This window comes from Pseudophryne corroboree, chromosome 9 (genome assembly GCF_028390025.1).
Source record: "Pseudophryne corroboree isolate aPseCor3 chromosome 9, aPseCor3.hap2, whole genome shotgun sequence".
In the NCBI taxonomy this organism is placed as follows: Eukaryota; Metazoa; Chordata; class Amphibia; order Anura; family Myobatrachidae; genus Pseudophryne; species Pseudophryne corroboree.
Genome location: NC_086452.1, coordinates 425,971,192 through 426,259,549, shown reverse-complemented (window position 1 = coordinate 426,259,549; position 288,358 = coordinate 425,971,192). Strand labels below are relative to the sequence as shown.

The 288,358-nt window shown below is 49.4% G+C and overlaps 6 protein-coding genes across 24 annotated transcripts in view; 4 read left to right on the top strand and 2 right to left on the bottom strand.

Annotated features, from left to right (window-relative positions):
• The window catches only part of ARPC4 (actin related protein 2/3 complex subunit 4), a 122,199-nt gene extending 120,483 nt beyond the window's left edge, over positions 1–1,716 (top strand). For all 4 annotated transcript variants that reach the window (XM_063940981.1, XM_063940980.1, XM_063940979.1 and 1 more), the window contains exon 6: positions 812–1,716. In XM_063940981.1, coding sequence (XP_063797051.1) covers positions 812–817 — 6 coding nt within the window. In that variant the 3' untranslated portion in view covers positions 818–1,716. The remainder of the gene's footprint in view (positions 1–811) is intronic.
• A 23,219-nt stretch (positions 1,717–24,935) lies between these two features.
• Positions 24,936–94,036, top strand: TTLL3 (tubulin tyrosine ligase like 3). Of its 5 annotated transcripts, none has more exons than XM_063940973.1 (15): positions 24,937–25,839; positions 35,046–35,115; positions 36,802–36,909; positions 52,594–52,682; positions 65,727–65,904; positions 69,937–70,001; positions 73,286–73,414; positions 74,145–74,259; positions 77,172–77,282; positions 81,474–81,663; positions 82,842–82,990; positions 83,507–83,750; positions 87,328–87,763; positions 87,889–88,483; positions 93,749–94,036. In XM_063940973.1, exons 1-15 carry the CDS (start codon positions 25,834–25,836, stop codon positions 93,967–93,969), a joined length of 2,706 nt encoding a protein of 901 aa, XP_063797043.1. In that variant the 5' UTR covers positions 24,937–25,833; the 3' UTR covers positions 93,970–94,036. The 5 variants fall into 5 exon arrangements, with proteins under 5 accessions (XP_063797045.1, XP_063797044.1, XP_063797043.1 ...); XM_063940971.1 differs by having other exon boundaries at positions 35,043–35,115; XM_063940972.1 differs by having other exon boundaries at positions 24,938–25,839; positions 35,043–35,115; positions 69,940–70,001.
• Positions 94,037–96,178: 2,142 nt separating this feature from the next.
• Positions 96,179–115,895, bottom strand: RPUSD3 (RNA pseudouridine synthase D3). Its single transcript, XM_063940978.1, has 9 exons — positions 115,650–115,895; positions 109,235–109,407; positions 107,819–107,863; positions 107,069–107,165; positions 106,856–106,963; positions 98,681–98,765; positions 98,404–98,530; positions 97,230–97,369; positions 96,179–96,480 (listed from the first exon to the last, which is right to left on the bottom strand). The coding sequence occupies exons 1-9, from the start codon at positions 115,760–115,762 to the stop codon at positions 96,286–96,288; spliced, it is 1,083 nt and encodes a 360-aa protein (XP_063797048.1). The 5' UTR covers positions 115,763–115,895; the 3' UTR covers positions 96,179–96,285.
• A 38,372-nt stretch (positions 115,896–154,267) lies between these two features.
• Positions 154,268–247,097, bottom strand: CIDEC (cell death inducing DFFA like effector c). Of its 8 annotated transcripts, XM_063940960.1 has the most exons (8): positions 209,209–209,270; positions 176,524–176,945; positions 169,722–169,930; positions 169,571–169,624; positions 167,306–167,447; positions 156,900–157,049; positions 156,456–156,643; positions 154,268–155,325 (listed from the first exon to the last, which is right to left on the bottom strand). In XM_063940960.1, the coding sequence occupies exons 3-8, from the start codon at positions 169,733–169,735 to the stop codon at positions 155,148–155,150; spliced, it is 726 nt and encodes a 241-aa protein (XP_063797030.1). In that variant the 5' UTR covers positions 169,736–169,930; positions 176,524–176,945; positions 209,209–209,270; the 3' UTR covers positions 154,268–155,147. The 8 variants fall into 8 exon arrangements, with proteins under 8 accessions (XP_063797030.1, XP_063797031.1, XP_063797029.1 ...); XM_063940961.1 differs by lacking the exons at positions 176,524–176,945; positions 209,209–209,270 and adding an exon at positions 209,830–209,848; XM_063940959.1 differs by lacking the exon at positions 176,524–176,945 and having other exon boundaries at positions 209,209–209,297.
• JAGN1 (jagunal homolog 1) lies at positions 209,822–231,443 on the top strand. Of its 4 annotated transcripts, none has more exons than XM_063940967.1 (3): positions 209,822–209,968; positions 225,969–226,072; positions 230,660–231,443. In XM_063940967.1, the coding sequence occupies exons 2-3, from the start codon at positions 225,984–225,986 to the stop codon at positions 231,120–231,122; spliced, it is 552 nt and encodes a 183-aa protein (XP_063797037.1). In that variant the 5' UTR covers positions 209,822–209,968; positions 225,969–225,983; the 3' UTR covers positions 231,123–231,443. The 4 variants fall into 4 exon arrangements, with proteins under 4 accessions (XP_063797037.1, XP_063797039.1, XP_063797038.1 ...); XM_063940969.1 differs by having other exon boundaries at positions 209,822–209,978; XM_063940968.1 differs by having other exon boundaries at positions 209,822–210,014.
• A 760-nt stretch (positions 247,098–247,857) lies between the features above and the next one.
• Positions 247,858–288,049, top strand: LOC134958395 (uncharacterized). Of its 2 annotated transcripts, XM_063940966.1 has the most exons (3): positions 247,858–247,997; positions 250,634–250,756; positions 287,454–288,049. In XM_063940966.1, the coding sequence occupies exons 2-3, from the start codon at positions 250,742–250,744 to the stop codon at positions 287,790–287,792; spliced, it is 354 nt and encodes a 117-aa protein (XP_063797036.1). In that variant the 5' UTR covers positions 247,858–247,997; positions 250,634–250,741; the 3' UTR covers positions 287,793–288,049. The 2 variants fall into 2 exon arrangements, with proteins under 2 accessions (XP_063797036.1, XP_063797035.1); XM_063940965.1 differs by lacking the exon at positions 247,858–247,997 and having other exon boundaries at positions 250,296–250,756.
• The last annotated feature ends 309 nt before the right edge of the window (positions 288,050–288,358 follow it).

The following is a 288,358-nucleotide window of genomic DNA, read 5'->3' as shown; positions in this document are numbered from 1 at the left end:
TTTAACTTTTTTTTTTTCTTAATGCTTATTCATTTAGGGTAGATGTGCTGCCCAAAAATCGTGCAATGTTTGCCGATTACAGGACCCTAAACATCGTAAGTTTTCCTGAACACCTGGGGTGTGCGAGGAATAAAACGTGTGTTGTCATTGGCCACAATACGTTGCTCTGTAATGGTATATGGCAGACGGGCCACTAATTGGCTTGCCCCATACACTTGATCAGCTAAGCGATGCAGCCTGGGGAGTGGGGTTTATTAACAAGTGGAAACAATTATTTGATTAGCTGGAGAATCCCCTTTAAATTTCAGGGATGCATCGCAACAGGGCAGAATATTATGAGGAATACTTACATCACGCAAATGACCACTCTTCCGCAGGTCATAGTATGATAAGAACAAGTCTATAAAGCCAACTGCTGATCCAAAAATCTAAAGATTTCATGTTTCCCTAGTTCTAAGGAATTAAAGAGATCCACACACACACTGTGTGTACACACATTCTATCCTGGGGGTGGGGCAGTCCTGGAGCTAATACAGAACAGCAGGGAGAGCGTGGCTGTCTCTCTGGCAGTAGAACATTAGCGATGGACAGATAATATAGCACTAAACTAGCAATATTAGGGACCACAAGGGTTGTTACCCACTGTACGAACTTGGAGTCCATGTCATGTACTATTGCCTTACAGCCTTGTCCATCCAGTATCCGCTCACAGGGATAGTTAATAATGTGGATATGTATGTAGATATCGCTGTATCATCATCATCATCGCATAACATTCTAACCTGTGCTCTTCTTAAAATCTCTTTTGCAGTTTTAAAGAACATGAATGGACGGCGGATGTGACTCCCTTATTTTGCCCTGTGATCTCTGCATCGCTGCCCAATGGGGCGGGGAATAAAAGGGCCGAGGGAGGGGGCTTGCATTTAGGTGCAGAGTAAGGAAACGGTGAATGTCTGTCAGGTAGACCTCAGGGGGAAATGTACATGGCATTTACCTTCATTCCAAATCCCCCACAGGATGGGACAGAATATTTTTATTGTTATTTTGAGAGAAAATTTATGTGCTTGTCTTGAACCCTGTAATCCCTTTTTTTTTTTGGAATTGTTTTATATTTACTTTCCTTTCTGCAGTCTCTACAAAGAAGGTCATAAAAGTGATTTTTCAGTATGCCCGCAACTGGAACGTTCAGTGGCATTGAACGGGCTTCTCTGAGTGCATTACTGACTTTGTCTGTTCCCCTGTAAATGGTTTTGTTATTGGAAAACAAGGTTGGCCAAGGATTGGGTGCACAATACACAGCCTGGTGCATGTGTTATAAGCTACAGGCCATCTTCCTGCATAATGACCGGTCTGTTAGCGAAGAAGTTAGGGAACACACAAATGATAACGAAAGACTGCCATCCTATCCGGAGGTACTGTAACTAAGGCTTTTATTTCCAGTAGTGATCTAGCGTGTGGCCTCACAGCTGTACAAAAGGGACGACGGCGTGGGTCTGACACACCAGGAATCCACGCCTACATTTGCACGCCATACGGACTTCTGCCAAATCATTCAGTTTGTCTCTGGAAGTGTAACAGTGCGTTTCCAGAGTACACTTCTCCCCCGCACCACAATGAGAATTGGGGATCTGTAAAATTGTCTATCTCCTGTATTTTCTGCTTTTTTCGCACTTAATGTAGATTTTTCTTATTCAAAAATAAAGCCTTTGTCCTGTCTCTGCTGTTTGCTGCCCCCTCACTAATAATGGCCTATGTTAGCATGCTTCTTTTGTGTTCTCAGAATGTTACAAGCTTAAGACAGCAGCTACTGTATATCGGACTGGCTGGAAATTATTTTCACTTTTTATTATGTGGGTATTTATACGGTCAAAGGTGACGCAGCATTACCATTTGAGAATGCTCCATCAAGGGAATATTTAAGCAACAATCTGTTTAATCATGCACTTGATCGGTTTATTTTGCTGTTTTCTCCTTTTCAAAATCTCTCTGGAGGAGGGAGGATCTCACAGTGAAAATGGAGCTCAGGAAAAAGATAATTTGCACCTCGGACCACTACATAATGAGGCTGGGGTTGCCATGGTTGTTACATGCCACTGTGTAATTATAAATCATTAATAGCAGCCTGTAGAAACTAATGAAGGAAAATGCTGTTGCTTCTAGCCTGTCAAGGGGAAAAAAAACAACTGCTTTAAAATAAAATAATGCCATCACAGAAGCAATTGGGACAATAATAGAGGTTGCATCTGTCAACTGTTCCTGTTGCTCAATAAAGTACATTTCTGTGCAATACACAGATACCCCTCTCAGAGACAGAGATGTGGACCTGGGAATTTGCCGCGGCAAGACTGCTCAACCTGGTTCCTTTCTCTGTGTGAGAAAGAGGCCATCCGGGTCAGAAATGCCGGGCCTTCAACCATGGTTGTGACCTTGGACTCAGGTTGACCCTTTCACACAGAGAAAGGACCTGATTTAAGCCGGCTTGTCCCGGCAAATTCTCAGATCCAAATGCTTATCCCTGCATTTCCATCTCCTGTGTGAAAGGGGGGGTACTGATCTGGGACTGGGATTCATTCCGTGTTCCACAAGCTGGTTAGAAGCCCCGGCTTCTGTCTGAGAGCGGAATTAATATTCCGTTTAGGCACATGTTACAATGAGAACAGATTGAATTAGGTGGTAAGTAGAAACAAAGAAACCAATTAATGCTTCACAAGTATTACTGATCTAACATATCGGAGACCTTTCTCAGTACTTGCAGATTGTAGGGAACGTCATTCATTTGATTCCTACATGCCTTCAATCTGATTTGGGGCATTTGGTTTGACTACATGTGATCTCGTTGACAGACTTGTTGATTATTTAGCAGTAAATTATTGATGTGGTTGTGTGGCCATTTTAAGAAATGGCAGAAATCTGTTGCGTTTCTTAGTGTTTAATATCTCCACACAGTAACTTGTCAGCTGAGCTAATACTTATGAGATACAAGCCAATAAATTCCGTAAGTGAAGCGTCACTGAGTGATGGGAGCCATAGTGTGGGCTAAACCATATATTTGAGATATTAGACTGTTATTCCCTTAGGAAAACGTGGTAGGAACATCCTGTGGGCTAAACCAACATCCTGAGCCGTGTTCTCTACAAAATGTTTTGCCAGGATGTGTGAAGCTGGTAGGTGAGAGAGTGCTGAGATTGTTTATTGAATTAAGAAAGACTGCTTCTGGATGTAGGTCGAAGCGGGTGTGCGCTGTGGGGATGGGACGTGGGTCGAAGCGGGTGTGCGCTGTGGGGATGGGACGTAGATCGAAGGGGGTGAGCGCTGTGGGGATGGGACGTAGATCGAAGGGGGTGAGCGCTGTGGGGATGGGACGTAGATCGAAGGGGGAGTGCGCTGTCTGGATGGGACGTAGATAGAAGGGGGTGAGCTCTGTGGGGATGGGACGTAGATAGAAGGGGGTGAGCGCTGTCGGGATGGGACGTAGATAGAAGGGGGTGAGCGCTGTGGGGATGGGACGTAGATTGAAGGGGGTGAGCTCTGTTGGGATCTTAGATGATAAGCGCTTTAGGATGGGTAGTCTGGACAACTAAATGGGCAATTTGTTTGTAAAGTGCTTGAAGGTTTGACAGCAGAAGAGAATAATAGACCTGGGTGCCAGGGAATTCCAAATAAGGTTTCATAGCATATTGCTACAGTAAAATAGCAATTTGTGTGGTAGATTGCATGGCATTTGCCAAGGTGAGTTGGCGGTGCAGTTCCATAAACTGCTTCCCCATAGTCTATAACTGTTTAGCAAACCTATTCCCAATGCAAGTAATAGACATCACATCATTCATCCTTCCTGGATTTGCAGCGTTTTGGTCAAGTAATGATCGGAGTGTTACTGGGCTCCGGCTAGTTTTGTTTGTCTAATGCCCTTTTATCTTACAAGTGTCTATAGTCAATGAGGACATGAATAGTTTATATCTCTTCTAGGAAACTTAAGTAATTCAGTAGGATTCAATGAGATCTGAATGTAGAGTTCTGCACACAGGGACTAATTCAGGCCTGAACTGCGAATGCCAGACAGCTGCCGGCTGTCTATAGCTAGCGATCGCCTCTGCCTGGGACAGCGGCATTAAGTCACTGTTTAAGGGGCACAGTCCAGCCAACGCAGGCGTGGCCGCTGCGTGATGTCACACGCAGCCGCTGCAACCAGCGATGAGTAGCTCCCGGCCAGCATGCAGGAGCTGCGCTGGCTGGGAGCTACTCCTGAAGTACAAAAGCATTGCTGCTGTGCGATGCTTTTGTACTTGTGCGACGGGGCAGGGACTGACATGCGGGGTGGGCTAGCCCTGTGCTGGGCGTCCCCCCGCGTGCCAGTGTGACGGATCGTAGCTGTGCTAAATTTAGCACAGCTATGATCAACTCTGAATCACCCCCACAGTTGGAGCATGCCGGCAAATTGGAAAAGGCGGCTTTGCTTTCACTTTGGATTAAAAGAGCCAACAAATCTCATTGGGTTGTAATATGGAAAATAAGATTTCTCTGACGTCCTAGTGGATGCTGGGGACTCCGTCAGGACCATGGGGATTAGCGGCTCCGCAGGAGACAGGGCACAAAAATAAAGCTTTAGGATCAGGTGGTGTGCACTGGCTCCTCCCCCTATGACCCTCCTCCAAGCCTCAGTTGGGTTTTTGTGCCCGTCCGAGCAGGGTGCAATCTAGGTGGCTCTCCTAAAGAGCTGCTTAGAAAAAGTTTTTAGGTTTTTTATTTTACAGTGAGTCCTGCTGGCAACAGGCTCACTGCAACGAGGGACTTAGGGGAGAAGAAGTGAACTCACCTGCGTGCAGGATGGATTGGCTTCTTAGGCTACTGGACACCATTAGCTCCAGAGGGATCGAACACAGGCCCAGCCATGGAGTCCGGTCCCGGAGCCGCGCCGCCGACCCCCTTGCAGATGCCGAAAAGTGAAGAGGTCCAGAAACCGGCGGCAGAAGACTTTTCAGTCTTCATGAGGTAGCGCACAGCACTGCAGCTGTGCGCCATTGTTGTCACACACTTCACACCAGCGGTCACGGAGGGTGCAGGGCGCTGCAGGGGGCGCCCTGGGCAGCAATGAGAATACCTTGTTCTGGCTAAAAAATACATCACATATAGCCCCTGGGGCTATATGGATGTATTTAACCCCTGCCAGGTCTCAGAAAAACGGGAGAAGAAGCCTGCCGAAAAGGGGGCGGGGCCTATTCTCCTCAGCACACAGCGCCATTTTCCCTCACAGAAATGCTGGTGGGAAGGCTCCCAGGCTCTCCCCTGCACTGCACTACAGAAACAGGGTTAAAACAGAGAGGGGGGGCACTTATTTGGCGATATGATTATATATATTCAGATGCTATAAGGGAAAAAACACTTATATAAAGGTTGTCCCTGTATAATTATAGCGTTTTGGTGTGTGCTGGCAAACTCTCCCTCTGTCTCTCCAAAGGGCTAGTGGGGTCCTGTCCTCTATCAGAGCATTCCCTGTGTGTGTGCTGTGTGTCGGTACGTGTGTGTCGACATGTATGAGGACGATGTTGGTGAGGAGGCGGAGCAATTGCCTGTAATGGTGATGTCACTCTCTAGGGAGTCGACACCGGAATGGATGGCTTATTTAAGGAATTACGTGATAATGTCAACACGCTGCAAGGTCGGTTGACGACATGAGACGGCCGGCAAACCAATTAGTACCTGTCCAGGCGTCTCAAACACCGTCAGGGGCGTTAAAACGTCCTTTTACCTCAGTCGGTCGACACAGACACGGACACTGACTCCAGTGTCGACGGTGAAGAAACAAACGTATTTTCCTTTAGGGCCACACGTTACTTGTTAAGGGCAAAGAAGGAGGTGTTACATATTTCTGATACTACAAGTACCACAAAAAAGAATATTATGTGGAGTGTGAAAAAACTACCTGTAGTTTTTCCTGAATCAGATAAATTAAATGAAGTGTGTGATGATGCGTGGGTTTCCCCCGATAGAAAATTATTGGCGGTATACCCTTTCCCGCCAGAAGTTAGGGCGCGTTGGGAAACACCCCTTAGGGTGGATAAGGCGCTCACACGCTTATCAAAACAAGTGGCGGTACCGTCTCCAGATAGGGCCGCCCTCAAGGAGCCAGCTGATAGGAGGCTGGAAAATATCCTAAAAAGTATATACACACATACTGGTGTTATACTGCGACCAGCGATCGCCTCAGCCTGGATGTGCAGCGCTGGGGTGGCTTGGTCGGATTCCCTGACTGAAAATATTGATACCCTTGACAGGGACAGTATTTTATTGACTATAGAGCATTTAAAGGATGCATTTCTATATATGCGAGATGCACGGAGGGATATTTGCACTCTGGCATCAAGAGTAAGTGCGATGTCCATATCTGCCAGAAGTTGTTTATGGACACGACAGTGGTCAGGTGATGCAGATTCCAAACGGCACATGGAAGTATTGCCGTATAAAGGAGAAAAAGACAACGTCTTTTCAGCCTCAGTCCTTTCGTCCCCATAAGGGCAAGCGGGCAAAAGGCCAGTCATATCTGCCATGGGATAGAGGAAAGGGAAGAAGACTGCAGCAGGCAGCCCATTCCCAGGAACAGAAGCCCTCCACCGCTTCTGCCAAGTCCTCAGCATGACGCTGGGGCCGTACAAGCGGACTCAGGTGCGGTGGGGGGGTCGTCTCAAGAGTTTCAGCACGCAGTGGGCTCACTCGCAAGTGGACCCCTGGATCCTACAAGTAGTATCCCAGGGGTACAGATTGGAAATTCGAGACGTCTCCCCCTCGCAGGTTCCTGAAGTCTGCTTTACCAACGTCTCCCTCCGACAGGGAGGCAGTAGTGGAAACAATTCACAAGCTGTATTCCCAGCAGGTGATAATCAAAGTACCCCTCCTACAACAAGGAAAGGGGTATTATTCCACACTATATTGTGGTACTGAAGCCAGACGGCTCGGTGAGACCTATTCTAAATCTGAAATTTTTGAACACTTACATACAAAGGTTCAAATCAAGATGGAGTCACTCAGAGCAGTGATAGCGAACCAGGAAGAAGGGGACTATATGGTGTCCCGGGACATCAGGGATGCTTACCTCCATGTCCCAATTTGCCCTTCTCACCAAGGGTACCTCAGGTTCGTGGTACAGAACTGTCACTATCAGTTTCAGACGCTGCCGGTTGGATTGTCCATGGCACCCCGGGTCCTTACCAAGGTAATGGCCGAAATGATGATTCTTCTTCAAAGAAAATGGACGATCTCCTGATAAGGGCAAGGTCCAGAGAACAGTTGGAGGTCGGAGTAGCACTATCTCAAGTAGTTCTACGACAGCACGGGTGGATTCTAAATATTCCAAAACCGCAGCTGTTTCCGACGACACGTCTGCTGTTCCTAGGGATGATTCTGGACACAGTCCAGAAAAAGGTGTTTCTCCCGGAGAAGAAAGCCAGGGAGTTATCCGAGCTAGTCAGGAACCTCCTAAAACCAGGAAAAGTGTCAGTGCATCATTGCACAAGGGTCCTGGGAAAAATGGTGGCTTCTTACGAAGCGATTCCATTCGGCAGATTTCACGCAAGAACTTTTCAGTGGGATCTGCTGGAAAAATGGTCCGGATCGCATCTTCAGATGCATCAGCGGATAACCCTGTCTCCAAGGACAAGGGTGTTTCTTCTGCGGTGGCTGCAGAGTGCTCATCTACTAAAGGGCCGCAGATTCGGCATTCAGGACTGGGTCCTGGTGACCACGGATGCCAGCCTGAGAGGCTGGGGAGCAGTCACACAAAGAAAAAATTTCCAGGGAGTGTGATCAAGTCTGGAGACTTCTCTCCACATAAATATACTGGAGCTAAGGGCAATTTACAATGTTCTAAGCTTAGCAAGACCTCTGCTTCAAGGTCAGCCGGTATTGATCCAGTGGGACAACATCACGGCAGTCGGCCACGTAAACAGACAGGGCGGCACAAGAAGCAGGAGGGCAATGGCAGAAACTGCAAGGATTCTTCGCTGGGCGAAAAATCATGTGATAGCACTGTCAGCAGTGTTCATTCCGGGAGTGGACAACTGGGAAGCAGACTTCCTCAGCAGGCACGACCTCCACCCGGGAGAGTGGGGACTTCATCGGGAAGTATTCCACATGATTGTGAACCGTTGGGAAAGACCAAAGGTGGACATGATGGCGTCCCGCCTGAACAAAAAACTGGACAGGTATTGCGCCAGGTCAAGAGACCCTCAAGCAATAGCTGTGGACGTTCTGGTAACACCGTGGGTGTACCAGTCGGTGTATGTGTTCCCTCCTCTGCTTCTCATACCCAAGGTACTGAGAATTATAAGACGTAGAGGAGTAAGAACTATACTCGTGGCTCCGGATTGGCCAAGAAGGACGTGGCACCCGGAACTTCAAGAAATGCTCACAGAGGACTCATGGCCTCTGCCGCTAAGAAGGGACTTGCTTCAGCAAGTACCAGGTCTGTTCCAAGACTTACCGCGGCTGCGTTTGACGGCATGGCGGTGGAACGCCAGATCCTAAGGAAAAAAGGCATTCCGGAAGAGGTCATTCCTACCCTGGTCAAAGCCAGGAAGGAGGTGACCGCACAACATTATCACCACATGTGGCGAAAATATGTTGCGTGGTGTGAGGCCAGGAAGGCCCCACGAAGAAATTTCAACTCGGTCGATTCCTGCATTTCCTGCAAACAGGAGTGTCTATGGGCCTCAAATTGGGGTCCATTAAGGTTCAAATTTCGGCCCTGTCGATTTTCTTCCAGAAAGAATTGGCTTCAGTTCCTTAAGTCCAGAAGTTTGTCAAGGGAGTATTGCATATACAACCCCCTTTTTGTGCCTCCAGTGGCACTGTGGGATCTCAACGTAGTTTCTGGGATTCCTCAAATCACATTTTAAACCGCTCAAATCTGTGGATTTGAAATATCTCACATGAAAAGTGACCATGCTGTTGGCCCTGGCCTCGGCCAGGCGAGTGTCAGAATTGGCGGCTTTGTCTCACAAAAGCCATAGCTGATTGTCCATTCGGACAGGGCAGAGCTGCGGACTCGTCCCCAGTTTCTTCCTAAGGTGGTGTCAGCGTTTCACCTGAACCAGCTTATTGTGGTACCTGCGGCTACTAGGGACTTGGAGGACTCCAAGTTGCTAGATGTTGTCAGGGCCCTGAAAATATAGGTTTCCAGGACGGCTGGAGTCAGGAAAACTGACTTGCTGTTATCCTGTATGCACCCAACAAACTGGGTGCTCTTGCTTCTAAGCAGACGATTGCTCGTTGGATTTGTAGCACATTTCAACTTGCACATTCTGTGGCAGGCCTGCCACAGCCTAAATCTGTCAAGGCCCATTCCACAAGGAAGGTGGGCTCATCCTGGGCGGCTGCCCGAGGGGTCTCGGCATTACAACTCTGCCGAGCAGCTACGTGGTTGGGGGAGAACACGTTTGTAAAATTCTACAAATTTGATACCCTGGCTAAAGAGGACCTGGAGTTCTCTCATTCGGTGCTGCAGAGTCATCCGCACTCTCCCGCCCGTTTGGGAGCTTTGGTATAATCCCCATGGTCCTGACGGAGTCCCCAGCATCCACTAGGACGTCAGAGAAAATAAGATTTTACTTACCGATAAATCTATTTCTCGTAGTCCGTAGTGGATGCTGGGCGCCCATCCCAAGTGCGGATTGTCTGCAATACTTGTACATAGTTATTGTTACAAAAAAATCGGGTTGTTATTGTTGTGAGCCGTCTGTTCAGAGGCTCCTACGTTTGTCATACTGTTAACTGGGTTCAGATCACAAGTTGTACGGTGTGATTGGTGTGGCTGGTATGAGTCTTACCCGGGATTCAAAATCCTTCCTTATTGTGTACGCTCGTCCGGGCACAGTATCCTAACTGAGGCTTGGAGGAGGGTCATAGGGGGAGGAGCCAGTGCACACCACCTGATCCTAAAACTTTATTTTTGTGCCCTGTCTCCTGCGGAGCCGCTAATCCCCATGGTCCTGACGGAGTCCCCAGCATCCACTACGGACTACGAGAAATAGATTTATCGGTAAGTAAAATCTTATTTTTACTCACCGCTAAATCTATTTCTCGTAGTCCGTAGTGGATGCTGGGAACTCCGTAAGGACCATGGGGAATAGCGGCTCCGCAGGAGACTAGGCACAACTAAAGAAAGCTTTAGGTCACCTGGTGTGCACTGGCTCCTCCCACTATGACCTTCCTCCAAGCCTCAGTTAGGATACTGTGCCCGGAAGAGCTGACACAATAAGGAAGGATTTTGAATCCCGGGTAAGACTCATACCAGCCACACCAATCACACCGTATAACTCGTGATACTATACCCAGTTAACAGTATGAAAAACACTGAGCCTCTCAACAGATGGCTCAACAATAACCCTTTTGTTAACAATAACTATGTACAAGTATTGCAGACAATCCGCACTTGGGATGGGCGCCCAGCATCCACTACGGACTACGAGAAATAGATTTACCGGTCAGTAAAATCTTATTTTCTCTGACGTCCTAGTGGATGCTGGGTACTCCGTATGGACCATGGGGATTATACCAAAGCTCCCAAACGGGCGGGAGAGTGCGGATGACTCTGCAGCACCGAATGAGAGAACTCAAGGTCCTCCTCAGCCAGGGTATCAAATTTGTAGAATTTTGCAAACGTGTTTGCCCCTGACCAAGTAGCAGCTCGGCAAAGTTGTAAAGCCGAGACCCCTCGGGCAACCGCCCAAGATGAGCCCACCTTCCTTGTGGAATGGGCTTTTACTGATGTAGGATGCGGCAGTCCAGCCGCAGAATGCGCCAGCTGAATTGTGCTACAAATCCAGCGAGCAATAGTCTGCTTAGAAGCAGGAGCACCCATCTTGTTGGGTGTATACAGGATAAACAGCAAGTCAGTTTTCCTGACTCCAGCCGTCCTGGAAACGTAAATTTTCAGGGCCCTGACTACGTCCAGAAACTTGGAATCCTCCAAGTCCCTAGTAGCCGCAGGCACCACAATAGGTTGGTTCAAGTGAAAAGCTGATACCACCTTAGGGAGAAACTGGGGACGAGTCCTCAATTCTGCCCTATCCATATGGAAAATCAGATAAGGGCTTTTATAGGACAAAGCCGCCAATTCTGATACACGCCTGGCCGAAGCCAAGGCCAATAACATGACCACTTTCCACGTGAGATATTTTAGATCCACGGTTTTTAGTGGCTCAAACCAATGTGATTTTAGGAAACTCAACACCACGTTGAGATCCCAAGGTGCCACTGGGGGCACAAAAGGGGGCTGAATATGTAGCACACCCTTTACAAATGTCTGAACTTCAGGTAGTGAAGCTAGTTCTTTTTTTTGGAAGAAAATCGACAGAGCCGAGATCTGTACCTTAATGGAGCCTAATTTCAGGCCCATAGTCGCTCCTGCCTGTAGGAAGTGCAGAAATCGACCCAGTTGAAATTCCTCTGTTGGGGCCTTTCTGGCCTCACACCTAGCAACATATTTCCGCAATATGCGGTGATAACGTTTTGCAGTTACATCTTTCCTGGCTTTAATCAGCGTAGGAATGACTTCCTCCGGAATGCCCTTTTCCTTTAGGATCCGGCGTTCAACCGCCATGCCGTCAAACGCAGCCGCGGTAAGTCTTGGAACAGACAGGGCCCCTGCTGCAGCAGGTCCTGTCTGAGCGGCAGAGGCCATGGGTCCTCTGAGATCATCTCTTGAAGTTCCGGGTACCACGCTCGTCTTGGCCAATCCGGAACCACGAGTATTGTTCTTACTCCTCGTTTTCTTATTATTCTCAGTACCTTTGGTATGAGAGGCAGAGGAGGGAACACATAAACCGACTGGTACACCCACGGTGTCACTAGAGCGTCCACAGCTATCGCCTGAGGGTCCCTTGACCTGGCGCAATATCTCTCTAGTTTTTTGTTTAGGCGGGACGCCATCATGTCCACCTGTGGCCGTTCCCAATGATTTACAATCAGTGTGAAGACTTCTGGATGAAGTCCCCACTCTCCCGGGTGGAGGTTGTGCCTGCTGAGAAAGTCTGCTTCCCAGTTGTCCACTCCCGGAATGAACACTGCTGACAGTGCTAGAACGTGATTTTCCGCCCATCGGAGAATCCTTGTGGCTTCTGCCATCGCCATCCTGCTTCTTGTGCCGCCCTGTCGGTTTACATGGGCGACTGCCGTGATGTTGTCTGACTGGATCAGTACCGGCTGGTGAAGAAGCAGGGGTTTTGCCTGACTTAGGGCATTGTAAATGGCCCTTAGTTCCAGAATATTTATATGTAGGGAAGTCTCCTGACTCGTCCATAGTCCTTGGAAGTTTCTTCCCTGTGTGACTGCCCCCCAGCCTCGAAGGCTGGCATCCGTGGTCACCAGGACCCAGTCCTGTATGCCGAATCTGCGGCCCTCTAGAAGATGAGCACTCTGCAGCCACCACAGCAGAGACACCCTGACGATGCATCTGAAGATGCGATCCGGACCATTGGTCCAACAGGTCCCACTGAAAGATTCTGGCATGGAACCTGCCGAATGGAATTGCTTCGTAAGAAGCCACCATCTTTCCCAGGACTCGCGTGCAGTGATGCACCGACACCTGTTTTGGTTTCAGGAGGTCTCTGACTAGAGATGACAACTCCTCGGCTTTCTCCTCCGGGAGAAACACTTTTTTTCTGGACTGTGTCCAGAATCATACCCAGGAACAGTAGACGTGTCGTCGGAACCAGCTGTGACTTTGGAATATTCAGAATCCAACCGTGCTGGTGTAGCACCTCCTGAGAGAGTGCTACACCTACCAACAACTGCTCCTTGGACCTCGCCTTTATTAGGAGATCGTCCAAGTAAGGGATAATTAAAACCCCCTTTTTTCGAAGGAGTATCATGATTTCCGCCATTACCTTGGTAAACACCCTCGGTGCCGTGGACAGTCCAAACGGCAGCGTCTGGAATTGGTAATGGCAATCCTGTACCACAAATCTGAGGTACTCCTGGTGAGGATGGTAAATGGGGACATGCAGGTAAGCATCCTTGATGTCCAGCGATACCATATAATACCCCTCGTCCAGGCTTGCAATAACCGCCCTGAGCGATTCCATCTTGAACTTGAATTTTTTTATGTATGTGTTCAAGGATTTCAAATTTAAAATGGGTCTCACCGAACCGTCCGGTTTCGGTACCACAAACAGTGTGGAATAGTAACCCTGTCCTTGTTGAAGTAGGGGCACCTTGATTATCACCTGCTGGTTATACAGCTTGTGAACTGCCGCTATCACAGCCTCCCTGTCTGAGGGAGTAATCGGCAAGGCAGATTTTAGGAACCGGTGGGGTGGAGACGCCTCGAATTCCAGTTTGTACCCCTGAGATACTATTTGAAGGATCCAGGGATCCACCTGTGAGCGAGCCCACTGATCGCTGAAATTTTTGAGGCGGCCCCCCACCGTACCTGGCTCCGCCTGTGGAGCCCCACCGTCATGCGGCGGACTTTGAAGAAGCGGGGGAGGACTTTTGCTCCTGGGAACCTGCTGTTTGTTGCAGCCTTTTTCCCCTACCTCTGCCTCTGGACAGAAAGGACCCGCCTGTTTTTCTGGGTCCGAAAGGACTGCACCTGATAAAACGGCGCCTTCTTATATGTTCTATGGTTAGCAGAATAGTGTCCCTGTCTAGGGTGTCAATATTTTCTGACAGGGAATCTGACCACGCAGCGGCAGCACTGCACATCCATGCTGACGCAATAGCTGGTCTAAGTATAATGCCTGAGTGTGTATATACAGACTTCAGGATCGCCTCCTGCTTTCTATCTGCAGGCTCCTTGAGGGCAGCCGTATCCGGAGACGGTAGTGCCACCTTTTTAGACAAACGTGTGAGCGCTTTATCCACTCTAGGAGGTGTTTCCCAACGTGCCCTATCCTCTGGCGGGAAAGGGAACGCCATTAGTAACTTTTTAGAGATTACCAATCTTTTATCGGGGAAAGCCCACGCTTCTTCACACACTTCATTTAATTCTTCCGATGGGGGAAAAACTACGGGTAGTTTTTTCTCCCCAAACACAATACCCTTTTTAGTGGTACCTGGGTTTATATCAGAAATGTGTAACACCTCTTTTATTGCCTCAATCATGCAACGAATGGCCTTAGTGGGCATTAGATTAGACTCATCGTTGTCGACACTGGGATCAGTGTCGACATCTGCGTCTGCCATCTGAGGTAGGGAGTATTTTAGAGCCCCTGATGGCCTTTGAGACGCCTGGGCAGGCACGAGCTGAGAAGCCGGCTGTCCCGCATTTGGCATGTCGTCAAATTTTTTGTGTAAGGAGTCGACACTTGCACGTAATTCCTTCCATAAAACCATCCACTCAGGTGTCTGCCCCGCAGTGGGTGACATCCCTTCTATAGGCATCTGCTCCGCCTCCACATAATTTTCCTCATCAAACATGTCGACACAGCCGTACTGATACACCGCACACACACAGGGAATGCTCTAAGAGAGGACAGGACCCCACAAAAGCCCTTTGGGGAGACAGAGTGAGAGTATGCCAGCACACACCAGAGCGCTATATAATGCAGGGACTAACTGAATTATGTCCCCTATAGCTGCTGTTATATATACTGCGCCCAAATTTAGTGCCCCCCCCCTCTCTTTTTTTACCCTTTTCTGTAGTGCAGACTGCAGGGGAGAGCCAGGGAGCTTCCTTCCAGCGGAGCTGTGAGGGAGAAATGGCGCCAGTGTGCTGAGGGAGATAGCTCCGCCCCTTTTTTGTGGACTTTTCTCCCGGTTTTTTATGGATTCTGGCAGGGGTATTTATCACATATATAGCCTCTGGGGCTATATATTGTGATATTTTTGCCAGCCAAGGTGTATTTATTTGCTGCTCAGGGCGCCCCCCTCCCAGCGCCCTGCACCCATCAGTGACCGCAGTGTGAAGTGTGTATGAGGAGCAATGGCGCACAGCTGCAGTGCTGTGCGCTACCTTGGTGAAGACTGATGTCTTCTGCCGCCGATTTTCCGGACCTCTTCTTGCTTCTGGCTCTGTAAGGGGGACGGCGGCGCGGCTCCGGGACCGAACACCAAGGCCAGTTCCATGCGGTCGATCCCTCTGGAGCTAATGGTGTCCAGTAGCCTAAGAAGCCCTAGCTAGCTGCAAGCAGGTAGGTTCGCTTCTTCTCCCCTTAGTCCCTCGGTGCAGTGAGCCTGTTGCCAGCAGGTCTCACTGTAAAATAAAAAACCTAACGTATACTTTCTTTCTAGAAGCTCAGTAGAGCCCCTAGTGTGCATCCAGCTCAGCCGGGCACAAAAATCTAACTGAGGCTTGGAGGAGGGTCATAGTGGGAGGAGCCAGTGCACACCAGGTGACCTAAAGCTTTCTTTAGTTGTGCCCAGTCTCCTGCGGAGCCGCTATTCCCCATGGTCCTTACGGAGTTCCCAGCATCCACTAGGACGTTAGAGAAAGTAGTGTATTATAAATAATTTGTATAATGGTCTTGGGGTCACTGAAATTACTTTTATTTTTTCGGGTATTCACAAACAAATGGTGCTAAGATGATCCCCCGCATGGGACTGGTAATATTGAAAGAGGAAGGATGGGGCGAAAAGCCATAGATTCTGATATTTATCCCTTTCTCTGACGTCCTAGTGGATGCTGGGAACTCCGTAAGGACCATGGGGAATAGCGCCTCCGCAGGAGACTGGGCACAAAAGTAAAGCTTTAGGACTACCTGGTGTGCACTGGCTCCTCCCCCTATGACCCTCCTCCAAGCCTCAGTTAGATTTTTGTGCCCGGCCGAGAAGGGTGCATTCTAGGAGGCTCTCCTGAGTTTCTTAGTAAAAGTTTAGTTTTAGGTTTTTTATTTTCAGTGAGACCTGCTGGCAACAGGCTCACTGCATCGAGGGACTAAGGGGAGAAGAAGCGAACCTGCCTGCTTGCAGCCAGCTTGGGCTTCTTGGCTACTGGACACCATTAGCTCCAGAGGGACCGAACACAGGCCCAGCCTCGGAGTCCGGTCCCAGAGCCGCGCCGCCGGCCCCCATACAGAGCCAGAAGCAAGAAGAGGTCCGGAAAATCGGCGGCAGAAGACATCAGTCTTCACCAAGGTAGCGCACAGCACTGCAGCTGTGCGCCATTGCTCCTCATACACACTTCACACTCCGGTCACTGAGGGTGCAGGGCGCTGGGGGGGGGGCGCCCTGAGAAGCAATAAAAACACCTTGGCTGGCTAAAATTACATCACATATAGCTCCAGGGCTATATGGATGTATATTAACCCCTGCCAGATTACAGATAAAAGCGGGAGAAAAGTCAGCCGAGAAGGGGGCGGAGCCTATCTCCTCAGCACACTGGCGCCATTTTCCCTCACAGCCCCGCTGGAAGGACGTCTCCCTGACTCTCCCCTGCAGTCCTGCACTACAGAAAAGGGTTAAAAAGAGAGGGGGGGCACTAATTAGGCGCAGTATAAATAAAACAGCAGCTATAAGGGGAAAAACACTTCTATAAGGTTATCCCTGTATATACATATATATATATAGCGCTCTGGTGTGTGCTGGCATACTCTCCCTCTGTCTCCCCAAAGGGCTAGTGGGGTCCTGTCCTCTATCAGAGCATTCCCTGTGTGTGTGTGCTGTGTGTCGGTACGATTGTGTCGACATGTATGAGGAGGAAAATGGTGTGGAGGCGGAGCAATTGCCTGTAATGGAGATGTCACCCCCTAGGGAGTCGACACCTGAGTGGCTGAGCTTATGGAAGGAATTACGTGACAGTGTCCGCTCTTTACAAAAGACAGTAGATGACATGAGACAGCCGGCTACTCAGCTCGTGCCTGTCCAGGCGTCTCCAAAGCCATCAGGGGCTCTAAAACGCCCGTTACCTCAGATGGCAGATACAGACGCCGACACGGATACTGACTCCAGTGTCGACGATGAAGAGACGAATGTGACTTCCTGTAGGGCCACACGTTACAGGATTGATGCTATGAAAAATGTTTTACATATTTCTGATAATACAAGTACCACTAAAAAGGGTATTATGTTGGTGAGAAAAAACTGCCTGTAGTTTTTCCTGCATCTGAGGAATTAAATGAAGTGTGTGATGAAGCGTGGGTTTCCCCCGATTAAAAAACTGATAATTCCTAAAAAGTTATTAGCATCATACCCCTTCCCACCAGAGGTTAGGGCACGTTGGGAAACACCCCATAAGGTGGATAAAGCGCTCACACGTTTGTCTAAACAGGTGGCACTACCGTCTCCTGATACGGCTGCCCTTAAGGAACCTGCTGACAGAAAGCAGGAGAATATCCTAAAATGTATATACACTCACACGGGTGTTATACTGCGACCAACAATCGCCTCAGCCTGGATGTGCAGTGCTGGGGTGGCTTGGTCGGATTCCCTGACTGACAATATTGATACCCTAGATAGGGACAGTATATTACTGACTATAGAGCATTTGAAGATGCATTTCTATATATGCGTGATGCACAGAGGGATATTTGCCGACTGGCATCAAGAGTAAGTGCGCTGTTTATTTCTGCCAGAAGAGGGTTATGGACGAGGCAGTGGTCAGGTGATGCTGATTCCAAAAGGCATATGGAAGTATTGCCTTATAAAGGGGAGGAGTTATTTGGAGTAGGTCTATCAGACCTGGTGGCCACGGCAACTGCTGGGAAATCCACATTTTTACCCCAGGTAGCCTCTCAACATAAGAAGACGCCGTATTATCAGGCGCAGTCCTTTCGGCCCCATAAGGGCAAGCGGGCAAAAGGCTCCTCATTTCTGCCCCGTGGCAGAGGGAGAGGAAAAAAGGCTGCAGCAAATCAGCCAGTTCCCAGGAACAGAAGCCCTCTCCCGTTTCTGCCAAGTCCTCAGCATGACGCTGGGGCTTTACAAGCGGACTCAGGCACTCCCCTTCGCCGTTTCCTAAAGTCTGCTTTAATGACGTCTCCCTCCGACAGGGAGGCGGTATTGGAAGCCATTCACAAGCTGTATTCCCAGCAGGTGATAATCAAGGTACCCCTCCTGCAACAGGGAAAGGGGTATTATTCCACGCTGTTTGTGGTACCGAAGCCGGACGGCTCGGTGAGACCTATTTTAAATCTGAAATCCTTGAACACTTACATACACAGGTTCAAATTCAAGATGGAGTCACTCAGAGCGGTGATTGCGAACTTGGAAGAAGGGGATTATATGGTGTCTTTGGACATCAAGGATGCTTACCTCCATGTCCCATTTTACCCTTCTCACCAAGGGTACCTCAGGTTTTTGGTACAGAACTGTCACTATCAGTTCAGACGCTGCCGTTTGGTTTGTCCACGGCACCCCGAGTCCTTACCAAGGTAATGGCCGAAATGATGATACTCCTTCGAAGGAAGGGAGTTTTAGTTATCCCGTACTTGGACGATCTCCTGATAAGGGCAAGATCCAGGGAACAATTGGTAGTCGGGGTAGCACTATCTCAAGTAGTGTTGCGGCAGCACGGTTGGATTCTCAATATTCCAAAATCGCAGCTGATCCCGACGACACGTCTTCTATTCCTAGGGATGATCCTGGACACAGTCCAGAAAAAGGTGTTTCTCCCGGAGGAGAAAGCCAGGGAGTTATCCGAACTAGTCAGAAACCTCCTAAAGCCAGGCCAAGTGTCAGTGCATCAATGCACAAGGGTCCTGGGAAAAATGGTGGCTTCCTACGAAGCAATCCCATTCGGCAGATTCCACGCAAGAACTTTCCAGTGGGACCTGCTGGACAAATGGTCCGGATCGCATCTTCAGATGCATCAGCGGATAACCCTGTCACCAAAGACAAGGGTGTCTCTCCTGTGGTGGTTGCAGAGTGCTCATCTTCTAGAGGGCCGCAGATTCGGCATTCAGGACTGGGTCCTGGTGACCACGGATGCCAGCCTGCGAGGCTGGGGAGCAGTCACACAGGGAAGAAGTTTCCAGGGCTTGTGGTCAAGCCTGGAGACATTACTTCACATAAATATCCTGGAGCTGAGGGCCATTTACAATGCCCTAAGCCAAGCAAGACCTCTGCTTCAAGGTCAGCCGGTGCTGATCCAGTCGGACAACATCACGACAGTCGCCCACGTGAACAGACAGGGCGGCACAAGAAGCAGGAGGGCAATGGCAGAAGCTGCAAGGATTCTTCGCTGGGTGGAAAATCATGTGATAGCACTGTCAGCAGTGTTCATTCCGGGAGTGGACAACTGGGAAGCAGACTTCCTCAGCAGGCACGACCTCCACCCGGGAGAGTGGAGACTTCACCCAGAAGTCTTCCACATGATTGTAAACTGTTGGAAAGAACCAAAGGTGGACATGATGGCGTCCCGCCTCAACAAAAAAAATTGGACAGGTATTGCGCCAGGTCAAGGGACCCTCAGGCAATAGCTGTGGACGCTCTGGTAACACCATGGGTGTACCAGTCAGTGTATGTGTTCCCTCCTCTGCCTCTCATACCCAAGGTACTGAGAATTATAAGACGGAGAGGAGTAAGAACTATACTCGTGGCTCCGGATTGGCCAAGAAGGACTTGGTACCCGGAACTTCAAGAGATGCTCACAGAGGACCCGTGGCCTCTACCTCTAAGAAGGGACCTGCTCCAGCAAGGACCCTGTCTGTTCCAAGACTTACCGCGCCTGCGTTTGACGGCATGGCGGTTGAACGCCGGATCCTGAAGGAAAAAGGCATTCAGGAAGAAGTCATTCCTACCCTGATCAAAGCCAGGAAGGATGTGACCGCAAAGCATTATCACCGCATTTGGCGGAAATATGTTGCGTGGTGCGAGGCCAGGAAGGCCCCAACGGAGGAATTTCAACTGGGTCGATTCCTGCATTTCCTGCAAACAGGAGTGTCTATTGGCCTAAAATTAGAATCCATTAAGGTTCAGATTTCGGCCCTGTCGATTTTCTTCCAGAAAGAACTGGCTTCAGTTCCTGAAGTTCAGACGTTTGTCAAGGGGGTGCTGCATATACAGCCTTCTTTTGTGCCTCCAGTGGCACCTTGGGATCTCAATGTAGTTTTGGGGTTCCTAAAATCACATTGGTTTGAACCACTTAAATCTGTGGATTTGAAATATCTCACGTGGAAAGTGGTCATGTGTTGGCCCTGGCTTCGGCCAGGCGCGTGTCAGAATTGGCGGCTTTATCCTGTAAAAGCCCTTATCTGATTTTCCATTCGGACAGGGCGGAATTGAGGACTCGTCCTCAGTTTCTCCCTAAGGTGGTGTCAGCGTTTCACCTGAGCCAGCCTATTGTGGTGCCTGCGGCTGCTAGGGACTTGGAGGACTCCAAGTTGCTGGACGTAGTCAAGGCCCTGAAAATATATGTTTCCAGGACGGCTGGAGTCAGAAAATCTGACTCGCTGTTTATCCTGTATGCACCCAACAAGATGGGTGCTCCTGCTTCTAAGCAGACTATTGCTCGTTGGATTTGTAGTACAATTCAGCTTGCACATTCTGTGGCAGGCCTGCCACAGCCAAAATCTGTAAAAGCCCATTCCACAAGGAAGGTGGGCTCATCTTGGGCGGCTGCCCGAGGGGTCTCGGCTTTACAACTTTGCCGAGCAGCTACTTGGTCAGGGGCAAACACGTTTGCTAAATTCTACAAATTTGATACCCTGGCTGAGGAGGACCTGGAGTTCTCTCATTCGGTGCTGCAGAGTCATCCGCACTCTCCCGCCCGTTTGGGAGCTTTGGTATAATCCCCATGGTCCTTACGGAGTTCCCAGCATCCACTAGGATGTCAGAGAAAATAAGAATTTACTTACCGATAATTCTATTTCTCGTAGTCCGTAGTGGATGCTGGGCGCCCATCCCAAGTGCGGATTGTCTGCAATACTTGTACATAGTTATTGTTAACTAAATCGGGTTATTGTTGTTGTGAGCCATCTTTCCAGAGGCTCCTCTGTTATCATGCTGTTAACTGGGTTCAGATCACAGGTTGTACGGTGTGATTGGTGTGGCTGGTATGAGTCTTACCCGGGATTCAAAATCCTTCCTTATTGTGTACGCTCGTCCGGGCACAGTATCCTAACTGAGGCTTGGAGGAGGGTCATAGGGGGAGGAGCCAGTGCACACCAGGTAGTCCTAAAGCTTTACTTTTGTGCCCAGTCTCCTGCGGAGCCGCTATTCCCCATGGTCCTTACGGAGTTCCCAGCATCCACTACGGACTACGAAAATAGAATTATCGGTAAGTAAATTCTTATTTTTATCACAATCAGTCCCAATTTTGCAGGGTTCCCTGTTACAATATGTTCCAGTGCACCTGCTTCTGGGTTCCACTTAGCAATGTGCCACTTTCCTCCAATTAATATAAAAAAAATCAATTAAGAACAGTAGAGTCATTATAAAATGTAAGTGAATGAGTTAATTTCCTCTTCTGTTATATATATACGAGTGTGTAGATGACTATGTGGAGTCTCCAGGAAGTGGTTGGAATGGATTACCATTTGCTACACTTGGATTGTGTGCAATTTCCTCTTGTGAATCACAAAAATAGAGATGTTTCTTACAGCTATTTTCTCCTGTTTATTCATCCTTTAAAAGCGTATTTATTTATGCTGAGCGAACAAGAGGTGATAATGACGTGCGTTTGACAAATGTCTTTTTCATTCTGTGTTTTGACTTCTTCATCATGGCTACTACCTTCCTTAAACTTGAGGTATGCTAACTGGTTTATAGCTTGCCTGCTAACTGACATGGCTTTTAAAGGTGAGACAGTCCTCAAGCATAACTGCTGCAAAACTGCTAGTAAAACGGCAAACCATCCTCCATTGGTGCTTGGCACTTCTGTGCAGCCGCATGTGGTACGATAGGAACGAGTAGAGAGAGCAGAAGGCAGAGACCTGTAATGTCAACCAGTCGCTGTAGAAATTCTGGTGGGTGCATGCACAGGACTTGTTCTGCTGCCCTTGGGGGGGGTGGCAACTGGACCATTCTACCAAAATGGGGGCTAGCCGGCAGAGGGGTTTTCCTTGCTTGTCTAGTTAGCTGTGGCTTATACTGACTTGCTGAGGGCAGCAACAGTTGCGAACAATGGTTGCGATGGTGATCTGATGCACGCAGCATGTGGATCGCAGATGCTGTCAGGAGGCGTCTATTTCCTACAGATGCCTCGTACAGCATTAGAAGATCTGTATGGAGGCAGCTGTGCAATACCAATCAGTAGAATACTTACTTTCCAGGTGTTGGGATTCTGTGTATCGGGATACCGCTGTCAGTGTTCCCCCTGTCGCATGCAGCCCTATCCTCACTAGCACATCGCTCCTCTCCTGATATACTCTGTGCTGCTGGGGAACCCTGTATAATGCTGTCTTTGACAATACTGAGGTACAGACATTATTAAAAACAGCAAAATTGGATGTTACAATTTAAAACGTTGTTATTTCAGAAAGGATGTACACAAGTGCAAAACGATTTGTTCATTTTAGTAACTTGCTCTGTTTCTCATGGGTAATACAGCTTACTATATTAGTGTGGTAACGTACGATTAGTGCCACTTCTAGAGCGGGCGGTCAGAGTTACAGTAAGACGCTGCTGCGTCATGACATCACGCTGCGCAGTGTATAGAGGACGTGCATGAGTGACAGGACGTTGCTGATGCATATTCAGGGCTTGGGAGGCACATCACCCAATACAGGTGCACGGTCAGATGATAGTAAAGGTTCTGACAGAGTGCTGGAGTCTCTTTTCATCTTTTTGAAAATATCACCTGAAAGATGGCATCACCAGCATATTTACATAGGGAGGGACCTGCAGAGTTCTCTTTTGGAACCATGGGCACCGCACACCCTGCACCCATTATAGACACGCCACACAGGGCCGGTTCTACACCTTGTGGCGCCCAGTGTGAAAGTTTCCACTGGCGCCCCCGCGGCAAAACAGTTAGTGCGCGCCTGAGGTGCACGGAAAAAATAGAGGCATGGCTTCATAGGGAAGGGGCATTGCCACAGTTATGCCCCCAGTTGATTTGCCCCAAGTAGTTGTGCCCCCAGTAGATTTGCCCTAGTAGTTGTGCCCCCTGTTGCTGTGCCCCCAGTAGATTTGCCCCAGTAGTTGTGTCCCCTGTCGCTGTGCCCCCAGTAGTTGTGCCCCCTGTCGCTGTGCCCCTTAGTAGCCGCTTACAAACGCACACAAAAATAAAAAAAACAATACTTACCACTGCCCTGCTGCTGCTGCTCCGTTTGGCCTCCTGCGGCTCCTCTCTCTGGGAGAGACGCCATGACGTCTCTTCCATAGCAGCGCCGCACAGACACTAGAAGTCAATAATGACCTCTAGTGTCTGTCACTGGAGTCGGATGCAGCGGACGCCCATACAGCCCACGGCGTCTGCTGCAGCCGGGGAGCGGGTAGGCGGCGGTGCCTACGGGGTGACTGTGGCTGCGCCTCCAGGCCGCAGCGCCCCCGGGCGCAGGCACTGCTTGCCCGCAACAAGAACCGCTCCTGACGCCACAGGCTTGGGAGGGGGTGTCAGTATTCCTTCTTAGGCACCTGGCATTAGGGGAGATGTATGAAACCTTCTAAAGAGAAAAGTGGAGAGGTTGCCCATAGCAACTAATCAGCTGACGACAATTTGGTTGTAGGATGTTGTGAATATTTTGCTAAATTGGAACAATTATACTGAGAAATATTTGCTTTGAAAACATTTAATATTTAGTTGGAATTCTTGTTTGCTGAGTAATATGGTCCTCTCACAGATTTTCTAGGCTACGGAGCTGCTAATGTCAGCAAGTGAAGCTGCCGCCCAGGAATGAACAAGAGACGCTCACCGGCGCCATCGCCAACTCATTCGCAATTGCGTACACATTCGCTGCCTGTACGCAACAACAAGGAACATCGGGTCTAAGGTTTGGCCTATGATTACACAGACTGGTCACAGCAATAGCGACGCAGGCGCCATGTTTTTGTACGTACCAGCCCGAAGCCGATGGCAGACATACGCCCCGAAACAGGCCATGACATGCCTGTGTTTTAACAACTCCCCAACTTCTCCATGAAATCCTCATTGCGTGCGGGATCTCAGCAGCACCTTGTGATAGCAGCATGTGCGCAGCCTGCTGGTAATCGCTCTGTTGTGTGAACATCGGCCATTGCCTACAAACATGAATTAAGGGGGTGACTCAGACCTAATCGCTGAGCTGCTAACTTTGCTGCCCTGCGTTCAGATAGTCGCTGCCTCCAGGGGGAGTGTAAATTCGCCGTGCAAGTGTGCGCTCCTATGTGTACGCCGAGCTGCAAAAATCCACCATGTGCAGTCTCTGCCCAGCCCAGGACTTACTCCTACAGTGCGATCAGAACAGGGGCCGGAGCCGACGTCACACACCCTCCCTGAAAACGTTTGTGCACGCCTGCGTCTTCCCTGACACTCCCAGTAATCGGTCAGTTACCACCCACAAACGCCCACTTCCTGTCAATCACCTTGCAAACGCCCGTGCGATCGGAATTTTCGCACCATCCTGTCGCTGACCGGCGATGCCCGTTGTTGTCCGACGCGCGTGTGCATTGCGGTGCATACATATGCGTAGTTATGACCTGATCGCCCGATGTGCGAAAACGCACAGCAGAGCGGAGTCACCCCCTAAGCCCATTGCTCAACAATTATTGTGTGCAGTAAGAAAGCATAGGAAGATGTTCAACTTTTTCATGATAATCTGACCTCTTGGTGGCAGCATGTTGCTCAGTACTTGTCTGTTAGGGAAGTAGTGATCATCCGTTCATATTGTTAAACGTAATACTACATACTGTACAAACATAACTTAATACTGAAGATCTACCTAAAATCCAATTCTGCTTGCCTGTAGGGCATACTTTGCATTTAATGGGCCTGATTCTGAGTGATTTGCGCATGCGCACTGGAGGTAACCCCCGGGAACAAGGTGCGGGCGCCATGTTCCCGGAGACCTGCACATGCGCAGTAGACTGGTATTTTGCCAGTCTACTGTTGCCGGAGAGGAGGGGGCCCGCCTCTCTTAAAACGCCCCTGGCCGACAGGATTTGTATTGAGACGCCCATAACTGGCATCTCGGTACCACCGCTTGTGTACAAAGATGCAACCATCGGACACACATCGGGCAAACACCAACCATCTGAGTAGCCCCAGGCCGTGTAGCATGGCTACAGGAAGTAAGACACCGCAGACATTACTGCATATGGGATCGCAGTGGCAAGCGGAAACACGCCCCCAAAACAGTCGCGACTCACCAGCATTTTTACCTCCACTTCCCGTTACCTCCCCCAAACAGTCCCTGACTGCCAATCACTTTGCAAATAAATCCTCCCTGCGACCGCGGCCTCAAGCCCATTGCAGCACATGCGCACAACGGCGTAAAAACAGGTGCACATCTCTGAATCCGGCCCCACTGAGTGTCCTGGAAGTCTGTTAGTCCATTCGCTGAGTTCTGGATAAATGCCATTATACAGTATATATGTTTTTCATTCCTGGCCAATATGACCAGCCTGTCAATCAAGCACCAGCTAAGTGTGCAATCACCCTGATAGTGGAAGTGATACAAGTATTATCTGTCCCTGATAGCTGCAATAAATGTCAGGTGGCTTCAGTAATCCGCAGCCACAGCAAAGATTATAATTAGTGTTCAGGTTGTTGTAAGGAACAAGCTGTCAGATTACTGGGCTGGCTGGGAGGCCACCACTTACAGCAGCAGGAATATGATTGTGTTTCCCTGGAGACGGTCGCCCGGGTGACTACAAACAGAAAGGAGAATGAGTATTATGGACATGGAGACCAGGAAGAGGGTCAGTCACCTGTACCTCACATCACCTGTCACCGGCTGGGACGCAGGCTCTGCAAACAGGGAGTCCTGTAGCCAGAGCTCCTGCTAAATCTACCATGAGACTGGCCTGCCGACACTGGCAATAATGCTGGTAAGCTGTCTTTGCCCTTTATCACACACACACACACACACACACACACACACACACACACACACACACACACACACACACACACACTATAAAGCAATACTGACTTTTATTATTGTACCTGACATATAAAATCTTTCATTACTGCAAATAGTATCACTGCGTAAAGTAGATAAATAAACTGGATAGTGTTGAGATTATCCAGACAGTCTGAGATCAGCCAGACCCACTGGATGTATTATTATAAGTAATTGTTATCCTTGTAGATGATAAGATGCATCCTAATCAGCGTTTATTTAGTCATTTTGCAGCATATCTAAAAGGCCAATTTCCAATTAACTGTACTGTGGATAATGCTGACATTTTCCAGTTTCTGGATTTTTGTTGTTGTTGTTGGGAACATCATTAATATTGTATGGTGTATTTTAGCATTGTGATCAGCTCCGACGTGGGACATATTGTACAGCTTTCCGGAACTGTCTTTTATACATCTTATGCAGGGTCGGCTCCAGGCACGTTCCAATAGAGCGGCCGAACAGGGCGCCGTACTTTATGGGTGCCACTAGCTCTGGCCGACATATTGGAGCCTGGAGCCATCCTTACAGCAGCAGCACTGCAGTGTCCGTCCCCTAGCAGAGACGTGCACGGCACAGCCCGCCCCCTGTGTAAACCCTGGTAACCGGCACCGGCTCGTGAGCCCATCAGAGCTCGCGGTCCGGCAGCTGAGGCTCCTGATTGACTGCCAGACCGCGAGCTTTGATTGGCTTGCAGACTGGCGCCTAGTTGGAGCTATACACCCATACTTGCCAACACTCCCGGAATGGCCGGGAGGCTCCCAAAAATCGGGTGACCCTCCCAGCCCCCCGGAAGAGCAGGCAAGTCTCCCGATTTGCGGGGTCCCCCCTGCCCGTCTGCCCACTTAGTGTGTAAAGTGGGCGGTCCGGGCAGTTGATGACGCGATTCTTGCTGAATCGCGTCATCATAGCCACGTCCCCTGCAGTGTAATGCCGGTGATCGGCATTACAGAGCAGGGGCGTGGCTTAAAGGAAGCGTCACCGTGACCCCACCCTTGCTCCGCCCCCACCCCACCTTTGCTCCACCCCCGACCCACCTCCGGTCCACCCCCTCCTCTACGTCACATCCTCCCCTGCCCGCCCTCTGAGCCGACCTGGCTGCTCTCTCCCGCAGAGAGCAGCCAGAATGTCGGTAAGCATGTATAGCACCCACCACGGCCGCCGGAGACTAAGGGCTAGGAGAGGCGCACGCTGCGCTCTCCTTCCCGCCCTCAGCTAAAGAGCAGCAGCAGCCTCAGCAACAGACGCGCGGTGAGCAGCAGGGGGGCAGGTGGGGGGGGGGGGGGTGATATCTGGCACTGTAACGATATGTGTATCTGGCACTGGGGACATATCTGGCACTATGGGGACATGTGTATCTGGCACTGGCACTGGGAGCATATCTGGCACTGTGGGGACATGTGTATCTGGCATTGGGGTCATATCTGGCACTGTGGGGACATGTGTATCTGGCATTGGGGCATATCTGGCACTGTGGGGACGTGTATCTGGCATTGGGGGCATATCTGGCACTGTAACGATATGTGTATCTGGCATTGGGGGCATATCTAGCACTAGGGGACATGTGTATCTGGCATTAGGGGTATATCTGGCACTGTGTGGGGCATGTATGTATCTGGCACTGTGGGGACGTGCATCTGGCACTGCTGCGGGGCATATCATGTGTATCTGGCACTGCTGCGGGGCATATCATGTGTATCTGGCATTGCTGCAGGGCATATCGTGTATCTGGCATTGCTGCGGGGCATATCGTGTATCTGGTACTACTGCGGGGGATATCATGTATATCTGGCACTGCTGCGGGGCATATCCTGTGTATCTGGCACTGCTGCGGGGCATATCCTGTGTATCTGGCACTATACTGGAGACATTATGTGTAAGGAACACTACTGTGGCTGCTATGTGTAATGCTACTAATTGTGAGTGTAGAAGGGGTGTGAAAAGATATTTATTTATAGTTTGATAATATGAAGTTGTGAGGCCACGCCCGCTTTTCCAGGAGGGCGCGCTCATTGGGAAGGGAGGGGACGCTTCGAAATTTTTCTCGCTCACGGTGCTAGAAGGCCTGGAGCCGGCCCTGGTCTTATGTTAATACTGTGCCCAGTAATTGAGACATTGATGTCTATGGCACATTTGGACTATGTATTATGTACCGTATATGACATGAAATATATACCAAAAAAATAAATCAATTCAAAATTAAGGATTCTGGCAAACGCTCATCTCTCTATGGATGCATAAAATTCCAAAAATATGCAAACGGCATGGTGATCCCCTGGACGCAGGCGGTAATACTGGTTAACAACCGCACTACGACAAATGTGTGTGAGGCGGACGTGCGTTACAAGATGCATTTTTACACGTAAATCAAATCCCAGTGGGTATAAGGCTTTATTCCCCTGTACAAGCAACCATATGTTTTGGATAATTATTATTTGTCATGCATCTAAAGGTTGGTACACACTTAGAGGTAAAGTGAGCAACGTCGCTCATTTTAACCTTTCCTGAGCGACGTCATTTACTTTATCGCTAAGTGTGTATGTCGCCGCTGCTGAGCGATGCGCGCCCCCGGTGTCAGCCGTGACTGCAGCTCAATTTGGACTCATCATCCAAAACAGCATGCTCCGTCCGGCTGCGTCACAGCGTCACTGTGCAATATCATTAGTGATATCGCAGTGTGTATGCCCGCCGTCTGGCGGCCCAGCACTGGGTGGGGAAAACACTAGGTGATGACGCACATCGAGCACATCGCCTAGTGTGTACCCACCTATATATATAGCACGCTGTTCAAACATTGATTATGAAAAATGACTGACACAATTTATATTTACTGCATTATAATATACTAGGTGCTTCATCGCGCCCTACGGGCGCTCTTCACACCGTCGCAAGGGGCTACACCCCCTTAACCCTTGCATGCCTTTCTGGGGTTCAATATTTGTATTATATGGAGTATTACCTGCATTCCTTTGTTAGTGGTTAAATATTGCACAATGAAAGTGCGTGCGATGGTGAAGGAGGCGCAGCCCCTTGCGACGGCGTGAACAGCACCTGCAGGGCATGATGTACTAAATGTAGCGGGTGCGGGGGGGGACTGCGGATGGGGGAGGGTGTCTGTAGATGCTGCGGGTGGAGGAGGGGGGGGGCGGAAGCGGGGGGGGGGGGGGATGGGGAAGGGTCGGGAGGTGCTGCGGATGGGGGAGGGGCAGAGGAGTGGGGGCTGCAGATGGGGGAGGGGTCCGGAGGCACTGCAGGTGGGGGAGGGGTGCCACGGGTGTGAGAGGGGCAGGTGCGGGGATGTTGCGGATGAGTGAAGTGTTCCGGAGGTGCTGTGGGATGGGAAGGGGCGGGGGTGTCGGGGGTGGGGAAGGGGGTCCGGAGGCACCATGGGTGGGGGAGGAGCAGGTACAGGTGGTGCGGCGGATGGGGAAGGGGGTCTCGAGGCGCTGCAGGTGGTGGAGGGGCAGGTGTGGGGGTGTCGTGGGTGGGGGAGGGGTGGGTGAGGGGGGGGACCATGGATTGAGGAGGGTGTCTGCAGATGCTGCGGGTGGAGGGGGGCAGGTGTGGGGGGAGACATATATGGGGGGTGGATGGTGGAGGGGGCCTGGAGGTGCTGTGGGTGGTGGAGGGGCGGGGGAGTGGAAGCCGCAGGTGGTGTAGGGGGTCTGGAGGCACAGCGTGTGGGGGAGGGGAAGGTACGGAGGTGTGGTGTATTGGGGAGGGGTCTGGAGGCGCTGCGGGTACTGTACCTGCCAAAAAGGTAGTTGGAGGGTATGCAGTAACAGGGCCAGGACAGGGGTGACAGGGTCAGGACAGGGGTGACAGGGTCAGAACAGGGGTGACAGGGTCAGAACAGGGGTGACGGGGCCAGGACAGAAATGATAGGGACAGGATAGGGGTGACATGGCCAGGGTAGGGGCGGCATGACCAGGACAGGGGTGACAGGGCCAGAGTAGGGGCGGCAGGACCAGGACAGGGGTGACAGGGACAGGATAGGGGTGACATGGCCAGGGTAGGGGCGGCAGGACCAGGACAGGGGTGACAGGGCCAGCATAAGGGTGAAAGGGCCAGGATATGGGTGATAGGGCAAGGCCAGGGGTGACAGGGACATGACAGAACACAGGGCACGGGAGAGATTGGTATTAGGGACAGAACAGTGGTGACAGACAAATGTGTATTACTGGAGTCACTGCTGCTGGCTGCTGCTGTTCCACTCCAACCTGTTGGAATCTGCCGCTGGTGGAGACTTGGCATGGCTGACTCTCTCAGGCTGGAGTCCTGCTTCCTCTACCCGTCAGCATCCCTCCCCCCCTCCTCAGTCACACAACGCGGACCTCGCGCAGCTGCCGGGCACTGTGGTAAGGGGAGACTGGGAGTGACTGGTTAGCCCCCAGGAGATGCTGCGGCTGGAGGGAGGAGGGGGTCATAGCATGCACGCGGCATGGACCTCGCGCCTGCCAGGCACTGTGGTAAGGGGAGACTGGGAGTGACTGGTTAGCTCCCAGGAGATGCTGCGGCTGGAGGGAGGAGGGTCGTCGGAGCATGCACGCGGCGCGGACCTCGCGGCTGCCGGGCACTGTGGAAAAGGGAGACTGGGAGTGACTGGTTAGCTCCCAGGAGACACTGCGGCTGGAGGGAGGAGGGGGTCGGAGCCTGCAAACAGCACGGACTTCTGCAGCGCTATCCGCCGGCTAAAGTGTGTGAAGGAGCTGGGCGCACCTCACTGTGGGCGGCAGCGCTGCAGCTAGCGGTGGGGTTGCCGGGACTGCAGATAACAGAGGCAGTACGGAACCTGTACAGCGGCAGGTGCCTCACTAAACTGCAGCTAAGAAGTGTGGAGTGTGCCAGAAAGTGACGCTCCTCCGCACCAGAGAGCCCCTGCTGAGTTTTCTGATGTGGGGGGTCAAGCACTCAGTGAGCCAGTGCCCGTCAGTCTGTACAGCTTACCCCCTCACACACCCCCATACCTCCCCACTGTCCCGATTTTCGCGGGACAGTCCCATTTTTTGGAGTCTGTCCCGCTGTCCCACCCGTGGGCCGCAGTGTCCCCCGGTGGGTGGGGGGGGCAGTTGGGAAGCTCCTGAACTCGCTGTTCTGCTTAGCAGAGCAGCGGTGAACAGATGCGCACCGCGTCTATTTAGTGGAGACAGGAGGAGAGGGGGCATCAGGGGGTACGGATTAAGGGGGGGTTCCGGCAGCAGAGCTGGATTAAGGGGGGGAGGCAGGGGGTACGTACCGTGGGCCCCACAGTTTTAGGGGCCTCCCCGGCTGGAGTAGCTCTGTCCCAGCTCAGAAGCTCCCCGTCCTGCCAGCAACAGCATTGTGCTACAGTCAGCGCACGCTGCTGAGTATTGGCAGGTCTGTGGTGTTGCAGGGAGGCAGCAGTCTCCCTGCTTTCTTCTGCCAGTGCGGGTGTGTAGGGGGGAGCGACCACCCCCTCTGGATTTACCCCTAGCTGAGAGGCCAAAATCCCATAAAAAAATATATATATATATGGAATTTGCATAAGGGGGCGTGGCCACGTGGGCGCGATTAGACCACGCCCTCAAACCCACAGCAGGCACAGCAATGAGATAGGGCCCCCCTGTTTCAAGTGCCCTGGGCCCCCCGGACTCATAATCCGCCCCTGGGGGCATGCCAGCAGCTCACAAAGCGCTGGGCATGCCCCCTCACTGACGAAAACGGGGACCCTCCCGTGAAGCCACGCCCCTTTTCGTTGGCCACGCCCCCTTTCGCCGCCTGTGTGTCCCTCCTTCTGCCTGAAGAAAGCTGGGAGGTGTGCACCCCTGCCTGTGCCATGCCCATACCATCTGCTTCTGCTCCTAGTCTCCTATAGATTTGCCCAGATCTGTGACTCATTTGACTAACTCCGCCCAGTGTTGTGACTCCGCCCAGCGTTAGCAAATGAGTCACAAAGTCACAGATCTGGGCTATTATATAGGAGATAGATGAATTTTGCAGCTTGTATGCATTTAAATACATATATCTCTAATTTGCAGTATATAGAGTTGCTGTGTCCTCGTTATGCAGATCAGTTCCCTATATCTGTAGCCCTGCAAAGAACACGAATGAGAAATCTGTCACTGACAGACAACCATAGCTGCGGTCGCCATGGTTACTTGGAATGTTCTGTTATGTACAGAACTGGGAACAATGGTGCTTGGCTGACATGTGAGCTGTCATACATGAGTTAAACTTTAGAGCAGAGGTTCCCAAACTGTGTGCCGTGGCTCTCTGGGGTGCCTCGGGACACTTGCAGGGGTGCCCTGGGTTGGTGGTCCAGGACCAATTCAAATTATTCATGGTCAATATAATAGGAAAAACCAGTGCTGGTGGCTGCCAGTCATAAAATATGTGGCCAAACAGAAGCAAATCTTGTCCCTCACCTCACAACTGACCCTAAGGATGACATATAAACGCGATCTACTTATTGAGAAATTTAGAAAGAAATATTACATTAAGAAATTTTTGGCCTAGGGGTGCCGTGAAAAAAATTCTGATATTCTAGGGCGCCGTGATTCAAAAAAGTTTGGAAACCACTGCTTTAGAGTGTTCTTGCCCCCTACACACACAGTGCCATTTTGTAAGGGGAACCAGTATGCATTCGTGCTATAATAGATCATGGGTCTTCAACCTGCAGCCCTCCAGCTGCTGTGGGACTACACATCCCAGCATGCCTTGCCTCAGTTTTAGCATGCCTTAATTGCAAAATTGTGGCAGGACATGCTGGGATGTGTACTTCCACAGCAGCTGGAGGGCCACAGGTTGAAGACCCATGTAATAGATCCTTTGCGCCTGATGTTGTGATGAGGGTACAAAATGGCCGCCTAAATTCTACACAGATGAAGGTACAGTTGTTGTCATATTTCCAGCTACAATGCCTGATTCTGAGTCGCATGGTACTTTGTAGGTGTCCACATCTAGCGGTTTTTCTCATACTGCGCATAAGTTGCAGGCTGCATACCCGTCTTTGATGCTAAGATGGGTATGCAGCCTGCAATATGCAGGACAATAAGTAATAATAACCTGTGAGAGGCAGGCTGTTCGAGAATTTCTGCCACCTCACTCTCCGTTCTGCCACCCCAGAGATCCGTTCTGCAGATGTGCATAATATAATATATATAAAAAAATACTTTCAAACTAAATTTAATTCTAAAATAAAAAACAAAAACGTTATGAACGGTTTTGAAGGGAAAAATCATCAGTTAAGTGGTTAAAGCGGCAATCATTTACAAGGCAAAACCAGGTTGGTTTTGCCTTGTAAACGAATGCCGCTTTAAAAATAAATGCAGACTCTCAGACATTCCTGAACAGCCTGCACATCACAGGCTCTTACATATTGCCCATAGAGTGACAATGTCTCCCAGATTGGGGAAGATTTATCATCCCTTCTAAACAGGGCAAGTGGAGATGTTGCCCGTGGCAACCAATCAGATTGTACCTATCACGTTATAGAATGTACTAGATAAATGATAGCTAGAAACGGATTGGTTATTATGGCAATACACAACTCCACTTGAAAGTTTGATAAAACTCTCACAATATCTGTTACTATTCCAGGAATGCAAATACAATACTTATTATTAAGCAGTAGAGGTGTTGACCTACTGTATATAGGCGTCTGTATCAAGCTTGCTGACTTTCCAGCTTTCCCATGCGAGAGGGGGCAGCCGAGTCAGCATTACAGGAGGCGTGGCCTTGTGGCGGATGGGTGGTTTTGGGGTGTGGACATGCAATTACGTCATCGTGGCCCCGCCCCCACTATTCAACGCCCTGATTACCGGCATTGAATAGCGGGGGCGGATCTATAATGTGAGATTCATTGCGAATCGCATCATGGGCCTCCCTGGACCGCCCACTGTGAAGAACAGCTGCTGGGGAGGGGGGGGGGGGTTTGGGGGACCTGCGGGGGTGTGAGGCTGGATCTGGTAGACTTGACTTCCTTTCTGGGGTGCTGGGTGCTGTGAAACCATACTTGCCAACTTTTTGGCTTCTCTCTCCAGGAGAGAGCAGCCAGGTCGGCTCAGCAGGGGGAAGGGCTGCGATATGCCGCGCAGAGGCGGAACGGGGGCGTGGCGGAGGTGGGGCGTGGCGTGGCTGCGGGATTACGTCATGTAAGCCACGCCCCCACTGTGTAATGCCGCTATTACTGCCATTATACAGCAGGGGGGTGGCTATGATGACGTGATTCAACGAGAATCGTGTCATCGCCTGCCCGGACCGCCCACTTTACTTGCTAAGTGGGCGGCCAGGCAGGGGGGGACCCCTGAAATTGGGAGACTTGCCTGCTCTTCCGGGGAGCCGGGAGGGTCACCCGATTTTCGGGAGCCTCCCGGCCATTCCGGAAGAGTAGGCAAGTATATGGGAAACAGCAGTGCAGACCTTGAGCTTCGGTGATGTTGTGTTCTGGTATTATACAAACTGTATATGCGGCACATTGTTTCCCATTGCATAGGTTAATGTGAAAATAAATGTGATGTGTAATATTCACAGACTTTAAGATGGGCGGCTTGTGGGGTTTCATTATTCCATATATAAACTCCCAACTTCCCCCCACCGCTGGACACTGCGTCACGTGGGTGGGACAGCGGGACAGTCCCAGAAAAACAGGACTGTCCTGCAAAAATCAGGACAGTTGGAAGGTAAGTAACGGTAATCATATTGAGTATTTTTTGGAGGGTCTGCATTCTGATTGAGCCATGTGACACAAGCGAGCACATACAGACACAGTTATAGGGCCTGATTCATGTTGTAAGTAAAGCAAAAAAGCGAGTAACTTTGTGTCTGGAACAAACCATGTTGCCATGCAAGGGGAGCAAATACATTTATATTGTTTCTGTGCAGGGTAAATATTGGCTGCTTTTGCATGTAACCCTCAAACGCTAGACAGATTAGATTTCAGTTTAAACACATCCCACCCATATCTAACTCTCTCTACACATAATACATCTCCCCAACTGCAGTGCACTGCTGCATGGTTTAGTCCAGTTGCTTGCTTTTTTGCTTTACTTACAAACATGAATCAGGCCCATTGATCGTTCAAATTAAATAAGGGGCTCTTGCATTTCTAAAGTGTTTAATTGCAAAAAGACTGTATATGATTGCAAGCTAACACATAGTTTATGTAACCAGCAGCCTGATCCACAGAGCTCAGCTGTAACACAGGAGCTGGAGGAAGGATATAATGGAAGCACAGAAGTATCAGGTATGGAAACTAATAGCTCTCTGATAGTTCTGGATACAGCAGACACTTCCCACTCCCCATTGCATACAGATAGTGCAAAGGACTGCAGAATTTGCAATCTTTTCAGTCGCATGTTGGGGGCTTCCCATCGCAGGGCAAGGCCGCCACTCAGCATGCTACGTACACGCAGCCGCCTCAATCACGCCCACACCACGCCCCACGTTCGGGTGCTGCCGCTGCCCCCACAGTCAGGACCGGTTCTAGCCCTTGTGGCGCCCCGGGCAGGAAATGGCTTCATACAGGGGCGTGGTCAGTCACGCACCCTGTAGAGTTGTGCCCCCAGTTGCTCCCCCATTTGTACCCCCCAGTAGCGCCTCCATTTGTGCCCCCAGTGGCGCTGCTTAAAAAAAAAAAAAATTAATACTTACAATCCCCGCTCCTGAGTCCCGACCGCTGCAGACCTCCGCCGGCGCCGCTCCTCTCCTCGGATCTATGGGAGAGACGTCATGACGTCTCTCCCATAGCACAGCATAGACACTAGAGGTCAATCATGACCCCTAGCATCTGTGCCAGTCCCACAGTGCTGTGCGGTGCGCAATGACGTCATCACGCACCACACAGCAAAGGTCCTTTCCACGAAGGGAAACTAGACGGATAGCGTCTAGTTCCCTTCACAGCGGGGGACCAGCGGGGGACACAGCGGCAGCGGGGGGCACAGTAGCGGATCTTGCCATGGTGCGGCGCCCTCCGGATGGTGGCGCCCCGGGCAAAAGTCCTGCTTGCCCGTGGCAAGATCCCGCTACTGCCCACAATGCTCTGTCTTGGAAACGGAGCGTTGCCACCCACCTCCCGCCCTGCAAACGCCTCTGCCTGTCAATCAGGCAGAGACGTTAGCAATTACTGTGCATGCAAGCAAATGCGCAGGACATGTCCTGCACATGCGCCAGCCGGCGAACGCAAAAATTCCGGTTGGATCGCGATTTGTGATCAAATTTGAATTAGGCCTGCAAAGACCGCACATTGGCCCTCATTCCGAGTTGTTCGCTCGCTAGCTGCTTTTAGCAGCAGTGCAAACACTAAGCCGCCGCCCTCTGGGAGTGTATCTTAGCTTAGCAGAAGTGCGAACGAAAGGATCGCACCACGGCTACAAAAAACGATTGTGCAGTTTCAGAGTAGCTCGAGACTTACTCCTATCTTGTGATCACTTCAGTCTGTTTAGTTCCTGTTTTGACGTCACAAACACGCCCTGCGTTCGTCCAGTCACTCCTGCATTTTTATCTGGCACGCCTGTGTTTTTACACCCCCCCCCCAGAAAACGGTCAGTTACCTCCCAGAAGCGCCCCATTCCTGTCAATCACTCACCGATCAGCAGTGCGACTGAAAAGCGTCGCTAGAGCTTGTGTGAAACTGCATTGGCTTTTGTGAAAGTACGTCGCGCGTGCACAGTGCGCACCATACGCAGAAGTGGCGCTTTTTTGCCTGATCGCTGCGCTGCGAACAACGGCAGCTAGCGATCAACTCGGAATGAGGGCCATTATCTACATAATCCATCACTTGCTCCGCCGATTGGGCCTGTGATGAATGTTATACAGTGTTTCATTATCTGCCCTCTGATTTGCCATAACTCCCTTTCATTTGCGTTCAGTGAGATTTTTACCTCTCCCACTCATTACATTGCACAGATAGTGATTTCATGTCTTGTTACAGGAATCTCCAGGAAGCCTCCGAGTGAATGTGAGAAACAGCAGGAAAAGCCAACGAATGGGAACCTCAAAAAGAAACCTAAGTCTGGTGTTGAGAAGCGGAAACATGATGGTATGCAGTCATTATATCCCACCCAGGGGCGTATCTTCCTATTGGCCAGGATGGCACTTGCCAGGGGCGCAGGCCAAGAGGGGGGCGCCGCCCGACAGTGCCACCGGCGCCAAAGGGTAGAATGACATAGTAGTTCTCACTGAGTACATCCCTTAGCAGTGCTCATCCACTGCCGGACTCTCCGAAGCGTATTGCACTCTGACACTCTCTGTGACTACAGTCACAATGATAGTGAATATAGCCGGGGAGCGGGGCACTCCAGGTATGGGGAGGGGCGAGGCACTTCCTCTTCCTCATCCGCTCCCCTTCTCATTGGTCCCATGTGGTCTGTCACCAAACAGCAGCCACTACAATCAGCACCAGTCAGCAGTGCAGCATGAGCATACCTGTACATTTTCTGTGGTACCGTAGCTCAGGGCCGGATTAACAATGGGGCGGATGGAGCTGCAGCTCCGGATGGAGCTGCAGCTCCAGGCCCACTCTCCAAAATAGGCCCACTGCATCTGCCCATAAATGTCCATGCTGCTGTAGACAGGAAAACAAATTTCCTACTACTGCAGCCTACAGCGCCTGACCCGTCCCCTCCAGCATCACACCCTTCTTGTGCAGATTCGGGGGGGGCATCAAGGCACGAATAGTGCACTATTGTAAATTCCGGGAAGTAGCCCCGCCCCCTGTACTCAAGCCACGCCTCTCAGTGATGAGTGTTTAGGCTCCGCCTCCAAGTGATGTCATCTGTCAGTCCCCGAGAGGGCATGGGGAAGCAGACTATGTCAAGGGGGCGTGGCCTAGCGACAATACTATCCGCGGCTGCAGCCCATGATGAACCTCAGGTACCCGGCGTCCAAGGATGGGGTGGCGGCTATTTTTTGTAGCTGGGACCGCGGGATGGGGGAAGGGAGGTAGTAGGTCACCCTGGATCTGGAAGTGTGTGGGGGAGGGGGGGGGCGTGGCATTGCCATGATAGCATTTTCAGAATAAGGGAGAAAAGCTCTGTATGTCCAGGGCTCCCCTACAAATTGCCCATATGTACAGTATATACAAGAGGGGTGTCCCCCCCCACCCACCACATCACACTGCAAAGAAGCCCCTGTTTATATACAAGAGGGGTAGTTGTGGCTCAGTCTCACAGCAAAAAGTCCCTGCGGGGTGCGGGTGCAGGGTTAGGGGTAGTGTGTCCGGGTGCAGGGTTAGGGGTAGTGTGTGCGAGGAGCGGGTGCAGGGTTAGGGGTAGTGTGTGCGGGTGCAGGGTTAGGGGTAGTGTGTGCGAGGAGCGGGTGCAGGGTTAGGGGTATTGTGTGCGGGGAGCGGGTGCAGGGTTAGGGGTAGTGTGTCCGGGTGCAGGGTTAGGGGTAGTGTGTGCGAGGAGCGGGTGCAGGGTTAGGGGTAGTGTGTGCGGGTGCAGGGTTAGGGGTAGTGTGTGCGAGGAGCGGGTGCAGGGTTAGGGGTAGTGTGTGCGAGGAGCGGGTGCAGGGTTAGGGGTAGTGTGTGCGAGGAGCGTGTGCAGGGTTAGGGGTAGTGTGTGCGAGTAGCGGGTGCAGGGTTAGGGGTAGTGTGTGCGAGGAGCGGGTGCAGGGTTAGGGGTAGTGTGTGCGAGGAGCGTGTGCAGGGTTAGGGGTAGTGTGTGCGAGTAGCGGGTGCAGGGTTAGGGGTAGTGTGTACGAGGAGCGGGTGCAGGGTTAGGGGTAGTGTGTGCGAGGAGCGTGTGCAGGGTTAGGGGTAGTGTGTGCGAGTAGCGGGTGCAGGGTTAGGGGTAGTGTGTACGAGGAGCGGGTGCAGGGTTAGGGGTAGTGTGTGCGAGGAGCGGGTGAGGGTTAGGGGTAGTGTGTACGAGTAGCGGGTGCAGGGTTAGGGGTAGTGTGTGCGAGGAGCGGGTGCAGGGTTAGGGGTAGTGTGTGCGAGGAGCGGGTGCAGGGTTAGGGGTAGTGTGTGCGAGGAGCGGGTGCAGGGTTAGGGGTAGTGTGTGCGAGGAGCGTGTGCAGGGTTAGGGGTAGTGTGTGCGAGGAGCGTGTGCAGGGTTAGGGGTAGTGTGTGCGAGGAGCGGGTGCAGGGTTAGGGGTAGTGTGTGCGAGGAGCGGGTGCAGGGTTAGGGGTAGTGTGTGCGAGGAGCGGGTGCAGGGTTAGGGGTAGTGTGTGCGAGGAGCGGGTGCAGGGTTAGGGGTAGTGTGTGCGAGGAGCGTGTGCAGGGTTAGGGGTAGTGTGTGCGAGGAGCGTGTGCAGGGTTAGGGGTAGTGTGTGCGAGTAGCGGGTGCAGGGTTAGGGGTAGTGTGTGCGAGTAGCGGGTGCAGGGTTAGGGGTAGTGTGTACGAGGAGCGGGTGCAGGGTTAGGGGTAGTGTGTGCGAGGAGCGGGTGCAGGGTTAGGGGTAGTGTGTACGAGGAGCGGGTGCAGGGTTAGGGGTAGTGTGTGCGAGGAGCGGGTGCAGGGTTAGGGGTAGTGTGTGCGAGGAGCGGGTGCAGGGTTAGGGGTAGTGTGTACGAGGAGCGGGTGCAGGGTTAGGGGTAGTGTGTACGAGGAGCGGGTGAGGGTTAGGGGTAGTGTGTACGAGGAGCGGGTGCAGGGTTAGGGGTAGTGTGTGCGGGGAGCGGGTGCAGGGTTAGGGGTAGTGTGTCCGGGTGCAGGGTTAGGGGTAGTGTGTGCGAGGAGCGGGTGCAGGGTTAGGGGTAGTGTGTGCGGGTGCAGGGTTAGGGGTAGTGTGTACGAGGAGCGGGTGCAGGGTTAGGGGTAGTGTGTGCGAGGAGCGTGTGCAGGGTTAGGGGTAGTGTGTGCGAGTAGCGGGTGCAGGGTTAGGGGTAGTGTGTGCGAGGAGCGTGTGCAGGGTTAGGGGTAGTGTGTGCGAGGAGCGGGTGCAGGGTTAGGGGTAGTGTGTACGAGGAGCGGGTGCAGGGTTAGGGGTAGTGTGTACGAGGAGCGGGTGCAGGGTTAGGGGTAGTGTGTGCGAGGAGCGTGTGCAGGGTTAGGGGTAGTGTGTGCGAGTAGCGGGTGCAGGGTTAGGGGTAGTGTGTACGAGGAGCGGGTGCAGGGTTAGGGGTAGTGTGTGCGAGGAGCGGGTGCAGGGTTAGGGGTAGTGTGTACGAGGAGCGGGTGCAGGGTTAGGGGTAGTGTGTACGAGGAGCGGGTGCAGGGTTAGGGGTAGTGTGTGCGAGGAGCGGGTGCAGGGTTAGGGGTAGTGTGTACGAGGAGCGGGTGCAGGGTTAGGGGTAGTGTGTACGAGGAGCGGGTGAGGGTTAGGGGTAGTGTGTACGAGGAGCGGGTGCAGGGTTAGGGGTAGTGTGTGCGGGGAGCGGGTGCAGGGTTAGGGGTAGTGTGTCCGGGTGCAGGGTTAGGGGTAGTGTGTGCGAGGAGCGGGTGCAGGGTTAGGGGTAGTGTGTGCGGGTGCAGGGTTAGGGGTAGTGTGTGCGAGGAGCGGGTGCAGGGTTAGGGGTAGTGTGTGCGAGGAGCGTGTGCAGGGTTAGGGGTAGTGTGTGCGAGTAGCGGGTGCAGGGTTAGGGGTAGTGTGTGCGAGGAGCGTGTGCAGGGTTAGGGGTAGTGTGTGCGAGTAGCGGGTGCAGGGTTAGGGGTAGTGTGTACGAGGAGCGGGTGCAGGGTTAGGGGTAGTGTGTGCGAGGAGCGTGTGCAGGGTTAGGGGTAGTGTGTGCGAGTAGCGGGTGCAGGGTTAGGGGTAGTGTGTACGAGGAGCGGGTGCAGGGTTAGGGGTAGTGTGTGCGAGGAGCGGGTGCAGGGTTAGGGGTAGTGTGTACGAGGAGCGGGTGAGGGTTAGGGGTAGTGTGTACGAGGAGCGGGTGCAGGGTTAGGGGTAGTGTGTGCGAGGAGCGGGTGCAGGGTTAGGGGTAGTGTGTGCGAGGAGCGGGTGCAGGGTTAGGGGTAGTGTGTGCGAGGAGCGGGTGCAGGGTTAGGGGTAGTGTGTGCGAGGAGCGGGTGAGGGTTAGGGGTAGTGTGTACGAGGAGCGGGTGCAGGGTTAGGGGTAGTGTGTGCGAGGAGCGGGTGCAGGGTTAGGGGTAGTGTGTGCGAGGAGCGGGTGCAGGGTTAGGGGTAGTGTGTGCGAGGAGCGGGTGCAGGGTTAGGGGTAGTGTGTGCGAGGAGCGGGTGCAGGGTTAGGGGTAGTGTGTGCGAGGAGCGTGTGCAGGGTTAGGGGTAGTGTGTGCGAGGAGCGTGTGCAGGGTTAGGGGTAGTGTGTGCGAGTAGCGGGTGCAGGGTTAGGGGTAGTGTGTACGAGGAGCGGGTGCAGGGTTAGGGGTAGTGTGTGCGAGGAGCGGGTGCAGGGTTAGGGGTAGTGTGTACGAGGAGCGGGTGCAGGGTTAGGGGTAGTGTGTACGAGGAGCGGGTGCAGGGTTAGGGGTAGTGTGTGCGAGGAGCGGGTGCAGGGTTAGGGGTAGTGTATGCGAGGAGCGGACACAGGGTTAGGGGTATTGTGTGCGGGGTGCAGGGTTAGGGGTAGTGTGTGCGAGGTGCGGGTGCAGGGTTAGGGGGTAGTGTGTGCGAAGAGCGGGTGCAGGGTTAGGGGTAGTGTGTGCGAGGAGCGGGTGCAGGGTTAGGGGTAGTGTGTGCGAGGAGCGGGTGCAGGGTTAGGGGTAGTGTGTGCGAGGAGCGGGTGCAGGGTTAGGGGTATTGTGTGCGGGTGCAGGGTTAGGGGTAGTGTGTGCGGGGTGTGGGTGCAGGTTTAGGGGTAGTGTGTGCGGGGAGAGGGTGCAGGGTTAGGGGTAGTGTGTGCAGGGAGCGGGTGCAGGATTAGGGGTAGTATAGCGTGTGGAGGAAGCGGGTGCAGGGTTAGCGATAGTATAGTGTGTGCGGGGAGCGGGTGCAGAGGTAGTATAGTGTGTGCGGGAAGCCGGTGCAGGGCAAGTGTAGTGTATGCGGGGAGCACGTGCAGGGTTAGGGGTAGTGTAGTGTGTGCGAGGAGCGGGTGCAGGGTTAGGGGTAGTGTGTTCGGGGAGTAGGTGCAGGGTTAGCGGCAGTATAGTGTGTCCAGGGACCGGGTGCAGGGGTAGTATAGTGTGTGCGGGGAGCGGGTGCTGGGGTAGTATAGTGTGTGCGGGGTTAGCGGTAGTGTATTGTGTGCGGGGTGCAGGGGAAGTGTAGTGTGTGCGGAGAGCGGGTGCAGAGAAAGTGTAGTGTGTGCGGGGAGTAGGTGCAGGGTTAGCGGTAGTGTAGTGTGTGTGGGGATTGGGTGCAGGGATAGTGTAGTGTGTGTGGGGAGTGGGTGCAGGGTTAGCGGTAGTGTAGTGTGTGTGGGGAGTGGGTGCAGGGGTAGTGTAGTGGGGGTCGGGTGTAGGGTTAGTGGAAGGGTAGTGTGTGCGGGGAGCGGATGCAGGGGAAGTGTAGTGTGTGCGGGGAGTAGGTGCAGGGGTAGTGTAGTGTGTGTGGGGAGTAGGTGCAGGGGTAGTGTAGTGTGTGTGGGGAGCGGGTGTAGGGTTAGCGGTAGTATATTTTTTACATGGTTGTGGCATGTTAATAAAACCTGAAAATGCATATTAGGAAAACCATAGCAGTAGATGCTCATTGAGTTTAGTAATAGGATAGCATTATATAAATGTATTTTTAAAATGTTCTGGGGCAAAAATTCCCATGTGGCTTGGACTGCCACCACTTACAGGTCTACGGATGGTGTAATGGTTAGCTTTACTGCCTTACAGCACTAAGGTCATGGGTTTGATTCCCACCACGGCCCTAACTGTGTGGAGTTTGTATATTCTCCCCATACTTGCATGGGTTTCCTACTGCCACAATCCAAATATATACTGGTAGGTTAATTGGCTCGTAACACAAAAATAAACCATAGTTAGGTAGGTGGGTAGCTATGCCCTCCATGGTGCTAGCCAGACCTCACTGCACAGACCACACCCCCATATCAGTAGTCACACCCCCACCATGCTGGTCACACCCTCTGCAGCGGCACACAGTAGGCCCTTCATAAATTACAGCTCCAGGCCCATGAGGACCTTAATCTGGCACTGCTGTAGCTGCACTGGATGGTCTATCCTGGCAGTCTGGATCACAGGTTACAAAGAGCTCTGTATGGAGAGGTATCTAGACCAGTGACTGCCTGTCCAGCTGTGTTGAGACTACAAGTCCCAGCACACCTTGTCAATTGGATTTGCTGGGACATGTAGTGCAATCACACCTAGAGAGGGGTTTTTAACTGTATATATGTGTGCATATATCCCCTCGGTGTCCCTGCCCGCACCCTCCTTGTAATTCCCCCTTAGTGTCACTGCCCGCACGATCCCTGTTACTGCCGTCTCAGTGACCCTGCTCATACACTCCTGTAATTCCCTCTCAGTGTCCCTGCCTGCACCCTTCCCATAATTCCCCCTCAGTATCCCTGCCCACACCCTCCCTGTAATTCCCTCTCAGTGTCCCTACCCACACCCTAACCGTAATTCCCTCTCAGTGTCACTGCCCGCACGATCCCTGTAACTGCCCTCTCAGTGACCCTGCTCATACACTCCTGTAATTCCCTCTCAGTGTCCCTGCCCACACCCTTCCCATAATTCCCCCTCAGTATCCCTGCCCGCACCCTCCCCGTAATTCCCTCTCAGTGTCCCTGCCCGCACCCTTCTCATAATTCCCCCTCAGTATCCCTGCACGCACCCTCCCCGTAATTTCCTCTCAGTGTCCCTACCAGGATCCTAACCGGAATTCCCCCTCAGTGTCCCTGCCTGCACACTCCTCGTAATTCCCCCTCAGTCTCCCTGCCTGCACCCTCCTCGTAATTCCATCTCAGTGTCCCTGCCCGCAAGTTCCTCGTAATTCCTCCTCAGTGTCCCTGCTGGCACCCTCCCCGTAATTCCATCTCAGTGTCCCTGCCCGCACCCTCCTCATAATTCCTCCTCAGCAGGTCCGTAACTAGGTGTGTGCCAGTGGTGCATGGCACACAGCGCACATGCACCGTGGGCGCAGTACCGCTGGTAACAACCATAGTTCCGCAATGCAATGTGAGCCTGCGGTAGTTAAAGTGCAGCCGCGGGCAGTAAAGCTCTGCCCCCACCCTTGGAAACATGATCTTACAGTACAGAGAAACCACTCCCCCCCCCCCCCCTCCACCAGAGGTTATAATGAGCCGCGGCAATACTGCCCGATCCCCTCCGCCGCCACCACCACCGTAGGTTAAAGTGAGCTGCGGGTTGCTGTAGTGCCCGATCCTCCCCTCACTGCACACCCGCTCCTGCCAGAGTTACAATGCAGTCCATACAACGGCATGTCCTCCCACTCCTGCCTGGTGGTTACAGTGATGATCTTCTGCACTCCTGTAGACCTGTACTCCCAGGGGACATGCCGTCTGAAAATCTCTAGATCTACAACCACACACAGCGGCAGTGAGCGGCCAGCGAGCTCCTGGACTGCACCTAAGCAGCCCCTTTGCCCCAGCCTGTGCTTGTCAGTGAGCGGCCTGGTCTCCGGGCAACGGATTGACAGTGTCCCATGAGATCAGGATCATGCAGCAGCCACACAACAACAACAACTGGGTGAGCAGAACAGCAGCAAGTGGTAGGGACTTTTCATGCCAGCCCTTAGAGAGGAGAGAAGTACCTGGGTCCTGATGCTGTGGAACCACAAGTCCCATCATGCCCTGACATACATTACATGATAGAGCATTCTTGTACTTATGGTTCCACCATAGCTGTAGAGCAGACATTGCCTACCTCCGAGTTCTCATGATTTTTGTACAGGGCCGTAGCTAGGTGTGTGCTCGGCCCACAGTACATAGGCACTGAGGACAGAGAACCACATCTAATGTGTAAAAGGGAGCTCTGTCTGCCGTAACGTGTAAAAGGGAGCTCTGCCGTGCCGTAATGTGTAAAAGGGAGCTCTGCCTGCCGTAATGTGTAATATGGGCTCTACCTGTGTCCCTGCCCGCATCCTCCTCGTAATTCTTCCTCAGTGTCGCTTCCCGCACTCTTCTTATAATTGCCCCTCAGTGTCAATGACCTCAGCCTCCCTGTAGCCCCTCCCTCTCATTTTCCCTACCCAAACCCACCCTGTAATTCCCCCTTAGTGTCCCTGACATCTGTCTTCCTGTGACTCCCTGCTCAGTGTACCTGCCCACACCCTCCTGTAATTCCACCTCAGTGCCCCTGCCTGTACCCTCCCCGTAATTTCCCCTCAGTGTTCCTGCCTGCACACTCCTGTAATTCCCCCTCAGTGTCCCTGCCCACACCCTCCCTGTAATTGCACCTCAGTGTCCCTGACCTCAGCCTCCCTGTAAGCCCCCCACCTCATTGTCCCTACCCCCACCCTCCCTGTAATTCTCCCTCAGTGTCCCTGCCCACACCCTCCCTGTAATTGCACCTCAGTGTCCCTGGCCTCAGCCTCCCTGTAAGCCCTCCACCTCATTGTCCCTACCCCCACCCTCCCTGTAATTCTCCCTCAGTGTCCCTGACCTGAGCCTATCTGTAACTACCCCCCTCTGTGTCCCTGGGTGGGGGAGGTGGGGGGAGCCAGTTCCTTACTTTGCCAGGGGCTCTCAGACCCCTAGATACACCCCTGATCCCACCCACACCTGGATGCCACACAGACCCATGTGGCTGGCACTGCCCCCTACAGGCCAAAGACATCACCAAATAATTTACACATTACCTGTAATGTTTCTAATAGACGCCCAGGGCCGGTGCTAGGGTGTTCGGCGCCCTCCTGCAAACTATAAATTTGCGCCCTCCCATACTTTATAAAGGGACAGCGCACGTAACGCCCACTGTAGCAGTGACGCTTACACACGTAACGCCCCCTGTAGTAGAGACACTTACACACGTAACGCCCCCTGTACAAGTGACGCATACACGCATAAGGCCCCCTGCAGCAGTGACGCTTACACACGTTACGCCCCCCTGTACCAGTGACGCTTACACACGTAACGCCCGCCGTACCTATGACGTAACGCCCCTGTAGCAGTGACACTTACACATGTAACGCCCCCTGTACCAGTGACACTTACACATGTAATGCCCCCTGTACCAGTGACACTTACACATGTAACGCCGCCTGTACCAGTGACACTTACACATGTAACGCCGCCTGTACCAGTGACACTTACACATGTAACGCCCCCTGTACCAGTGACACTTACACATGTAACGCCGCCTGTACCAGTGACACTTACACACGCAACGCCCCCTGTACCAGTGACACTTACACATGTAACGCCGCCTGTACCAGTGACACTTACACATGTAACGCCGCCTGTACCAGTGACACTTACACATGTAACGCCCCCTGTACCAGTGACACTTACACATGTAACGCCGCCTGTACCAGTGACACACACGTAACGCCCTCTGTACCAGTGACACTTACACATGTAACGCCCCCTGTACCAGTGACACTTACACATGTAACGCCCCCTGTACCAGTGACACTTACACATGTAACGCCCCCTGTACCAGTGACACTTACACATGTAACGCCCCCTGTACCAGTGACACTTACACATGTAACGCCGCCTGTACCAGTGACACTTACACACGCAACGCCCCCTGTACCAGTGACACTTACACACGTAACGCCCCCTGTACCAGTGACACTTACACATGTAACGCCCCCTGTACCAGTGACACTTACACATGTAACGCCGCCTGTACCAGTGACACACACGTAACGCCCTCTGTACCAGTGACACTTACACATGTAACGCCCCCTGTACCAGTGACACTTACACATGTAACGCCCCCTGTACCAGTGACACTTACACATGTAACGCCCCCTGTACCAGTGACACTTACACATGTAACGCCCCCTGTACCAGTGACACTTACACATGTAACGCCCCCTGTACCAGTGACACTTACACATGTAACGCCGCCTGTACCAGTGACACACACGTAACGCCCTCTGTACCAGTGACACTTACACATGTAACGCCCCCTGTACCAGTGACACTTACACATGTAACGCCCCCTGTACCAGTGACACTTACACATGTAACGCCCCCTGTACCAGTGACACTTACACATGTAACGCCCCCTGTACCAGTGACACTTACACATGTAACGCCGCCTGTACCAGTGACACACATGTAACGCCCCCTGTACCAGTGACACTTACACATGTAACGCCCCCTGTACCAGTGACACTTACACATGTAACGCCCCCTGTACCAGTGACACTTACACATGTAACGCCCCCTGTACCAGTGACACTTACACATGTAACGCCGCCTGTACCAGTGACACACACGTAACGCCCTCTGTACCAGTGACACTTACACATGTAACGCCCCCTGTACCAGTGACACTTACACATGTAACGCCGCCTGCACCAGTGACACACACGTAACGCCCTCTGTACCAGTGACACTTACACACGTAACACTACCTTGTACAAAATACAAAATGGGTGCGGAAAGCAGAGTTGGGCATTGCAGAGGCAGGCGGGTTAGAAGGACGGGTTTTAGGGTGGATACACATTAGATGATGTGTAACCAACCCGACATCGTGAGCGTTGCGGACCCGGCATCGGAAACTGCATAAACACTTGCCGATGCCGGTGGCAATGGAGTGACAGGGGTAACTAACGCAGCATGGCTCTCGTTAGCAATGTCTTCTATTGCCCTCACTATAGCACCGACCAGAAAACATTGTTAACGGCTGTGGGAGCATGCAGATAGTGAGAACACATTTGATGATTTTGTACGATTTGTCATTCTGAATCGTTCAAAATATAATATGTGTACCCAGCCTTAATGAAGGCTTGGAGACTGGGTGAAAGTTTATTGAGCAATACAGTATGTTACAAATACATTACCACATCACCAAAAAGGCATAGCTTCATCAAAAAGTGGATGCTTCTGGACCAATCAAGTTGGAGATTGGATGTATCAGAGTTTTGTAAATATTAGGAGGTATGTCCACATGCCTCCTAGACAACATTACATGCCCCACAGTCTTCCCCACAAGCCCAGACCTCTCCTACAATCAGCCCCTGGGTATGCACTATATATCTAGTAACTTACATTAAAATGGCGCTCCTGCTTCTGTCCCCATGCAGAGGTAAAGTCACTCCAGGACTCTGACTTGACCTGCAGAGAGGGCCCAGCTCCAGGATTGCTGACCTCTGCTGCAAACGCGCTCTCTGCACAGGCTGAGGCTGTACACTTCGGCGGGGAGAAGAAGGCACTATCGGCCGCAGTTGTAAGCTCTGGCTGCAGGGAGGGTTCTCCCTGTACATGCAGCGGCTTTAAACTTAGCAGGGGAAGGAGGACACTATCGGCCGTGATTGTAAGCTCCGGCGGGGGGAGGGGCTAATGCTTGTGGCAGCCAGCCTGGCATGAGGCAGGGGTAGGGGTGACGGCCAGCCCCTGATGAGATGAAGGGACCAGCCAACCGGAGACTGCCATGGCGTTAGGGCAGGCCAATCCGCCGCAGGGCGCAGAAGCAGCAGCAGCACTTCAGCTCAGGGAAGGGATGCAGGGAGAGCGCCTATCCAGCCTGGCGCCTCCCTGCACTGCATCCCTTTGTTGAGCGGTTTGCGCCGGCTCTGTAGACGCCCTTCTCTTTTAAGGGGAGATGTATCAAGCTTTGGAGAGAAATGAAGTGGAGAAGTTGCCCAAAGCATTGACTTAGCATCTAATTGTCATTTCAAACACTGCACTAGATAAGTGACTGTTAGGAGCTGATTGTATGATTTGCATAATATCTCCAAAATGTACCCCTAAGTCTCACTATTAGGGCTGACACATCGTACATATATAAAGTACACACGGTACTTATGGCATTGAATGCATGCTACATACATGACTGCCATGAGAAATTATAGGCCCTTGTTCTTGGGGGATAAGGTAACCTCCCCAAGTAGGAAAAATTGGGCCCATTGGCATATCTATAATAGGTGCAGGGTGTGTGGTGCATATGGGCTCCTGGGTTCAGGGGGGCCCACACAGCACACCACGCACCCATATAATTATACTTTCCCTTCTGGAGTCCTACTGTGGCTGCAGGCGTAGCTAACAGAGTCACTGGGAAAATGGGACGGCGGCCATTTTCCTGGTGATTTGCACATGCAGATGATATTTTCCAGAAGCCCTGCACACGTGCATACCTCACAACTTTTGCTTAAAGGGGGTCGATCCCAAAAAGGGGGCGTGACCTCTACCAAGAGGGGCATGGCATCACCTGAGTGGGCGTGACCTCACCAAATGGACTCGTTTTCCAGCCTTTTGGGGGCGTGCCCCCTGCTCCCCTCCCAGCACTGATTAGATGGGTGTGGATCATAGGGTCGACTGTCACTAGGTCGACACCTGAAATAGGTAGACATGGAAAACGGTCGATATGAGTTTTTTTATGTCTTTCTTGTGTCGTTTTCTTCGTAAAGTGACTTGGAAACCCAATTGGTGCACCGTGTCTCCTCGCTTCGCTCGACATTCTTCGGGAAAGGGTCACCGTTCCCAATTGTAGTCCACGTGGATCGTAAAGTATGAAAAAGTTAAAAATAAATAAAAGAAATTGTGAAAAACTCATGTCGACCTTTTTCCATGCCGACTTACTGACCATGTTGATGTATAGACCATGTTGACATAATGCATGTCGACCAATAGTGGTCGACCGAATGAGTGTTGACCTAAGTACTGTCGACCTAAAGACCAGATACCGATTAGACGCCGTGTGTGTGTGCTCAGCATCTATTCAGACATCACTTGCTGCTTTGCAGAGCAGCGGCAGATCAATGGCTCCCCCAACTGCCCCCCCCCCTTCCCCTGCCCGTGGGACACTGCTGCCTGTGGGAGGAACAGCGGGACAGTGTCCGAACAGCTGCCAGAGTACTGCTGCTGGAGAGGAAGGGGCCCACACACAGCTGAACACGGGCCCCCTCCTGTCTTAAACCGCCCCTGATTGGGCCTTCTCTCTAGGTGCTGTGTGGCGCTCACGGAGTTATGACTACGCCCTCTTGGGGGCGTGTCTATGCCTCTTTGACAGGCCCAGGCTCCTTCCCTCTCTTCAGTATTTATTACGGCATCTACAATTCACAATATATACTGTACTTTGCAATAAATGTCATCCAGAGTATCTGGAATCAGAGAATTAACAATGAGCCAAAAAAGATCAATATCGCTGAAAACAATCAGGGCTGCACAGTCGTATTCATATGTCATTCTGACTCCTTTATAGCAAGTTCCCATTTTACTGACACATTCATTTCTCACAGATGAAACAATTCCACTGTCTGTATCATCACCCCGGTCTATGTGATGGCTGATGACACATCTGCTATAGTGACTGTATTATTTATACTATTCAATAACTACTGTATAGCATTTATTTTCTTGCTCCGCAATAATTGCAGGCGATGATTCAGGGCTGCAGGCACGTTTATTTTGCAGACGGATCTTTCTTGCACCGCGCATGCTCCGCAACTGAGGATACGCAACTTACAGCAATGACAGATGATGCATGTTGCAGACTCATGCGCTTTTTGCAGCTGAGTGGGTACTCCGGGGCAGCAGCTGGGCGTTCAAGTGTTTTCAGTGCATATCAGGGTGGGGGGAGGAGATGGCAATGTAGGCAGAACTGTGGACTATTCATCTTTGAACGTATGCAGAGATCCGTCTGATTTCAGGTGGATCTCCTGCACCATGTGTAGGATTGGTGGACATGTGCGCTCATAGTGATGACAGCTACTTACACAACCAGGTGCAGAGCCGTACCTAGGGGTATGCTAATAGTGCCGCACACAGAGCGCAGGGCTCTGTGTCGGCACCGTCGTTACCCGCTGCAGCCAGTATCGCTGCGTCAGCACTGGCTAGAGCGTCCTTTAAATTCACCAGGTAGGCATCCTGCAATCTTTGCAGCTCCCTATTCTTCCCCCAGATCGTTCTCAGGATACCCCAGGCAGTGCTACACTTACCGGTACTGGTGGCCCTTGGTGTGACGCATTGATGTCATCGGTAAGAGGGAGTGGACATAGATGTGGCTGGCGCAGGGCGCAGCTCTGTTACAGCACTAACCAGATGGATAAAGGCAGTGCAGGCGTGTGGATGCAGCCAACTCTGAATACAGGCGGAGGTCCGCATTAGTTCTGAGCATGCAATACTGACCACCAGAGGGGCGTAACTAGGGTTTTCGGATCCCAGGGCAAGATGAAGAGTGGCGCCCCCCCCCCCCCCCCCCCAAAAAAAAAACACACAAAAAGTAGTCGGCGTGCGCCGCGCGCTAGAAGGGGTGTGGCCACTGAAAATGGGGCGTGCCAACATGACTATCACCTACCCCCTGTGTCGCCTCTCAGACACTGTCACCTACCCCTTGTGTCGTCTCTCAGCACACCTTCATTCAATTTTTGCACAGTACGCATGCAGAGTCCCCTTTTTGCACAGTGCCAGATACACAATTGCCCCACAGTGCCAGATACACAGTGCCTCACAGTGCCAGATACACAATTGCCCCACAGTGCCAGATACACAGTGCCCCACAGTGTCAGATACATATTGCCCCACAGTGTCAGATACATATTTCCCCACAGTGCCAGATACATATTGCCCCACAGTGCCACATACATATTGCCCCACAGTGCCAGATACAATGCCCCACAGTGCCAGATACAATGCCCCACAGTGCCAGATACATGCCCCACAGTGCCAGTTACAATGCCCCACAGTGCCAGATACATGCCCCACAGTGCCAGTTACAATGCCCCACAGTGCCAGATACATGCTCCACAGTGCCAGTTACAATGCCCCACAGTGCCAGTTACAAGCCCCACAGTGCCAGTTACAATGCCCCACAGTGCCAGTTACAATGCCCCACAGTGCCAGATACATGCCCCACAGTGCCAGTTACATGCCACACAGTGCCAGTTACAATGCCCCACAGTGCCAGATACATGCCCCACAGTGCCAGTTACAATGCCCCACAGTGCCAGATACATGCCCCACAGTGCCAGACACATGCCCTACAGTGCCAGTTACATGCCCCACAGTGCCAGTTACAATGCCCCACAGTGCCAGTTACAATGCCCCACAGTGCCAGATACATGCTCCACAGTGCCAGTTACAATGCCCCACAGTGCCAGATACATGCCCCACAGTGCCAGACACATGCCCTACAGTGCCAGTTACATGCCCCACAGTGCCAGTTACAATGCCCCACAGTGCCAGATACATGCCCCCCCCCACAGTGCAAGTTACAATGCCCCACAGTGCCAGATACATGACTCCCCCGCTTACTTCAGTCGGGTTTCAGGAACGTCAGACACCGCTGCGCCTGCGCCTGCTATGTGAGGGGCGGAGAGCGCAGCGCCTCTCCTGCCCCTCAAAGCTCCAGGTCTCCGGCGGCTATCTTAAATGTGGCGCCGGTTCGTTAGCCAATCAGAGCTCGCGGACCAGCAGCCGGTCCGCAAGCTCTGATTGGCTAACGCTGCCGGAGACCGGACACAGGGACAGACACGCAGCGCCGCTGGCAGCAACAGTGATAACATTGAGGGGCAGGAGAGACGCAGCGCTTTCCTCCCCTCACATTGCAGCATGACGGGGGCGGGTGGGCATGATGCCCTGGCCGCTGGCGGCGCCCCCCTCTGCTGGGCCTGCCAAGGCGCCCAGGGCACGTGCCTCACTCGCCCTGCCTTAGTTACGCCTCTGCTGACCACTTGCGTGCTTGCTCTGAATCACGCCTGCAATGCCCGTGACTGTGTGTCTGTTACATGATAATGGGCACAGGGGTGGCTGCAATCATTAACAGTGTAATCTATCCTGTATGTACACAGTGCTGACTGCTGAAGGGCGGGTGCGGAAGACAGCCACCAACCCAGATCGCCTGAAACTTGCCAAGCTCCAAGTGGAAAAAGCAGTTAAGGTCAGAACAACTGGTTCATTACCTGCACAATTGTATTGTTACTTCTGTGAAGAATGAGTGATCTCAAGGTTCTGATTTGGGATAGGCCATAAACTGGCTGATGCCTGTGGCATTACTGAGTATGCAGGGCTTGTGCAAGGTTTCTAGGGGCCATAGACATAGCGCAACCCTTCCGCTCCTGCTCCGCCAATACCCTCATACCAGCCCCCATACACACACACACACACACACACACACACACACACACACACACACACACACACACGCGCGCACACACACACACACACACACACACACACACACACACACACTTTACATTTTAAATATTATTACATTTTAACAAGAATACAGGTCAGCAGGGCAGCGGAGCAATGCTCAGTTTCCCGGTGATGCTGGCTGGGAGCAGTAACCAGCAACTTACTGCATTGCCGGCATCCGTGGACTCATTGGCGCGTGTGAGACCCGGTCTTGGGCTTCCAGGTGCAGATGCAATGAAAATAATAAATAAATAATACGTGTCATTTTGCAGTCTAAACGATTGCTGCTTTAAAAACACGGGCAGACTCGCACAAAGTGCCGCCCCTCCCCATAAGTGAGAGAGACACACCTGCTGAGGAACTGGCCCAGGTTACTTCATCCCAGAAATCAGAAACATGTGGGCAGGACCAGGGTGGGACTGGCCCACAGGGTTACACTTACAGGCAGTGCCAGATTAAGGTCCACATGGGCCTGGAGCTGAAATGGATGAAGGGCCTATAGTTTGCTTTGGCAGTAGGTGTGACAAGCGCTGCGGTGAGGGTGGTATAAATATGGGGTGTGGCTTTTGTCATCGGTGTGGCTATCTCCATGGAGGTCATAGCTAGTACCTACCTTCAACCATCTAATAGAGGAGCAGACCCATACACACATACATACAGTGGTCATCGAAGTGGGAATTTTGAAGTGGGGGTATGGCAAATGAAACAGGATTACTGGGTGGACATGGCCACTGAAAAGGAGTGTGTCCTTCAAAGTACATGCATTAATGTGCCCCCTCCCCCCTAGTCTGTATAGCTACCCATTAGTGTGCCCCCTCCCTCCTAGTCTGTATGTGTTTGGTGTGCCCCCCTCACCTCCTAGTCTGTATATGCGTCAGTGTGCCCCCCTCCCCTCCTAGTCTGTATGCATATTAGTGTGCCCCCCCCCCCCCCCCTCCCCAGTCTGTATGTGCTGTAGTCAGGGCTGGTTCTAGAACTTGTAGCACCCATGGTGAATGTATCTTTTGGCTGACCCCCTCTCCCCATTGAAAACAGGGACACTGCGCACCAAGAGCGCATGTAAAAATATAGGGGGGTGGCTTTACAGGAAGTGGCATGGCCACATAATAGTACCAATTCACATTACACCGCACAGTAGTGTCCATCAGTCACATTACACCACACAGTAGTACCCCATATACATGCCAGGAAGAGCCCTTAATATATATATATATTGCACCAGGTATAGCCTCTTATACACATTACGCCAGGCAGAGCCCCTTATACACATTGCACCATGCAGAGCCCCTTATACACATTGAGCCAGGCAGAGCCCCTTATACACATTGCACCAGGCAGAACCCTGTATACACATTGCGCCAGGTAGCCACTTCTACACATTGCGCCAGGTAGCCTCTTACACACATTGCCCCAGTTAGTCCTTTATACACATTGCGCCAGGTAGCCCCTTATACACACTGCGGCAGGTATCCCCTTATACACACTGCACCAGGTTGCCCCTTATACACACTGCACCAGGTAGCCCCTTATACACATTGCGCCAGGTATCCCCTTATACACACTGCACCAGGTAGCCCCTTATACCCATTGCACCAGGTAGCCCCTTATACACATTGCACCAGGTGGGCCATTATACACATTGCGACAGGTAGGCCATTATACACGTTGCGCCAGGTAGCCCCTTATACATGTTGCACCAGGTAGCCCCTGGAATGCAGGATAGTACTGCTAGAAGAGGTTCGATGTGACAAATATGGACCAGGGTTATACATTAATACATTAATAACTGATATCTATACACAGAGCACAGATTATTATTACCATTACATGCATAGTGCCAGCGCTGTACACTGGACTTCATTTGTGGATGCATGGTACAGGAGCAGACATACCTGATTCCAAAAGCACATAAAGGGACGGACACAACAGTGACAGAACTAGTGAGTGGTGGGCCCAAGTGCACACCCACCCCACATAAAAAAAAAAATATATATTATCTCCTATATATTAGCCCAAGTCTGTGACTCTGTGCCTGCCCGTAACGCTGGGTGGAGTCACAGATGGGCTAAGCTACTGTATGCAGATCAGTTACGTCACACCATGCACCTTCTCGGCGCACATCTCCCCAGTCTTCCATCGCCCCGCGCTGAAAACGTGAGGGCGGGAGGCGACTCTCTGTCAAGCCGAGCGCCTGTCACTCCCGCTCCCCGCCTGAGCCCCGACGCCTCTCCCCTGCCGTCTCTGCCCCAGCGAGGAGGGAACCAGCCCTCGGTCCGGTCCTCCAGGTACAGCGGGTCCCCGGCTGCCTGGGGGGGGGGGGGGAAGGAGGGGGAGGAGATGTGCCTGGTGCCCTGAGATGTGCCTGCCGAGGGGGAAGGTGTGCCTGGCGCGGGGACATGTGCCTCGCGGGGGGGGGGGGATGGGCGGCATAGCGGCTCACGCGGCAGCGGGGACAGTGCACACTGGTGTGCTCCCCGGCTGCCGAGGGATATGTGCCTGACCTGGGGTGGTGGGCATGTCCCTGCTGGGGGAAGCGATGTGCCTGGCTGGGGGGGGACATGTGCCTGGCCTGGGGGGGTGGTCATGGCCCTGCTGGGGGAAGGGGGACATGTGCCTGGCTGGGAGGGGGACATGTGCCTGGCTGGGGGGGGGACGTCATGTGCCTGGCGGGGGGGGGACGTCATGTGCCTGGCGGGGGGGGGACATGTGAGGCAGAGCGCCTCACGCAGGAGCAGGGACACCCCACTCTGGTGTGCTCCCCGGGTGCCCGCAACACAGTTACCCTGACACTGCACCCGGGTGGGCTGCGGCCCTGCTGCTGCTGATGGACAAGCACCCCCAGCAGCTCCTGACCCCATACCCCACCTGCGGCACCCCCGCACCCGCCCATCCTCCACCTGCAGCTCCTTCCATCATCCGCTGCACCACCACCCCTCCCCCACATGCCGCGCCTCCAGACCCCCTACACCACCCACGGCCCCCACTCCCCTGCCCCTCCCTCAACCACAGACCCTCCCAATCACAGCCCCCATACTCCCCCCCCCCCCCCCCCCCCCCTCCACCCACAGCCTGTACAGACAACCTCCCCCATCCACCGTCAACCCCCGCAGCCGCCCATCCCCCACCCGCAGCGCCTCCTCACCCCATACCGCACCTGCAGCACCCCCGCACCCGCCCATCCATCACCGCAGTGCCTTCGGACCCTTCCACCATCCGCCGCACCTGCCACTCCACCACACGCCACTCCCCCACACGCGGCGCCTCCAGACCCTCTATACCACCCACGCCCCCCACTCTGCTGCCACTCCCTCATCCACAGAACCTCCCAACCGCACACCCCCATCCGCACCACCTCCTGACCTCCTACCCCACCCGCGGCCCCACTGCACCCACCCCTCAACCACCCGCAGCGCCTCCAGACCCCCTCCTCCATCTGCCGCACCCCCGCACCTGCCCCTCCACCCACACGCGTCGCTTATGGACCCCCTACCCTACCCACAGCGCACTCGCCCCGCACCACCTCCCAACATCCTGCCCCACTGCACCCGCCCCTCCACCACCCGCAACGCCTCAAAACCCCCTCCCCCATGTGCCGCACCTTCCCATCCACCACACACGGCGCACTCTCCCCTTCCCCACCTGCAGCGCCTCCGGAACCCCCTCCTCCATCTGCCAGATCCCCGTACCTGCCCCTCCCCTACCCGCTGCACCTACCCATCCGCCACCTGTAGTGTCTTTGGACCCTTCCACCATCCGCCGCACCACCAGTCCTCCCTTACATGCGGCCCCTCCAGACCCCCTACACCAGCCACGGCCCCACTCCCCTGCCCCTCCATCAACCACAGACCCTCCCAACCACAGCCCCCCCATCCACCCCCCCTCCACCCACAGCCTCTACAGATACACTCCCCCATCCGCCGTCAACCCCCGCAACCTCCCCTCCCTCACCCACAGCACATCCTGACCCCCTACCCCACTCGCTGCCCCACTGCACCCGCCCCTCAACCACCCGCACCGCCTCCGGACCCCCTCCCCCATCTGCCGCACCCCCACACCTGCCCCTCCCCCACGCAATCTTTTCTGAATCCCCTACCCCACCCGCAGCGCACTCGCCCCTACCCCACCCGCACGGCCCCAGTGCACCCGCTCCTCCACTACCCGCTGCTCCTCCCGACCCCATCTGCCGCACCCCCCCACCTGCCCCTCCCCACGCGCATCGCTTCCGGACCCCCTACCCCACCTGCGGCACACTCGCCCCTTCCACACCTGCAGCGCCTCCGGAACCCCCTCACCCACCCCCCAGATCCCTGTACCTGCCCCTCCCCTACCCACCAAACCCCCCGCCCTCCCCCACCCATACCGCCTCCGGATCCCACTTCCCCGCACATCCCCACCCGCAGCGCCTCACGACCCCATCCGCGTTCCCCCCCCACCCGCTGCATTCTGTACAGTGTGCCCTGCAGGCGCTGTTCACATCGTCGCAAGGGGCTACGCCCCCTTCACCATCCAACGCCCTTTCATTGTGCAATATTTAACCACTCACAAAACTAGGAATGCAGGTAATACTTCATATAATACATATATTAAATGGCGTAAAGGGGTTAAGGGGGCGTAGCCCCTTACGACGGTGTGAAGAGCGCCCGTAGGGCGCGATGAAGCACCTAGTATATATATATTTTCTATATAATTTGCAGCAACCTTCACTGCTGTTACATTAAGGTGTGCATGAAGCACCAACATTTTTTAGGACATACTTCTCTGGCTGCCTCCAGTCACCCACAAAAATACTTCTACTCACCAATTCTCTCACTAAGGGCGGGATGTACTACAGCTGAAAATGCGGCCAAAACTTAGAATATCATGTTTTCGGAGTTTTGCCTGCATTTCTCTTTGCAATTCCCTCTGAGAGGGATCAAATCGTATCCTTCCAAGCACCCCTGACGGCCGCAGCTTCACACTCTGTATGCGCAAAGGACACCAGGGCTGCCCACCTCAGCCATCCCCCGCCGTGCAAGCACCAGCACTCTCATACGCGGCTATATCATGCAGTCCCGGGAAGGAGGCGCTGCTAGGTAAATTGTCAGCCGGGAGTGAGCCAGGCGAGTGGGCAGCGGGAGGTGGCTGGTGGGGATGGGGGGGGGGGGGGGGGGGGGGCTGGACAACGTGATGTGCGGTGCGGGAGGCAGCCAGGGGGAAGGTTGTCAGTGGTGCCAGCCAGCATGCGGTGTGTGGTGCCGGTGGCGGCGGGGGTGGGTGGGGGGGGGGGGGGTGTTGCTGGTCAGCACGGTGTGTGGTGCGGGAGGCGGGGGTGCCAGCCAGCGCGGTGTGTGGGCTAGGGGGGAGGAGCTGAGAGTAGAGGAGAGAGCAGCTCCTCCTCCACACTGGCTAGGTAGTTCAATAATCTGTTGGGAGGAGACGCTGAAGAGGAGAGCGACTCCCCCTTCTCCTCCTGCCGGGATTTACAGAGGTGGGGCCGAGACACTGTCTAGCGATAGCATACAATGAGTGACTAATTGTAATGCCGGCGACTATGGCCCTCTTGTCTGTGGCAGGCTGTGGGCCTATTTTTAGTGGGGGGCTTGGAGCTGCAGCTCCATCCGTCCCCTTTGCTAATCCGGCCCTGCTTACAGGGGAAACCATCAGTGGGCCTCACTGTCTGAAGCCCCACCCCATCCTCTAGGGATCAGGTTCCATTATACATATGTTTTGCTGCACAGGACTGTGGTGTATTCTCTACAGTGCATTGCTGTTATTAATGTGGTACATTACCATGCCTGCACTAGTAGTATTTATCCAGGGGCCTAGACAGGCACTCTCTAATGGATAGCCAAGCATCTGTGGTGGCTGGCCACACCCCCTCTGATGGATGACCACACCTCTAAGCCAGTGGCGTAAGTTCATCACCGTTGCCCGTAGGCAAGCTAGAGTTTGGTGCCCCCACCCCTCGATAAAAAAGGGAAAATTATACATAATTTGGGGCTAGGATAGAGGTGGCAGGACCAGGAGGGGCAGTGCCAGGACAGGTGTGACAGGACCAGGGGGGGCAGTGACAGGATAGAGGTGACAGGACCAGGAGGGGGTGCCAGGACAGGGGTGACAGGACCAGGAGGGGCAGTGCCAGGATAGAGGTGACAGGACCAGGAGGGGCAGTGCCAGGACAGGGATGACAGGACCAGGAGGGGCAGTGCCAGGACAGGGGTGAAAGGACCAGGAGGGGCAGTGCCAGGACAGGGGTGACAGGACCAGGAGGGGCAGTGCCAGGACAGGGGTGACAGGGCCAGTACTGAGATGACAGGGACAGTACAGTGGGGAAGAATAGAAATGACAGGGACAAGATAGAGGGGACAGGACCAGGACATAGGTGACAGGGCCAAGATAGAGGGGATAGGACGGGCGATGGGGACAGTACAGAACAGAGGGGATAAGAGAGAGGGGTGATAGGAACTGGACAATGGTGACAGGGACAGAACCAGGACAGAGGGGACAGGAACAGAAAGAAAAGGAGAGAAAGGGATGACAAGACCAGGACAGAGGTGACAGGGACAGGACAGGGGTGACATGGACAGAATAGAAAAGACAGGAAAGAGGGATGAAAGGGCCAGGACAGAGGTGATAGGCCACCGAACAGAGGGGACAGGGACAGAACAGAAGGGACAGGAGAGAGGTGAGGCAGGGCCACCACTGAAGGGACATGGACAAGACAGAGGTGACAGGGCAGGACATGGGTGACCGGACAGGGGTGACAGGGTCAGAGCAGAAGGGACAGAAGAAAGGGGTGACAGGGACAGGAGAGACAGGACAGGGCTGACAGGGACAGGAGAGAGGGGACAGGAACAGGACAGTGGTGAAAAGGACAGGTGTGAAAGGCACGAAACAGATGTAACAGGGACAGGACAGAGGTGACAGGGACAGAACATATGTGTCAGGGACAGGACAGATGTGACATGGACAGGTGAGAGGGAAGACACAAGATAAAGTTGACAGGGACAGACCCAGGACCAGGGTGACAGGGACAGGAGAGAGGGGAGACATGGCCAGCACAGAGGTGACAGGGGCAGGACAGGTGACAGGGGCAGGACAGGTGACAGGGCCAGCACAGAGGTGACAGGGGCAGGACAGGTGACAGGGCCAGCACAGAGGTGACAGGGGCAGGACAGGTGACAGGGCCAGCACAGAGGTGATAGGGGCAGGACAGGTGACAGGGCCAGCACAGAGGTGACAGGGGCAGGACAGGTGACATGGCCAGGATTCAGCTCTGAATTCAGCACTGGTGGCAGGAGCTAGTTGGCAGCCACACTCAGCCAGAAAAGATCTGTAGTCACGGGTAAGAGCCACTATCATGCGCGTGTCGAAGGCGCGTGCGCAAAAATGGGGGCGTGGCCTAGTTGTAACAAAGCCACGCCACATTTTTGTGCGCACACCTTTCGGTATGACGTTTGTAGGAGTATGACCTTGTGTCATAACCCCGTTTTTAGTCATGTTGTACAGTGTCACATACATATAATGCCCCAGTACAGTGCCACATATAAATACGCCATAAAATGGGTGCCTCCACAGTGCCAGATACATATATGCCCCCACAATGCCAGATACATATATGCCCCCACAGTGCCAGATACATATATGCCCCCAGTGCCAGATACATATATGCCCCACAGTACCAGATACATATATGCCCCTAGTGCCAGATACATATATGCCCCCAGTGCCAGATACATATATGCCCCCACAATGCCAGATACATATATGCCCCACAGTACCAGATACATATATGCCCCTAGTGCCAGATACATATATGCCCCCAGAGCCAGATACATATATGCCCCCACAGTGCCAGATACATATATGCCCCACAGTACCAGATACATATATGCCCCCAGTGCCAGATACATATATGCCCCCAGTGCCAGATACATATATGCCCCCAGTGCCAGATACATATATGCCCCCACAGTGCCAGATACATATATGCCCCTAGTGCCAGATACATATATGCCTCCAGAGCCAGATACATATATGCCCCCACAGTGCCAGATACATATATGCCCCACAGTACCAGATACATATATGCCCCTAGTGCCAGATACATATATGCCCCCAGAGCCAGATACATATATGCCCCCACAGTGCCAGATACATATATGCCCCACAGTACCAGATACATATATGCCCCCAGTGCCAGATACATATATGCCCCCAGTGCCAGATACATATATGCCCCCACAGTGCCAGATACATATATGCCCCCAGTGCCAGATACATATATGCCCCCAGTGCCAGATACATATATGCCCCCAGTGCCAGATACATATATGCCCCCAGTGCCAGATACAGATGTCCCCACAGTGCCAGATAGATATATGCCCCCAGTGCCAGCTACACATGTCCCCACAGTGCCAGATACATATCTGACCTCAGTGCCAGATACATATATTCACCAAGTGCCAGATACACATGTCCCCACAGTGCCAGATATGCCCCCAGTGCCAGATACACATGTCCCCACAGTGCCAGATACATATATGCCCTCAGTGCCAGATACATATATTCGGGATGCGGTCAAGATGCCGCCGGCTGGAATCCCGGCGGTCGAAATACCGACGCCGGAATCCCGACCGCCACAATCCTGACATATTCTCCCTCCGTGTGTGTCCACGACACCCATAGAAAGAGAATATAATAGCGTGGCGAGCGAAGCGAGCCCGCAAGGGTTTGCGTTCCGCTCGCCACCCCTGTCGGGATTGTGTGGTCGGGATTCCGGCGTCGGTATTTCGACCGCCGGGATTCCGGCCGGCGGCATTTAGTACTGATCCCATATATTCACCTAGTGCCAGATACACATGTCCCCACAGTGCCAGATATGCCCCCAGTGCCAGATACACATGTCCCACAGTGCCAAATACACATGTTACCACAGTGCCAGATACATATATGTCCATATATGTCCCCACAGTGCCAGATACATATATGTCCCCACAGTGCCAGATACATATATGCCCCCAGTGCCAGATACATATATGCCCCCAGTGCCAGATACACATGTCCCCACAGTGCCAGATATGCCCCCAGTGCCAGATATGCCCCCAGTGCCAGATATGCATTTCCCCATAGTGCCAGATACGCCCCCAGTGCCAGATACACATGTCCCCCCCAGTGCCAGATATGCCCCCAGTGCCAGATATGCATGTCCCCCCAGTGCAAGATATGCCCCCAGTGCCAGATATGCATGTCCCCCCAGTGCAAGATATGCCCCCAGTGCCAGATATGCATGTCCCCCCAGTGCAAGATATGCCCCCAGTGCCAGATATGCCCCCAGTGGCAGATATGCATGTCTCCCCAGTGCAAGATATGCCCCCAATGCCAGATATGCCCCCAGTGGCAGATATGCATTTCCCCACAGTGCCAGATATGCCCCCAGTGCCAGATATGCATGTCTCCCCAGTGCAAGATATGCCCCCAATGCCAGATATGCCCCCAGTGGCAGATATGCATTTCCCCACAGTGCCAGATATGCCCCCAGTGCCAGATATGCATGTCCCCCCAGTGCAAGATATGCCCCCAGTGCCAGATATGCATGTCTCCCCAGTGCAAGATATGCCCCCAGTGCCAGATATGCATGTCCCCCCAGTGCCAGATAAGCACGTCCCCACAATGCCCCCCCTCCCCCCCCCCCGTGTTGTTCACAGCGCTTCTGCTCTGCTGCAGTGCTGTTTGTGAGGGGAGGAGAGCGCAGTGTGCACCTCTCCTGCCCCTCAGTCTCCTGTGGCGTTGTCTCCAATTAGGCGCCGGTCCGTGAGCCAATCAGAGCTCGCGGATCGGCAGCTAAGACTCCTGATTGGCTCACGGGCCGGAGCCGGGCACTGCAGTCGGGCAGCGCGAGGCAAGAGTCGAGCTCACGAGCCGCATGCGAGAAAAGAAAGATCCGCACGATGCTCGAGAGCCGCGGGATTGCCACCGCTGATCTATACTGTATGTAACCCCTCCATGCAGTGACAGTCCCACTCACCAGTGGCTATGCTGCATGCACTTTAGTCTGCAGCTGAGCCTGCTCTCACAGCCAGAGGAGTAGGGTCCAGCTGATGCCTGCACGTGGAGTCGGGGACTCGGAAGGCCGGGTTGTGCAGTGTCATATCTAGCCTCTGGGGGGCCGTCTCTGTGACTCCTCCCCCCTCCTTATTCCTGCCCAGGAAGCAGGAGTCACATACAACAATGGGGGTAATTCAAAGTTGATCGCAGCAGGATTTTTGTTAGCAATTGGGCAAAACCATGTGCACTGCAGGGGAGGCAGATATAACATGTGCAGAGAGAGTTAGATTTGGGTGGGGTGTGTTCAATCTGCAATCTAAATTGCAGTGTAAAAATAAATCAGCCAGTATTTACCCTGCACAGAAATAAAATAACCCACCCAAATCTAACTCTTTCTGCACATGTTATATCTGCCTCCCCTGCAGTGCACATGGTTTTGCCCAATTGCTATCAAAAATCCTGCTGCGATCAACTTGGAATTACCCCCAATGATAGAATACTGGATCTGTCTCTAATGATTATTGTATGTGATTCCAGCTTACAGTACTAGCTGGGCAGGTATGTGTGTGGTAATGGTGATGGGAGTAGGCTGCCGGCTGCCAGCACTGACTGTAGGCTGTACACACTGCCAGCCTCTGCTGATGCTGCTCTCCATCCGGCAGGGGCTCGGAACTGCCGAGGGACAATGGAGGAAGTGACCCCTTTGGGGCTGGATCCCGGCAGCAGCAGACTCCGTTGTCTCCGGCAGTTCCGCCCCAGCTCTAAGCACGGGCCCCTACCACTGCATCCCCCTGGTGGGCCCTTCATACCCCCAGTCCAACACTGGGCAAGACTCGAAGAGATGGCAAAATGTATCCTTCACTGCTGAGCATTTGGGACATATAGAGGAATCTCTCTCTCCAAATCAAAATACTCAAGTTGGAATGAGATATGTGTGATGTAATATGACTAATTGTATCTGCTGGAAATGTACAGACACCTCCCAACTGTCCCGATTTCAGCGGGACAGTCCCGCTATTTGGACACTGTCCAGCTGCCCCTCCCGTGGGTCGCAGTGTCCTGGGGACGGGGGCAGTTGGGGGAGGCTTTGATCACCCGCTGCTCTGCTCTGTGCACGGCATCTATTTAATGCTGGGAGGGGAGCAGGGGGCTGCCCAGCGGCTTGGGGAGCGCTGGGCACCCCCCCAAAATGCAGAACACAGGTCAGTGACACTCGACCACACCCCTCCTGCACTAAGTCACACCCCTTTTTGGGGCGCACACGGCGAGGCCGCGCAGGAGTCCCTCTTCCTCCCTCATCAAAGTTGGGATGTATGCCTCTCAGGGACCACCTAGCATCAAATCCCAATTGATGTCCCTTAAACAGTCCAAATCTGCCTCCCACCGATCCTGGAGCATAGTCAGTGGGTCAGAGTGGAGGGAAATGCTTTATATTTTTATTTTATTTATTTATTACCAGTTATTTATATAGCGCACACATATTCCGCAGCACTTTACAGAGGATATTTGGCCATTCACATCAGCCGCTGCCTCCGTAGAGCTTACAATCTATATTCCCTACCACATGTACACGCACACACATTCACGCTAGGATTAATTTATGTTGGGAGACAATGAATCTACCGGTATATTTTTGGATTGTGGGAGGAAACCGGAGCACCCAGAGCAAATCCTTGCAAGCACGGGGAGAATATACAAACTCCACACAGTTAGGGCCATGGTGGGAATTGATCCCAAGACCTCAGTGCTGTGAGGCAGTAATGCTAACCGTTACACCATCCATGTATAAATGCTTACTTTTATCATTATTTTTGGTAATCCAAATGATTTGTCTGCAGTCTACTTGCAAGTTCATTAATTTCCAGTTCCTTTCAAAGACATTGTTCTTTTTAGTGTTAGAAGGCTTCAGCTATGCCCCCAAGGTCCTGGGGCCCTAGGCAGCTGCCTAATGGTAACTCCGGCCCTGTGTCTATGGGAAAGGGGGTGGTGGCATTGCAGCCATATTGTGCACTATGGGGGTCATTCCGACCCGATCGCTCGCTGCAGTTTCGCGCAGCGATCGGGTCGGAACTGCGCATGTGCCGGCACCGCAGTGTGCTGGTGCCGCAGTGCACTGGCGCATGCCTTCCGTCATTACCTAGTGATCGCCTCTGAGGCAGAGGCGGTCGCTAGGCGGGAGGGGGTTGGATGGCGGCATTAAGATGCCGTTTAGGGGATGCGGTCCGGCCAACGCAGGCGTGGACGGACCGTTGGGGGGGCAGGCCGCAGCAGCTGCATGATGCCACACGCAGCTGCTGCGGGCCGGGGAGTGACGAGTAGCTGCCGGCCAGCATGCTAAAGCTGCGCTGGTCGGGAGCTACTCTTGAAGTGTAAAGGCATCGCCGCTGTGCAATGCCTTTGTACTTCTGCCAGGGGGGGGGCGGCACTGAGATGCGGGGCGGACTAGCCTTGTGCTGGGCGTCCCCCCGCATGTCAGTGTGAATGATCGTAGCTGTGCTAAATGTAGATCAACTCGGAATGACCCCCCTATAAGACAGCCCTCCCTATGTTCCTATATGGTGATTAACAAAAATCCATAAGGCAAACATTATCTGGCATATTTTGGATAAGATGGCTTTATCAGCCATGTTAGTTGTGGGAAAACCACTGTAACATGTAACAGCACACAGTCTGAAGTTATGTTTTCTGTTTTGCATATAGAAACACATCCGCGAAGTCCTGCATTAACGCTCTCTCTCTCTCAATTTTTTTTTTTTAAAAGCAAAAAAAAATATTCAGTATCCATGGCCCCTACCCGGTGATACGCGACAGCCTGCGCAGCCGAGGATGGGTGGAGAAGAAGTTTCCCAAGGTGGCAAAAGCTGCCCGGAAAAAGGAAAGAATTGCAGATGAAGAAACCGGGGAAGATGACGGCGATGGAAGTGGAAATGATGATGACGGTAAATAGAACGGGACAGTAACAGGGACGTATTTATAATCGCACAGGGTATTCGGTGCACAGGGATCCCCATTACATTTACTTACCTGGCACCCACCAGCAAAATGATTCCAGTGAGTCCTTAGGAAATATGGTGCTAGAGATTGCTTGAAATATGGCATGATGCCAGTCTTCTGCGCGTGTGACGATAACACTTTTTTAAGAGGAAGGGGACCATGCAATTACTGTATGCGTGCTATGATAAAACGCCATGAGACGGTCAGGGAAGTTGCTGAAGATGAGAGGGTTTGTGGGAATCTGCTCCTGGGTCTGATCACTGTATGGCTGTCTGTATAAATGAGTTAATTTCAAGTAAAGGGGTCCTCCGCCCTCAGGGAAATGTAGCTGCCTTATCAGATTATTACAATCGCATACAGCAGTTGTCGCTACATTGCGGATCTGTTGTATTGTCATCTGAAGTAGTTAATTGAATGGTTTAATTAAAGTAGCAATCCCACACAGGTTAATTTTTTATCTATAAATGGCGAGTTCAGTGCCTTTTAAGCATTTTTCTTAGCTGTGCATGCATTCAGCATCCATTCAGTACAGCGAGGAGGCCGGGGGCAGCCCACCAGCTATCAGAGTGCTGGGCCTGCCCCAACATGAAAATAAATGGGGGCTTGGCACATGACCACACCCCTAAAATGTCAAACCAGGGTTCATGGCCCAGTGGGACACAAGGCCATGCCCCCTTATTGCATGCACATTTGATGCATAAAGCCCTGACTACATTTTCAGAAAGTGGGGAATTATGCATTATCTCCTTTTTAAAATCTTTCTGGAGGTTGTGGCTGCCAACAACACAGACACAGGTTCCCAGCTCTCAGTATGTTATGTGAAGGCTGAAGGCAGTGGAGAAGCAGCATCAGGATTTTGTGGTATTTAGAGCAGCAAACCCTCCCTGACAACTACATCATGTGACTGTGGTTGCTATGGTAGTCCGTGTGTACACTCTGATTTTGATTTAGCTCTAAGAATATTTGTGGCACTTAGTTATGCTTCTGATGTAAAAAATTTTGCACAGCAGATGCACAACTGCTGCAGAGTTCCAATATAAAGGGCTCCATTTAAGAATGAGTCTTAACTCCTTTAACACTCACTAAAGGGGTTATAACATCTGGTATGTATTTACCAAACAGCTGTAAGGTTAGCTTACCACTGTTTGTTACTGTAACGCTTTCACCATCTATGGTTGGCATTAGTGTTACGCCCTCCATTGCCAGCAATTGTGGCATAGCAAAGACTCTCCAGCTTCACCGAGTTCCTGTGGGGTGGAAGCACTATGTGCTAAGCAGACAGCCATCGCTTATGTGCATTAGCCAGCAACCCTTCGCTGGCAGATGGTGGACGGTACAGTGTTAGCCAGTGATATAAAGTCAGCCAGTCATACAATGTCAGCCGGTGATACTGTTAGCCAGTGATAGTGTCAGCTTGTGATACAATGTCAGTCACTTATACAATGTCAGCTGGTGGTACAGGGTTAACCAGTGATATAAAGTCAGCCAGTGATCCAATGTCAGCCGGTGGTACTGTTTTAGCCAGTGATAGTATCAGCTGGTGATACAATGTCAGTCACCTATACAATGTCAGCCGGTGGTACTGTTTTAGCCAGTGATAGTATCAGCTGGTGATACAATGTCAGTCACCTATACAATGGCAGCCGGTGGTACAGTGTAGATGGTGGTAGGGTATCAGCTAGTGTTACAATGTGATATAATGTTAGCTGGAGATTGACAGTCTGCGGGGTGGGAAGGAGGTGGCGATGGCCTCAGTTTCACAAAACTGAGTTTTGTCGCCCCCCGTTTTGTGAGAGTACCGAGGCCAGTAGCTCCATCTTCCGACAGAGATTTCCTGGTCTCCTGAGCTGTGACGGCCGTTCTGTGTGACCACATGGGTCACTCAGCCGGCCGATGCTGACGCAGATGATCCAATGCTGCATCTTGTGATGCAGCAGAGAATCACACCTGCATATAGGATGTGTCTACTTATACCAGACGTCTTCTGCTGCATTACCTTATCTGTGCATCCCTGCTGCTTCCAAATAAGCAGCAACCATGCTCACTCCAACCACATATGAATCAGGCCCTGTGTTAGCTGTACATACAGTGCTAATGGTTGATAGTGTCAGCTGATGGTACAGTGTCAGCTTGTGATAGAGTATTAGGTGGTGATATTGGGCCTAATTCAGTAAGGATAGCAAATTCTGCCAATTAGCAGAATTGCTATCCTTTTCTTAGCATGCTGGGGTCCGCCCATCGCTGGGCAAGGCCACCCAGCATGCTGACCACCGCCTCCCCCAGTTCAACATGCAGAAATTGCAATCATATCACAATTACTGCTTCTTAGCAGAATCAGAGGACGGCTACACCCGCAGGAGTCCCACTGCCACGTTCTAGATCGCGGCGGCTGCGTGTAACATCACGCAGCCGTCTTGATCACACCCTCAACGCGCCCCTGTTCGGCCACCTCCGCCCCCCGTTTGCGCCGCAGTGCCCCCGCAACGCTCCGTGTCCTCCCTGGAAACAGAGCATTGCCTGCCCCCCCCCCCCCCCCCCGACCTGCAACCCCATTTTTTTGCAGCCCCCCTGCAGAAAGTGCGGGTGCATGCGCAGGATGTGTGCTGCGCATGCGCCCATGGGCCAATCGTAAAAATTCCAGGTGGATTGCGATTTGCGATCCAACCTGAATTGGGCCTATGGTCAGCTGATGATACAATGTTAGTTGGTGATACAGTCAGCTGATGATACAATGTTAGTTGGTGATACAGTCAGCTGATGATACAATGTTAGTTGGTGATACAGTCAGCTGATGATACAATGTTAGTTGGTGATATAATCAGCTGATGATACAATGTTAGTTGGTGATATAGTCAGCTGATGATACAATGTTAGTTGGTGATACAGTCAGGTGATGATACAATGTTAGTTGGTGATATAATCAGCTGATGATACAATGTTAGTTGGTGATATAGTCAGCTGGTTATACAGTGTTAGTTAGTGATATGGTGGTCATTCCGAGTTGTTAGCTCGTTGCTGATTTTCGCTATGCTGCGATTTGTTGCTAATTGCGCATGCGCAAGGCACGCATGGCGCATGCGCTTAGTTATTTAACTAAAAACTTAGCAGTTTTGCTGTGGATTCTGCGGCGCTTTTCAGTCGCACTGCTGATCGGTGAATGATTGACAGGAAAGGGGCCTTTCTGGGTGGTAACTGAGCGTTTTCCGGTAGTGTGCTAAAAAACGCAGGCATGTCAGGGAAAAACGCGAGAGTGTCTGGAGAAACGGAGGAGTGGCTGGCCGAACGCAGGGCGTGTTTGTGACGTCAAACCAGGAACTAAACGGACTGAGCTGATCGCAATCTGTGAGTAGGTCTGGAGCTACTCAGAAACAGCAAAGAATTATTTAGTAGCAGTTCTGCTAATCTTTCGTTCGCTATTCTGCTAAGCTAAGATACACTCCCAGAGGGCGGCGGCCTAGCGTGTGCAATGCTGCTAAAAGCAGCTAGCGAGCGAACAACTCGGCATGACCACCATAGTCAGCTGATGATACAATGTTAGTTGGTGGTATAGTCAGCGGGAGATACAATGTTAGTTGGTGATATAGTCAGCTGGTGATACAGTATTAGTTGGTGATGCAGTCAGCTTGAGATACAGTGTTAGTTGGTTATATAGTCAGCTGGTGATACAATGTTAGTTGGCAATACAGTCGGCTGGTGATACAATGTTAGTTGCCAATATAGTCAGCGGGAGATACAATGTTAGTCAGTGATATAATCAGTGGGAGATACAGTGTTAGTTGGTGATACAGTCAGCTGATGATACAATGTTAGTTGGTGATACAATCAGCTGGAGATACAATCAGCTGGTGATACAATGTTAGTTGGTGATACAGTCAGCTGGTGATACTATGTTAGTTGGTGTTACATTAGTCGGTGATACAGTTAATTTTTATAAAATCTTGCTGTAATGATCATGGCTCAAGTACTTTATTTGTTAGCAGATGAAGATGGAGAGGAAGAGGAGGAGAAAGACGATGATCCAGATGACACATATAACCTTATGGTAAATGTGAAACCTTCAGTCAGTGTGTATAACAGACAGATAATTCATCTTTTCTAGTGTATTTTTTTTTTTTTTAGATATATCTTCCATGTGCCTAATATTATAATGTTATAGAAGAACAAGATATCTCGGATTCATATGGACGCTTAAGAAAAAACAAAATTACAACAGCCAAATTATAATGAACAAAGGTAATGTACTCCCCTGGTTCAAAATGATTCTTCGATGTTCCACATGTCACTTAAATCGATGTATGCCATAATAAAAAAAAAACACAGAGAAGACAAGATCCTTGTGTAATATTGTATGGGTAAATGCACACTGCAATTATTATTTTCATGCAGACAGACCACTGATGGTAATTGAATAATATATTGGGGTGTTCCCCTATATCAAACCACTCACAATGGTTTAATGTGTGATCCGCTTATATCAGAGAAGATACCTTCACCAGAAATAAATAATTTCAGCAGATGCCCCCTTACATAGATAACTCACAAATGTTATACTTGTGTGCAGGCATATAGGAATCTTTATCTTATGTTCACACAGTGAATAGATGATTCAGGGGATGCCCCCTTAAGCAAAACACTCACAAATAGAACCTTGTATGATTTGCAGGGTAGGTGGGTCTTGGTATCCGTTCACATGGTCGACCATGTTATGGTTGACAGTCATTAGGTCGACCACTATTGGTCGACATTGATATGGTCGACATGGACACATGGTCGACACATGAAAATGGTCGACACATGAAAAGGTCGACATGAGTTTTTTTACCTTTTTTTCTTTTGGGGAACTTTTCCATACTCTACGATCCACGTGGACTATGATTGGAACGGTAATCTGTGACGAGCGAAGCGAAGGCACCATGCCCGAAGCATGGCGAGCGAAGCGAGCCATGCGAGGGGACGCGGTGCACTAATTGGGGTTCCCAGTCACTACGCAAAAAACGACACCAAAAAAAGTTTAAAAACTCATGTCGACCTTTTCATGTGTCGACCTTTCATGTGTCTAACATTTTCATGTGTCGTCCATGTCGACCATGTCAATGTCGACCAATAGTGGTCGACCTAATGACTGTCGACCATAACATGGTCGACCATTCATACCGGAACCGTGGGTCTTTCAGCCTCCTGAACACCTTTCTTCATATTGTCTTTATAGCTTAGTTCCTCCAAGTGCATAAAGCAAATGATGGAAGCTGGTTTTTATACTCACACACCATGACAAAGATCCCTAGAGGATTGAAACGCGTAGGTGGGGGAGTCTGTACCACAGAGGGGACGCTATCCGGCTAGGAGAGGACTTTGGGAGCGTTCCAACAGGGCCCCGTTTTCACCTTTACCATCATCATTCCTTTGTGATTTCCAACCCGGTATGCTTCCCTATCTTTGTGATCTCCAACCCGGGTATGCTTCCCTATCTTTGCTTTTGGGAAAGCTTTTATGGATGTCTGTGTAAATAAAAAAAATGTTTGTGAATATAAAAACCTGCTTCCATCATTTGCTTTATGTTCTTGGAGGAACTAAGCTATAAAGAGAATATGAGAACGGTGTTCAGGAGGCTTAAAAACCTACCTACCCTGCAAATCATACAAGGTTCTATTTGTGAGTGTTTTGCTTAAGGGGGCATCCCCTGAATCATCTATTCACTGTGTGAACCTGGGGCGGAACTACCATTGGTGCAGCAGGTGCATTGCACCGGGGCCCCTGAGGACTAAGGGGCCCACTGCTGCCCAAACCAGCAATGAGTTATCCTCTGGCTCCTCCACAGACCATTTTGAGCACCTATCAATGCTGGTGATCACAGCCACATACTGCCTCTAATTAACTGACAGCTGTACATTTTTCTATTCACTTCTGTGAATTAAAGGCAGCTCACAATCAATGTAACTGGCATTGCCAAACTGAGGACCCCTGTCACAGACAGAGCAGAGGCTGCTGTGTTCCTGCCCCCACCAATTTACATGGCTCCTAATCTCCGCACCACACAGGACATTGTGCTTGTACCCGTCACCCACCGCCTCTGCCTGCCACCCTCCCCCTGTCACCCACTGCCTCCCCCTGTCACCATTTGCCTCTCCATGTCACCCAGTGTCGTGTGGCATATTGTGAACTTGGATTGGGATGGAGGAGGGGGGCCCAAATTCAATTTTTGCACCTGGGCCCACCACTCACAAGTTCTGCCACTGGTGTGAACATAAGATAAAGATTCCTATATGCCTGCACACAAGTATAACATTTGTGAGCTATCTATGTAAGGGGGCATCCCCTATAATTATTTCTTTCTGGTGACGGTATCTTCTCTGATATGAGGTGGTGATAAGCGGACCACACATTAAACCATTGTGAGTGGTTTGATATAGGGGAACACCCCAATATATTATTCAATTACCATCAGTGAAACCGTTGTAAAGCGCAACGGAATTTGCTGCACTATATAAGAAACTGTTAATAAATAAATAATAAATAATCAGTGGTCTGCCTGCATGAAAATTGTCATTGTAGTGTGCATTTACCCATACAATATTACACGAGGATCTTGTCTTCTCTGTGTTTTCTTTTTTATGGCATACATCGATTTAAGTGACATGTGGAACATCGAAGAATCATTTTGATCCAGGGGAGTACATTACCTTTGCTCATTATTATTTGGCTGTTGTAATTTTGTTTTTTCTTAAACGTCCATATTACATTGAGAAGCGCCTGTGATTTTGTGTAATAATTATTATTATTCCTTGTTCTACTTATAAGTGTTGGTGACACTTTATACCACATTCTATTCGGGCTGCTGTATTGGCTCATGAATTGTGATCATTATTCTTTGTAGAATTGTCTGCATCCCACTCTGCCATGTCCTATATTCTACTCCTCCCCAATAGCAGCATAGTATATATAGAGGGGTCTGTTGTACAACCCTGCCATAGTCATCAGGTCATCCCCGGCAACACAAAAAACACATCAGAATGTTTTTGTTTTTTGTTCGTTTAAACGAACATATGTAATTGTGCACTGTAATGATTTTTTCCCATGTATATTGTTATGTATACATAGGGGTAACTTTACTAAGATGGGAGTTCTATTTAAGATGGGATGTTGCTCATAGCAACCAATCAGATTCTGCTTCTCATTTATCTAGCACCTTCTAGAAGATAATACCTGGAATCTGATCGATTGCTATGGGCAACATCCCATCTTAAATAAAATGCCCATATTAGGAAATTTACCCCTATATGTGACCATTGTATATTATACTTGTTTCACTTTATTTCACTTATTTAGTCACGGCTGGTACGCAATGAAATACCCTATTTCATCTGGACGACCAGGCGAGATGCGGTGGACTGTAATTTGCTAAAAAAGGATCAGATAATGAACCACTATGCCAAAGCTGGGTCCTTCACCACCAAGGTGGGTCCTTCACCACTAAGTTGGGTCCTTCACCACCAAGGTGGGCCCTTCATAGGGTCATCACCAAGGGGGGCTCTTCACCACCAAGGTGGGTCTTTAATCACCAAGGTGGGCCCTTCACCACCAAAGTGGGTCCTGATTCCTGGCCAGTAGATCATGGTGCCTGCTGTTGTGACTTTGGGGCGCTACTGCAGTCTTATGGTCTGAAGTGGATTTGTCACACGTCCGTTTCGCCATCAGATCTTGTGATTTTTAGCACTGTGCATGTTCCTGAGCTGAGCGCACATATCTAACTAGTGGACACAACTCAGTTGCATTTCCACTGTTGATTTAAAGTGCGGAACTCTGTGTCAACGGGGGTTGCTTACATGTACGCTAAGTAATAAAAGGGAGCTCTGAGGGCATGTAGACACAGTTGCGGGCTATGCTGAGTTGTGCATACGTAGAAAATCTGTCCAATTTCAGGCGTATCCTTGCACCAGGTACATGGCTGTGTATGAGCGCACTGATAATGACAAATGGCTATTTGCATAGATGTGCATAACTCGGCATACAGGAAAATACCCTTATTTGGTTCAGTGCACGCAATGCAGATGCAATAGCTGCTGACTTGTGTGGAACATATCGGCCATTCGTATCAGGATTGCAAAAGTTTGGTCTGCGCATGTGTGGGGTGGGTAATGCTGCACATCATTCCACTCATAATATGAATCTGCCACCTTTCCCATAGGTTGGTCTGTGCATCAATTTAAGGAACCTGCATTGGTTTGATGAAGCTGACCCCGACTCCTTCTTCCCCCGTTGCTACCGGCTGGGAGCCGAAGACGAGAAGAGAGCGTTCATTGGTATGCCCACCAAGAGATTTATGCTTTATGTTATTATTAAACCACTATAATAAGTATGCTCACTTTTATGTTTTAGATAGATTTTAAAATGATATAAAAGTATCTATCAGTAAATCTGTATAAAATGTTGAGCAGAAAAAGAGTTTAAGTTTACATTTGCATATGTCTGCTATTGTGGCTTTAGAACAGGGCTGGCCAAACCAGTCCTCGAGATCTACCAACAGTTCACATTTTCCAAACCACCTAACTAGTGCACAGGTGTAGTCAGAGGCGGATTGGCCATAGGGCCCACAGGTAAGATTCCCGGTGGGCCGACGCCCCCATGGGGCCTGTTTTGTTTGAGGACATGGGGTCCTTTTTATAGACATAATGAATAAGATGCAAAATAATTTGCATATATGAAAATGACTTTGCCACTTAGCCTGTGATTGCAGATGATCTAGTGTATTCTCTGTCTGCCTGCTTGGCTGACATATAAGAGTGAGTGAATAGTGATTGGGATACGGTTGGTGTAATAAGCAAGAAAATATATCTTTCTAAAGAATTATATAGTTTCCTAAATTCTGAAGATGTATCATATAATGTGCTCATAATATTTAATTTTATTTCTTTTTAACGTCCCCCTTGATGCTAGACATGCCCACTAGCTGGAAAGTATTGGGGGGATGGTGCTGCTGCCATGGCCCATGGCTAGACCTTACACCTCTGGTGCTGCCCATGTGGGGCCACTAGTATAAATTTTTCCAGGGCCGCTTTTTGTTCCCAATCCGCCCATGGGTGTAGTCATTACTAAATAAGATGTACTGCATTCATTCCTAGCTGACAATTCTACAGATCTTCAGGAGGCCTAGAAAACATGAACTGTTGGTAGATCTCGAGGAACGGTTTGGCTAGCCCTGCCTTAGAAGTTAGAACTCATATATGCACAGCTTCCCGTCAGGTCCTTTTACTTTTACTGCAAATATAAGGAGCGACAGATAGGTGGCGCTGTGTCTTCATTCTGCTGTTTATAGATTTATAGAACATGTTAGCCATCTCTTCATAGCAATCATAAATGAATATCACATACCGGAGGGGTGATTCTGAGCCGGACAAAAGAGGCTGTATTTACGGGTAGTATCAGAAGGGTGTGGTTCATAGGGTCGACAGTGTCCAGGTCGACCACTATTGGTTGACAGTACCTAGGTCGACAGGTAGGGCTGTATCTAGCTCCCGGCAAGGGGGCGTGACCTCGTTAAAATGGGCGTGGCCTCGTCTGAAAAGACTACATTGCACCCCAATTTTTGACCCTGCACCAACAGATCACGGCCACCATACGAAAAAAAAATTCTACCATATTAAGCCCCACACAGTAATGCCCCCTGCACCATATTATGCCACACACCACAATGCCCTTGATACATTAAATCCCCACGTTACGGCAGGCAGTGTCCCCATTTTCCACATTACGGCAGGCAAGAGTCCCCATTTTCCACATTACGGCAGGCGAGAGTCCCCATTTTCCACATTACGGCAGGCAAGTGTCCCCATTTTCCACATTACGGCAGGCAAGTGTCCCCATTTTCCACATTACGGCAGGCACATGTCCCCATTTTCCACATTACGGCAGGCACGTGTCCCCATTTTACACAATACGACAGGCAAGTGTCCCCATTTTACACATTAAGGCAGGCAAGTGTCCCCATTTTCCACATTACGGCAGGCAAGTGTCCCCATTTTCCACATTACGGCAGGCACATGTCCCCATTTTACACATTACGGCAGGCAAGTGTCCCCATTTTCCACATTACGGCAGGCACATGTCCCCATTTTACACATTACGGCAGGCACGTGTCCCCATTTTACACAATACGACAGGCAAGTGTCCCCATTTTACACATTAAGGCAGGCAAGAGTCCCCATTTTACACATTACGGCAGGCACATGTCCCCATTTTACACATTACGGCAGGCACGTGTCCCCATTTTACACAATACGACAGGCAAGTGTCCCCATTTTACACATTAAGGCAGGCAAGAGTCCCCATTTTACACATTATGGCAGGCAAGTGTCCCCATTTTACACATAATGTCAGTCAGAGTCCCCACCCATTGAGAGAGATTGAGAGAGACAGAGTGTTACTATACTTACAGAGACAATTCCCACTCTTCGACTCCTCTCCAGTCGCTCCTCGCGCCGGCCTCCTCTCCCTCTTTGTAACTTGGCTCCCCCTCCTCCTCAGTACTCTGCTCGGGGGGGGGGGGGGGAGGCCGGAGTTTTGCGGAATGACGCGGTTGCGTCGTGACGTCATGATGCAACCGCTAGGTCGACAGGGTCAAAAGGTCGACATGAGTTTTTAATGTTTTTTTTGGTGTCATTTTCTCCGTACAGTGACTGGGAACCCCAATTAGTGCACCGTGTTCCCTCGCATGTCTCGCTTCGCTCGCCATGCTTCGGGCAAGGTTACTATTCACAATCGTAGTCCTCGTGGATCGTTAAGTATGGAAAAGAAAAAAATACATATATTTTTTTTAAACTCATGTCGACCTTTTGACTTATCGACCTAGAACATGTTGACCTTGAAACCCTGTCGACCTAGTTACTGTCAACCAATAGTGGTCAACCTAAACATTGTCGACCTAGAGACCGGATCCCGTATCGGAAACCTGATTTACCACATTATGCTAATGCCAGTTTCCGTACAGCTAATATGAGAATCTGCGGCATCAGGCGGGAAGTCACCCCGCCCGGAAACACAGATCAGAGATAAAACTTTCTTTGGATGTAGATACGCAGAAATGTGTAAATTGACATCTGCGCGTGTACAGTGTCCTGACACTCACCATTAACACCTGTGCAAATCGAACTGTCTGACTCAGAATAAGCCCCACAATGGGTAGAGCTTTTGCTGAAGAAGTTGTTGTTTGTTTTAGAGGATTTCTGGCTGACGGCTGCTCGGAGCATTCTGAAAAAAGTGTCAGGAAGAAAAAGTAGCAGCAGCGCTGTGGGTGATGAAACCAAAGGTGGTCACACCCATGAACAGGGTAAGTACTGACATCATTCCCCACAGGAGTATTTAGCCAAGGGCACAGGTTTACTGACATGCGACAGGTAGCAGTGGTGTATGCCGTGCGCTAAATATGTCAGTAAGGAAAACACAGCGGGCATCAGAGAGTACACCCAAGCCAGCCTGTGCCTAACGGAGTGGGTTGCCACGTCTTTATACATGGAGTACACCGGGACAGCCACCAGAGCGCATCCTGAACAGTAAATACCGGGGGCTGCTCTATGCAAGCTTTCGGGCACCCCAGGCCTAGTTGTACATTCCAATAAATCTCTCACAAACTTAAACATGACCTATTAACACACAACTATTATTTATTTGCTGAATTTAAGACATTAAAAGTATATTCCCATGATTGTGGCAGGAGTAACGGCGGGGGAACCCTGCCAGCCAGCAGATAGGAACAGGCAGAACTTACAGCTTATGCTAGCCATACATCAGACCAACTTTTCTCCAGCTCTCCAAACTTCCAACCGTCCAACTTGTCTGTCCAACTAAAACAGTCTCCACACATCTAACCAACTTTTCATTAGTGCTCCACACATCTAACCAACTTTTCATCAGACCAGCCAACCTACCAACTTCTCTCCAACTTGTGATGTCACCGAAGTAGGCGGACAGTGTCTCTGTGAACATTGGTATGCTGCATACCCCAATGTTCCATCCCCTGTACACATACCCCTATGCACCTGCCTTATCACCTGTACACAGGGCACAGGGTGTTGTAGCATGGCTTGCGGGTGCTGTAGATTTGGGGTGCCAGGATGTAGGAGCATTGGAGTGGGGGCTTACTGCCCCCATATTAAGTGTGTTAGGGGCAATAGCTGACCACCTAACCTCTGTCTCTTTCCCACATACCACGTCTCTCGTTCTCCCACAACCCCCACTTCTCTCACTCTGCCACACTCCCACTTCTCTCATTCTCCCACATCTCGCTCTCCATCATGTCTCTTGTTCCCTCTCACACAGGGGCAAACACAGGATTTTCAGGGAGGGGATTCCAGATGTGATATATATATATATATATATATATATATATATATATATATCCCAGGGAGACATGAAGAGGCAGAGAGAAAGAGGGAGAGACATGAAGGGGGTGGTGGGCATGGAAAGGGAGAGAGAGGTGGGGGCATGAGGACCGGGAGAGAGAGAGGGGGAGGGCATTGGGAGATGGGGGGCATGGAGAGAGAGAGAGGCATGGGTGAGAGACAGGGTGGCGTGGGGAGAGAGGAGAGGAGCGTGGGGTGGCATCGGGGAGAGAGAAAGAGGGCGCAGAAAGGAGGGCATGGGAGGGAGGCAGTGAGAGAGCAAAATAGAGAAGCAGTTAGCAGCAGCACAATACTTCAGGAGAGGTGTCTGGCAGAGCAGTTACCTGGGGGTCAGGAGGAGGCCCCGTTGTCCCTCCAGCCAGGCACCCCGGCATGTACAGTGGCTCTGGCGGGCTCACCTCACCGCAGCCGACAAGACTTTGGTGGCTGGGGGCAATGGCAGAGGCATGAGAGGAGTGGACAGGCAGAGACGCTGGAGGCGGTCAAGGGAAGGGGATGGGAGAAGATGCGACAGCGGCGGCTGATGCAGGACGGCGTGTGAGCGAGAGAGGATCCTGCTAGCCTGTTTTGTACAGCTGGGTGTCGTAAAAAGGAGGCTGGATTTAAACGCTACTCCTACTGAAACAAAAAAAAATCTTTCAGCTGCCCTGAAATCGGAAATATTAACGCAGGGGATTATTGTGTTTAAATGTTACATTTACATTTATTGTACCAGACACAGAGATATCGGCCACGGATATACAGATACATCTTACACAGCCTCATTTTATATATATATATATATATATCCAGAGCTACATATATATACAGTATATATATATATATATATATATGTAGCTCTGGATATATCAACAGCCTCATATATAGATATGTCACCCACAGCTGTATATAGAGATATATCAGCCATAGCCTCATATATGGATATATATCTGCCACAGCCTCATACATAGATATATATCAGCCACAGCCTTGTATAGATATATATCTATATATGAGGTTGTGGCTGATATATTCTATATATGAGGCTGTGGCTGATATAAATCAGCCACAGCCTCATATATAGAATATATCAGCTACAGCCTCGTATACATATATACAGTATCAGACACAGCCTCATACATAGATATATATCAGCACCAGCCGGCAGCTGCAAAAGGGGGTTGCCACGATAGCGGGTGGGGGGGAAGGGGGTGCCACAATCGCAGGTGGCGGGGTGCGGGGATGCCGTGATAGCGGTGATTGAGGGGGTAGTATGCGGAATCGCCGGCGGGGATGTACGGGGTGCCGCGATCCTTCAGTCCGGCAGCAGCTTTGAGAGGGGTGCCGGCTATCAGACCCCCACCCACCCATCTGACCAGCTACCCGCCTCACATTACCTCCGCTGCCAGGCTGACAGGGGCTGCCGGGCAGGAGTGAAGTACTGCCGCCGCTGCCCCTGCACTTCCTCCCGCTCTGCTGCGTCCACTACTGGGGGCGCCCGTGTGACAGGGGCAGCCCGGCAACAATGATGAACTGCCGCGGCTGCCCCTGAACCTCCTCCCGGCTCCCACACCACTTCCGCTGCTGCCAGGGTGACAGGGGCAGCTGTTACAGACTGCCACAGCTGCCCCTGCACTTCCTCCCGCTCTGCCGCGTCCGCTTCTGGAGGTGCCCGTGTGACAGGAGCAGCCCGGCAACAGTGATGAACTGCCGCAGCTGCCCCTGAACCTCCTCCCGGCTCCTGCTCCACAGTGCTGCCCAGCAGACAGTGATGGTTACAGAAGTAGGTGGACACTGCCGGCCAGTGTCCGCCTACTTATCGTTCAGTTAGGGGGAATGTTCCCCCTACACCTGAACGATTAGTTGGGAAAATCAAACAAGTTTGATTTTCCCAACTAGTTGGACAGACTGTTTCTGGCCGTTTTTCAGTGTGTGGGAGCAAACGGCTGATAATCGTTTCCTCCCACACACTGCCAGATTATCTTTCCAACCAGCCAACTAGTTGGTTGGTTGGAAAGATATCGTGCTGATGTATGGCCAGCATTAGAAACATACTTATAGCCAGGCAGGTCTTTGCGGCTTTACTGTAGAACACACTCTTGCTCTTCCTTTTAGAACTCTCCTAGCTCAGATTTGTGTCTTCTTGCATGCCCCCTATTATCTCTATCTCAGATCTCCCCATAGATCTTCTGTAATATTAAACATAAGACCTTAGTGTCTGGAAGAACGTCATGGTTGACTTTGAGGAATGCTTTGGATCAGTGTGTTAGTGAAATGTCCAACTCCACTAACTATAGCGCATTAACTTCTAGTGTTTGGTGATATCTCGTCAAATCTATATTTCCTTCTATTCAGACATTACTTCCGGTGCCAGTTGCTGCCACGCAGAGCCCTTGCTAGTCCTGGGCAAGTGGTGCCATCTCTACTCCTGTTGGCACCTGTATATGGCTTGCAGGGTGCCCAAACTCTCGCATGTGCCTCACTCTATGATATATATTTTGAAATCAGTTGAACATAAATAGCAATTGTGCAATCAGGGGCGATTTTACAGAGGAGAGGGGTCGGCATGCAGTATCCGGGAGCCCCTCCCGCTCTCACCGGCACATTCCCAAGTACCGCACATGCGCAGATCTCTGGGAACATGGCACATGCGTGAGTTTCTCTGTGATTTCTGCAGCACCGATGGAGAAGTAGGTATTAGGGTATGTGGTGTGTGTGGTGACCCTGGACCCAGGATCCCATGTGCACCACACACCCACTGTAGGTACGCCCATTTGTGCATTAAAATGTGCATAAATTTGCTGTAAGTTTGTACACTGCAGATGTCATTTGATCATCTTTTCACTTACAGATTCACAGAAATGTTTCCCCAAACTATTGCACGCAACTTAATATCGTTAATACCTGCTTGCCTTAAGAAAGTACCCAGAAGGATCCCATTCACTTCTGTATGTTTTAGTTTCTGAATGTTGCCCCCATCATGCGGCAGCTTTTGAAATAGGCAATCAACACTTTGTTCATCTGTTGGGTTCAGCTATGTGCCACAGTGTGGTCTAATAGATTCCATGCTGTAGGGCCCGGGGGTCCTCTAAGGTCACGTCAGGAAAAATTGTCCAGATGGTTTACTTCTTGTTTTCTAGTTAATAAAAGAGCAACCAAAAAGCGTGGAGGCCGGGTGCCAGCTCAGGTTATCACAACAGCCATTCAGGCCTGCGAGTCTTACCTCAACAGCCTGGACCACAACGACATTGACACCGAAACCACCTCGGCTTCCATCATGACAGATGCATCATGGGAAGAATTTCTGCGCTACTACTACCAGGTCATCCAGTAAGTGACCACATAAGAAATCGCTTAGTTTCTTCCATTTCTAATTCCTATGTTTCTGGACTCTAGTAAGTAATCCAAATTCACGTCTACTAAAGAAGGTGTTTAGGGTCAGAAAAAAATAAAACCACATACTGTATATAGGATATAAAGCAGGTTTCACCTTTGTATAAATCACGCCCAGAAAGAGCTGGCCACCCTCCTGCATCCTGCCCACTCGCCCAGTGAAGATGACAGTACTCACAGCGAAACGCATCAGGTGACCTCACATGACACTTGGGGTAAGTGTGTGCTTTCTATGGAGTCCCCAGACATGCTATCTATTATACAAATTAATTTAATACTTTATTTGCATTTCACCAGCCTTCAGAAGTCCCATGTTGAATGTAGGAAATTGTTATAATAATTAGGGTGCTTATATTGAATCCGCTGTCATAGGTTGGTTCCTATATAGATAACTGGTGGATGATGCATTACCAATGACATAGTTTTATAGCGAGGGTGGAGCAGAGGGTAAGGATGAGAGATGAACGCTCTTTGGGGGTCATTCTGAGTTGATTGCTCGTAGCTGCTTTTTGTAGCCCGTGCGATCAACTATACTCCGCCTACGGGGATGGGTTTTTTCCCATAGCAAGGCTGCGTTCACTTGTGCCTGCTATGGGAAAAAAATTTGTGCAGTTTCTAAGTAGGTCTAGACATACTTACCAGCTGCGACGTTTTCAGCCTGTTCGGTCCTGGCTCTGACGTCAAACACCCGCCCTGGACACGCCTGCGTTTCTTCAAACACACCTGCGTTTTTCTTACCACTCCCAGAAAGCGGGTCCAAACTCTGTGTTGCCGCCCAGGAACTCCCACCGCCTGTCTATCTTCAAGCGATCGCCGCTGCGATCGCTTTCTTCGTTCCCTTCGTCGTTGTCCGGCGACGTCCGTGCGCATTACGTCCCCCGCACATGCGCAGTAGTGACCCGGTCGCAGCTGTGCGAGCTAAAGCACGCTGCGATCGGGTTGGAATGATCCCCTTTATGTTGTAGTTTAATCTGCACCCTTTAAATGGATGTTGCAAATATTTTTGCCATATTTGTCTTAACCCTTTGTGTTTGTATTACACCTACTGTATATACACTAGCACTGAATACTTAAAGCAGAAAACAAATCCTCTCCACCCCTTTGTGTTGTTGCAGCGAAGGAGCCGTCATAGAGCAGTCATTCTCCTACATGGATCAGTGCAGTCATTTATTGCGGCAGCTGGCGAAAGTGCAGCCGCAGCTGGACATGGAAGGAGACCGGAACATATGGATTGTTAAACCCGGAGCTAAATCCCGCGGAAGAGGTGAGAACAGACATGACCTGTGCAATTTCCCTTCCATCTGCTTGTGTGTGACGTAACTCCACGGTGCCAAGGTGCAGTATTATAATACCAGTATTATTTCCCCAGTCTATGGGGGGGAAAATCTGCTCGCTTCTCACCCCAGCCAAAGTTCTATATTACAGTGAAGTTGGGGCATAGAATTCATGTTAACAGTAAACGCACTGCGCTAAAGAACATAAACATGTCACGCGTCAGCGTTAGGTTGTGACACCGTAACCCTAGAAGTGAGCCCATGGCATGATGTAAGTGATGTGAATTTTACCCCTGGCTCTTGTGTCACCTTTGTTTGGGAGCAATCAGTGCATAAGCCCGTATGCAGGCACATACGCCTCTTTGTGTTCACCCGCCCCCTATCCGTAGGCGTGGTATACTACTAGTTACCTACAATCACTTAGTTCAGTCCGGGCCAATTAATTTAGTAAATTATAAGATGAGGGAAGGCTAATGTGTAGGATAAATGCTACTGTATCTTCACAGGTATCATCTGCATGGATCGCCTGGCAGAGATTCTAAAGCTGGTAGACTGTGACCCCATGATCGTCAAGGATGGCAAATGGGTGGTACAGAAATACATTGAGCTGCCGCTCCTTATCTTTGGCACAAAGTTCGACCTGCGCCAGTGGTTCCTGGTGACTGACTGGAACCCGCTCACCATCTGGTTTTATCGGGAGTCTTATATCCGCTTTTCTACACAGCCATTCTCTCTGGAGAACCTAGACACGTAGGTTAGCTTGAAGTACTAATCCCTACCTTAATACACATTAAAAGAGAACACAATAGGGTAAAACTTAACACGCAGACAAACAGTGGCAGTTGCTCAATCATTCCTGGAGATAATTATATATCAGGTGCTAGAAAGGGGGAGGGGTCACAAACAAACAGCATACAGAGAGCTTTACAAGGAAAGGATTTAGGAAAATTAGTTCCTGACAAGCTGAATAACAGCACACAGTGGCGGCAGCGGCTGCGAATACTGATCCTGGGAACCCCAAAAGACCAGAGATAAATGCAATTTATGCAAACAGAGAATTATATCATAGTGTATGTCAATAGTTAGACCACATCTTATATTCAGGACATAGTTTTGGGCACCTCACTGTAGTAAAATAGGAAAACTAAAGAGGGTTCAGTGTATACGACCTTGTTACTCAAGGTAATGGAGGCCCACTTGTGACATCAGGGGTGTATTAAGAAAGGAGGGTGCAGTCTCTGTCCGGGCCCTTTCCTCTCTAACAGGTAGCAGCAGTGGCATTGGGCGGTGCGCAGGTGGCCATTTTCCTGATGATTTACCCTACTGCGCATGCACAAAACTCTGGGACAATGGTCGCCGTGCCATTTTCCTGGAGACCTGCACACCACCTAGTGCTCAGAGTCACTATCAATGCTGCGGGACTCCAGAGAAGTAAGTACTGAAAAAATGGGTGCACACACTGCACTCATTATACTGTACATACGCCACTGGTAATAGATTGCAAGTTGTGGTCAGCAGCGAGATTTGCACAATGTACAGATGTGTCCTCACGTACTGAGTGTCTGTACACCATACGGCGCAAGACGCCCGAGTGTGACTGAGGTGCTCTGAAAGGAGCAGCATACCGGATTTTTCTTTACATTTTGAGTTTTAGTCGCACCGCAAAAAGCCGCTCACAGCACCCCAGAGACGCCAGGCTGCGACTGTAACCGCACAGGAATTGGTTTTACACATGTAGTTACAGATAAAGCACAGCGGAGTTCAGCATGAGGTAAAGACGCAGCCGCTCGCATCAGAGCCCTTCTTACACAGATTTAGACTCATTCGCACACAGATGTACAAATGTTGCACACCACATTGATCAGAGTAAGCTAGCAATACAGTGCTATCGCTTCTATGTGTGTTAATATACACATTTTGGGGTACATTTACTAAGATGGGAGTTCTATTTAAAATGGGATGTTGCCCATAGCAACATGTTGCTCCCCCCACTCTCGTCGCCACTGGAGAGGGGCTATTTAGTGCGACTGAAGCAACAGTAACAAAGGACACATCTGTAGCCTCCGGATTTTAAGTGACAACAGGCACTTAAAATTGCTCAAAGGCAACACCAGGTTGGATTAAATCTAGCAGGATATTACATTTGGGCCAGCAAGTGTAAATTACAATGAGAGGTTCAAGAAGCCGGGTTTGTTTACTTTTGGGGATTTTTTTTATTTTATAGGTATCTAGCAAATGTGTCTACATTTTGTTTTGGGTCATATACAAGAATTGTGTAATATAATGTTGACTCACAGCACCTTATAAAGGATAAGCGGTCCCACGCTCGGTATACCCCATCTGAGTCACCCCTGTCTGTCTGCCCCTTCCCTTTAGAATGTAAGCTCTCACGAGCAGGGCCCTCTTCCCTCATGTGCTTATCCTTTTCTTACTTTAATAATCCCCAACTGCCCAAATTATGCAGTTTTTTGGCCACCTTGATACTTATCCCAGTGTCGTCTACTGATGTAGTTATGCTTAGTTACCCTGTACTTGTCCTATATTGTCTTCAACTGTGAGTCGCTGTTTTCCTGTTTTGATTATGTGCATATGTACTCTGTAATTGGGCGCTGCGGAACCCTTGTGGCGCCATATAAATAAAGGATAATAATAATAAATTAGAAAACAGGAGCACAGGAAGGGGTCCTGGTTACGCTGCAGTGTATCTTACCACACTAACAAAATGTAGAATGGGCTGGATGCTGTTCTTACAAGTAATGGATGATCAAGATTATGCTGGGTACACACTATGGGGGTAATTCCAAGTTGATCGCAGCAGGAATTTGGTTAGCAGTTGGGCAAAACCATGTGCACTGCAGGGAAGGCAGATATAACATGTGCAGAGAGAGTTAGATTTGGGTGGGGTGTGTTCAATCTCCAATCTAAATTGCAGTGTAAAAATAAAGCAGCCAGTATTTACCCTGCACAGAAACAAAATAACCCACCCAAATCTAACTCTCTCTGCACATGTTATATCTGCCTCCCCTGTAGTGAACATGGTTTTGCCCAACTGCTAAAAAATTTCCTGCTGCGATCAACTTGGAATTACCCCCTATGTGATATCTTATTCAATCAGTCAAACAACATATCGCATAGTGCATGGACGGGTGTATACAGAAGATAGGTCTGTGAAAGACTTCTTTCACAGACATATTGCGTCGGGTCCTGCAGCACAGCAAATGCGGATATATCGGTATATCTGTACGGTTGACCCAACAACCACCCTATATGCCTGTCCAGGAACTTGCGACCATCACATCACTATCGGTTCATGAGACCAGACATGTCGAGCACCATATTGGTAAGTGTGTATGCACAATATTGTTGGATCAGTCGGCACATTGGGCCGGATGCCGGCCGACCGATCCTACACTCAGGTGTGTTCCCAGCATTAGAGCTTGTGAAAGGGTTGAATTCAAAAGACCTATATCTTTCTTTCAACCTATGTTCAAGGGTTGCGCTGAACAGCATGGTCTCAGTGGAGCTCCTCAAGATTGAGTTCCTGTTAGATTACGTTTCCAGATTTCCCAGTTTGGAGGGAAAACAGGACACACATGACAGCGGACAATAATAGAGTGGAAGGTAGACAAAGTGTAAATTTGGCATAAAACAGGAACTGAGCAATGTAGGGCGCAGGGAAATTGTCTATGCTCGTGAGATTGAGATAAAATGATCAGACAGGAAAAGCAATGAATCAGGCACCACCTAATGACCCATCAAGTGGTCATTTGTATCAATCATTAATATCAGAAACTGGATTCTATCAGGATCTAGATAGTGGTCCAGACACGGCCAAGTCTGTAGCCAATTGTATGGCCATTTCTTAGCCAGTTGAACTTGAATGTGGGCATTATGGCAAATAGCTACGGTGTCATGCTGGGATTTAGTACAACCACAAAGACAATAATAAAGAAAATAATTGACTATATGCTAAACTTATTCTTATAGGGCCTTCTGCAGACCTGCCAGGATAAAAATCCACCAAGTATAATGCAAAGGCATTATCATGAGCCAGAAAACAAATGTGACATTAGTAGGAGGAGACCATATATATTGGTGGGATGTTGGAAGGGTTTAAGCCAGGCATGTCCAAACTGCGGCCCTCCAGCTGTTGTGAAACTACATATCCCAGCATGCCCTGACACAGTTTTGCTGTCAGAGAATGCTAAAGCTGTGTCAGGGCATGCTGGGATGTGTAGTTTCTCAACAGCTGGAGGGACGCAGTTTGGCCATGCCTGGTTTAAGCTATATTACAAGCATATAACATTGTCGAATATTGCCCCTTCAGCTCTATCCACTTATGCAACAACTCCATCCAAAAGAATTTTGAGAACTCCAGGAGTCGCCACCCACAAGTGCCTGCTGACAACATGTGGTCTAGCAATCAATTCCAGGAACACCTCCAGAGGTTGGGAGAAAAAAAGGCCTGGTTGGAGATCATTGTGCCGGGGATGAAGGCGGCAATCATACACGCCATGCAAAGTACCCAGGATATAGTCGAGTTTCGGAAAAATAGCTTTGAGTTGTACGGAGCAGACTTCATGTTTGGGGAGAACCTTCAGCCCTGGCTAATTGAGATCAATTCCAGCCCCACAATGGCGGCATCAACAGCCGTAACCACCAGGCTCTGTGCTGGGGTTCAAGAGGACACCTTGCGTGTGGTTTTAAATCGGAAGCAGGATCGCAATTGTGATGTCGGCGCCTTCGAACTAATCTACAAACAGGTAAGGGTGGCACTCCAAAAAGTTTTCAACAACTACTGTTGGGAGATAACTAGGTGAGAAAGTGATGTTGAATAATGATGACGGTAGACTTTTATTTCATACATCAACTTGTGTTTTTATCGTAGGCTGCGGTGGACATCCCTCAGTATGTGGGGATTAATTTGTTGGTGGAAGGATCCACAGTGAAAAAGCCTCGTACTCAGAATAGACAACCCAATGGACTTATCAATGTTGGACTCACCCAACTGATCAACCAAAGGTCTCACTCCATGGTGCAGGACAAGATGTCAACTGGCAAGACTTTCGTTGGCAATCATAATACCGCCAAACACCCAACCATCCCATATTCAACAAAAAATGCATCCGGGCCTGCAAAAAACCCACATGCCCTGAAAAGGGCAAAGACTACAGCACTTGGCAAAGAAAACAAAGCAACGATAGACGTTAAGTGTGGACCTGAGAATGTGGAGTTTATGAGGCTTTCTAGCAAGTCGGGGGCCAAACACGTGGATGCAAAATTATTGCTACATAGAGCAAGCATGTCAAAGGCAGAAGTCATTCAACTTCATCCACATTTTCTTGCTGTTCCTAAATTGTGTCTTTCGGAGAAACCTCTTCTAGTAAAACACCTAGCTGGCCAAAGGGATGGTATGCTCCTGGACCTGAAGTTCTCCAGCCTCAACACTCCAGAATTGCAACTTTTTAAAAATATATCAAGAGGTAAGGAGATCTGTATTCTCATGGTGAAACGCATATACAACAGCCTCTATAAGTGGTGACGACAGATTTTACGGGGCTCTATGTATAAAGGATGAAAAAACCTTTTGCTAGCAATTCAGCTTGAGAAAGTAAGATTTTTTTTTGTCACCATTTGTTGTAAAGTGCTAAAAAAACAACAGATTTCTCTGTTATTTCGTTTCGCCTGACAAATCCCTGCAGTCCCCATAGGTTGCACAAATATTGGAAAGCTGCTCAATCAGATGTAATATCAGTCAGGTGCTAAAAGGGAGGGGTAATTCTGTGTTTTTTTTAGTCCCCATAGGTTGCAATGGGGTTTGTGCAGGTCCAGTATTTATAAAAATAAGAGAAGCCTTCATTCTCTCATATTTAGTTCAAAACGTAATGCCATCTCTGTATGGCGTTTATGTCTGCTAGCATTGAAAAAAAGCAGGTGAACAGTTCTCTTCCGGCTTTCTCACTCCATTGGCTATTTGAACGAATTTAGGGTAGTTTAGATTTGCTGAATTCAAAAATGGAAATTGTCAAATTTTTTTTCAATTGGCTATAGGGGGTCATTCTGAGTTGCTCAATCGCTGCCGATTTTCGCAGCGCAGTGTTCAGGTAAAAAAATGGCAAAACTGAGCTTGCGTATGCACTGCAATGCGCACGCGCGTTGTACGGGTACAAACAGCATCATTGCTGTGCAATGCTTCTAGCGACGAATCCATCCGCACAGTCGATCGCAAGGAGATTGCCGGGAAGAAGGTGGGTGTCAGCTGACCATTTTCTGGGAATGGTAGGGAAAACGCAGGCGTTTGCAGGGCGGGTATCTGACGTCAATTCTGGGACTTCCGACGCTAGAATCACCGCACAGAATAAGTAACTACAGGGCTGGTCTTGTTTTGCACAAAATGTTTTTGTACCGCTCGGCTGCACATGCGATCGCACACTTGCAAAGTGAAAATACACTCCCCCGTGGGCGGAGACAATGCGTTTGCACGGCTGCTAAAAGTAACTAGCGAGCGATCAACTCGGAATGAGGGCCATAGTTCTTGAGATAATGGATACCCTCAATTAATAGACAACTTAGCCATAACTCTAGAGTTCTAGAAGTGAGACATACAGATATTCTTGTGCACTCCGCAATCATTGCAGAATATTCCCTTTCTATAAGTGGTCGGCCACTGTCAGTTGAGTGGTTTGCGTTGTCTATTGTGTTTTCTTGTTTCTCATCCGTGTAGCTCAAAAATTAGAGCCAATCTACCAAAACAATGTCATCTTCGAAGTCAACTGAGTTGGAACAAGCTTGAATGGACTAAACTGGCCACACCGATACAGATTTTATCAGCCAGTCTATTCGTTGTTGAACAAGCTAGCTGCCCTTTACTCGAGCAGGGCTGGTGCTAGGGTGTTCGGCGCCCCCTTGCAAACTATACATTTGCGCCCTCCCATACTTTACAAAGGTATGCCCCAAATGGGTGTGGTCTCACAAAGAAGGGGTGTAGCCACACAATAGTGCTCTTATCCCACACAGTAGCACAATCTTATTTACATTACACCACACGTACTAGTGCTGCTTATACACATAATGCCCCCAATAGTATCGCTGCTTATGTATAATGCCCTCAGTAGTAGCGCGCTTATGTATAATGCCTGCAGAAGTTCCACTTATACACATAATAGCTAAATACACACACATACACACACATATACACTCACAGCCTTTTCATCCACTTCTTACTTGATACACCACACATTGCTTACGGTACACTGCATATCATTTACACTACACATCGCATATTATTAGTATCATACAAGTCACACTGCATATCACTATGGTTACACATTGCACCACTAGAGCAGCCATTCACAGTGCATAGACCATTACATTTATTATACTACTAATGTCATTATTACACTGATCTAGATGGACACGTTTGTGATGGCATAACCGACTTACAGATTGGTTCATGTAATTGGAATGAAATACAACAGGGGAAAAACTAAGGATACACTGATATAGGGAAAATCGGGACATGCAAGGCTGCCACATTATAGGGACAATCAGCAGCTCTCAGTTATCTATTTTCAGCGTGTATAGTAGTGAATATGGATTGGAGCCGCTGCATAGCAGACCGTGGAGGAAACACACACACTGTTACCTCAACTACAGTACCTCCTATGCCAATAAGTAATGTGCTGGAGATTTGGGAACTTTCTCAGTCTTCCTTACCTATTACAGTAGTCTGGCTGGCAGGATCTGCAGCAGCCTGGACCTCTTTAGCTCTGCCCTCTTCGTCCCATTTAGCCCCGCCCCTTTGTCACGTTTAGCTCCGCCCCTTTTCTCCCTGGACAGGCACTGAAGATGATGATGTCGGGGGTAAGTGGAGCTTCAAGCTGCCGGCACTGCTGCCTGTCAAACTGTGACAGGCACAGCAGCTAGCAGCAGTGGGGACAGGGCGGCGCAGCAGCGGGGATGCAGAGCAGGTAGAGCGTCTCTTCTGTCTGGCGCCTACCTGCACTGTATCCCTTTGCTGAGCGGGTAGCGCCGTGCCTGCTCTTGAGCCAAAATTATTCTGTCAGGACGACAGGTCTGTGTGTTATTGAATAAAGGAGAGTACCAATCAGCCACATGGACAGAGGGCTCTGGTTGGTGTAATGTCAATGTGCCCACACACAGTGCCGTAACTAGACATTTTAGCGCTGTGTGCAAGAAACAGCATCGGCGCCCCCCGCTTAACGTAAACCGGCAGCAGTGCGCGCCACAGGCGTGCACAAAAATATATAGGGGCGTGGCTTCACTGGAAAGGGGTGTGGCCACAAAATAATACCAATTCATATAATGGTGCACAGTAGTTTCCATTATTCAAATTACGCTGCACAGTAGCGCCACTACACCAGGTAGAGCCCCTTTTATGGCGGACAGATTCACCTTTTTACACATTACGGCAGACAGCGTCCCCTTTTTACACATTACGGCAGACAGCGTCACATTTTTACACATTACGGCAGACCGCATCCCCTTTTTACACATTACAGCAGACAGCATCCCTTTTTTACACATTACGGCAGACAGCGTCCCCTTTTTACACATTACGGCAGACAGCGTCACCTTTTTACACATTACGGCAGACAGCATCCCCTTTTTACACATTACGGCAGACAGCATCCCCTTTTTACACATTACAGCAGACAGCGTCCCCCTTTTTACACATTACAGCAGACAGCATCCCCTTTTTACACATTACATCAGACAGCATCCCCTTTTTACACATTACATCAGACAGCGTCCCCTCTTTACACATTATGGCAGACAGCGTCCCCAAAAACAGACATAGGTGAAGTGAGGAATGACCCATATAATCAATTACAAAATCTTACAAATAATTATTTTATTTTAATTACAGCAACAAATCATAACAGGTCACCACTCAAATTACAACCCAAAATTATATATACACAGTAGTTGATAGAGCAATTATCAATAAAACATATTAAGGTGTTCTCTGCACGGATTCAGATAACCAGTGACGTTGGGATAAACATTTATGTAACAATGTATTAAAAACAATAGTACATAGATAAATTATAACATATATTATAGAGAAATACATGGTGCAAGTGATATTGAAATGTCCATAATATGGATCACTATAGGCAGAATATTCTTTCCTGAAACAATTGTTCCAAATGCTGATATAGATGTCAGTATCAAGACAAAAATTGCCTGAGGAAGTGGCCCTAGTTTGGTGAAACGCGTCACAGCCGTTGAAGTTACTTTTTTTTTTTTTAATCCTTTATTTTATGCTGTATTTTTTGTACTTATATTTTGTGTTTTTACATTGATACAGCTAAATTGCTATTTAGAGATACTTTGTGGTTGCTCCTGAAATGTATGGAAAATGTTTTCCTGAATTTTTTACGTGTGGTTTGTATTGGGAAATGAACCGAGATTATGGACCTTGCTGTAAAGCTTTGAATTTCTAGAATTAATCTCTCTGAATAGAAAGATCTGAAACTACTAGACCCTGATACTTGTGTAGGGGATTCTTTCAGCGCCACCCACTTTCCACAGGCCGAACTATATAAGGGGGGGCATTTCCTTCCTATGCCACTGCTGGAGGACCACACCAAGTAATTCATGTGCTCACAAAAAGGAGGCTTTAGACCTTGGCTAGAACATACATCTGCCAGGCTGATAAAAATCAAAAGCCCACCTTTTGTCAGCCATGGCTAGCACCAAAGCACACATGCCATGTATACCAACTTCGGTATCCGTTCACATGGTCGACCATGTTATGGTCGACAGTCATTAGGTCGACCACTATTGGTCAACATTGACATGGTCGACACATGAAAATGGTCGACACAGGAAAAGGTCGACATGAGTTTAACTTTTTTTTCTTTTGGGGAATTTTTCCATACTTTACGATCCACGTGGACTACGATTGGAACGGTAATCTGTGCCGAGCGAAGCGAAGGCACCATGCCCGAAGCATGGCGAGCGAAGCGAGCCATGCGAGGGGACGCAGTGCACTAATTGGGGTTCCCAGTCACTTTACGCAAAAAACGACACCCAAAAAAAAAAGTTTTAAAAACTCATGTCGACCTTTCATGTGTCGACTATTTTGATGTCGACCATGTCAATGTCGACCAATAGTGGTCAACCTAATGACTGTCGACCATAACATGGTCGACCATTCATACCGGAACCACCAACTTCAACATATGCTTTCCTGGGTGAACATGGTACAAGTGTGTCAGCCACCCAACCAGGTAGTAGCCTCTGCAGCTTAAAGATTCATTGGTTGCTAGTGACATCAAAGGCTTTGAAGTTGGTAGAATCGATACATTTTAACTAATGTTTACTTAACAGAAATGGGTTTAAAGTGGGTACACACTAGACGCTGCCGTCCCTGATCCCGTGGATTGGAGCGAAATATCGGGTACATTGTCTAGTGTGTACTCAGGTGGGTCGCTAGCGACATACCCCGTTGGCCGTGCAGCAGGGCCGATGGGAGATGTCGCTAGCGATGACATGAGCATGTCACGTTAGGAGCTGATTGGCCAGTACTTTATCGCCCTCCAAGGCTTAGTACATCTCTATAATGTTTTATCGTTCTATAGAAAAGTCAATTAAATTCCTTATTGTTGCAGGACAGTGATGGATAAAATGTGTCACCCTGGACAATCAGTGTTATGAATGTCTCTTTACTAAAAATGGATGAATGATACATTGCTTCTAAACTGTTCTTTACTCACCAGGGCTGGACTCCCTCCGGATGCCCGGCTTGTCCTGCAAGGGACCACCCACTCTGACCAGCCAACAAGCTACATACCACTGTTCCAAAGGTCCCCCTAAACCAATACGATTGCAGTTATCCAAGGGCGCAAGCGCCATCAAGTTCCATAATGACACTGGACCCCTCTCTGCCAGGGGAACCGCCCTTCTCACCACTCATGCGGTCAGCGACACAGCGCAGTGACTGTATTCTTATATCCGCCATTGTACACTGCAAAATAAAGGATGGTGCTCCCTACTGTTTACAGCAAGTGCTCAGATTGTGTCTACCTACTGATGGTGTTTATTTTATAACGCACAGACAGTAAGATTATTGTATTTATTCTATGATAACTAAGGAGGAAATGTACCAAATCTACTAAAGAGTGAAGAAGTGGAAAACAGGAGAAGTTTGTACAAAGTAACCAATCAACTTCTAGCTTGCATTTATCAAGTACATGCTATAAAATTGTAAGTAGAATCTGATTGGCTGCTATAAGCAACTTCCTGACTCTTTAAAACACCGTGCAGGTGTGTCCTCATACCATTGCTCAAGTCCCGGCACATTGCCCCTCTCTGTGCACCAGGTCCCGGCCTCTCAGCTGCGCCGATCAGCTTTTCTCGCTCCCAATGTTCCGTCGTGTTTCATCTGTGACTTTGCACGTGTTTTAAACCAATTCCTGTGCGGTTAGTCGCAGCCCAGCGTCGCTAGTATCCTGTGAGTGGTGTTTCGCTGCATCTGAGATGCAAATAAGATATAAGACTCAATATGTAAAGAAAAAGATACACCTCTCAGTGCATCTCAAGCACACCGGGTATTTCTCGCCATATGGCGTACAGGCGCTAGGTGTATGGGGGCACATCTGTACTCAGGGTCCCATCCACAGATAAAGTGTAAGGCCGGGTACACATTAGAACGATAGCTTGAAGATTTGTTATGTTGGAACGACAAATTGTGAAGATCGTCTAACGTGTATGCAGAATTGCGCGCTCCCACTGACAACACGTACGAGATAATTTGAATGACCGTGCTGCACAGGCAATCCAACAATATTGTGTGTGCGGTTGTGCATATTAATGAGGGGCTTATCGAAAGATCATCCCGCATCTCCGTGCTGTAGAGGGGGTGTGTGGCTTGATGGACCAATAAGAGACCACTATTATGTAATTACTGCTTCTTATTGGTCTCCCTGCTCACACCTCCTCCCATGAGGATAGTAGTGAGAGGGAACGAACACTGGCCCTCATTCCGAGTTGTTCGCTCGCTAGCTGCTTTTAGCAGCATTACACACGCTAAGCCGCCGCCCTCTGGGAGTGTATCTTAGCTTAGCAGAATAGCGAACGAAAGATTCGCAATATTGCGAATAGACCTTTCTTTGCAGTTTCTGAGTAGCTCTGGACTTACTCAGCCATTGCGATCAGTTCAGTCAGTTTCGTTCCTGGTTTGACGTCACAAACACACCCAGCGTTCGCCCAAACACTCCCCCGTTTCTCCAGCCACTCCCGCGTTTCTCCAGCCACTCCCGCGTTTTTCCCAGAAACGGTAGCGTTTTTTTCCACACACCCGTAAAACGGCCAGTTTCCGCCCAGAAACACCCACTTCCTGTCAATCACATTATGATCACCAGAACAAAGAAAAAACCTCGTAATGCCGTGAGTAAAATACCTAACTGCATAGCAAATTTACTTGGCACTGCGGACATTGCGCATGCGCAGTAAGCAGAAAATCGCAATATAGCGAAAATCGGCAACGAGCGAACAACTCGAAATGTCCACTACTGTTCCAGCACACAGATCCTGGAGTGTGCAGTGCTGGACTGTTGGATCATGGTAATGTGGCAAATACTCATTTGTACCCCTTCATAATATTACTTTTGTTACTCAGTTGTACTTCTGTACTAGGAAAACTGCAGTATGATTCTGCCTTTCATTGGGACCGTGTGTGTCCTTCGTGCTGCTAAAACGATACTGTATTTGGCACATAAAGAGGGTACAGACTATTAGTTGATTACATACAGGTGGACTGAAGCGCACCAAGTGTGTCTTTAAAAATATACATCCTAAATATCAAAATCTGAAATGACTGCACCAGTAGGAACCATTACAGTAAGATCGGGCCAACCCAAATTATCAGTAGGAAAATCACTCAGGTTACATTAGTAGCTATACTTTTTATGGAGAAGTCAATCTGGGTAAGATGTGCACCAACCACATGGCCCAGATTTATCCATGGAGAGTGATAAATTGCACGGTGATAAGAATTTATCACTCTCCAAGGCTTGATAAATCTGGGTCAGAGAAACAATTCCACATTTTCTTCACCCCTAAAATGAATGGATAATGGATATTACATGCTACTTGAAAACATAACCAGTAGGGGGCTCCGGCGAGAGATTTAGACCATTTTCAACTACTACTGAACAAATGTCTTTAATATAAAAAAAAATAAAGAAATTATATATAAGCGACAAGGCAGCATTATGCGAGGTGGAAGAAGTGACCAGCACTTAATAAGCATTTGCTACTTTTCCATCTTGAGGCCCAACAACTCCATAGTCTTCTGGAAGAAAGGAGGTGGTGGAGCTGTGAGTTGTGCTGGGTACTGCCCTCTGCGGTCGCTTGGCATCAGGAGCTGGTGCAGATGAAGGTGCAGAGGCATACGATGCACCTGATGCAATGGAAAATGCATCCTACGAAGAATACTCTCGTCTACCAGCTGGGGGCAGCAAAGGTTTAAAAGAAAAGGAGAAAGTATTTATCATCAAACCAGAAAGCTGTATACAGTAAGAGCCAGCCTTAGTCTAGACCCCAACCAGTATTTATGGCAATGCAGCCTATTAGTTACTGAGAACAGTCTTCTAATGAATCAATAGTTTGTGTTCTCTTACTTTTTCAGTCCCAATGCCTAACGTCCACTGCAATAATAATAAACCCTTAGAATATTATAATTACAATTCCAAATATAAATTATTTTCATGCAAAGCAACAGCAGAACTGCCACCAGCACAAGCAGCTTCTGAAGTGTTCCTCAGCGAAATAACATAACAGTAGCATAGCTGTCAATGGGGAATATTCAATTAGTTCCGAGGTTTTCAACAGTGGTAAAATGGGCATTAATTCAACCGTTTGGTATTCAATAGCGGACATTTTCGTCGGCATGGGCGAAAACGGACCAAAAAAACTGTCAAACGCCAGCATAGTCTGCAAAACACGTGGATCAGCTGCGAATTCGACAACTTGATAAATCAGAACAGGCTTTGAATAGGTCGAATGTGAATGCGACCTACAAACGGGCGTAAAATGCCGCATTAATTGAATACTCCCCTATGAATACATAACACTCCTATAGGAGCTGGGCCTCTGCTTGAATTCCGATATATTTAGCTCTTCTGATTTGGCATATTCCGTCGGATATCAGTGGACAAAGGGAGCGTAAAAGTCAGCATTCAGGGGGTCACCATTTACCTGTGTTTTGGGAAGAGCATTTTCAACAGGGACGCAGATATTCTGTCCTAAAACCTTGGCCACCCGTGCACTGTAAGTGTGGTCACCCAGTACAGGGCAAAACTTCAGGGTGCAGTGAACTAAAAGTTGATCTTGAAAGGCTACAAACAACATAACAATAAAAGCAATAATGAAAACCAGAACATAAGAAAGCAAACAAATATACAGCAAAACACACGGGACTGAAAGTAGAAAAAAAAAAAAAAAAAAAAACAGAATGTTTTGTTTGGTGAAACAAGGGTATAATAATTGCATTTAAGTTGTTTAAAAACATTAAAAAAATAAAAAGATTGGAATAGAGCAATACTGTCATTTTATACAATCATATACAGTGCTGTGGAGTCGGACTAGTAGACCTTTTTGGGTGGAGTCAGAAGAAATGTAGTGACTCCAGCTACTAAATAAAAATTGAGAAAAAAAGAGGGAGATGGAAAATATCCATGATTGCATTAATTCACGTACAAGTCTATGACTAAACATGCCCCACTTCCCAGGAGCCCCTCTAGATCAGTCTCAAGCATCTCTGAACACGTGAGCCTGATCACTATTTTGCCGAAAAGAAATGCTAAAAGGCAGGATAGGAATCCAATAAAGTGTTGTAGGACAAGACATAAAAATTCCCCCAAAAAACAAAGACCAACACAGCAGTGTTTGTCCTCTGTTCTAAAAACAATAAAGTTTTGTCCGAAACAAGAAAGAAAGAAAAACTGCAATTTATCATTGCTAATTATTATACCGTAAAATACATTTGCCATTGATGAAGTAGTGAGACAGTAGCAAAAGATGTCCGAGTTCAAGGTTTAGGGTATCGACTCCTACCCCTTGGTTATGTTCTATTGTTCAAGCAAAATAATTCTCAAAAGGAACTCAAAATGCAATATTATTATCTTATCACTTGTGTCTAATACACAGAGCGCATCTGCTAAATGCTGTAATAGACTATCCCCCTACACACGTAGAAAGTTGTGTGCATTTGCCTTTTTGACTTTCCATGAACCCAGTCCCATCTCCAATGGCTGCTAAAAAACCCTCCTGCCACTCCCATCTCTCGGCAGAATAAAGACATTTCTGTACCATTAATGGAAAACAAAAATCGGGCACTTGGTCAAAAGAAACATTAAAATCAGGCACATACTAGTCATGGGCTGTAGCTGCAGAAGGGAACACTCGTCGACAGAGTTTAGAACCTTATAGCAGGTTTCGGTTCTCTTCACCTCTCTCCTCTCCAGACTTCCTTTGGTTGGATGCATCACGGGCACAGCCTATGTACACGACAGGAAATCAAGCACAAAACAAAAGAACTAGCCTTGTTGGTCATAGTAGAGTATTCTAGGATAACTCACAGCAAGCGGATCATAGCTGTACTCCAGTGACAGACAAACTAGACAGACGTTCCTAAAATCTACTCTTACCAGATCTAGGTCTCCGATTTGTTCCACTTTCAGCACCACTTTGACATCCCCTTCTGCTGGGCTGGGGACGCCCAGAGTTATGGCACTAGAGAGACCACAAATTTCCATGTCTGATATTCATGTAATAATATGGACTGTTTTATGGGTTATACCAGAGGTTCCCAAAATGTGTGCCGTGGCTCCCTGGAGTGCCTTGGGACACTTGCAGGGGTGCCCTGGGTTGGTGGTGCAGGACCAATTCAAATTATTCATGGTCAATATAATAGGCAAAACCAGTGCTGGTGGATGCCAGTCATAAAATATGTGGCCAAACAGAAGCAAATCTTGTCCCTCACCACACAACTGACCCTAAGGATGACATATAACCGCGATCTACTTAATGTGATATTTCTTTCTAAATTTCTCAATAAGAAATTTTTGGCCTAGGGGTGCCGTGAAATAAAATTCTGATATTCTAGGGCGCCGGTGATTAAAAAAAGTTTGGGAACCACTAGGTTATACAATGAGCGGAATCTCCTGCTGGCATCACTCAGTATAATCTCACAATTCTCTATAAAACTTTAGTGACGCTTTAGTCATCTTAAAACAAATAAAAAAATAATTGTGTTTAGCTAAGCTCTTCTATGATTAGATTCAATTAAACGCATGGACAATTTAAGATTCGCTTTTACTGGTCAAGACTAAAATTAGAGATCTGTCTCAGAGTGGTTGTAGGCTACAGAGCCAGATTCTAAATTAGACGCATCTGTGGTTGCTTTTCTGTACGCAGCATACTTACTACCTTATGGTAATGTGGAAATCTGCCCATGTATGCCAACTGTCCCTGCCTCCGTCTGCAGCCACCATTAGCATCGGGACTTACAACCACCCACTTCTGGATGCAAAAGAGCCGCCTGAAACAAGCGCCCCAAGTCCAGCCATACGCACACTATAAATGAGCAGCACATGCATCGCAACACTCCAATTACAGTCCCATGAGACAGATCAGTTCAATGCATCTGCATGGTCGCCATCCAGTTGCCGATTCCACGTAAACTGACTGATCAATTTATCCACGATTGCATTATCCGCCTGTTCTGGCAATTTCCTTCTATGGACCATGTGCAGTTTGTAGATATCCGTAAGATTGTTCCCCAATTTTAAAGCCCAATGAAATATGCTGCCATTATATAAGTAACTATTAATAAATAAATAGGTCTGTATTTCCACTTGCGTCCGACTTGGGCCTATAGTATCACTTATAATCAATGCTTCTACTGGGGACCGGCCAGATGTCCGCAGTGTTGCTCCGACATTTGAAAATGCACGTTTCACCATAGTATAATTTATAATCAATATTTCTACTGGGGACTGTCCAAACTTCCACAGTGGTGCTCTCAAAATGCACGTTTCACCATAAATGTATAGAGCACATGGAAGTCTTCATAGAGATAACACACAAAACGCGCTGCAACTAAGGCTAGCATTCAATGCACTAAATTGTGCAGGTTTTTTGTCTGTGCTTTGCATATAACCGTAAGTGCGTCACAGTAGTATAAAATAAGATTTTACTCACCGGTAAATCTATTTCTCGTAGTCCGTAGTGGATGCTGGGAACTCCGTAAGGACCATGGGGAATAGCGGCTCCGCAGGAGACTGGGCACAAAAGTAAAGCTTTAGGACTACCTGGTGTGCACTGGCTCCTCCCCCTATGACCCTCCTCCAAGCCTCAGTTAGGATACTGTGCCCGGACGAGCGTACACAATAAGGAAGGATTTATGAATCCCGGGTAAGACTCATACCAGCCACACCAATCACACCGTACAACTTGTGATCTGAACCCAGTTAACAGCATGATAACAGAGGAGCCTCTGAAAAGATGGCTCACAACAACAATAACCCGATTTAGTTAACAAAAACTATGTACAAGTATTGCAGATAATCCGCACTTGGGATGGGCGCCCAGCATCCACTACGGACTACGAGAAATAGATTTACCGGTGAGTAAAATCTTATTTTCTCTGACGTCCTAATGGATGCTGGGGACTCCGTAAGGACCATGGGGATTATACCAAAGCTCCCAAACGGGCGGGAGAGTGCGGATGACTCTGCAGCACCGAATGAGAGAACTCCAGGTCCTCCTCAGCCAGGGTATCAAATTTGTAGAATTTTGCAAATGTATTTGCTCCTGACCAAGTAGCTGCTCGGCAAAGTTGTAAAGCCGAGACCCCTCGGGCAGCAGCCCAAGATGAGCCCACCTTCCTTGTGGAGTGGGCATTTACAGATTTTTGGCTGTGGCAGGCCTGCCATAGAATGTGCAAGCTGAATTGTACTACAAATCCAACGAGCAATAGTCTGCTTAGAAGCAGGAGCACCCAGCTTGTTGGGTGCATACAGGATAAACAGTGAGTCAGATTTTCTGACTCCAGCCGTCCTGGAAACATATTTTTCAGGGCCCTGACAACGTCTAGCAACTTGGAGTCCTCCAAGTCCCTAGTAGCCGCAGGCACCACCATAGGTTGGTTCAGGTGAGACGCTGAAACCACCTTAGGGAGAAACTGAGGACGAGTCCTCAATTCCGCCCTGACCGAATGGAAAATCAGATAAGGGCTTTTACAGGATAAAGCCGCCAATTCTGACACGCGCCTGGCCGAGGCCAGGGCCAATAGCATGACCACTTTCCATGTGAGATATTTCAAATCCATGGATTTAAGTGGTTCAAACCAATGTGACTTTAGGAACCCCAAAACTACATTGAGATCCCAAGGTGCCATTGGAGGCACAAAAGGAGGCTGTATATGCAGTACCCCTTTTACAAACGTCTGAACTTCAGGGACTGAAGCTAGTTTTTTTTTTTTTTTTTTTGGAAGAAAATTGACAGGGCCGAATTTTGAACCTTAATGGACCCAATTTCAGGCCCATAAACACTCCTGTTTTCAGGAAATGTAGGAATCGACCCAGTTGAAATTCCTCCGTCGGGGCCTTACTGGCCTCGCACCACGCAACATATTTTCGCCAAATGTGGTGATAATGTTTTGCGGTTACATCCTTCCTGGCTTTGATCAGGGTAGGGATGACTTCATCCGGAATGCCTTTTTCCTTCAGGATCCGGCGTTCAACCGCCATGCCGTCAAACGCAGCCGCGGTAAGTCTTGGAACAGACAGGGTCCTTGCTGGAGCAGGTCCCTTCTTAGAGGTAGAGGCCACGGATCCTCCGTGAGCATCTCTTGAAGTTCCGGGTACCAAGTCCTTCTTGGCCAATCCGGAGCCACGAGTATAGTTCTTACTCCTCTCCGTCTTATAATTCTCCGTACCTTGGGTATGAGAGGCAGAGGAGGGAACACATACACTGACTGGTACACCCACGGCGTTACCAGAGCGTCCACAGCTATTGCCCGAGGGTCCCTTGACCTGGCGCAATACCTGTCCAGTTTTTTGTTGAGGCGGGACGCCATCATGTCCACCTTTGGTTTTTCCCAACGGTTTACAATCATGCGGAAAACTTCCCGATGAAGTTCCCACTCTCCCGGGTGGAGGTCGTGCCTGCTGAGGAAGTCTGCTTCCCAGTCGTCCACTCCCGGAATGAACACTGCTGACAGTGCTATCACATGATTTTCCGCCTAGCGAAAAATCCTTGCAGTTTTGCCATTGCCCTCCTGCTTCTTGTGCCGCCCTTTCTGTTTACGTGGGCGACTGCCGTGATGTTATCCCACTGGATCAATACCGGCTGACCTTGAAGCAGAGGTCTTGCTAAGCTTAGAGCATTATAAATTTGCTCTTAGCTCCAGTATATTTATGTGGAGAGAATTCTCCTGACTTGATCACACTCCTTGTGTGACTGCTCCCCAGCCTCTCAGGCTGGCCTCCGTGGTCACGAGCATCCAATCCTGAATGCCGAATCTGCGGCCCTCTAGAAGATGAGCACTCTGTAATCACCACAGGAGAGACACCCTTGTCCTTGGATATAGGGTTATCCGCTGATGCATCTGAAGATGCGATCCGGACCATTTGTCCAGCAGATCCCACTGAAGAGTTCTTGCGTGAAATCTGCCGAATGGAAGTGCTTCGTAATAAGCCACCATTTTTACCAGGACTCTTGTGCAATGATGCACTGACACTTTTCCTGGTTTTAGGAGGATCCCGATTAGCTCGGATAACTCCCTGGCTTTCTCCTCTGGGAGAAACACCTTTTCCTGGACTGTGTCCAGAATCATCCCTAGGACCAGCAGACGTGTCGTCGGAACAACTGCGGTTTTGGAATATTTAGAATCCACCCGTGCTGTCGTAGAACTACTTGAGATAGTGCTACTCCGACCTCCAACTGTTCTCTGGACCTTGTTCTTATCAGGAGGTCGTCCATTTTCTTTGAAGACGAATCCTCCTTTCGGTCATTACCTTGGTAAGGACCCGGGGTGCCTTGGACAATCCAACGGCATCGTCTTGAAACTGATAGTGACAGTTCTGTACCACGAACCTGAGGTACCCTTGGTGAGAAAAAGCAAATTTTGGGACATGGAGGTAAGCATCCCTGATGTCCCGGGACACCATATAGTCCCTTTGTTCTTTGCTATCACTGCTCTGAGTGACTCCATCTGGATTTGAACCCTTGTAAGTGTTCAAATTTTTCAGATTTAGAATAGGTCTCACCTAGCCTTCAGTACCACCATATAGTGTGGAGTAATACCCCTTTCCTTGTTGTCGGAGGGGTAATTTTATTATCACCTGCTGGGAATACAGCTCCTTCATTGCCCTTAACGTGTGGCCCTAAAAGAAAATACGTTTGTTTCTTCACCGTCGACACTGAAATCAGTGTCCGTGTCTGGGTCTGTGTCGACCGACTGAGGTAAATGGGCATTTTACAGCCCCTGACAGTGTTTGAGACGCCTGGACAGATACTAATTTGTTCGCCGGCCCTCTCATGTCGTCAACCGGCTTGCAGCGTGTTGACATTGTCACGTAATTTCCATAAATAAGCCATCCATTCCGGTGTCGACTCCCTAGAGAGTGACATCACCATTACAGGCAATTTTGCTCCGCCTCCTCACCAATATTTTCCTCATACATGTCGACACACACGTACCGACATACAGCACACACATAGGGAATGCTCTGATAGAGGACAGGACCCACTAGCCCTTTGGGGAGACAGAGGGAGAGTTTGCCAGCACACACCAAAACGCTATAATTATCCAGGGACAACCTTTATATAAGTGTTCCTCCCTTATAGCATTTTAATATATATACATATCGCCAAATCAGTGCCCCCCCTCTCTGTTTTAACCCTGTTTCTGTAGTGCAGTGCAGGGGAGAGCATGGGAGCCTTCCCACCAGCCTTTCTGTGAGGGAAAATGGCGCTGTGTGCTGAGGAGAATAGGCCCCGCCCCCTTTTCGGCGGGCTTCTTCTCCGGAGTTTTAGATATCTGGCAGGGGTTAAATACATCCATATAGCCTCAAGGGCTATATGTGATGTATTTTTCGCCATACAGGTATTATACATTGCTGCCCAGGGCGCCCCCCTCCAGCGCCCTGCACCCTCCGTGACCGCTGTGTGAAGTGTGCTGACAACAATGGCGCACAGCTGCAGTGCTGTGCGCTACCTGATGAAGACTGAGAGTCTTCTGCCGCCTGGTTCCGGACCTCTTCATCTTCAGCGTCTGCAAGGGGGGTCGGCGGCGCGGCTCCGGGACGAACCCCAGGGCGAGCCCTGTGTTCCGACTCCCTCTGGAGCTATGTCCAGTAGCCTAAGAATCCAATCCATCCTGCACGCAGGTGAGTTGAAAATCTCTCCCCTAAGTCCCTCGATGCAGTGAGCCTGTTGCCAGCAGGACTCACTGAAAATAAAGAACCTAAAAACTTTTTCTAAGTAACTCTTTAAGAGAGCCACCTAGATTGCACCCTTCTCGGCCGGGCACAAAAACCTAACTAAGGCTTGGAGGAGGGTCATAGGGGGAGGAGCCAGTACACACCATGTGATCCTAAAAGCTTGCTTTTGTGCCCTGTCTCCTGCGGAGCCGCTATTCCCCATGGTCCTGACGGAGTCCCCAGCATCCACTAGGACGTTAGAGAAAAGGCAATACTTCCATATGCCGTTTGGAATCCGCATAACCTGACCACTGTCGCGTCCATAACCCTCTTCTGGCAGAAATGGACAGCGCACTTACTCTTGATGCCAGTCGGCAAATATCCCGCTGTGCATCACGCATATATAGAAATGCATCTTTTAAATGCTCTATAGTCAGTAATATACTGTCCCTATCTAGGGTATCAATATTTTCAGTCAGGGAATCCGACCACGCCAACCCAGCACTGCACATCCAGGCTGAGGCAATTGCTGGTCGCAGTATAACACCAGTATGTGTGTAAATACATTTGAGGATACCCTCCTGCTTTCTATCAGCAGGATCCTTAAGGGCGGCCATCTCAGGAGAGGGTAGAGCCACCTGTTTTGACAAGCGTGTGAGCGCTTTATCCACCCTAGGGGGTGTTTCCCAACGCACCCTAACCTGTGGCGGGAAAGGATATAATGCCAATAATTTTTTAGAAATTATCAGTTTTTTTATCGGGGGAAACCCACGCTTCATCACACACTTCATTTAATTCCTCAGATTCAGGAAAAACTACAGGTAGTTTTTTCTCACCGAACATAATACCCTTTTTAGTGGTACTTGTATTATCAGAAATGTGTAAAACATTTTTCATTGCCTCAATCATGTAACGTGTGGCCCTACTGGAAGTCACGTTTGTCTCTTCACCGTCGACACTGGAGTCAGTATCCGTGTCGACGTCTGTATCTGCCATCCGAGGTAACGGGCGCTTTAGAGCCCCTGACGGCCTATGAGACGTCTGGACAGGCACAAGCTGAGTAGCCGGCTGTCTCATGTCATCAACTGTCTTTTGTAAAGAGCTGACACTGTCACGTAATTCTTCCAACAGTTCATCCACTCAGGTGTCGACCCCCCAGGGGGAGACATCACTATTACAGGCAATTGCTCCGCCTCCACATCATTTTCCTCCTCATACATGTCGACACAAACGTACCGACACACAGCACACACACAGGGAATGCTCTGATAGAGGACAGGACCCCACTAGCCCTTTGGGGAGACAGAGGGAGAGTTTGCCAGCACACACCAGAGCGCTATATATATACAGGGATAACCTTATATAAGTGTTTTTCCCCTTATAGCTGCTGTATTGTTAATACTGCGCCTAATTAGTGCCCCCCTCTCTTTTTTAACCCTTTCTGTAGTGTAGTGACTGCAGGGGAGAGCCAGGGAGCTGAGGAGATAGGCTCCGCCCCCTTTTCGCTGACTTTTCTCCTGCTTTTTTATGAATTCTGGCAGGGGTTAAAATTCATCCATATAGCCCTGGGGGCTATATGTGATGTATTTTCGCCAGCCAAGGTGTTTTTATTGCTGCTCAGGGCGCCCCCCCCTAGCGCCCTGCACCCTCAGTGACCGAAGTGTGAAGTGTGCTGAGGAGCAATGGCGCACAGCTGCAGTGCTGTGCGCTACCTTGGTGAAGACAGGATGTCTTCTGCCGCCGCTTTTCCGGACCTCTTCTTGCTTCTGGCTCTGTAAGGGGGCCGGCGGCGCGGCTCTGGGACCGGACTCCATGGCTAGGCCTGTGTTCGATCCCTCTGGAGCTAATGGTGTCCAGTAGCCTAAGAAGCCCAATCCACTCTGCATGCAGGTGAGTTCGCTTCTTCTCCCCTTAGTCCCTCGATGCAGTGAGCCTGTTGCCAGCAGGTCTCACTGAAAATAAAAAACCTAAAACTAAACTTTTCACTAAGCAGCTCAGGAGAGCCACCTAGTGTGCACTCTTCTCGTTCGGGCACAAAAATCTAACTGAGGCTTGGAGGAGGGTCATAGGGGGAGGAGCCAGTGCACACCAGGTAGTCCTTAAGCTTTACTTTTGTGCCCAGTCTCCTGCGGAGCCGCTATTCCCCATGGTCCTTACGGAGTTCCCAGCATCCACTAGGACGTCAGAGAAATAAAAAATATATTAGCTATTACAAGCACCATTCACGACACAACGGCATTGCAAACAAAGTAAAAAGATTTTTTTTTCCATGTTTCTTTTGTTTAAAGTTTCTTCTTATTGCGTGCATCCTACACCACCCATATTTGGCATTCACGTTCTCTTACTTTTAGGTAACCCATGACACGGAGCTAGGGTACAGAGCCTCACACTCACCAAAACGTTGTAAATGGTTTCCTCGATTTCCGACACTGAGTGTAATAATCCTCTAATCTCTTAGTAGTCACGTGGCAGCTGGAGAGCAAAACCAGTCCAGAGCTCTGCCTGTAGGAAACACAAATGATGAGAACCACAAGATATGCATCCTAGGGCCTTCAGAAACCTATAAGACTCCTATGGCTGGACAGTATTATAGAATCACATACATACTTTGGTGCCGCTTTTACCACCTGCAGTTCTGACTCAATTTGCAGTAACTGCTGCAGCTCTGGGAGTAGGGACATCACAGAGGTCTCCGAAGAACTTTCTGCAGACAAAGGCGACAATACCAGTACAGCGATCAGCCATCATCCCGACAGACTCATACTACTGGCATAAAGACATTGCAGTCCTGCTTCATGTCTATATACAGTACATTGGTAGGAGGGGTGTAGTATGGTATGCCGGCGCCGGGAGCCCGTCTGCCGGCATACCGACAGCGTGGCGAGCGCAAATGAGCCCCTTGCAGGCTTGCTGCGCTCGCCACGCTGCACGCTATTTATTCTCCCTCCAGGGGGGTCGTGGAGCCCCACGAGGGAGAATATCTGTCGGTATGCCGGGTGTCGGGATTCTGGCGCCGGGATTCCGACATTCGGCAACCTGAAGACCACCCGGTAGAAGGTACCCATATGTTAGACAGATGGTTCTCTTTTCATGGTGTCCATATCCCATGTCACCAGCATAGGTAGTATGGGCAATGTATGTGTGGCAAGATGTTGTCATTCAGGTGGGAAGGGGCTAAGTCATTCTTTGTATTACTAATGTCTGAAGAGTTAGGGACTAAACATTCCCACCAGCTGTTGCCGCGCGGAACCTGAATCTAACAAAGGCTTTCGTCAACGGTGTCTTTTAAATGCATTTTACACCCACCCCTGTGTCCATAGTAGGTATTAAGGGAATAATATCCAGATAGGCACATACCTGTAATACGTAATCCTTGTGGTTTGTTGATGGCCACAAGTGGACCTGGGAATAGAAGAAAACTGTAGTCAGTAAATGCTATACGAGAAATGTATCAAACCTTAGCGAGATAAAGTAGAAAAGTTGCACATAGTATCCAATAAGCTTACAGCTACCCTTTATCTAGCACAGGCAATAGAATGAGAGTAAACCTAGGTACACACTATACAATTATCTGTCAAATAATCTGCCAGATTAAGCGGGTTAGAATGAAAATGTGGTAATAGATGAGAGCAAATGACAATTGACTATTTGCTCCCTAACACTGCAAAATGGACAAAAACAGTAGTTCATGCAAGTTGGTTAAATTTGTGTTTAACCAATCTGTATGAACTACAGGTTTTGTTAGTTTTCCAGTGTTTGGGAGCAAATGGTCGATTGTCATTTCCTCTCATCCATTACCAGGTTTTCTAGATCTGGCAGATTATCTGCCAGATAATTGTATAGTGTGTACCTGACTTTAGGAGCAGACTAGTAGCTATGGGTAACTTCTCCACTATAAGGTTTGATACATCTCCTCATATATTTAAAACTTAAAGTGATTTATCCTTTAACTAACAGAGCTGAAAACCTCCCAATTTATTTTAATAAAAAGCTGCTGTGAGTCTGTGACCCTACTTATAATAGGTTATCAGCTTTATTTCCTGCACGTCTCTGTGCAACCAGATCTGACGTGCATGGCGGGAGACCAGCCTGCAACCAATCAGATTGTCAATATGTTCACAATGGTACAGAGAGTCATTAACAGAAAATGCCCTGATCTTGTGGAGGTAGCAAGTTGTCCACTTGTGTGGTTTTGTTGGTGAGGACAGGGCTGCATGTGACAGGGGCAGTCGCATGATGTGAGGAGGGGAATGGAGGCAGCGGGAAGACACAGGCTGAGGGTTATATAGTGGAAGGAGCAGGGTCCCCCAGCAGCACAGAGTATATAAGGAGATGTGTACCATGTCAGTGAGGACAGGGGCAATGACATGATGTGAGGAGAGGAATGGAGGCAGCGGGAAGACACAGGCAGTGGGTTATATAGTGGAAGAAGCAAGATAGCCGGCAGCACAGAGTATATGAGGAGATGAGTGATGTGTCAGTGAGGACAGGGCTGCATGTGACAGGGGCACTGGCGGCAGCAGGAAGACACAGGTAGAGGGTTATATAGTGGGAGGAGGAGGGTCCCCAGCAGCACAGAGTATATCAGGGAACAAGTGATGCATCAGGGAGGACAGGGTTGTATGTGACAGAGGTACTCATGTGAGACGGGAGATTGAGACAGCAGGTAGACACATCCTGAGAGTTAGATAATAGAAAATACATGGTCCCCAGCAGTACAGAGCATCCATTTACTGTAATTTCCCTGCTTACGTTATGCCAGCACCGGCGTACCTTCTCTGAAGACAACATTCTGTGCTAAGAGTTGGCAGAGAGTTTCCTTGGTCAGTTTATCGACAGGCACAACTCCTGGGGTCCTCAGGATACCTGTATTATGTTCTTCCACTTTAATGGGAGACTTGTGCCCTCTCTCTCTTCGGTTCCGTGTGCCTAAATGCTCGTGATACCTGCAACATAAGAAATAACAGAGCTCCAGTATATATTATGTATATTAATATATCATTCTAAATATTTCCAGTAATCTAAGATCCAATTTATAAATATATTCCAACCATTCACCTAATTTACTACTTAACCATCATCTTCTACTGTGTCCATCTAGCACAAATGCATAAGAGCAGGAGAGAAAGCCCTGCCCTCCTTGTCAGCTCACTGGTTGCCTGATACCTGGTTACAGCATCACAGACAGAAAGGGTTGGGTACCAAAATCTGGCAGTCACAGTCCCCCCAGTGCCTAACCCTAACACCAGTTCTTACCGCTGGGATTCTGACCATTGTGATCCCGACAGAAGAAGGGTGAGAGAGGAAGTGAGAAGTGGGGTGAGGGGAGGCCTGCCAACACCGGGCACAATAGATAGAATACAAATACTAGGCAGAGCTCAGTGTAACAGAATAATGATGTTTCATATAAATTGTTTTAGAAAACCTAATAAAAAATAGGATTTTAAATACCTACCGGTAAATCCTTTTCTCGTAGTCCATAAGGGATATTGGGGACAGATTAGTACGATGGGGTATAGACAAGTCCAAAGGTGGCAGTGCTCTTTAAATTTCTTCCACTGGGTGTGCTGGCTCCTCCCCTCTATGCCACCACCTACAGGTCAGTTATAGGTAAAACAGTGCCCGAAGGAGAATGACATACTTGAGAGAAGGAACATAAACAAACGGTGTGGTGAGATTTACACACCAAGATATAACTTAGCCAGCAATGCCTGGCAACATCAACAGCAACCACTGAACAGGAAACACAGAACAGAGAACTTGCAGTAAGTCACCGCACAGAGGCGGGCGCCCAATATCCCTTGGGCTACGAGAAAAGGATTTACTGGTAGGTATTTAAAATCCTATTTTCTCTAGCATCCATAAGGGATATTGGAGACAGATTAGTACGATGGGGATGTCCCAAAGCTTCCAGAACGGGCAGGAACATGCAGAGACATCTGAAGCACCGCCTGCCCAAACTGCGTATCCTCCTTGGCCAGGATAACAAACTTGTAGAACTTCACAAAGGTATTCTTCCTCGACCAGGTAGCAGTTCAGCATAGTTGTAGGGCCAAGACTCCACGGGCAGCCGCCCAGGAAGAGCCCACCGAGCTGGGAGAGTGGGCCTTCAGAGACTGTGGAACAGGTAAGGCTGCCGACGCATAGGCATGTTGGATAGTAATCCTAATCCAATGAGCAATGGACTGCTTTGAAGAAGAGCAACCCTTTTTCTGTGCCTCATACAGCACGAACAAGGAATCCGTCTTTCTGATCCGAGCCGTCCTCTTGACATAGACATTCAAGGCTTGCACTGCATCCAATGCCTCCGGAGGAGCAGAAGTGTCAGAACTGGAAGGAATCACAATAGGTTGATTCAAGTGAAACGCGGCGACCACCTTCGGCAGGAACTGCTGTCTAGTCCTGAGCTCCGCTCTGTTCTCGTAAAAGCACGAGTACGGACTTTTGCATGACAAGGCCCCCGATTCAGAGACACACCTAGCTGAAGCCAGGGCCAGTAACATCACCGTTTTCCCATGTGAGGAATTTATCTTCTACCGTTGTCAGAGGTTCAAACCAGGAGGACTGTAGAAAGCGTAACACTACATCCAGATTCCAAGGTGCCGTAGGCGGCCCGAATGGAGGTTGTATGTGAAGCACCCCTTGCAAGAAGGTCTGAACTTCTGCAAAAGAGCCAACTGCTGGAAGAAGATGGAAAGAGCTGAAATCTAGACCTTAATGGATCCCAGACGTAAGCCTTTATCCTCTCTAGCCTGCAGGAAACTTCCCAAGTGGAAATCCGCAGAGGGATATGTGCGTTCCTTGCACCAGGAGACATATCGCCGCCAGATATGATGATAGTGTTTTGACGTCACAGGTTTTCTGGCTTGCACCATAGTGGCAATGACCTTTTTGGAAAGCCCTTTGTGAGCTAGGATGTTCCGCTCAACTTCCATGCCGTCAAACGAAGCCGCCATTAGTCCAGGTAGACAAACTGTCCTTGTTGAAGAAGATCCCTTCTTAGTGGTAGAGGCCAAGGATCCTCTATGGACATGTCCAGAAGAGCCGCATACCACGCTCTTCAGGGCCAATCCAGGGCAATCAAGATTGCTCCCACTCTTTGATGCTTGATCCGCTTGAGCACCCTTGGGATCAACAGAATCGGAGGAAACAGGTAGACAAGCTGGTAAGGCCAAGGCGATGTCAGCTCATCCTCTGCGTTCATCTGAGGGTCCCTGGTTCGTGAGCAATAGCAGTGAAGCTTCTTGTTGAGGCAAGAGGCCATCAAGTCGATCTGTGGGTATCCCCACCTGTCGATGATCTGTTGAAACACCTAAGAGTGCAGTCCCCACTCCCCCGGGTGGAAGCCCGCTTCCCAGTTGTCCACTCCTGGAATGAAGATCGCGGACAGTGCTCTTGCATTTCTTTCTGCCCAGGGGAGTATTCTTGACACTTCTCGCATGCAGGCCCTGCTTTTTGTCCCTCCTTGTCAATTGATGTACGCCGCGGCTGTGGCGTTGTCCAAATGAACCTGGATCGCCCGATCCCGGAATAGAGGGGAGGCCTGACTCAGAGCATTGTAAATGGCCCGAAGTTCCAGGATGTTGATCGGAAGGAGGGCCTCTTGGGCAGACCACCTGCCCTGGAACTGCACCCACTGGATGACAGCTCCCCATCCTCTCAAACTCGCATCTGTCGTGAGGAGGATCCAATCCTGAATCCCAAAGCGTCGACCTTCCAGCAGGTTGGAAGACTGTAGCCACAACAGGAGTGAAATCCTGGCCTGGGGTGACAGCCGAATCATCTGCTGCATCTGAAGATGGGAACCGGACCACTTGTTCAGGATGTCCAACTGGAACTGTCTGGCATGAAACCTTCCGAACTAAATCGCCTCGTACGAGGCCATCAACTTTCCCAACAATTTTATGCAAAGATGAATGGAGACTCGAGCAGGTCAGAGCACCATGCGAACCATTTATTGAAGAGTTCTCACTTTTTCCTCTGAGAGGAACACTTTCTGTGCTTCAGTATCCAGTAGCATCCCCAGAAACAGGAGCCGCTGAGACGGTTCCAGATAGGACTTCTGCAGGTTGAGGATCCACCCGTGGTGAGAGATAGAAGTTGGATAGTGCGATCTATATGGAGCAATAGAAGCTCCCTGGAATTTGCTTTTATCAGGAGATCGTCCAGGTATGGAATTACGTTGACCCCCTCACCTTGAGCTGAAACATAATTTCCGCCATCACCTTCGTGAACACCCTCAGCTGTAGACAGACCGAAGGGCAACGCCTGAAACTGGTAGTGATAGTTAAAGTAGAGCGAACCGCAGACAGGCCTGATGAGGAGGCCAAACTGGGATATGGAGGTAAGCGTCCTTGATATCCAGGGACACTAGGAATTCCTGTTGTTCCAGGCCTGCGATCACCGCTCTCAAAGATTCTATCTTGAATTTGAAAACCTTCAGGTAAGGATTCAAGGACTTCAGATTCAGAATAGGTCTCACAGACCCGTCTGGTTTTGGTACTATGAACAGACTGGAGTAGTAACCTTGTCCTCGTTGTTGCAGGGGTACTGGAACAATGACCTGGGACTGGACCAACCTGTTGATGGCCAGTAGCAGAGTACCTCATATATTTTCCAAAACTGGTAAGCTTGATTTGAAAAATCACTGGGGATTAGCACCATCGAACTCCAGCTTGTAACCCTGACAGATAAGGTCCCTTACCCAAGCATCTTGGCAGAAACCGTCCCAGATGTGGCTGTAGTGACGTAACCGAGCTCCCACCACGAGATCCCCTCGGGGTGGGTGGGCACCGTCATGCTGAAGTTTTTGCGGAAGCAAGAACTGGTGTTCTGATCCTGAGATCCGGCAACAGCTGGTCTCTTAGGCTTACCTCTGGTGCCTCTAGCTGCGTTGGAGGCCCCCCTGGCCCTAGATCGAAATCTAGAGGACCGAAAGGACTGAGTAGACAGTCCCGGGTAGGTACATCTAGCAGGCGGAGCTCCTGAAGGGAGAAACTTGGATTTCCCAGCAGTAGCTTTGGAGATCCATGCGTCCAATTCACCTCCAAAGAGCCATTCACCTGTAAAGGGAAGAGATTCCACATTACGTTTGGGGTCAGCAATCCACTGACGCAACCATATGGCTCTGTACGCAGACACAGCTATAGCAGAGGTCCTAGCATTAATATTGCCAATCTCTTTAAGGGAGTCACAGATGACTCTTGCCGTGTCCTGAATGTGTTTTAGAAAAGTTACAGTAGTAACTAAGATCATATCACCCGAAAGACCTTCCTTAATTTGAGAAGCCCAGGAATGAATTGCATGTGTCATCCAGCAACCAGCAATGACCGGTCTTTGAGCTACACCTGCTGAGTTCTTTACCGTAAAGGAGCCCAGAGCAGGATGTACCGCCTTTTTAGAAAGGCGAGAGACTGAGACATCCACTGCTGGAGATTCCTCCCAGAATTTTCTGCCTTCAGGGGCAAAGGGGAATGTATGCAGAAACTGTTTGGACACCTGATATTTTTTATCTGGATTTTTCCAGGCTATTTTAAATAAGTCATCCAATTCCTTGGAGTCAGGAAATGTGACTGTCAGTTTGTCTTGTGGGAGTAAAAATGACTGCTGAGTAGTAGCATCCTACAGAGGGAGCTTTAACACATCCCTAATAGCCAATATGAGGGGTTCAATACCCTGGGTAGTGGTGGAATCCCCATTTATGGGGTCCACATCATCCTGTATATCATCATCAGTATCTGACAGGAGTGCAGGTAGAGCACGTTTTTGTGCACCTGTAGTAGACATGGGGGATGTTTGGCAGTTAGACTTGCCACTGCTTGTTGCAGTTCCTGAGTTTTATTTGCATTTGCAGTGAACTGAGATGACATATCAGACACCATAGTTTTGATAGCCCCCAACAGGAGGGCTCTGGACTCTCCCCCACATTGTTATCAGCATTCTGAGATGACTGACTACACTGCTCACGTGATATTGAGCCAGATGAACTAGGGGAGAATCTATTATGACAAACACTGCATAACTTCTGTTTTAACATATTGAATAAGAAAAACAGGTACAATACACATACAACACAGCCTGAAATACAATACACGCCTGTCCTATTGCATGTGAGAGGAGACACAGGAGAAAGGACACCAGCGCACCCAACGCTGAACAGCCCCAGTGAGGCTGTCAGCGTTTTATATATGTAAACAACAGTGAGACTGTATTATGAAAAATCCCTCAGAGGGATGTTACTTGTGCACACTATAGCGGCTCTCCCCCTCTATACTCGGTATCAGTGATCCGGGGACTGTTAAGGAGGAGATATTGAGGCTGCTGCTATGCAGAGGAAGGTGCCAAAATGCCGCTGAGCCCGCTCTCATGTAGCTCCACCCACCGCCATGGTGCCAGAGCTACTGTTTTATAATTATACTGGCCATGTCTCCCTATGTTTGTAGCCTCACAAATGATTGGTACAATGTATTTTAGCCAGTCTCGCGCAGGGGCTACAGCGGGTCCCCCCTAGGAGGGACCCGTGCTTCAGCCGCACAGTGAACCGGAGTACTCCCCACCGATGATCACCTTCAGGCAGAGTTAGGGGTGAGTGGCTTGCTGCGGCAGCCAAGGCACCATACCCCGCTGAACAAACAGCCCCTCAGGACGGTGGTCCTGCAACGGGGAAGCGGCTCTGCACCCCCCTAACTCCCACAGTGCAGGTTGCTGTTGCCCAAACAGCATACCGAAAGAAATAAAACTTTAAAAGATATTGAAGAAAAACTGGAGCTGCAGAGTGCGCTTCCTCTCCTGAGGGCACTTTCTTCTAAACTGACCTGTAGGAGGCGGCATAGAGGGGATGAGCAAGCACACCCAGTTGAAGAAATTTAAAGGGCACTGGCTCCTTTGGACCCATCTATACCCCATCGTACTAATCTTTCCCCAATATCCCTTGTGAATGCTAGAGAAAAAAAAAAAAAAAGACACGTTTTACCATATATATGTGCAGTCAGCATTGTATGCGGTTAGTAATATGTGTACAGTGATGTCAGCATCTCATGTATTTAAATATAAACTTATCACCAAAAACAATTTCTATACCATTTACTGAAGAATTTAACGTTGTATTCAAATATAGGCTAGTACACACAAACAACACAACACTATAATGTCCTGTACGCTATAAGTGACATGCTGCAGATGTATTTACCAGGGCAGTGACAGACTGCTCTTTATAGAGATGCCCCTGAAGCAAGGATGGTGTGACACAGGGAGAGACAGCCACAGCCTTCTGAGCACCAGCTGCCTGCACAGGAGATCCATCCGTGCAGTCTCCTCTGGGACTGTCTCACATCAGCCCCTTGTACCCATGACACCTGAGCTGCAGACCTCTGGTCATGCTCGCTGTATGGGAGCTGACATCTTGTTGCTTCTACAGCGCATGCGCGGAGAGCACAGGACGGAGACAGCGTGAGGCCCAGATCTCCCACTGCTGGCAGTAATAGGAACTGCAAGGGAAAGGAAAGCTAAAACAGGAGGTTTCAGGAACGCTGCTCTCCCCGCCCCCAAACGACCACAGCCTATAATTCAGGCTACAACTTAGGGGCCACTGGGTAAATTCATGTGCTATCACTGGTAGGGTTCACTACGGGTGGCCGGCGGTCGGGCTCCCGGCGACCAGCATCCCGGCGCCGGGAGCCCGACCGCCGGCTTACCGACAGCTTGGCGAGCGCAAATGAGCCCCTTGCGGGCTCGCTGCGCTCGCCACGCTACGGGCACGGTGGCGCGCTACGCGCGCCACACTATTTTATTCTCCCTCTATGGGGGTCGTGGACCCCCACGAGGGAAAATAAGTGTCGGTAAGCCGGCGGTCGGGCTCCCGGCGCCGGTATACTGAGCGCCGGGAGCCCGACCGCCGGCAAACAGAAGACCACCCCACTGGGGTTCACTACGGGTGGCCGGCGGTCGGGCTCCCGGCGACCAGCATCCCGGCGCCGGGAGCCCGACTGCCGGCTTACCGACAGCTTGGCGAGCGCAAATGAGCCCCTTGCGGGCTCGCTGCGCTCGCCACGCTACGGGCACGGTGGCGCGCTACGCGCGCCACACTATTTTATTCTCCCTCTATGGGGGTCGTGGACCCCCACGAGGGAAAATAAGCGCCGGGAGCCCGACCGCCGGCAAACAGAAGACCACCCCACTGGTAAGCACAGGGATCAGCAGTGCTAGATGGTGGCGACTGGGTTGGGGGTTTTGGTCATTCAAATAGACGCAGCTTTCCCATTCGGGGTGTTCCATGCTAATGACATTTAACCAAATTTGTGGGACAGGATAATCAAATACGTTTTAAGGGCAGAGAATGTGTCTCGCCTGTTGCTCAGATGTCCAGTAGGGTGGCAAAATGACTTTTAATTTTAAGTCATTAAAAGATGGTGGAGATTACTTGAGAAGATGTGTAATATATGTAATATGTGTCAGCCACACTTTGCTCCCTCCAGAGAGATTATGAAAAGGAGATAATGCGTACTACTTACCTACTTTGCTGCCCCCTCCTCTGGAAGAGTGTAGCCTTGTCGGTGTGAGGCGGGCGGCGGCGCGGCGATCAGGCCGGGGTATGGAGGAACGAGGATCCGAGAGGATCCAAGTTCCTCCAATCAGCGCCTCCGGATTTGAAATGGGCGCCGGACGCGAGCCAATCGCTGCTCGTGGCTTGGCGCCCAATGAGGAGTCGTCGCGGCGGGCCAATCGTTGCTCGTCACGGCGGTCAAATAGGAGTCCGCCGCGTCATGGCTCCGCCTCCTCCCAGCGGCTTATATCAGGCGCTGGGCGGCGGCGGGAGTTAGTTGCGTGCCGGAGCAGAGAAGAGCTCCAGAAGACGCCTAGAGAAGCACAGCGGCGGCAGAAGAAGCGGCGGCGGAGAAGACCGGCCACGGGACGGAGGAAGAAGATAGAAGACGGGACGGAGCAGGACGAAGAGGCGGAGCCGGCGGCCCAGCAGCAGAGTATCGGCGGAGAGTGCTGCAGAGAGAGGGAAGCAAAAGAGCTGACGAAGCTCCCCTCTGCAGCCTCTCCCAACGATCCTGGTAAGCGGCCTTGGGCCTGTACCACCCTCCTATAGGCCGCATCCTCCCTAGACCACCAGGTGTTCGGGCATTAGGCCCGTGGGCAAAGTCAGGCCCTTCCGGCCTGTGGGCATACAGTCGGGCCCTCCCGGCCCGTGGGCACAAGTGGGTCAGGCTCCCTGGGTCCAAGGCCACGCGCAGTCGGGGTTCCCCCCGGCCCGTGGCCCAAGCACCCAGACCTGACCACACATCAAATAGGGGGTTCGGGCATTAGGCCACAAGCCACCCTCTCCCAGCGCAGTAGGCGGGCACTAGGCCCGGGGGCACATCAGGCAATAGGCCTGCGAGACATTAGAGGGCATTAGGCCCTAGAGTATTTTGGCCAGTTAGGGAATATAAGGTGACCCTGGGCACCAGGCCCAGGTCACCCCACGAGGGACGAGTTAGGCGGGCATTAGGCCCGTGGTTACAGTCGGGCCTCAGGTCCGTGCGCAAATAGGGGGCGTTAGGCCCAGTGAATAATTCCCCTGGGGTGAATAAAGGTGGCACCGGGCGCAAGGCCCAGGCCACGCTGAGGTGGTAGGTAGACAGGTCCGTTTGACCTGAGCCTATAAGAAGGAAGTGCACAGGAGGTGGGCAGGCTTGTGTGGCGCCCACCCCCTGTCCAGCGTAGGGATTTAAAGGGACAGCACCGTTTTATGTTGTACTCCGATGTGTGTGTTGTTACCGTGCAGGGCATAATGTTGTTATAGAGTTTGTGCATAGTTGTGTTGCACCACTTACACTTGAGCCAGTTTGAGGGCTTTGTTATGCATTTAGTGTAGCGGACGCACACTAGATTAGAGTTAGGCCCTGCACGGCTGTTTCTCTCTTTGCCTCCTTACAGGGACCTGTAAGCGGAGAAGATCGGAGTACAAGACGGTGAGTAACATCGGTCTGTGTGTCCCTTCTGTGTGTCCCTATCTGTCTCCCTTCCTTCAGGGCGAACGGTGAGCCTTGCACGCCGGTGCAAGGCAGAATTTCCACCTGGTGCGAGAGTGCCAATAGGTGAAATTCGGGCTCTGAGACGGACGCCTGGGATGACCCTCACCTAGCCCGAAAGCACTATTTTCCTTGGCTCCGGAGGGCGTTTCGGTCCACGGTTAGGAGGACGACACTCAGCAATCTCTTTCCTCCTAGGTTATCGTGTCCGGGTCCGGCGAAAGATTCTTCAGGTCCGTTGAAGGTTCCGGTACCTGAAGGTGAGAGAGAGCGGCGCCTGGTGAGTACCAAAACTACACCTGTATGGCAGCAGGCACCACCACACGCACCGCTGCCTCTCTTACATTTGGCGTAGTCGGCAGGATGTCGAACGCGGAGAACGACGCTAACGACGCTCCTCCGGGAACGGAGAGGAAATTCAATTTTGGACCGGCCTTGACACATACCCCTCGGTATGATGGGCAGAATATGCCGTTGGCAGACTGGAAGAAGAGACTGGATGGAATCATCCAGCTATATGGGGTGCCCTCTGAAATGCAGTTGCATTTGGCCTTGAATACGCTGGATGGGGAAGCCTGGCGGTCGGTGATCCTTGTTCCAGAAGAGGAGCGGAAGACGTTGGAAGAGGTACTCACGATCCTCGAGGGTGCCTATGGTAACACTGCTTCTGCTGGAACCTTGCGTCAGCAATTGTTCAACCGATTCCAGAGAGAGGACGAGTCCATACCCCAATTTGCCAATGCACTGCAGGACATGCTGCGCGAAATCACGCGGCGTGACCCAGAAGGTCTGGGGTCCCTGGTTAACCCCAGCATGATGCGGAGGGACCAGTTTGCGCTGGGCCTACGGAGTATCCCCATCCGACAGATTCTGTTGGATAAGATTGCCATCGATAAGAACATGACCTTCCGTCAGGTCCAAGTGGAGGCGGTCGCTAGAGATCGAAATGCCAATTTCGGATCTTACGCCATGGCCCCACAATGGTTGGCACCGGTGTCTGCGGTGGCCAGCCGAGAACCCAGCCCCATGGAAGCCTGTGTCCAAGACCTTAAAGCAGCATTCGCCAAAGTCACTCTGGAAATGAAAGCAGAGATCTCCCAGTTGCAAGACGAGGTTCATAGGCAGAGAGGTCCGGGTGGGTCCGAAGATCGGGCGCCGCACCGGCTGCCCAGGGAATCACGGGCCAATGTAGGGGGCGCTCGTCCCAGGGAAGGTAGGGGTCCCCGTTGCTACCGCTGCAATAGATTTGGACACATTGCCCGGGAATGTAGTGAGCCTAGGCAAGACCCTTCGTTAAACTAGAGTCCCTCGCGGTAGCGGGACAACCCGCGGGGGGGATGGGCGGAGGAGGAACCACTATAGTGGATTCTGCCGATATAGTGGGTGAGTATCCCGTTGTGGTTGGGTGTCTCGGGGGAAAGGAGCAGAAATGCCTGTTGGATACTGGCTCACAGGTCACCACCATGTCTGAGGCTTGTTTCCTGGAACATTATTCTCATTTGAAGGATTCCGTGTTGGAAAGCTGGGTTACTCTTACGGCTGCCAACAACCTTCCTATTCCGGTTGTCGGAGTGGTGTGGATGGAGATCTCGATCTGTGGACAGGCGTTGGGGAAGAAAGGAATACTGGTCGTGGGAAGCTTGGGTTTGAGTCATGGGCCCGTGATTGTGGGCATGAACGTCCTCCAAGATCTCAATGAGCTTTTGTTCCAGGAAAGGGGTCCGCAGTACTGGAAGGAAATGGGTGTTCAACGGCCGGTGCAACAAGCATTTCAGCAGGTGGGGAGAATATGTGAAGCTGGGCATCGGCAAGAATCCCTGGGAGCAATTCGGACCGGTCATCGGCAACAGATAGAGTTACCTCCCCGCCAGGAGAAAGTCCTTCCCCTCGAGGTGCGGACTCAACAACGCCTGGAGGGGTTAGAAGTGATGGTGGAACCCAATGGGTACCTCGGAATGGACTCGGGAATCATCCTGGCCCGAACCCTGGCGGTAGTAAGGGACGGCAAGGTGTTGGTTCGGCTGTGTAATCTTCTGGACGAGACTAGAAAAATTCCGGCGGGAGCGACAATTGCCAACGTAACGGCTGTCGCCCGGGACGGAGTTTCAGGGGGGCGACAGGTCTCGCTGCATACGGACGAACAAGGATCCTGGTCCATGGCGGTGAGCCTGGATAAGGAGGAGGAACCCAGTACGGATTGGTGCGGCCGGGTTATCAGAGAACAGATGGACGTCTGTCTGGACGAATGTAAGCTCCAGTATGGTACAGAAGTTGGAGCGTATGCTGTGGGAGCGACGGAAGGCGTTCTCCCGGCATGAAGAGGATTTCGGATATACCGAAGATTTGAAACATGAGATACGTACTGGAGAGAGCCCTCCAATCCGTGAGAGATACCGTCCCATCCCACCTAAACTCTACCAGGAGGTCAAGAAGATGTTGCGGCAGATGTTGGATAACCAGGTCATTCGCGAGAGCAAAAGTCCATGGGCTGCGCCCATCGTGTTGGTGCGGAAGAAGGATGGTTCCATTCGATTCTGCGTGGATTATCGGCGGTTAAATAGCAGTACCGTGAAAGATGCTTACCCGTTGCCTAGAATAGAGGAGTCTTTGGCGGCCCTGGGCAATGCTCGGTATTTCTCCACACTGGACTTGGCCAGTGGGTACTGGCAAGTGGCGGTTAACCCACCGGATCAAGAGAAAACCGCCTTCACAACTCCTATGGGATTGTTTGAGTTCCTGCGCATGCCTTTTGGGCTCACCAATGCCCCGGCTACATTCCAACGGATGATGGAGAGATGTTTGGGAGACTTGAATTTCGAAGCTCTGCTGATATACCTGGACGATATCATCGTGTTTGCCCCCACTCTAGAGGAACATTTGACGCGCCTGGATGTGGTGTTGCAGCGCCTGGAGAAGTATGGACTCAAGCTCAAGCCCCGCAAGTGTCATCTTCTAAAATCGAGCTTGGAATACCTGGGGCATGTGGTGTCCAGAGAAGGAGTCTGCCCGACGCCTGGCAAGATTTCAGCAGTCCAGGACTGGGAGACGCCCACCACTACCACTGAACTGCGCGCGTTTCTGGGGTTGGTTGGATACTATCGGCGGTTTATCAAGGACTTTGCGAAAATCGCGGAACCATTGCATGCCCTGCTTCGAGGGGTGCCCACTACAAAAAAATCGCAGGTAGTGGCCTGGGGTGAGGCACAGGAGAAGGCGTTTCGGCGACTGAAGGAAATGCTCACGGAGGCTCCGGTTCTGGGATATGCTGATTTTGAGAAACCATTTCTGTTCTACACTGATGGCAGCCTACAGGGATTGGGGGCAGTTCTCTCCCAAGTACAAGATGGCCAAGAACGAGTGATCGCCTATGGTAGTTGAAGTTTGAGGGAAACCGAGCGGAACCCGGACAACTACAGTTCCTTTAAGTTGGAACTGTTGGCTGTAGTCTGGGCCGTGACTGAGAAGTTCGCCGAGTACCTGACCGCTACCCATGTGGAAATATACACGGATAACAATCCCCTGGCCTATCTGGAAACTGCAAAACTGGGCGCCCTGGAGCAGCGTTGGGTAGCCCGGTTGGCAAAATTCAGATATAAAATACACTACCGGCCAGGGAAGAGTAACGGGAACGCGGATGCGCTGTCGCGATACCCTATGCCCCTGCCCCCGACCTCGAGGTACCTCGAGGACGAGGACACTGAGGTCCCGGACTTGACCAGGATTAAATGCCCAGTTACCCTGGAAGGGTCACAAGTGTTTGAATGCGCTGCTCTACTCCGGAGCACTGAACAAGAGTGGGCTTCATTACAGCAGAGTGACCCGGGACTGAGCGTCATTCGGCGATGGAAACAGAAGGAACATTGGCCTAGCCAGTGGGAGAGGAGTCGGCTGAACCCCTACTGTCGAAAGGTCCTGCGGAGTTGGGACCGATTACTCGTCCGCGGCGGAACACTGCGTCGACAGGTGTACCTCCACCACGAACTCAGGATGGTGGAACAGATTGTGGTGCCGGAAGCAGCCCTCCAGGCTCTGGTGACGGAAGCGCACGATGGCGGAGCCCATTTGGGGGCAGCCAAGACCTTTCAGTGGATGCAGCGCCAGTTTTTTGCCCCTCAGTTATGGACATTGGTGGAGAAAGTGTGCAGGGAATGTCGGAGATGCGGGGTGGTCAAACCGAACGAACAGCATGCGCCGGTACATACCGTTCAGACGAGTCGTCCCCTGGAGTTGTTGATGATCGATTACGTTCTGATTGGGGAGTCTGTTAGTGGCCATCAATATGCCCTGGTCATGACGGATCACTTCACCAAGTTCACGGTCGTGGTCCCCACCAGGGATCAGACGGCGGAGTCCGCTACCAAAGCCATTGTCGAGCATTTTGTCCGGCAGTTTGGGTGCCCCGAGAGGATTCATTCAGACCAAGGGGCTTGTTTCCAGGGGAGGCTGATGGAACAGCTTTGTCGACTTTATGGGATGCAGAAGTCCCGTACTACTCCGTATCATCCTCAGGGAAATGGCGCCTGCGAACGTTTCAATCGGACTTTGCTCCAGATGCTGCGGATCCTGGAGGACACCAAGAGACGGAGGTGGCCCGAGCATGTGGCCCAGCTGGTGTGGGCCTATAACAACCGGGTTCACAGCACCACTGGGTACTCCCCCTTCTTTTTGATGTTTGGCCGTCCAGGGCGAGAAGCGCAGGACTTGCACTTGGCCGAGCTTCGGGAGGAAGGGGGATCGTTGCCAACAGACTGGGTCGCGGAACATCAGCAGCGGTTAAAAGTGGCTCACGAAGTGACTCGGAAGAGGATAGCTGACCACACTCATGTCTCCCATAGAACTCGAGGAGCAGAGCCGTTTGACGTGGGACAGCGGGTGTTGGTCCGCATGACGCGGCCGGGCGGTAAACTAGCGGAGAAGTGGGAGGTGCGTCCTTATATTGTCCGAAGGCGCCTCACCGAGGAGGGTCCGGTTTACCAGGTGGAAGCAACAGATGGGTCTGGTCGGTTGAGAACCCTTCATCGGGATATGCTGCGTCCTTGTTGGTTCCCAGAAGACGTGGAGGATGAAGGTGCCCCCGGTCTGAATACGGCTCCATCGCCTGGGGACGACACCGTGTTGGCATCTGCGCCCAGGGTGGCTGGCCTGGACGAAGATTGGTGGATCCCAGTGGTTCCATCTCGCGACAATAGGCTCCTGGATGCTGGGGCCCCCAGGCCGGTGGTGTCTCCTTTGCCTCGGCGATCTCAGCGTTCCAACCGCGGTGTGCCTGGTCCTCGGTATGCCGACCCGGATTATGTCTGGTCTCAGTCTTCCTTTGTCGGGACTACAAAGGACAAACGGGGGGGAAATGTGAGGCGGGCGGCGGCGCGGCGATCAGGCCGGGGTATGGAGGAACGAGGATCCGAGAGGATCCAAGTTCCTCCAATCAGCGCCTCCGGATTTGAAATGGGCGCCGGACGCGAGACAATCGCTGCTCGCGGCTTGGCGCCCAATGAGGAGTCGTCGCGGCGGGCCAATCGTTGCTCGTCGCGGCGGACCAATAGGAGTCCGCCGCGTCATGGCTCCGCCTCCTCCCAGCGGCTTATATCAGGCGCTGGGCGGCGGCGGGAGTTAGTTGCGTGCCGGAGCCGGAGCAGAGAAGAGCTCCAGAAGACGCCTAGAGAAGCACAGCGGCAGCAGAAGAAGCGGCGGCGGAGAAGACCGGCCACGGGACGGAGGAAGAAGATAGAAGACGGGACGGAGCAGGACAAAGAGGCGGAGCCGGCGGCCCAGCAGCAGAGTATCGGCGGAGAGTGCTGCAGAGAGAGGGAAGCAAAAGAGCTGACGAAGCTCCCCTCTGCAGCCTCTCCCAACGATCCTGGTAAGCGGCCTTGGGCCTGTACCACCCTCCTATAGGCCGCATCCTCCCTAGACCACCAGGTGTTCGGGCATTAGGCCCGTGGGCAAAGTCAGGCCCTTCCGGCCTGTGGGCATACAGTCGGGCCCTCCCGGCCCGTGGGCACAAGTGGGTCAGGCTCCCTGGGTCCAAGGCCACGCGCAGTCGGGGTTCCCCCCGGCCCGTGGCCCAAGCACCCAGACCTGACCACACATCAAATAGGGGGTTCGGGCATTAGGCCACAAGCCACCCTCTCCCAGCGCAGTAGGCGGGCACTAGGCCCGGGGGCACATCAGGCAATAGGCCTGCGAGACATTAGAGGGCATTAGGCCCTAGAGTATTTTGGCCAGTTAGGGAATATAAGGTGACCCTGGGCACCAGGCCCAGGTCACCCCACGAGGGACGAGTTGGGCGGGCAATAGGTCCGTGGTTACAGTCGGGCCTCAGGTCCGTGCGCAAATAGGGGGCGTTAGGCCCAGTGAATAATTCCCCCGGGGTGAATAAAGGTGGCACCGGGCGCAAGGCCCAGGCCACGCTGAGGTGGTAGGTAGACAGGTCCGTTTGACCTGAGCCTATAAGAAGGAAGTGCACAGGAGGTGGGTAGGCTTGTGTGGCGCCCACCCCCTGTCCAGCGTAGGGATTTAAAGGGACAGCACCGTTTTATGTTGTACTCCGATGTGTGTGTTGTTACCGTGCAGGGCATAATGTTGTTATAGAGTTTGTGCATAGTTGTGTTGCACCACTTACACTTGAGCCAGTTTGAGGGCTTTGTTATGCATTTAGTGTAGCGGACGCACACTAGATTAGAGTTAGGCCCTGCACGGCTGTTTCTCTCTTTGCCTCCTTACAGGGACCTGTAAGCGGAGAAGATCGGAGTACAAGACGTAGGACGGTGAGTAACATCGGTCTGTGTGTCCCTTCTGTGTGTCCCTATCTGTCTCCCTTCCTTCAGGGCGAACGGTGAGCCTTGCACGCCGGTGCAAGGCAGAATTTCCACCTGGTGCGAGAGTGCCAATAGGTGAAATTCGGGCTCTGAGACGGACGCCTGGGATGACCCCCACCTAGCCCGAAAGCACTATTTTCCTTGGCTCCGGAGGGCGTTTCGGTCCACGGTTAGGAGGACGACACTCAGCAATCTCTTTCCTCCTAGGTTATCGTGTCCGGGTCCGGCGAAAGATTCTTCAGGTCCGTTGAAGGTTCCGGTACCTGAAGGTGAGAGAGAGCGGCGCCTGGTGAGTACCAAAACTACACCTGTATGGCAGCAGGCACCACCACACGCACCGCTGCCTCTCTTACATTTGGCGTAGTCGGCAGGATGTCGAACGCGGAGAACGACGCTAACGACGCTCCTCCGGGAACGGAGAGGAAATTCAATTTTGGACCGGCCTTGACACATACCCCTCGGTATGATGGGCAGAATATGCCGTTGGCAGACTGGAAGAAGAGACTGGATGGAATCATCCAGCTATATGGGGTGCCCTCTGAAATGCAGTTGCATTTGGCCTTGAATACGCTGGATGGGGAAGCCTGGCGGTCGGTGATCCTTGTTCCAGAAGAGGAGCGGAAGACGTTGGAAGAGGTACTCACGATCCTCGAGGGTGCCTATGGTAACACTGCTTCTGCTGGAACCTTGCGTCAGCAATTGTTCAACCGATTCCAGAGAGAGGACGAGTCCATACCCCAATTTGCCAATGCACTGCAGGACATGCTGCGCGAAATCACGCGGCGTGACCCAGAAGGTCTGGGGTCCCTGGTTAACCCCAGCATGATGCGGAGGGACCAGTTTGCGCTGGGCCTACGGAGTATCCCCATCCGACAGATTCTGTTGGATAAGATTGCCATCGATAAGAACATGACCTTCCGTCAGGTCCAAGTGGAGGCGGTCGCTAGAGATCGAAATGCCAATTTCGGATCTTACGCCATGGCCCCACAATGGTTGGCACCGGTGTCTGCGGTGGCCAGCCGAGAACCCAGCCCCATGGAAGCCTGTGTCCAAGACCTTAAAGCAGCATTCGCCAAAGTCACTCTGGAAATGAAAGCAGAGATCTCCCAGTTGCAAGACGAGGTTCATAGGCAGAGAGGTCCGGGTGGGTCCGAAGATCGGGCGCCGCACCGGCTGCCCAGGGAATCACGGGCCAATGTAGGGGGCGCTCGTCCCAGGGAAGGTAGGGGTCCCCGTTGCTACCGCTGCAATAGATTTGGACACATTGCCCGGGAATGTAGTGAGCCTAGGCAAGACCCTTCGTTAAACTAGAGTCCCTCGCGGTAGCGGGACAACCCGCGGGGGGGATGGGCGGAGGAGGAACCACTATAGTGGATTCTGCCGATATAGTGGGTGAGTGTCCCGTTGTGGTTGGGTGTCTCGGGGGAAAGGAGCAGAAATGCCTGTTGGATACTGGCTCACAGGTCACCACCATGTCTGAGGCTTGTTTCCTGGAACATTATTCTCATTTGAAGGATTCCGTGTTGGAAAGCTGGGTTACTCTTACGGCTGCCAACAACCTTCCTATTCCGGTTGTCGGAGTGGTGTGGATGGAGATCTCGATCTGTGGACAGGCGTTGGGGAAGAAAGGAATACTGGTCGTGGGAAGCTTGGGTTTGAGTCATGGGCCCGTGATTGTGGGCATGAACGTCCTCCAAGATCTCAATGAGCTTTTGTTCCAGGAAAGGGGTCCGCAGTACTGGAAGGAAATGGGTGTTCAACGGCCGGTGCAACAAGCATTTCAGCAGGTGGGGAGAAAATGTGAAGCTGGGCATCGGCAAGAATCCCTGGGAGCAATTCGGACCGGTCATCGGCAACAGATAGAGTTACCTCCCCGCCAGGAGAAAGTCCTTCCCCTCGAGGTGCGGACTCAACAACGCCTGGAGGGGTTAGAAGTGATGGTGGAACCCAATGGGTACCTCGGAATGGACTCGGGAATCATCCTGGCCCGAACCCTGGCGGTAGTAAGGGACGGCAAGGTATTGGTTCGGCTGTGTAATCTTCTGGACGAGACTAGAAAAATTCCGGCGGGAGCGACAATTGCCAACGTAACGGCTGTCGCCCGGGACGGAGTTTCAGGGGGGCGACAGGTCTCGCTGCATACGGACGAACAAGGATCCTGGTCCATGGCGGTGAGCCTGGATAAGGAGGAGGAACCCAGTACGGATTGGTGCGGCCGGGTTATCAGAGAACAGATGGACGTCTGTCTGGACGAATGTAAGCTCCAGTATGGTACAGAAGTTGGAGCGTATGCTGTGGGAGCGACGGAAGGCGTTCTCCCGGCATGAAGAGGATTTCGGATATACCGAAGATTTGAAACATGAGATACGTACTGGAGAGAGCCCTCCAATCCGTGAGAGATACCGTCCCATCCCACCTAAACTCTACCAGGAGGTCAAGAAGATGTTGCGGCAGATGTTGGATAACCAGGTCATTCGCGAGAGCAAAAGTCCATGGGCTGCGCCCATCGTGTTGGTGCGGAAGAAGGATGGTTCCATTCGATTCTGCGTGGATTATCGGCGGTTAAATAGCAGTACCGTGAAAGATGCTTACCCGTTGCCTAGAATAGAGGAGTCTTTGGCGGCCCTGGGCAATGCTCAGTATTTCTCCACACTGGACTTGGCCAGTGGGTACTGGCAAGTGGCGGTTAACCCACCGGATCAAGAGAAAACCGCCTTCACAACTCCTATGGGATTGTTTGAGTTCCTGCGCATGCCTTTTGGGCTCACCAATGCCCCGGCTACATTCCAACGGATGATGGAGAGATGTTTGGGAGACTTGAATTTCGAAGCTCTGCTGATATACCTGGACGATATCATCGTGTTTGCCCCCACTCTAGAGGAACATTTGACGCGCCTGGATGTGGTGTTGCAGCGCCTGGAGAAGTATGGACTCAAGCTCAAGCCCCGCAAGTGTCATCTTCTAAAATCGAGCTTGGAATACCTGGGGCATGTGGTGTCCAGAGAAGGAGTCTGCCCGACGCCTGGCAAGATTTCAGCAGTCCAGGACTGGGAGACGCCCACCACTACCACTGAACTGCGCGCGTTTCTGGGGTTGGTTGGATACTATCGGCGGTTTATCAAGGACTTTGCGAAAATCGCGGAACCATTGCATGCCCTGCTTCGAGGGGTGCCCACTACAAAAAAATCGCAGGTAGTGGCCTGGGGTGAGGCACAGGAGAAGGCGTTTCGGCGACTGAAGGAAATGCTCACGGAGGCTCCGGTTCTGGGATATGCTGATTTTGAGAAACCATTTCTGTTCTACACTGATGGCAGCCTACAGGGATTGGGGGCAGTTCTCTCCCAAGTACAAGATGGCCAAGAACGAGTGATCGCCTATGGTAGTTGAAGTTTGAGGGAAACCGAGCGGAACCCGGACAACTACAGTTCCTTTAAGTTGGAACTGTTGGCTGTAGTCTGGGCCGTGACTGAGAAGTTCGCCGAGTACCTGACCGCTACCCATGTGGAAATATACACGGATAACAATCCCCTGGCCTATCTGGAAACTGCAAAACTGGGCGCCCTGGAGCAGCGTTGGGTAGCCCGGTTGGCAAAATTCAGATATAAAATACACTACCGGCCAGGGAAGAGTAACGGGAACGCGGATGCGCTGTCGCGATACCCTATGCCCCTGCCCCCGACCTCGAGGTACCTCGAGGACGAGGACACTGAGGTCCCGGACTTGACCAGGATTAAATGCCCAGTTACCCTGGAAGGGTCACAAGTGTTTGAATGCGCTGCTCTACTCCGGAGCACTGAACAAGAGTGGGCTTCATTACAGCAGAGTGACCCGGGACTGAGCGTCATTCGGCGATGGAAACAGAAGGAACATTGGCCTAGCCAGTGGGAGAGGAGTCGGCTGAACCCCTACTGTCGAAAGGTCCTGCGGAGTTGGGACCGATTACTCGTCCGCGGCGGAACACTGCGTCGACAGGTGTACCTCCACCACGAACTCAGGATGGTGGAACAGATTGTGGTGCCGGAAGCAGCCCTCCAGGCTCTGGTGACGGAAGCGCACGATGGCGGAGCCCATTTGGGGGCAGCCAAGACCTTTCAGTGGATGCAGCGCCAGTTTTTTGCCCCTCAGTTATGGACATTGGTGGAGAAAGTGTGCAGGGAATGTCGGAGATGCGGGGTGGTCAAACCGAACGAACAGCATGCGCCGGTACATACCGTTCAGACGAGTCGTCCCCTGGAGTTGTTGATGATCGATTACGTTCTGATTGGGGAGTCTGTTAGTGGCCATCAATATGCCCTGGTCATGACGGATCACTTCACCAAGTTCACGGTCGTGGTCCCCACCAGGGATCAGACGGCGGAGTCCGCTACCAAAGCCATTGTCGAGCATTTTGTCCGGCAGTTTGGGTGCCCCGAGAGGATTCATTCAGACCAAGGGGCTTGTTTCCAGGGGAGGCTGATGGAACAGCTTTGTCGACTTTATGGGATGCAGAAGTCCCGTACTACTCCGTATCATCCTCAGGGAAATGGCGCCTGCGAACGTTTCAATCGGACTTTGCTCCAGATGCTGCGGATCCTGGAGGACACCAAGAGACGGAGGTGGCCCGAGCATGTGGCCCAGCTGGTGTGGGCCTATAACAACCGGGTTCACAGCACCACTGGGTACTCCCCCTTCTTTTTGATGTTTGGCCGTCCAGGGCGAGAAGCGCAGGACTTGCACTTGGCCGAGCTTCGGGAGGAAGGGGGATCGTTGCCAACAGACTGGGTCGCGGAACATCAGCAGCGGTTAAAAGTGGCTCACGAAGTGACTCGGAAGAGGATAGCTGACCACACTCATGTCTCCCATAGAACTCGAGGAGCAGAGCCGTTTGACGTGGGACAGCGGGTGTTGGTCCGCATGACGCGGCCGGGCGGTAAACTAGCGGAGAAGTGGGAGGTGCGTCCTTATATTGTCCGAAGGCGCCTCACCGAGGAGGGTCCGGTTTACCAGGTGGAAGCAACAGATGGGTCTGGTCGGTTGAGAACCCTTCATCGGGATATGCTGCGTCCTTGTTGGTTCCCAGAAGACGTGGAGGATGAAGGTGCCCCCGGTCTGAATACGGCTCCATCGCCTGGGGACGACACCGTGTTGGCATCTGCGCCCAGGGTGGCTGGCCTGGACGAAGATTGGTGGATCCCAGTGGTTCCATCTCGCGACAATAGGCTCCTGGATGCTGGGGCCCCCAGGCCGGTGGTGTCTCCTTTGCCTCGGCGATCTCAGCGTTCCAACCGCGGTGTGCCTGGTCCTCGGTATGCCGACCCGGATTATGTCTGGTCTCAGTCTTCCTTTGTCGGGACTACAAAGGACAAACGGGGGGGAAATGTGAGGCGGGCGGCGGCGCGGCGATCAGGCCGGGGTATGGAGGAACGAGGATCCGAGAGGATCCAAGTTCCTCCAATCAGCGCCTCCGGATTTGAAATGGGCGCCGGACGCGAGACAATCGCTGCTCGCGGCTTGGCGCCCAATGAGGAGTCGTCGCGGCGGGCCAATCGTTGCTCGTCGCGGCGGACCAATAGGAGTCCGCCGCGTCATGGCTCCGCCTCCTCCCAGCGGCTTATATCAGGCGCTGGGCGGCGGCGGGAGTTAGTTGCGTGCCGGAGCCGGAGCAGAGAAGAGCTCCAGAAGACGCCTAGAGAAGCACAGCGGCAGCAGAAGAAGCGGCGGCGGAGAAGACCGGCCACGGGACGGAGGAAGAAGATAGAAGACGGGACGGAGCAGGACAAAGAGGCGGAGCCGGCGGCCCAGCAGCAGAGTATCGGCGGAGAGTGCTGCAGAGAGAGGGAAGCAAAAGAGCTGACGAAGCTCCCCTCTGCAGCCTCTCCCAACGATCCTGGTAAGCGGCCTTGGGCCTGTACCACCCTCCTATAGGCCGCATCCTCCCTAGACCACCAGGTGTTCGGGCATTAGGCCCGTGGGCAAAGTCAGGCCCTTCCGGCCTGTGGGCATACAGGGCCCGTGGGCACAAGTGGGTCAGGCTCCCTGGGTCCAAGGCCACGCGCAGTCGGGGTTCCCCCCGGCCCGTGGCCCAAGCACCCAGACCTGACCACACATCAAATAGGGGGTTCGGGCATTAGGCCACAAGCCACCCTCTCCCAGCGCAGTAGGCGGGCACTAGGCCCGGGGGCACATCAGGCAATAGGCCTGCGAGACATTAGAGGGCATTAGGCCCTAGAGTATTTTGGCCAGTTAGGGAATATAAGGTGACCCTGGGCACCAGGCCCAGGTCACCCCACGAGGGACGAGTTGGGCGGGCAATAGGTCCGTGGTTACAGTCGGGCCTCAGGTCCGTGCGCAAATAGGGGGCGTTAGGCCCAGTGAATAATTCCCCCGGGGTGAATAAAGGTGGCACCGGGCGCAAGGCCCAGGCCACGCTGAGGTGGTAGGTAGACAGGTCCGTTTGACCTGAGCCTATAAGAAGGAAGTGCACAGGAGGTGGGTAGGCTTGTGTGGCGCCCACCCCCTGTCCAGCGTAGGGATTTAAAGGGACAGCACCGTTTTATGTTGTACTCCGATGTGTGTGTTGTTACCGTGCAGGGCATAATGTTGTTATAGAGTTTGTGCATAGTTGTGTTGCACCACTTACACTTGAGCCAGTTTGAGGGCTTTGTTATGCATTTAGTGTAGCGGACGCACACTAGATTAGAGTTAGGCCCTGCACGGCTGTTTCTCTCTTTGCCTCCTTACAGGGACCTGTAAGCGGAGAAGATCGGAGTACAAGACGTAGGACGGTGAGTAACATCGGTCTGTGTGTCCCTTCTGTGTGTCCCTATCTGTCTCCCTTCCTTCAGGGCGAACGGTGAGCCTTGCACGCCGGTGCAAGGCAGAATTTCCACCTGGTGCGAGAGTGCCAATAGGTGAAATTCGGGCTCTGAGACGGACGCCTGGGATGACCCCCACCTAGCCCGAAAGCACTATTTTCCTTGGCTCCGGAGGGCGTTTCGGTCCACGGTTAGGAGGACGACACTCAGCAATCTCTTTCCTCCTAGGTTATCGTGTCCGGGTCCGGCGAAAGATTCTTCAGGTCCGTTGAAGGTTCCGGTACCTGAAGGTGAGAGAGAGCGGCGCCTGGTGAGTACCAAAACTACACCTGTATGGCAGCAGGCACCACCACACGCACCGCTGCCTCTCTTACATTTGGCGTAGTCGGCAGGATGTCGAACGCGGAGAACGACGCTAACGACGCTCCTCCGGGAACGGAGAGGAAATTCAATTTTGGACCGGCCTTGACACATACCCCTCGGTATGATGGGCAGAATATGCCGTTGGCAGACTGGAAGAAGAGACTGGATGGAATCATCCAGCTATATGGGGTGCCCTCTGAAATGCAGTTGCATTTGGCCTTGAATACGCTGGATGGGGAAGCCTGGCGGTCGGTGATCCTTGTTCCAGAAGAGGAGCGGAAGACGTTGGAAGAGGTACTCACGATCCTCGAGGGTGCCTATGGTAACACTGCTTCTGCTGGAACCTTGCGTCAGCAATTGTTCAACCGATTCCAGAGAGAGGACGAGTCCATACCCCAATTTGCCAATGCACTGCAGGACATGCTGCGCGAAATCACGCGGCGTGACCCAGAAGGTCTGGGGTCCCTGGTTAACCCCAGCATGATGCGGAGGGACCAGTTTGCGCTGGGCCTACGGAGTATCCCCATCCGACAGATTCTGTTGGATAAGATTGCCATCGATAAGAACATGACCTTCCGTCAGGTCCAAGTGGAGGCGGTCGCTAGAGATCGAAATGCCAATTTCGGATCTTACGCCATGGCCCCACAATGGTTGGCACCGGTGTCTGCGGTGGCCAGCCGAGAACCCAGCCCCATGGAAGCCTGTGTCCAAGACCTTAAAGCAGCATTCGCCAAAGTCACTCTGGAAATGAAAGCAGAGATCTCCCAGTTGCAAGACGAGGTTCATAGGCAGAGAGGTCCGGGTGGGTCCGAAGATCGGGCGCCGCACCGGCTGCCCAGGGAATCACGGGCCAATGTAGGGGGCGCTCGTCCCAGGGAAGGTAGGGGTCCCCGTTGCTACCGCTGCAATAGATTTGGACACATTGCCCGGGAATGTAGTGAGCCTAGGCAAGACCCTTCGTTAAACTAGAGTCCCTCGCGGTAGCGGGACAACCCGCGGGGGGGATGGGCGGAGGAGGAACCACTATAGTGGATTCTGCCGATATAGTGGGTGAGTGTCCCGTTGTGGTTGGGTGTCTCGGGGGAAAGGAGCAGAAATGCCTGTTGGATACTGGCTCACAGGTCACCACCATGTCTGAGGCTTGTTTCCTGGAACATTATTCTCATTTGAAGGATTCCGTGTTGGAAAGCTGGGTTACTCTTACGGCTGCCAACAACCTTCCTATTCCGGTTGTCGGAGTGGTGTGGATGGAGATCTCGATCTGTGGACAGGCGTTGGGGAAGAAAGGAATACTGGTCGTGGGAAGCTTGGGTTTGAGTCATGGGCCCGTGATTGTGGGCATGAACGTCCTCCAAGATCTCAATGAGCTTTTGTTCCAGGAAAGGGGTCCGCAGTACTGGAAGGAAATGGGTGTTCAACGGCCGGTGCAACAAGCATTTCAGCAGGTGGGGAGAAAATGTGAAGCTGGGCATCGGCAAGAATCCCTGGGAGCAATTCGGACCGGTCATCGGCAACAGATAGAGTTACCTCCCCGCCAGGAGAAAGTCCTTCCCCTCGAGGTGCGGACTCAACAACGCCTGGAGGGGTTAGAAGTGATGGTGGAACCCAATGGGTACCTCGGAATGGACTCGGGAATCATCCTGGCCCGAACCCTGGCGGTAGTAAGGGACGGCAAGGTATTGGTTCGGCTGTGTAATCTTCTGGACGAGACTAGAAAAATTCCGGCGGGAGCGACAATTGCCAACGTAACGGCTGTCGCCCGGGACGGAGTTTCAGGGGGGCGACAGGTCTCGCTGCATACGGACGAACAAGGATCCTGGTCCATGGCGGTGAGCCTGGATAAGGAGGAGGAACCCAGTACGGATTGGTGCGGCCGGGTTATCAGAGAACAGATGGACGTCTGTCTGGACGAATGTAAGCTCCAGTATGGTACAGAAGTTGGAGCGTATGCTGTGGGAGCGACGGAAGGCGTTCTCCCGGCATGAAGAGGATTTCGGATATACCGAAGATTTGAAACATGAGATACGTACTGGAGAGAGCCCTCCAATCCGTGAGAGATACCGTCCCATCCCACCTAAACTCTACCAGGAGGTCAAGAAGATGTTGCGGCAGATGTTGGATAACCAGGTCATTCGCGAGAGCAAAAGTCCATGGGCTGCGCCCATCGTGTTGGTGCGGAAGAAGGATGGTTCCATTCGATTCTGCGTGGATTATCGGCGGTTAAATAGCAGTACCGTGAAAGATGCTTACCCGTTGCCTAGAATAGAGGAGTCTTTGGCGGCCCTGGGCAATGCTCGGTATTTCTCCACACTGGACTTGGCCAGTGGGTACTGGCAAGTGGCGGTTAACCCACCGGATCAAGAGAAAACCGCCTTCACAACTCCTATGGGATTGTTTGAGTTCCTGCGCATGCCTTTTGGGCTCACCAATGCCCCGGCTACATTCCAACGGATGATGGAGAGATGTTTGGGAGACTTGAATTTCGAAGCTCTGCTGATATACCTGGACGATATCATCGTGTTTGCCCCCACTCTAGAGGAACATTTGACGCGCCTGGATGTGGTGTTGCAGCGCCTGGAGAAGTATGGACTCAAGCTCAAGCCCCGCAAGTGTCATCTTCTAAAATCGAGCTTGGAATACCTGGGGCATGTGGTGTCCAGAGAAGGAGTCTGCCCGACGCCTGGCAAGATTTCAGCAGTCCAGGACTGGGAGACGCCCACCACTACCACTGAACTGCGCGCGTTTCTGGGGTTGGTTGGATACTATCGGCGGTTTATCAAGGACTTTGCGAAAATCGCGGAACCATTGCATGCCCTGCTTCGAGGGGTGCCCACTACAAAAAAATCGCAGGTAGTGGCCTGGGGTGAGGCACAGGAGAAGGCGTTTCGGCGACTGAAGGAAATGCTCACGGAGGCTCCGGTTCTGGGATATGCTGATTTTGAGAAACCATTTCTGTTCTACACTGATGGCAGCCTACAGGGATTGGGGGCAGTTCTCTCCCAAGTACAAGATGGCCAAGAACGAGTGATCGCCTATGGTAGTTGAAGTTTGAGGGAAACCGAGCGGAACCCGGACAACTACAGTTCCTTTAAGTTGGAACTGTTGGCTGTAGTCTGGGCCGTGACTGAGAAGTTCGCCGAGTACCTGACCGCTACCCATGTGGAAATATACACGGATAACAATCCCCTGGCCTATCTGGAAACTGCAAAACTGGGCGCCCTGGAGCAGCGTTGGGTAGCCCGGTTGGCAAAATTCAGATATAAAATACACTACCGGCCAGGGAAGAGTAACGGGAACGCGGATGCGCTGTCGCGATACCCTATGCCCCTGCCCCCGACCTCGAGGTACCTCGAGGACGAGGACACTGAGGTCCCGGACTTGACCAGGATTAAATGCCCAGTTACCCTGGAAGGGTCACAAGTGTTTGAATGCGCTGCTCTACTCCGGAGCACTGAACAAGAGTGGGCTTCATTACAGCAGAGTGACCCGGGACTGAGCGTCATTCGGCGATGGAAACAGAAGGAACATTGGCCTAGCCAGTGGGAGAGGAGTCGGCTGAACCCCTACTGTCGAAAGGTCCTGCGGAGTTGGGACCGATTACTCGTCCGCGGTGGAACACTGCGTCGACAGGTGTACCTCCACCACGAACTCAGGATGGTGGAACAGATTGTGGTGCCGGAAGCAGCCCTCCAGGCTCTGGTGACGGAAGCGCACGATGGCGGAGCCCATTTGGGGGCAGCCAAGACCTTTCAGTGGATGCAGCGCCAGTTTTTTGCCCCTCAGTTATGGACATTGGTGGAGAAAGTGTGCAGGGAATGTCGGAGATGCGGGGTGGTCAAACCGAACGAACAGCATGCGCCGGTACATACCGTTCAGACGAGTCGTCCCCTGGAGTTGTTGATGATCGATTACGTTCTGATTGGGGAGTCTGTTAGTGGCCATCAATATGCCCTGGTCATGACGGATCACTTCACCAAGTTCACGGTCGTGGTCCCCACCAGGGATCAGACGGCGGAGTCCGCTACCAAAGCCATTGTCGAGCATTTTGTCCGGCAGTTTGGGTGCCCCGAGAGGATTCATTCAGACCAAGGGGCTTGTTTCCAGGGGAGGCTGATGGAACAGCTTTGTCGACTTTATGGGATGCAGAAGTCCCGTACTACTCCGTATCATCCTCAGGGAAATGGCGCCTGCGAACGTTTCAATCGGACTTTGCTCCAGATGCTGCGGATCCTGGAGGACACCAAGAGACGGAGGTGGCCCGAGCATGTGGCCCAGCTGGTGTGGGCCTATAACAACCGGGTTCACAGCACCACTGGGTACTCCCCCTTCTTTTTGATGTTTGGCCGTCCAGGGCGAGAAGCGCAGGACTTGCACTTGGCCGAGCTTCGGGAGGAAGGGGGATCGTTGCCAACAGACTGGGTCGCGGAACATCAGCAGCGGTTAAAAGTGGCTCACGAAGTGACTCGGAAGAGGATAGCTGACCACACTCATGTCTCCCATAGAACTCGAGGAGCAGAGCCGTTTGACGTGGGACAGCGGGTGTTGGTCCGCATGACGCGGCCGGGCGGTAAACTAGCGGAGAAGTGGGAGGTGCGTCCTTATATTGTCCGAAGGCGCCTCACCGAGGAGGGTCCGGTTTACCAGGTGGAAGCAACAGATGGGTCTGGTCGGTTGAGAACCCTTCATCGGGATATGCTGCGTCCTTGTTGGTTCCCAGAAGACGTGGAGGATGAAGGTGCCCCCGGTCTGAATACGGCTCCATCGCCTGGGGACGACACCGTGTTGGCATCTGCGCCCAGGGTGGCTGGCCTGGACGAAGATTGGTGGATCCCAGTGGTTCCATCTCGCGACAATAGGCTCCTGGATGCTGGGGCCCCCAGGCCGGTGGTGTCTCCTTTGCCTCGGCGATCTCAGCGTTCCAACCGCGGTGTGCCTGGTCCTCGGTATGCCGACCCGGATTATGTCTGGTCTCAGTCTTCCTTTGTCGGGACTACAAAGGACAAACGGGGGGGAAATGTGAGGCGGGCGGCGGCGCGGCGATCAGGCCGGGGTATGGAGGAACGAGGATCCGAGAGGATCCAAGTTCCTCCAATCAGCGCCTCCGGATTTGAAATGGGCGCCGGACGCGAGACAATCGCTGCTCGCGGCTTGGCGCCCAATGAGGAGTCGTCGCGGCGGGCCAATCGTTGCTCGTCGCGGCGGACCAATAGGAGTCCGCCGCGTCATGGCTCCGCCTCCTCCCAGCGGCTTATATCAGGCGCTGGGCGGCGGCGGGAGTTAGTTGCGTGCCGGAGCCGGAGCAGAGAAGAGCTCCAGAAGACGCCTAGAGAAGCACAGCGGCAGCAGAAGAAGCGGCGGCGGAGAAGACCGGCCACGGGACGGAGGAAGAAGATAGAAGACGGGACGGAGCAGGACAAAGAGGCGGAGCCGGCGGCCCAGCAGCAGAGTATCGGCGGAGAGTGCTGCAGAGAGAGGGAAGCAAAAGAGCTGACGAAGCTCCCCTCTGCAGCCTCTCCCAACGATCCTGGTAAGCGGCCTTGGGCCTGTACCACCCTCCTATAGGCCGCATCCTCCCTAGACCACCAGGTGTTCGGGCATTAGGCCCGTGGGCAAAGTCTGGCCCTTCCGGCCTGTGGGCATACAGTCGGGCCCTCCCGGCCCGTGGGCACAAGTGGGTCAGGCTCCCTGGGTCCAAGGCCACGCGCAGTCGGGGTTCCCCCCGGCCCGTGGCCCAAGCACCCAGACCTGACCACACATCAAATAGGGGGTTCGGGCATTAGGCCACAAGCCACCCTCTCCCAGCGCAGTAGGCGGGCACTAGGCCCGGGGGCACATCAGGCAATAGGCCTGCGAGACATTAGAGGGCATTAGGCCCTAGAGTATTTTGGCCAGTTAGGGAATATAAGGTGACCCTGGGCACCAGGCCCAGGTCACCCCACGAGGGACGAGTTGGGCGGGCAATAGGCCCGTGGTTACAGTCGGGCCTCAGGTCCGTGCGCAAATAGGGGGCGTTAGGCCCAGTGAATAATTCCCCCGGGGTGAATAAAGGTGGCACCGGGCGCAAGGCCCAGGCCACGCTGAGGTGGTAGGTAGACAGGTCCGTTTGACCTGAGCCTATAAGAAGGAAGTGCACAGGAGGTGGGTAGGCTTGTGTGGCGCCCACCCCCTGTCCAGCGTAGGGATTTAAAGGGACAGCACCGTTTTATGTTGTACTCCGATGTGTGTGTTGTTACCGTGCAGGGCATAATGTTGTTATAGAGTTTGTGCATAGTTGTGTTGCACCACTTACACTTGAGCCAGTTTGAGGGCTTTGTTATGCATTTAGTGTAGCGGACGCACACTAGATTAGAGTTAGGCCCTGCACGGCTGTTTCTCTCTTTGCCTCCTTACAGGGACCTGTAAGCGGAGAAGATCGGAGTACAAGACGTAGGACGGTGAGTAACATCGGTCTGTGTGTCCCTTCTGTGTGTCCCTATCTGTCTCCCTTCCTTCAGGGCGAACGGTGAGCCTTGCACGCCGGTGCAAGGCAGAATTTCCACCTGGTGCGAGAGTGCCAATAGGTGAAATTCGGGCTCTGAGACGGACGCCTGGGATGACCCTCACCTAGCCCGAAAGCACTATTTTCCTTGGCTCCGGAGGGCGTTTCGGTCCACGGTTAGGAGGACGACACTCAGCAATCTCTTTCCTCCTAGGTTATCGTGTCCGGGTCCGGCGAAAGATTCTTCAGGTCCGTTGAAGGTTCCGGTACCTGAAGGTGAGAGAGAGCGGCGCCTGGTGAGTACCAAAACTACACCTGTACGGCAGCAGGCACCACCACACGCACCGCTGCCTCTCTTACATTGGGGCAAAGGGGGCGTGGTTGACGTGAAGGTGGGCTATTTGGGGGCGTGGCAGCACAATCACATCATCGTGGCTCTGACTCCGCTATACAGTGCTGAAAAAACAGGCACTGTATAGGGAAAGGGGGGTGGGGCTACGATGGCGCAATTCAGCGCAAATCGCATTATCGAGTCCTCCTTGGACCACCCAATTGTGCTCTCTGTTGTGGGCGGCTGAGGGGGGGCAGATGTGGGAGACCTGTCTACCTCTCCGGGGGGCTGGGAGCTCCTCTTGACTTTAAGGATGGTAGGCAAATAAGAGATAATGATTTGTAGCAGAATAGCTTAGAACAATGGGTATCAGATACAGTGGTGTTGAGAGGCGGGGGTGAGAGAGAGCGAAAGAGAGGGGAGGGAGAGGAGGGGGGGAGCTGGAGGGGCTCGGGTTTGCAGTTGTGGATCAATGGGTAGACAGTCAGAAGGTCGACATGGTCAAAAGGTCGATGGTCGACACATGAAAAGGTTGACAAGAGTTTTTGATCGATTTTTGGTGTAAAAATTTCCACTCTAGCTCATCGACCCACAATTAGTACACCGCTTCGCTCACCATGCTTCGGGGCAAGGCTTCAGGTTACTATTCCCAATCGTAGTCCACGTGCATGGTAAAGTATGATAAAGTCCTCAAAATGAAAAAACAAAAAAAATTCCCAAAAAACTCATGTCGACCATATGCTGTGTCGACCATTGGCATGTTGGCCATTTGAACCTGTTGACCTTTTGACCGTGTCAACCATATGCATGTCGACCATTTGGTGTCACCCTATTGCTTGTCGACCTATCATCCGGATACCCGAGTCCGTAGCACCCCATCCCTCACTACGACGCTCCCTCACAAGTCCCTATACACGCTGGTGCCATCTTCCCAGTGACATCTTCAGGAAGATGACGCCCACACATTGAAAGTAGATGGGGCAATCCGAGGAGGTGGGACCCGCTTCCCGGAAGCAAGGTAGGAAGCGGGTTCACGCTCTTCCCTACACCCCTGCATGAGAATGGCGCCCCCGCAATGGAGCGTAAAGCAGCCCAGCAATTTTTTTTTTTTTCAATTGTATTATTTTTTAAGGGGCGTGGACATGTCCCTTTTTAGGCCACACCCCCACACTCATTACCGGGGCCTGGTGTGGCACCTACATCCCTGATCAAATGGATGCTTGGAAGATACACAACTTTCTCTTGAGAGATAAAGCCTACTATGTCGTATTGCTGCTGTAATACACAGATAGAAATTAGTGTAATATAAATAACAATAAAAGCTCATGAATGGGGAATGATTCTGAGCTGAAAGCAAGGCAGGAAAAGAGCCAGTAACTGTGCACATTGGTAACACCATGCTGCGCTGCAGGTGGGGCAGATGTAAAGTGTGTAGTGAGATTTATATATGGGAGTGTTAGCGTGCAGCCTGACTTCTGTGCTTGTGTGAGGCGTGCAGACGCAGCTGGAGGGCCTGTCTCTGACAGATCTTCTGCACCTAGCATGGTGTAGCAAGTAACTGCTCATAGTAATGATGACAGCTGCAGATGGAATAACAGTGGGCAGAATGACCATGCACCAGGTGGATACTCGCTCACATGCCATTTGAAACGTTCTGTCACACCTGAGGGCTGAGGCTGACCTGGGGAAGCCTCAGGCGTAGGGGCTGACATGTACTTAAACCTAATATGGGATTCTTGGACATGCAGGGAACCTTAGCACCAATGTCCGAAGGCGTGACCAAGACAACTGGATAAAAGTAAAGCTTGTTTATTTAGCACACAGTTCAGATACACTTTGGCAGTTCAGAGATATGATATGCTCAACAATACAGATGTGCGGATTACAGGTGGCAGTACAGTTCCTTAGATGCAGTGGTAATAGATTACTGTTGCAATGCTGTAACACGGTATGGAATAGTCCTCGCAAGACCCGGAGATGGTAAGTCCGTTAAGCGAACAGCTAACCACTGTATAGGAGAACGTTCAGGTACTGACCAGCAGATGGCACACTGGAAGCTGGAGATGGTAGTAATGCACAGAGGTTGAGGAGAGCTCTGAAGTACTGCTTGGGTTGCCGAATAGAACAGGCCAGATGGTAGAGGTGCTGTGGAACTCACCAATGTAGACAGAGTTCGATGGTGGAAGCACCAGTGGTGAATGGGAGTGATGCTGGAACACCGCTGAGAGCTGTAAGCGATACTGGAACACCGCTGAGAGCTGGAAGCGATACTGGAACACCGCTGAGAGCTGTAAGCGATACTGGAACACCGCTGAGAGCTGTAAGCGATACTGGAACACCGCTGAGAGCTGTAAGCGATACTGGAACACCGCTGAGAGCTGTAAGCGATGCTGGAACACCGCTGAGAGCTGTAAGCGATACTGGAACACCGCTGAGAGCTGTAAGCGATACTGGAACACCGCTGAGAGCTGTAAGCGATACTGGAACACCGCTGAGAGCTGTAAGCGATACTGGAACACCGCTGAGAGCTGGAAGCGATACTGGAACACCGCTGAGAGCTGGAAGCGATACTGGAACACCGCTGAGAGCTGGAAGCGATACTGGAACGCCGCTGAGAGCTGGAAGCGATACTGGAACGCCGCTGAGAGCTGGAGGAGATACTGGAACGCCGCTGAGAGCTGGAAGCGATACTGGAACACCGCTGAGAGCTGGAAGCGATACTGGAACGCCGCTGAGAGCTGGAAGCGATACTGGAACGCCGCTGAGAGCTGGAAGCGATACTGGAACGCCGCTGAGAGCTGGAGGAGATACTGGAACGCCGCTGAGAGCTGGAAGCGATACTGGAACACCGCTGAGAGCTGGAAGCGATACTGGAACGCCGCTGAGAGCTGGAAGCGATACTGGAACGCCGCTGAGAGCTGGAGGAGATACTGGAATGCCGCTGAGAGCTGTAAGCGATACTGGAACACCGCTGAGAGCTGGAAGCGATACTGGAACACCGCTGAGAGCTGGAGGAGATACTGGAACGCCGCTGAGAGCTGGAAGCGATACTGGAACACCGCTGAGAGCTGGAGGAGATACTGGAACGCCGCTGAGAGCTGGAAGCGATACTGGAACGCCGCTGAGAGCTGGAAGCGATACTGGAACACCGCTGAGAGCTGGAAGCGATACTGGAACACCGCTGAGAGCTGGAGGAGATACTGGAACGCCGCTGAGAGCTGGAAGCGATACTGGAACACCGCTGAGAGCTGGAAGAGATACTGGAACACCGCTGAGAGCTGTAAGCGATACTGGAACACCGCTGAGAGCTGTAAGCGATACTGGAACACCGCTGAGAGCTGGAAGCGATACTGGAACACCGCTGAGAGCTGGAAGCGATACTGGAACGCCGCTGAGAGCTGTAAGCGATACTGGAACACCGCTGAGAGCTGGAAGAGATACTGGAACGCCGCTGAGAGCTGGAAGCGATACTGGAACACCGCTGAGAGCTGGAAGAGATACTGGAACACCGCTGAGAGCTGTAAGCGATACTGGAACACCGCTGAGAGCTGGAAGAGATACTGGAACACCGCTGAGAGCTGTAAGCGATACTGGAACACCGCTGAGAGCTGTAAGCGATACTGGAACACCGCTGAGAGCTGGAGGAGATACTGGAACACCGCTGAGAGCTGGAAGCGATACTGGAACACCGCTGAGAGCTGGAGGAGATACTGGAACACCGCTGAGAGCTGGAAGCGATACTGGAACGCCGCTGAGAGCTGGAAGCGATACTGGAACGCCGCTGAGAGCTGGAAGCGATACTGGAACGCCGCTGAGAGCTGGAGGAGATACTGGAACGCCGCTGAGAGCTGGAAGCGATACTGGAACGCCGCTGAGAGCTGGAAGCGATACTGGAACACCGCTGAGAGCTGGAAGCGATACTGGAACACCGCTGAGAGCTGGAGGAGATACTGGAACGCCGCTGAGAGCTGGAAGCGATACTGGAACGCCGCTGAGAGCTGGAAGCGATACTGGAACACCGCTGAGAGCTGGAGGAGATACTGGAACGCCGCTGAGAGCTGGAAGCGATACTGGAACACCGCTGAGAGCTGGAAGCGATACTGGAACACCGCTGAGAGCTGGAGGAGATACTGGAACGCCGCTGAGAGCTGGAAGCGATACTGGAACACCGCTGAGAGCTGGAAGCGATACTGGAACACCGCTGAGAGCTGGAGGAGATACTGGAACGCCGCTGAGAGCTGGAAGCGATACTGGAACGCCGCTGAGAGCTGGAAGCGATACTGGAACACCGCTGAGAGCTGGAAGCGATACTGGAACACCGCTGAGAGCTGGAGGAGATACTGGAACGCCGCTGAGAGCTGGAAGCGATACTGGAACGCCGCTGAGAGCTGGAAGCGATACTGGAACACCGCTGAGAGCTGGAGGAGATACTGGAACGCCGCTGAGAGCTGGAAGCGATACTGGAACACCGCTGAGAGCTGGAGGAGATACTGGAACGCCGCTGAGAGCTGGAAGCGATACTGGAACACCGCTGAGAGCTGGAGGAGATACTGGAACGCCGCTGAGAGCTGGAAGCGATACTGGAACACCGCTGAGAGCTGGAGGAGATACTGGAACGCCGCTGAGAGCTGGAAGCGATACTGGAACGCCGCTGAGAGCTGGAAGCGATACTGGAACACCGCTGAGAGCTGGAAGCGATACTGGAACACCGCTGAGAGCTGGAAGCGATACTGGAACACCGCTGAGAGCTGGAAGCGATACTGGAACGCCGCTGAGAGCTGTAAGCGATACTGGAACACCGCTGAGAGCTGGAAGCGATACTGGAATGCCGCTGAGAGCTGGAGGAGATACTGGAACGCCGCTGAGAGCTGGAAGCGATACTGGAACGCCGCTGAGAGCTGGAAGCGATACTGGAACGCCGCTGAGAGCTGGAAGCGATACTGGAACACCGCTGAGAGCTGGAGGAGATACTGGAACGCCGCTGAGAGCTGGAAGAGATACTGGAACGCCGCTGAGAGCTGGAAGCGATACTGGAACACCGCTGAGAGCTGGAGGAGATACTGGAACGCCGCTGAGAGCTGGAGGAGATACTGGAACGCCGCTGAGAGCTGGAAGAGATACTGGAACACCGCTGAGAGCTGGAGGAGATACTGGAACGCCGCTGAGAGCTGGAGGAGATACTGGAACGCCGCTGAGAGCTGGAAGCGATACTGGAATGCCGCTGAGAGCTGGAAGCGATACTGGAACGCCGCTGAGAGCTGGAAGCGATACTGGAACGCCGCTGAGAGCTGGAGGAGATACTGGAACGCCGCTGAGAGCTGGAAGCGATACTGGAACACCGCTGAGAGCTGGAAGAGATACTGGAACACCGCTGAGAGCTGGAAGCGATACTGGAACACCGCTGAGAGCTGGAGGAGATACTGGAACGCCGCTGAGAGCTGTAAGCGATACTGGAACACCGCTGAGAGCTGGAGGAGATACTGGAACACCGCTGAGAGCTGGAAGCGATACTGGAACACCGCTGAGAGCTGGAAGCGATACTGGAACGCCGCTGAGAGCTGGAAGCGATACTGGAACGCCGCTGAGAGCTGGAAGCGATACTGGAACGCCGCTGAGAGCTGGAAGCGATACTGGAACACTGCTGAGAGCTGGAAGCGATACTGGAACGCAGCTGAGAGCTGGAAGCGATACTGGAACACCGCTGAGAGCTGGAAGCGATACTGGAACACCGCTGAGAGCTGGAAGCGATACTGGAACGCCGCTGAGAGCTGGAAGCGATACTGGAACGCCGCTGAGAGCTGGAAGAGATACTGGAACGCCGCTGAGAGCTGGGAGAGATACTGGAACGCCGCTGAGGGCTGGAAGAGATACTGGAACACCGCTGAGAGCTGGAAGCGATACTGGAACGCCGCTGAGGGCTGGAAGAGATACTGGAACACCGCTGAGAGCTGGAAGCGATACTGGAACGCCGCTGAGAGCTGGAAGCTGGTGAAGAATCACTGCAGGTCACAGAGAGCAATGTAGGAACACTGCTGGAGTCAGGCAGCACCGCAAGGTGGAAGCTGGTGCGGGTCTCTTTAAGTGGAGCAAGGTCACAAGAGCTGGAATACCTGAAGACAGCAAGCAGGAACATCCACAGACAGGAGAGACATCCAACTCTGGGTTAGACAACCAAAGCACTGACGATTAGGCAGTCTTGATTCAGGATATTTATACCAGCTGGGAAGCCGGTATAGGCTGAGCAATCAGGGAGAGTCCAGAGTGCAGTGGATAGGCTAGGAGAGGTCATGTGATGAGGCCAAACATGGCTGCGCCCATGCTTGGCTCCGGAGGGAAAGTCTGTTTGTATCAGCATGTGGAAACCTGTAGTAATGGCGGAGGAGGCCGCGGAGGACAGTAGACACCATCTACTGGAACAGGAGGCACATGCTGAATAGTCGCCATTACAGCGCTGCCGGAATCACTGAGGGGAGACTGTGGAGATGCCGTGCAGCGTGCTGCCCGCAGACAGCGCAGGTGGAATCCAGACAGTCTCAGGAGACACTTAGATGGTAAATAAGTGTGTCTGAATACCCAGATCGTGACACGCTCATTTCTATGGAAATTTAAGGAAAAATGACTTCACAGAAAGGATAGTGGATAAGTGGAATAGCCTCCCATCAGTAGTGGTAGAGGCTAAGACAGTAGGGCAATTTAAATATGCTTGGGAAAGGTATACAAATTTACTTGCAAAGAACTAAGGATCAAATAGGGTTGAATTACCTAAAGGATAAAAAGAAAAAGGGGGCAGACTGGAAGGACCAAGTGTTCTTACTTCTTATCTGCTGTCAGAATGTATTGCCCGGATTTATCAAGCCTTGGAGAGTGATAAATAGCACAATGATAAAGTAACAGCCAATCAGCTCCTACCTGTCATTTTTCAAACGCAGCCTGTAACATGGCAGCTGGGAGCTGATTGGCTGGTACTTTATCACCATGCTATTTATCACTCTCCAAGGCTTAATAAATGGGACCGTATGTTTCTATGTTAAGCAATTGTGATTGAGCCTTGAGGCCTGTCCCATTTTGTGGATGGATCTTTTTTTAGCACTTCACATACTCCAATGCTGAGCGTACACCTCTACCTGTGATTCAGAGTTGTGCGCAACTCAGTCCCGTTTCCACGTGCGGCTGAACGGGCGTAACTGAGTGGAATCTGGGTATTTGTATGTAGGCCTGCAGACTGGACCCAGCAGTACTCACACAGTCACGATGTTTTGGTACGTTAGGGCTCGCAGTTGATGTCAAATACACACCCCTCAAACGGCCATGACACTCCTGCGTTTTAACAACCACTCCCCACTAACACCATGTTAACACCCCCAAATGGTCGCTTCCTAGCAATCAATTTGCGCTCATTGCGAGCGGGATCGCAGTGGCACCTTGAAGCATGCGCAATACGAACACAGGACATGTGCAGTCTGGCGATAATCGCTCAGTTCCATGGAACATTGGCTTTGTCTACTTCTCTGAATCAGGCCTATAGTGCGCTTTGATAGTTGTGGGGGTTGTGAAACCTGGCGTACAGGTAGGGGATGATGCAAACGCATACATGCGCAGTTGGCATATGAGCAAGTATCTCCTATGTGTGCAATTTGGGTGTAATTACTACTTCGGCCTCCGTGTGCTAAGCGATGATCTCCGCATACGAGCCCTCATTCTTAGGAATAATATCAAATCCAATGTGCACTCTCTCTAAGTGCTCTATTAGCGTGCCTGTAAAAGAGAACTCCTACAAGGTGTATACCTGGTGGTATCTCGTTCCTGAGCGTCTTCATCGGATGCACCCTAATGTGTCAGACCAATCCTGTCGGAAATGTGGCCACCTCTGTATATCATATAGCTAGAGCGCATCGCTATCAGGTAGCCAAGGCCTGGAAACGGTCTACCCCTCCTACTAACTTGTCAATAGCGTATTATGATTTGTATCTAAATGGACTATATTACCGGTTTCCAGGACCAGAACAACACAGTGGCCAAGTTTCATGTAGTTTGGTCTGCCTGGTACACTTTCTATAACACAACCCTTCCTGGACTCTCATGATTGCGCGTACCTCTCACCTTTTTTTCTTCATTCCGGTGCTCTCTCCTTCCTTCTCTTTGCCTTTACTGCTCTGTATTCATGATCTTTTATCTTCTCCTTTTGTCCTTTCCCTTGCCCCTGGCTCACTCACCCTATACTAATGAACCGTTCCTCCTCTGCGTCTTCCTTCTCCTGTCCCACTTACCTTCCCTCCAGTAACCCCCCTCCCCAGTGTCATATTTTCCTTCCTTACCTCTCGGAATCCTTGAGATTACTTGGTTACATTCTCTGCTTGCTCCTTGCTACAGGCAGTGGGTGAGATGCTTGAACTTCTCTTCTTCTTTTACATCTCTTTCTGTGTATAATCCATTTCCATATTGGCTTTTGTTTATCTCCCCCCCCCCCCATAGCCCATTTTAATTGTATGGGTTACTCTGTGTGTACTCCTGTATTTCTCTAACGTCCTAAGTGGATGCTGGGACTCCGTAAGGACCATGGGGAATAGCGGCTCCGCAGGAGACTGGGCACAACTAAGAAAGCTTTAGGACTAACTGGTGTGCACTGGCTCCTCCCACTATGACCCTTCTCCAGACCTCAGTTAGAATCTTGTGCCCGGCTGAGCTGGATGCACACTAGGGGCTCTCCTGAGCTCCTAGAGAGAAAGTATATTTTAGGTTTTTTATTTTACAGTGAGATCTGCTGGCAACAGACTCACTGCAGCGAGGGACTAAGGGGAGAAGAAGCGAACCTACCTAACTGGTGGTAGCTTGGGCTTCTTAGGCTACTGGACACCATTAGCTCCAGAGGGATCGACTGCATGGAACCGGCCATTGATGTTCGGTCCCGGAGCCGCGCCGCCGGCCCCCTTACAGAGCCAGAAGCAAGAAGAGTCCGGAAAATCGGCGGCAGAAGACATCAGTCTTCACCAAGGTAGCGCACAGCACTGCAGCTGTGTGCCATTGCTCCTCATACACACTTCACACTCCGGTCACTGAGGGTGCAGGGCGCTGGGGGGGGGGGGGGGGGGGCGCCCTGAGCGGCAATAAAAACACCTTGGCTGGCAAATATATCACAATATATAGCCCCAGAGGCTATATATGTGATAAATACCCCTGCCAGAATTCATTAAAAAGCGGGAGAAAAGTCAGCCGAAAAAGGGGCGGAGCTATCTCCCTCAGCACACTGGCGCCATTTCTCCCTCACAGCTCCGCTGGAAGGAAGCTCCCTGGCTCTCCCCTGCAGTCTACACTACAGAAAGGGTAAAAAAAGAGAGGGGGGGCACTAAATTTAGGCGCAATATACATATAGCAGCTATAAGGGGATATAATTTAGTTAATCCCTGTATTATATAGCGCTCTGGTGTGTGCTGGCATACTCTCTCTCTGTCTCCCCAAAGGGCTTTGTGGGGTCCTGTCTCCTGTCAGAGCATTCCCTGTGTGTGTGCGGTGTGTCGGTACGGCTGTGTCGACATGTTTGATGAGGAGACTTATGTGGAGGCGGAGCAAATGCCTGTAAATGTGTTGTCACCCCCTGCGGGGCAGACACCTGAGTGGATGGACTAAAACGCCAGCTACCTCAGATGGCAGACATAGATGTCGACACGGATACTGATACCAGTGTCGACGACGAAGAGACTAATGTTATGTCCAGTAGGGCCACTCGTTACATGATTGAGGCAATGAAAAATGTTTTACACATTTCTGATGTGACCCCAGGTACCACAAAAAAGGGTATTATGTTTGGAGAGAAAAAACTCCCAGTAGTTTTTCCCCCTTCTGAAGAATTAAATGAAGTGTGTGAAGTAGCGTGGGCTTGCCCAGATAAAAAATTGGTAATTTCTAAAAAGTTACTAATGGCGTACCCTTTCCCGCCAGAGGATAGGTCACGTTGGGAAACACCCCCTAAGGTGGATAAAGCGCTTACACGCTTATCAAAAAAGGTGGCACTACCGTCTCCAGATACGGCCGCCCTGAAGGAGCCTGCTGATAGAAAGCAGGAGGCTCTCCTGAAGGCTATATATACACACACTGGTGTTATACTGAGACCAGCTATTGCTTCAGCATGGATGTGCAGTGCTGCTGCTGCTGCATGGTCAGATTCCCTGTCAGAAAACATTGACACCCTAGACAGGGACACTATATTGCTGAACGTAGAGCATATTAAAGACGCTGTCTTATACATGAGAGATGCACAGAGGGATATTTGCCGGCTGGCATCTAAAATAAGTGCACTGTCCATTTCTGCCAGGAGAGGGTTATGGACTCGGCCGTGGACAGGTGATGCAGATTCTAAAAGGCACATGGAAGTTTTGCCTTATAAGGGTGAGGAGTTGTTCGGGGATGGTCTTTCAGACCTAGTGTCCACAGCAACGGCTGGGAAGTCAGCATTTTTACCACATGTCCCCTCACAACCAAAGAAAGTACCGTATTATCAGGTACAGTCCTTTCGTCCCCAAAAGAGCAGGCGGGGTAGAGGCGCTTCCTTTCTGCCCAGAGGCAGAGGTAGGGGAAAAAAGCTGCAGCATACAGCCAGTTCCCAGGAACAAAAGTCCTCCCCCGCTTCTTCGTCTAAGTCCGCCGCATGACGCTGGGGCTCAACAGGCGGAGCCAGGTACGGTGGGGGCCCGTCTCAAAAACTTCAGCAATCAGTGGGCTCGCTCACAAGTAGATCCCTGGATCCTTCAAGTGGTATCTCAGGGGTACAGGCTGGAATTCGAGACGTTTCCCCCCCGCCGTTTCCTCAAATCTGCCTTGCCAACAACTCCCTCAGGCAGGGAGGCTGTGATAGAGGCAATTCACAAGCTGTATTCCCAGCAGGTGATAGTCAAGGTGCCCCTACTTCAACAAGGACGGGGTTACTATTCCACAATGTTTGTGGTACCGAAACCGGACGGTTCGGCGAGACCCATTTTAAATTTGAAATCCTTGAACACATATATAAAAAAATTCAAGTTCAAGATGGAATCGCTCAGGGCGGTTATTGCAAGCCTGGAAGAGGGGGATTACATGGTATCACTGGACATCAAGGATGCTTACCTGCATGTCCCCATTTACCATCCTCACCAGGAGTACCTCAGATTTGTGGTACAGGATTGTCATTACCAATTCCAGACGTTGCCGTTCGGTCTGTCCATGGCACCGAGGGTATTTACCAAGGCAATGGGCGAAATGATGATACTCCTTCGAAAAAAGGGAGTTTTAATTATCCCATACTTGGACGATCTCCTGATAAAGGCGAGGTCCAGAGAGCAGTTGTTGGTCAGGGTAGCACTATCTCGGGAAGTGCTACAACAGCACGGCTGGATTCTAAACATTCCAAAGTCACAGCTGATTCCTGCGACACGTCTACTGTTCCTGGGGATGATTCTGGACACAGTCCAGAAAAAAGTGTTTCTCCCAGAGGAAAAAGCCAAGGAGCTGTCAGCTCTAGTCAGAGGCCTCCTGAAACCAAAACAGGTGTCGGTGCGTCACTGCACGCGAGTCCTGGGAAAGATGGTAGCTTCCTACGAAGCAATTCCATTCGGCAGGTTCCATGCCAGAACCTTTCAGTGGGACCTGTTGGACCAATGGTCCGGATCGCATCTTCAAATGCATCGGCTGATAACCCTGTCTCCACGGACCAGGGTGTCTCTGCTGTGGTGGCTGCAGAGTGCTCATCTCAGAGAGGGCCGCAGATTCGGCATACAGGACTGGGTCCTGGTGACCACGGATGCCAGCCTTCGAGGCTGGGGGGCAGTCACACAGGGAAGAAACTTCCAAGGACTATGGTCAAGTCAGGAGACTTCCCTACACATAAATGTTCTGGAACTAAGGGCCATTTACAATGCCCTAAGTCAGGCAAAACCCCTGCTTCAAAACCAGCCGGTACTGATCCAGTCAGACAACATCACGGCGGTCGCCCATGTAAACCGACAGGGCGGCACGAGAAGCAGGACGGCGATGGCAGAAGCCACAAGGATTCTCCGATGGGCGGAAAATCACGTGTTAGCACTGTCAGCAGTGTTCATTCCGGGAGTGGACAACTGGGAAGCAGACTTCCTCAGCAGGCACGACCTCCACCCGGGAGAGTGGGGACTTCATCCAGAAGTCTTCCAAATGATTGTAAACCGTTGGGAAAGGCCACAGGTGGACATGATGGCGTCCCGCCTAAACAAAAAGTTAGAAAAGTATTGCGCCAGGTCAAGAGACCCGCAGGCGATAGCTGTGGACGCTCTAGTGACACCGTGGGTTTACCCTATCGGTTTATGTGTTCCCTCCTCTTCCTCTCATACCAAAGGTACTGAGGATAATAAGGGGAAGAGGAGTAAGAACTATACTCATTGTTCCAGATTGGCCAAGAAGAGCTTGGTACCCGGAACTTCAAGAAATTATGTCAGAGGACCCATGGCCTCTGCCGCTCAGACAGGACCTGCTGCAGCAGGGGCCCTGTCTGTTCCAAGACTTACCGCGGCTGCGTTTGACGGCATGGCGGTTGAACACCGGATCCTGAAGGAAAAGGGCATTCCGGAGGAAGTCATTCCTACGCTGATTAAAGCTAGGAAAGAAGTAACCGCAAACCATTATCACCGCATATGGTGAAAATATGTTGCGTGGTGTGAGGCCAGGAAGGCCCCAACGGAAGAATTTCAGCTGGGTCGTTTCCTGCACTTTCTACAGTCTGGGGTGACTATGGGCCTAAAATTGGGTTCCATTAAGGTCTAGATTTCGGCTCTTTCGATTTTCTTCCAGAAAGAACTGGCTTCACTACCTGAAGTTCAAACTTTTGTTAAGGGAGTGCTGCATATTCAGCCCCCTTTTGTGCCTCCAGTGGCACCTTGGGATCTCAACGTGGTGTTGGATTTCCTAAAGTCACATTGGTTTGAGCCACTTAAGACCGTGGATTTGAAGTATCTCACGTGGAAAGTGGTCATGTTGTTGGCCTTGGCTTTGGCCAGGCGTGTATCAGAATTGGCGGCTTTGTCATGTAAAAGCCCTTATCTGATTTTCCATATGGATAGGGCAGAATTGAGGACTCGTCCCCAGTTTCTCCCTAAGGTGGTATCAGCTTTTCACTTGAACCAACCTATTGTTGTGCCTGCGGCTACTAGGGACTTGGAGGACTCCAAGTTACTGGACGTAGTCAGGGCCTTGAAAATGTATATTTCCAGGACGGCTGGTAACAGGAAGACTGACTCGCTATTTATCCTGTATGCACCCAACAAACTGGGTGCTCCTGCTTCGAAGCAGACTATTGCTCGCTGGATTTGTAGCACAATTCAGCTTGCGCATTCTGCGGCTGGCCTGCCGCAGCCTAAATCTGTAAAAGCCCATTCCACGAGGAAGGTGGGCTCTTCTTGGGCGGCTGCCCGAGGGGTCTCGGCTTTACAACTTTGCCGAGCTGCTACTTGGTCAGGGGCAAACACGTTTGCAAAATTCTACAGATTTGATACCCTGGCTGAGGAGGACCTTGAGTTCTCTCATTCGGTGCTGCAGAGTCATCCGCACTCTCCCGCCCGTTTGGGAGCTTTGGTATAATCCCCATGGTCCTTACGGAGTCCCAGCATCCACTTAGGACGTTAGAGAAAATAAGATTTTACTCACCGGTAAATCTATTTCTCGTAGTCCGTAGTGGATGCTGGGCGCCCGTCCCAAGTGCGGACTGTCTGCAATGCTTGTATATAGTTATTGTTACCTAAAGTGTTATAGTTGAGCCATCTGTTGAGAGGCTCTGTTATGTTCATACTGTTAACTGGGTATAATATCACGAGTTATACGGTGTGATTGGTGTGGCTGGTATGAGTCTTACCCGGGATTCAAAATCCTTCCTTATTGTGTCAGCTCTTCCGGGCACAGTATTCTAACTGAGGTCTGGAGGAGGGTCATAGTGGGAGGAGCCAGTGCACACCAGTTAGTCCTAAAGCTTTCTTAGTTGTGCCCAGTCTCCTGCGGAGCCGCTATTCCCCATGGTCCTTACGGAGTCCCAGCATCCACTACGGACTACGAGAAATAGATTTACCGGTGAGTAAAATCTTATTTTTACTATCTTTATTGTATACCATGATAACTTAAACTCTACTGCATTCTGTTCATTGCTCTTGTGAATCTTGAATAAAATGTTAACACTTAAAAAATAAACTAAAATCCAACAAGCATTATTTTAGCAGAAGAACTGGAAGGTTATATTAAATACAATGGAGGTACAAAACTAATAATGGCTAGTTCAGCAACCCCACAATTGTTTGTGCAGAACTTGAGCGGGATATAGGCATCATGGCTGAATGCAATCATGCCCGCATACAATGATGCACTGTATGTCCACAGATAATAGATTAAGCTTGGCAAGTTATGAACCAGGGACCAGTGGCGTAACTCCCGGAGGCCTTGGAAGCATTGGTCTCCTGGCGCCAACTGTCAGGGGGGGGTGTCAAAAGATGCACAGATAAATCCATCTAGAATTGCTGCCTGTGCCCTGATCACCTCAGCGGTGCAAGCAGCGGTTAAAGGTAGATCAATCTGTGGGGTCCGGGGAGCCGCTGTTTCTTGCCGGCGGCTGCCTGGTACAATAAAGTTTTGGGGGGTTTTTGCAACACGGTGTGCATGACATCAAACCACCATCTATTTCACCCCCGGGCACCTGGTATGAACCTACGCCCCTGACAGGGACTGATCAGCTTAGATGGAAGAAAAAACGGAGGAAGGATGGAAGCACCTTTAAATAGCATTCTTAATAGTGCAAGGAGTGCAAATGCTACAGGGCCCAGAGCTGAGGGGGGCCCGGCGATGCCAGGTCACCCTCCTGCTGCAGAACAGGGGCCTCTTCTGAGCATGTGCTGAACCAAAGCTGAGCGAGGACCGATGTCGAACACTCAGGGCCTTCGCCAAATTTTGCCACAATAACACTGAGTAATTACAGTAGATGTAATTTGTGCCACCACCAAATGCCTTACAAACTGCTTACACATAATAAAATCACAAGAACACCTGTGTTTTAATGTTAGCATTCAATGAACAACAAATGTTTATAACCAGAATAAATATAAATAAGCAATACAAAGTTTAAATATAAATACCATACAGCAAAGCCAGAACAGGTAACAGTCAGTGGTACTAGGAAACATTACGAGTTTCAGCAGGAGAACCAGGACGCTCTACTGAAAGTCTCTGTGTTTTCCTAAAGGCCTCCCAGTGTAGCTGACCATGGTGCAAAATGTTCAGCTCCCTAACAGTGCATTACTATACCCCAAGTCTACAAAGAAATCATCCAAAAAAGAAAAAAAAAAAGTGAACGGTGCTGTGTAACTTATCTGAAGTTTACACTAGACCAAAAGTAGGTAACCTGTGGAGCGCCAAAGGTTACTAATAGTAGTGCTTGTGGTTTTGGGTTGGCTAGATTTATCCAAGGCATCATTACTATACTGTTTTATACCGGGACCCCCTACAAAGTGGGGACACCCCTGACCTACAATATGCTGTATAAATTATATAATAGTGTACGACACCTTCCTCACCCCTCCAAAACACTGCATCGGTGGCAACTGTACAGTCCCTACACAACGGATAACAGCAGGACAATAGCCTGGCACATTGTTCCTCTATGTTATGTTCTTGAGGAAAGTCAGTGAAAAAAAGAAAAATAATAGAACATTTCCTATCAGTTCTAGCCTGTAAACGGACGCTATATATTGCGTAAGCTGCTTGTAAAGTTTATGAAAGTCAGATCTCTGCGGAGTGAGCAGTTTCCAGTATTAAATCACAGTTTCTTGTAGGTATAACGGAGGTGGTGAAACCACTGAAAGCCAGTTTGGTCTACGACTCATGTTTATCCTGATCTTGTGGCTGCGTTGTTACTGCAGAATCCTCCGCGGGTAGAAAGGAAGGAGGTCCCGGATGGCGGGGCTTGGTTTCTCTTCCTCTGGCAGAACTCTGTTGCTGGATTCCAGAAGTTGCTGCATGTAGCACGAGGTGCCCAGCAAAACATGGCCGGTAGTCTGCATGGAGAACAGAGCCCAGCGTAGAGCCTCCCTGTCAGAGAATAAAGATTTATTTAGCGGGAAAATACCAGATCACAGTTTGCCTTTAAAAATTAGCAATCTCCCTGGTTGCACCTTAGCCCCATTATTTAGCTGTTGTATTCTTGGTGGAAAAAAATCAATCAGAAATATATACATTTAAATGGGATCATCAGTGCCATTTCCCTGCACAATGGTCCCTATGGTTACATGCATTTTTAAATAAGGTTTCTCATGGTCACTTCTATGGAACCACACGTGAGTAGAACACAATACTGTACATAAACAAGCCCCTAAATGAACCTGCATATAGTCATCAACAAGTAGATCTTACTGATAGACACCAGATACAGAAAGATATATTTGTATGCCAAACTATATAACTGCTTTAGGGCTCGTTGACATTTGGATGTAACACAATTTTAGGACACACCTCTCAGGTAAAGCACTACACGTCCACTTTTAAGCCACGCCCATAAATGTTGCTTTCACAATCTCCCTGAAAAACTTTTTCAAAAGTAGTCAAGTATGATGTAAAATCTCTGGAGCATGTTACGAGGGAACATTTTTACACTGATATGGGGGGGGGAAATTTTATTCATGCACACGGCACTTCCTGTCTATAATGCTATTCAATAACACAGCAGAGATATAGGGTCTAATGTGATAGGCTGCAAGAGACGGGCGTAATTCTGTATCTCACACCTATTACATAGTAGGCCCATAGATTTTACCTCTAAGCACAGTGGATGCCGACATTTTGCAGCCTTCGCTAACATTAGCAATTCATTAGGAACCAGCAACTCGTGAATGCTAGGCCTCATGAATATCCGTCATCAATTTCTGCAGTGTGTCACCATTTTATAGTGAATTGGTAGCTTGCTTTCTCAAGGCTCCAACAAAATGGCCACCTCCACAGCTGTTCTTTAATACGTATTACCACAGGCAATATTCCCAAAAATTAAATAAATATTCAACCTCCGGTCATATGTTCTTTTTAATGTTGTGTAAGGTTAATAAATAACTAAACATTGCAATCAGCTCCATCAGACAAAAAAGTAAAACGCAATTGAAATGATAAGTTAGTGGTTTGCTATAATGCTTCTCCACAGCTATTACCCACAACACGTGATCTGTACTCACTTCATCATCCTCTTAGCGCTGTAGCACTGCAGGTCATAGGATATGCTGTATGCTCCATAAAATGTGGCCTTCACATTCAGACAGCCAATGAAGTCCTGGGGATTGTTCTTGTACAAATCAAAACTAATACGCGCCACGTCAACCTTCCGCTGCGGTTTCTTGGATAAGGAAATGTGGTATCCTGCATTCTGTGGAACAAGGTAAATGAGTAGTTAAAATATGCTTAGTTTGGAGAGAAGGAATAAGTTAAATGGCAGAAAAAGGTCTAACTAAAGCTGTAATGGACTAGTCAACCTAGGTCAGCTGGTGTTATAGCCAGAGAAAGGGGTTAGGCAATAGCAAATTATGCCCCTGGAATCAGTGTGTCGTTTTGGGTTCCGTATACCTGCCAGTGCCACCATTGTCTTGAACTAGGTCTGTAATCAAGTTTTTCTTTGAACTCACATTAGAAGGTTTCCATATCTGTCCTTTAGCAAGGGCCATAAACACAGCCCCACTGTCCAAGGACAGGAAAAAGTCCTCAGAATCCACACCTGTTCCATCTTCATCCAGGACCAGAGTGATGGCATCACCAATGAGCAGGGCATCTTGGGCCTGGGGGTAAGTAGAACGATTGCATATAATGAATGACCTGCGTTTTAGAATTAAAAGTAATGCAGAGTACATTAATCATTAAAGGGTAACACTGCTGAAAACTGATGTTTGCCTAATTCAAATTATTATGCTGAACAGTAAACCTGTACTTGAAATAGCTGCCTGACAAAACTTGTAAACGCAGGGTCATGCTGGACAGCGCTGGCTGTGTTGAGAGAGAGAGAGAGAGACACACACACACACACACACACACACACACACACACACACACACTGATGCAGGATCTCTGATACAGGGCTGCAGGGTCATGCTGGAGAGCGCTGGCTGTCTTCAGGGAGAGAGACACTGGTGCAGGCTGTCTTATACAGGGCTGCAGGGTTATGATGCTGGACACTGCTGGCTGTGTTCAGGGAGAGAGACAATGGTGCAGGCTCTCTGATACAGGGCTGCAGGGTTATGATGCTGGACACTGCTGGCTGTGTTCGGGGAGAGACACTGGTGTAGGCTCTCTGATACAGAGCTGCAGGGTTATGATGCTGGACACTGCTGGCTGTGTTCGGGGAGAGACACTGGTGCAGGCTCTCTGATACAGAGCTGCAGGGTTATGATGCTGGACACTGCTGGCTGTGTTCAGGGAGAGAGACACTGGTGCAGGCTCTCTGATACAGGGCTGCAGGGTTATAATGCTGGACACTGCTGGCTGTGTTCGGGGAGAGACACTGGTGCAGGCTCTCTGATACAGGGCTGCAGGGTTATGATGCTGGACACTGCTGGCTGTGTTCAGGGAGAGAGACAATGGTGCAGGCTGTCTTATACAGGGCTGCAGGGTTATGATGCTGGACACTGCTGGCTGTGTTCAGGGAGAGAGACACTGGTGCAGGCTCTCTGATACAGAGCTGCAGGGTCATGCTGGAGAGCGCTGGCTGTGTTCAGGGAGAGAGAAGTGACTGATACAGGCTGTCTTATACAGGGCTGCTGGGTTATAATGCTGGACACTGCTGGCTGTGTTCAGGGAGAGAGACACTGGGTGCAGGCTCTCTGATACAGGGCTGCAGGGTTATGAAGCTGAACACTGCTGGCTGTGTTCGGGGAGAGAGACACTGGTGCAGGCTCTCTGATACAGGGCTGCAGGGTTATGAAGCTGGACACTGCTGGCTGTGTTCGGGGAGAGAGACACTGGTGCAGGCTCTCTGATACAGGGCTGCAGGGTTATAATGCTGGACACTGCTGGCTGTGTTCGGGGAGAGAGACACTGGTGCAGGCTCTCTGATACAGGGCTGCAGGGTTATAAAGCTGGACACTGCTGGCTGTGTTCGGGGAGAGGGACAATGGTGCAGACTCTCTGATACAGGGCTGCAGGGTTATGATGCTGGACACTGCTGGCTGTGTTCGGGGAGAGAGAAGTGACTGATGCAGGATCTCTGATACAGGGCTGCAGGGTTATGATGCTGGAGAGCGCTGGCTGTGTTCAGGGAGAGAGAAGTGACTGATACAGGCTGTCTTATACAGGGCTGCTGGGTTATAATGCTTGACACTGCTGGCTGTGTTCGGGGAGAGAGACACTGGTGCAGGCTCTCTGATACAGGGGTGCAGGGTTATGATGCTGGACACTGCTGGCTGTGTTCAGGGAGAGAGACACTGGGTGCAGGCTCTCTGATACAGAGCTGCAGGGTTATGATGCTGGACACTGCTGGTTGTGTTCGGGGAGAGAGACACTGGTGCAGGCTCTCTGATACAGGGGTGCAGGGTTATGATGCTGGACACTGCTGGCTGTGTTCAGGGAGAGAGACACTGGGTGCAGGCTCTCTGATACAGGGCTGCAGGGTTATGAAGCTGGACACTGCTGGCTGTGTTCGGGGAGAGAGACACTGGTGCAGGCTCTCTGATACAGAGCTGCAGGGTTATGATGCTTGACACTGCTGGCTGTGTTCGGGGAGAGGGACAATGGTGCAGACTCTCTGATACAGGGCTGCAGGGTTATGATGCTGGACACTGCTGGCTGTGTTCAGGGAGAGAGAAGTGACTGATACAGGCTGTCTTATACAGGGCTGCAGGGTTATGATGCTGGACACTGCTGGCTGTGTTCAGGGAGAGAGACACTGGTGCAGGCTCTCTGATACAGAGCTGCAGGGTCATGCTGGAGAGCGCTGGCTGTGTTCGGGGAGAGAGACACTGGTGCAGGCTCTCTGATACAGAGCTGCAGGGTTATAATGCTGGACACTGCTGGTTGTGTTCGGGGAGAGAGACACTGGTGCAGGCTCTCTGATACAGGGCTGCAGGGTTATAATGCTGGACACTGCTGGCTGTGTTCGGGGAGAGAGACACTGGTGCAGGCTCTCTGATACAGAGCTGCAGGGTTATGATGCTGGACACTGCTGGTTGTGTTCGGGGAGAGAGACACTGGGTGCAGGCTCTCTGATACAGGGCTGCAGGGTTATGAAGCTGGACACTGCTGGCTGTGTTCGGGGAGAGAGACACTGGTGCAGGCTCTCTGATACAGGGCTGCAGGGTTATAATGCTGGACACTGCTGGCTGTGTTCGGGGAGAGAGACACTGGTGCAGGCTCTCTGATACAGAGCTGCAGGGTTATGATGCTGGACACTGCTGGTTGTGTTCGGGGAGAGAGACACTGGTGCAGGCTCTCTGATACAGGGCTGCAGGGTTATAATGCTGGACACTGCTGGTTGTGTTCGGGGAGAGAGACACTGGTGCAGGCTCTCTGATACAGGGCTGCAGGGTTATAAAGCTGGACACTGCTGGCTGTGTTCGGGGAGAGAGACACTGGTGCAGGCTCTCTGATACAGAGCTGCAGGGTTATGATGCTTGACACTGCTGGCTGTGTTCGGGGAGAGAGACACTGGTGCAGGCTCTCTAATACAGAGCTGCAGGGTTATAATGCTGGACACTGCTGGTTGTGTTCGGGGAGAGAGACACTGGTGCAGGCTCTCTGATACAGGGCTGCAGGGTTATAATGCTGGACACTGCTGGCTGTGTTCAGGGAGATAGACAATGGTGCAGGCTCTCTGATACAGAGCTGCAGGGTTATGATGCTGGACACTGCTGGCTGTGTTCGGGGAGAGACACTGGTGCAGGCTCTCTGATACAGAGCTGCAGGGTTATAATGCTGGACACTGCTGGCTGTGTTCGGGGAGAGAGACACTGGTGCAGGCTCTCTGATACAGGGCTGCAGGGTTATGATGCTGGACACTGCTGGCTGTGTTCGGGGAGAGACACTGGTGCAGGCTCTCTGATACAGAGCTGCAGGGTTATGATGCTGGACACTGCTGGCTGTGTTCGGGGAGAGACACTGGTGCAGGCTCTCTGATACAGGGCTGCAGGGTTATAATGCTGGACACTGCTGGCTGTGTTCGGGGAGAGACACTGGTGCAGGCTCTCTGATACAGAGCTGCAGGGTTATGATGCTGGATACTGCTGGCTGTGTTCAGGTTAGGGGTGGCACTGGTGCAGTCTCTCTGATACAGAGCTGCAGGGTTATGATGCTGGACACTGCTGGCTGTGTTCAGGTTAGAGGTGGCACTGGTGCAGGCTCTCTGATACAGAGCTGCAGGGTTATGATGCTGGACACTGCTGGCTGTGTTCAGGTTAGGGGTGGCACTGGTAAGCTCTGTGCTGCTGTACTAGAATGAGTAATTAGCCTGTTGGGAGCACGCTGGTCTCAGCATATGTTCACACAAAGCTAACTCTCATAAAAGTATAAGGGAAGCTTTTCTCAACAGGTTCCAGCTCTACAGCTGCCATGGTACTGTAACTATTATACTACCACGTTTACAAGCTGTAACCCTCTCCCTGCCGCACGTCCCCTATGCTGATGGGGTCCATTGAGGACCGAGTGCTATGAGTGTTGCAAATGTGTAATCACAGAGGACCGACAGCTGCGGAGCATTTCAGCTTCTCCCTCTGGCCCTGGATATTGCGACTGCAATTTCTGAGAAGCCCCCGCTGTGCACACGCGCAGGTCCTATCCTGCGCGTGCGTGAGCAGTTAGTGCGGTTGGCAGGCTGCGCCAGCAGGAGGCTTCCATAGTTTCTGCGACCATGCTCCAATTGTGGCGCGATCGCAATTAGAGCGTGATCTCAGTTGGTGGGGGACGGGTAGCATGCTGGGAGGCCTTCCCCTGCGATGGATGCCTCCCAGCATGCGAATGAAAGAGTAGCAGATTCTGCTACTTTTACTGAATAAGGACCTTTTTGCAGATTCTCCGCGTGTTGCATGTGGAACAAGGCTTTCCACATTACGGTATCACTGCAAATTGCCCCCCCCCCCCCCCAATCACATCTGCCAACATTCCAGACTGGAAAATGTATATGAATTAGCCACACCCTTACCCACCCATGTCCTGTTTCTAGGGAAGTCAGAATCTTTTCTAAAGAAGCCACACATCAGAAATTAGGACTGTAAATTACAAAGTCAAGCTGAAAACAATTCACAATATTGCACCATGGTGATGAAACTTAATGTAACAAGATTAATGGAAGGAAGCAGTGGAGTCTGGCAACAATGTTAGCAAATAATAAGAATTTACTTACCGATAATTCTATTTCTCATAGTCCGTAGTGGATGCTGGGAACTCCGAAAGGACCATGGGGAATAGCGGCTCCGCAGGAGACTGGGCACAAAAGTAAAAGCTTTAGGACTACCTGGTGTGCACTGGCTCCTCCCCCTATGACCCTCCTTCAAGCCTCAGTTAGGATACTGTGCCCGGACGAGCGTACACAATAAGGAAGGATTTTGAATCCCGGGTAAGGCTCATACCAGCCACACCAATCACACCGTACAACTTGTGATCTGAACCCAGTTAACAGCATGATAACAGAGGAGCCTCTGAAAAGATGGCTCACAACAATAATAACCCGATTTTTGTAACAATAACTATGTACAAGTATTGCAGACAATCCGCACTTGGGATGGGCGCCCAGCATCCACTACGGACTATGAGAAATAGAATTATCGGTAAGTAAATTCTTATTTTCTCTGACGTCCTAGTGGATGCTGGGAACTCCGAAAGGACCATGGGGATTATACCAAAGCTCCCAAACGGGCGGGAGAGTGCGGATGACTCTGCAGCACCGAATGAGAGAACTCCAGGTCCTCCTCAGCCAGGGTATCAAATTTGTAGAATTTAGCAAACGTGTTTGCCCCTGACCAAGTAGCTGCTCGGCAAAGTTGTAAAGCCGAGACCCCTCGGGCAGCCGCCCAAGATGAGCCCACTTTCCGTGTGGAATGGGCTTTTACAGATTTTGGCTGTGGCAGGCCTGCCACAGAATGTGCAAGCTGAATTGTACTACAAATCCAACGAACAATAGTCTGCTTAGAAGCAGGAGCACCCAGCTTGTTGGGTGCATACAGGATAAACAGCGAGTCAGATTTTCTGACTCCAGCCGTCCTGGAAACATATATTTTCAGGGCCCTGACTACGTCCAGCAACTTGGAATCCTCCAAGTCCCTAGTAGCCGCAGGTACCACAATAGGCTGGTTTAAGTGAAACGCTGAAACCACCTTAGGGAGAAATTGAAGACGAGTCCTCAATTCTGCCCTGTCCGTATGAAAAATTAGGTAAGGGCTTTTATAGGATAAAGCCGCCAATTCTGAGACACGCCTGGCTGAAGCCAGGGTTAACAGCATTACCACTTTCCATGTGAGATATTTTAAGTCCACAGTGGTGAGTGGTTCAAACCAATGTGATTTTAGGAACCCCAAAACTACATTGAGATCCCAAGGTGCCACTGGAGGCACAAAAGGAGGCTGTATATGCAGTACCCCCTTGACAAACGTCTGAACTTCAGGAACTGAAGCTAGTTCTTTCTGGAAGATTATCGACAGGGCCGAAATTTGAACCTTAATGGACCCTAATTTTAGGCCCATAGACAGTCCTGTTTGCAGGAAATGCAGGAAACGACCCAGTTGAAATTCCTCTGTAGGGGCCTTCCTGGCCTCACACCACGCAACATATTTACGCCAAATACGGTGATAATGTTGCACAGTTACATCCTTCCTGGCTTTGATCAGGGTAGGGATGACTTCATCCGGAATGCCTTTTTCCTTCAGGATCCGGCGTTCAACCGCCATGCCGTCAAACGCAGCCGCGGTAAGTCTTGGAACAGACAGGGTCCCTGCTGGAGCAGGTCCTTTCTTAGAGGTAGAGGCCACGGGTCCTCCGTGAGCATCTCTTGAAGTTCCGGGTACCAAGTCCTTCTTGGCCAATCCGGAGCCACGAGTATAGTCCTTACTCCTCTCCTTCTTATGATTCTCAGTACCTTGGGTATGAGAGGCAGAGGAGGGAACACATACACTGACTAGTACACCCACGGTGTTACCAGAGCGTCCACAGCTATTGCCTGAGGGTCCCTTGACCTGGCGCAATATCTGTCCAGTTTTTTTGTTGAGGCGGGACGCCATCATGTCCACCTTTGGTTTTTCCCAACGGTTCACAATCATGTGGAAGACTTCTGGGTGAAGTCCCCACTCCCCCGGGTGGAGGTCGTGTCTGCTGAGGAAGTCTGCTTCCCAGTTGTCCACTCCCGGAATGAACACTGCTGACAGTGCTATCACATGATTTTCCGCCCAGCGAAGAATCCTTGCAACTTCCGTCATTGCCCTCCAGCTTCTTGTGCCGCCCTGTCTGTTTACGTGGGCGACTGCCGTGATGTTGTCCGACTGGATCAACACCGGCTGACCCTGAAGCAGAGGCCTTGCCTGACTTAGGGCATTGTAAATGGCCCTTAGTTCCAGGATATTTATGTGAAGTGACGTTTCCATGCTTGACCACAAGCCCTGGAAATTTCTTCCCTGTGTGACTGCTCCCCAGCCTCTCAGGCTGGCATCCGTGGTCACCAGGATCCAGTCCTGAATGCCGAATCTGCGGCCCTCTAGAAGATGAGCACTCTGCAACCACCACAGGAGAGACACCCTTGTCCTTGGAGACAGGGTTATCCGCTGATGCATTTGAAGATGCGATCCGGACCATTTGTCCAGCAGATCCCACTGAAAAGTTCTTGCGTGGAATCTGCTGAATGGAATCGCTTCGTAAGAAGCCACCATTTTTCCCAGGACCCTTGTGCATTGATGCACTGACACTTGGCCTGGTTTTAGGAGGTTCCTGACTAGGTCGGATAACTCCCTGGCTTTCTCCTCCGGGAGAAGCACCTTTTTCTGGACTGTGTCCAGAATCATCCCTAGGAACAGCAGACGTGTCGTCGGAATCAGCTGCGATTTTGGCATATTTAGAATCCACCCGTGCTGTCGTAGTACTACTTGAGATAGTGCTACTCCGACCTCTAACTGTTCTCTGGACCTTGCCCTTATCAGGAGATCGTCCAAGTAAGGGATAATTAAGACGCCTTTTCTTCGAAGAAGAATCATCATTTCGGCCATTACCTTGGTAAAGACCCAAGGTGCCGTGGACAATCCAAACGGCAGCGTCTGAAACTGATAGTGACAGTTCTGTACCACAAACCTGAGGTACCCTTGGTGAGAAGGGCAAATTGGGACATGGAGGTAAGCATCCTTGATGTCCAGAGACACCATATAGTCCCCTTCTTCCAGGTTCGCTATCACTGCTCTGAGTGACTCCATCTTGAATTTGAACCTTTGTATGTAAGTGTTCAAGGATTTCAGATTTAAAATAGGTCTCACCGAGCCGTCCGGCTTCGGTACCACAAACAGCGTGGAATAATACCCCTTTCCCTGTTGTAGGAGGGGTACCTTGATTATCACCTGCTGGGAATACAGCTTGTGAATGGCTTCCAATACCGCCTCCCTGTCGGAGGGAGACGTTGGTAAAGCAGACTTCAGGAACCGGCGAGGGGGAGACGTCTCGAATTCCAATTTGTACCCCTGAGATACTACCTGTAGGATCCAGGGGTCCACTTGCGAGTGAGCCCACTGCGCGCTGAAATTTTTGAGACGGGCCCCCACCGTGCCTGAGTCCGCTTGTAAGGCCCCAGCGTCATGCTGAGGACTTGGCAGAAGCGGGGGAGGGCTTCTGTTCCTGGGAAGAGGCTGCCTGCTGCAGTCTTTTTCCCCTTCCTCTGCCCCGGGGCAGATATGAGTGGCCTTTTGCCCGCTTGCCCTTATGGGGACGAAAGGACTGAGCCTGAAAAGACGGTGTCTTTTTCTGCTGAGAGGTGACCTGGGGTAAAAAGGTGGATTTCCCAGCCGTTGCCGTGGCCACCAGGTCCGATAGACCGACCCCAAATAACTCCTCCCCTTTATACGGCAATACTTCCATATGCCGTTTGGAATCCGCATCACCTGACCACTGTCGCGTCCATAACCCTCTTCTGGCAGAAATGGACAGCGCACTTACTCTTGATGCCAGAGTGCAAATATCCCTCTGTGCATCTCGCATATATAGAAATGCATCCTTTAAATGCTCTATAGTCAATAATATACTGTCCCTGTCCAGGGTATCAATATTTTCAGTCAGGGAATCCGACCAAGCCACCCCAGCACTGCACATCCAGGCTGAGGCGATTGCTGGTCGCAGTATAATACCAGTATGTGTGTATATACTTTTTAGGATATTTTCCAGCTTCCTATCAGCTGGTTCCTTGAGGGCGGCCGTATCAGGAGACGGTAACGCCACTTGTTTTGATAAGCGTGTGAGCGCCTTATCTACCCTAGGGGGTGTTTCCCAACGCGCCCTAACCTCTGGCGGGAAAGGGTATAATGCCAATAATTTTTTAGAAATTAGCAGTTTTTTATCGGGGGAAACCCACGCTTCATCACACACCTCATTTAATTTATCTGATTCAGGAAAAACTACGGGTAGTTTTTTCACACCCCACATAATACCCTTTTTTGTGGTACTTGTAGTATCAGAAATGTTCAAAACCTCCTTCATTGCCGTGATCATGTAACGTGTGGCCCTACAGGAAAATACGTTTGTTTCCTCACCGTCGACACTGGAGTCAGTGTCCGTGTCTGGGTCTGTGTCGACCATCTGAGGTAACGGGCGCTTTAGAGCCCCTGACGGTGTTTGAGACGCCTGTACAGGTAATAACTGATTTGCCGGCTGTCTCATGTCGTCAACAGTCTTTTGTAAAGTGCTGACACTATCACGTAATTCCTTCCATAAGACCATCCAGTCAGGTGTCGACTCCCTAGGGGGTGACATCACTATTACAGGCAATTGCTCCGCCTCCATACCATTTTCCTCCTCATACATGTCGACACAACGTACCGACACACAGCACACACACAGGGAATGCTCTGATAGAGGACAGGACCCCACTAGCCCTTTGGGGAGACAGAGGGAGAGTTTGCCAGCACACACCAGAGCGCTATATATATACAGGGATAACCTTATATAAGTGTTTTTCCCTTATATAGCTGCTGTATAGATTTATCTGCCAAATTAGTGCCCCCCCTCTCTTGTTTTACCCTGTTTCTGTAGTGCAGGACTGCAGGGGAGAGTCAGGGAGCTTCCCTCCAACGGAGCTGTGAGGGAAAATGGCGCCAGTGTGCTGAGGAGATAGGCTCCGCCCCCTTCTCGGCGGCCTTTCTCCCGCTTTTTTAAGGAAAAATTGGCAGGGGTTAAATGCATCCATATAGCCCAGGAGCTATATGTGATGTATTTTTTGCCATCTAAGGTGTTTTTATTGCGTCTCAGGGCGCCCCCCCCAGCGCCCTGCACCCTCAGTGACCGGAGTGTGAAGTGTGCTGAGAGCAATGGCGCACAGCTGCAGTGCTGTGCGCTACCTTATTGAAGACAGGACGTCTTCTGCCGCCGATTTTCCGGACCTCTTCAGTCTTCTGGCTCTGTAAGGGGGCCGGCGGCGCGGCTCTGGGACCCATCCATGGCTGGGCCTGTGATCGTCCCTCTGGAGCTAATGTCCAGTAGCCTAAGAAGCCCAATCCACTCTGCACGCAGGTGAGTTCGCTTCTTCTCCCCTTAGTCCCTCGGTGCAGTGAACCTGTTGCCAGCAGGATTCACTGAAAATAAAAAACCTATACTTAAACTTTTTCACTAAGCAGCTCAGGAGAGCCACCTAGTGTGCACCCTTCTCGTTCGGGCACAAAAATCTAACTGAGGCTTGGAGGAGGGTCATAGGGGGAGGAGCCAGTGCACACCAGGTAGTCCTAAAGCTTTTACTTTTGGGCCCAGTCTCCTGCGGAGCCGCTATTCCCCATGGTCCTTTCGGAGTTCCCAGCATCCACTAGGACGTCAGAGAAAATACAGTTTCAGTTATTACAGCTGTGACAGTACTGAACGGCCAAACTTTCCTTTACCTCACCTTGTTTACCAGATCCCCAAGGCTGTCAGCCACAATGCCCTTTCGGATGCTGCGCTCACAGTTACAAACTCTGAAGGGACGAGGTTTGGCCGCCGGACGAGAGAGGAATTGTTGAGTCATCGTAACACTGACCGAGACACACCTACAGTAATTAAGGACAGCAATGTCACAATACGAAGAACCACACAGACAAGCATCTTAGGAGGGGAACTTAACCAACAGATAATATTTTGCATAATACTACACATCCAAAAGGTGATAAAAACCTTTATATCTCAGTCCTACAAATACCAACATTGCTGGATTAAAGCCTTCAGAGGCTGCCGTCACTTAGGATGGGGTACCTCTCTGTCTTTAATTAAGTACATAGTATCACCGGCTGCGTGGCGTCATCACGTTGCGTGTTGTCAGGGACGGATCTAGACTTTTCTTTAGGGGGGGGCGGTTTACTGTTTAATCTTGACTCCTCCCTCTACAGTCCCAACTCCTCTCATCTGCAATCCTAACTCCTCCTCTCTCAATTCTGACTGAACTTTTTGAGTGAGACTGAGATAGAGCTTTCTGAGTGTTCTATGTACATGTGACTGTGCTATGGGGTAATTGTATTTATTAGCCCTAGTACCCACACACCAGCAAGTGAGGGGTAAATGCTCTGTAACTCTTGCTCTCCTGGCTCCTCTGTACTGCTGTGGTATAAGCTGCAGCACATCGTTCTGCCTCAAGCTCTCCCCGTAGAGCTCTCTTCTGCTCAAAAGTGGGTGTGGCTATGACTGTGTTAGGGGGGGCGGTCGCCCCCTTCGCCCCCCCCCCCCCCCCCCCTAGATCCGGCCCTGCGTGTTGTGTGCATGTATCAGATATGTGGAAGTGATGTCATGTAGGAAAATCAAGCGAGTCAAAGAAAGATGAGAATAGGAGTACCTGGTTTGGGGTGAGGAAGGGATCTCAAATAGGGAAACCTCTTTGCCCCCACTATAATATGGCTCAGCTGGTCCATTGCTGACAAATAGCCTTGTGCCATTATAATAGTCTTTGATTGACAGTCTGCTGCTGTTTGGGGGTGACAACGTCCTCCATTTCCCAAAACGGAAGCATGTTGCCACCGTTTTGGGGGAGTGATGAGGCCAAGATCTCTGTCGGAAGATGGAGATTTCCTGGCCTCTTTATTGGATCTGTGGCAGCCGGCTTGAGCTCACGGGTCACACGGTCAGCTGATGGTGTCGCAGATGATTCGATGCTGCATCCTAACACGCAGGCTGGATCAGTAATGCATGCAGTAAGCGCGACTCCTCCTGCTACATCACCATATTAGCGCTATCGCTGTTGCTTCCATGTAAGCAGCATCAACAGCACCTCCAGCCATATCTGAATCAGGCCCGTACCGCAGATATATCATTTTATGATAATTTACTACAATTTAAAAGTATTAAAATAACTAAGAAGTGGTTAATCATAACATGACTATTAGCCTGTGGCAATCTAGATGTTCTGCCCGCAGTGGAATATTACATAACTCTCTCTCTGGCCTTTGTCCCCGTGTTACGCTGATACTGACTTTTTAAACAGTACGGTTACTTGACTTTGCCAGCAGATTTCCACATAGCTGTCTGTCTGAGTGTCATAACAAGGCCAAAGGTGACCGTGACATTAACTGTGTACCATTAAACCAAAGACAGATTGATAGTCTGAGACCCACGTTACTGCCAAAGCTTTCCTAAATGACTTTCAACCCCACCCCCCCACAAATCCTCTATGATCGGCACACGTGTGGAGGGGACAATGCACAGATACGGCCATTCATTGCTCAGACCACAAAAAGCTAGAACTTAGACATCTCTTAGATCACTGACAACCTAGTAGTTTAATAAACAATAGTACTGCTGGATACAAATCTTATAATACAATAATGGATAAAACCAAGTAGCCCTGAGTCTGTAATAATAGGGTATTGCTCTGATGATTCTGTAGAGATGATTGTATATTTTTATTTATAAGGACAACTGAACATGTAGCAAATGTCGGCGGATACCAAAAGTCAGCCCTGGTGATTTACCTCATTAGGAATACTCTTCAAATATATATATATATATATATAAAATCTTCTAAATAGTGGAGAAGGTAACCATAGCAACATATCAGCCTCCATCTATCATTTTATAGAATGTAGTTGATAAATGGTAGATGGAAGCTGATTGGTTGCAACTTCTCCACTTGTCAATATTGTTTGTGGACCATTTCTAAATGTTCTAATGGGAAAAAAAATCTTACTTGGATAGGGACTTCATTGCATATTCCATCTTCGGCAGAAGGACTTCCTCTGACCTACAAAAGACAAATGTTTTCAGGTGAGTTATAATATATATCACTATTCTGCATAGTAAGAAAACTATATAGCATCTAGTATATTATATATACTCACTTATTATTAGCCATATCACCACAAAATTGCAGCCTGGAGCATACAGAGAAAGTGTGAATAATGTTTCGCTGTAGAGATTCCAGGTCTTAAATGCTTTGTTCTGAACCTTGCCCTGCTGATGTCAGTGTCCGTATGGTCATCAAATGAACAAAGTCTCTGCCACTGAAGTCTGTTCTACAAAGCAAATTTCAACTACACCCAAGTTCTTTCTGGTGGAGTTTAAGTGAAAGTTTAAAGTGCAACTTTATTACCGCTCATTAATCCACATCAACTCTACTAATGTTGTGACTATTCATGAGAATGCAGTCTAATAATTAATTAGATACAGTAACATTACTGAGGCATGAGGCACTGGGTCTTAGTCATGCAATAAAGCAATACGAAGAGTAAGAAGATTAGAGAATACGCAAAAAAGCCTGTCCAAATGGAAAGTTGACTTCTGGGTAATGGGGAATTTAATGAAATTGACATATGCTACCATTTTTTTTTAAATACACACAAATCAGAATACATAGCAATGACCACTCTACTTCTATTTGTGGGAAACTAACCAAGCAGGATGGACCTCTATATATGCCACGTGAATACCAAAAATGTTTGATAAGAGTGGAACCCAGTTATAGGTCTAAGGATAAAATCGTCTTGTGTACTAGGTAACAGAATGTATTGATATATACTGTATACTGTAGGGATGGATATGTGGCTCCCAGTGAGTATTCAAGCAAGAAAAGGCAAAGGGGTATATTTACTAAAGTGTGGGGTTTTATATGTGAAGATGTTGCCCATAGCAACCAATCAGATTATACTTATTTATCTAGCATATTCTAGAAGCTAATAGCTAGAATCTTGTTGGTTTCTATGGGCAACATCTCCACTTATAAAAACCCACACTTTAGTAAATATTCCCCAAAGTATGTAGAGAGCGGATAATAATAGGATCTTAATTACCTACCGGTAAATCCTTTTATCGTAGTCCGTAGAGGATGCTGGGGTCCACATTAGTACCATGGGGTATAGACGGGTCCACTAGGAGCCATTGGCACTTTAAGAGTTTGAGAGTGTGGGCTGGATCCTCCCTCTATGCCCCTCCTACCAGACTCAGTCTAGAAACTGTGCCCGAGGAGACGGACAACGTCGAGAGAAGGATTTTACACAGATAGTGGCGAGATTCACACCAGCTCACACATACAAGGCAAACCAAGCTAACCAGCTTGAAACATCAGCAACGGCTGAACAATATTACTTAACCAAGTAACAAAACAGTACTTAACCAAAGACCTAAGCAGAACTGAACAAAGTACCCACTGCAGGATCACGAAGCGATGGGCGGGCGCCCAGCATCCTCGATGGACTACGAGAAAAGGATTTACCGGTAGGTAACTAGAATCCTATTTTCTCATGTCCTAGAGGATGCTGGGGTCCACATTAGTACCACGGGGATGTACCAAAGCTCCCAGAACGGGAGGCTCCTACAGAACTGATTGACCAAACTTCAGGTCCTCGGACGCCAAAGTATCGAACTTGTAGAATTTTGCAAACGTGTTCGACTCAGCCAAGTAGCCACTCGGCAAAGCTATAAAAAAGAGACACCCCCGGGCAGCCGCCCAGGAAGAACCCACCTTACGAGTAGAGTGGGCCTTAACAGACGTAGGACACGGCAATCCTGTCGTAGAATACGCATGCTGGATAGTGAACCTAATCCAGCGAGAGATCGACTGCTTAGAAGCAGGACACCCAAGTTTCTTGGGATCATACAGGACAGAGAGTCCTATTTCCTGTGACAAGCAGTCCTCTTCACATAGATTTTCAGAGTCCTTATAACATCCATGGATGAAATCGAGGAGTCAGTAGCAACTGGCACCACAAAAGGTTGGTTGATATGAAATGCCGACACAACCTTCGGAAGGAACTGCTGACGTGTCCTGAGCTCAGCTCTATCTTCATGGAAGATCAAGTAGGGGCTCTTACAAGACAAAGCCCCCAACTCCGACACATGTCTAGCAGAAGTTAAGGCCAACAAAGTGACAGCCTTCCATGTGAGAAACTTGACCTCAACCTCCTGTAGAGGCTTGAACCAATCCAATTGGAGAAACTGCAGCACCACGTTAAGATCCCATGGTGCCGTAGGTGGCACAAAGGGAGGCTAGATGTGCAGAACCCCTTTCAGAAAAGTCTGAACCTCAGGGAGGGAAGCCAACTGTTTCTGGAAGAAAATGGATAGGGCCGGAATCTGGACCTTTACAGGTCCCAACCTCAGGCACATATCCACACCTGCTTGCAGGAAGAGCAGAAACCGTCCCAGTTGAACCTCCACCATAGGAAACTTCAAGATACATATTTTTTCCAGATACGATGGTAATGTTTAGACGTTACTCCTTTCCTAGCCTGTATCAGGGTAGGAATAACTTTGTTCGGAATGCCCTTCCGAGCTAGCATCTGACGTTCAATCTCCATGCCGTCAAACGTAGCCATGGTAAATCTTGATAGGCAAACGGCTCCTGCTGCAGCAGGTACTCCCGAAGAGGAAGAAGCCTTGGCTCTTCTAGCAGTAGATCCAGAAGAACTGCGTACCAAGCCCTTCTTGGCCAGTCCGGAGCAATAAGGATCGCTTGAACACTAGTTCTCCTTATGAGCTTTAGAACTCTTGGAATGAGCGGAAGTGGAGGAAACACGTACACCGACTGGAAAACCCACGGAGTCACTCGGGCGTCCACCGCTACGGTTTGCGGGTCCCTCGACCTGGAACAATACCACCAAAGCTTCTTGTTCTGAGGAGAGGCCATCATGTCTATTTGAGGTACTCCCCAAAGGTCTGTTACCTCCGTGAACACCTCCGGATGGAGTCCCCACTCCCCTGGATGGAGATCGTGCCTGCTGAGGAAGTCCGCTTCCCAATTGTCTACTCCCGGAATGAAGATTGCTGACAACACCAACGCGTGTTTTTCTGCCCAGAGGATGATTCTTGTTACCTCTGACATTGTAGCTCTTCCCGTACTGCAGAGCCTCGTAAGAGGCCACCATCTTCCCCAGAAGGTGAATGCACTGATGAACAGATACCCGGCCTGGCTTCAGGACATCCCAGACCATTATTTATATCACCAACACTTTCTCTTCTGGAAGAAACACCCTCCGCACTTCCGTGTCGAGGATCATTCCCAGAAAGGACAACCTCCTGGTTGGCTCCAAATGTGATTTTGGAAGATTCAGGATCCAACTGTGTTCCCTGAGTAGATGGGTCGTGAGAACAATGGACTGTAACAGCTTCTCCTTGGACGATGCCTTCATCAGCAGATCGTCCAGATATGGAATTATGTTCACCCTCTGTCTGCGGAGGAGAACCATCATCTCTGCCAACACCTTGGTGAACACCCTCGGTGCTGTGGAAAGGCCGTATGGCAAGGCCTCGAACTGAAAATGACTGTCAAACAGTGCGAATCGGAGAAAAGCTTGATGTGGCGGCCAAATCGGAATGTGGAGGTACGCATCCTTGATATCCAGGGATACCAGGAATTCCCCCCTCCTCCAGACCTGCTATCACCGCCCTCAGAGACTCCATTTTGAACCTGAACTCCCTCAAAAAGGGGTTTAGCGATTTTAAGTTCAAAATGGGCCTGACTGAACCATCTGGTTTCGGTACCACGAAAAGGTTCGTATAGTAACCTTTGTTTTGCAAATGAGGTGGAACTGGTACAATGACCTGTGACTTCACCAACTTTTGGATGGCTTCCTGTAGGACAGCCCTGTCTGCCAGCAGAGCTGGCAAGCCTGAGCTGAAGAATCGGTGAGGTGGGAGATCTTGAAACTCCAGCCTGTACCCCTGGGACACAATATCCTGCACCCAGGGATCCAGGCCGGACGACACCCAGACGTGGCTGAAATGCCTGAGTCTCGCTCCCACCGGCCCTACCTCCAGGCTGCCCGGTCCACCGTCATGCTGAGGACTTAGGCTTCTGTTCCTGGGAACCCACAGCAGCAGGTTTCTTGGATTTTGGCCGACTTCCTCTAAAGAAGGTGTTAGACTGCTTGGCCTTTCTTGCTTTAGCAGCCAGAAAGGACTGTGATGCAGTTGAAGTAAAAGGTTTCTTTGTAGCAGGTGCAGCTGAGGGAAGAAAAGGTGACTTACCCGTGGTAGCCGTGGAAATCCACGCATCCAACGCTTCCCCAAAGAGAGCCTGACCTGTTTAGGGTAGGGTCTCCACACTCTCCTGGATTCCGCGTCGGCAGACCATTGGCGCAGCCAAAGTCCCCTGCGAGCTGAGACAGACATGGAAGATATCCCTGCAGCCATCGAACCCAGGTCTTTCATGGATTCCACCATAAATCCTGCAGAATTCTGAATGTTATGTAAAAACAATTTAACATCACTTTTATCCATTGTATCCAAATCCTCAAGTAACGTGCCTGACCACTTTACTACAGCTTTGGAAATCCATGCACAGGCACTATTAGGACATAGTATCGCCCCTGAAGCCGTGTATATGGATTTGAGCGTAGTGTCAATTTTGCAATCAGCTGGTTCTTTTAACGCGATAGATCCTGGGACAGGTAAACCCACCTTTTTTGAGAGTCTGGATACAGATGCATCAACTATTGGTGGGTTTTCCCATTTTTTCCTATCCTCCTCAGGGAAAGGGAAAGCTACCAGAACCCTTCTAGGGATCTGAAATTTTTTTCTCTGGGTTTTCCCAGGCTTTCTCAAAAATAGCATTTAATTCCTTAGATGCAGGGAAGGTTGGCGAGGCTTTCTTATTGTCTGTGAAGTAAGCCTCCTCAGGTGTTGTATTAGCAATATTCAACACATCTCTAATGGCCTCTATTATCAACTGCACCCCTTTTGCAAGAGATGCCGCCCCCCGCAGCACATCCCCATCACCGTCTGCCGTGTTAGAATCGGTATCCGTGTCATCTTGCATAATCTGGGCAAGAGCACATTTTTGGGAGCGTACGTCAGGGGGCCCTGAGGTAACAGAACCGGACCAAACAGCCATAGAGTTCTGTCAAACCTGAGTTGCAGACTCATTTTGTGCAACTGTAATAGAAATCTGAGAAATCATACTTTTAAGAGAGGCTAACCACTAAGGCTCCCTTGCTGGGACCTGTGCTAACACAGTGCAATCCTGATTACATGGAATGGGATCATCCTGAGAGGACATATCCTCTGCAGCATATGACACAGAGTCCCTGGTACAAACACTCCACACACACACACACACACACGCACACACACACACACACACACACACACACACACACACACACACACACACACACACACACACACACACACACGGGCAGACAGAGTTTCCCCCCTAAGAATGCCAAGAGAGAAACAGAGATTGGAGCCAACCCACACACAGCGCTTCAAGATAGGGAGACCCCTACCCAGCGCCTACTGTGTACCTTAATAGGTTGCACAGTAAAGATATACAGCCTCTCCCCCACCTCTACAACCCCCTGGTACCGTATATTATAGCTGGAGTTGATATGGAGGGACAGCTCTCACTGACAGCGCTTCTGCAGGCAGGAAAATGGCTCTGAACGTTGCTGGATCCGCTCTGAGGAGAAGCTCCGTCCCCTTACATGGCGCTGCTTCCCGCTCTTCTGAAAATTATACTGGCCTGAGGAAAAGTGCTGGCAGCGATCCCGGGACCCTGACTTGGTGGTCGGTGTAGGTGCTGGCTCAGGGCGCCCCTCCCAACCACTTGTCCAGGAGATCCAGCTGGAAGGGACGAGCGTGAAACCCTCTAACAAAAATAATAAAACTAAAAGAATTCCTATGGAGCTCCCCTAGCTGTGACCGGCTCCTCCAGGCACATTTTCTAAACCGAGTCTGGTAGGAGGGGCATAGAGGGAGGAGCCAGCCCATACTCTCAAACTCTTAAAGTGCCAGTGGCTCCTAGTGGACCTGTCTATTCCCCATGGTACTAATGTGGACCCCAGCATCCTCTAGGACGCAAGAGAAAACAAAATGGCTGAGATTGTAGGACTGTCAGTATCCGTACCATCTACGTGTGCCCGAGGGTTGGTGTAAATACACACCACGGACAATGACGGTCACCAATACTAGATAATTATTTCTGATTGGCTGATTGTGGTTTTACCTCTGAAGCGGATACATAGGTGCTTTCAGGGGCACAACAGTGAACTGCATGGCCACATAGTAAATCATATGTAGGGGCCCAGTAATGCTGCTGTAGCCCACAAGAACCTTGCTCTGTGAAGAGCAGAGTGGTGGCCTCTTTTGAGTGCATCTGAGAGAGGGACCAAGCATAGTCAGGCCCCCCACATCTCAGGACCTCTTAGCCATGGAGGACCCCAGAACATATTTGGCATCCGAGGAGAAGAAGAAGCACTTATAAGGTCCCTGCACTTATTCCAGATTGCTGGCACCATTCACCACATTTTCTGGTGCTGGCCACAGGGAATATGGTCAGATTCACTGTTGGCCAATTAACAGCCAGTAAATAGAGGTTGCTGACAGCATTTTGAATGGCGTTGAAGGACTCTGCTAATATACGCTGTGTAAAGTGCCAGACATTAATGCAATGTGCTTGGACTGGCATGCAGGGCTTTTATTAGCCATCACAAGAAGACTAGAGTCAGATGATGGCGGAGAAAGGATCTGTAAACAACTGCTGAAATAAAACACTGGCAAAGCCTAGAGGAACGTGGAGGCTGTCTAGTCAGGATAGAAGACACTGGTGGAAAGAGTAATGTAGAATGAAGGTTGTGGCATCTGCAGCAGAAGTAATTTTGATGAAGCAGCAGTGGGAGGAAGGCATTTGGGCTCTCATGGTTCTACCTTGTTGCCAATGAAAGCTGGGAAAGGCATGTGAGGCCTCCAGGCAGGATCTCCTATACCTCCAGCTCTAGGCCTGTGGTCCCATTTGTAGTCTTGCACTGGGCACATGGCCCCCAGGTACAGGCCTTCTCTCTGCCCTGTGGCACCCTCACATCTCCAGACATTAGGTCATATTTGGACATTAGACCTGTTGCTTAGCATTCCGACGCTAGGTGCTGCCTCAGTTAAGATGTTTCCTCTTACTCATCTGGGCATTCATACTGTATTTTTCCAGCCTGTTGGATTTTTCCAGCCACTTGTGCCTCAATTCAGTGGACCATAAAGGAGGTCACTAGGCACCATATAAACTGGGCCGCAGCTAATAAAGCTCCACAACCCCACAGCAACAGTTGAGGCAAGCCAGGGGATAACCTTTTGCAGGTCTGTTAGGACAAAAGAAAAAAAGAATCGGCTTCATTACAGCAGCACTCATTCCCTTTCCACAAATGTTTTTTTTTTTTTTTTATTCAAATTATAGTACTTTATTGATTAACCATTAATATTTGAAAAGATTCAATACCCATATGCGATATGTGTCACTTTATTATTTCCACATACGTGGCCAAATGTAATAGAGCAGAGGTTCCCAAACTGTGTGCCGTGGCTCCCTGGGGTGCCTCGGGACACTTGCAGGGGTGCCCTGGGTTGGTGGTCCAGGACCAATTCAAATTATTCATGGTCAATATAATAGGCAAAACCAGTGCTGGTGGCTGCCAGTCATAAAATATGTGGCCAAACAGAAGCAAGTCTTGTCCCTCACCTCACAACTGACCCTAAGGATGATATATAAACGCGATCTACTTATTGTAATATTTCTTTCTAAATTTCTCAATAAGAAATTATTGGCCTAGGGGTGCCGTGAAAAAAGTTCTTATATTCTAGGGCACCGTGATTCAAAAAAGTTTGGAAACCACTGTAATAGAGTGAGAGTTTCAGAAAGTGAGAGATTTGATAAGGTTTTGCAGTGTTTTTTTTAAAGGGGCAATCATTTACACAGCAAGATCAACCTGGTTTTGCAGTGTAAATGATTGCCACTTGAAAAAACAACTGAAAAACCTTACCAAATCTCTCACTTTCTGAAACTCTCACTCTATTACATTTGTCCCCTGACGTATTTGTATGCTCCCCTTCTTTTCATTGGGGGGGGGGGGTCACAAAAAACGAAATACAGGTTGAGTCTCCCTTATCCAAAATGCTTGGGACCAGAGGTATTTTGGATATGGGATTTTTCCGTATTTTGGAATAATTGCATACCATAATGAGATATCATGGTGATGGGACCTAAATCTGAGCACAGAATATATTTATGTTACATATGCACCTTATACACACAGCCTGAAGGTAACTTTAGCCAATATTTTTTATAACTTTGTGCATTAAACAAAGTGTGTGTACATTCACACAATTCATTTATGTTTCATATACACCTTATACACACAGCCTGAAGGTCATTTAATACAATATTTTTAATAACTTTGTGTATTAAACAAAGTTTGTGTACATTGAGCCATCAAAAAACAAAGGTTTCACTATCTCAGTCTCACTCAAAGTCCGTATTTCGGAATATTTAGATATGGGATACTCAACCTGTATATAAAATATAGAATAGAATAGCATGTAGGGAAAAAAAAAGTGAAAAGTGACACATATCACATATGGGTATTGAATCTTTTCAAATATTAACGGTCAATCAATAAAGTACTATCATTTTAATTAAAAAAATTTTTTTGGGTTAAAAAGGGAATGAGTGCTGCGGATTCCTTTTTCTTTTGGTCTGATATATACATACTGAATCAGTAAGCAGCACCAATTGCACGTGACGTAGTATATTCCCTTTGGATCACCAGCTGAATAGCCATTTTCTAGTGCGGGAGTCATTCCGAATCTAAAGCAATTGCTGGTCTGGGCAGAAGTGGGCCCCTTAGTCCTCAGGAACCCCGATGCAATGCACCTGCTGCACCAATGATAGTTCCGCCTCTGCATGGCAGTTATGGTGAGGTGCAGCTTTAGTGCCATAGTCCAACTAGAATTACCCAGGGTATTCACCTCTCTCTCCCTTGATAGTGTTATTATGCAGGTCTCACTTGGGGAGCAGTACTAATAGATTTTCCACAAAAGCAGGGAGGAAGGGGCAACACTACAACCCCAGTCATTTGTCCACAGACGGATTTAAGGAGCTCTTTAGGTACAAGGATAGAAGAGATTCTTCAGAGTCAGCGTCTCACAAGGAGATTTTAAGTCCCTCATAAGGAGTTACTAAAATACCACATCAGGAGGGGTTCCGCGCACGTTCACCCAGGCATGGGAGCGCGGTCTGTAAAGATGTCAGGGCCCGACAAACCCGTGGATATTGTTAGTAACAGGGAGGGGAGGAAAGCTTTGAAAGGAATAAGTAAAATTTTTAAAAGAGCAGGTTTTCCGTCAGAAGGGACACCAGACTTAGAGAAATGGGAAAAATTTGCCTCCTGTAACAAGAGTTGGATAATTAAGCATAATTGTAGAGATCAAGCATCCATCTGGATCACTGTAGCACAAGAAAGAGAAAATAAAAAAATAAGAAAAGCCAAAGAAAAGAATGCCATACCGAAGGTAACAGTTCACGTTGTCCAGGAACAAAGCAAGTGGAAAAACAGAAGCCCAACACAAGGGGCCACCGAAAGAAATTCAAAAGAAGGAACCAAGCAAGATAACAGAAAATTTTATTTCTGCAAGCGAGAAGGACATTTTAAAAAGAATTGCAAGAAATACAAAGAATGGTGTGAAAACCAGCAAGAAAAACCTACAGCATGAAGAAGTGGCTTCCCGAGGTACCTCCCTGCCAAAACACCATTTGAACAAGAAAATGATCAAGTGACCCTTGTACTGCCAACAGGTCACCAATATCAATGCATTATAGATTCGGGAGCAAGCCGAACAATTTTAAAGCAGCAAGAGGTACCAAGTGAAATAATGACCACTGAGACCTAGTCCAGCAACAGCACCTCCACACTATACCCCACCCCTATACCCAGACATGCATGCACACCCAGGTACCCCTAGTATGACCAGAACTGAATCATCTGCAAGCTCACTAACAGTGAAATTGAAAAGAGAAGAACAGGCTGCTTTAAGAAGGACAAAGAAAGACATCTGACAAGTGGTCAGTACTACCTGGCAAGATTACAGAGATAATGCCATGATTTAAAGCAACAGAAGCTCCGGGGTTTAAAGCAAATAATAAGGAACAAGACAGAAAAAGTTCCAGAAGACAAATGAATGATGCTTCTTCTGCCAATATGAAGTACAAGCTTCTTCAGGTACTCCCCAGTGAACATAATGTCTCCAGAAGAAACAGCAGAAGGTATGATTTCAGTCACCTTGCCCACTGGAGAAATACGTTTGTGCCTAATGAATACTGGAGCCAGCACACGCAGACGACAGCAGAGGGAGATACCACAAGAACTGGTGATATCAGAAATTCTTAAAGGGACAGGAGATGAGAGAAATGCAGTCACCAATACCAGCCCAATTCTTGACCTTGGAGTACATGTCCAGTGACTTTGCTGAAGCGCAATGTACTAAAGCTTATCCAAGGAGAATACAGTACACACCAGCAGAAGTTTAACTTTCCAGCAACTTATCAAAGGAAAGAACAAAAAGCCATTTAGAAGCAAGTTAAAACAGAAGTTCAGTATTGGCTCATTCCCGCAGTACCAGTTGTAGAAGAAAGGAAGCAATACTACTGGACCAGGATAGCTTTGTGGAGGGGCTATATCACCAAGTGATTTATCCACAAAACACACAGCTAAATACAGGATGTGAATGAACTGTTGATTGCCACCACCACCAAAAGAAGTACCAAGAAGGGGCAGTGTCCTTAGTGAAGTTTCTGGAAGACCAAGACTGCAGAGCCTCAGAAGGAGAAATTGCAGCTAGTCAAGCAAGAGTTAATCTTCCTAGGACACTCAAGGTACCAGACATCTAACAAAAGTGAAAAGGAAAAGATTCAGACTGCAAGCTAAGATGCCAACTAGTGTCAAGCAAGTCAGATGATCATTCCTGGGCCTAGTAGGACACTACAGAACACGGATACCTCTAGCACCAGTCTACATGCAAGCATTGTATGACAACACTGAAAGGGAGGAGGGTCCGCATCCTACATACAGCAACAGATGAATTAGGCTATTGAACAGTTGGAAACAGCAGTTGCCTCATCTCAAGCCCTAGAACTACCTGACTATTAAAGAAGGAGGCCATATATAGAAGTCCTTATGCAAAATCATGGACTGAGGTGAAGACCAGTGGCCTACAACTTAAGCAACCTTGACAGCGGTAATCAAGGAGCACCTACCGGCATCAGAGCAGTAATAGCAGCAACAGTCCTAGAAGAGTATAAGAGCACAGGCATAGTGCTGAATCATGAACTTATCATCCAGGGTCCACATGCAGGTACAGAGAAGCTTCAACAAGCAAGAACCAAACACCTGTCAGTGGCAAGGCTGACCATGTATGAAGTAGCACTGCCAAAGTGCGACAAGTAACCATCAGAAGATGTATTACCCTCAACGCAGCAACCCTTTTCCAACATTAATCAATAAAGGTGTTGAATCTCAAGATTCAAAAGGAGGGAAAATCAGATTATCTACTGATGAATGGGACAGCCAGAAGTTTCTAATATTCACTCACGAAGGTAAACAATATGGTGGGACACAATTACCCCAAGGGGGAGCCACTAGTCCATCAGATTTCTCAGAGGCAATGGCATTAATCCTGCAGAAATGGAGACCACACTTTACAGACACCCAGTTAGTTCAATATGTCGATGATCTGCTTATTGCTGCACAGACAGAAGAGAAGTGCAAAAAAGGAAACAGTATCACTACTCATCTTTTTGGCAGAAGAAGATTGCAGAGTGTCAAAAGACAAGCTTCAGCTAGTACAGAAAAAAGTTGTCTTCTTAGGACACTGCATATCTCAAGGAACAAGGCATCTTACTGATAAAAGAACAAAGGCAATAACTCAAGCAAAAACCCCAAGAACATTAAATGAAATCAGAGCTTTTCTGGGCCTTATTGGTTATTGCAGAGAATGGATACCCTCAGCCTCATTACTGATGCAACCCCTATATGAATTAATAAAAAAGGAGGCGTCAGCAGAAAACAGGGACACCATTGAAGAAGCAGTAAGACAACTAAAGCAAACCATAATAACAGCCCCAGCATTGGGATTGCCTGATTACACTGTGTATACAAGTACCTCACGCTGTAACAGAAATATTAAGTCAAGAAAATAGCAAGCATCTTTCTGCAGCCAGACTTACCAAATATGAAGTGATTGCCTAGCCTCATGGAATTAGAGACTTTACCTCTCCCTAATGTCCAAGATACACCATTGGACAATCCAGACATGAACCTGTTCGTCGATGGATCAAGATATTATGATAATGGATCCCCAAGGACAGGATATGCAGTAACAACTGAAACTGAAGTCATAGACTCTGGAGCATTGCTACCAAGTATGTCAGCACAAGAAGCAGAACTCATAGCAATGACCAAAGCCTGCATACATGCTGAGAATATGACAGCCAACATCTATACGGATTCACGCTATGCTTGGGGGGGTGTCCCAAGATTACGCTGTTATATGGAAAAGTAGGGACTTCAAAAGTGCAAACGGAAAACCCATCAAACATGCCAGTTTGATTATGGAACTCTTCAGAACATTGGAACTACCTAAAAGAATTGGAATAATCAAGGTACAAGCACATACTAAGAGCCAAACCATGGAAGCTAAAGGAAATGCATTTGCAGATGCAGAAGCCAAGAGAATTGCCTTACAATCAAAAGAACTTGAGCAAGTCTTAGTGGCTCAAGATGTGAAGCAAATGCCTAGTGAACAAGAGCTGATCAAAATTCAACAACAAGCATCACAAGGAGAAAAGGAGAAATGGAGACGATTGGGGGCAGAAGAAGATGAACATGGACTTTGGAAGTCAAGAGAATTGAAGTACTGTCTACCAGCAGCTCTATTTCCACCTATGTTACAAGTAGCTCATGGACAAGTACACCATTCAAAGGAAGCCACGGTGAATAGAGTACAAGAGCATTGGATAGCTCCAGGCTTCAATAAAGCTGCAACAAACTTTGTAGCAGGATGCTGGATCTGTGGAATCAGCAATCCAGGACAAAGAACCAAGACACCTCTAGGAACTATACCCAAAGCCTCTTACCCATTTGAAAGACTACAAATTGACTATATACAGTTGCCACGATGCGGTCCATATGAATATGTACTAGTAGCAACGGACATGTTCAGTCACTGGGCCGAAGCCTGGCCAGTGAGCAAAGCCACAGCAAAAACCACTGCAAAGAAACTGATAGCTGAAGTAGTATGTAGATTTGGGGTACCTGAGGTTATAGAATCAGATAGAGGTACACATTTCACGGGAGAAGTCATGCAGCACATAATGAAAGATTTGGGGATACAGCAGGCCTTCCACGTGCCTTACCGCCCCCAGGCGAGTGGGAGGGTGGAACGTTTGAACTTTGACCTTAAACTAAAACTACAGAAAATTATTACAGAAACCAAAAGAACTTGGCCAGAATGCCTCAGAAATGCCCAAGAGGTTCTTCTGTAGAATAGGGAGAAAAAGTGGAATAAAAAAGAGGGGAAATGATAGTGTAGGAGCTTCCGCAGTATAGCATATATATATTGTCACGAACCGGTCTCTCACCTTTGCGGGTTCTGGGGTTCATCCGTTGCCAGTGCGGTTGCTCGCGGTGCTGTGCGCCCGTGTGGGGACACGGCGTGATCAATGGCACAGGTAATGCAGAGTCTGGGAACTGTGAGTGCGGGGACCAAATGGCCTAAGGCACTGCGGTGTGTCTGCTGTATAGGAGGTGGCCATGTTGGAGACCAAATAGCTAATACTGAGCACTTGTGAAAACACCTGTGAGCAGGTGTAAGCCAATCCCGTGCTTGTGCTGCCTTTAAGTAGGCTGGGATTATGTCACTCTGGGCCAGTGCTTTGTTGTATCAAAGCTGTGCTCAAACTCTGAACTCTCTCCGTGCATTCCTGTGTGATTCCCGTGGTCCAGATATCGCCTCCGTTCCCAGAGGTCCGTTTGCAGCCTTCACTGCCAAAGATTCACCGGCTCTCCATTGTGCTATCAGTCAATTGCACACCTATTGGAAATACTTGGATTCCCAGTGTCCTGCATGAGGTTACCTTGTCTGTCTGCCTTTCATACAAAGTCTGGAGGATTCCAATTCCCTCAGCTGTTCGTTTGTTCAACTCTGCATTTAACCCATTCATCACCTTGCCATCTACTACAGTTTCACAGTGATCTCCGGAAACCCGCAAGTAACCCAATTCAGTACTTTTATTTTCTATGTTGTCATTACAAGGATAATTCTTCACAGTCTCTCAGTTAACTCTTAAAGCTCCATTGCAAATTCTTACAGTTGATTCTCCATGTCTGCATTAACCAGTTAAACTCAATCTGCAGCTCAGCATCAAAGCTTGTTTATATTTGGACAATTCAACATTTATTCTTCAGCTTGTTTTTGCATATGTTTCCATGAACATTTCTTTTATTTATTTCTGAGTTTTCTCTTGCATATTATTTCTGCCATTCCTGCAATACTTCAGTATAATGATGATTAACAACTAGTCATTTAACTCCTTACTGAATTGTTACTTTAATAAATATATGAAATGGAACTTCCTTCGTCCTCCCTGTTTTCTTCATACCCCAGCACCTACACCTGTGGTTGGTTCCAGGTTAACGGATTCACAAAAACACCCGGACCTGACAGTAAGCACTGGCCACATGGATCCGTCAAGTGACCAATTCGCAGGAGGCGGTGCTACATCAGATATCCTTTCCCGTCTGGAAAACCAGGAGTCTATACAGACACAAATAGTGCAGTTTATGCAAACTATGGCAGACCGTTTAGAGATTCTTCAAACAGCTATTAAAACGTCTCTAGTCCAGATTCCAACTCCAGTTGTCCCAGTTACCACTACAGTTTCTCCTGAGACGCTACCTACGTCCTGTTTGCAGTTACCCTCTCCAAGTAAGTTTGACGGAACCCCAAAACTTTGCAGAGGATTCCTGAATCAATGCGAGATCCAGTTTGAACTGTTGTCCGCCAGTTTCCCATCAGCTCGTTCTAAGGTTGCATATATTATTGCCCTCCTCTCCGGTCAGGCTCTGGAGTGGGCATCTCCATTATGGGAAAGAGGTGATCCTATCCTCTCTAATTACAAGGAGTTCGTATCATCCTTCCGGAGAATCTTTGACGAACCAGGCAGAACCACCTCAGCATCTTTAGAGATTCTCCGTCTGCGTCAAGGTTTACGTCCTGTCAGTCAATATATTATTCAGTTTCGTACGTTGTCTTCAGAGTTAAATTGGAATGAGGAGGCCCTGATCGCCGCGTTTTGGAATGGACTTTCAGAGAAAATCAAGGATGATTTAACCATCCGGGATGTGCCTACTACACTGGATGAATTGATTTCTCTCTGTAACAAACTTGACCTACGCTACAGAGAGCGATGTTTAGAGAAATCCAGGACAGAGCGATCTAGTCCACGTTATCATCCTAGGCCTCGACAAGATTCTTCATCACAGTCGCCGGTAACAACAGAAGAACCTATGCAGATTAGGCGCTCTTGCCTCACAGAGGAGGAACGACTTCATCGTCGACAGGGTAACCTCTGCATGTACTGTGGGTCCTCCGAACATTTAGTTAAATCCTGCAAACTCCGGCCTGGAAAACTCTCGCTCCTAGCTTATTCAAGGGAGCTTAAGCTAGGAGTTACTTTAGAACCTCGTTCTGGGAAAGAGCCGACCTTGTCTATTCAATTAGAAGTTCCAAGTTCTACAGTGAAAGTTTCAGCCCTCCTAGATTCCGGGGCAGCCGAGAACTTCATCTCCTCAGCCTTTGTCTTACGGTCCAAAGTTCAAACCATGCCTCTGGAAGCAGCAGTTGCTGTTACAGCAGTGGATGGAAGTCGAATTCCAGATGGTATAATTACTCATCGAACCGTATGTCTCAAGATGAAAGTTGGTGTGCTCCATTCCGAATACCTCTCCTTCTACGTGATTCCCAAAGCCTCTCAAGATGTGATACTTGGTTTACCTTGGCTGCAGAAACATAACCCTCAACTCAATTGGCAAACCATGGAAGTCCTTTCGTGGGGTAAATCTTGTACCAAGGACTGTTTAGCCTCAATTGTACCTCTCCGGTCAATTAGCCTTCCCGACCTACCTCCGGTGTATCAATCTTTTGCAGATGTTTTCAGTAAACAAGCAGCAGACTCTCTACCTCCTCACCGCGAATGGGACTGCCCAATCGTCCTGGTTCCAGGCAAAACCCCTCCTAGGGGACGAATTTATCCGCTATCCATCCCAGAGACGCAAGCTATGTCTGACTATATACAGGAAAATCTAATCAAAGGATTTATCAGACCATCTTCTTCACCTGCAGGAGCCGGATTCTTTTTCGTTAAGAAGAAGGACGGTGGGTTACGACCATGCATAGATTACCGTGGACTCAATGAGATCACTGTGAAAAACAAGTATCCATTACCCTTAATTCCAGAATTATTTGACCGGGTAAAGGGAGCTACTGTGTTTACAAAACTGGATCTCCGAGGGGCCTACAATTTAATCCGCATCCGTGCAGGGGACGAGTGGAAGACTGCTTTTAATACCCGGGATGGGCATTACGAATACCTCGTAATGCCCTTTGGCCTTTGTAATGCACCTGCAGTTTTTCAAAGCTATGTGAATGAACTTTTTCGTGATCTTCTCTACAAGTGTCTAGTAGTGTACCTGGATGATATCCTAATATTCTCTAAGGATCTAAAGTCTCACCGTCACCAAGTTAAAGAGGTACTGACACGTCTGAGGAAAAATCAACTTTATTGTAAGTTAGAGAAGTGCACTTTTGAAGTATCTTCCATACCGTTCCTTGGTTACATCATTTCTGGATCAGAGCTATGTATGGATCCAGGTAAGGTACAAGCTATCCGAGATTGGTCCACTCCTTCAACTCTCAAGGGGATTCAGCGATTTCTTGGCTTTGCGAATTTCTATAGGAGATTCATCAAGAATTATTCTACGTTAGCTGCTCCCATCACAGCCCTAACTCGCAAGGGAGCAAATCCTACGAACTGGTCTTCTGAAGCAATCAAAGCCTTCTCTGATTTAAAGCAAGCCTTTGTGTCAGCCCCCATTCTTCGACAGCCTGATTTGAATCGTCCCTTTCTACTAGAGGTGGATGCATCTACAGAAGCAGTAGGAGCTGTGTTGTCACAAGTCTTTGAAGATAAAAAGGTCCATCCCTGTGGATATTTCTCCCGTAAGTTCCTCCCGGCAGAACGTAATTATGCAATCGGTGAGCAAGAGTTACTTGCCATCAAGTTGGCATTTGAGGAGTGGAGATACCTTCTAGAAGGAGCTCAACATCGCATTACAGTTTATACTGATCATAAGAATCTTCTGTATCTGCAGTCAGCTCAGTGTCTGAATCCACGACAAGCTCGATGGGCGCTTTTCTTCTCACGATTTGATTTCAAACTCACCTATCGTCCAGGGTCTCAGAACAAAAAGGCAGATGCCCTTTCCCGGTCCTTTGCTTCTTCTGAATTAAATGATGCTACCACGAATCAAGCCATTGTGAATCCTACGTCCTTTTTAATGACTCGAACCTCTCCAGTTCCTCCGCTTGGCAAGACCTTTGTCGCCACAAGTCTTCGAAAACGGCTGCTTACCTGGGCTCACGCCTCTTCCTTCATGGGTCATCCTGGGGTTCTAAAGACTCTCAAATTTATTCAACAGTCTTATTGGTGGCCACGTCTCAAAGCCGATGTCCAAGAGTTTATAGCAGCATGTCCTAAATGTGCCCAACATAAGAGTCCAAGAAGTTCTCCACCAGGTCTACTACATCCACTATCCATACCCAAACAACCATGGACTCATATCTCAATGGATTTCGTGACCGATCTACCTCCATCAAAAGGGCGAAATACCATTTGGGTGATAGTGGATCGATTTTCGAAAATGGCACATTTCATTTCATTAACTGGGTTACCATCAGCCCCTTTACTAGCCAGATTGTTCATCTCTGAAATCTTCAAGTTGCATGGCCTTCCTCGAGAAATTATCTCTGATCGGGGAACACAGTTTGTGGCCAAGTTTTGGAGGTCGCTTTGTTCATCTTTAAATGTCAAGTTGAACTTTTCTTCTGCATATCATCCTCAGACAGATGGACAAACTGAGAGAGTCAACCAAGACCTTGAAACATTTCTCCGGCTATATATATCGTCCTCACAGGATGACTGGGTTGACTACCTTCCATTGGCAGAATTTGCTCATAATAATCTCTTCCATTCATCTTCAGAATCTACGCCCTTTTATATTAACTTCGGCTTTCATCCTCGTGTGCCAGAGTTTCATCCATTGCCAGCCCTAGAGGTCCCAGCGGCAGATCAAGAGCTTCAACGTCTATCTAGCATCTGGAGTTGTGTACGTAAGTCCTTGGTCAAAACTTCCGCTCGTTATAAATCTTTTGCAGATAGAAAACGTAAAGCTGTACCGAATTACAAAGTGGGAGACCAAGTTTGGATTTCTACGCGCAATCTCAAGTTCAAAGTTCCTTCTAAGAAATTTGCTCCCAGGTTTATTGGTCCATTTCCCATTGTAAAGGTACTCAACCCTGTGTCATACAAAGTCAAGCTGCCACCGTCTTTGAGAATTCCTAACGCCTTTCATACATCTTTACTGAAGCCTTTGATTCTCAATAAGTTCCGTACTACCCAGTCCAAATCTCCTAAAGTTCACTCTTTGCAGAATGAGGAATTTGAAGTTAAAGAGATTGTGGATTCACGTTCCCGATATGGACGTTTACAGTTTCTGGTCGACTGGAAGGGTTACGGTCCGGAGGAGAGATCCTGGGTTTTCTCTGAAGATGTTCATGCTCCAAGACTGGTACAGAAATACTTCTCCAAAAATCCTGACAAGGTTCAAAGGTGTTCGGAGACCACCCGTAGAAGAGGGGGTACTGTCACGAACCGGTCTCTCACCTTTGCGGGTTCTGGGGTTCATCCGTTGCCAGTGCGGTTGCTCGCGGTGCTGTGCGCCCGTGTGGGGACACGGCGTGATCAATGGCACAGGTAATGCAGAGTCTGGGAACTGTGAGTGCGGGGACCAAATGGCCTAAGGCACTGCGGTGTGTCTGCTGTATAGGAGGTGGCCATGTTGGAGACCAAATAGCTAATACTGAGCACTTGTGAAAACACCTGTGAGCAGGTGTAAGCCAATCCCGTGCTTGTGCTGCCTTTAAGTAGGCTGGGATTATGTCACTCTGGGCCAGTGCTTTGTTGTATCAAAGCTGTGCTCTAGCTCTGAACTCTCTCCGTGCATTCCTGTGTGATTCCCGTGGTCCAGATATCGCCTCCGTTCCCAGAGGTCCGTTTGCAGCCTTCACTGCCAAAGATTCACCGGCTCTCCATTGTGCTATCAGTCAATTGCACACCTATTGGAAATACTTGGATTCCCAGTGTCCTGCATGAGGTTACCTTGTCTGTCTGCCTTTCATACAAAGTCTGGAGGATTCCAATTCCCTCAGCTGTTCGTTTGTTCAACTCTGCATTTAACCCATTCATCACCTTGCCATCTACTACAGTTTCACAGTGATCTCCGGAAACCCGCAAGTAACCCAATTCAGTACTTTTATTTTCTATGTTGTCATTACAAGGATAATTCTTCACAGTCTCTCAGTTAACTCTTAAAGCTCCATTGCAAATTCTTACAGTTGATTCTCCATGTCTGCATTAACCAGTTAAACTCAATCTGCAGCTCAGCATCAAAGCTTGTTTATATTTGGACAATTCAACATTTATTCTTCAGCTTGTTTTTGCATATGTTTCCATGAACATTTCTTTTATTTATTTCTGAGTTTTCTCTTGCATATTATTTCTGCCATTCCTGCAATACTTCAGTATAATGATGATTAACAACTAGTCATTTAACTCCTTACTGAATTGTTACTTTAATAAATATATGAAACGGAACTTCCTTCGTCCTCCCTGTTTTCTTCATACCCCAGCACCTACACCTGTGGTTGGTTCCAGGTTAACGGATTCACAAAAACACCCGGACCTGACAGTTATATATTGATTCACGTTTTTCGCATTTATTAAGATATTTACTGTTAATCACAAAATGAGTTGATATGTCCTTAAGAAAAATGTGCAGAGCTGGTCAGAATACTATATTTGCTGAATAATCTTGTTTTAAGGCATGACTTGTACAAGACAAATGCAACATTAAATGTATTGGAAATGTATCCAGGACGGACAAAGCAACACCAGATATATCCAAAGCTAATTGAGAAGAATAAAGAAAGAAATCTTTTGAGTTTATGTCCGAAAGACTGATAAACGAAATAATAACCATTTTCAAGGCTGTCCTAGTTGCCACTTATAACATTGTATGACAATCGATGTATTCAAGACATACATGGTGTATTCTGATTGGCTAAAATGTATTGGCAAGCATAAACCCTTTGTGTTCAAGCTATAAATAATAAAGCCATGACGGCCCTCAAGCGGGTCACTTATGATTTGCTTCGGTTACACAATGAATTTGTGTCATTTTATCATTCATTGACCTCCAACCGGTTGCTAAAGGGGAACAGCATTCTGACTGATGACTGAAGAGAGTTCATAATCCGACCTGAATAGATTTATTACCCTATCACCCTTTAACCGCTTAACTGACAATTTTTTCCCCAAAAGACCGCTCAGAAATTGTTTTTTTTTTTTTTTTATGAGTGAATTAGGTGAAGAACATGAATTTAACCCTATCCAAAATGATTTTAGATTAAAAAAAAGGATTTTTTTTTATACCCCCCCCACCCCCCAATTTCCCCCCAAAAATCATCGGAACATCGTTTGGGAACATCGTGACCATCGGAACATAGGTAACATCGCAGCCATTGCGACTTTATTTTTTAGAGCCCGGACAGCTGCCAAGTACACCGGGGGGGGGGAGCGGGGTGTATGTGTGGCTTGGCGGCGACGATTTACACTTACCAGCGGCCGCTATTGTCTGCAGCTGCTGGAGGGGGGGATCCTGCTATGCTGACCGATCAGCAGTGATCGGCAGTGCGGCAATCAGTAGGGGATAGTGCATGGAGACAGAGAGACCTTCTGGTCCTTCTGACAGCAGCAACGGAGGGAGGTTTCCCTTACCCGCCGCTGCTAACACGGTTTATCTGACTGGTCGCATCCTGTGCGGCCAGGTCAGATAGAGCACTTGCAGGCATGGTCACATCTGATGCGACCATGCCAGGCAGGTGGTTAACACAGGAGGAACTAATGCAGCAGTTGCGTGCGGTGAGGTCAGTGGCTGGGGAGGCACTGGCAGCTAACCATCCTCCTCCTCACCTCCATAGATTGGTGGTGTAGGGGGGGGGGAGAGAAGTGTTGTCCCCCATACATTGCTAAAACCAGCACCAGGCAGAACCAGCCAGGGGGGATAATTCCATAGCAGGGGAGACACTCAGTGTGGGGTCCCCCTGCCATAACATTAATCTGCCACCCAAACTAGTCAGTCCTGGGCTGGAATTCCTCGGAAGTGGGGACCCCAAAAAGTAAAAATGGGGTCCCCCCTCCCGAGCAATAACCAGCACTGGGCTCATAGCCCAGTGCTATGCCCCGCACCCCTGGGGGCGGTGGGGGCATGGTTCATTGTTAATATTGTTCTTTATAGGTGGCCTACAGGTACCAGCAAGCCTGCCCCAGCATGCTGGCACTTGGAGAACCACAAGTGCCAGCATGCCTGGACATAAAGGGCCCGCTGGCACCTGTAAAGAAAATATTAAAATAAAAATACCACGCCATCTTTCAAAAAAAACTTTATTAGTCAGGGTCTTCACCTGGGGGGCGGCGGCCTTTAAGATCTTTTGCATGGCTGCCGCCTCCCCCAGGGCTTCCAGCGTCTTCACCTGGTGGGCTGCGGCTGTTAAGCTCTTTTGCATAGCCGCCGCCCATCCAGGACTTCCGGCATCTTCCGCCGGACTGACGCGCCGCTGCCTCGCGCTGACTTATATAAGTCAGCCGGAGGGGGCGGGGCGATGATGCAGCGAGCTGTGATTGGCTTGCGGCGGCCATCTTGAATTTAAAAAATGACGCTGAGGCGCCATTTTTTAAATTGGTACCGCTCCGCTGCCAAACTCCGCAGAATGGCCTTCCGCTAATACTCTCACCGCCGCCCACACCTCCGCCGCCCCCACACAGCGATGACAGCGGATCCAGTGACAGATCCGCTGGCCAATCACTGTGATCTCACTGACAGGGGCGTGCTTTCATGGGTTGAAAGCACGTCCCTGTATGAAAGCGGCACCTCTTATGATTCCGCTTTCCCCATGTATTTCCAATGGGCTTTTAATGCCCATGGCTAGGCCCCACCTGCGCCCGCCCCTCGCTCCCACACCTTTCCCCATTCACAATGGGACGCGCCACGATCGGTGCCTCCCAAATACACTTAAACAGGGATAATGATTAGATTAATATAAAGCAGATACTTATGACACAGAATATGTGTCATAAGTATCTTCTTTATATTATTTTAATCATTAATGACAGGGGAGGCACTGCCTCCTACCTCCCCTGCCTCCCCTGACTGCATGTCCCTGTAATGCAGGTGATAGCATTAGGTGAACTAACACTATAAAGTCCATTCCCCATTATTATCAATGGGGACTACAGTCTGACCTACTTTAGTCACCCTCCGAAAAGCTTTGTTTTTCACAGTTTGGCCCCAATAACTGTCAGAACCCTATACAGTACTTATTTACAGAGAGGGATTTCCCATTCCCTGCTCCTCCCTGGACAATTGGGATGTCAGGACATGCGCAGAGAACACTATATAGCAGTGGTTCTCAAACTTTTTTGAGTCACGGCACCGTAGAGTATCAGAATGTTTTCCACTACCCCCCGAGGCCAAGAAATTCAGAAAAAAAATATTAAATTACATAAATTGTGTTTATTTGTCATCCTTAGGTTCAGTTATATAGTAAGGGACAGGATTCACTTCTGTTTGAACAGATATTTTATGATCAGATGCCACAAGCGTAGGCGTTTCTATAATGGCTGCAATGTGTGCGGTGCACACGGGCCCCTGGGTCAATGGGGGGCCCACACCGCACCCATTTTTAATACTTACCTTTCTGGAGTCCATCGCCGGGTGCTGCAGTTGCGGATAAATTGCCGCCAAAATGGCCACCACGCATGTGCGGTAGCCAAATTGGTCTCCAGAACATGGCGGGCTCCATGTTTCCGGAGACCTGTGCATGCGTAGTATACTCCGGCACAATGCCGGAGACTACTGCAACGTACAGAGGAGGGGTGTGGGGGTGTGGGGGGGATATGCTGTCGAAGTCGGAAAATATTGCAATACACACACCACATGCAAACACCACACAGATGGCATCCATATATGTACTTAGTCTGGCGTGCGTGCAGCATACTCGCAAATTGCGTACAATCGCCTCCCACGGGAGTGCGCGTACGGGCATGGTATGAGCAATTACAGAAAGATTCTTACTATTAATGCAGAGACATGCCACAGTGCCCAGCCTGTGTCGAGTCACTGTTCACACACACACTAATCTAACCAAACATGCACATCCTTCCAACACAATGTCTTGGTATTCCTATGTTTGAACAGACCCCCTGGTCTGTGAAGAAAGATACACACAAGCCAAACTGTCATTGTTTAATGGAAACCAGGACAATAGGAGACAAATATACTATACAAAGAGCACAGGCCTTGCTGATACAGATCACTAGCAGCTGACAACTTACATGGATCAGAGGTGTAACATTTATACTCAAAATACTCAAAACTCTTGTAATTATATATATATATAAAAATAATAATATTTATATATATATATATATATATATATATATATATATATATATATATATTTATTTGTGTGTATCTTGAGAATGGTTGGTCATTTCAAGTGTAGGATCATGTTGCTTTGAGAGATCGCATGACAGGGTAACCTAATGAACATGGAAATATCTGTCACACATTGCATGTTTCCCAAACTTGGTGCACACATTGCACATAGACTCCCCTTTCCCCTCATGCAACTTTTACTTATTTGCAAGACACAACAAGGGAATTATACACCTTTACAGTATGCGAGGGGACAGTAACTGATCAGAGCATCATGCATGGTATCTACGTGTTCGGATAATTATGAGTAATAATCCGGTGTTGGTTTGGAGAAGATCGCATGTCGTTGCGAATAGTTATTCGCAAAGGCAGATTAAAGGTATATTTGTGTTTATTATGTACTTGGTATGCGGCTGGAATCCAGAGCTACACACCCCTGGATCAAGGCATCGCCCATCTCTTCAAACCGACCAATGACCTCTCCTGTACTGTAAACGACCATCCCTCCAACCAATCAGTGGAGAGCATACGACCCCATTGTATTGTATTTTGGGCAAGGGTATATAAACCTTGCACCTGGGCCGGTCACTCTCTCTCTGCTTTTTAAAAGACTCATAGGTCGTCTTGCCAGACGGCTGGGGACCGGATCCGGGTGGCGCAAGCGACAAAGCGTACGTATCATTGGGTGTGACTCTCTATGATTGAATTGTATTGTGTTGTACCATTATATTTTAACTTATTGTAACCCCCTTTTACAAATATATTATTACTTGTTGCTGCTTTGGACCACAACATACAATCAGATACTGGTGTCGCATTCAGTTTCTGTTGAGCGTTTGTATAGTATAATTGCCACACCTAGAGCTGCCTCGTGCTCTCAGCGTGTCGGTCTGTGTGTATGCACTGAGTGTAAGCTGCACGGCTATTCCGGCTTGTGTACGCTAACTGGGGACAGAGTATTTATTACAGCAGCCGCAGCGGCTTCAGTTACAGTGTGCAATAGGGGTTAGTGGCTGTTTTCCAAGAAGTCTATCGAACTTCTCAATTGGGAACATCGTCCGGCTCGTCTCATACCCGGCTTTTGCATAACAGTACAGGCGCTTGCCAGCAGCAAGGGTGGATTAGCATTATTATATTGTGTTGAGCTATCTTGTGCTGCTGAACCGCGCCTGTACTGCATTGGTTAGGGATGCTGGCGTGAACCGCAAGGACAAAGGAAAAAAAAAAAGCCATTTAAAAGTTTGTTGTTTTTTCTTTTGCACATGTAACTTTGCGTAAAGGCGCACACAGCGTACCCATACTTTGCATCCATCCCACATATTGTTGCCATAGGTTATAACGGTCATTTATAGGTTTGTGTGAAACCGGATACATCTGTGTTGCTATATACATTTTGAAGTAACTGTGTTAATGATATAGTTGTAAGAACACAAAACGCAGCTCTGGCCTAGTCTTTTAGGTTAAAACAGAGCAATTGTGGGGTGTGTTCGTGAGCAACAATAGTTTATATCGCTCACATTTATACTATGTGATTTGTTTTAGTGCGGGCGCACTTTTGTACACGTGGCCCGGACAAAGTACGTGAGCACGCACAAGCGTGAAAAGGCACGTGCGGTTGCGTAATTACGCAAGTTGCGTAAGGTCGCTAACGCCAAGGACAAACCACACAATAGTTCTATTTAAAGGGGAGCGGTTGATGGTGATGAGCATCCAAGCATTGGAAGGAGCACCAACTCGACCAAAACCCCAGGCCCCTGACACATGGAAAAAGTCAAGAGTTTGTTATCTGTGTAAAAGGGAAGGGCATTATGCCAGCAATTGTAACAGCAGACAAAAATTCAGACCCCCCTAGACAAGAACACGAGCAAAGTACCGTATTTTTCGGACCATAAGACGCACCTAGTTTTTAGAGGAGGAAAACAGGAAAAAAAATATTCTGAACCAAATAGTGTAATATAATATTTAATAAACTGGGGGGGGGGGGTCACTTTATTATGGCAAATATTTAAGGGTAAACCTTGGCATTTGCTGAAATTGCGGTAGATCTTTACACACACACACACACACACACACACACACACACACACTCTCTCACAGGTTCCCCGCATCCAGCCTGCATTAAACACACACACACACACACACACACACACTGTAAACACAGGTTCCCCGCGTCCAGCCTGCGTTAACCACTCTGAGAAAGGAAGAGGTGAGGGGGGAGAGCGGGGGGACTCACTTTATTGCCTGTCACAGCCTGTCAGTTTACACTGCCCAAAGCACTCTACTCTGAGGAAGGAATCGGAGGAGGTGAGGGGAGGGAGCGGGGGAGTCACGTGATTCCGGCGCTCTGCTGCCGCGCTCTCAGATGCCGGGCTCTGAGATGACGGCAAAGCAGCAGCAGCAGACAGGACCCGCCGCTACCCGCATCCGATAACTGCTGCCTCTCCCACCCAGTGCGCTCCCACCCAGCGCATTGAGAGCGCTCCATAAGGTTTTTATTGCTCTGCATATGTATTATTTGGACCATAAGACGCATGTACTTTTCCCCCCACATTTTTTTGGGGAGAAAAAGTGCGTCTTATGGTCCGAAAAATACGGTAATTATACACATAGAGGAGATCAGGGATCATACAGGAGAGAGTACGAGCCGCATAGAGGGGAAACAAGGAGGTATCCACCACGGGAGGACTAGCGAACCCCCGAAGACTTACCGTTATCCCCCTCACATATCATAGCCGCCAACGCCCAAAGGGTGGGTCCACGGCCCCAATAGAGGTTAGGCCACACCTGTAGTCTGCAGCCTGTGAAGCTGATCGCTGGCCCTGGGAATGAACTGGAGGTCTTGGTCAAAGTATCAGGAACACTACAACCATTTCTTGTAGATACAGGGGCGGCCAGATCTGTACTCAAAGCTCCAACCAATTTACTGACCACGGGCAAAACCATTTCGGCTATGGGAGTAACAGGAACGGTGCAACACTACCCTTTGAGTAGACCGGCAGAGATTACGATAGGGCCCCTGCAGACCAAACACTCTTTTCTGCTGGCTGCATCGGCTCCGACTAATCTGTTTGGCAGAGATTTATTGTGTAAAAGTACGTGAGCACGCACAAGCGTGAAAAGGCACGAGCGGTTGCGTAATTACGCAAGTTGCGTAAGATCGCTAACGCCAAGGACAAACCACACAATAGTTCTATTTAAAGCGGAGTAGTAGATGTTTATCTACAAATAGCACATAACTATCCGGTTTCAAACGCAGATTAGAATAACATTGATAAAGTGTGTTACCTCTAGGGAAAGCCATCAGTTAACAGGAAAGGATATTTTTCTGATCAGAAAACTATAGAGTGTTAGTGTGGGCTGAAAAAGGTGTGAATGTATTGAACTCAGCTTGGTGAACTCGGTGAAACTCGGTGAACTTGGTGAGCACGGTCTAGGTGAACACGTGCAACGGAGTGTGATAAAGCTTTGTGAAGTTGTTGTTTTAAAGGTTTTTTTTCTTGGTATTACACTCCGGCTGTTTTGGAGCACAGTGTGAAGACTCCAGTGATCCTACAACTTATAGATAGCAAGTGTCTATAGGCGGTACGATTGGACCGCACGGTTGTGTGAGCGATACGTGGCGCAACGTGATACGAAGTTTTGCATATTTGTGCGTAAATCTCGTCATCATACGCGTTGTGTAAAGCACATGCAAGCGTGATTTGTGTAAAAATTGTCTTTTAGGCAGATATTCACTGGGTACGGTAAGTTACTCCTAAAGGCCCAGGGGATATAGGCCGAAGTAGGGCCTGCACTGGCTACGCGTGTCTGCTAAATAGGGCGGATCCGTGGTAATCGGAGCAGAAGAAGTTAGTGGAAGAACTTTGAGGACTTCCACCGTTAGACTACTGTGTTTGGAGCATTTTAGGAAGTTTTCCAGTGTTAAAAGGGTCCTCAGTCAGGGTTCAGACAGCAGAATTGAGACCCAGGGGGTCAGCTCGGTTGGTAATGTGGGGGAAGTATGGTCCCCACACTGAGACCTTTTGTGATGAATGGACACGAATGACTGTGGGGGATAAAGCATCATTTCCTGGGATAGGTAGTTTTGATCCAGAGGTACTACACAATGTAAGGATTAGAATATGTCTGCTCAAATCCAGAAAGCAAAGGGTAAGGCATACAGATTGTTTAAACTTGTGGCAACAAGAGGGGGATGTGCAAAGGGAGCTTGCTCGCACAGCAAGTTCCAAACCAGGCAGAAGCGTGAATGCGACAGCACCACCACCACCATATGTTGATGGAGAGAAGAGTGTCACCACCAATGATACAAAGGTAGAGGTCAGGGAAATGCGCAGCGAATGTATTAAAACTAACGCTTGTACCTTGTACCCTGTTTCACCTTCTCCCCAAGATTACAGCAACGTAGAGGATGAGCCTAGCATGATCTCAGCCCTTGCCCTGGCTGCCACCATACACGACACAAGGGTGGGCATTGCCCAACCACCAAGGGCAGTGGCCACATCAGCCAGTGAGGGGGCAGATGAGATCGTGGCGACTGGTAAGTACGGTACCGTCCATTATGCAGAAACAGTGACTTCCCGTATTGTAGAGACAAACAAGAAAGATGTGGTTGAGTTGCATCCAGTTAGGGTGATTGCAGTCCCTAACGGGAGAACTGACACTCAGGGGGTGACCCCAATCAGGAACATTGCAATGTACTGTCCCTGGTCCCGTATGGAGCGGAGGTCAATTATGGCAGAATTCCCTGACCCCAGAAAGGATTTAGTCGGATGCCAGAAATATATAAAAGATTTAGGACTTTCCCAAGAACCCACAAACAAAGATTGGCGGACAGTGTTGCGAGCGAGTCTCCCCTCTAACATTGACATCCCAAAATTTATTACAGACTGCAACCTAGATGCAGAAGTGCCACTCACTGATGCTTACAATCAGGAGAATGTCAGGCAAATCAATATACAACTAGGTTTGTATTTCCCAGCCGTAGTTAGATGGAATAAGATTTTTTCCATAAGACAGAAAGAGAATGAACTGGCATCCGAATATTTCCACAGAGCTTTGATGGAAATGGCTAAATTCACTGGGGTTGAGGATATTAGAGACAATGTCAACCACAGGGAAGTAGCTGTCTCTGTATTAATGGAGGGATTGAAGGAGGCACTGAAAACCAGGGTGCAAACTTATATGCCAAACTGGAGGGGTATTATGGTGACTGCACTTAGGGAATCAGCACTGGAGCAAGACCGTAATATCCAGAAAACCAGGGAGGCACAAGGGGAGCGGTTGATGGTGATGAGCATCCAAGCATTGGAAGGAGCACCAACTCGACCAAAACCCCAGGCCCCTGACACATGGAAAAAGTCAAGAGTTTGTTATCTGTGTAAAAGGGAAGGGCATTATGCCAGCAATTGTAACAGCAGACAAAAATTCAGACCCCCTAGACAAGAACACGAGCAAAGTAATTATACACATAGAGGAGTTCAGGGATCATACAGGAGAGAGTACGAGCCGCATAGAGGGGAAACAAGGAGGTATCCACCACGGGAGGACTAGCAGACCCCTCACATATCATAGCCGCCAACGCCCAAAGGGTGGGTCCACGGCCCCAATAGAGGTTAGGCCACACCTGTAGTCTGCAGCCTGTGAAGCTGATCGCTGGCCCTGGGAATGAACCGGAGGTCTTGGTCAAAGTATCAGGAACACTACAACCATTTCTTGTAGATACAGGGGCGGCCAGATCTGTACTCAATGCTCCAACCAATTTACTGACCACGGGCAAAACCATTTCGGCTATGGGAGTAACAGGAATGGTGCAACACTACCCTTTGAGTAGACCGGCAGAGATTACGATAGGGCCCCTGCAGACCAAACACTCTTTTCTGCTGGCTGCATCGGCTCCGACTAATCTGCTCGGCAGAGATTTATTGTGTAAAATGCGGTGTGTCATATATTGTACTCCTGAGGGTGTCTTCTTGGATATACCCGAGAATCACATTCAAGAAGTGCAAGATATATTAGACACCCTTCAAAGGCTAATGTCGCACTCTGCTGTTATAGACAAGTGTCCATCAAAGGTAGAGGAAATGATCTCACAAATACCGGGTTCCCTTTGGACCAGAGATGGACAAGACACTGGATTGATGGCGAATGTAGCTCCAGTAGTAGTGCAAGTAAAAGATGGTAGGATAGCTCCAAAAATCCCTCAGTATCCTAGAATTAGGAGTGTACCCCGTCATAGAGCGGTTGCTACAACAGGGCGTCCTAGTCAGGACGTCCAGCACAGCCAATAGTCCCATCTTCCCTGTGAAAAAGAGTGGGGGAGGGGTTACCGGCTAGTGCAGGATTTAAGAGGGGTGAACAAAATAGTTGAGAGTCAATTCCCCGTAGTGCCCAATCCAGCTGTCATCTTGATGCAGATCCCCGCAACCTCTTCATACTTCACCGTCATTGATCTCTGTTCTGCCTTCTTTTCTGTTCCTCTCCACCCCGACAGTCAGTACCTTTTCGCCTTCTCTTACAGGGGGAGTACAGTACACCTGGACTCGTCTTCCCCAAGGTTTCATTGACAGCCCAAGTATCTTCTCCCAAGCACTGCATGACTGTTTGCAATCCTTTCAACCTGAAAATGGCTCAGTGCTAATACAGTATGTTGATGACTTATTGTTGTGCTCTGACTCATTTGAAACGTCCTTGGCAGATACGAAGCAGCTGCTGCTTCACCTCTCCCAGACAGGACACAAGGTTTCAAAGGATAAATTACAGTTGTGCAGTAAAAGGGTGAGGTATTTGGGGCATTGCTTGACACAAGGACAACGACACCTCACTGCTGATAGGATAGAAGCGATTCGCAACATGACTCTGCCACAAACCCAGCAACAGATCCACACTTTCCTAGGAATGTGTGGGTACTGCCGAAACTGGATCCCAGGGTTCTCCATACTGGCTTTACCTTTGCAAGAGATGGTCTCTTCAAACAAACCAGATCGGATTTCGCACACAGATGAGTCCAAACTGGCATTTGAGAGACTCAAACAGTGCCTATCACAGGCACCTGCATTAGGTATGCCAGATTATGGGAAACCCTTTGCATTGTACGGTACAGAGAGTGCTGGGTGTGCGGCAGGTGTTTTAACACAGAAACATGGTGATGCCAGCAGACCAGTAGCATACTACAGTGCACAGTTGGACACTGTAGCATGGTCTCTCCCCACATGCTTGCGAAGTGTTGCAGCGATAGCTTTGCTAGTGAGTAAGAGCGAAGACGTAGTGTTAGGACACAACCTGACCGTCCATACACCTCATGCAGTATCAGCCTTACTGAACTCTGCCCAAACCAGACATGTCTCATCTGCGCGGTTTACAAGGTGGGAATTATCACTAATTGCCCCTGTAAACATCACCATTAAGAGATGCAGCACACTAAATCCTGCAACTTATCTGCCAAGTGTGCCTGGACAGACACAAAGGGTGGAGGATGAGAATGATGGTGAAGGAGGATTTAGTGCAGACACTGATACACATGATTGTATGGAATATCTGAACCAGACTTTCACTGCGAGACCTGACATTAGTGACAACCCACTGGAAAACGTAGATTTTACCTTCTACACTGACGGTAGTTGCCACAGACAGATGGACTCGGGAGACCTGTGCACTGGGTACGCAGTTGTAGACGACAGAAGTATCATAGAAGCTGAGCCCCTGGGCCCACCGCACTCAGCACAAGTTGCTGAGCTGGTCGCCCTAACCAGAGCGTGTGAATTGGCCAAGGGTAAGTCAGCTAATATATACACAGATTCTAGGTATGCCTTTGGAGTGGTACATTATTTTGGGGCCCTATGGGGCCTCAGAAATTTCATGACAGCAGCTGGCACACCCGTGGCGCATGCGACCCACATCAAAAGATTGCTATCAGCAATACAAGACCCCGACAGAGTGGCTGTTATCAAGTGCAAAGCCCACATTTACAGTCAAGACCCAGTGTCACTTGGTAACAGCCGGGCAGACGAAGCTGCCAAGGCAGCAGCAAGTTCAGCCACACTAACCAACATCACACCACTGATGACATTTAACACAATAAGCACACAACAACTCATTGAAATGCAAGATTTGTGTTCCCTGCAGGAGAAGTCCGTCTGGAAGGCGAAGGGATATGGAAGAGAGTCTTCGGGCCTCTGGACAGATGGGCACGGTAAGCCAGTGGCCCCCAGAGCATATCTTCCAAGCTTAGCTGAGGCGGCACACGGTCTGACTCATCTAGGTAAAGAGGGTATGTGTAAACTGGTGAGAGCCTACTGGTGTGCGCCAGGATTCTCTTCTCATGCGGGTTAGAGAGCAATGACATGTCTTACTTGCTTGAGGAAGAATATTGGAAAGTCAATACCAACAGAACCATCCCATATCCCTCCGACAGACGGCCCTTTTCAGGTAATACAAATTGACTTCATACAGTTACCACCCTGTAGGAATTTAAAATATGTATTAGTCTGTATTGATGTGTTTTCCAATTGGGTAGAAGCGTTCCCTGCTGCCACAAATACTGCTACGTTCACTGCAAAGAAAATTGTGCAGGAATTTGTGTGTAGATATGGTATCCCTATAATAATTGAAAGTGATAGGGGTACCCATTTTACAGGTGAAGTCTTTCAGGTCATGTGCAAACTGATGGGTATTAATAGCAAGCTACATACTCCGTACCGGCCACAGGCGAGCGCAAAGGTGGAGAGAATGAATAGCACTATTAAGAACAAGCTTAGCAAAGTGATGGCTGAAACTGTATTGTTGTGGCCAGAGGCATTGCCACTAGTGTTGTACAGCATCAGAACCACTCCCAGGTCACCACTTAACCTATCACCCTTTGAAGTTCTTTTTGGGCGACAACCTCACGTAATGATTGACCCCCAGGATGATTTGAAATGTAATAACGAAGTGACTGTGCAATATTTGGTTAGGATGAGCCAGCAGCTCAGAAATCAACAAAGAAATCTAAAGCTGGTGATTCCTGACCTACCAAACAGTAATTGTCATGACATTGAACCTGGGGATTATGTGATGATTCGAAATTTCTTACGCTCAGGTTGCCTCATAGACAGGTGGGAAGGACCATACCAAGTTTTGTTAACCAGCACAACAGCATTGAAGGTTGCCGAGAGAGAGACTTGGGTCCACTCGTCCCATTGCAAGAAGGTCGCTGACCCGGAGAAGACTCGTGACAAAGAGCAGGTGGAAGAGAACCTCGTATCACTAGAGTGCTTGTTCCGGGAAAGTTGAGAGGCAGGACTGTTGAAAAGCATCTGAGCACGGAGAGTAACGAGAGTTAGAACGGTTGTCGTACCATTTTCTTTTTTCACCTCCCCCTGCATTTTTCCTTTCTTTTCTCCTTCTTATTTTTCCTCCTTTCCCCTAACGAAATGGATCGGTTATAAGAGACTGCGTTTCGGGTTCTGTTAGTGACTTTGGTTTTAATAAGGACAACTTGTTTTTGTGAGGGTCCCAGAGAGGTGGAGCAAGGATCTGGAGTGAGTTCTGATGGAGAGTACGGGTTGGTAGGACCCCAGGATCAGCGTATCACTTTCACCAAGGCTAGCATCAGAAAAAGGAAATCCACAACCCGGAACCCAACTCATCAATCACCAAAAATGTCATTTTATTGTTGTATGTACCGTTACATGTCTTCTGTTCATCTCTGTAGGGCTAGGTTAGTGAAACACACATAGTCATTAGATAATAGGGACACATAATTGCTCACACATATGGATCCCCATGATGTATCATCAGATAAATGTGCTCCCCATTTATCATATAGCTCGGTGGAGTTTGTTGGACCATGTACAGACCCTTAATACGGGATGAGAAGGAATATAATGAATACTTCGCAAAGCCTAGAAGCTAGTGATGCACGATGATACATCCCCCTCAGGCAGTTACTCATACATACAAGTTTTTCCTATCACACTAGGCCATCCATTTCTCACCTATGACCTTTTCTCCCTCTTCCAAGGTACATACTCGCCCATTGTAATGTATAGCATGTAAATATTTTTTTCTTTTCTGTTATTAATATTAGTGGCAGTTATTGTTGACTGCCAAAGGGTGGACTGTCGAAGTCGGAAAATATTGCAATACACACACCACATGCAAACACCACACAGATGGCATCCATATATGTACTTAGTCTGGCGTGCGTGCAGCATACTCGCAAATTGCGTACAATCGCCTCCCACAGGAGTGCGCGTACGGGCGTGGTATGAGCAATTACAGAAAGATTCTTACTATTAATGCAGAGACATGCCACAGTGTCCAGCCTGTGTCGAGTCACTGTTCACACACACACTAATCTAACCAAACATGCACATCCTTCCAACACAATGTCTTGGTATTCCAATGTTTGAACAGACCCCCTGGTCTGTGAAGAAAGATACACACAAACCAAACTATCATTGTTTAATGGAAACCAGGACAATAGGAGACAAATATACTATACAAAGAGCACAGGCCTTGCTGATACAGATCACTAGCAGCTGACAACTTACATGGATCAGAGGTGTAACATTTATAGTCAAAACTCTTGGAATTTATATATATATATATATATATATATATATATATATATATATATATATATATATATATGTGTGTATCTTGAGAATGGTTGGTCATTTCATGTGTAGGATCATGTTGCTTTGAGAGATCGCATGACAGGCTAACTTAATGAACATGGAAATATCCGTCACACATTGCATGTTTCCCAAACTTGGTGCACACATTGCACATAGACTCCCCTTTCCCCTCATGCAACTTTTACTTATTTGCAAGGCACAACAAGGGAATTATACACCTTTACAGTATGCGAGGGGACAGTAACTGATCAGAGCATCATGCATGGTATCTACGTGTTCGGATAATTATGAGTAATAATCCGGTGTTGGTTTGGAGAAGATCGCATGTCGTTGCGAATAGTTATTCACAAAAGCAGATTAAAGGTATATTTGTGTTTATTATGTACTTGGTATGCGGCTGGAATCCAGAGCTACACACCCCTGGATCAAGGCATCGCCCATCTCTTCAAACCGACCAATGACCTCTCCTGTACTGTAAACGACCATCCCTCCAACCAATCAGTGGAGAGCATACAACCCCATTGTATTGTATTTTGGGCAAGGGTATATAAACCTTGCACCTGGGCCGGTCACTCTCTCTCTGCTTTTTAAAAGACTCATAGGTCGTCTTGCCAGACGGCTGGGGACCGGATCCGGGTGGCGCAAGCGAAAAAAGCGTACGTATCATTGGGTGTGACTCTCTCTCTGTGATTGAATTGTATTGTGTTGTACCATTATATTTTAACTTATTGTAACCCCCCTTTACAAATATATTATTACTTGTTGCTGCTTTGGACCACAACATACAATCAGATACTGGTGTCGCATTCAGTTTCTGTTGAGCGTTTGTATAGTATAATTGCCACACCTAGAGCTGCCTCGTGCTCTCAGCGTGTCGGTCTGTGTGTATGCACTGAGTGTAAGCTGCACGGCTATTCCGGCGTGTGTACGCTAACTGGGGACAGAGTATTTATTACAGCAGCCGCAGCGGCTTCAGTTACAGTGTGCAATAGGGGTTAGTGGCTGTTTTCCAAGAAGTCTATTGAACTTCTCAATGCACACGGGCCCCCTCCTCTGTTAAAACGCCCCTAGCCACAAGCACTAGTTTTTCTATTGACCGTAAATAATTTTAATTGGTCCTGAACCACCAACTTAGGGCACCCCTGAAAGTTCCCCGAGGCACCCCAGGGTGCCAGTTTGAGAACCACTACTATATAGTGATAAATTCACTACAAACTGAAGTTGAATAACCTCACAATATGCAGCGATAGGAAATTATACTTTTCAGGGCCCCACTACCACCTATGTTAAACGGGTGGTCTTCAGTATGCCGAATGTCGGGATCCCGGCGCACAGTATACCGGCGCCGGAATCCCGACACCCGGCATACCGACAGCTATTCTCCCTCGTGGGGGTCCACGACCCCCCTGGAGGGAGAATAAAATAGTGTGGCGCGCCACCGTGCCCGCAGCGTGGCTAGCGCAGCGAGCCCGCAAGGGGCTCCTTTGCACTCGCCACGCTGTCGGTATGCCGGCGGTCGGGCTCCCGGCGCCGGTATGCTGGTTGCCGGGAGCCGGCATACCGTACTACACCCATGTTAAACATACCCCTAACGTACAATACAGGTTATGCTAACCCTCACATATAGTTACCGAAGGGCCAAGTGACCATAGTGCATAGAAAAACAGTTATTTTTATATATTATTAATTGACCCACAGCCTGTCTAATAGGGTCAGAACATGACTGCCCTGAAAGAGCCCAGCTTGCAAACACTTAAAACAGGCTTTCCCAACCACGGTCCTCAAGGCACACTAACAGTGCATGTTTTAGTGATATCCAGGCTTCAGCACAGGTGACTTAATTAGTAGCTCAGTTATTTTGATTTAACCATCTGTGCTGCAGCCTGGATATCACTAAAACTTGCACTGTTGGTGTGCCTTGAGGACCGTGGTTGGGAAAGCCTGACTTAAAACCTAGAGAGAGGTAAAAGGAGTTAGTGAAGCCAGGGAGCCACAAATATGACATGAAACTATAAAACATAGGTCTGCAAACTCGGTCCTCATTACCCCACACAGTGCATGTTTTGCAGGTCTCCTCTCAGAATCACAAGTGAAATAATTAACTCTCCCTGCGGACCTTTTAAAATGTGTCTGTGAGTAATTTATACACCTGTGCACCTGCTGGGTTACCAGCAAAACATGCACTGTGTGGGGTCCTGAGGACCGAGTTTGCAGACCTATGCTATAAAAAGTATGAATGGGACATTCGTCGTGGAAGGGTTTCAATGTAGAAAAAAAAAAGTCCAAACAGGTGAGACCATCTTGGACGCTGGCCTGTTACCCACATGGGGGAAACCAGCAGATCTAGGGTGTTCCATCAAATAGAATGCTGACTATAAATGTTTCCCAGGTAATGTCTCACAAAAAGACATTTTGTAGTTTTGGGTGGATTTAATGTTTATATATTTGAGGTGGCCTGAGATACATTCTAGTTTCTCATGTCCATACATTAACATTACCCTCTGTAAAGCTTTCCTGTATTTCAGCATAGCTCATCATATGGATCAGTGATCTCTATATTAGAAGCACTCTCTGTCTGGAACAGACAATGAAAGAATGTAAAAATGGCTGTTTGGAAATTAATTTTGGATAGGAGCTTTATATGGGGCGTTGTAGGGGGTCTTAGCAAGACTTCCTATAGAGAGTGGATGGCGCAGAAGGAATTGACTAGCTGCAGCATTTAGAGCAGGAGAGGGAGTCTGGGAGGGGGGAAGGCAGGCTTCCATGTTGTGCTCTTCCAGGAACATAATAGCGATGATGTGAATGAATAAAACAATTGATAGAAACATGGGCCTAATTCTAATTCAGACCTGATCGTAGCAGCAAATTTGTTAGCAGATGGGCAAAACCTAGGGGGTAATTCAGACTTGATCGTAGATATGATAAATTTAGCACCTCTACGATCACTTTCACAGACATGCGGGGGGCGCCCAGCACAGGGCTAGTCCGCCCTGCATGTCTGGCTCTGCCCCCTCCCCCACACAGTTACAAAGGCATCACACGGCGCTTTTGTACCTGAAGAGTAGCTCCCTACCAGCGCAGCTCCTGTCGCTCTCCGGGTCGCAGTGGCCGCGTGTGATGTCACGCAGCTGCCGTGGCCGCGCCCCCCCCCCCCCACAGTTCGGGCACACCTGCTTTGCCCCGGCCGCGCCCCCAAAACGGCGGCCCAACGCCGCCGGCCCGCCCCCGCCAAGCGAACGCCTCTGCCTGTCAATCAGCGGGTGAAGTGAGCGACCTGCTAGATTGAGCCTGCATGCAGACCAATCTAGCACCAGCGATAGCGATGCGCAGCTATCGCTGTGGGGGGTACACACGGAGTGATCACTGCTTAAAATCTAAGCAATCTAGTAAGTCTGCTTAGATTTTAAGCAGCGATCGCTCCGTGTGTACCCCCCTTAACACATACTGGGGGCGGTTTATAAATCAGAACTTGACCTCAAACACCATAAAGGCGGTACATACAGTACATGAGATTATTATGCTAAAACTGCTTCGCATTGCTAACCTCACCTGTATGCAAATCAGAATATTTTATAAATAGATAATTTTCCTTTAAATTGTGGCAAACGGGAATTCTACTGTAGTATTGCCATCATGTACAGCAGTGTTTCCCAACCTCGGTCCTCAAGGACACTAACAGTCCTGGTTTTAGTGATATCCAGGCTTGAACACAGGTGACTTAATTAGTACCTCAGTTATTTTGATTTAACCATCTGTGCTGCAGCCTGGATATCACTAAAACCTGCACTGTTGGTGTGTCTTGAGGACCGCGGTTGGGAATGCCTGATCTTACAGTTTACCAAATGAGCAGATGCATGCTCCATATGGGATCCGGTTAAAATCCCAGCAGTCGGGATCCATATATTTCACTATTCATTTGCTTTATGTCTTTCCCTGCCTACAGACACAATGTACAGTATGTGTTACTGGCTGTTCTATGCAGAGGTCAGAGTGAGGGTTCAACACTTATTTGAGGGCTATTCAGACCTCAAACTGGTATGTCACACGTAAGTAACATACTAACGCTGTAAATATTTTGCCTTACCCCAGGATGATATGTACGCAGAGGCTGATTAAATGGGGTCCTAGGCAAGGAACACTTGTCAAAAAAACAAACCGAATACTCCTAAAATTAGGTAAGGGTAATCTGGGCCTTTCAGTGCCCACTGGTCCCAAGTTTGCAAAATGGATGACCTCTTTCTGTATACCTGTGAAAAGGTCACCGTTTACAGTATATATCTTGTGAAGAATAAAGAATATTTCTCAGTACCGCAATCTGTGTGTGCTGCGCAGCAGCATGAAAACCCATTGCTAGGCAACCAAGTCACCACCCAGGAATTACATATTCATGGCTAGGCATACCCGTCTCTTTAAATCATACAGCTTCTGTGGTTGATTAAACAAAGTGAAATGTAGGCTTGAAGTCAGCCAGCCACAGAACCTGTGTAATTCATGAGTGTCTCGGTTTAAAGGGGTAGTGTTAGATTACAGATACCATATAATGTACAACAATTTATGTTAATGCCACATCACAACTTACCTTTAGAAAGCATTAAAATCACTGATTTTACTAACACAGGCAAATCTCAAACTTTTTTCTCACCAATTCTGATGCCTAGTATCTAATTGTGTTTAGGTTTCCATTTTTCATGCAAATAGAAGTTCTTTAAAATAACACCACATCTACGTGTAGAATTATGAACAGCTAAAAATAACATTTGTACAATTCTGTTAATTCAAAACAAAGTAGCCGCTGTTTGGTAGTAAATACCTCCTTTTTTGTTTGTGCATATCATAGGCTTTCTGTGTACAGTAAGCTGAGCGCTTTGAACTAGCCATCCATTCGGTGTAAGAGACCCCTGAACACAGAAAGCTTACACAATCAAGTTTGACACAGGTCTGTGATTAATGAATTAATTGGATAATTACCTGGCTCTGTTACATCAATGACCCTTTCCATATAAACCACAGAGAAATCCCCATATGATAAATGATATATTTCTGTAACATAATACCAAGGTACTCACTGAGACAATTTAGGTTGAGCTGCTGCTATGCCTCTTGCAGATGGGTGTCTGGTCCACACCTGCCTTGTCACAGACTTCATGGATAATGCTTGCTGTGTATGATGTCTCTCTCACTCCCCTTCACCCACACCCTCCACTGTAATGATGAGTGACCTCAGGGTATGGCTGCAAATTCCCACTCCCAGCAGTGTGGAAATAAATAGAAGCACAGGTCAAGCCTGTTTTATTATCACTGCTCTCTACTCCTCTCCCCCCTGCTCAGATCTCTATAAGTGCATGTCAGTCACCCTGCCAGCCTCTGCGTGCACCAGGGTGCTGCATTGCATTGGATACATGATGTAAGCAGCACACAGAGGATTCAGCCACGTCTTCTTATCAGATGGGCTAGTGTGGAGCTATAGGTGAAAGATCACTAGCAGTGTCATATTGCCCAAGGCTCCTTTTAATCAGTGCTAAGCAGCTTCTTGTGTCCATGTGCTGTAGAACTATAAGTACCAGCATGCTCTCCCAGACTCTGGCAAGTCATGATGACACTTGTAGTTCCACAGCAGCTGGAGAGAAAAAACAATAATAACAACAACACCACAGCAACTCTCTATGTCAGGTTTTACAGGCACACACCCAGGAGGGAGAATGATATGTAGATGTATTAGTGCTCCCTCTGCTGAAGCTACTTCCGGGAGTACCAAGATGGCCGAAACAGGAAGTGATCATCAAACAGTGCTGCTGACTGATACATTGTATCAGGGAAGTGTGTGAGGTGAGACGGGGTACGTTGTATGTGCGGTCTGTTGTGTGAAGGGCAGGTGAGGTTATTATTGTGTGGTTTTTATTGGCCCATACAGTAGTGCAGGGTGGTCACAGCTCCCCTGTAATAATGACCAGGGTGCATGCATGCTGCAGGGGCAATACTCAGGCAGGGTATGACAGTCACTGGCTGTCCTGGTGTCCTGCACAGCTGATGCTGCAGCAATTCATGTGCCATGCAGCACACTCACACACATACACTATGTACAGTGTAGATGCCCTCATTGTGGGCAGCAGCAACACATATAACTGCTGGCCATGATCTCTAAATAAGCTTGGCACAAACCTAGCACAGCATTAAGGGCACTGACTGTTTTGTTGCAGGGCCCATTTGCTGTGGTTATAAGGTCCGTTTTGCAAATTAATAATACTGGTTGTATTGCTGTTATTTGGGGTCTGTACCAGGAGCTGCTGTACAGCCCCTAGGATGCAGGGCAGAGCCGGCCCTAACCAATATGATGCCCTAGGCAAGATTTTGGCTGGCGCTCCCTAGCACCGCTGCTAATTCTGCAAGAGATGCCTGGCATGAGTCAGCTGGCAGCCCTGTTAACGTCGGGCACCTTTTGTTTATAAAAATGCATCTTATTTGCTTTACTATGTGGCTAGGATGCACAAGCCGCTTCTGCTGATTAAAATTATATGCTGCATGCCTATATTCTGTGTGTGACTGCGGCTGTATCTGTGTACGAAATGCTACATTACAGTGATTTCCAGCAATACACACAGAATATAGGCATGCCGCATATCATTTTAATCAGCAGAAGCTGCTGGTGCCCCTCAGCATACCAAATGCCCTGGGCATTTGCATAGTTTGCCTATGCCTAAGGCCGGCTCTGATGCAGGGGCAGATTGGGCAGCCGGGATAGCGGGTAAACTCCCACTTGGCGAGTCCAATTGCCCCATCAGTTGGGCTGGGTAACTTCCTAATCTGCCGGCCCGACTGCTGCACTTCCAGGAGTCGCATTCCACAGTGGAACGCAAACCAGAAGCTGGCATCTGCACCGGCTCTCAGGCACTTGTGTGTGCCTTTAGCCTCAGCCGTGGGGTAGCATTGGCGGGACTGGCCTAGTATGGCACAACAGACTAATCAGCCCTAATGGAGGGGTGAACAGGACGGCAGGCTCTGTCTAACCTTCGCTATGTTTTCCCTGACTTAACTTCCGGCGATCTCTGGTAGTTTTGCAAGTTGCTCCCCTTGCTGCTTGTCTGTACCCAGGAACTGTGCTTCTTGCCGGCTCCTGCTTCACTGCTTCTTGGTCTGGGTCTCTCTTGTCCTACGAACGAGCAGCAAGGGGAGGAACCTGGAAAACTACCCAAGAGTGCCGAGGTTAAGGTAGGGATTGGACAATTAGCACTGTGACATGGTCCCAGCTGCACCATTTATACAACAAGGAGCTTAGAGATGTTTTGCCAACCCCCTTCCCCGGCCACTGGAACATACAACATACCTTACCCCCAGCGCCAGGGATAAGTCATACACTGCCCACCTTCCCCTCCAACCCCAGAGACATAAGGGTCTTTCCAAGTTGATGGTAGCTGTGCTAAATTTAGCACAGCCACGACCATCTTCCCTGACATGCGGGGGGACGCCCAGCACATCCGCCCCGCATGTCAGTGCCCCCCCCCCCTCCCCCGCACAAATACAAAAGCATCGCCGCTTTTGTATTTCAGGAGTAACTCCCGCCCAGTGCAGCTCCTGCGGCTGGCCGGGAGTTGTTTGTCGCTGCAGCGGCTGCGTGTAGCAGCTGCCGTGCCCCCCCCAACGTTCCGACCACGCCTCATAAACGGCGGCTTAACGACCAGGGTTATTCCTCGGACTTGCAACCTGGGATAATGCCCTGGCCCATGTCTGAATGGTATGCCCCTGGCGCTGACAGTAGCGCTTGGAGATAACATCACACCTGGTGAAAACGCACGTTTCTGGCAGCCATGGGTATTTTATCCTTGTACAGTAATCTGAATGAAGACATACTATAGTATATGTTGCCCAGGCATAATAATTACCTCTGTGGTTTATTCTGCCTGCAGTAATTATGTGACACGGGCGCAGATGTATTAACCTGGAGAAGGCATAAGGAAGTGATAAACCAGTGATATGTGCAAGGTGATAAAGGCACCAGCCAATCAGCTCCAATATTTAAATTAACAGTTAGGATCTGATTGGCTGGTATCTTTATCACCTTGTGCTCATTACTGGTTTATCACTTCCTTATGCCTTCTCCAGGTTAATACATCTGCCCCATTGTTACAGTAAACTGGCTCTGTTTCTCTCCTTTTGACCTTCATGTTGCTTCAACTGGGGGAGAGATTTGCATATATCTACATAAAATGAATAGATTGTATCCTACACTAGCCAGATCTTAAGTTACTGTGAGATGTGAGCCCTGGCATGATACAAGGCTGCTCCTTGCCTGTTGTTTGTAACAGTTTATATAGATTTACATTATTATTATTTCTCTGACGTCCTAGTGGATGCTGGGAACTCCGTAAGGACCATGGGGAATAGCGGCTCCGCAGGAGACTGGGCACAAAAGTAAAGCTTTAGGACTACCTGGTGTGCACTGGCTCCTCCCCCTATGACCCTCCTCCAAGCCTCAGTTAGATTTTTGTGCCCGAACGAGAAGGGTGCACACTAGGTGGCTCTCCTGAGCTGCTTAGTGAAAAGTTTAGTTTTAGGTTTTTTATTTTCAGTGAGACCTACTGGCAACAGGCTCACTGCATCGAGGGACAAAGGGGAGAAGAAGCGAACTCACCTGCGTGCAGAGTGGATTGGGCTTCTTAGGCTACTGGACACCATTAGCTCCAGAGGGATCGAACACAGGCCCAGCCATGGAGTCCGGTCCCAGAGCCGCGCCGTCGGCCCCCTTACAGAGCCAGAAGCAAGAAGAGGTCCGGAAAATCGGCGGCAGAAGACATCCTGTCTTCACCAAGGTAGCGCACAGCACTGCAGCTGTGCGCCATTGCTCCTCAGCACACTTCACACTTCGGTCACTGAGGGTGCAGGGCGCTAGGGGGGGGCGCCCTGAGCAGCAATAAAAACACCTTGGCTGGCGAAAATACATCACATATAGCCCCCGGGGCTATATGGATGAATTTTAACCCCTGCCAGAATCCATAAAAAAGCAGGAGAAAAGTCCGCGAAAAAGGGGCGGAACCTATCTCCTCAGCACACTGGCGCCTTTTTCCCTCACAGCTCCGGGAAGCTCCCTGGCTCTCCCCTGCAGTCACTACACTACAGAAAGGGTTAAAAAAGAGAGGGGGGCACTAATTAGGCGCAGTATTAACTATACAGCAGCTATAAGGGGAAAAACACTTATATAAGGTTATCCCTGTGTATATATATATATATATATATATATATATATATATATATATATATATATATATATATATATATATATATATTCTCTATCGTCCTAGTGGATGCTGGGGTTCCTGAAAGGACCATGGGGAATAGCAGCTCCGCAGGAGACAGGGCACAAAAAGTAAAGCTTTAGGATCAGGTGGTGTGCACTGGCTCCTCCCCCTATGACCCTCCTCCAAGCCTCAGTTAGATTTTTGTGCCCGGCCGAGAAGGGTGCAATCTAGGTGGCTCTCCTAAAGAGCTGCTTAGAAAAGTTTAGCTTAGGTTTTTTATTTTACAGTGAGTCCTGCTGGCAACAGGATCACTGCAACGAGGGACTTAGGGGAGAAGAAGTGAACTCACCTGCGTGCAGGATGGATTGGCTTCTTTGGCTACTGGACATTAGCTCCAGAGGGACGATCACAGGTACAGCCTGGATGGTCACCGGAGCCTCGCCGCCGGCCCCCTTGCAGATGCTGAAACAAGAAGAAGGTCCAGAATCGGCGGCATGAAGACTCCTCAGTCTTCTTAAGGTAGCGCACAGCACTGCAGCTGTGCGCCATTTCCTCTCAGCACACTTCACACGGCAGTCACTGAGGGTGCAGGGCGCTGGGAGGGGGGCGCCCTGGGAGGCAATGAAAACCTATTTTTGGCTAAAAATACCTCACATATAGCCTCCGGGGGCTATATGGAGATATTTAACCCCTGCCAGAATCCGTTAAGAGCGGGAGACGAGGCCGCCGAAAAAGGGGCGGGGCCTATCTCCTCAGCACACAGCGCCATTTTCCCTCACAGAAAGGCTGGAGGGAAGGCTCCCAGGCTCTCCCCTGCACTGCACTACAGAAACAGGGTTAAAACAGAGAGGGGGGGCACTAATTTGGCGTTAGAAATATATAAAAAAGATGCTATAAGGGAAAACACTTATATAAGGTTGTCCCTATATAATTATAGCGTTTTTGGTGTGTGCTGGCAAACTCTCCCTCTGTCTCTCCAAAGGGCTAGTAGGTCCTGTCCTCTATCAGAGCATTCCCTGTGTGTGTGCTGTGTGTCGGTACGTGTGTGTCGACATGTATGAGGACGATGTTGGTGAGGAGGCGGAGCAATTGCCTGTAATGGTGATGTCACTCTCTAGGGAGTCGACACCGGAATGGATGGCTTATTTAGGGAATTACGTGATAATGTCAACACGCGCCAAGGTCGGTTGACGACATGAGACGGCCGACAAACAATTAGTACCGGTCCAGACGTCTCAAAAACACCGTCAGGGGTTTTAAAACGCCCGTTTACTTTAGTCGGTTGACACAGACACAGACAGGGACACTGAATCCAGTGTCGACGGTGAATAAACAAACGTATTCCTTATTAGGGCCACACGTTAAGGGCAATGAAGGAGGTGTTACATATTTCTGATACTACAAGTACCACAAAAGAGGGTATTATGTGGGATGTGAAAAAACTACCGTAGTTTTTCCTGAATCAGATAAATTAAATGAAGTGTGTGATGATGCGTGGGTTCCCCCCGATAGAAAATATGGGCGGTATACCCTTTCCCGCCAGAAGTTAGGGCGCGTTGGGAAACACCCCTTAGGGTGGATAAGGCGCTCACACGCTTATCAGAACAAGTGGCGGTACCGTCTATAGATAGGGCCGTCCTCAAGGAGCCAGCTGACAGGAGGCTGGAAAATATCATAAAAAGTATATACACACATACTGGTGTTATACTGCGACCAGCGATCGCCTCAGCCTGGATGTGCAGAGCTGGGGTGGCTTGGTCGGATTCCCTGACTAAAAATATTGATACCCTTGACAGGGACAGTATTTTATTGACTATAGAGCATTTAAAGGATGCATTTCTATATATGCGAGATGCACAGAGGGATATTTGCACTCTGGCATCAAGAGTAAGTGCGATGTCCATATCTGCCAGAAGATGTTTATGGACACGACAGTGGTCAGGTGATGCAGATTCCAAACGGCACAAAGGTGTATTGCCGTATAAAGGAAGAGGAGTTATTTGGGGTCGGTCCATCGGACCTGGTGGCCACGGCAACTGCTGGAAAATCCACCGTTTTTACCCTAAGTCACATCTCTGCAGAAAAAGACACCGTCTTTTCAGCTTCAGTCCTTTCGTCCCTATAAGAGTCATATCTGCCCAGGGATAGAGGAAAGGGAAGAAGACTGCAGCAGGCAGCCCATTCCCAGGAACAGAAGCGTTCCACCGCTTCTGACAAGATCTCAGCATGACGCTGAGACCGTACAGGACCCCTGGATCCTACAAGTAGTATCCCAGGGGTACAGATTGGAATGTCGAGACGTTTCCCCTGCGCAGGCTCCTGAAGTCTGCTTTACCAAGGTCTCCCTCCGACAAGGAGGCAGTATGGGAAACAATTCACGAGCTGTATTCCCAGCAGGTGATAATTAAATTACCCCTCCTACAACAAGAAAAGGGGTATTATTCCACACTATATTGTGGTACTGAAGCCAGAAGGCTAGGTGAGACCTATTCTAAATCTAAAAAAATTTGAACACTTACAAAGGTTCAAATCAAGATGGAGTCACTCAGAGCAGTGATAACGAACTGGGAAGAAGGGGACTATATGGTGTCCCGAGACATCAGGGATGCTTACCTCCATGTCCCAAATTTGCCCTTATCACTAAGGGTACCTCAGGTTCGTGGTACAGAACTGTCACTATCAGTTTCAGACGCTGCCGTTTGGATTGTCCACGGCACCCCGGGTCTTTACCAAGGTAATGGCCGAAATGATGGTTCTTCTTCGAAGAAAAGGCGTCTTAATTATCCCTTACTTGGACGATCTCCTGATAAGGGCAAAGTCCAGGAAACAGTTGGAGGTCGGAGTAGCACTATCTCGGATACTGTTACAACAGCAGGGGTGGATTCTAAATATTCCAAAATCGCAGCTGATCCCGACAACAAGTCTCCTGTGCTTAGGGATGATTCTGGACACAGTCCAGAAAAAGGTGTTTCTCCCGGAAGAGAAAGCCAGGGAGTTATCCGAGCTAGTCAGGAACCTCCTAAAATCAGTGCATCATTGCACAAGGGCCATGGTAAAAAAATGGTGACTTCCTTCGAAGCAATTCCAGTCGGCAGATTTCATGCAAGAACTTTTCAGTGGGATCTGCTGGACAGATGGTCCGGATCGCATCTTCAGATGCATCAGCGGATAACCCTATATCCAAGGACAAGGGTGTCTCTCCTGTGGTGGTTACAGAGTGCTCATCTTCTAGAGGGCCGCAGATTCGGCATTCAGTTTTGGATGTTGGTGACCACGGAGGCCAGCCCGAGAGGCTGGGGAGCAGTCACACAAGAAAAAAATTTCCAGGGAGTGTGATCAAGTCTGGAGACTTTTCTCCACATAAATATAGCTAAGGGTAAATTTATAATGCTCTAAGCTTAGCAAGACCTCTGCTTCAAGGTCAGCCGGTATTGATCCAGTGGGATAAAACATCACGGCAGTCGCCCACGTAAATAGACAGGGCGGCACAAGAAGCAGGAGGGCAGTGGCAAAAACTGCAAGGACTTTTCGCTGGGCGGAAAATCATGTGATAGCACTGTCAGCAGTGTTTCATTCCGGGAATGGAAACTGGGAAGCAGACTTCCTCAGTAGGCACGACCTCCACCCGGTAGAGTGGGAACTTCATGGGGAAGTTTTCCACATGATTGTAAACCGTTGGGAATTACCAAAGGTGGACATGATGGCGTCCCGTCTGAACAAAAAACGGGACAGGTATTGCGCCAGGTTAAGAGACCCTCAGGCAATAGCTGTGGACGTTCTGGTAACACCGTGGGTGTACCAGTCGGTGTATGTGTTCCATCCTCTGCTTTTCATACCTAAGGTACTGAGAATTATAAGACGTAGAGGAGTAAGAACTATACTCATGGCTCCGGATTGGCCAAGAAGGACTTGGTACCCGGAACTTCAAGAGATGCTCACAGAGGACTTATGGCCTCTGCCGCTAAGAAGGGACTTGTTTCAGCAAGTACCATGTCTGTTCCAAGACTTACCGCAGCTGCGTTTGACGGCATGGCGGTGGAACGCCGGATCCTAAGGGAAAAGGCATTCAGGAAGAGGTCATTCCTACCCTGGTCAAAGCCAGAAAGGAGGTGACCGCACAACATTATCACCACATGTGGCGAAAATATGTTGCGTGGTGTGAGGCCAGGAAGGCCCCACGAAGAAATTTCAACTCGGTCGATTCCTGCATTTCCTGCAAACAGGAGTGTCTATGGGCCTCAAATTGGGGTCCATTAAGGTTCAAATTTCGGCCCTGTCGATTTTTCTTCCAGAAAGAATTGGCTTCAGTTCCTGAAGTCCAGAAGTTTGTCAAGGGAGTATTGCATATACAACCCCCTTTTGTGCCTCCAGTGGCACTGTGGGATCTCAACGTAGTTCTGGGATTCCTCAAAACACATTGGTTTAAAACCAGTCAAATCTGTGGATTTGAAGCATCTCACATGAAAAGTGAACATGCTCTTGGACCTGGCCTGGACCAGGCGAGTGTCAAATTGGTGGTTTTTTTCTCAAAAAAGCCCATATCTGTTTGTCCATTCGGACAGGGCAGAGCTGCGGACTCGTCCCCAGTTCTCTCCCTAAGGTGGTGTCAGTGTTTCACCTGAACCAGCTTATTGTGGTGTCTTGCGCCTACTAGGGACTTGGAGGACTCCAAGTTGCTAGATGTGGTCAGGGCCCTGAAAATATAGGTTCCAGGACGGCTGGAGTCAGGAAAACTGACTTGCTGTTATCCTGTATGCACCCAACAAACTGGGTGCTCTTGCTTCTAAGCAGACTTTTGCTAGTTGGATGTGTAATACAATTCAGCTTGCACATTCTGTGGCAGGCCTGCCACAGCCAAAATATGTAAATGCCCATTCCACAAGGAAGGTGGGCTCATCTTGGGCGGCTGCCCGAAGGGTCTCGGCTTTACAACTTTGCCGAGCGGCTATTTAGTCAGGGGCAAACACGTTTGTAAAATCCTACAAATTTGATACCCTGGCTAAGGAGGACCTGGAGTTCTCTCATTCGGTGCTGCAGAGTCATCCGCACTCTCCCGCCCGTTTGGGAGCTTTGGTATAATCCCCATGGTCCTTTCAGGAACCCCAGCATCCACTAGGACGATAGAGAAAATAAGAATTTACTTACCGATAATTCTATTTCTCGGAGTCCGTAGTGGATGCTGGGCGCCCATCCCAAGTGCGGATTATCTGCATTACTTGTACATAGTTACAAAAATCGGGTTATTATTTGTTGTGAGCCATCTTTTCAGAGGCTCCGCTGTTATCATACTGTTAACTGGGTTCAGATCACAGGTTGTACAGTGTGATTGGTGTGGCTGGTATGAGTCTTACCCGGGATTAATAAATCCTTCCTTATTGTGTACGCTCGTCCGGGCACAGTATCCTGAGGCTTGGAGGAGGGTCATAGGGGGAGGAGCCAGTGCACACCACCTGATCCTAAAGCTTTACTTTTTGTGCCCTGTCTCCTGCGGAGCCGCTATTCCCCATGGTCCTTTCAGGAACCCCAGCATCCACTACGGACTCCGAGAAATAGAATTATCGGTAAGTAAATTCTTATTATATATATATATAGCGCTCTGCTGTGTGCTGGCAAACTCTCCCTCTGTCTCCCCAAAGGGCTAGTGGGGTCCTGTCCTCTATCAGAGCATTCCCTGTGTGTGTGCTGTGTGTCGGTACGTTGGTGTCGACATGTATGAGGAGGAAAATGATGTGGAGGCGGAGCAATTGCCTGTAATAGTGATGTCTCCCCCTGGGGGGTCGACACCTGAGTGGATGAACTGTTGGAAGGAATTACGTGACAGTGTCAGCTCTTTACAAAAGACAGTTGATGACATGAGACAGCCGGATACTCAGCTTGTGCCTGTCCAGACGTCTCATAGGCCGTCAGGGGCTCTAAAGCGCCCGTTACCTCAGATGGCAGATACAGACGTCGACACGGATACTGACTCCAGTGTCGACGGTGAAGAGACAAACGTGACTTCCAGTAGGGCCACACGTTACATGATTGAGGCAATGAAAAATGTTTTACACATTTCTGTTAATACAAGTACCACTAAAAAGGGTATTATGTTCGGTGAGAAAAAACTACCTGTAGTTTTTCCTGAATCTGAGGAATTAAATGAAGTGTGTGATGAAACGTGGGTTTCCCCCGATAAAAAAACTGATAATTTCTAAAAAATTATTGGCATTATATCCTTTCCCGCCAGAGGTTAGGGTGCGTTGGGAAACCCCCCCTAAGGTGGATAAAGCGCTCACACGCTTGTCAAAACAGGTGGTTCTACCCTCTCCTGAGACGGCCGCCCTTAAGGATCCTGCTGATAGAAAGCAGGAGAATATCCTAAAATGTATTTACACACATACTGGTGTTATACTGCGACCAGCAATCGCCTCAGCCTGGATGTGCAGTGCTGGGTTAGCGTGGTCGGATTCCCTGACTGAAAATATTGATACCCTAGATAGGGACAGTATATTACTGACTATAGAGCATTTAAAAGATGCATTTCTATATATGCGTGATGCACAGCGGGATATTTGCCGACTGGCATCAAGAGTAAGTGCGCTGTCCATTTCTGCCAGAAGAGGGTTATGGACACGACAGTGGTCAGGTGATGCGGATTCCAAACGGCATATGGAAGTATTGCCTTATAAAGGGGAGGAGTTATTTGGGGTAGGTCTTTCAGACCTGGTGGCCACGGCAACAGCTGGGAAATCCACGTTTTTACCCCAGGTCGCCTCTTAACATAAGGGCAAGCGGGCAAAAGGTTCCTTTTTTCTGACACGTGGCAGAGGGAGAGGAATAAGGCTGCAGCAAACAGCTAGTTCCCAGGAACAGAAGCCCTCTCCCGCTTCTGCCAAGCCCTCAGCATGACGCTGGGGCTTTACAAGCGGACTTAGGCACGGTGGGGGCCCGTCTCAAGAATTTCAGCGCGCAGTGGGCTCACTCGCAAGTAGACCCCTGGATCCTTCAGGTGATATCTCAGGGGTACAAATTGGAATTCGAGACGTCTCCCCCTCGCCGTTTCCTAAAGTCTGCTTTACCGACGTCTCCCTCCGATAGGGAGCCAGTATTGGAAGGCAGTCACAAGCTGTATTCCCAGCAGGTGATAATCAAGGTACCCCTCCTGCAACAGGGAAAGGGGTATTATTCCACACTGTTCTTGGTACCGAAGCCGGATGGCTCGGTGAGACCGATTTTAAATCTAAAATCTTTGAACACTTACATACAGAGGTTCAAATTCAAGATGGAGTCACTCAGAGCGGTGATTGCGTACCTGGAAGAAGGGGACTATATGGTGTCTCTGGACATCAAGGATGCTTACCTTCATGTCCCAATTTACCCTTCTCACCAAGGGTACCTCAGGTTTGTGGTACAGAACTGTCACTATCAGTTTCAGACGCTGCCGTTTGGATTGTCCACGGCACCCCGGGTCTTTACCAAGGTAATGGCCGAAATGATGATACTCCTTCGAAGGAAGGGAGTTTTAGTTATCCCTTACTTGGACGATCTCCTGATAAGGGCAAGATCCAGGGAACAGTTGGAGGTCGGAGTAGCACTATCTCAGGTAGTGTTGCAGCAGCATGGTTGGATTCTCAATATTCCAAAATCGCAGCTGATTCCGACGACTCGTCTTCTGTTCCTAGGGATGATCCTGGACACAGTCCAGAAAAAGGTGTTTCTCCCGGAGGAGAAAGCCAGGGAGTTATCCGAACTAGTCAGGAACCTCCTAAAACCGAGCCAGGTCTCAGTGCATCAATGCACAAGGGTCCTGGGGAAAATGGTGGCTTCCTACGAAGCAATCCCATTCGGCAGATTCCACGCAAGAACTTTCCAGTGGGACCTGCTGGACAAATGGTCCGGGTCGCATCTTCAGATGCATCAGCGGATAACCCTGTCACCAAGGACAAGGGTGTCTCTTCTGTGGTGGTTGCCGAGTGCTCATCTTCTAGAGGGCCGCAGATTCGGCATTCAGGACTGGGTCCTGGTGACCATGGATGCCAGCCTGCGAGGCTGGGGAGCAGTCACACAGGGAAGGAATTTCCAGGGCTTATGGTCAAGCCTGGAGACATCACTTCACATAAATATCCTGGAGCTAAGGGCCATTTACAATGCTCTAAGCTTAGCAAGACCTCTGCTTCAAGGTCAGCCGGTGTTGATCCAGTCGGACAACATCACGGCAGTCGCCGACGTAAACAGACAGGGCGGCACAAGAAGCAGGAGGGCAATGGCAGAAGCTGCAAGGATTCTTCGCTGGGCGGAAAATCATGTGATAGCACTGTCAGCAGTGTTCATTCCGGGAGTGGACAACTGGGAAGCAGACTTCCTCAGCAGGCACGACCTCCACCCGGGAGAGTGGGGACTTCATCCAGAAGTCTTCCACATGATTGTAAACCGTTGGGAAAAACCAAAGGTGGACATGATGGCGTCCCGCCTCAACAAAGAAAACTGGACAGGTATTGCGCCAGGTCAAGGGACCCTCAGGCAATAGCTGTGGAAGCTCTGGTAACGCCGTGGGTGTACCAGTCAGTGTATGTGTTCCCTCCTCTGCCTCTCATACCCAAGGTACTGAGAATTATACGACTGAGAGGAGTAAGAACTATACTCGTGGCTCCGGATTGGCCAAGAAGGACTTGGTACCCGGAACTTCAAGAGATGCTCACGGAGGATCCGTGGCCTCTACCTCTAAGTAGGGACCTGCTCCAGCAAGGACCCTGTCTGCTCCAAGACTTACCGCGGCTGCGTTTGACGGCATGGCGGTTGAACGCCGGATCCTGAAGGAAAAAGGCATTCCGGATGAAGTCATTCCTACCCTGATCAAAGCCAGGAAGGATGTAACCGCAAAACATTATCACCGCATTTGGTGAAAATATGTTGCGTGGTGCGAGGCCAGTAAGGCCCCGACGGAGGAATTTCAACTGGGTCGATTCCTACATTTCCTGCAAACAGGAGTGTCTATGGGCCTGAAATTGGGGTCCATTAAGGTTCAAATTTCGGCTCTGTCAATTTTCTTCCAGAAAGAACTAGCTTCAGTCCCTGAAGTTCAGACGTTTGTAAAAGGGGTACTGCATATACAGCCTCCTTTTGTGCCTCCAGTGGCACCTTTGGATCTCAATGTAGTTTTGGGGTTCCTAAAGTCTCATTGGTTTTAACCACTTAAATCCGTGGATTTGAAATATCTCACATGGAAAGTGGTCATGCTATTGGCCCTGGCCTCGGCCAGGCGCGTGTCAGAATTGGCGGCTTTATCCTGTAAAAGCCCTTATCTGATTTTCCATTCGGACAGGGCGGAATTGAGGACTCGTCCTCAGTTTCTCCCTAAGGTGGTTTCAGCGTTTCACTTGAACCAACCTATTGTGGTGCCTGCGGCTACTAGGGACTTGGAGGACTCCAAGTTGCTAGACGTTGTCAGGGCCCTGAAAATATATGTTTCCAGGACGGCTGGAGTCAGAAAATCTGACTCGCTGTTTATCCTGTATGCACCCAACAAGCTGGGTGCTCCTGCTTCTAAGCAGACTATTGCTCGTTGGATTTGTAGTACAATTTCAGCTTGCACATTCTGTGGCAGGCCTGCCACAGCCAAAATCTGTAAATGCCCACTCCACAAGGAAGGTGGGCTCATCTTGGGCGGCTGCCCGAGGGGTCTCGGCTTTACAACTTTGCCGAGCAGCTACTTGGTCAGGAGCAAATACGTTTACAAAATTCTACAAATTTGATACCCTGGCTGAGGAGGACCTGGAGTTCTCTTATTCGGTGCTGCAGAGTCATCCGCACTCTCCCGCCCGTTTGGGAGCTTTGGTATAATCCCCATGGTCCTTACGGAGTTCCCAGCATCCACTAGGACGTCAGAAAAAATAAGATTTTACTCACCGGTAAATCTATTTCTCGGAGTCCGTAGTGGATGCTGGGCGCCCATCCCAAGTGCGGATTATCTGCAATACTTGTACATAGTTATTGTTAACTAAATCGGGTTATTGTTGTTGTGAGCCATCTTTTCAGAGGCTCCTCTGTTATCATGCTGTTAACTGGGTTCAGATCACAAGTTGTACGGTGTGATTGGTGTGGCTGGTATGAGTCTTACCCGGGATTCATGAATCCTTCCTTATTGTGTACGCTCGTCCGGGCACAGTATCCTAACTGAGGCTTGGAGGAGGGTCATAGGGAGAGGAGCCAGTGCACACCAGCTAGTCCTAAAGCTTTACTTTTGTGCCCAGTCTCCTGCGGAGCCGCTATTCCCCATGGTCCTTACGGAGTTCCCAGCATCCACTACGGACTACGAGAAATAGATTTACCGGTGAGTAAAATCTTATTTTTTATACTAAGCATTTAATGCATTAAATCTGTGGAAAATGTTCTTTTAGCAGAGTAACAAGTCAACAGGAGATACAGTACGGTCAAACACCTGGTGTAGAATGTCACCAACGCATTATTTGTGTTGGGCCTCAGTTGTGTTCTGTACAGTTTTACTTGAACACAGGGGCAGATGTATTATTAACCTGGAGAAGGCATAAGGAAGTGATAAACCAGTGATATGTGCAAGGTGATAAACACACCAGCCAATCAGCTCTCATATGTAAATTAACAGTTAAGAGATGATTGGCTGGTGCATTATCACCTTGCACTCAACACTGCTTTATCACTGGTTTATAGCCTTCTCCAGGATAATACATCTACCCCATAGTTTGCTGTTTCCTTAGGTAGACCACTGAAGGTCCACATTAGCATTAGGTCGACATGCAATAGATCGATATGGGCGTTAGATCGTACTAGTTCGACATGAGTTATTCACATTTTCTTAAATTTTTGGATTTTTTCATACTTAACGATCCACATGGACTACGCTTGGAACGGTAACCTGTGCCGTTCGCTCGCCATGTGAGGGGACACAGTGCACTAATTGGGGTTCCCGGTCACTTTACGGAGAAAAAGACACCAAAAACTCATGTTGACTTAATGCCAATGTCGACCTAGTACACGTCGACCTAGTACATGTCCACCTAATGCCAATGTCGACCTAGTACATGTCGACCTAAGTTGGGTCGACCCATACCCGTTTCCTTATTCTGTCAAATCATTCTGCCACCTGATTGTTTATCCTTTTGCAGCCACATGATAATATGAGGTAAACATCTCATAGCCTTCCTGTATTCCATCCTCTCCCAGGTGTGGTACAGAATGTTGACATTCAGAATGTTTCATGGATGTTATATCAACATGTCAAATATAAACATTGGAATCAGTAGGTTATCCCGATGAACGGGATGCCGGGGCCAGAATACAGACAACAGTGTCGTTGTCGCCCCCCCCCCCCCCCCGCACCTTCAGAATCCAGACAGCCACGTAGTTAACACCATAAACTTCCCCTGTCACCTTCCCTAACCCACCCTTCCTCCTTCCTTCCCCGCTGCCTGAACCTAACCCTCCCCGCTTGGCGCTTAACCTTAACCTCCCCTTCTAAGTGCCTAAACCTAACCCTCCAGTACTAAACCCTAACCTTCCCATCCCTACACTCAACTCTAAGCCCCATTCTAATGCTTAAACCTAAAGACCCTCCACCCCCCACCCCCACGCGGCAGGATGCGATAGCGTTCAGCTGAGAGGATGATCAGGACTCTAGGCGTCTGTATTTTGACGCTGGGAATCCCACCTTTATCTTCATTTTGACGTCTGTATTCTGGCCACATGTCTACATTCCGGGATCCCGTTCGGCGGCATTTTAAGTGCGACCCGTCAACATTAACATGATGTTATTGTGAATGTTGGCAGTTTGCATTTTGACATAGCGTCAAACCCTAGCCGCAGCCTAACCCTGAAATGTATTGTCAACATCCTGTCTGTTGACATTCACAATGGATACAGTAGCCGAGATGTAATAGTGTCCGAGATTGCCGGAGTTTCAGGATGCTGGCTGATCCTGAACCCTTTTTTTAAAAAGTTGCAGACCTTTACAAGGCAAAACCATGTCTTGTAAATGACTGCCTCTTTAAACAAACTGGACAAAATCCACACCTCCGGCATTATGTCCATGTCGGCTATGGGTCATTAGGTCGACGCTATTGGTCGACACAGTCATTAGGTTGACATGGAAAAAGGTCAACATGAGGTTTTTTAAAAACTTTTGTTGTCGTTTTCATTGTAAAGTGATGGGGAACCACAATTAGGGCACAGTGTCACCTCGCAAGGTAAGTGCGGGCAAGGTGCTGCGCTCGGCACAGGTTACTATTCCCAATCGTAGTCCACGTGGATTGTAAAGTATGAAAAAGTGAAAAAAAGTAAAAAAACACATGTTGACCTAGTACATGTCAACCAATAGTGGTGAACCTAATGACCGTATCCCATCCTTGTCAACAATTTGACTATCAATGTTCATACCATATTCACATAATGACTACATCCTGTACCCTTCTACCTGTGAAGATATTGTGATGAGTGGAATAGACCTAATAACTGATTTTGCTACTGTCAGACTGGAGATCTGGCAGAGAAATGTTATTTCCATTAGTGTTGGGTCACAAGTTGTTGTCTAATATGAATAATAAACCAACATTTGCATCCAAGTATCTCTCCCTTCTTGCCCCAAGGTGTAAGCATTATCAATGGCTTCCCGCGCAGGACCCCGGGCAGCTGGAACGGACGGAAGTGATTTTCAGCATCGAGAAAGGGTGGCCAATCACTACCAAATGAGGTGCCGTATTTATTCTATAACGCTAATGCCACAGCAGCAACGATTAACCTGCTCATAAGATTCCGACATCTCTTTATCTATATTAGGAATAATCGCGACACATTACTTTTGCAAATATGTATTAGAGCAATGCCACCCAAACCTTAAACTTTAGTACTATTTGGTGTTACCAGCAGGGTCCCCATCAACTGTTTTGGCTCAAAATGACTAGTGAACAGTGCTAGGTCATGGTTTGGAGAATGGCGGAAACTAGTTAAATTAAACTGTGTATTACATTTTAACATGGTGACCTCTATCGTATGCAAATATTAAATATGGGTTTTAGAAGGACACCCCCTCTGTACCTCCAGAGACGTTACCTCGGCATACTATATTCTCTTTGTGATGTGGATGGTTGATCCATTTTTTTTGACTATAGTAAATTCTTTATAAAAATTAGAACATCCTTTAATCAATAACTTATTAATATTGGTGTATCCGAATATGCCAAGATAGACAGTATAAATAGATGTGAATAAAAATTAATAAAAACAGTCTACCTGTGGCCCATCAATATAATAATAATAATCAGCCAATGTAATATCACTAGTTATCGTGATCACGTGGAATGACAGTAATTTAGGTGAACTACATACAAATATGAAATACTTAATAATCCAATTGGTGTAGGAAAATATCACATTCATATGTATATTCTAGATGGTAGTATGAAGGAAGAACAAGTACTGATTCTGCTGTCGGTGTTGGGCACATAGTATTACAATTCCCTCAGTTTCTATAACACTTGGTATTCCCTGTATGTCCTCCATCCAGGTACTAACCAAGCCCACCACTGCTTAGCTTCCAAGATCGGATGGTGTTGGGTGTTTACAGTATCATATGGTAGTAGATAAATACTAGATTATATGACCTCTGGGATCACTGATGAGTGTTCACCTAGCATGAACTAGGATAGAAAGAATAGAGCAAGAAGGAATATTTAACTGGAGTGTTGATTACAATCTTCAGATTGAAAATAGTGCTAGGTGGTTCTGCTGTCAGTGTTTAGACAAGGGTTAATAAATTCATAACGGCTCTATAAAGTGACAGCCCTGGAATCACTGATGAGAGTCCACATAGAAAGTATAGAGTTGTAGCTTATTGGATCACAATAATGTCACCTCAGGGGTGCACAACAAATGACAAGTTTATATCTATGGGGTATAAAAAATTCCCAGATCTGCGCCTGTATGTGTAAGCTGCTTTGATTTTGGTTCCAGAATAAACAATAAAAATTATGTCAAAGCGCTATGAGTGGGAAGGGAAGGGGGGGAGGGGAAGATACCAGTATGTTTACAGCTCTTTTTTGAGTTGATAAGATGAGTGTCCGGAAATTTTATTTTTAATGAGTGAGTTTGGATTCCATATAGCTGCCTTGTGGGATATCCTCAGCAGGTAGTAGTGGGCTAACTGTCCCTATCTGTACCTTGCTGTGTTGATGATTTCTGGCTCCCGTGGCTGGTTTCCAAGCTTCTGCCTCACGATCTTCACGGCCGAATTGCGGGTTTTGCAGCACTTCCGGTCGCGGCAATGACTTACTTCCGGTCACACTGTCCGACGCGTTTCATGCCTCAGCACTTAGTCATGGATAGAGTGTATTGCATGAGATGCTCTATTTATTGAATTACATCTAAAAAATTTTATTTATAGAACATTTAAAAACGGAAATCCTTTGTTTATAAAACAGGAAGTGATGTCATATTTTGGTGGGAACCTCATGCTTCTTTCTTTTACGGGTATCATTGGGGGATTAATGTGTAAATAAGTTATGTGAAATTAATATATGAATAAAATATTTTAAAAGGTTATTTTAAAAGAATATCTTTATTTATATAGGATATCTTTATAAGGATCTGAGTATTTTATTCTAAAAAGGTTTTTAAATTTATATCTATATTAAGACCATTCGGTTGCAGGGTTTTTAAATGGTATATCCATTTTGTTTCATTCTTTAGCAATTCTGCTACATTATTTCCACCTCTCCAATTTTTTTGAACTTTTTGTATACCCATGAATGAGAGGTTGGAGGCATCTTTACTGTGATGCTCCAGATAATGTTGAGATACACTGTGAGTCGTTAGTCCTTTCTTTATGTTGTATAGGTGTTCCGAGATGCGAATGCTTAATTTTCTTTTCGTTTGGCCTACATATTGATAGCCGCATGGGCATTCAATCAGGTAAATCACTCCCTCGGTGTGACAGGTTATTTGACCTTGAAGATCATATTCCTTATTCGTTATATTTGATTTAAATTTGGTTATCGGTTTAATTCCTTTCTTTTTCGTAATTTTGCAAGCATTGCACTGTAAACAGTGGAAGTAACCTTTTGATCCAGTTCGTGTTTTTTCTTCAATTGGGACAAAACGTCTTGTTAGATCCTGTCTTAAATTTTTCGCTCTTCTATAAATTATTTTTGTTTTTTTCGGAAGAATTTTATTCAGTTGATCATCCAGGTTCAAAATGTGCCAATGTTTTTTCAGCATTTTTTCTATTAAATGGTGATCACTGCTATATTGGGTTATAAATGATTCCAATTGATTCCAAATGATTAACTTAGTTTATATCTATGATTAGCTTTAATTTCTGACTGTGAAATTAAAATAAGTTTTTGGACCAAAAACTGACCAAACATCTTGGCATGTTCTAATATAGATGGGGCTGTTTGAGTGACATTCCCGAATAAAAAAATCCACCTAAAAGGGTTACAATTAAAAAATAAATAAACAATGTTGCAGTGAAGTAAGATTACAATAAAACTCAGGGTATGAGTAATAGGTGAATTAAATATACACTAGCAACAAAGTTGCGGGCACTTGTAACTAAAGGTTAATCACGACCCATATGTCAAGGTAGAGTCTACAACCCTTCAGGTTAAAAATGAAGAAATAGATGTTACCAGGAGATAAGGTCTTGCTGAGGGTAATCCAATGAATTTGGACCTACGGAGCAAAGACCTTACCCATGGGGGTAATTCTGAGTTGATCGCAGCAGGAACTTTGTTAGCAGTTGGGCAAAACCATGTGCACTGCAGGGGAGGCAGATGTAACATGTGCAGAGAGAGTTAGATTTGGGTGGGGTGTCTTCAATCTGCAATCTAAATTGCAGTGTAAAAATAAAGCAGCCAGTATTTACCCTGCACAGAGACAAAATAACCCACCCAAATCTAACTCTCTCTGCAAATGTTATATCTGCCTCCCCTGCAGTGCACATGGGGGTAATTCCAATATGATCACAGCATCAAATTTGTTAGCAGTTGGGCAAAACCATGTGCACTGCAGGTGTGGCAGATATAACATGTGCAGAGAGAGTTAGATTTGGGTGTGGTGTGTTCAATCTGCAGTCTAAATTGCAGTGTAAAAATAAAGCAGCCTGAAACAAAATATCCCACCCAAATCTAACTCTCTCTGCAAATGTTATATCTGCCCCCCTTCCCGCTGCAGTGCACATGGTTTTGCCCAACTGCTAACAAATTTGATGCTGAGATCAACTCTGAATTAGGCCCCAAGTTCCGGTCATCGAGAGCTACTGAGGCAGAAGATGCTTTTCACCTGCTGCACGGGCTTGATCACTTGGCTTGGTCGCCCTCAAAAGCTGGACTTCATTATTTGCTGTATCAATGACCATTTATGTCCACCCAGATGTATAACAGGAAAATCTTTATTCCTTTGCCGGATTTCTTTTAGGTGCCGACTGATTGTCATGAGAATTTAGGGCGTATGACTACGCTCACCCTAGGAATTAAAATGGATATTTTTAAGGTAGTCTGGTCAGAGACTAAAGAGCTGACTTGTATGTACACCAGCCACTAGAGGGAAGTTCTGTATATGAACGTACGGAATAAGCCTAATCTTTATCTTGTCTAATCTTCCTTTAAACATAGAAAAGGTTCATAAACGGCACTTAGAAGACTTCCCCATAGACTTGTACAGGACCTAAATGCTGTATCCTGCAATAATAATTTGCATTATTTTTTATCATCTTGGTTGCTCTAAAAACAATTTGCATTATTACCCTGGTAATGTTTTATTTACACAATGCTTACTACTGTGTGAAAGGGGTATGGGTCATTAGGTCTATTACACTTAGGTCGACATTAGTTTTTTGACTGTTTTTGGTGTCTTCGTAAAGTGACGGGAACCCCAATTAGTGCACAGTGTCCCCTCGCAGGTTATCGTTCCCAATTGTAGTCCACGTGGATAGTAAAGTATGAAAAAGTTCAAAAAATAAATAAAAAATTGTGAAAAACTCATGTCGACCTATTGACCATGTCGATCTAATGCAGGCCTGGCCAACCTGTGGCTCTCCAGCTGTTGTAAAACTACAAGTCCCATCATGCTTTGCCACAGGTTTGCTATTAGGGAATGCTAAAACTGTGGCAAGGCATGCTGGGATGTGTAGGTTCACAACATCTGGAGAGCCGAAGGTTGGCCAGGCCTGATCTAATGCATGTCGAGCTAATGACCGTATCCCTGTGAAAGCCAGCGCCAGGTTATCGCTGACTGACAGCTGCTCTCGTTGTTCCTGATGTTTCCTGTCTCTGTATTGCAGTGTCTCTCTGAAGAATGAAATTAAGAAACTGATCTACGCCCATGTAATAATCTGGGTGCTGCTGGCTGCCCAGATGTGTGTGGCCCACCTTAAGCTGGTCTCCCATGATTTGGTGGCCATGCCGTACCAGTGGGAGTACCCGTACCTGCTGAGCATCGTCCCTTCTCTTTTTGGATTGTTCTCCTTCCCCCGTAACAACATCAGCTACCTGGTGATCTCCATGATCAGCTCCGGTCTCTTCTCCATCGCCCCCCTGATCTACGGCAGCATGGAAATGTTCCCCATGGCTCAGCAGTTATACCGCCACGGCAAGGCTTACCGCTTTATCTTCGGCTTCTCCGCCGTCTCCGTCATGTACTTGGTTATGGTCCTGGCCGTGCAGGTTCACGGATGGCAGCTTTACTACAGCAAGAAACTGCTGGACTCTTGGTTCAGCAGCACTCAGGAGAAGAAGAAGAAATAAGCAGGGGTCTGGAAGGGACAATAGAGAGATGAATCTGCCCAGGTGCATGGTGTAACTCGTACATGTAAGAAGATGACAGCTCCAGACTGCCGATATCATGAGGACGAGTCCCAGGGCAAAAAACCATGATTCCCCAAACTTGGTTTTGGTTTATTTATAGGTGCATTCACCACAGATCAGGCTTGATGGGTCCATCCTATTAGAAGTCAATACTTTTGTTCTTGTGTCTCCACCAGTCCGTGATTTCATTTACTGTTTAAAAGAAATGTCCATGTGAATATAATTGAATGCCTTGTATGAAATAAGAACGTTTAAACTTTCCGAGTGTGTTCTACGTTTTCTTTAATAATTCCAGTATTTTCAGTAGATCTAGTACAGATCTCATCAGGCAAAGGCAATGAAATCTGTGGGCCTGCTCTCTTATAGAAAAAATAGAAGAGAAAAAACGCCAGCGTTCTGTAAATCACATATTATACATAGTACCAGCTCTATGGCAGTATAAATACATTCATGGTCTCAAATTTAAGAGAGACAGTTGTCCTTACGGATCCCGTATGATATACCGGCTGTCAGTATAGCAATACCGGCATCCCGTCTGCCGGAATCCCGGCAGTGAGTCCTCTCGTGGGCTGGCTGCTCTCGACACGCTTCGAGCCCGGTGGCGAGCTTTGCTCCCCAGAGGTTCTAGTCCCACTGGGTTAGTGGCGTGAACCCACCAACCGAGTGGGAATATTGGGCGGGTGTTGGGATTCTGGTCGCCGGTAAAATGCTAGCTGTTGGGATCCCGGCATCTGTATCCTGAATGCCGAGATCCCGACAGCCGCCATTTTAATTGCATTCTGTCCTTACCAGATTTGTATCTATAATGGGTGCATAGTGTATTAAGCACACTGACCACTAGTTCCAAGCCAGCCCATAACGCACACACCCTGCAACTTTTCACAATACTTACCTCTCCATAAGCGCTGTAGAAATCACTGGGGAAATGGCTCAGGCACCATTTTCCCGGAGATCAGCGCATGCGTAGTATTGAAAACACAGGGGAAATGGCACCTGCAACATTTTCCTGCAGACCAGTTCCAGAGTCTACTGGGGGCATGCATGGGAAAGGGTGTGGGGGGCACACAGGGAGGCTGCACCGGTGCACCCCCCTCTGTTAAATCACCCCTGGTCTTTATTATTGCAGGTTTTGTTGGATATATACAGATATGCAATAGTACGACAGCAACTGTCTTTTTGTTCTGTATCCACATACATAGGTGAAATGCCTGGAGCGCTATAGATGAGAATGATTGTGCTTTATTTTATTTCTGTGGGTGATGGAAAATACATATTGCAGAGCTGATGCACATGAAGGGGAATATTAGGATGTAGTAGAAATGGTTTCATTTTGCGTATTATTATGGGACCCATCCCAGCTAATGTTTAGCTATTGGCTACGGTTTGTGAGATGGGTGAACAGTACTTGGCTTTGAGGGGTAGGAGAAAGTACTCCATTACATTTTTTTTTTAATTTTTTTTTTTACAAAGGGTCAGTGACGATTCAGGATAAAACAGACCAGTGCTGCTTACCCTTCTATCTGTCTGGGTTTAGTTGTCCTTTATAGGCCATGTGTATGACTTCCGTAAATGAAGGTGTTTGCTGAAACGCATATCTGCCACTGTTATTTGAGGTGTGTTGTATTCCAGTTTCCGATAAGTGGTGATTTGCATGAGGTGTGACCTGTGTATCCACAATAGCAATTGAACTAAACTCAACTGGTTCCTGTTCATAAGTTATACATGAGTACTCCCTGGGGCATCTGTGTCCTGCTTTCACCTACATGCATACAAAGGGTTCATTACCTGGTGGTTGTTTTTTAAAAACACTTCTAAATGCTCTTTATCATGACCCTAAGGGTTAATGAAAGAGTAGGCTGTCTTTATTTGATAAGTCATTTAAATCTTAAAAAAAGAAAAGGTTGTTAAGCTTAAAATTTTCTTTGCTTCACTTTGTCTAGCATATACACTGCTCAAAAAAATAAAGGTAACACTAAAATAACACATCCTAGATCTGAATGAATGAAATATTCTTATTAAATACCTTGTTCTTTACATAGTTGTATGTGCTGACAACAAAATCACCCAGAAATTATCAATGGAAATCAAATTTATTAACCCATGGAGGTCAGGATTTGGAGTCACGCTCAAAATTAAAGTGGAAAAACACACTACAGGCTGATCCAACTTTGATGTAATGTCCTTAAAACAAGTCAAAATGAGGCTCAGTAGTGTGTGTGGCCTCCACGTGCCTGTATGACCTCCCTACAACCCACACAAGTGGCTCAGGTTGTGCAGCTCATCCAGGATGGCACATCAATGCGAGCTGTGGCAAGGTTTGCTGTGTCTGTCAGCGCAGTGTCCAGAGCATGGAGGCGCTACCAGGAGACAGGTCAGTACATCAAGAGACGCGGAGGAGGCCGTAGGAGGGCAACAACCCAGCAGCAGGACTGCTACCTCTGCCTTTGTGCAAGGAGGAACAGGAGGAGCACTGCCAGAGCCCTGCAAAATGACCTCCAGCAAGCCACAAATGTGCATGTGTCTACTGAAACGATCAGAAACAGACTCCATGAGGGTGGTATGAGGGCCCAACGTCCACAGGTGGGGGTTGTGCTTACAGCCCAACACTGTGCAGAACATTTGGCATTTGCCAAGAACACCAAGATTGGCAAATTCGCCACTGGCGCCCTGTGCTCTTCACAGATGAAAGCAGGTTCTCACTGAGCACATGTGACAGACGTGACAGAGTCTGGAGGTGCCAAGGAGAACGTTCTGCTGCCTGCAACATCCTCCAGCATGACCGGTTTGGCAGTGGGTCAGTAATGGTGTGGGGTGGCATTTCTTTGGGGGGCCGCACAGCCCTCCATGTGCTCGCCAGAAGTAGCCTGACTGCCATTAGGTACTGAGATGAGATCCTCGGACCCCTTGTGAGACCATATGCTGGTGCGGTTGGCCCTGGGTTCCTCCTAATGCAAGACAATGATAGACCTCATGTGGCTGGAGTGTGTCAGCAGTTCCTGCAAGACGAAGGCATTGATGCTATGGACTGGCCCGCCTGTTCCCCAGACCTGAATCCAATTGAGCACATCTGGGACATCATGTCTCGCTCCATCCACCGACGCCACGTTGCACCACAGACTGTCCATGAGTTGGCGGATGCTTTAGTCCAGGTCTGGGAGGAGATCCCTCAGGAAACCATCCGCCACCTCATCAGGAGCATGCCCAGGCGTTGTAGGGAGGTCATACAGGCACGTGGAGGCCACACACACTACTGAGCCTCATTTTGACTTGTTTTAAGGACATTACATCAAAGTTGGATCAGCCTGTAGTGTGTTTTTCCACTTTAATTTTGAGTGTGACTCCAAATCCAGACCTCCATGGGTTAATAAATTTGATTTCCATTGATAATTTCTGGGTGATTTTGTTGTCAGCACATTCAACTATGTAAAGAGCAAAGTATTTAATAAGAATATTTAATTCATTCAGATCTAGGATGCGTTATTTTGGTGTTCCCTTTATTTTTTTGAGCAGTGTAGTAACGTATATATGATGTGCCTGATTCATATTTGTAAGTAAAGCAAGAAAGAAACCATGTTGCGCTGCAGATGAAGCAGATGTAACATGTGCAGAGAGAGTTAGATTTGGATGGGGTGTGTTCAAACTGAAATTGCAGTGTGAAAATCGGTCTTGCCCACTCTCCCGTAAGTTGTGGGAGACTCTAAATTTTACTGGCAGACCCCTGCACCAACTGAAGAGTGGCGGAATCTCTCCCATCCCACCCACTTCATAATGAAGCAGGTAGGATGAGATTATAGCTGGGATTTGTGGAACTGTATAGAGGGGGTGGGGCTGAATGAAGCAAATTTGCATCATTTAGCCCCACCCCTTCCCCAGCAGACCCGCAAATCGCTGCACTTTGCTAATTTTCGTTTTCATTCATTTTTTGTTGTTTTTACTGTTATTTATCATTTAAGTCCCCAACAGGGAGCGCTAGTGTTGTTAAACCATGCAGCGCTGGTTATATTATCTCAGTGCTGACAAATGGAGACGGGATTTTATTTATTTTTATGAAATATGCACATGCAACGCGTGTATGCTGAACATGACTCATGCACAGTTTGTGTTTCCTAATGCTGAGGAGATCTCGGGTGACCTCTTTGGATGGACAGGGGCTGGATACCGCGTCCACCACTAATGCAAAGGTATGTTTTCTTCCACAAAAGTTTTTGGTTCTTTGTGCGACTTGGGGGTAAATTTACTAAGATGGGAGTTCTATTTAAGATGGGATGTTGCCCATAGCAACCAATCAGATTTTACTTCTCATTTATCTAGCACCTTCTAGAAGATAATACCTGGAATCTGATTGGTTGCTATGGGCAACATCCCATCTTAAATAGAACTCCCATCTTAGTAAATTTACCCCTTGCTGTATGTCCTTCAGGGAAGACTGCATTGAGGAAGAAAGCAGCCTTGCTTGGCGCTCCAGCCAGGTAAAGGTCTGTGGGCCGAACCTTTCATCGGTTGGCAGCTGCATGCTGCAGGTGGGACATGGCGGTATAGGCACGGTGGTGCTGTGATCGCGGGGCTTTTATGGGGGGTGCGCGATCCCAATGCTCCTCCTTGTCCTTGCTTGGAGTGGGTGGGGGATACCTTTTCATATCGTCCAGATCCCATCAGTGTGTGGGTCAGTGTGTCTGTGTGGGTCAATCTGTTTGTCAGTATGGGTGCAGATCTTTCCGGACACACACGTGTAATCTCTACAATGTTTTTATGTGGTAGTTGTGGGTGCGCAGTCCTTTTATTCACCTCTTCCCCCAGCATGCTGCAGGAAGGGGGGGGTGGGGGGTGGTAGAGGAGATGGGGAACAAACTTACCTCACCCATGTCGTGATTTCACAGATCGGGATTCTGCCGTCTGTTTTGTGTCCACTGGTATTCCGTCTGGCGGCCATTCATGCTGAACCCGTTAGTAATGCTGATCACCATTAGGCAGTTTCTAGGCATTATACTTGAGGTACCAGTATCTGTCACATATCAGTGGCTAGTCATTGCAATGCAATGTAACATTGTATTGTTACAGAGACCTTGACAAGGTCAAGGCCGGCCAGTATGGACGGTGTAATGGTTAGCATTACCGCCTCACAGCACTGAGGTCATGGGTTCGATTCCCACCATGGCTCTGTGTGGAGTTTATATATTCTCCCCGTACTTGCGTGGGTTTCCTCTGGGTACTCCGGTTTCCTCCCACAATCCAAAAATATACGGGTAGGTCAACTGGATCCCAACAAAAATTAACCCTGAATGTGTGCGCGTGTACATGTGGTAGGGAATATAGATTGTAAGCTCCACTGGGGCAGGGACCAATGTGAATGGGCAAATATTCTCTCTCTAAAGCGCTGCGGAATATGTGTGTGCTATATAAATAACTGGTAATAAATAATAATAAAGGTCTCCTGTCTTGGGTATTTAGGACCAAGATTGCCATTGTAGAGTTGTTTCTCATACTACAGTGTATTTAAAGTGTAATTGAAGTACAGATCTAGAACTGTATTTAGCTACTACAGTTGTCTCTGGTGGTCATTCCTAGTTGATCGCTAGCTGAATTCGTTCGCTGTGCAGCGATGAGCCCAAAAACACAGCATTTCTGCGCATGCGGCGCAATGCGCACGTGCAAAGTAATATTACAACAAACTATGTAGTGTCACACAAGGTCTAGCGAAGCTTTTCAGTCGCACTGCTGGCCGCACAGTGATTGACATGAAGTGGGTGTATTTGGGTGTCAACTGATCGTTTTCAGGGAGTGTTGAAAAAAACGCAGGCGTGGCTGGCCGAACGCAGGGCGTGTTTGTGACGTCAAAACAGGAACTGAACAGTCTGAAGTAATCGCAAGCGCTGAGTAGGTACTGAGCTACTCTAAAACTGCACAAAATAATTATGCCGCCGCTCTGCGATCCTTTCGTTCGCACTTCTGCTAAGCTAAAATACACTCCCCAGTGGGCGGCGGCATAGCGTTTGCACGGCTGCTAAAAACAGCTAGCGAGCGATCAACTCGGAATGACCACCTCTGTAAGATCAAGGCAATGTGTTTAGAAGCATTGCCAGTACTGAAAAGGTGTGACAGGCCATATTGTACAGTAACCTATGTGTAGCGCATGTGTGGTGGTCTAATGGCATAGAGTAGCTCCAAAGCATACGTTGCAGTGGGACCCAGACCAAGTGGAGTGGGACCCCCTTTTATTTTTCGCTCGGCGCTATCACTGACTGTTATTGAAAAAATCAGTCTAAAATGTACAATAGCAAAAGTAGCCTGTAAGGAACATGGAGTACCACTAGGTGGCGAGCTGCACCGGCTAGTTTCAACTTAAAATGTTTATGAGAGAATCAAAATTATATAAGAAGAATGGCCAAGAATAGGCCAAGAATAGGGCATATTATTCAAGAAAACAAATAGTATGGGTGAACAATATGAGCAACAGAGTGTGGCAAAAGAATATATAAGTGCCTAGGCACTATATTTAACCCCCGCCAGTATAAATATATGTAAGAAATAGCGGGGCTTACCCCTCAGCTCATTTCAGCGTCATTTTCTCCTCACAGAGACGCTGGTCCTTCCGAAACACTGCTGTACAGTTTTTTGGTGCAATAGAAGTTAAAAATAAAAAGCACACTATATGATGAGCGCTATGGAAATGAGCTGGTAAACTCCTTCTGTGTTTCCCTGCCAGAATGTACTGGGGTCTATCCCTTATAGCCAGTGTAATGTCGGTGGGTGTTTGGTACACGTGTGTCGGCATATCGAATGACTGTCGGCACCGCCGACTCCTAATGGTACTTGGTACATGTAAATAAGTGTCAACATGTCAGTAGATGTATGTTCTTCCCAAGAGAAAACTATATGGGAGACACAGACGTGTGGTGGTGACCCTGTCTGCACCAACAATATCTGACTGGGTAAAAATTGTCATGATAATGTGATGCATATCAGAAAAGTCTATATGTGTATGAGTAAGGTTGCATAGGTCTGTGGCACGAACACACGTAGTAATATTTATGGAGGGGGTCATATTCATAGAATATATTTCCCTCAGACCCCTTGGGATCGCAAAAATGTTTTTTTGCCCAGTTACTACTCCCTAAGATCGACACGAATACTGTTTCTTATGTCAACTATAATGTTTCCTGACTAGATCCACAAAATCGGCATTCAGTACATGTTTCATACACATTAAGAACGTATTAACGTCACTGGGGACCCTGCTGTTCCTGACAAAGGGATATATATATATATATATATATATATATATATATATATATATATAATATAAACAAATATATAACCAAATTGCTCTATTAATCTGCCTTAGACCTAATAGTCCTTGTGGAGGATTGGCTGCTAATCTCCAAATAGGTCCTCCTGCCAGTCGAGAACCAGGTGGTTGAACACTGTAAATGGTTGTATGGAGAGCGCTCTTATCATGTAGTTATCTCTTTAGCTGTTCTTTCTCTCTAGGACAGTCCTTCAACTTTTAGCTTTAATCACAAGAAGATGGATATTTCTGCAAAAATACCCTCACACCAGATTCACCCAGAAAATAACATCACTCGTTAGTTAAAACTTCCATGAAATTTATTATTGATAAAATCCTCTTACATTTAATGCAAGAGTCATTCATTTAAAATAACATTTGTGGGATAAGATCTCAATGGCACTGCTGTCTACCCCAGCTGGGGAGGAGCTCCTATGACAGCCCGTCCAACCCACAAACGTTAATTCACCCAACGCGTTTCGTCTAACAGACTTCCTCAGGGGTGTTTTTTATATGTAAGAGCGATGTCTTATGTGAAAATAGAGGGAGACATTCCTATATAGTTTATCCCACTTTTAAATCTGTAGGGACCAATGTAGAATAATTTCAGCTTCCTATTGGCTAATTTCCAGAACTGTTATACACAGCTCCTATCTTTTATTAGCTACAATCCTGGAGCTTGTGTCCTCTGTGCTGTCCTCACTGTGTGACAGCACAGAGGACACAAGCTCCAGTTTTCAGAATAGAGTCCCAAGGGGGACATCAGACGTTTCCCCTCACCGATTTTTCAAATAGACCTTACCGATTCTCTTCTGGACTTGGAGGTAGTATGCGACCAGTAGCGGATCTTGCCATGGGCAAGCAGGACTTTTGCCCGGGAGGGCGCCGGCGCCATGGCAAGATCCGCTACTGCTGTGCCCCCAGCTGCCCGCAGCGTGCCGCTTCCCGCTGTAGCATCTAGTTTCCCTTCGTGGAGAGGACCTTTACTGTGCGGTGCGCGATGATGTAATCGCACACCGCACAGCAAAGGTCCTCTCCACGAAGGGAACTAGATGCGTAGCGTCTGGTTTCCTTTCGTGGAGAGGACCTTTGCTGTGCGGTGCGCGATGATGTCATCGCGCACCGCACAGCATTTCAGCAGCGCTACTCTACTGTATAGGGGGCGTAACTGACCACGCCCCTGTATTAAGCCACGACCCTATTTCCCGCCCGGGGCGCTAAAAGGGCTGGAACCGGCCCTGTATGCGACGCAATACAAGAGTTGTGTCAGGATCAGGTCATTATCCCGCTGTCCCGGTCAAAAAAAAAAAAAGAGAAGAAGCTGTTATTCAAGCTTTTTTGTGCTCCCAAGGCCGGACGGCTCGGTCAGACCAATCCTATATCTGAAATCCTAAAAAAAAATTCTACTTAAGAAGTTGAACTACAAGATGGAATCTCTCAGGGCAGGGATCTCCAATCTGAAAAAGGAGAAAGGGGGTCGCATTACGGTTTCTTCCGCATTAGGCTTACCTGGGTTTGCTATTCAGGATTGTCATTACCAATTCACCGGAGTGATGGCGGTATGATGGTTTTCCTTCGATAGTAAAAGAGTAATTATTATTCTGTACTGGGACGCTCTCCTGATTACGGCGAGGTCAAGAAACCAAGTGGTGCAAAACGTTGCATTCTCCCTGACAATTCTTCAACAACGTGGTTGGCTCCTGAACTTGCCAGAATCACTGTTGATGTTGTCGGCGTTGGGAATAATGTTAGATACAGAACTGATGAGAGTTTGTTTCTTCCAATAAAAAAAGAAAAAAAAGCTCTGAGGATCCAGAGTCTTGTCAGACCTGCAACAGTGTCAATCCATCAATACATTCCGTTGATGAAAAAGATGGTCGCGGCCTACGAGGCCATTCAGTGAGCAGGTTAAATGCCAGGGTGTTTTTAGTGGGACCTATTGGACAAGTGGTCCGGTTCCCACCTGGGATAATCCTGTTTTTTTTTCAAGACCAGAATTTCACTCCTGTGGTAGCGGCGCAGTTCTCATAAGCGCAGCTTCGGGTTCCAGGACTGGATCCTAGGGACCACGGATGCATGCCTTCGAGGCGGGGGAGTTGTCACACAGGAGGAAACCTTCCAAGGAAGAGGGTCAAGTTAGGTTACTTGTCACCACATTAACGGTCTAGAGATAAGGGCCGTTTATAACTGTTTTCTACAAACAACAACCGAAGCAGAAATGGCAGACGCCAGAAAAATTTTCCTCTGGGTGATGAAATCATATACGCGCTTTGTCAGCGGTGTTTGTTCCAGGAGTGGACAACTGGGAAGCAGACTTCCTCGGCAGACACGTTCTCCATCCAGGAGAGTGGTATCTTCGTCCAGAGGTTTTCACAGAAGTGACAGGTCGTTGAGGAATTCCTAAAATAGATGGACGCCCTAGTGACTCCGTGGGTGTTTCAGTCGGTCTATGCGTCCCCTCCGCTTCCATTTTTTTTCCCAGAAAATGCTAAAGATCGTAAAAAGAACAAAGGTACAGGTGATCCTCATTGTTCCAGCCTGGCCTAAGAGAACCTGGTATCCGGATCTTCAGGTGAACGCCGGATCTTAGCCGAAAGGTTATTTCCAGCAAAGTCATCCCTACTCTTCTTCGGGCCTGAAAAGGAGTAACGTAAAAACATTACCACCGTATTTGGAGAAAGTATGTGTCTTGGTGCGAATCCAAGAAGGCTTCTACGGAGCCTTGACGGAATAGAAGTCTCTCGATGTGGTCAGAGCTTTGGAAATTTATGTCGCCAGAACGGCTCAGATTAGGACAACGGAGGCTCTGTTTGTCCTGTATGCTCCCAACAAGATTGGGGCTCCTGCTTCCAAGCAGACTTTTGCACGCTGCATCTGTAATACGATTCAGCAGGCTCATTCTACGGCTGGATTGCCGTTACCGAAATCGGTGAAGACCCAGAAAGGTGGGCGCATCCTGGGCGGCTGCCCGAGGGGTCTCGGCATTACGGCTTTGCCGAGCAGCTACTTGGTCGGGTTCAAACACCTTTGCGAAGTTTTACAAGTTTGATACCCTGGCTGATGAGGACCTCTTGTTGGGTCAATCGGTGCTGAAGAGTCATCCGCACTCTCCCGCCCGTTCTAGAGCTTTGGTATAAACCCCATGGTTCTTGAAGCATCCCCAGCATCCTCTAGGACGTAGGAGAAAATAGGATTTTAATACCTACCGGTAAATCCTTTTCTCTTAGTCCGTAGAGGATGCTGGGTGCCCGTCCCAGTGCGGGCTGTATCTGCAGTTATTGGGTATGGTTACACACATGGTGTGTTGCATTTAAGTCAGCCTGTTGCTGACGATATTCATGCCATGGTGTAATAATATTCTCATATAAAAAGATTTATTATATGAGTACCTATATGTACATACTTCATACCTAACTGTTTATTTCTGGTCAATAGTATATATTTAATTGTGTATATATATATATGTAGAGACTATTATATATGCATACTAAGGTAGTTGATATAGACTTGATGGACTGTCCTTGAGATGTCAGGGAAACGTGAAGTTTAATATTACCACAGGACATGATTGGTGAGGTAACCTTGGCACTGAACTTGGATTGAAATAAGACGGCTACCTGATTGGTTGATGCGGTGCCTGACATAACCCGAGGCACATGTGTATACATGTGGCTCACGAGCCCTCGGCGGGAAGAACACATCCACGCGACCGGGATGGCAGCGGTATAAATAGAGGAGACACACGGCAGTCTGGATCTGGAGTCGGGTGCGCAGCTGTGGTAGTGGTTTCCTCTCCTCAGCGCTTCGGAGCTAGGCTGTAGAATCAGCGCGCTCTGTGGGAGTGTGAGCCGCTGCTACCAGCGGTAGCGCACTACAGGATGCTGACGGCGGAAGGTGTCATCGAGGCAGTGGTGACGGGAGGCCAGCGGGAGGCGGAGACAGCAGAATAGGCGGAGCAGCCTTGAGGCAGGACGAGGGGCCGGGGGAGCATAGGAGAGGTCCATCCCCTGCAGCGGCAGCCTCACGAATAGCCTGCCCATAGAAGGAGACCCTCGCTTGTCAGGACAGCACCGAGCCAGTGAGATCATACGGCCACAGCAAAGTGCCTGCGGAGAGGTGAGCGTTGAGGGGGAATTACTGCCTCACTACCCACCGATGAGAAGGATAAAGGAAAGATGCCAGTCTTCAAGTCTTCTAGCTATTGACAGGAGTCAATAGTGAAAACAGCTGAGGTCTGTGACTATTGCAATCTACATTACACCTCTATACTAAAGGAGACATATATGGGCAGAATTACATAGATACCTCCATAATATTCACTGACTATAACACCTTATAACAACTGTATTTATTATCATTGCCACAATGAACAGCAGTGACTATGGTCAGTGGCAATAGATATATATCTGTAGACTGAGGCAGATTATTTTCAATACAGGCATACTAAAAGTTTCTATGCTAATATCAACAGCTAAATCGTATTTATCTAAGGAACAGAAGAGGAATATTATAGTATCACTATATAGACTATGCAAGCCTTTTACAACTATTTCTCCTTTTCTAAAGACTACACTAATTAAGTGCAGGAACAAGATCTTTTAGTGACATCTGGAGGATCTTTCTGGTATAACTTCAGTAATAACACACAGGAAAAGATTGTTTAGTTTCATTGGATACAAAACAGTAACAGTACTGTCAAAGGAAACTAAGTGGATACAAGTAACCATAACTATTTAATAACAATTCAGGTTGTTTCCAAATCACCACCAGGATCTACAGGACAGTGCAGGATACATAACCTTAGTGAAGGGTTATCAACTCAACTAAAAATAAAATATATATATATATATATATATATATATATATTTACATCAGATCTGATCATCCGGCTTCTGTTATGATTCAGTCCAATACACATATATATGCATATATATATGGTTCCGGTATGAATGGTCGACCATGTTATGGTCGACAGTCATTAGGTCGACCACTATTGAACACATTGAACACACCACACCCAAATCTATCTCTCTCTGCACATGTTAAATCTGCCCCACCTGCAGTGCACATGGTTTTGCCCAACTGCTAAAAAATTTCCTGCTGCGATCAACTTGGAATTACCCCCATCGTTCATCCCTGGTGCCTACACACTGAAAGATATGAACAAGTTCTCATTCATATGGTTCAGGATTATCGCTTAGTGTATAGGGCCTATTACAGGAGCAGCAGAATGGTACTGTGATATCATCTGTCGCTAGAGTGCACTATTTCAGATTACAACTGCATACCTCCCAACTTTGCCCCCTTCCAAGGAGGGACACACGTGCGCGCTCCCGAAAAGGGCGTGGCCTATGAAAAGGGGTCGTGGCTTCGCGGATGACCCACGATCGTAAGCCACGCCCCCATTTTCGTCACTGAGGGGTCATGCCCAGCACTCTGTGAGCCGCTGGCATGCCCCCTCTCCCCCTGACTGCACTGAACAGATGCTGTGCGCATGCGCACAGTGTCTATTCACCGCTGCTCTGCTAAGCAGGGCAGCGACAGACAGAGCCTCCGAACTGTCCCCCCCACCGCGGGACACTGCGGCCCGCGGGTGGGACAGCGGGACAGTCCCGCGAAAATCGGGACAGTTGGGAGGTATGCAACTGATTGCAAAAGATATTTATTCTCACTCTCGAACAAACGGCAGTTGCATGGCTTCATTTCAATACCTAATGAACACTTTGCAACATAGGGGGTAATTCCAAGTTGATCGCAGCAGGATTTTTGTTAGCAACTGGGCAAAACCATGGGGGTAATTCCAAGTTGATCGCAGCAGGATTTTTGTTAGCAATTGGGCAAAACCATGTGCACTGCAGGGGAGGCAGATATAACATGTGCAGAGAGAGTTAGATTTGGGTGGGGTGTGTTCAATCTGCAATCTAATTTGCAGTGTAAAAATAAAGCTGCCAGTATTTACCCCGCACAGAAACAAAATAACCCACCCAAATCTAACTCTTGTTGCACATGATATATCTGCCTCCCCTGCAGTGCACATGGTTTTGCCCAATTGCTATCAAAAATCCTGCTGCGATCAACTTGGAATTACCCCCATAGTTGCTGTCCTTTTTCCATTTTGGATTACTATTGCCATTTTGGAACTTGTGCTGTCTTTGAGCAGTATTTGTGTGATATTAACAGCGGATTCTTGTCTTACCACCAATTTTATGCTTAGATGTCCTTCCATCACATTTATTACTGGGCCTTTGTGTTATTAATTATATTACTACTAATTACCAGCCCGTAAAAATGACAAAACCACATGACAGTAATGTCAGCGCCGGTGGCTGTGCCTGCACAAAGGATCAACACTTCAATTGCTCTGTCGGTCACCATCTAGTGGCTACCTATGCACAAATCACTTGAATTCCCCCCATAGAGGTGAGGAGCAGCGTTAGATTAAATTGTCATAATGTATCTGTCTGCACTTGCAGTATTTTTTTCTTTGTGTTGGTTTTTATACCATGTGGGGTCAACTCACCTCTCACTGGGGGCGGAATGTATTAAGATACATCGCCGCCCCTCGCCGCTTACTGCAGCGATGTTGATTGCATATGTACTCGCATATGCGATCAATATCGCAATGCGGTGACGGAGGCCCTCCACGATACCTGTGAGGTGGTCTGCGGGGGGTCTCCGTCACCTCAAGGGGTCTCCACAATGCCTGGACGCCGGGAAACAGCAGCAGGCTGCCCCCGGCGCCTCCTCCTCCCCCCTGCAGCCGGAAGGACCTCCGTCTGCGTTGCTAGGGGGAGGAGGAGACTACCTTCCGGGTCCAGGGCAGCCTGGAAGAAGGTATGCCGGGGAGGAAGGGGGGTTGGTGTCTGTGGCGGGTTGCAGCGGTCGGCAGATAAGAAGCCCATAGGCTTCTATATGGTATCGCCATCCAAAGATGGCAATACCCTGGACGGTGAAAAACCGGCGGTAGGGTCTTAGTAAATTTGAAAATGTGGTAAAACCCCCGTTTTCGGGGGTTTTACCGCATTTTTCCTTTAGTACATCCCGCCCTGGGTGAGCAGCACCCGATGTATATTTTTTTAGCATTTTCTTTCCGATTTTTAACATTTTCTTTCCGATTTTTAGGAGCGCCTGGTTGTTGTTTTCCGTAAAGATTTTAGCTGCATAGTAACGTAAGTAAAATATGGTAATAATTGCAACAAAATTGGCCCAATATCAAGATTATTGTGATGCCCACATGTGAGATCAACATAGAGATTTCTCCTAATTTTTCACTGCAGTTTCGATGGTTGCCCATTAAAGGGTATAGGTAAAGCCTATAAATTTTGCCGCTGTCTCCATAACAGCTTGTCTTTATGACATCCCTTGTAGGGGCATTTATTATGGATTGCATATTGCATGTGATCTAGGTGAGATCTTACCGCCCAGGATCGCATTGCAATATGCAATCCTATCAGCGGGATGTATCACCATGCACATGCAGGCACAAGGGCTCCCAAAGGAGTCCGTACCTGCGATATGGTGAGCGGGGTGACCTGACCTCTGCGCATGCACGGTAGCCTCACCGCCGTGCACAGAGGCCAATTCTGGCGGAGGGTACCCTGGGAACCTTGCCGGAACTACATCCTCCGATGTGTAGCCTATAGGCTACAATGGGCTACCACAGTCAGGAGATTGCAGTAGCTGCAGAGGATGCCCTGAGGACATCAGGACTGCTATTGCCCATGATGCTACTACGCTCCAGGAACACAATAAATTGGCAAGCACACGCTCAATGGATAAATTATGATTGGCAGCAGGTCGTGCACTCTTCACCTGCCCGTCTCACCTGACATGTAGCGCTGAGCGCGATTTGTTGCATTAATGTAAAGGTAAAATACGGGCAACAAACACTGCGCTCTTACATGGCGATGTAGCTCAACATAAGTGCAACATAACCGGTTACATTGTCCCAGCTGTCTGTCCCCGAAACTGGGGTTGTCACAGGAGCCAGTAATAGGGGAGCACCCCTGGATCCCTGCTACAGGCCAAGGATTACATCAATCAACGGGCGTTATACCTGTAATAAAGCTTTAAGTTAAAGGGAGTGATGTATCAAATATTGGAGAGAGATAAAGTAGAGACTATGCTAGACAAATGACAGAAGCAGATTGGTTGGTACTGTATCTCTCTACACTTTATCTCTCCCCAAGATTTGATAAAGCTCCCCCAAAAAGTAATTGAAATGGAAACTCTGTTAATAAAGTTTTACTTAAGTATACATATTGCTGGGGAGATAACTGGCAGAACACTGGGCCTAATTCAGACCTGATCGCTAGGCTGCGTTTTCGTGCAGCCTGCGATCAGGTCTGAACTGCGCATGCGTATGCACCGCAATGCGCAGGCGCGTCAGTCCGCAGCGCCGGGATGGTGCGAGAAAATCGATCGCAAGGTGACTGACAGGAAGAGGCCATTTGTGGGTGGCAACTGACCGTTTTTTAGGAGTGTCCGGAGAAACGCAGGAAGGACCAGGCGTTTGGAGGGAGGGTTTCTGATGTCAGCCCCGGCCCCGATCATCGTACTGGAAGATTAAGTCCTGGTCTGTGCAGAGACATCACAAACTTCTGTTTGTGCAGCTCTCCTGCACACGCAAACGCACCCCTGCCAGAGCCGAAACTAGAGGGAGGGAGGGGCATGTGACCTAGGCGCCAGACTGGAGAGGGCGCAGAGACTGTTACTTTGATCCCCCCCTAATGCCCCCTCCCTATGCGGCAGCGATAGCATAGAGCCAGGCAGCTTGAGCTCCAGACTTTGCAAGCTCCCGTCTAGCCAGCAGGCACACGTACTGCATCGCAGAGAAGACACTGAAATTGAACTACATCTCCCAGCAGGCCTTGCTGCTGGGAGCTGTACTTAACTTTCAGTTTCATCTCTGCAGCGTGCTGTGATCGGCACAGCAGAGCCGCATTAAGAGGGGGCACATGGAAGAAATTACACCCCCCCCCCTCACCCCACTGTTAGTGCCTTTAATCATTGCAGCCACTTCTGCAGTGAACATGAAATTCCGAAAAGGGGGCGGGGCTAAACGGCACTGTACACACAGTGGGCGGGATGTACTAAGCGGAAAATGCGGTAAACGCCCTGTTTACCGCATTTTCCTGATGTACTAACCCCCGGCCGGCAGGACAGCGCCGCGGCGGGGTACGCCAGCTTTAGCTGCTATGGGCTTCTCTCCGCGGCACTGTGTGAGGGATCCGATCAGATCCCTCCCAGCATGCCCTGCGGCCGCCCCCGTCACCCTGCGCATGCGCAGACTGACTTCTGGGGCCGAATCCCGGAAGTCAGGCTGCTGCTGCGCATCGCGGAGGACAGCTCTTATCGGAAGAGCTGTCCTCCGCAATGCTGATCGCATATGTTAGTACATGCGCAATCAGCATTGTGGCGCAGGGCGGCTATGGGCGGCGATGTACATTAGTACATCCCGCCCAGTGCCACCATGCCAGCCAGCAACAGCATGGGAGAGAGGAGGGGAGAAGAGCAGCACAGCCTAAACAGTGAGTATAACTCAGGGAAGGGGCACTGTATGTGTGTGACTGCTATGTGTGTATGAATGTGTGATTGTATGTGAATAGGTGTGTGACTACATATCTGTATGGGTGTGGTATGCGTGACCGGGCATACCGACGCTGGTATATGCCTGTCGGGGGGAAGGGGGGGTTGTGAGCGCAGCAAGCCTCTTTGCGGGCTCGCTGCGCTCGCCACGCTGGGATGGGAGTGGTCCCTGTTGGTCGGCATGCCCACCGTCGGGATTGTGAGGGGGCGGGATATAGGGGGAGGTACTGTCACCGGCGGTCACATAACTACATCCCATCTGTATGTGTGCTTGTGTGTCACTGTATACATATGTGTACAGGTGTGATATATATGTATGTGAGTGAATGTATGTGTGCGTGACAGTATGTGTTTTGTATTGGTGTGTGATTTTATGTATGTATTAATATATGGGTTATTATTTTATTTCTCCCTTCATCCGTAGTCCAAAAAAATAAAAAAAATAAAATAAAAAGTATGAAAATGCCTAGCTATCCCCTTTGCCCTTATGAAGTTGATATATATATATATATATATATATATATATATATATATATATACACATACATTGTGTAACCATAGGTCCGGCACTCCCAGTGCAGTATGAATTACTTCGCTGGTGCCCTCACAGGTGTAAGTAGATACAGAAGCAAAAGGTGCGGCACTGAAGCTGATTCTCTGTAATTAAGAGACACACACGGTCCTGCGTTTCAAATGCCGCACCTTCAGTGCCGCACCTTTTGCTACTATATATATATATATATATATATATATATATACACACACACACACACACACACACACACACACACACACACACACACACACACACACACTTGAATGCGAGGGGGGCGCTAAGCATAGTTACCTACTTTGCTGCCTCCTCCTCCGGGAGGAGGCAGCGTTGTAGGTGTATGGGGGGCGTGGCCTGCAGCAGGATGGGTGGTCCGGGGGCGTAACATCAGGGTCGCGTCATCGTGACTCCGCCCCCCGCTGTGCTGTGCCGAGAAACGAGCAGCTGCATAGAGGGGGGCGGAGCTATGATGACGCGATTCAGCGCGAATCGCGTCATCGGACCACCTCGGGCAGCCCGCTTGTTCTCTGCTGCGGGCGGCCGAGGGGGAAATCGGGAGGCTTGCCCACCTTTCCGGGGGGCCGGGAGGGTCACCCGATTTTCGGGAGCCTCCCGGCCATTCCGGGAGGGTAGGCAAGTATGGCGCTAAGTTAATGGCTCGCCCCGGGTGCCAAAACTCCTAGTTTCGGTCCTGCCCCTGCACAGCAATTTCCCCCTCCCCCTGTAGGCGGCGACTACCTGATCGCAGGGATGCAAAAAATGCACCCTAGTGATTAAAACTGTATTAGGCCCCATGTGCACTGCAGGGGGGGGGGCAGATATAACATGTGCAGAGAGAGTTAGAGTTGGGTGGGTTATATTGTTTCTGTGCAGGGTAAATACTGACTGCTTTATTTTTTTACACTGCAATTTAGATTTCAGTTTGAACACATCCCACCCAAATCTAACTCTCTCTGCACATGTTACATCTGCCCTCCCCTGCAGTGCACATGGGGAGTCATTCTGACCTGAACGCTCGCTGCAGTTCTTTGCAGCGCAGCCTCCAGGTCAGAACTGCGCATGCGCCGCCGTCGCCATTGCCTAGCGATCGCCTCTGCCTGATTGACAGGCAGAGGTGGTCGCTGGGCCGGAGGGGACGGCATGGCAGTGGTTGGCCACCGTTTTCGGGTGCAACGGCGGCAGCGACAAGTAACTCAGGAGCTGCGCTGGCTGGGAGTTACTCTACATGTACAAAAGCGCTTTTGTCCTTGTGCGGGTGGGAAGCCGGCCTGACATGCGGGGCGGACTAGCTCTGTGCTGGGCGTCCCCCCGCATGTCTGGGAACATGATCGTAGCTGTGCTAAATTTAGCACATCTACGATCAACTTGGAATGAGGGCCACTGTTTTGCCCATCTGCTAACAAATTTGCTGCTGTGATCAGGTCTGAATTAAGCCCACTGTCCATATAGAATTGCGCCAGACCATAATTAAATCATGACAATGTCAGACTTAGGCCCCTTTTATGGTGTTTAGTGTTTTTCTTTGTTTATTTTGGCTTTCGGTGAGATTTTATGGCAGTCGATCGCATTTAGATTATATGATTTATATTACTGTCACACTGTTATATTCTGCAGTACAGGTATATCAAGACACAGAATCCTGTCTTATTGCATAAGACGGCTCTGCTGTAAACAGGATATCCTAAGATAGTAACGTTTCTCGCAGTCCTTCGCTCTAGCAGCTAACGGCAACATCTCACCAAAATGATTGCTGCTAGTAAGCCCCTGAATCTTCTACATTCACGCTTCCAAAGGCTCGGAACCCCGGCTCTCGTTTTATTGCTACTCGTTGTACAAACGCTTCTGGGGATGAACTTTCGATGTCCTCGCCCGAATAGAAAAGCCCTAGCGTATGGCTATGTATTTCTCATACTTCCACCCGTTACCCTTTTTATTTTGAGCTTGATGCTCAGACCCAGAAGATCGCCCGGTCTGTTTTCCTCGACGTGTTGTTCCTTCAAGTATGTTCTGTATGTACTTCTGCAGGCTGGGAAGGCTCCGCTGATCTGTTTTTTCATTGCGTTAATTGATGGACGGTATCTCGCTTGCATCCTGCAGACTCGTGATGACTCCGATTATACAATAGACCACAGTATGCCAATGATTCAGGTAAGATGTAACAGAAGAGAATTAGGATGTGATGGGGAAGGCACACATATATAGAGGGGAATATAGAGGGAGAGATGTATCAAATCTTGGAGAGAGATAAAGTGGAGAAGTTACCCATACCTACCAATCAGAGGCTACAGGCTATGCTACATAAATGATAATTTTCACTTTATCTCTCTCCGAGGCTTGATACGTCTCCCCCAGAGTAACTGATTCAGATGAGAAATATTGTTGATCTGAAGATATCTGTGATGAAGGACATTAAGAGAAAAGTGGATAAATGATTAATCGTTTGAAAAGGCCCATGCTTGTCTTTTAATTGTATACAATATTATAGGGGTAGGCACAGGTGTGCGCACAGGGGGTGCCTGGTGTGCACAGGTACCCCGTAATGCCCTGGCACCGTCATCAAGCTAATTGGAGCGGCAGCCAATCATTCAGCAGCAGCTCCTGGAGTATAGGGCCTGGGGGGTAATTCGGACTGCGATCGCAGTCTGAATTACTTTGTGGAGTGCGCATGTCTGTGAAACTGGTCGTAGATGTGCTAAATTTAGCACATCTACAATCAGATCTGAATTAGGCCCCTAATTCAGACCTGACCGCAGCAGCAAATTTGTTAGCTAATAGGCAAAACCATGGCCCTCATTCCGAGTTGATCGGTCGCAAGGCGAATTTAGCAGAGTTACACACGCTAAGCCTACGCCTACTGGGAGTGTATCTTAGCATCTTAAATTTGCGACCGAAGTATTCGCAATATTGCGATCACAAACTTCTTAGCAGTTTTAGAGTAGCTCCAACCTTACTCTGCCAGTGCGATCAGTTCAGTGCTTGTCGTTCCTGGTTTGACGTCACAAACACACCCAGCGTTCGCCCAGACACTCCCCCGTTTCTCCAGCCACTCCTGCGTTTTTTCCGGAAACTGTAGCGTTTTCAGCCACACGCCCATAAAACGGCCTGTTTCCGCCCAGTAACACCCATTTCCTGTCAATCACATTACAATCGCCGGAGCGAAGAAAAAGCCGTGAGTAAAAATACTATCTTCATAGCGAAGATACTTGGCGCAGTCGCAGTGCGAAAATTGCGCATGCGCACTAAGCGGAATTTCACTGCGATGCGATGAAAAATACAGAGCGAACAACTCGGAATGAGGGCCCATGTGCACTGCAGGTGGGGCAGATGTAACATATGCAGAGAGAGTTAGATTTGGGTGGGGTGTGCCCAAACTGAAATCTAAATTGCAGTGTAAAAATAAAGCAGCCAGTATTTACCCTGCACAGAAACAAAATAACCCACCCAAATCTAAAGTGCCCTACACACTTAAAGATTATCTGTCCAATCTTTCTGGTTGGAACAAAAATATGGTAATGTATGGGAGCAAATGACAATTGACCATTTGCTCTCAAACACTGGACAACGGACGAAAATGGACTTTCAAACAAATTGGTTAAGTTTGTTTTGTTAAAACAATTGCTCTTAACAACCATTTCTGCCCATTTTCTGGATTTTGGGAGCAAATGGTTGATTGTCATTTGCTCCCAGACATTGCCAGATTTTCTTTCCAATCAGACAGATTGGACAGATAATCTTTAAGTGTGTAGGGCCCTTAACTCTCTCTGCAAATGTTATATCTGCTACACCTGCAGTGCACATGTTTTTTTTTGGCCATTAGCTAACAAATTTGCTGCTGCAATCAGGTCTGAATTAGGTCCATGGATTGGAGAGTGGGCTGCAGCACTGATTCCTGCACTGTTAACCGTGCAGCATACCTTCGGGCAATTGTGGCCCCTCGGAGTCCAGATGGAGACCAGTGGGACCAGCAGTAAGTCCTGGGACACATAGCCAGAGGAGTCCCCCTGCATGGACGTTAGCAGGTGAGGAGACCCGACTCATATCGGGCAAATATAGATATCGGACTGATATTGCCCAATTACCGGCAAACTTGCTTTTACGTGTCTTCTAAAGGTCCAGTGAGCAGCATCTCTAACAAAGTGGTATTTTTGTCCAGTTAAGAGTCTCATCTGTGTTACTTGACCTGTAGTGTTTTTTAAATTTTTTTATTTTATTAACTATTTTAATTTTATTTATAACAAATATTTTTTATTGCTTGCAGAAAAGTTTTGGAGTTCATGTATGCATGAAAATTCACCCAGGCGGATTATTTAGGACAGTCAGCAGAACACTTTCATTTAAGTAGACTTAAGCACAGTGCTTTTCAGCAGTGGATTTAATGAGCCAGATGTACTAAGCAGAAAATGCGGTAAACCCCCTGTTTACCGCATTTTCCTGATGTACTAAGCCCCATCCGGCTGGTCAGCGCCGCGGTGGGGTTCGCCAGCTTTAGCCTATGGGCTTCTCTCCGCGGCGCTGTGTGATGGATCCAATCGGATCCCTCCCAGCATGCCCTGCGGCCGCCCCCCGTCACCCCACGCATGCGCAGACTGACTCCTGGGGCATAATCCCGGAAGTCAGGCTGCCGCTGCGCATCGCGAAGGATAGCTCTTATCGGAAGAGCTGTCCTCCGCAATGCTGATCGCATATGTTAGTACATATGCGATCAGCATCGTGGCGCAGGGCGGCGATGTACATTAGTACATTCCGCCCAATATGTTCGTTTTAGTTGAGGATTGTTTTTTGAACATTAGTCTCAGCGCTATTATAGTCCACACAATATATTGACAGACAGATGTCAGCTGCGCATGCTGGGATTTGTAGTCGCACAACAGCAGGAGCCCCCCTGTGATACAGATTATAGCAACAAGAATGTATTCCATAGAACAACAATGGTGGCCTCCATGCAGCTCCTCCCTCAGAGCCGGCCCTAGCTATAGGCAAGCTAAGCAATTGCCTAGGGCATTTGGCATGCCTGTTGGCATTCAAGAAAGTCTGCAGGATCTCATGCTGTGAGGGAGTAAGGAACAGTCTGCAAACTACATACCTCCCAACTTGACCCTCTCCAGGAGGGACACAATGCTCTGCTTATGGACTTTTCTATTAATTTGTGATTGCCGGCACCTGTGTTGAACAGGTTAATGGATAAGAAAGGTGTTTCAGCACAGCTGATGGCAATCATAAATTAAGAGGGCAGTCCAGGGGTAGAGCATTCTGTCCCTCCTGGAGAGGGTCATGTTGGGAGGTATGACACCATGTATACACAGCACAGGTGTAACCCTGGTTAGGGGTAATAATATTTTGGCAGAGTAATATAGAGTTATATTTCAATATATTGTACATAAAATGCATACCTCCCAACATGACCCTCTCCAGGAGGGACAGAATGCTCTGCTCCTGGGCTTCCCTCTTAATGTAGGATTACACTCACCTGTGTTGAACTAGTTACTTGATGAGCACAGGTGATGGCAATCCGAAATTATGTGAGAAGTCCAGGAGCAGAGCGTTCTCTCCCTCCTGGAGAGGGTCGTGTTGGGAGGTATTTTGTGCACATGGGGGAGGGGGACCCGGTCATCCTGTGTGTGTTGCTTATACCTGTGCAAACCCCAGGTGTCTGCAGGGACTTAACATCGGCAGAATTCTCCCCACACTTTATTTCTCAGTCAGTCCACTCCATAAAATTCCCCCGCCACCAAGCAGCGGGGAAGCATTAAAAAGGTGCATTATTGTGTGAAATGATGTGTATTATGGGCATTATGTATGTGGGGCATATGTATAAGGTAGAGAACAACACTACTTAACTGCTAAAACAGCGCCTCTGAAATATGGCAAATAAACAGTTTAAGAATTCCTAGTAGGGAACAGCTCCTGAAAAACTGCGCGTGCCGAGAACACTATGTGGAGTGAGCAATAGGACAACAGAACAAAGAAAAATGGCTGCGCTGTATGTTAGGAGATGAAATAGATAAGGAGAGCCGACATGTGGAAATTAGCAATATTTAATATAATTTAAAAAACAGTAAATTAACATATATGAGCCAATCACAAAGAAATGAGCACACCTTGTTAGCTCAGGAATAAATAAGAACGTTATTAGCAAATTGAGGACACAGTATTCGTAGAAGTCCCTTTTCCATAGGCTAAGTAGCCGTAGCATGGATTTTTATCCGGTGCACTAGGTGCAGAGAGTCCCAAGGGTCTGGGTGCTTGCAACAGTTGGATGTAGTACGTGGATGATTTTACCTCTCTAGTGGGCTGGGCGAGAGTCGGGCGTCCCCGACTGTCCGTCCTGCAATGCCCACGTCCACACAGCGGCGGCAGCGGCGGGGAGGGATGAAGATCACTGGAAGGAATAGCTGGCTGTAGAGGCGTGACGTCCAGCGGTCGCTCTCAGTAGATTTTGCAGCCAGATAGAAATCCACTCTAGTCCGTGCAAGCAACACCTGATGGACTACCTTAGCAAGATGTGTGGAAGGGCGGGGTCTGACGCGTTTCGTCACATACCATGTGACTTTTTCAAAGATGTAGTCCTGCCTCCCAGGGTATCCGTATTTATAGGTATGTACGTAAGGAGAGAAAAGTATGACTCTTGATTGGGCGCACTCTTCAGTTAACTAGATGTAAGTTGATAGTATCTAAAAATTTATATAATCTTTATCTCTACTTTCTAAAATACACTAAGAAACAGAAAAAACTAAATGATGTTTGGACAGGTATTGGTGTCCCTACTGGAGAGAAAGGTCTCCCTAGATGGGAATAAAATGTTCAGATCTTAATTATGCCTGGATAAACGCATATCGGAAGGTGGCTACATGTTAAGCTACTTCCGTCTGCTCAAGATCTGTACAAACTGTGTTTGTATTGATGCAGCCCTAAATTGGGTTAATTCATGAGTGGGAAAACCCAAACACTGAATAACCATTCTATTCTGTATTACTAAGAGGTATATAGAAATAAGGAGCACGTCAATGAGAGTAAGTGAAGGAAGATAAGATATCGTTCTACTGAAGATCAAATTCAATGCTTTCATTTAACCCTTCCGGCAGTGGCGTAATTACTGCCCCCGCAGCCCTCGCGGTGGCTTGGGGGCGAGGGGCTGCGGGGGCGCCACTGATTTAGTGCAAACTGACATGCGGACGAGCGTCCGCATGTCAGTCTGCGGTCTCGTTCCCTCCGCTGCTGTTAGGAGGGACACGGAGGGCACAGCGCGCGCCTCTCCTGTGTCCCTCCTGGGTCTCTGGCGGCCGCGGGTCTCATAAAGGAAGTGCCGTTCGTGAGCACTTCCTTTAATAGAGTGACCCGCGGCCGCCGGAGACCCAGGAGGGACACAGGGAGGCGCGCGCTGTGCCCTCCGTGTCCCTCCTAACAGCGGGGGAGCGGCGGCGGTGGAGGAAGCGGGGGGGGGGGGGGGACGCACTGAGGGGGCATATCTGGCACTGGGGGGGAATATCTGGCACTGGGGGCATATTTGGCAGGGAGGGGGGGGAATATCAGGCACTGGGGACATATATGGCACTGGGGGGAATATCTGGCACTGGGGACATATGTGGCACGGGGGGGGATATCTGGCACTGGGGCATATGTGGCACTGGGGGGGGATATCTGGCACTGGGGGCATATGTGGCACTGGGGGGGGATATCTGGCACTGGGGGCATATGTGGCACTGGGGGGGGGGGAATATCTGGCACTGGGGGCATATGTGGCACTGGGGGGGGATATCTGGCACTGGGGGCATATGTGGCACTGGGGGGGAATATCTGGCACTGGGGGCATATGTGGCACTGGGGGCATATATAGCACTGGGGGGGGGATATCTGGCACTGGGGGCATATGTGGCACTGTGGGGGAATATCTGGCACTGGGGGCATATGTGGCACTGGGGGGGTATATGTGTACCTGGCACATGGGGGGGGGGGCTATATTTGGCACTGGGGGCATATGAGTACCTGGCACCGTGGGGGAATATCTGGCACTGGGGACATATGTGGCACTGGGAGCACAGCCCTAGCAACAAGGACTACCTCCTAGCAGCGAGCATGACACCCAGTGCATGAAACCCCTGGCAACGAGCATGACACCCAGTGCATGAAACCCCTGGCAACGAGCATGACACCCAGTGCATGAAACCCCTGGCAACGAGCATGACACCCTGAGCATGAAAACCCCTGGCACCGTGCATGGAACCAAGAGCATGAAACCCCTGGCAACAAGCATGACACCCAGTGCATGAAACCCCTGACAACGAGCAGGTAATTGAAAAGTAATTAGAAGCCTTACTGTAGGACTTAATGTGTAATGGGCATTACGGTGTGTGGCATAATGTATCACGGACATTGCGGTGTGTGTCATAATGTGTCACAGGCATTACGGTGTATGGTATACTATATCGCGGGCATTGTGATATGTGGTATAATGTCTCAGGGTCATTGCAGTGTGTGGCATAATGTATCACGGACATTGCGGTGTGTCATAATGTGTCAGGCATTACGGTGTGTGGTATACTATATCACGGGCATTGTGGTATGTGGTATAATGTCTCAGGGTCATTGCAGTGTGGCATAATATATAACGGGCATTGCGGTGTGTGGCATAGGGTATATCGGGCTTTGCGATATGTGTCACAGGCATTACGGTGTATGGTATACTATATCACGGGCATTGTGGTATAATGTCTCAAGGTCATTGCAGTGTGTGGCATAATGTGTCACAGGCATTGTATGTGCTATAATGTATCGGGCATTGCAGTGTGTGGTATAATGTATCACGGACATTGAAGTGTGTGTCATAATGTGTCACAGACATTGTATGTGCTATAATGTATCAGGGGCAGTGCAGTGTGTAGCATAATGTATAACGGGCATTGCGATTCCTGTCATAATGTGTCACAGGCATTATAGTGTGTGGCATAATGTGTCGGGGGCATTATGGTGTGTGCATACTGTGTCATGTGCATTATTGTGTGTGGCATAATGTCTATGGGCCATTGCAGTATGTGGCATAATGTATACTGGGCATTACTATAAGGAGGAAAAATGACAAATAATGTAAGGGGCATGAATCAGGATTATTTTTCTTTCCTGTGGTGGCCAACGTCTGGGCGTGCAGGTTGCAAAACTGGGGTATAAGGTAGTCTTTTCCTGCAATGCCACGCCCATTCCAACAAAACCACGCCCATTCCAATGAAGCCCCACCCCCTTTTTGCTGTGCGCGCCTTTGGCGCGCGCATATTTATCCCTTTATTGCTCCCAATTATGGGGGATGGGGGGGGGGCGCCGAAGAATTTTTTGGCTTGGGGGAGATAAATTTCTAGTTACGCCACTGCCTTCTGGTATAAGGGATTTCAGCTTATGTATCCAATAATTCTCTCGAAGACATAACTTCCTATATCTATCACCTCCTCGTATTGTGGGTGTATTATTATTTCTATATACCTCTTAGTAATACAAAAATTACTCTTTACTTATATATTTAGTATACAATCTATGAAATAACTCTATATATCTGTACAAATATTTGGTTACTAACGAGTGGTGTCTCTATCATGAGTTATGTCACTTTCTATGAGACACGACAGTCCCTACGTTATCTTCTCTTGTTGGCCACATCCCCTTATTCTGAGTGCACTTTATGCCATGACAGACGGGTTGGCATGCCTCCTTCTATAGAGCCATGAATTGCTATCTCGTTCCCCTATCTCGTTCCCACAATCAATTGACACATCTTACATCTGATTCTTTTATGTATATATAGCATGTCTACATTCTTTTTCCAATTCATAGTTCTTTCTTATTGCTAACAGTGAGGTTTTCTTAGAGGCTGATGTTCCTCATGTTCTGCTAGCTTATATACTACACACTCAGCAAATGCTCAGTGGCGTAGATGGTTAGGGCACTTGACTATAGAATAGTAAGGTTCCGAGTTCGTATCCAGGAACGACAGTATGTTCTCCTTAGATCTCGCCTTTCATCAGAATATTTATGTTTACCACAATAAATATAGGTTTTTTTTGCTATTAAATGATGATCATTCTTTTTATTTCGATTAAGAATGGTATTTATATATATATATATTGTGTGTGTCTGGCTAACTCTTTTTTATGAGTAATCAATCAAGAGAATATACTCCTATAAAATGCCAGCACTTTAGGTTATATATACGGCTGAATGCTGCTATACACATTGTAACCCCTCTCCTTTCCCATTAACGAAAATGTTGGTTTTATTTAAGTATCTTTACACATATATATATATATATATATATATATATATATATATATATATATATATATATATATTGTCTTCATTCCCCTTTTAACTGTGTATACAGCAGCAGCCAGCCTTAATTACAATGTCAGTTCTTTGCCATCATTCTTGTTTGTGTTCTTGTTTTGTTTTTTTTGTTTTTTGTGTATACTGTGTATACTCTGTGTCTGTATAGACTTTTTTATATATGAGAGCCGAATGTGTTTGTTTTACATATGAGACCAAGAGCACATGAGCTGCTCTAATTAAATACTGATTGAGTACATCTGTCTGATGGTTAATTGATCAGACTATAAATACGGATACCCTGGGAGGCAGGACTACATCTTTGAAAAAGTCACATGGTATGTGACGAAACGCGTCAGACCCCGCCCTTCCATACACCTTGCTCAGGTAGTCCATCAGGTGTTGCTTGCACGGACTAGAGTGGATTTCTATCTGGCTGCAAAATCTACTGAGAGCGACCGCTGGACGTCACGCCTCTACAGCCAGCTATTCCTTCCAGTGACCTTCATCCCTCCCCGCCGCTGTGTGGACGTGGGCATTGCAGGACGGACAGTCGGGGACGCCCGACTCTCGCCCAGCCCACTAGAGAGGTAAAATCATCCACGTAATACATCCAACTGTTGCAAGCACCCAGACCCTTGGGACTCTCTGCACCTAGTGCACCGGATAAAAATCCATGCTACGGCTACTTAGCCTATGGAAAACGGACTTCTACTAATACTGTGTCCTCAATTTGCTAATAACGCTCTTATTTATTCCTGAGCTAACAAGGTGTGCTCATTTCTATGTGATTGGCTCATATATGTTAATTTACTGTTTTTTAAATTATATTAAATATAGCTAATTTCCACATGTCGGCTCTCCTTATCTATTTCATCTCCTGACATACAGCGCAGCCGTTTTTATTTGTTCATATGTGTAAGGTGCATTACTGTGTGGCATTATGCAGAGTTGGGCTGGGGCACAGAGTAAATCCCTGGTGGTCCCCACTGTCTGCTGGGACAGATGCAGAACTAGCGGCAGTGCTAGGTGGCACCAGCCAAAATCTTGCCTAGGGCATCATATTGGATAAGGCTGGCTCTGCCCTCCCTCTCTCTCACTAGCTAATTGCAGCAGTAGACTCTGGAACTTACCAAAGTCGACTGCAAATGCACGATCTCTGGGGAAGTGAACAAAGATTTCTGTAATGTGAATGCGCAGATGTACGGAAATATGGTGCTTGTAAGTATTTTGAGTCCAGGGGGGTCCACACGGCACACGCTGCATCCATTTTTTCAATACTTACCCCTCCGGAGTCTTGTGCCAACAGCAGCAGCGCTGCAGTAAATCACCAGGAAAATGGCCACCATGCCACGGGCAAGAATATTGGTGGTAATTCCGAGTTGTTTGCTCGCTAGCTGCTTTTAGCAGCCGTGCAAACGCTAAGCCGCCGCCCTCTGGGAGTGTATCTTAGCTTAGCAGAAGTGCAAACTAAAAGATTGCAGAGCGGCTACAAAATAATTTTGTGCAGCTTCGGAGTAGCTCCAGACCTACTCCTAGCTTGCGTTCACTGCAGACTATTTAGTTCCTGTTTTGATGTCATGAACACGCCCTGCGTTCGGCCAGCCACGCCTACGTTTCACCAGCCACGCCTGCGTTTTATCCGGCACGCCTGCGTTTTTTCACTCACTTCCTGAAAACGGTCAGTTGACACCCAGAAATGGCCACTTCCTGTCAATCACTCTGCGGCCAGCAGTGCGAGTAAAAAGCTTCGCTGGACCTTGTGTGAAACGACATAGGCCCTCATTCCGAGTTGTTCGCTCGCAAGCTGCTTTTAGCAGCATTGCACACGCTAAGCCACCGCCTGTTGGGAGTGAATCTTAGCTTATCAAAATTGCGAACGAAAGATTCTCAAAATTGCGAATAGACACTTCTTAGCAGTTTCTGAGTAGCTCCACACTTACTCGGCATCTGCGATCAGTTCAGTCCATTTAGTTCCTGGTTTGACGTCACAAACACACCCAGCGTTCGCCCAGACACTCCCCCGTTTCTCACGCTACTCCCGCTTTTTCCCCAGAAACGGTAGCGTTTTTTCGCACACACCCATAAAACGGACAGTTTCTGCCCAGAAACACCCACTTCCTGTCAATCACATTACGATCACCAGAATGAAGAAAAAAAAACGTGAGTAAAATACCTAACTGCATAGCAAATTTACTTGGCGCAGTCGCACTGCGGACATTGCGCATGCGCATTAGCGACTAATCGCTCCGTTGCGAGAAAAAAATAACGAGCAAGCAACTCGGAATGACCCCCATAGTTCGTTGTAATGCGCAGAAGTGCCTTTTTTTGCCTCATCGCTGCGCAGCGAACGAAAGCAGCTAGCGATCAACTCGAATGACCACCATTGCTGCTAGTAAGATTGTACCTAAATCAACCATTTATAGGATCATCAAACACTTCAAGGAGAGATGTTTAATAGTTGTGAAGAAGGCTTCAGGGCACCCAAGAACGTCCAGCAAGCGCCAGCACAGTCTCCTAAATTTGGGACAGTGCAGCGGTTGCCAACCCCTCGTGAGCGTGCGATGGGTAGTTCACCGCCGCAATCTGGGTAGCTCGGCTCCCGGCGTCCTGCTGCCCAACCTCAGGTGCTCGTTTCACTCCCCTGAGCCTGTCCGTCCATACGCCCGCGGCTCTCCTCCGTCTGTCCGTACGCCCGCGGTTCTCCTCCGCCTCAGAGCTAGAAAATGCTAGAGGGCCATACTTGACCTCTAGCATCTGACTTGGATCACAGCGCTATAGCGATACCCGGGAAGTGCCAGGAGTGCTTAGCATGGGGAGAAGATGAAGCTTCTGCCCTGGAACCCCCTCTGACAACAAGAATTGCACCCACTGCCTGAAACCCCACTATCAATGGGCATTACACCTAGAGACTGAAACCCGTGGCAACCAGCAATACACCCAGAGCCTGACACCCCTGTCAACGAGTATTACACCCAAAGCCAGAAACCTGTGGCCAGAGCCGTAACTACGTGTGTGCCAAGGGGGCTTGGCACACAGCGCAGTTGCCCTGGGGGCGCAACGGCCAGCAGCATGTAATGAGTCAAATTGACTCATTACATGCCGCCGAAGTCTGCGCCGTGCGCCCCGCTGTGTAGGGAGAAGAGGACCAGCGCCGGGCAGCGGAGAGAAGAAGGAGGAGGGAGGGGGAGCAGAGAGCTGCAGCAGCGCTATTTGATTGGTGGTAAGCGCCACTGCAGCATCCCCCTCTCCTCCTGTATTGGCTGCCCGGCGCTGCTATGGATGCTGGGATGCGGTTCCCCAGCATCCACAGCAGCGCCAGGCAACCAATACAGGAGGAGAGGGGGATGCTGCAGCGGCGCTTACTACCAATCAAATAGCGCTGCTGCGGCTCCCTGCTCCCCCTCCCTCCTCCTTCTTCTCTCCTGCCTGCACCGAGGAAGCTGCACGAGGAGCCTGTCAGCGGGGAGAAGGTAAGTATATCCCCCCCCCCTCTCTCTCTCTCTCTCTCTCTCTCTCGGGGACACCGTCTGCCGCAATGTGTAAAATGGGGTCTCGTCTGCCGCAATGTGTAAAATGGGGTCCCGGCTGCCGCAATGTGTAAAAAGGGGTCCCGGCTGCCGCAATGTGTAAAAAGGGGTCCCGGCTGCCGCAATGTGTAAAAAGGGGTCCCGTCTGCCGCAATGTGTAAAATGGGGTCCCGGCTGCCGCAATGTGTAAAAAGGGGTCCCGTCTGCTGCAATGTGTAAAATGGGGTCTTGTCTGCCGCAATGTGTAAAAAGGGGTCCCGTCTGCCGCAATGTGTAAAAAGGGGTCCCGGCTGCCGCAATGTGTAAAATGGGGTCCCGGCTGCCGCAATGTGTAAAAAGGGGTCCCGGCTGCCTCAATGTGTAAAATGGGGTCCCGGCTGCCGCAATGTGTAAAAAGGGGTCCCGGCTGCCTCAATGTGTAAAATGGGGTCCCGGCTGCCGCAATGTGTAAAAAGGGGTCCCGGCTGCCTCAATGTGTAAAATGGGGTCCCGGCTGCCGCAATGTGTAAAATGGGGTCCCGGCTGCCGCAATGTGTAAAAAGGGGGCCTGGATGCCGCAATGTGTAAAAAGGGGGACTGGCTGCCGTAATGTGTAAAAAGGGGGCCTGGATGCCGCAATGTGTAAAATGGGGTCCTGGCTGCCGCAATGTGTAAAAAGGGGGCCTGGCTGCCGCAATGTGTAAAAAGGGGGACTAGCTGCCGCAATGTGTAAAAAGGGGGACTGGCTGCTGTAATGTGTAAAAAGGGGGACTAGCTGCCGCAATGTGTAAAAAGGGGGACACTGTCTGCTGTAATGTATAAAAGGGGCTCTACCTGGTGTAGTGGCGCTACTGTGCAGCGTAATTTGAATAATGTAGACTACTGTGCACCGTAGTATGAATTGCTATTATTTTGTGGCCACGCCCCTTCCCCATTAAGCCATGCCCCTATAATTTTTTTGCGCGCCTACGGCGCGCACTGCCCCTATCTTACATTTGGGGGGGGGGGGGCGCCACTATCGTTTTTTGCACACAGCGCTAAAATGCCTAGTTACGGCACTGCCTGTGGCAACGAGCATTACACCCAGAGCCTGACACCCCAGTCAGCGAGCATTACACACAGATTCTGATTCCCGTGGCAACGAGCATTACACCCAGAGCCTGACACCCCAGTCAGCGAGCATTACACCCAGATTCTGATTCCCGTGGCAACGAGCATTGCACTCAAAGCCTGAAACCCGTGGCAACGAGCATTACACCCAAAGCCTGGGGTGTCATAATGTGTCACAGGCATTACAGTGTGTGGCACAATGTATCACGAGCATTGCGGTGTGTGGTATAATGTGTCAGGGTCTTTGTGGTGTGTGGCATAATTTACTGTGTCACGAGCATAGCAACAATATCACTGTATTAATTAAATCCATCGTCGTTTTTCTGTCTAACATTTATTTAATTTTCATTAAATGACCTTCAATTTTTTGGTTATTGACCTCATTTTTTTTGACAAAAATGTTAGTGTTCTTTAGGAGGTTTAATTTTTTTCGAGTAGCTCCCACCCCACTTAAGGTTGGAGACCACTGGGATAGGGGCACCACCAGTGCAGAGCTTTCTCAGAAATGGCAGCAGGCAGGTGTGAGTACATCTGCATGCACAGTGAGGTGAGTATAGGCGTGCGCAGGGGGGGTGCCTGGTGTGCACCGGCACCCCCTAATGTCTGGAACCCCAATCTCACATGCAATGATCGCCGAGCAGGCTGATTACTGTCCCCTCTGCGTTGCACATTGTCAGGACTGCATTACTGACCGGACGCCTGGGTTAATCAAGGGTGCCACTGCCACCGGCTTTCAAATTCCCAGCTCCATGTCCATGTACAAAAACATGCTCGCACGCCCACCTGCCACACCCGCCACATGCCCACCTCTCTCCTTCTATGCTATGCCAATGCCAGCCACTGATGAGGATCAGCATGCAGCCAGTGTTCCTCTTAGGAAGACAAATTCAATACTGGCAGGCAGTCGGCAGCAGCATTGACACGTCACTCGTTTTCCCAGCAGCAGCAGCAGCAGTACTAGTCTGCGACTGTCAGTAAGTGACTGACTTGTAAGTAAGCTGCTGCAGCTTGCAGGGGAAAGAGAGGGGGAGCCAGACCAGGCTGAGGAGGAGCAGTGTAATTGCATGAGTGCCATCAGGGGTGTTTGTTTGGTGCACACCACAACATCTGACAAGGTATCTGCTTTATTAGGATTGGTACAAGGGTGGATATTTTATATTGCGTTGACCTCAATACATGGTGCTAGACATGCCCAAAAGGCGGTGCTAGACACACCCGTCCGATAGTGCACCCCCTAATAAAATGTGCTGCGCACGCCTATGGAGGTGAGGGCTTTTTGGAGGATGGCCTGGTGTCAAGTAGGGCAGCAGAGAAGCCACTTCTCTCCAGGAAAAACATCAGGGTCAGACTGATATTCTGTAAAAGGTACAGGGATTGGACTGCTGTGGACTGGGGTAAAGTCATTTTCTCTGATGAATCCCCTTTGAGATTGTTTGGAGCACCTGGAAAAATGCTTACCCGGAAAAAGAAATGTGAGCGCTACTATCAGTCCTATGTCATGCCAACAGTAATGGTGCCCATACACTTATAAGATAATCGGTGCTTTCCTCGATTTCGACCACATCTGTGAAAGAAATGGAAGGATTGTATGCACATTTTAGGTACCATGAGACGCGATGCACGGGCGCGCCGGTCAAATATCGCATCTCAAGATAGTATGTGCTGCACATAATATTTCTCGCATCACAGTGTGATCGCATGTGGTTTCAAACCCATATGAGATATATCGCACTGCGATGTGTGATGGGCACCCGCCAGGAGCGGCCAGAGTCCGCTCCCACTCGGCGGTGACGTGCCCATCACGTGATTACCATGCGATCTATCGCATGATCGCATGGTGACAACTTTGGCAGTTCAGGTGCGATTTGATCGCCGCGAGGCATCGCACAAGTGTATGGCCAGCACAAAGCATCCTGAAACCATTCATTTGTGGTGTTGCTTCTCAGCCAAGGGAGTGGGCTCACTCACAATTTTGCCTAAGAACACAGCCATGAATAAAGAATGGTACCAAAACATCCTCCAAGAGCAACTTCTCCCAACCATCCAAGAACAGTTTGGTGATGAACTATGCATTTTTCCAGCATGATAGAGCACCTTGCCATAAGGCTTGGGGAACAAAACATCGAAATTTTGGGTCAATGGTCAGAAAATTCCCCAGATCTTAATCCCATTGAGAACTTGTAGTCAATACTCAAGAGGAGGGAGGACAAACAAAAACCAACAAATTCTGACAAACTCCAAGCATTGCTTATGCCAGAATGGGCGGCCATCAGCCAGTATGTGGCCCAGAAGTTGATTGACAGCATTCCAGGCGCAAACCCAGTTGGTTTGGAACGGAGAGCTGCATCCGTAATTACGTTTACTTGATGTTTACCCTAATTTTTAAATTAAAAAAAAGGTTCTTAGGGAAGCAGGCCCTGCGCTACCCGCTCAGCGAAGGGATGCAGTGCAGGGAGGTGCTGGGATGGAGAGGCGTTCTACCTGCTCTGCATCCCTTCCCTGATGCTGCGCTGTCCTGTCCCCCCTGCTGCTGCTGCCAGCTGCTGTGCCTGTCACTGTATGACATGCAGCGGCGCCGGCAGCATGAAAAGCCCACTCCCCTCACCTCACCTGTGTGACAGCGGCTGTGTATGGATCAGAGGGGGGGGGGGGCTACTTGGGCGGAAGGGGGCGGAGCTACACGGACCAGGCTGCTGTACAGAGAGAGGTAGAGTAATTACAGTGGCGGCCCGCCAGGCTTAGGTAAGTGGAGGGTGAGAGAGAAATGTGTGTGTGTGTGTAAATTGTGTGTGTGTGAGGTGTGTCTGTGTGTGCACGCATCATGGGCGCTACTACTGGGGGGATCATTACATGTAAGGATGCTACTACTACTGGGGGGCATTACGTATAACGACGCTACTACTAAGGGGAGCATTACATGTAAGGACGCTACTACTACTGGGGGGGCATTACATGTAAGGACGCTACTACTACTGGGGGGGCATTACATGTAAGGACGCTATTACTACTGGGGGAGCATTACATGTAAGGACGCTACTACTACTGGGGGGCATTACATGGAAGGACGCTACTACTACTGGGGGGGCATTACATGTAAGGACGCTACTACTACTGGGGGGGCATTACTTATAAGGACGCTACTACAGGGGGAGGGTGCCTTACGTATAAGGACGCTACTATAACTTGGGGGGCATTAAGTATAAGGATGCTATTACTACTGGGGGGGCATTACGTATAAGAACGCTACTACTACTGGGGGGGCATTATATATAAGGATGGTACTACTACTGGGGGGTGGTCTTCTGTATGCCGGCGGTCGGGCTCCCGGCGCTCAGTATACCCTCGCCAGGAGCCCGACAGCCGGCATACCGTCACTTATTTTCCCTCGTGGGGGTCCACGACCCCCATAGAGGGAGAATAAAATAGTGTGGCGCGCGTAGCGCGGCGAGCCCGCAAGGGGCTCATTTGCGCTCGCCACACTGTCGGTAAGCCGGCGGTCGGGCTCCCGGCGCCGGTATGCTGGTCACCGGGAGCCTGACCGCCGGCCAGCCGTAGTGAACCTCTACTGGGGGCGCATTACGTATAAGGGCGCTACTATTACTGAGGGGGCATTACGTATAACAATGCTACTACTACTGGGGTGGGCATTACGTATAAGGACGCTACTATTACTGAGGGGGCATTACGTATAACAATGCTACTACTACTGGGGTGGGCATTACGTATAAGGACGCTACTACTGGGGGAGCACTACGTTAAGGACGTTACTACTACTGGGGGGTAATTACGTATACGTACGCTTCTACTACTGGGAGGACATTACGTATAAGGACGCTACTACTACTGGGAGGACATTACGTATAAGGACGCTAATACTACTGGGAGGGCATTACGTATAAGGACGCTACTACTACTGGGAGGGCATTACGTATAAGGACGCTAATACTGCTGGGAGGACATTACGTAAAAGGACACTACCACTACTGGGGGGGCATTACGTATAAGGACGCTACTACTACTGGGAGGGCATTACGTATAAGGACGCTAATACTACTGGGAGGACATTACGTATAAGGACGCTACCACTACTGGGGGGGCATTACGTATAAGGACGCTACTACTACTGGGAGGGCATTACGTATAAGGACGCTAATACTACTGGGAGGACATTACGTATAAGGACGCTACCACTACTGGGAGGGCATTACGTATAAGGACGCTACTACTACTGGGGGGGCATTACATGTAAGGACGCTACTACTACTAAGGGGGGCATTACATGTAAGGACGCTACTACTACTACTAAGGGGGGCATTACATGTAAGGACGCTACTACTACTGGGAGGGCATTACATGTAAGGACGCTACTACTACTAAGGCGGGCATTACATGTAAGGACGCTACTACTACTGGGAGGGCATTACATGTAAGGACGCTACTACTACTAAGGGGGGCATTACATGTAAGGACGCTACTACTACTGGGAGGGCATTACATGTAAGGACGCTACTACAGGGGGGGCATTACATGTAAGGACGCTACTACTACTGGGGGGGCATTACATGTAAGGACGCTACTACTACAGGGGGGGCATTACATGTAAGGAGGCTACTACTACTGGGGGGGCATTACATGTAAGGACGCTACTGCTACTGGGGGAGCATTACATGTAAGGACGCTACTGCTACAGGGGGGGCATTTCATGTTAGGACGCTACTGCTACTGGGGGGGCATTACATGTAAGGACGCTACTGCTACTGGAGGGGCATTACATGTAAGGACGCTACTACTACTGGGGGGGCATTACATGTAAGGACGCTACTACTACTAAGGGGGGCATTACATGTAAGGACGCTACTACTACTACTAAGGGGGGCATTACATGTAAGGACGCTACTACTACTGGGGGGGCATTACATGAAAGGACGCTACTACTACTAGGAGGGGCTTTACATGTAAGGACGCTTCTACTACTACTAAGGGGGGCATTACATGTAAGGACGCTACTACTACTGGGGGGGCATTACATGTAAGGACGCTACTACTACTAGGGGGGGCTTTACATGTAAGGACGCTACTACTACTGGGGGGGAATTACATGTAAGGACGCTACTACTACTGGGGGGGGGCTTTACATGTAAGGACGCTACTACTACTGGGAGGGCATTACATGTAAGGACGCTACTACTACTAAGGGGGGCATTACATGTAAGGACGCTACTACTACTAAGGGGGGCATTACATGTAAGGATGCTACTACTACTAAGGGGGGCATTACATGTAAGGACGCTACTACTACTGGGGGGGCATTACATGTAAGGACGCTACTACTACTAGGGGGGGCTTTACATGTAAGGACGCTTCTACTACTGGCGGGGGCTTTACATGTAAGGACGCTACTACTACTGGGAGGGCATTACATGTAAGGACGCTACTACTACTAAGGTGGGCATTACATGTAAGGACGCTACTACTACTAAGGGGGGCATTACATGTAAGGACGCTACTACTACTGGGAGGGCATTACATGTAAGGACGCTACTACTACTAAGGGGGGCATTACATGTAAGGACGCTACTACTACTGGGAGGGCATTACATGTAAGGACGCTACTACTACAGGGGGGGCATTACATGTAAGGACGCTACTACTACAGGGGGGGCATTACATGTAAGGAGGCTACTGCTACTGGGGGGGCATTACATGTAAGGACGCTACTACTACAGGGGGGGCATTACATGTAAGGACGCTACTGCTACAGGGGGGGCATTACATGTAAGGATGCTACTACTGCAGGGGGGGCATTACATGTAAGGATGCTACTACTGCAGGGGGGGCATTACATGTAAGGACGCTACTACTACTGGGAGGGCATTACATGTAAGGACGCTACTACTACAGGGGGGGTATTACATGTAAGGACGCTACTACTACAGGGGGGGCATTACATGTAAGGAGGCTACTGCTACTGGGGGGGCATTACATGCAAGGACGCTACTGCTACAGGGGGGGCATTACATGTAAGGACGCTACTGCTACAGGGGGGGCATTACATGTAAGGATGCTACTACTGCAGGGGGGGCATTACATGTAAGGATGCTACTACTACTGGGGGGGCATTACATGTAAGGACGCTGCTACTACTACTGGGGGGGCATTACATGTAAGTACGCTACTACTACTGGGGGGGCATTACTTATAAGGACGCTACTACAGGGGGAGGGTGCCTTACGTATAGGGACGCTACTATAACTGGGGGGGCATTAAGTATAAGGATGCTATTACTACTGGGGGGGCATTACGTATAAGAACGCTACTACTACTGGGGGGGCATTATATATAAGGATGGTACTACTACTGGGGGGTGGTCTTCTGTATGCCGGCGGTCGGGCTCCCGGCGCTCAGTATACCCGCGCCGGGAGCCCGACAGCCGGCATACCGACACTTATTTTCCCTCGTGGGGGTCCACGACCCCCATAGAGGGAGAATAAAATAGTGTGGTGCGCTACGCGCGCCACCGTGCCCGTAGCGTGGCGAGCGCAGCGAGCCCGCAAGGGACTCATTTGCGTTCGCCACACTGTCAGTAAGCCGGCGGTCGGGCTCCCGGCGCCGGTATGCTGGTCGCCGGGAGCCTGACCGCCGGCCAGCCGTAGTGAACCCCTACTGGGGGCGCATTACGTATAAGGACGCTACTATTACTGAGGGGGCATTACGTATAACAATGCTACTACTACTGGGGTGGGCATTACGTATAAGGACGCTACTATTACTGAGGGGGCATTACGTATAACAATGCTACTACTACTGGGGTGGGCATTACATATAAGGACGCTACTACTGGGGGAGCACTACGTTAAGGACGTTACTACTACTGGGGGGTAATTACGTATACGTACGCTTCTACTACTGGGAGGACATTACGTATAAGGACGCTACCACTACTGGGAGGGCATTACGTATAAGGACGCTACTACTACTGGGAGGGCATTACGTATAAGGACGCTAATACTACTGGGAGGACATTACGTATAAGGACGCTACCACTACTGGGAGGGCATTACGTATAAGGACGCTACTACTACTGGGAGGACATTACGTATAAGGACGCTACCACTACTGGGAGGGCATTACGTATAAGGACGCTACTACTACTGGGAGGGTATTACGTATAAGGACGCTATCACTATTGGGGGGTAATTACGTATACGTACGCTACTACTACTGGGAGGACATTACGTATAAGGACGCTACCACTACTGGGAGGGCATTACGTATAAGGACGCTACTACTACTGGGAGGGCATTACGTATAAGGGCCCTCATTCCGAGTTGTTCGCTCGCAAACTGCTTTTAGCAGCATTGCACACGCTAAGCCGCCGCCTACTGGGAGTGAATCTTAGCTTCTTAAAATTGCGATTAGCACACTTCTTAGCAGTTTCTGAGTAGCTCGAGACTTACTCTGCCATTGCGATCAGTTCAGTCAGTTTTGTTCCTGGATTGACGTCACACACACGCCCAGCGTTCGCCCAGGCACTCCCCCGTTTCTCCAGCCACTCCCGCATTTTTCCCAGAAACGGTAGAGTTTTTTTACACACACCCATAAAACGGCCAGTTTCCGCCCAGAAACACCCACTTCCTGTCAATCACATTACGATCACCAGAACGAAGAAAAAACCTCGTAATGCCGTGAGTAAAATACCTAACTGCATAGCAAATTTACTTGGCGCAGTCGCAGTGCGGACATTGCGCATGCGCGTTAGCGACTGATCGCTCCTTTGCGAAAAAAAAATAACGAGCAATCAATTCGGAATGACCCCCAAGGACGCTACTACTACTGGGAGGGCATTACGTATAAGGACGCTACTACTACTGGGGGGTAATTACATATACGTACGCTACTACTATTGGGAGGGCATTACGTATAAGGACGCTATTACTAATGGGGGGTAATTACGTATACGTACGCTACTACTACTGGGAGGACATTACGTATAAGGACGCTACCACTACTGGGAGGGCATTACGTATAAGGACGCTACTGCTACTGGGAGGGCATTACGTATAAGGACGCTACTACTACTGGGAGGGCATTACGTATAAGGACGCTACCACTACTGGGAGGGCATTACGTATAAGGACGCTACCACTACTGGGAGGGCATTACGTATAAGGACGCTACTACTACTGGGAGGGCAGTACGTATAAGGACGCTACCACTACTGGGAGGGCATTATGTATAAGGACGCTACTACTACTGGGAGGGCATTACGTATAAGGACGCTACTACTACTGGGAGGGCATTACGTATAAGGACGCTACTACTACTACTGGGAAGGCATTATGTATAAGAACGGTGCTACTACTGGGGGCGAATTACATATTAGGGCACTACTACTACTTGGGGGCATTACGTATAAGGACGATATTACTACTGGGGGGCCATTACGTATAAGGACGCTACTACTACTAGAGGGTGCACTACATATAAGGATGCTTCTACTTTATGTATAATGACGCTACTACTACTGGGGGGGAGCATTATGTATAAGGACGCTACTACTACTATTGTGGTACTATTGTGTGGCCATGACCCTTCCTTGTGAGACCTCACCCCTTTTCTGTCCCTTTGTGGAATGTGGGAGGGCGCAAATTTCTAGTTTGCCGGGGGGCGCCGAACACCCTAGCACCGGCCCTGTAGGGAAGTATAGAGGGATCTTTTGTGTATGTTGCAGTTATCAGTGATCACGGATATCATTGCTTTTGCAGCACATAAATATGTCTCCCATTAAAAGTGCAACTTAAAGAGAAATTAGATCCTATTTAAAATTAACTTTTTGTGTGAGTGTGTGAGTGTGCGTTCATGTGTATTTGTGTGTTCGTGTGTGTGTGTGGATAAATGTGTATTTGTGTGTGTATCGGTGTGTGTGTTTGTGTATTTGGGTGTGTGTTCATGTAAATTTGTGTGTAAGCGTTCGTGTGTATTTGTGTGTGCGTTCATGGGTATTGGTGTGTGTGTGTGTGTGTGTGTTCATGTGTATTTGTGTGTGTATGTGTGTGTTTGTCTCTGTTTAGATTATTTTCCAGCAGATGAGTGGTATCCAGTCAGAATGTTGACTGTCAGAATATCGATGCCAATATATCGACATGTTCTGAATGTCAACATGTGCCATGTCTACACACAGAAATGCCGACATGGGCATAATGTCTACATGTTCATTCAGTCAACATTGTGCATATCAGCAGTACGTTATAGTGCTAGATTTAGGGTAAGGGTTAGGCTAAAATAGTGAAAAATGCCATGTCGATATTGCGACAGTCGACGTGCGCAACATTGACATCATGAATATGTCAACATTATAACCATGGTAAAGGTAAGGGTGTATTTTCGCACTGGAACCAGCGTTATCAATTTGTTAATCACTATATTGTCAATCACCCATACGCAGCGGCAGGGGCGGGTTTACCGCTAGGATACACAGGCTAGGTCCCGGCTGGTGATGGAACATTGCTGCAGACTTCAGATATTCAAAATACATCTGTGCGGCCAGGCTCCAGCAGGCTGTCAGCAGACATGATTGGACAGCTGCTGCTGGGAGCCGACACCAGCTCAAGCCCACAGTCTGCTCTGTCAGTCACAGAGTAGTAGTGCCCTCCTCCTCTCCTGCACAGTGAAAACACACACACACTTCACTTGGTGCCTCCCCAGCCATTGACCTCGCCGCACGTCACGACAGGGGGTTGTAGAAGGGAGGGGAGGCTGTAAAATGACTGTCTCCTATTAAGGGACACAGTCTGCGCAAATAAGGGGCCTCCCTTTGCTGAAAGCGCTGTGTGTGGGTTGGCTCCGATCTCTGTGTCTCTCTTGCCTGTCTTGGGGGGTGGGGTGGGGGGGGGGACTCTGTCTGCCCCCCACGTGTGTGTGTGTGTGTGTGTGTGTGTGTGTGTGTGTGTGTGGAGTGTTTGGTGGTCTCCTTTAGCTATGTCCAGGGACACTGTGTCATATGCTGCAGAGGATTTATCCTCCCAGGATGATCCCATTCCATGTAATCAGGATAGCACTAGTTTAGCACAGATACCAGCAAGGGAACCAGAGTGGTTTTCCTCTATCAAATCTTGGATTTCTCAGATTTCTGACAGGGTTGCAAGTAATAAATCTGCAACCCAGGTATTACAGAGCTCTATGGCAGTATGGCCGGTTTCTGGTACCTCAGGACACCCCGCTATATACGTGCGCTTGTGCATGTCACACAAGTAGACACAGATACCGATTCTGACACTACAGATGGTGATGGTGATGGGGATGTTGCAGGGGTCCGCATCTCTTGCAAAGGGGGTGCAATTGTTGATAGAGGCTATCAGGGATGTGTTAAATGTTAATGATAATACACCTGAGCAGGTTGAGGAGGTTTTATAAACTGAAAATAAAAAAGCCTCGCTAACCTTCCCTGCGTCAAAGGAAATGAATGCTATATTTGAAAAAGCATGGGAAAACCCTGAGAAAAAATTCCAGGTCCCTAAAAGGGTCCAGGTGGCATTTACTTTCCCTGAGGAGGATATGAAAAAATGGGAAAACCTGCTGATTGTTGACGCCTCTGTGTCCAGACTCTCAAAGAATGTGGTTTTACCTGTACCGGGATCTACCTCCTTAAAGGAGCCGGCAGATAGGAAAATTGATGACACTCTTAAATCAAAGTACACTGCTTCAGTGGCCATATTATGTCCTACTATTGCTACTGCATGGATTGCAAAGGCAATAGTAAAGTGGTCGGCTACCTTACTTGAGGATTTGGATACTATGGATAGGGATGACGTTGGTTTGTATTGACGCAACATACATGATTCTGCAGGTTATATGGTAGAATCCATGAAAGACCTGGGTTCCCTGGCTGCGGGAATTTCTTCCATGTCTGTTTCAGCTCGTCAGGGACTGTGGCTCCGCCATTGGTCGGCCAACGCGGAATCCAGAAGGAGTGTGGAGTCGCTACCCTATACAGGTCAGGCTCTCTTTGGGGAAGCTCTAGACACGTGGATATCCACTGCTACAGCGGGTAAGTCTCCGTTTCTTCCCTCAGCAGCACCTGCTCCGAAGAAATCTTTCTCTTCATCTGCTCCGCAGTCCTTTCGGCCTATCAACCCCAGGAAGGCCAGAACATCCAACAGCTTCTTTAGGGGAGGTTGGGTTACGTTCAAGAAACCTGCCGCTGCAGGTTCCCAGGAACAAAAGCCTGCTTCAGGTACGCCAAAGTCCTCCGCATGACGGTGGACTGCACGCCCCGGTGGTGAGGCCAGTGGGGGCGAGACTCGGACACTTCAGTCATGTCTGGGTATCATCCGGTCTGGATCCCTGGGTGATAGATATTGTGTCTCAGGGATACAGGCTGGAATTTCAAAGTCTCCCTCCTCATCGCTTTTTCAAGTCAGGCTTACCTACTCTGTTGGAGGACAGCACAGTACTACAAGAAGCTGTCCAAAAGCTGGTGGAGGCACAGGTCATTGTGCCAGTGCCACCTCACATGCTGACCAAAGGTTACTATTCAAACCTTTTCGTGGTACAGAAACCGGATGGTTCTTTCAGGCCCATTCTGAACCTGAAATCATTGAACCCCTTTCTAAAGGAGTTCAAGTTCAAGTCTCTCAGGGCAGTGAAATCAGGTTTGGAAGAAGGGGAATTCCTGGTATCACTGGATATCAAGGATGCGTACATCCACATTCCGATCTGGCTGCCGCATCAGGCGTATCTCTGTTTCGCATTGCTGGACTGTCATTTCCAGTTCCAGGCCCTGCCATTTGGCCTCTCCACAGCACCAAGGGTGTTTACCAAGGTGATGGCGGAAATGATAATTCTCCTCCGCAAGCAAGGGGTGAACATCATTCCATATCTGGATGATCTGCTGATAAAGGCATCATCCAAGGAGAAGCTACTGCAGTCCATTGTTCTCACAACACAACTGCTCCAGAGTCACGGTTGGATTCTGAACCTTCCAAAGTCACATTTGGAACCAACCCAGAGATTGTCATTTCTGGGAATGATCCTGGATACGGAAGTGCAGCGGGTGTTTCTTCAGCAGGAAAAGGTGTTGGTGATACAAGCTATGAGCTGGGATGTCCTGAAGCCGGCCCGGGTGTCAGTACATCAATGCATTCGCCTGTTGGGAAAAATGGTGGCTTCTTACGAGGCTCTCCAGTACGGGAGGTTCCACGCTTGGACCTTCCAACTGGATCTACTGGACAAGTGGTCGGGATCTCACCTCCGCATGCACCAGAGAATTTGTCTGTCACCAAGGGAAAGGTTTTCACTCCTCTGGTGGCTCCAATTGCCTCACCTTCTGGAGGGTCGCAGGTTTGGGATTCAGGACTGGGTCCTTCTAACCACGGATGCGAGCCTCCGGGGGTGGGGAGCAGTCACTCAAGGAGTAACCTTCCAAGGACGGTGGTCAAGCCTGGAAGCCAGCATGCCCATCAACATCCTAGAACTAAGAGCCATCTACAACGGTCTTCTTCAGGCGGCCCCTCTTCTGAGAAATCGGGCCATTCAAGTGCAGTCGGACAACGTAACAATAGTGGCTTACATAAACCGACAAGGCGGAACGAAGAGCAGAGCGGCAATGTCAGAGGTGACAAGAATACTCCTCTGGACAGAAAGACATGCGTTAGCACTGTCAGCCATCTTCATTCTGGGAGTAGACAACTGGGAAGCAGACTTCCTCAGCAGTCACGATCTCCATCCAGGAGAGTGGGGCCTCCATCCGGAGGTGTTCAAGGAAATAACAGATCTTTGGGGCCTACCCCAAATAGACATGATGGCCTCTCGTCTCAACAAGAAGCTTTGGCATTATTGTTCCAGGTCGACGGACCCACAGGCAGTGGCAGTGGACATCCTGGTGTCTCCGTGGGTGTTCCAGTCAGTGTACGTGTTTCCACCACTCCCACTCATCCCAAGAATCCTAAAGCTCATAAGGAGAACAAGGGTTCAAGCGATCCTCATTGCCCCAGACTTTCCCTGAAGGGCTTGGCACTCGGACCTTCTGAATCTACTGCGAGAAGATCCAAGGCCTCTTCCTCTTCGGGAGGACCTACTGCAGCAGGGGCCGTTCGCCTATCAAGACTTACCGCGGCTACGTTTGACGGCATGAAAGTTGAGCGTCTGATACTTGCTCGGAAGGGCATTCCGAAGGTCATTCCTAGCCTGATACAGGCTAGGAAAGAGGTAACATCTAAACATTACCATCGTATTTGGAAGAAATATGTCTCTTGGTGTGAATCCAAGAAGTTTCCTACGGTGGAGTTTCAACTCGGACGTTTCCTCCTCTTCCTGCAAGCAGGTGTGGATATGGGCCTGAGGTTAGGATCTGTGAAGGTCCAGATTTCGGCCCTGTCTATTTTCTTTCAGAAACAATTGGCGGCCCTCCCTGAGGTTCAGACCTTTTTGAAGGGAGTTCTGCATATCCAACCTCCCTTTGTTTCGCCTAAGGCGCCTTGGGACCTTAACGTGGTGTTGCAGTTCCTCCAGTCGGATTGGTTTGAACTTCTACAGGAGGTAGAGGTCAAATTTCTTACATGGAAGGCGGTCACTTTGTTGGCCTTAGCTTCTGCTAGACGTGTGTCCGAGCTGGGGGCTTTATCCTGTAAAAGCCCTTACTTGATCTTCCACGAAGATAGAGCTGAGCTCCGGACACGTCAGCAGTTTCTTCCGAAGGTTGTGTCGGCATTTCATATCAACCAACCTATTGTAGTGCCAGTTGCTACTGACTCCTCAATTACGTCAAAGTCCTTGGATGTCGTAAGGGCTCTGAAGATATATGTGAAGAGAACTTCTCGTCACAGAAAGTCAGACTCTCTGTTTGTCCTATATGATCCCAAGAAAAATTGGGTGTCCTGCTTCTCAGCAGACGATTTCTCACTGGATCAGGTTCACTATCCAGCACGCTTATTCTACAGCAGGACTGCCGTGTCCAAAATCTGTTAAGGCCCACTCTGTTCGTAAGGTGGGGTCTTCCTGGGCGGCTGCCCGGGGTGTCTTGGCAGTGCAACTTTGCCGAGCTGCAACTTGGTCTGGGTTGAACGCGTTTGCAAAGTTTTATAAGTTCGATACTTTGACAACTTCAGATCATCAGAGGCCAATCAGTTCTGCAGGAGCCTCCGTGCTCTCCCTTCCGTTCTGGAAGCTTTGGTACATCCCCATGGTACTAATGTGGATCCCAGCATCCTCTAGGACAGTGGTTCTCAAACTCAGTCCTCAGGACCCCACACAGTGCATGTTTTTCAGGTAACCCAGCAAGTTCACAGGTGTATTAATTACTCACTGACACATTTTAAAAGGTCCGCAGGTGGAGCTAATTATGTCACGTGTGATTCTGTGAGGAGACCTGCAAAACATGCACCGTGTGGGGTCCTGAGGACCGAGTTTGAGAACCTGTGCTCTAGGATGTAAAAGAAAATAGGATTTTGGTACCTAACGGTAAATCCTTTCCTCGTAGTCTGTAGAGGATGCTGGGCGCACGCCCGCCCAGCACTTTGTTTTCCTGCAGATGTTATTTGGTTCGGTACTGCTTCATTTTAGTTGAGTACTGCATTCAGTGGCGGAACTAGCGAGCGGTGGGCCCAGGTGCGACAAAATGCTTTGGGCCCCCCCCCACACATCCCATCCAAGTCCACCCCCTCACCCCTGGAGAGGATCTGGTAAGGGGGACCTGCTCAGGGAAGTGGATACCTAGCAATAGTGCCGTAACTAGACATTTTAGCACTGTGTGCAAGAAACGGCATCAGAGCCTCACCCCTGAATGCAAAACAGGGGCAGTGCGCGCCGTAGGCGCGCGCAAAAATACATAGTGGCGTGGCTTCGTGGGGAAGGCCACAAAATAATACCAACACAGTAGTCTCCATTATTCAAATTACGCCGCACAGTAGCACCACTACACCAGGTAGAGGCCCTTTTACACCTTATAGCGAACAGATTCCTCTTTTTACACATAACAGCAGACAGCGTGCCCTTTTTACACATAATGGCTGACAGCGTGCCCTTTTTACACATAACGGCAGACAGCGTGCCCTTTTTACACATAACGGCAGACCGCGTGCCCTTGTTACACATAACGGCAGACCGCGTGCCCTTGTTACACATAGCGGCAGACAGCGTACACTTTTTACACATAACGGCAGACAGCGTACCCTTTTTACACATAACGGCAGACAGTGTACCCTTTTTACACATAACGGCAGACAGCGTACACTTTTTACACATAACGGCAGACAGCGTACCCTTTTTACACATTACGGCAGACAGCATCCCCTTTTTGCACATAACGGCAGACAGCATCCCCTTTTTACACATTACGGCAGGCAGATTCCTCCTTTTTACACATAGCAGCAGGCAGATTCCCCATTTTTACACATTACGTCAGGCAGATTACCCCTTTTTACACATTACGGCAGGCAGATTCCCAATTTTTACACATTACGTCAGGCAGATTACCCCTTTTTACACATTACGTCAGGCAGTCCCCCCTTTTTACACATTGCGGCAGGCTGATTCCCCATTTTTACACATTACGTCAGGCAGTCCCCCCTTTTTACACATTACGGCAGGCAGATTACCCCTTTTTACACATTGCGGCAGGCAGTCCCCCATTTTTACACGTAGCGGCAGGCTGATTCCCCTTTTTACACATAGCGGCAGGCAGTCCCCCTTTTTTACACTTAGCGGCAGGCAGGCCCAAGAAAGGAAGAAGGAAATAAAAAGAAAAAAAGAAAGAAGAATTCTACTTACCCTCTCCGCTGGCTCAGGCTCCTCGGTGCAGCCGCGTCAGACGATTCCCGGGCAGGAAAGAATGAGGAGAAGGGAGGTGGAGGAGGGAGCCACAGCAGCGCTTTGTTACTGGTGGAGGCGCTGCTGCTGCTGCCCCTCTGCTTCCCTATAGGCTGTCTTCCGAGAACAGCCTATAGGGAAGCAGAGGGGCAGCAGCGCCTCCACCTGTAACAAAGCGCTGCTGCGGCTCCCTCCTTCACCTCCCTCCTCCTCCTTCTCCCCCGTACCGCTGCTCCTCTCATCTCCGGGCGGCTGTGCCTGTGGGCACATCCATGTTGCCGTCCCTAGCTGGGGACAGCGCTGGGGCAGCTTGTCTGTCCCCAGCGCTTGGTGCGTGGCGGCGGGTGTCCGGTGCAGGGATTACCTTTTTCCCTGCACCGGACCAGAGACTGCGAGGGCGTTTGAATCTTGGCGCCCTCCGGGAGCCAATCGCGGCTCCCGGAGCGGCAGCCAATCGGAGAGGGACGCGGCGAGCCAATCGGCGCTCGCCGCGTCATAGGCCCCGCCCCCGGCGTCAGACGCCGGGCGGGAGCCAGAAGAGGAGCCCGCGCGCAGGAGCGCGAAGAAGAGGACGACGGCGGAGAGGATCGCGTGGAAGAAGAGAGAAGACACCGCCGGGAGAAGACGCCGCGCCGCGGTGAAGAGGTCCTGAGGCCGCGGAAGAGGCCAGAAGACGCCAGGCCCCTTGAAGAAGATGTCCAGCGGCGGCTGGACGCGGAGAAGAGTCGGAGGCGCCGCTGGCCAGGACGGGTCAGCGGCAGAAGACGGTGGAGGCCCCCGGATTAGGTGAGGCCTCAGTGAGGCTATCTGTCCCCCTTCCCTTTTCCTCCCTCGACCACCAGGGACAGGCATTAGGCCCGAGGGCACAATTCAGGCACTAGGCCTGTGGCGCAGCTAGGAGTTTGGGCCCAATATTTGATTAGGTGGTTTGGGCATTAGGCCCAAGCCACCCTCTTCCGGTGTGCACCAGTTAGGCGGGCACTAGGCCCGGGGGTATATCAGGCACTAGGCCTGTGGGGCATTAGAGGGCATTAGGCCCTAGTGTATTTTGGCCAGTTAGGTACAGATAAGGTGACCCTGGGCACAAGGCCCAGGTCACCCAACGGGCAGCAAGTTAGGCGGGCGCTAGGCCCGTGGGCGAAATCAGGCCTCCGGCCTGTGTGCAGCTAGGGGGCGCTAGGCCCAGTGAATTAGAGCCCCCGAGGTGAATACAGGTGGCCCTGGGCGCTAGGCCCAGGCCACCCCGAGGTATTTAGGAAGGCAGATCTGAGGCCCACCTAAGGGAAGGCACAGGAGGTGGGTAGGCCGTGCGGTGCCCACCCCCTTCCAGCGGCAGGTAGGGATTTAAAGGGACAACACCGTGTGATATTGCATTCCGATATTGTGATGTATGTTGTTACCGTGCAGGGCAAAGTGTCTGTGTTTGCATAGTTTTGTTGCACCACACCCACAGAGCTAGTTTGAGGGCTCTGCCGTTGTATTTAGTATAGGGTGTGACACTAGGGTAGAGTTAGGCCCTGCACGGCTGTTTCTCTTTGCCTCCTTACAGGGACCTGTGAGTGGAGAAGATCGGAGTGCAAGACTTGTGACAGTGAGTAGCATCCGTGTACGTTTGTCCCTTGTTTGTCCCCGAGCGCCGGAGTCGGGATTGCTCACGGACGTGAGAATCCTTTTCATCACACTACGTGCGAAAGCGCGAGTGTGTGAAATCTGGGTGGCTGAGGCTTTGTGCCGGTGATGACCATTCACCCAACCGGTGAAGGTCTCGGCCACCCCTGGGGTATCCCCTGTTCCAGTGGAAGAAGGGTCGATACCCCCTTTAATGTAAACCATTCTCTCCTCAGCTCGGTCGTCGGTCAGCTCCGAGAGGGAATCGCCGTGTCCGGATCCGAGTGAAGATTTCCAGGTCCGTTGAGGGTTCCGGTACCTGAAGGTGAGAGAGAGCGGCGCCTGGTGAGTACTGAGTCTACACCTGCACGGCAGCAGGCACCACACGCACGCACCGCAGCTCCACCCTCTCACACTTGGCGTAGTCGGCAGGATCAAAGAGACCGGATCACGGACACAATGTGGAACGCCACCAAGAAGACCTCCCTGCGGACGGCTCCGGAGAAGACTCGCCCCCGGACGTGGGCGGACCAGAGCGACTGGGTGACGGTGTCTGGGGCAGACATCCTGAAGATGGTGCAGCGGTCGGTCCAGCGTGGAAAAGAAGAGCGCCGGGAGAAGGGGCGTAAGAAGGCCGCTGTGACGCCCTGCAAGAAATGTTGGCAAACAGGACACTTTGCCGGCGAGTGTACTTGGCGAGAGACGTCCCCAAGGAAGGTGGTCCAGGAAGCGGACCGAAGACGTCAGCAGGGCCAAGCGAAGAAGGAGTCCTAGTGTTTGCTCTGCGGAAACTACGGGCATGAGCACAACAGTTGTCCTTGGGAAGAAGAGTTGAGCGAAGACGAGGTTGATTACCAGTGTGAAAGCTGTGGAGATCCCCGACATCGGCTCCTGGAATGCCCATGGACGGAAGACAGGACGGACTACGAGACCACGGTGAAGCAGATGACGGAGTCTCGTCAGCAGCTTTGGGACCGGGTGGCTGCAGAGCCTGTGTGTGCGCTCTGCGAGGCGAGAGGACATGCGCTTCCCGATTGTCCGTGGGATGAAGACCGGATGATTGCGGATGGTCGCGCCCAGAGATGGGAGGAGGAAACCAGGGAGATGGAGCGGAAGGCCTTGCTTGAAGTTACTTCGCAGGTGTCCATTTCCTCTGAGCCGGAACCAACGGGTGTAGATTCCCCAGTGAAGGAGGTGGACCAGGAACCTGTCTTGGAGAAGGTGGCAGTGGCCCTCCCTTGTTGGAAGTGTCGGCGACCAGGACATGCGGCCAGTGAGTGCCCCTGGGAAGATGCCGCGGACCTACTCTGTCCCAGGAAAGTGACCCCAGTAAGGCAGAATCCTTTCCCGCATGAGGCGGAGGTGGACGACTGGGAGGTGGAGAGACCACGCTGCCAAGGAAAGCGTGAAGACCCAGTGACTGAGACGTCCGGAATCTCTCCACGATGGAACCGTCCACGACCAGGACGTGCGGAACAGGAGTGTCCTGGGTACCAAGAGATGCCAGCGGAAGCAAAGGAGTACGCCGAGGAAGTAACGATGCCAGCGGAAGCAAAGGAGTTCGCTGAGGAAACAGAGGTGCCAGCGGAAAGGACTAAGTACGCTGAGGAGGAAAATAATACCCCAGTCCAGATATCGGAGGAGGACTCGGACTACGGTGAGCTGTCCGCCGACGAATCCCTCCCAGAACAGATGGAGGACGACTCTGGCATCGGAAGCGCCGACGAGAGTGACTGGCAGGATCGGGTGGAGTCAGGCTCCCAGTTGAATGCCCTCCGTGAAGAGGAGGAGATAGTCCTGGAGCAAGAATACCTGCCAGGAGTGCCGAAATGGACGGACGTACGGGGACAGGACTGTGATGCCGTGGGAGGAACCGTTCCAGAGGAAGACACAGGACCTTTGGAGATGCCCCACGAGGAAATTCGACATGTGGTGGCTGTTGCCCGGGAGGAAACGGATGCCCCGGAGGATTCCGCTGTTGGGTGGTGGTCGATACCACACCCGGAAGACAGGGACGAAGCCACAGACGATAAAGGAGGTCAAGAGTGGGTGACTGTTGTCCCCGTGGAGGAAGATTCCCCTTGGTGGCCAACGTCGAGCGACCGTGAGGAGATGCCACTCCCCCAGAGGATCCGCCGATGGAGGTCAGGACGTAAGAGGAACCCGGAGCTGGAAGAGGAAGGGTGTGGGGTCACGGCCGGTCCAGGCTGGGCCTTCGAACACCACCTCGCCAGAGGGACCTCGGAATTCCCTGACCCGCGGACGATGGACGTTGTGAAGAACTTTGTAGGGACTACAAAGGAAAAAGGGGGGGGAAATGTAAGGATGTGCCCTGTGGGCACATCCATGTTGCCGTCCCTAGCTGGGGACAGCGCTGGGGCAGCTTGTCTGTCCCCAGCGCTTGGTGCGTGGCGGCGGGTGTCCGGTGCAGGGATTACCTTTTTCCCTGCACCGGACCAGAGACTGCGAGGGCGTTTGAGTCTTGGCGCCCTCCGGGAGCCAATCGCGGCTCCCGGAGCGGCAGCCAATCGGAGAGGGACGCGGCGAGCCAATTGGCGCTCGCCGCGTCATAGGCCCCGCCCCCGGCGTCTGACGTCAGACGCCGGGCGGGAGCCAGAAGAGGAGCCCGCGCGCAGGAGCGCGAAGAAGAGGACGACGGCGGAGAGGATCGCGTGGAAGAAGAGAGAAGACACCGCCGGGAGAAGACGCCGGGCCGCGCCGAAGAGCGGTGAAGAGGTCCTGAGGCCGCGGAAGAGGCCAGAAGACGCCAGGCCCCTTGAAGAAGATGTCCAGCGGCGGCTGGACGCGGAGAAGAGTCGGAGGCGCCGCTGGCCAGGACGGGTCAGCGGCAGAAGACGGTGGAGGCCCCCGGATTAGGTGATGCCTCAGTGAGGCTATCTGTCCCCCTTCCCTTTTCCTCCCTCGACCACCAGGGACGGGCATTAGGCCCGAGGGCACAATTCAGGCACTAGGCCTGTGGCGCAGCTAGGAGTTTGGGCCCAATATTTGATTAGGTGGTTTGGGCATTAGGCCCAAGCCACCCTCTTCCGTCCGGTGTGCACCAGTTAGGCGGGCACTAGGCCCGGGGGTATATCAGGCACTAGGCCTGTGGGGCATTAGAGGGCATTAGGCCCTAGTGTATTTTGGCCAGTTAGGTACAGATAAGGTGACCCTGGGCACAAGGCCCAGGTCACCCAACGGGCAGCAAGTTAGGCGGGCGCTAGGCCCGTGGGCGAAATCAGGCCTCCGGCCTGTGTGCAGCTAGGGGGCGCTAGGCCCAGTGAATTAGAGCCCCCGAGGTAAATACAGGTGGCCCTGGGCGCTAGGCCCAGGCCACCCCGAGGTATTTAGGAAGGCAGATCTGAGGCCCACCTAAGGGAAGGCACAGGAGGTGGGTAGGCCGTGCGGTGCCCACCCCCTTCCAGCGGCAGGTAGGGATTTAAAGGGACAACACCGTGTGATATTGCATTCCGATATTGTGATGTATGTTGTTACCGTGCAGGGCAAAGTGTCTGTGTTTGCATAGTTTTGTTGCACCACACCCACAGAGCTAGTTTGAGGGCTCTGCCGTTGTATTTAGTATAGGGTGTGACACTAGGGTAGAGTTAGGCCCTGCACGGCTGTTTCTCTTTGCCTCCTTACAGGGACCTGTGAGTGGAGAAGATCGGAGTGCAAGACTTGTGACGGTGAGTAGCATCCGTGTACGTTTGTCCCTTGTTTGTCCCCGAGCGCCGGAGTCGGGATTGCTCACGGACGTGAAAATCCTTTTCATCACACTACGTGCGAAAGCGCGAGTGTGTGAAATCTGGGTGGCTGAGGCTTTGTGCCGGTGATGACCATTCACCCAACCGGTGAAGGTCGCGGCCACCCCTGGGGTATCCCCTGTTCCAGTGGAAGAAGGGTCGATACCCCCTTTAATGTAAACCATTCTCTCCTCAGCTCGGTCGTCGGTCAGCTCCGAGAGGGAATCGCCGTGTCCGGATCCGAGTGAAGATTTCCAGGTCCGTTGAGGGTTCCAGTACCTGAAGGTGAGAGAGAGCGGCGCCTGGTGAGTACTGAGTCTACACCTGCACGGCAGCAGGCACCACATGCACCTCGCCGTCCCACCTCTCACAGCGGCATGTAATGAGTCAGTTTGACTCATTACATGCTTGGGCTCCTGGACAGAGGCGGGCCCCAGTGCAGTGCACTGCTTGCACTGCCGGTAGATCCGCCTCTGACTGCATTGTTACTTGGTAAGTAATGATTCAGCTGTTGCTGTGTAGTTCAAGCTTGTTGGCTTGACGTGCCTTGTATGTGTGAGCTGGTATGAATCTCACCACTATCTGTGTATAATCCTTCTCTCGAAGTATGTCGTCTCCTGGGGCACAGTTTCTAGACTGTCTGGTAGGAGGGGCATAGAGGGAGGAGCCAGCCCATACTCTCAAACTCTTAAAGTGCCAGTGGCTACTGGTGGACCCGTCTATACCCCTTGGTACTAATGTAGACCCCAGTATCCTCTACGGACTACGAGAAAAGGATTTACCGGTAGGTACCAAAATTCTATTATTTCAGCATTTGCAGCCAACTATTGATCTGTTTACAGAAAATCGCCCCTTGATAACTGTTCTAGCCCAACTGGCTAGAGCCCAGATCAGATCATCTGCAGGGCACTTCTCTGGAAGCGGTGACTCATACTAATATATTACTGGACAAATAAGCCTTATAGGATGTTTTTTGGGGGCGTTTGGTTATATATGTGTACAAGTGTATTGTGTAAATAAAATTAAACTTCTGCAAAGAAGATATAAATAACAAAAGTGAGCAATTTGTAGGAAAATTTGAATGAAAACATTTTTAGAGATATTAAAACAAATGTTAAGGTGAGGGGGGAAAAGAGACATTTCAATAAAATAAAGACAACAGAAGTAGGTGAGTGACGTGCAGCAAATTTATAGGGAATGAGGATTATGTAGTGTTGAACACGTCTGGCAAAATTACATAGCAACAGGTTAAGGGTCCAGGCCCCACAGGCGCCAAAGTACTGTGAGGTATACAGTGAGTCCTGCATTTGGATCAGCACACAGCATTAGAAATGGCCATTGGTGTGTTCCCCATCGATAGTTGTCATCGATGATAAAACAGTGGCCATCAATGGTCATCAAATATGCTATGTGAGACTATCGATGGTTTCACACATCAGTGGTTATCCCTGTTATTTCTGTGAATGACCCGCAGGCCAATCACAGCCTGGGGAGGGGGAGAGGGGGGCTTCACTTTTTTCAGGGGTGGAGCTATGCTCCGGGTCCTGACACCTTGAGAATAAAAAATAATATTAATTTATGATGTGCCATCGATGGAATCAATCTGGTTCTCTCCCATCAATGGGAAAAGCATTCAACATCGGCCAGAAACCATCGATGATTAGGAATCATCGATGGTCGATAGCTATCCCACAGCATGCACACTGCAGTAGCAGCAGCATCCAGCATGAGCTTGATAGCTGAGTGCTGATAGGTGTGCACTATTTGTGGTGTACACAGGTGATAATAGTGGACACCTGCGGAATCTGATTATGAAGTGGGTCACACAATGAGACTTAACCAGGCGTTCAGGTTCATTGTAGTGTGGCAATGTACAGCCGTACTTACAGTACTAACACTAGATAGCGGAACTGAAGTGGAAAAACGACAGGAACATCCACCCATGTATATGGCAGGGGCAGTTTCTCTGTCTGAGTTCGGCCTCCCGTATCTGAGTCTGTGTACGCAACCACTTTATGGTCTGTGACACCCACATAACGCGCCTTTATGATGAACCATCTCGGAGCGCTAAGACACCTCCCTGTCACTGCCCAAAAACGCCCACTACATAGCTAGGACGCAGGCACAGTGTGACTTAGACGCATGTGCAGCAGCAAACAATCGCTCCACCGCTTCTGCCATCGGCAGTACGTGCGGGCGAGACAGAATCAGACCATTAGGTTTGTGCCGATTGCTTTGGAATGATGTCAAAACTGTTCTGCCCATCTCTGATGATTGGAAGCAGTGGCAGCAACGGGCTTCAGCATGTACGACTTCAAGGCGTCTAACTTACCGGATCAGATTGGCGCGTTGGCTTAGCACTGCACAATGAATTCACAATCAAATATAGATACACTGGGGGCTGCTCTCTCAAGTTGCCCCCTCCACCCTGATATTCCGTGCTTATCACTAACCCCCCCCCCCATCAATCATTAAACACTTGTGTCACATCCCCATATAGTTGTTCATTTTAATATCACATTCTGCACTGGATTTAGTAATTGCATTGATACCAGCCTCCCTCAGTTATCTGATTCTGCATCTGCACATAGAGATTCTATGGGCGCCATCCTCTGCCCTGACAGCCGGGCCTCAGTATCTGTCAATTTAATCTTTACGCTTCTTTCAAACCCAACACTGTTCCTGCCTGAAATGTGCTGGATAGTTGTGCTTGTTAGTCTGACCCATCTGATAACCCCCCTTATGTATTGTACTTTCTCTATGCAGCTTTCTGGCCTCATCTGTCTCGCTGCATACATCAGCTTAGAATGCCTCGTACCACATATCTCCTGGATGAAGACACTTGTGGCTTACTGGTACCGCAAGCAGCAAGAGGACCTCATCCTGCGGGAGGTGGAGATCATTGCCCTGGAGAAGGTGGATGAGAAGAGAAAGGCCTTTCTGGAGAATATGATGAGTCCGGAACTGGATAAATTAAGCCTGGAAGAGACTCACACAGGGGGACACATGTCAGAGCTTGTGTGGCACTATAAGTATAACACGCTGCAAGCAATAACCGGGAGAAAAGACAGCGGAGAGTTACAGAGCGAGGCAGAAGTGGAATGAGTAGGGACAGAGCCAACACAGACAGCACTTATTAACCCTTTCCTGTGTGGTGCGTTACATGTTAACCGACACCATGGCTTCAACATTTTTAATACTTCAGTTAACCAGTTACAGTGATTTCATTTTTTAGTGTTTAAAAAAAATAAAAATCAATAGCAAAATTGTTAAAAATAATAAAAATAATACAATGTCTTATCTGTTTGCCAAACAGTATTTTCAATAAGTAGAACAATAAATATATTCCAAATCTGTTCAAATGTTCTCCTGTTAATTCCGCCTCCCCTGCCTCCCCTCTGTGTGTGTTTTTGGTGCAAAGAAGAAGAAGAGAGAAGATTACAGGGTAGGTGCACTGGTGGGATCAGCTTTGTGGAGCTAAATTGTTTATACCGTAGGAATTAAAGCAATAGATACTGCAGGAGGTGGTAGAACATCGCTATGTGCACTGTTTAGTACTTTAGTTGAAAGGGGCAGTTCTAAAGGGTCATGAGGGTGCATGTAACATATGTATGAATGAAACGTACGTAGGCGTGATTGTGCAGGAACTCATTCATTTACAAACAAATAAT

Excerpts from the sequence above, each read along its gene's own strand:
- LOC134958395 (XM_063940965.1), top strand. The coding sequence starts at position 250,352 with ATGATTGCTGCTAGTAAGCCCCTGAATCTTCTACATTCACGCTTCCAA. Across the intron at positions 250,757-287,453 it reads ACAGTATGCCAATGATTCAG|CTTTCTGGCCTCATCTGTCT; the intron begins GTAAGATGTAAC and ends TTCTCTATGCAG.
- TTLL3 (XM_063940971.1), top strand. Across the intron at positions 77,283-81,473 it reads TGGTCACACCCATGAACAGG|TTAATAAAAGAGCAACCAAA; the intron begins GTAAGTACTGAC and ends CTTGTTTTCTAG. Across the intron at positions 81,664-82,841 it reads TACTACTACCAGGTCATCCA|CGAAGGAGCCGTCATAGAGC; the intron begins GTAAGTGACCAC and ends GTGTTGTTGCAG.
- CIDEC (XM_063940957.1), bottom strand. The coding sequence starts at position 209,288 with ATGAAGTCTGTGACAAGGCAGGTGTGGACCAGACACCCATCTGCAAGA. Across the intron at positions 167,448-169,570 it reads GCAATGAAGTCCCTATCCAA|GTGTGTCTCGGTCAGTGTTA; the intron begins GTAAGATTTTTT and ends TAATTACTGTAG. Across the intron at positions 156,644-156,899 it reads AGATATGGAAACCTTCTAAT|AATGCAGGATACCACATTTC; the intron begins GTGAGTTCAAAG and ends CTTGTTCCACAG.
- JAGN1 (XM_063940967.1), top strand. The coding sequence starts at position 225,984 with ATGGCTTCCCGCGCAGGACCCCGGGCAGCTGGAACGGACGGAAGTGAT. Across the intron at positions 226,073-230,659 it reads GCCAATCACTACCAAATGAG|TGTCTCTCTGAAGAATGAAA; the intron begins GTGCCGTATTTA and ends TCTGTATTGCAG.
- RPUSD3 (XM_063940978.1), bottom strand. The coding sequence starts at position 115,762 with ATGGATCTCCTGTGCAGGCAGCTGGTGCTCAGAAGGCTGTGGCTGTCT. Across the intron at positions 107,166-107,818 it reads ACAAGGATTACGTATTACAG|AAAGTTCTTCGGAGACCTCT; the intron begins GTATGTGCCTAT and ends CTTTGTCTGCAG. Across the intron at positions 96,481-97,229 it reads ATGCTCTTCCCAAAACACAG|CTGGTAGACGAGAGTATTCT; the intron begins GTAAATGGTGAC and ends TGCTGCCCCCAG.